This window comes from Lissotriton vulgaris, chromosome 7 (genome assembly GCF_964263255.1).
Source record: "Lissotriton vulgaris chromosome 7, aLisVul1.2, whole genome shotgun sequence".
Classification (NCBI taxonomy): domain Eukaryota; kingdom Metazoa; phylum Chordata; class Amphibia; order Caudata; family Salamandridae; genus Lissotriton; species Lissotriton vulgaris.
Genome location: NC_141695.1, coordinates 1,246,401,128 through 1,246,689,485, shown reverse-complemented (window position 1 = coordinate 1,246,689,485; position 288,358 = coordinate 1,246,401,128). Strand labels below are relative to the sequence as shown.

General features: G+C 46.0%; 1 protein-coding gene and 1 long non-coding RNA gene across 3 annotated transcripts; both read left to right on the top strand.

The window, feature by feature from the left end:
• The first annotated feature begins 74,553 nt into the window (after positions 1–74,553).
• SNCB (synuclein beta) lies at positions 74,554–215,272 on the top strand. Of its 2 annotated transcripts, none has more exons than XM_086931761.1 (6): positions 74,554–74,989; positions 91,775–91,908; positions 147,990–148,031; positions 152,346–152,464; positions 176,614–176,703; positions 214,127–215,272. In XM_086931761.1, exons 2-6 carry the CDS (start codon positions 91,788–91,790, stop codon positions 214,157–214,159), a joined length of 405 nt encoding a protein of 134 aa, XP_086787887.1. In that variant the 5' UTR covers positions 74,554–74,989; positions 91,775–91,787; the 3' UTR covers positions 214,160–215,272. The 2 variants fall into 2 exon arrangements, with proteins under 2 accessions (XP_086787887.1, XP_086787888.1); XM_086931762.1 differs by having other exon boundaries at positions 74,859–74,989; positions 91,778–91,908.
• A 48,641-nt stretch (positions 215,273–263,913) lies between these two features.
• Positions 263,914–286,692, top strand: LOC147703325 (uncharacterized). Its single transcript, XR_015297291.1, has 3 exons — positions 263,914–264,056; positions 281,313–281,375; positions 285,682–286,692. It is a non-coding gene; the product is annotated as an uncharacterized LOC147703325 (long non-coding RNA).
• The last annotated feature ends 1,666 nt before the right edge of the window (positions 286,693–288,358 follow it).

Below are 288,358 nucleotides of genomic sequence, written 5' to 3'. Positions count from 1 at the left end.
GACTCATGGCTTGCTCAAAGTCTATGATACATTTTTGGGGGTCGTATTTTGATTTGTGTGTGATATGGTTTAACCCCTTAAGTGCTGCCTCGGTGCATTGGCCGACGGCAGCACTACCTCCCCAGTGCTGCGCACGACCATTGGACGTCCATTCAGGACTAGTTCCAATGGACAGCGCAGCACTGGGGAGGAATGTTTAATAGCATCTATGAGGTTAAAAGCTTGTAATAAGTGTTGTTTTGTTTGTTTGGTAGTAAAGCATATATGATTATATATTTTTGTTTTGATATTCACCTTGTATGGTGTATATCTGAGTGAATGGTGTGGGGCAAATTTTGATAGTCGCATCCATCATCAACGTATCATATTGTCTCAGTTTTAGTAGGATATCTGCTGTAGAAAAAGTTAGGATTTGTGTTTTGTTATTTAGGTTTTCAAATAAAAGGAAAGGTTCCTCATTATGTGTCATTGATAAGTGTCCTGGTATCTTCTAAGGGCATGTGGGGTTTCGGTGGTGGCTCTTTTATTGCATGCAATTAAATGTTTCAATGTTGGGATAGATGGTTGTTGGCCTGTGATGTGTTCTGGGACTTTAGATAGGATATATTTTAGGATTTTGCTAGTGGTTTCCTGGGAGCTAGTGCTTGACTCGCCTATATCCTACTATATCTCCATTACTTTTATTTCTGTAACATTTGGGAGATGGTTGTGCTCATTTACATAAATTACAACATCATCTTTTGTGGTGGCCTTCCCATAGTATGCATTAGATTAATATATAGTACATTTCCAATTTATAGTTTCTGTTGATGGACTTTCTTGACTGTAGGTGTAGCCCATGTAATTAGGTAACTGCTATCTTTTCTGTAAAGTGATATACTTTGTAGCATCTGTCATTGATTCTGAAATTAGTATAAAAGTATGTTGTTTTGTCCTGTCTCTTCAAACTGTTGGGTTTTTTAAAAGAGGAGTTTGTTTTTGAAAAACAAAAATACAATGGCTCTGATGCTCAGTGATTTCTCTCTCTGTCTGTTGGGGTCGTCGTTTGATTTCCCTGCCTTGTGTGGTGTTTCAAGGCAGGGAAATTATGTGCTGGTTGTCCAGCTTTAAATATGACATGTTGATCATCTATATGACCTGGTGGCCACAGGATAGACATGCTGCAGGGCCAAGGGTTTCCATTGGTGAAGCCAGCTGAAGCTCTTCCAGTGAAAATCCTGAGGTTACCCCACATATAAATGATGCAGAGGAACTGTAAATATTGTGGTGTGGTTGAACAACCAATTTATAGCAATTTAGTGGCACATCTACCTCTGCACACCAATAGATCACATTGTACTCTGACAATGTAAACACTCTGGATAAATCTCAGAGATGCCTCCTTTATGTAGCTCTGGTGACCTTGTTCAGGGACACCCAGTCACATGGGTGATACTGCCCCTATTATGTACAGGAGAAAGCAGGCATTCTAGGTCACAGTGTAGACAGAAATATGCACTCACAGGTGTCCCACATTTGTACACAGGACAGGCATATTGTTTCAGGGGGCACAGGCCTACTTATTAAGACTTTGAAGCCAACTGTCCTCAAATAAAGGCTCACTCTGGCGGGCTACCATACTTTGGTGCAAATTCAGAAAGGAAGAAAAGGAAGTGCCTTAATATAGTGGAAGCCTGCATATGCCATATTGCAGCCTACAGTGAGAACGAATGCAACTCTGTACATTAGTACGGCTATTAAGGCCACAACACATAGATATTGCTCTCACTCGGAAAAAACAGAAATTGAAAGATATGCAGGATGATGAGGGATCTCCTGATGCTTCTGGTTACACTCTCGGACAGGGGCACCTTCAACTGGCCATAGTGACTTGCCAGGAGTGCCTTACCTAGAGGCTCTCAGCACAACAGACAGTCAGGCCCTCAAAGATCCATCAAAATGGCAGACATGCCAGGAGTCACCAGATGGGAAACATATGGCTGGTAGCAGTGGTGGTGCATACATATGAGCAGGCGGAGCATCACCCCCCCCCCACACACATACACACACACTGCTGCTAGAAAGCTTGAAAAATAAAATGGTGATTAAAATGATTTTATTACCATTTTACTTTCCCAGCTTTGTGCTGAACTGGGTAGGGGGGCGGGCCAGTGCGTCATTATTGCAAATTGATTGGCAGCAATGAGAAGTGGCCCTTCAGCGTGAATTGTGCAAGTAAGTTTGGCAGGCTACCATGCTACAGCCAAACCGACATGCACATTCAAACTCTCCAACCCAGCTGTCTTAGGCAGATGGGTTGGAGAGACAGCTGGGTTGGAGCAGGAACAGGGATCCAGTGCCTTTTGGAGCGCTGAGGCAGCCTGCTCTAGCCAATCCAGATGCTGCTCTGAGCAGCTTCTGGATTGGATACGGTGCAATTTGCCTTCCAACGTCATCTCGTCCTTGGAGGAGTGGGAGTCATGGACTGGAGAGTATGAGGATGTGTTGCAAGGTAAGTGAAACCTTTATGAATGTTGCCTTCCTGCCTCGCTGTGTAATTGATTATGTGTGTTTGTGTGGGTGTGTTTAGGATTGTGACTGCATGTGTGTGTGTTTGTTAGATTGTCTGTGTGCCTCACCATTTTTTTATGTCTCCCGCCGCCACTGGCTGGTTGTTCACTGAGGGGAAAGAACCAAGCCAGTGAAAATAGATTGTGGTGCATCCTAGCATGCCTCATTCCCTAAGAGTGTTGACACGGAGCATGTGACCACTTCATTCTGCTTAGGCCTATGGCTTTTCTCCAACTCCTCTTCATTTTCCACGCCTCTGTTGTATGTGAAGGCAGCCTGGGAACCATGCTGGCCCTAGGAGTCTGCCACACACTGGCTTGAACTCAGCCTAGTACTAGGCCTTCCAGCTAGGGTCCTTTCAGCACAAGAACAGAACCATCCATGCCTTGGCCCTTCTAACCGAGCTCTTCTTTCCTCTATCCTCTTGCCAGGGGCGGAAAGCTGGAGCCCCACAGGACCCAGTTAATAGCAGTTCATGTGCAGCTTTCAGCTCTCACAGCTTTCAGGCTTGAAACTTCAAGAATACTCACTTTTTAGATATTCTGACGTTTCCCAGCAGGCACACGCCACACAACTCACCTGCAGGTTATCTCCCTCATCCAATCTCAGCCAGACACACCCGCTTACACCCTTCCTTACTGGCAAGGATGTAGAATTCTTCCCTATTTTCTGGCCACACTTAACTGTGGCATCTTCAAGTGTCCAGATGAGGATTAGACAAATACAATTATTTAGCTGTGTGGTTATTTAATTTGTAACACGCTCTCTGGACAAGTCCTTCTATAGGTGCTGAAAAGCTTATTGCATTATAGCTAAAGATAAAAATGGGATTTAACAAATAAATCTGCCTTTTCTGATTATTTAGGTAGGACATATCCGAATTTGAGGCCTGGTCTCCCTTTTGGAGGAAACTATGGGCATCATTTGGATACCGGTTAGATTGCCACCGACAAAATGTCGGTGGCGGTCCAACCGGCTGACAGGCCTTTGGTCCGACTGCCGGATTATGACAATTGTGGTCTGACCATCTGCTGTCGGAGGGAAGACGGCTGCATCTGACAGGATCTAGGATCCTGTCCGGGTGTTGGTCAGACTCCTATCCCTACAATGGGGCAGTGCCAGAGCAGGCACCGCTGTAGGAATAGGATGCCCCTTTCTGACTGCCTTTTCATGGCGGTCTGAATACCATGAAAAGGCAGACAGAAAGGGACTTTGGAGCCCCCAAGCAGGGCCCCTGTCCCCCGTGGCCTACTGCTAAGTGGCTCGGAGGCACATGTAGTGCCCCTTACACATCAGTGTACCATGTGCCAGGCTCCGCATGGGGTCTGGCACACCGTGCATGGATGTGTACAAAGTGCCTTTTCCTGGGCTGCAGGCACCTTTTCCTCGGCTGCAGCACAAGCCGCAGTAGGAAAAGGCACGTTCCAACCGCCATCACGGCGGTCCAATAATGATAGGGCAGGTGAGACCGCTGACTCATTGTCGGACAGACACCTGCCAGCGGCAATGGCGATCCGATGCTTGTCCGACCGCCATCGTAATGAGGGCCTATATTCCAGCACACTGTAGAACCAGTGGTGAGCCTCTGGACACTAATATAGTTCAAATACTGTAACATGGCAAATGCAAAAAAATGCAGCAGGTATGCTGTACCAACACTGAGAGTGCGGAGTTCACAGTGGAATAAAATAGCAGACATTATTGAAAATGTAGAGGGCTGTAATAACACAGAAACACATTAACAGAGTTAGATTTAGACTGTAATAACACTGCAGGGGCTGTGAACACTTCCAAGGCTGCAATCTGACCAGGCTACTGGGAACACAGAATGATGCCTGAGTTTTTTCCGCATCTCACAAATATTAATTGGCCTTGGGCTACCGGGGAGAAGGGCCCTGAAGAGGTGCCCTCCCCCGAAGCGCAGGGGCTGTAGGAGCCTACTTTACACGCCTGCTGGGACCCTTAAGAAATCTAGGCATACAGATTATTAACCCCTTCGCTGCGGGGCTGATTCCCCCTCTGTGCTGGGGGGCACGCACAGCGCCCTGGTGCTCATGACGAGCTCAGCTAGTCATAACCATGGTTCTCGGGTGCTCATGACGAGCTGAGCTCGTCATGACCACGCCCGTTCCTTAGAACGCCCAGCACAGCAGGGGAACTAGCCCCGCGTGTGAGCGTTCTAACGGTCATGACAAGCTCAGCTCGTCATGAGCACAAGGGAACCATGGCTCATGACGAGCTGAGCTCGTCATGAGCGTAGGAGGGGTTAATATAACACAGAGATCAGCCACGCGCCAGAATTCCAGGATACTGTTTGGCCGGAAGCGCGCGAACAGCCAAGGTGAGGAGACACCACGTGCTTACAAGGAAAAAGGAGGTGGCCCTTGACCTCTTGGGTCATGGGTTTGCCTGAGAGCACGCACTGGAGTGAGTGGAGCTTGCAGTGCTAGCCATGGGCAGCGCCAACTATTGGGGGAGCGGTACAAAAGGGGGTGGTGATGGACGGAGCATCTGAGCCAATCAAACACTCACACCCAGTCAAAAGATCTGGGTTTGATTCATCACCGTTCTTTAGCCCACTCTGCCACCCCAGTTCAGACATGGCTATATGCAAATCAGTCTGACCCTGTGCCTCACGGGAACAGTCCAGCCCGAACTGCCAAGCCATACCTTCCCTGGACCGGAAACAAGCTTCCGAGGACCGGTTTCTGGCATTCCAGCCGTCTTCAGCCCAGCTTGCTTGAATTCAGTGGCAAAGTGAGAAAGGTACTCATGTATGAGCATACCCTGCCACACTTATGGCGGCCAAAAGCGGTACAAAAGGGGGGTGGTGATGGACGGAGCATCTGAACCAATCAAACACTCACACCCAGTCAAAAGATCTGGGTTTGATCCATCACCGTTCTTTAGCCCACTCTGCCACCCCAGTTCAGACATGGCTATATGCAAATCAGTCTGACCCTGTGCCTCATGGGAACAGTCCAGTCCGAACTGCCAAGCCATGCCTTCCCTGGACCGGAAACAAGCTTCCGAGGACCGGTTTCTGGCATTCCAGCCGTCTTCAGCCCGGCTTGCTTGAATCCAGTGGCAAAGTGAGGAAGGGACTCACGTCTGAGCATACCCTGCCACACTTATGGTGGCCAAAAGCGGTACAAAAGGGGGGTGGTGATGGACGGAGCATCTGAAAAATTCAAACACTCACACCCAGTCAAAAGATCTGGGTTTGATCCATCACCGTTCTTTAGCCCACTCTGCCACCCCAGTTAAGATATGGCTATATGCAAATCAGGCTGACCCTGTGCCTCATGGGAACAGTCCAGCCCGAACTGCCAAGCCATGCCTTCCCTGGACCGGAAACAAGCTTCCGAGGACCGGTTTCTGGCATTCCAGCCGTCTTCAGCCCGGCTTGCTTGAATCCAGTGGCAAAGTGAGGAAGGGACTCACGTCTGAGCATACCCTGCCACACTTATGGCGGCCAAAAGTGGTACAAAAGGGGGGTGGTGATGGACGGAACATATGAACAAATCAAACACTCACACCCAGTGAAAACATCTGGGTTTGATCCATCTCCGTTCTTTAGCCCACTCTGCCACCCCAGTTCAGACATGGCTATATGCAAATCAGTCTGGCCCTGTGCCTCATGGGAACAGTCCAGCCCGAACTGCCAAGCCATGCCTTCCCTGGACCGGAAACAAGCTTCAGAGGACCGGTTTCTGGCATTCCAGCCGTCTTCAACCAGGCTTGCTTAAATCCAGTGGCAAAGTGAGCAAGGGACTCACGTCTGAGCATACCCTGCCACACTTATGGCGGCCAAAAGCTGTACAAAAGGGGGGTGGTGATGGACGGAGCATCTGAACCAATCAAACACTCACACCCAGTCAAAAGATCTGGGTTTGATCCATCACCGTTCTTTAGCCCAATCTGCTACCTCAGTTCAGACATGGCTATATGCAAATCAGTCTGACCCCGTGCCTCTTGGGAACAGTCCAGCCCGAACTGCAAAGCCATGCCTTCCCTGGACCGGAAACAAGCTTCCGAGGACCGGTTTCTGGCATTCCAGCCGTTTTCAGCCCGGCTTGCTTGAATCCAGCGGCAAAGTGAGCAAGGGACTCACGTCTGAGCATACCCTGCCACACTTATGGCGGCCAAAAGCTGTACAAAAGGGGGTGGTGATGGACGGAGCATCTGAACCAATCAAACACTCACACCCAGTCAAAAGATCCGGATTTGATCCATCACCGTTCTTTAGCCCAATCTGCTACCTCAGTTCAGACATGGCTATATGCAAATCAGTCTGACCCTGTGCCTCATGGGAACAGTCCAGCCTGAACTGCCAAGCCATGCCTTCCCTGGACCGGAAACAAACTTCCGAGGACCGGTTTCTGGCATTCCAGCTGTCTTCAGCCCGGCTTGCTTGAATCCAGAGGCAAAGTGAGCAAGGGACTCATGTCTGAGCATACCCTGCCACACTTATGGTGGCCAAAAGAGGTACTAAAGGGGGGTGGTGATGGACGGAGCATCTGAATCAATCAAATACTCACACCCAGTCAAAAGATCTGGGTTTGATCCATCACCGTTCTTTAGCCCACTCTGCCACCCCAGTTCAGACATGGCTATATGCAAATCAGTCTGACCCTGTGCCTCATGGGAACAGTCCAGCCCGAACTGCCAAGCCATGACTTCCCTGGACCGGAAACAAGCTTCCGAGGACTGGTTTCTGGCATTCCAGCCGTCTTCAGCCCGGCTTGCTTGAATCCAGTGGCAAAGTGAGCAAGGGACTCACGTCTGAGCATGCCCTGCCACACTTATGGCGGCCAAAAGCGGTACAAAAGGGGGGTGGTGATGGACGGAGCATCTGAACCAATCAAACACTCAGACCCAGTCAAAAGATCTGGGTTTGATCCATCACCGTTCATTAGCCCACTCTGCCACCCCAGTTCAGACATGGCTATATGCAAATCAGTCTGACCCTGTGCCTCATGGGAACAGTCCAGCCCAAACTGCCAAGCCATGCCTTCCCTGGACCGGAAACAAGCTTCCGAGGACCGGTTTCTGGCATTCCAGCCATCTTCAGCCCGGCTTGCTTGAATCCAGTGGCAAAGTGAGCAAGGGACTCACGTCTGAGCATACCCTCCCACACTTATGGCGGCCAAAAGCGGTACAAAATGGGGGTGGGGGTGATGGACGGAGCATCTGAACCAATCAAACACTCACACCCAGTCAAAAGATCTGGGTTTGATCCATTACCGTTCTTTAGCCCACTCTGCCACACCAGTTCAGACATGGCTATATGCAAATCAGTCTGACCCTGTGCCTCCTGGGAACAGTCCAGCCCGAACCGCCAAGTCATGCCTTCCCTGGACCGGAAACAAGCTTCCGAGGACCGGTTTCTGGCATTCCAGCCGTCTTCAGCCCGGCTTGCTTGAATCCAGTGGCAAAGTGAGCAAGGGACTCACGTCTGAGCATACCCTGCCTCACTTATGGTGGCCAAAAGCGGTACTAAAGGGGGGTGGTGATGGACGGAGCATCTGCACCAATCAAACAATCACACCCAGTCAAAAGATCTGGGTTTGATCCATCACCGTTCTTTAGCCCACTCTGCCACCCCAGTTCAGACATGGCTAGATGCAAATCAGTCTGACCCTGCGCCTCATGGGAACAGTCCAGCCCGAACTGCCAAGCCATGCCTTCCCTGGACCTGAAACAAGCTTCCGAGGACCGGTTTCTGGCATTCCAGCCATCTTCAGCCCGGCTTGCTTGAATCCAGTGGCAAAGTGAGCAAGGGATTCACGTCTGAGCATACCCTGCCACACTTATGGCGGCCTAAAGCGGTACAAAGTGGGGGTGGTGATGGACAGAGCATCTGAACCAATCAAACACTTACACCCAGTCAAAAGATCTGGGTTTGATCCATCACTGTTTTTTAGCCCACTCTGCCACCCCAGTTCAGACATGGCTATATGCAAATCAGTCTGACCCAGTGCCTCATGGGAACAGTCCAGCCCCCTTTCGTACCGCTTTTGGCCACCATAAGTGTGGCAGGGTATGCTCAGACGTGAGTCCCTTGCTCACTATGCCACTGGATTCAAGCAAGCCGGGCTGAAGACGGCCGGAATGCCAGAAACCGGTCCTCGGAAGCTTGTTTCCAGTCCAGGGAAGACATGGCTTGGCAGTTCGGCCTGAACGGTTCCCATGAGGCACAGGGTCAGACTGATTTGCATATAGCCATGTCTGAACTGGGGTGGCAGAGTGGGCTAAAGCACGGTGATGGATTAAACCCAGATCTTTTGACTGGGTGTGAGTGTTTCATTGATTCAGATGCTCCGTCCATCACCACTCCCTTTTGTACCGCTTTTGGCCGCCATAAGTGTGGCAGGGTATGCTCAGACGTGAGTCCCTTGCTCACTTTGCCACTGGATTCAAGCAAGCCGGGCTGAAGACGGCTGGAAAGCCAGAAACCGGTCCTCGGAAGCTTGTTTCCGGTCCAGGGAAGACATGGCTTGGCAGTTAGGGCTGGACTGTTCCCATGAGGCACAGGGTCAGACTGATTTGCATATAGCCATGTCTAAACTGGGGTGGCAGAGTGGTCTAAGGAATAGTGATGGATTAAACCCAGATCTTTTGACTGGGTGTGAGTGTTTGATTGATTCAGATGCTCCGTCCATCACCACCCCCTTTTGTACCGCTTTTGGCCACCATAAGTGTGGCAGGGTATGCTCAGACGTGAGTCCCTTGCTCACTTTGCCACTGGATTCAAGCAAGCCGGGCTGAAGACGACTGGAATGCCAGAAACTGGTCCTCGGAAGCTTATTCAGGTCCAGGGAAGACATGGCTTGGCAGTTCGGGCTGGACTGTTCCCATGAGGCACAGGGTCAGACTGATTTGCATATAGTCATGTCTGAACTGGGGTGGCAGAGTGGGCTAAAGAACGGAGATGGATTAAACCCAGATCTTTTGACTGGGTGTGAGTGTTTGATTGATTCAGATGCTCCGTCCATCACCACCCCCTTTTATTACCGCTTTTGGCCGCCATAAGTGTGGCAGGGTATGCTCAGACGTGAGTCCCTTGCTCACTTTGCCACTGGATTCAAGCAAGCTGGGCTGAAGACGGCTGGAATGCCAGAAACCGGTCCTTGGAAGCTTGTTTCCGGTCCAGGGAAGACATGGCTTGGCAGTTCGGGCTGGACTGTTCCCATGAGGCACAGGGTCAGACTGATTTGCATATAGCCATGTCTGAACTGGGGTGGCAGAGTGGGCTAAAGAACGATGATGGATTAAACCCAGATCTTTTGACTGGGTGTGAGTGTTTGATTGATTCAGATGCTCCGTCCATCACCACCCCCTTTTGTACAGCTATTGGGGGAGGGCATCAAAGGATATTCCTGCACATCACCAAGACAACATCAAGCATATAAACCGCCTTTCAGAGGATACAGCCTGGAGGGCGACGTACACTGTGTTCTTTCTGTATCCCTCTAGGCTTATACATTCGAAAGGCTTGTCTAACATGTCACGCTGATAATTCATTTCTTATGATTTGGTGCTGTATTGTAAATCTAGGCCACCAGCAGCTGCGGGTCCCAAGACCCAGTTTTTACACATCTGCTTTCCTGCAGTTGTCCCAGAAATTCTAGAACAAACCAGGAAGCGCTCTGCACACTGCAGTCTCTGTGTGTCCTTAACTAGCCCCAAAATTTTGGGGCTTAATTTGAGCCGGTGTTTCCGGTGCTTGGTACTGCACTTAATTGTCAACACTGATGCTTATGGGACCTGCCACGTGGTGGCGCTGTTTGTATAATTTAAAGAGGATCTGAACATCAAAGGTTTTTTTAATTCATCATATATTTTTTTTAAACTAATACCTGCTGCCCAAGCTATTTGTATAGCTGTGGGGGCCTGGAATGGTCACAGTTGCCACACTTGTGTGCTGGTTAGTCGTTTTGTAGGTACTGTCACTGGTAATGCCAGCAGTGACAGTAGTGTAAGCTACAGAGGCCTCCTAAAGAGAGCTTTGGCACTTATGTTTTTTTTTTACACATTAAGCATGTTGTTCTGTGCTCATTGGGCTAAGCCCACACTCAAGCAGTCACCCAGGCAACCTACGGTGAGTACTGGAGCACAGAAATTCCCAAAAATGCCATGCTGAGCTACACAAGGCAGATATTATACCATTAACACCAGTGTAACGTTTCTTCACAACTGCCTGACCACATAGTGAAATAACTATGGGTCCAGATTTAGAATTCAGAGTACTCTGTCAGGGCGATGGAGTATTTTACTCCGTCGCCCTAACAGAGTTCCTGTACTCCGAATTTAGAGATGTCCGCCGACCCCGTGCACATCTCTAGTCAAGCCAGTGATTGACAGGAATCACCATCACAGTGTTTCCTGCCTATGAGTTAGTTGTTTATGGACGGTAAAGTGAAAATGACTGTACCGTCCATCAAACTTTTAACTTGTTAATATTTTTTTGAAAAACAAATTTCCAAGTTCCAAAGTTTGTTTTTGAATAAAAAAACTAATCACCCCCAATGTATGGGTGTCTGCACCCATGTGTGGGGGTCATTTAAAAGTTTTTACTGTCCCTTACAACCATGTTTTTTTCAGCGGTAAGGGAGATAAAAACTAGCATTCGACCATCCAATCTAAATCAGATGGGTGGTTGAATGGCCAAACTGCTGAAGCCCTTACTCGTTGGGCCATCAAAGGAGTATGTCATCGACAGAGACAGAGTAGTCTCCATCGCTGACATACTTACAGTCCACTGGGATGTAAATGAGGTGAGTGAACTTTCAGTTTGTCAGAGAGGGTAGCCTAACACTAAACTCTAAATCAGCCGCTTAGCCTCCAGGGGCCATATGACAGTGAGTGCCCTAGGGGTGCAGCAGGCATTTGTGCCCACTTTGCACACCCCCGGGAGCAATGTCGTATTACAGAATGGGCTGCAGACGGTTGTGCATCCCCTTCTATAATCCCAATAGCACTGGTGCACCTAAAGCGCCAGCACTATCTGCAGAGGGCGTTCTCTCATTTGCATGGTGGTGTGCCCCATGCAAATGAAGGAATCCCTATGCCTCTGCGCCCGCGCCTTTTTATAGACACGGGTGCATTGGCAAAGAAGCTCTCAGGGGGCGCACTCACAATGCACCACCTAAAAGGTGGTGCACTGTGAGGGCACCTCCTGATGGCAGCCCTCTGGCAGGGGAAAGGGGGCACCATGGACCCCCCCAGACATCCCCTTGCAGGCGGGTGCAGTCAATGACTGAACCCACCCGCAAGGGGATCTCTAATCCCCATCAAACGTGGAGATGGGTGAAAACACTGAGGGCTATAAAGCAGCTTCTCCAGTTTTCACCTGAATGCGCTGCCCCCAGGGCAGCATGAGTTCATGGCTGCCCTAGGGGCAGCGCTTTCGTGGTAATAAAGGGCATCTTCACTGTTTGCGCCCAGCGCACCTTTTGGAAGGTGTGCCCGGCGCAAACAATGAAAATTCGCTTTTAGCATAAAACGGGCCCTGGTCTCGCCCTCTTCCTAAGTCTTCAGCTGTGGGTGCACAGCAGCGGAGGCCGGTGCAGGTAAGTGTGGTTGGGCAGGGCAGGATGGGAGGGGGAGTCGACAGACAAAGGAATAGGTACAATGAAATTAATAAAACCTATTCCATCGTCTGTTGACTCCCCCCCACCCCTCCCCACTGCTCCACCGCCTCACCACGCTTACCTGCACCGCCTGCGACTGGCGCACAGGGAAGAAGCTTGCAAGAGACACGACTGTGACTCCAGAATGAAACACATGAAATGCACGGGGAAACATATCACAACATAACTTATACCAACAGCGTAAATATAGAATTAACCTACATTGGAAATTAAGAAGAGTGAATTATAATGATGCAAGATGGACATTGTGGAAAGGCACCAGAATGCGAATATTGCATGACTGAGATGCCGCTCTGGTACTGTTTGACTCGTTAGAGAGATGCCAGTTTGTACTTGTCGAGCATCGCTTGCGAGATACCACGCTGTGACTGTTAATTGTTAATCCTGCATCGGATCCGCATGATAGCAGAGAAATGCTGGCTAGCAGCACAGGCCGCACTTCCTGCAACCACCGTACAGGGATACAACTGAACGCACGAGGCATATACACTCACGCCCGCAGCAAAGTACCAAAGCCATATGTGGCAAAGTCCTAATACTTAACACTACAAAGCAACTGGTACAAAACAATACCACCAAATGCCTGCTTTGCCCCATAGTCATATATACAGTTTTTTTAAAATGCAAGGCATCAATTTTTGTTTAACTCATAAAACTCTGACATTGTTTAGTTTTATAAAAAAAATAACTAGCGGATCCCCCTATGCGGTAACCGTAGTATGCACCTTTTATTATCCAAAATATGTCATTGTTTTAAAATGCTTGAATTTCTTTTGGACAACAGATTTTATTGAGTTTCCATCCAAAGGGGAGATCCCCCAACAAATCACATGCAATTAAGGCAATGAACATACATATGTTAGGTGTCATCGAGGGTATCCTTCAGGAAGCTATAAAACACCTAACCCAACAACCTCCCCCCACCCACCACCCCCCATCCCTGCACCATCCAACGCGCCTGAAAGACTAAACAGGCATAAATACATAAAAGCACATCTCCGCGCCAACAGCTCCATGAATAGGGGTGGAACCTCATGTGACGGTAAGACTGTCTATCCATTCTTGAGTCGTGGGTGTGTGAGACTCCTAAAGGGCAATACCCCGGTACTTGGCCCAAAATGCTTGAATTTTACTTCTGTGTAAGTTGCAACAATTTTTCCAGGTTTAATTGTACCTGCTGTTTTATATTGTGAAGGTTTTAAATAACCATAGACAACAAAGCATTATACAAGATACCATAAAATACTCTGAGGTACAATGGAAAATACAAGGTACTCCACCTAAAAACCATCAAACACAAGGCGGGATCAGAGCCATGCACTTGTCCCCTAAGAACACTACTCAGACCGATCCATCCTAAAATGACCAGCTATTAACCCTTGTGGAGCGAAGGAAAAGCAAAGTCCCATGACTGACTCACTCAAGCATGAAACACACTTCTCACACGCTGTGCAAATTCTCACACAGGGGTTAGACGCTGTTCCTCCTTTAAGCCAGTTAGGCCTGTTACAGACCCCGCACGACAAAGATCCTTTTTAACCAAGACCCAACAGAAGTGATACCAGACTACCACCAAACTGACTACCACAGCTGTGATCAGTGAGAAAACAAGACTCAGGTGGAAAGGCAGTACCAGAGCTCCTCTGGTGTTACAAGGCTATACAAACGACACCCATTTGCTACAAAAATGCTGCTAACATAACTCTCCTAACACTTTTAGCAATGCGAGAGTTACACTGTAATAATATGTAGTTACACGGAAGAGTATTAGAGTGTGGCGCAGCAGCCAGGGCGGCTGACTCCGCAGCGCAGGGCTCACAGCTCGATCGCCGGCGGCAGCTCAGATCAGCACCATGTGACGCTGGGCAATAGCTCAGTTCATCTCCCCTACGGCCCTCAGCGCCATGAGACTCTTAGGGGTGAGTAGTTTGCGCTTTACAAATACCGGATTTACACTACAAAAAGGCAGGAATGATATTAGTGTGACACAGTAACTATGCTTTGTGAGCGTTTGACTTGTATGACGTGCAACTGCCATGTTTTTACACTCATGTCTATTCTTTTAACTGGTAGTGCCTACCTTCGAGTCGCGAAGTGCCCCTAGCTCATGAGGCGAGGATTTAACTTTATTTCTTGCACAGCTCAAAGTGTGCACTAATGTTGCTACTTTCTAAAGGGTTCCTTTATTCCTCCCGTGAGCTCACCCATACACCTGTGTGTATCTCTGTGAAATGTGTGGTCGATTCTAGAAACATCCCCATTAGGTTATAAATATATGCTCTGCCTTGCATCAAGGAGCTTGATCCTTCCATTGACTCCTACTGTTTTGATGAAACTTGAAGCTGACATTTTCTTCCAAAGTGAATTCTAAGGGCCTTCTGATAAAGGTAAATCTACATGCAGACATTTCTGCAAGTGAATAAGTCAATGCAAAAATTGCAACTCATGAACTTTAGGTGGAGATTCATGCCTAGGGGCCTTAGTACGAGTTTGGCGGCCCATGACCCGCCATACCCACTGCCGTGGTCCGACCGCCATATTACAAGATTGGCGGATTGCATTTGCAAAGACCGTGGCTGAACTGCCAACGCCGCCAGCACACCGCAGACTGCCAGGGTTGCATTCGGGGAAGAGCTGCTGCCATACGGCAGTGTAGTAGAGTTTCACTGCCGTCCGTATTACGAGTTGGCTTTTCGACGAGCTGCTGCGACGGTGGGACCGCCATCTTTGAGTCAGCGAAACAAAGGATTTCGGGTGCGTGTTCACCCCTTTCCTGTTCTTTTGCTCAGAGTTTGGTGTGGATCCCTTTCTTATGGACCCTTCACAGCAGCATCTTCACCCAAATAATACAGACCCTGTTTGCCGCGATATACAGGTGAGCCATTTTGAACCATATACCTATTGCCTGGACTGCCCACCTATGGGCCGGAGTCCGGAAATGGGTAGGTGGTATTTTCCCAAATGTATCATGCATATGTGTGCATCCTACCTTGTGAGGTAGTGTGGCTCACTGGTTAGAGGCGGCAGACCCGAGAGCAGAGAACGGCCCGGGACCAGGGTTCGATGCGCTGCAGGTTTCTGGACCAGGGTCAGCGGACTCGATAATTCTCTCGCCTCGGTGCCCACTCTGATCAGCGATCACACTCGGCAACTCTGGACATTAGCTTGCCTCATCCTCACTAACGGCCCCACCAGACCGCCGGGGATGCCTGGTCTCACCCTGGAGATACCCATTAAGGGACCATCTCTCAGGGAAGCCAGGAAGGGTTTCGCAGCGGTCGAAGCGCCTTGGGACCCTCCGGGTAAGTAGTGCGCTATATAAATGCCTATACATTTACATTTACATTTACCTATATTTAGTTGAAATGCTCATACAGGCATCAATACACATGGAAAAGTTTTCACCACCACCGCAAGATCTCCGCAGCTACAGCAATGTGCACAGCGGTAAACTTGTAATATGATGGTTGGAAGGCCGCAGCTGCGGTTTTTGGGCGGTCGGACTTTCAAACTCGTAATAAGGCCCTAGTTGTAGGAATATTTGTCCTGGCCTTCTTATATGAAATATTGGGGTCACCTGAAACTCAAAAATGTAAATGGGAGTTTTGGTCTAAATATACCAAATGCAGTTTGTATAGCGCAGACTGAGAGCGCATCATACACCGTGAAGAGCGATGAATTGAAAAGAAAGACAAAATAGACATCTTCTGAGGTAAATTATATGCAGCTGACAAACATTACTATTTGTAGCACATACTGGGCTCTGACCTCTTCAATAGTACTGCAAGACATTGTGGATGGCAACTACAGTTGTGTTGTTGTTAGTGGTGGCTCCTCCGCTAAGGCGGAGGAGCGTTGCCCCCACTAAAAGAAAAAGAAAATGGTTATAGCTGAATGTTCTTATTACTTTGATCCTTCCTGCTGCTTTGTGGCCAGGGCGGGTGGGGCTGCTCTGCTCTCAGAGCAGTGTAGAAGAGGAGTGGTTTGTCCACTTCAAGTGCGCATTAATGCTTGGCCGTCCCTCTTGGGCCGGCCGTTTCTACTGGGATATATATATATATCCATATATATATATATATATATATTACCTACTGGCGGTCGCCAGTAGGTATATATAGTTAGGATTTTTTCCCTATGGGATTTCTGAAAATTCTATGCCTAATAACTTTTGCGTTTGTGGACGGAATTGGCTGAAATTTTCAGGAAAATGGCACATTTTGTTTCTGAGCAGCCCTTGAAAATTTGGGGGGGTTTTGTGGAGGGGGGGCCGAGAAAAAATGGGGGTCCCAAAACGCCTTTTTCCCATGTTAATTTCCATAGGGCGGTTGGACTCACTTTTAGCTCGAACGGCTGAATGGATTTGCACGAAACTTGGCAAAATTGTAGGGACTGTTAGCCCGATGTGCCTTTGCTAGGTCTCAATATATGTGCTTCAGTGGATTTTGAGAAATTAACGTTTAAATCAAGATATATATCTGTAACAGCGCTCCGGGCAGCGATCCGGTTCGCGAACTTTTCGCGTATCGGAACTTTGCGATGCGAAGCTGATTGGCCCTCCGGTGTCTGTCAACATTCTAAACAGTCCGGGGCGGCCGCCATCTTGTCTCTCGGTAGGATCGAGAGACAAGAGGAGGCCAAAACAAAGGGGGAAATTACCATAAGGGGGCATAGTAGATCCTCGTTGACCCCCTAGGTTTTATGTGGAGGTTTTAAAAGGGCCTAGGAGGGTCCAAAAAAAAAAAAAGAAAAAATTTTTTTTTTGCGTGGTAAGCGCCAAGTTCGCGAACCAGAAAGCGTTCTGGGCAGCGAACTTTATGGATAAAAGAATGAAAGACTTTTCTAATACTGTATGTTAATTATTTGTTGGTTTTGTTGATTATTTTTTAATTTTTTTATTTTTTAAGCAATTATTTATTATTGTGATTGTGTTTCAAAATTTAATAACATTTCTAACATTTAACTAGTTTATGAATTACATATAAAAATGATTAAGGACTCAAACAATTTTTTAATATTACATACAATTTTATTTTTCGGATTGTTTTTCAAAATTTAATACAACGTCTAGCATTTCACTGTCTGATATGTGTTCTTGTTCAGTGAACATAAGTTCCAACATTTGACCGTCATCATAATAAAGTAAATGATCCACAGATTCTACACATTGAACTAATTCATGGTCCCGTGATTCATCCATGAAATCTGAGTCATCATTGTCCTCATTAACTTTTTCTGTGTTGTTCTCCAGAACAATTTCGAAGGAAACATTCTGCTCACCTTCCATTTTATTGCTGTAATTTGCATAAAAAATAAATATATCAGTAGAGATAGGGCACTGTTGGGTTTAAGTTCAGACAGGTACTTGTGAGTTTATAACAGAGAAGTAATCTATGGGCACTGTATGGTTTCAGGCGTGAAGTAGTACTATTAAAAAGTGCCTGTGAAGAAGCCTAAGTAAATTCATAATTATACCACGGAAACCTAAAACAGTCCATAATTATAATAAAGAAGCCTTTCTCAATGTCTAACTCTTACAGAGGGATAGTATATAACTATCTGAAAAAGTTTACCATATTTACTTATAGTGCACAATATACTTCAGTTTTAAAAATAACAACTTACCTTTAGAAACAAGTTGATGTTATTAGTGATATTCTAAATGATATATACAACAACAAGTAGTAGTCAAAATGGCTGTGTTTCCTTCTCTTCCTTTATATATATTCAGGTATATAACCAATCAAATGTCAGGTAATAAAAGTAGAAAATGAAAGTAACATTTTCATTGGTTGTCAATTCCAACACTTCAGATGTGTTTTGTGAAGTAATTTACCTCAGGGTACTTGGAGAGGTCTACAGGCTAAATGGCTAAATGAAATTTCAATGAAATTTGTGAGAATGGAAGGGATTGTTATGTAGTATGAGCTAATCTATATTTGGTGAGAGTGTCTCTAGTCGTTTTTCTGTAAATTACTTTCCCACCTTTTTTTTTGGACCGCTTTCCGGGAAGCGGCCCGGTTCGCGAACCTTAAGCGTCACGGGAGTCCACCATTTTGTGTTTCAGGCGCATTAAGATACAAGACAAGATGGAGGGCAAATAATGTTTAGAATGGGTAGAAGGGGTCATGGTAGACTTATCTTGACCCTCTAGGTTTTCTGAGGGTGGCTGAGGAGGCTTATATGTGCGGAAAAAAACATTTTTTTTTAAAATTCCGCGAGGTTAGCTTTCGGTTCGCGAACCGGGTAGCGCCCCGGGGAGCGAATTTTGTGGAAAAATAATGAAAAAAATTAGAAAAAAATAATAATTGTGAGTGATCAGATGAAGGGTAGCTCTGAGAAGAGCTTTTGGGTTTATGGTACATTTTGGTATTTATAAGTAGGTACCAATGCACAGTCTTAAATTCAGAATGAAAATTCTGTTGCCCTCATCTGAGAAGTGAACTCCATCTCCTCTGTAGATATCTTGCATGTAGTAACGCAAGTTATTGTTGTACAGAGAGCCCATTCCATGGTCTCTCATGAAAGCTGAAACAGATTTGTTTACATGCTTCCTCGCTTTCTCAATTTGTGGACAAAATTGGTTGGACCACTTCCATTTCTGTCTTTGGCATATATTGGAATATACCAAGGCAGTTTGAGGAAAAAGTGCCATTAATTGCTCAAAGGTGTCCTTTAAAAGCATTTCCAGACCTACCCCTGTCAAAGTGCCCAAATCATTACCTCCACAGTGCACAATTAACAGGTCAGGTTTTGGCAAATGCATAAAGGTTTTCACCAATGGTATCAATTGGTGACATTTTAATCCTCTTTGGCCCAACCACTTAATTTCCACATCTTGTAAATTGAGGTTAGGTAAATTTCTGTTCTCAGCATACCTTTGAGCCCAGTGGATGTAACTATGTCCAACAATCCAGACCTTAAACATGGTGGGAGAAGGTTGTTCTGCAGTCAGATGAAGTGTGGTAATGAAAGGGCAGTTGAAACAGTAGGAGTTTCTAAAGAAAAAAAACTGTGGATTTACAATGCTAATGATTCATTAGCAGTGATTGGTGCATTTCCATTTCTGAAAACAGAAAGTTAGGGTGCATGGATGTGTTCTTTGAAACATGTCATTTGAATGGTCAAGGAAGAAACATTTAATGAAAGATTGCACTGGATACGCAGGTGCACTGAGAGTTCAGAGTTCAATTGAAACATTGTTGTGTGAATTTGCAAACATGAGAGGTCTTCCAGGAGGTGGTTGCTATGGAAACAAGGCAGACAGGGCAGAGGGGGGAAGGGTTTTGATTTGAAAAAAGTGAGGGAAGAGGTATGATTGGCTAATATGAGAGATATGTGAAATGAATATCTGTATTTCTGTGCTTTCAATAGCTGCAGCCTTTGGAGTGCATCCTTTTTCTTCTGCTGAAGACAATTTGGTGTATTTCTGAGACTGTTTTCAAAACTCAAAAAATATTTGCTAAGGTGAGAAAAGATTTATTTAATTTAGATAGAGAATAGTATGATTTAAGGAGAAAATGATGAAAAAAGCTGTGTTTATAAAATGTGGTTTTGTCTCTAGTGATATACTAATAGAATTAGTTTCATAGAGAAATTGTAATTGCATATTTGGTGTAACATTCTGGCATGCAGTAACACAAGATATTGTGATACATGGAGCCCATTTCATGGTCTGTTATGTAAGCTGAAACAGATATGTTGCTTTTAAAAACGATTTAAGAAATCAATTACATTTCTGGATATGTACTGCTAGAGCTTCATAGGTTGTTTTGAGCCATATTTATAAGGTATTTGAGTGTCTAAGATGTTATGTTTTCCTTTTAAAATGTAAAGTGTTCCTCATGGGGCAAGTGTCTTGTAAATACGCTCCCACTTGTGCTTGGCAAATTTAGATTTTGATTATGGGAGTTACCTAGCCATGTTAATAGTGTCCCAAAAATGGTGCTAGGGAATTGCAGAAAACACTTTCATGTGTCTCAAGGACATTTTTAGTCATTTCTTCATGAATGCAGGTATACAATTGATTTATATGCTGTGTTTAAAAACGAATTTTGAAATGAATTATATTTCAGGATATGTACTGTTAGAGCTTCATAGGTTGTTTGGGGTCATATTTAGAAGGCATTTTAGTGTCTTTGATGTTATTTTTCCCTTTTTAAATGGAAAGCGTTCCTCATGGGGCCCTGAGCAGTTCTTAGCCATGTTATTTAATAGGAAGTGGATAACATGGCTAAGAGCATTTGCTGGAAAATGCATGAATATCGCTGACTTTTCTGCGATGTTATGTTTACCTTTCAAAATGTAAAGTGTTCCTCATGGGGCAAGTGTCTTGTAAATACGCTCCCACTTGTGCTTGGCAAATTTAGATTTTCATTATGGGAGTTACCTAGCCATGTTAATAGTGTCCCAAAAATGGTGCTAGGGCATTCCAGAAAACACTTTCATGTGTCTCAAGGACATTTTTAGTCATTTCTTCATGAATGCAGGTATACAATTGATTTATATGTTGTGTTTAAAAACGAATTTTGAAATCAATTAAATTTCAGGATATGTACTGTTAGAGCTTCATAGGTTGTTTGGGGTCATATTTAGAAGGCATTTTAGTGTCTTTGATGTTATTTTTCCCTTTTTAAATGGAAAGCGTTCCTCATGGGGCCCTGAGCAGTTCTTAGCCATGTTATTTAATAGGAAGTGGATAACATGGCTAAGAGCATTTGCTGGAAAATGCATGAATATCGCTGATTTTTCTGCTATATTCATGCATTGCGGCCGTTTTTTTTCACATTGCTTCATAGGTTGTTTGGGTTCATATTTAGAAGGCATTTTAGTGTCTTTGATGTTATTTTTCCCTTTTTAAATGGAAAGCGTTCCTCATGGGGCCCTGAGCAGTTCTTAGCCATGTTATTTAATAGGAAGTGGATAACATGGCTAAGAGCATTTGCTGGAAAATGCATGAATATCGCTGATTTTTCTGCGATATTCATGCATTGCGGCCGTTTTTTTTCACATTTGCAAGCACTTCTTAGCCATGTTATCCAATGGGAGGTGGATAACATGGCTAAGAGCATTTGCTTCAAAGGTTGTTTGGGGTTATACACCATTTTTGGGAAATTATTAACATGCCTATCTAACTCCCATAATCAAAATCTAAATTTGCCAACCGCAGGTGGGAGCGTATTTACAATAAATTTGCACCATGAAGAACGTAAAATAGCATACTAGATACTCAAATGCCTTATAAATATGACCCAAAACATCTTATGAAGCACTAGTAGTGCATATTTCCAGAAATGTATTGGTTTTCATTTAATGATTTACTTCATTGGTAGGCCTTCACATGTTTTTTTACCTTGGTTTTTTTCAGTGAAAATCTTATCTGCAACCATGTGTTGGCCTCACCTCAAATAAACAAAACAGGTGATGGACTGAATGTGGATCAATGACACACATTCACCCCAGTCTAAAGATCAGGGCCTAAACAAATCTTTAGATAGGCTACATCTTATCGTCATCCTGAATTAATGATTTAAAATATTAGGGAGTGATTTATGAGTGTTGTATGCCTGTTTTGTACCATTGAGTGTCATTTTTGTGATGCAGTGCTGGTGGAAAATATTTGCTATGTTAAATAATTAGTACGGCATTAAGTTTTAGATGACTGTTATTTATTTACTGTTTGGTAATAGTGGTTAATAACATTTTATATTATATTTTTCCACAGATTCAACTGCAGATTCTTTCATAGTTTGGAAAATGCCTTCCAAAAGTAGAATACGAAAGGCTAGAAAACGTCAAAGACAGCAGGATGATGTTTTATTGCAGCAGTCCTCTTCCCCAAATACTTGTCAAAACACCAAGAAAGGTCCGGGTAAGAGCACGAAATCATTCTTAAGAAATATTTGTAGTAAAAAAAGTTTTGCTCCAAAAAATGTTTCAGTTCACAAAAAGAAAAGTAATTTAAATGGAAAGGAGAGACCCATCACAAATGTTACTGGTAGAGGAAGAGATAACTCTGTGCATGATAGTAGAAGGAAACAACAGTTTAGGGACATTCGAAATCGAATGTTCCGTAATAGGATATTAGTTAATTTATTGAAAAATATTAAAAAGAAAGGCCAACAGAAAGCGGCATTTTATAGGAAGAAGAAAAATGTAGAGAAAATTATTGATCATGCTTTTGAAATTAAGCGAAAGTTGTTTATTTTGGTAATCAATAGAATTAGGAAACTAAGCAAGGTAATTTCTGATTTCAAAACAAAAAGTAGATGGAAGAGAGTAGTAAATCGTACTAACTTTTGTGAAGTTTTTTCCGGAGAATGGATGCATAGTTCAAGTTCTGAGGCATTTTTTAATGAGGAGACTTATTTTCAGGATAATGATTTGGTGCATGCAGTTGACATCAGTGGTCGAGCTTATGAAGTGAAGGATGGTTGTCCAGTTGAAAAAGAACAACTTGTGACAACAGAGACAGAAGAGGCGCTAAGTGATGAGGTTTTAGGAAGACGTCCTAAGGGTCCTGTGTACATTTGGAAGTGTAGTTCTATTTGCAGTGTGCGACAGGTTTCCATCAATTTGCTTTGTGATTTTATACGGACATTTAATAAGAAAAGTTTGAAGCAGAAAATGAAGTTGTTGCAAGATTTAGATCCTTGCAGAGTGAGACAAATGACAGGTTTGCGTGGTCATTCACTGGCTTGTCTTTCCAGGAGAGTATGCCAGAGTGTTTTTCATCATTTCAGGATGCTAGCAGTGCATCATAATAAAGTGAGAAAATTAGTGAGAATGTTGTATTATGCTAAGAGTCCAGCAATTATGCTTAAACAATTATGTGCTGCTCTTTTGCATGGTTCTGAAATAGATGTGAAGAATCTTTGTGAAGAAATTGAGTTTTGTTACTTTGGTAGTAAAGATGAGAATGTTCAAATTGACCCTGAAGTAGAGGGTAATGTGGAAGATAATGTACAGGTTTCCAGTACAGATAATTTTCAGAAGGAAATTGCCACGTTTCAGATGAAATCAAGTGAGAGGCCTAATTTCACTTGTGTATGTTGTCGACGCACTTATTATAAGAATCAGACTAAGGTAGTGGATTTATATGCAAAAAGTGAAAGGGAAAATAATAGTGAATGGAAGGATTTTGCCACATACTTGATGGTAGAAAATTATTTTGATTTGGGATCGGATCAACGTGTGTGTACTTATTGTTGTAATAAATTAAACCAAAACCAGATGCCTGCTAGGGCAGTTCATAATAATCTGGAATTGGTTGAGATTCCTTCTGAATTGAAGGATTTAAATACTTATGAATCTATTTTGATTCAAAGTATCCATCCCTTTCAGGCTATTGTAAGAATGGAGCCAAAGACAGGGAAGTTGCCTCCAGCAGATTTACAGAGAGGATTAAAGGGAAGAGTTGTTTATTTGCCTCTAGATTTGAAGAAAAACATTAACACAATTGGAATAGAAAAAGTGGAAGAGGAACCTCTGGTTATCTTGGTTAATGGGGTTCCGACAAAGAATAAGAAAATATGGCAAGATTTAGTGGATGTTAGGAAAGTCAAAAAGGCAACAGTGTATTTGAAGAAAAATAATAAGTACTATAAGAATGTATATGTTGCAGAAGAGGAAGTAAGTGATGAAGAGGATAGCGATTTGTGTGCTGGCCAAATTGAGAAAGTAGAGGCCTCTAAAAGTGAAGAAATATATGAACATTATAGTGTTCATCCTTTGCATTCCAAGGAAGTCATGGGGAATGCTATTGAGTTGTTTCAAATGAAACAAGCCAAAGGGAGTCCCATTAGTGTTTGGGAGGAAAGTTTGGAAGCTCGGTGTTTCCCACAGCTATTTCCCACAGGTCAAGGAGGAAGATATGATGAGCGACCTCATCAAATTCCTGCGTCTGAATACCGGACTTTACGATTGTATGCAGAAGATCCTAGGTTTCGGCAATGCATTCCCTATTTGTTTCATCTCCTGTTTGAAAGCGATCTGTCTGGACTGTCATATGCAGTGAACCACATCTTAAAAAGTGGTATACAGATGCGAAACATCTCGGCAAGTGACTTTATGCATAAAGTCAATGTCCAAGACAGTATTTTGGATTCTCACTTAATTAATCTCATGGCGTGTCAGCGTGGTACTAATGAGTACTGGTACCGTCGTCATGGTGATTTAAAATGTATGCTGAGGAACTTAGGAACTCCAACATGGTTCCTCACTCTGAGCTGTGCCGAGTATGGCTGGGAAGACTTACTTGAATTTCTACGAGAGGCAAATGGAAATATTGAAAACATTGAATTCAAGACACCTGGAGAACTGTGTTCTTTGGATCCAGTGAATGTATGCAGGTACTTCAATCATAGATTTGAAGCTATGATGTCTTTCATCACAAATAAAAAGAATCCACCTCTTGGAGAGGTGTTGGATTTCTTCTGGAGAAAGGAGTACCAAGCAAGAGGTGCCCCTCATATACATATGTTGCTGTGGATCAAGGATGCACCTAAATTTGGAACAGATCCGGATGACTTAGTGATGAATTTCATTGAACAGTATTCTACGTGTGCTGTTCCAAACGCAACGGAGAAGAAAAGTCTAAGAGAACAAGTTCTACGTTTCCAAAGCCATCGTTGTGGAAAGTACTGTCGTCGTAAATTCAGAAACAAGGACAAGTTCTACACCAAATGTCGTTTCAACTTTCCACGACCGGTGATTTCTAAAGGAAGAGTGAACAGTTTGATGTCTTCGCTGCGACATAATGTGACGAGGAAATCACCCAAGAATACATACAATTTGAAAAGGAATGAAGAGTCCAAGTACATCAATGACTACAACCCAGTGATTTTGTCCATGTGGAATGCCAACATGGATATACAGTTTGTGGCTGACAACTGTATGGCTGTGGCTCGGTATGTGACATCTTACATCACCAAAAAAGAAAAGACCGAACTGAAGGATATGTGGGAGGACATTTCCCATGAAAAGAGCCTCAGCAAGAAGTTGTACAGTTTCAGTCTGAAGATGTTGTCGCATCGAGAAATCGGAGCTTACGAATGTTCTGATCGATTGTCTTCAGCAAGTCTCTATGCCAAATCCAGGAGTCTCGTTTGGGCGAGTCTTGGTCTTGCTGCAACGCGAAATCGAGTTCTAAAACCTGTCCGGGAAATTGAGTATTTGGCAGAAAAGGAACCAAACAGTACCGACATTTTGAAGACCAACATGTTGGATACATATTATCCAAATCGAAGCAGTCACCTTGACAATGTTTGTTTATATGAGGTTCTCCAAAATTATATATTCAAGAGGAACATCAAAGAAGATATTGAGAAAGGAGTGTATGCTGTAATTGGAAGTGAGGGATGCCTGGTCAAGCAAAGAAAATGCCAATTAGTAAACCATCGAAAATTGAGTGGTGAATCTCCAGAAAAAAAGGAGTTTTTCTATTTAGCACTTTTGCAACTTTTCAAGCCTTGGCGTGCAGAAGAGGTACTGCTTGGAGATTTCCTCTGTTACGAAGACTCTTTCAATGCAGCCAAGGAGTCCATAGAATGTCCTGCTTTTTCTAAATATCAAGAAATGCTAACTTTGGAAATTGAGCAGGAAGCAACGATTGCAGCCGAGATTGCCAGAGACAGTTCTCAGGACAGTCAGAGTTCTGTTTCATTGAGTCAAGATCCACTTGGAGGACCTATTATCGAAAATGAAGCTGCCACTGCTATGAATGAAGTAGAAAGAGCCATGGCACATGCTCAGGAGGATTCAGTTAACTTAGAAGACTTGGAAAAACAACTCAACGTTGAGCAGAGGAAAATATATGATGAAGTTACCAAGGAAATTGAGCACGGATTAAGTCATGAGAAGAACAAGTGCTCATGTACATCGTTGAAGCCTGTCCGACTGTACGTGAGTGGAGAAGCGGGAACTGGAAAAAGTTTCCTCATTAAAGCAATCTCTTGTTATTTGCAGGAAAGGACTGAGTCATCGCTGTCTTGTGTTGTCACCGCTCCTACTGGACTGGCAGCACATAACATTAAAGGTATTACTTTGCATCGTCTACTGATGCTGCCGGTGGAGCATGACAACAAATTACAATACAACAAGTTATCTGGAGATGCTTGCTGTGAAGTTTCAAGAGTCTTGAGGAAAATGAAACTACTTATCATTGACGAAGTAAGCATGGTTTCCAATGTCATGCTTGCCTTTGTGCATTTGAGAATGCAAGAAGTACTTAAAACTGAATATGATGTCTTATTTGGTGGGAAACACATCATTGTTTTCGGAGATCTTCTGCAGCTGACACCAGTAAAAGGTCAACTTGTGTTCAAAATACTCACGCATGAAGATACCAGGAAGTGCCTAGGGAGCATTGGCAACGTCAATATATGGTTAAACTTCAATTATGCAGAACTGCATCAAAATATGCGTCAGGCAAAGGATGAAGATTACAAGAATATTCTACAAGATATTAGAATTGGAAAAGTGACCGAGCATGGGAAAGAAGCTTTAAATGCACGATTACTGTCAAATTTATATCCCAAACAAGAGATTGTGCCTGAGAATATTTTTCAGAAAATTACTGAGAAGAAATCCGGGATATGTCTCATGCCAACTCTTGCAGAATGTGCCATCTTCAACAACAAAATGTTGAATTTAGAAAAGCAAGAGATTGTGAAACTTGAAGCTATCGACAAATTAGAGCATATGGGATCAACAATTATTTTGTCAGACAATTTGAAATCAAAATTGGATTCATTAGAGAAGACTATATCTAAGACAGCGGGTTTTGAAAAGACTTTGAATGTGTGTTTAAATTGCCGAATCATTTTGAGAAGGAATTTACATGTAGAAAGAGGTCTGGTAAATGGATCAATGGGTAATGTTGTTGATTTTGAGAAATACAAAAATAGAGATGGAATAGAATTTTTAAGAATTAAATTTGATGGCATTGAGGAAGTACAGCAAATTGGTCGTTGTTCTGCTAGGTTTTTGCTTGTTAAAGACTTATATGTTCGCCGTAAACAGTTTCCTGTTTGCTTGGCATATGCGGTGACAATCCATAAATCGCAAGGTTTAAGTGTAGACTGTGCATTGGTGAATATTGGCAGTTCTGTGTTCAAGGAGGGTATGGCATATGTGGCATTGTCACGAGTTAGAACTTTATCGGGATTGTACTTGATTGACTGTGATGTCACAAACATTTGTGCGGATCTAGATTGTGTTAAGGAATACAATAGGTTAAGAAGAGAGTATGCGCCACATTTGCCTCAATATCCTTTGTTTGAGAAACGTGTGGTAGGCCAGAAACGTAGAAATATCAGTAATAGTAGGGAGGTTGTTGCAAAAAGACTAAAAGTCAATGAACCGAAAGTTGTTAGCAGAAAGAAAGTGGATTCTGTTGAAGATGTTGTTGGTTTTCAATTTGAAAACAGTTCTGGTGTCAACTGCTATGCAAATGTAGTTGTTAATGTTCTCTTTTCACTAGAGAGTTTAAAAGAACAGATTGTGTTCAATTCAGAACAAAGTTTATGCTGCTTGTTGAATTCTGTGTTAGAGAAATGTAGCACTGATCGAACAAAAGTAGAAAGTGTGTCTGAAGTTCGTTATCTGTTAGATGAATGTTCAGGTCAAACAGACTTCTCTGAAAATAATCAGCAAGATTGTCAGGAGTTTTTAATGTATATGCTTGATGTATTGCAAGATGAGGGTGTAGATGTAGATCACCTGTTTGGGCTTTCTTATCAATGGCAGCATGACTGCGAGAACTGTATGGTATCAAGTACTACTAGTGTAGACTCAGAAAGATTTATATATTTAACTTTGCCAGACAGTAAATCAGTGTCCTTTAATAAGCTAGTAAATGCAGCGGATCACAACATGGAGTGTAGCCAATGTAAATGTGATATGATGTCAACATTATTTATACGTAGATATAGCCAGTATGTCATTTTAATGATCCAACGTTGTAGGCCTGATGGATCAAAATTGTCAACTTTAATAAAAAAATTTGTGGCTTCTCAGCTGTCAATATCAGGGAGGACTTTTGTTACTGTAGCAATTATCTATCACGATGGTCCATCAACAACATCAGGACATTATACAGCTTACTTAAAGTCTGGAAACGGCTGGTCATTCTGTAATGATTCCGTTGTAACTTTCAAAAAAAAATTGCCGTTTGACCTTAAAAATTCTTACCTGGTGTTTTTAAAACCAAAATTTTAAGTAGAGGGAATGTAAGTCTGCAATGCTGTCTAGATTAAAAATCCAACTATATAAACCTGATGCAAGTAAGTCTGCTTCATAGTAAGCAGTATCAGTGTCATAGGAAAAGGAGAACATGAGTGACAAAGAAGAGTAAGATATTAGTAGTCCAGGATTGTGAAAATAATCTCAAATATTTTATTTTTGAAAGTTGCGAAAATAGAAAATGTCGGGATTTGATTGGAAGAATTACAAGACTTGCGAATCGCGGCAACATGATTTGGCCTAGTGGAAACATGTGATATAATGAGAGAAGTTTTTTTTCTATGTAACATATTTTACGTATCGATGGAGGTTTTCTTTCAGAAAGTGGCGGGCTGAAAATATTTATAGCACAACAGAGTGGATGCTGTTTATAGGAGATCGTTCGACGTCATTGAAAGTAAGTTAATTTTAAGGAGTTTTGAAATCAGATTTCTTAGGTTGTATGGGTTTTTTAAACACAGTCATTTTGATTGTGTTTTTTTTTCCCCGCTGTTACATGATGAATACCTTCAAGTCACTGATTTAAGTGAAATTTGATACATTCTGAGAACAGCAAAAATAAACCATTTAACATGTATAATTAATGTTATGCTTTTTGTCCTTATGATATACATTTAGAAATGTGAGGTACATATGGGTAAGCTGAGTTCTGTAAATATCAATTTTAATGCTTACAGTGCTGTACTTCTGGGTAGTGTTTTTTTTACAAAAAGAAAAGAGGCCTCACCTCAAAGAAAGCTCTTGAAAGCACACATCTTATTTGCATCCTAAAACAATCATTTAAAATGTTAGACACAATTTTATGATGGCTTTACATCTTTTTGCGCTGCTATTGCATCACTATTGTGAGACATTAGCAGTGCAAAAAAAACACCATGTTCCAAAATAGGCCTCAGTTCATCAACATCAAGATACAGTTTCTTTAAAATATATATCTTTAGGATTGTGTAGGGCACGTAGAGAAGCAGAGACTTCTGTAAATGTCAAAGTTGTTGAAAAACTGTTTGTTTTTGAACCTTTTCCCTTGTCTTTTCTAATTTTTAAATACATGTTTTAATATTTTTGGAAATGTTTGTTCTCTGTTTTACAGATTGAAAGTATGAAAAAATATTTTAAAAAGGTAACAAGAATTATAAGGTAAATGTTTTCTACTCTTTTTACCCGCAATGCACTGCTGATGATGTCACTGACACTATCTCTCATTTACTCTCTATAGCTGTCTTTCTTTTTACATTATTCTCTGTTTACTTCCCTTATACTAACTCTTCTTTTTTTTAAAAAAATATTTTTTTTGGTTCGCTTCCAGTTCGCGAACCGGTCAGCGAACTTGAAGCGAACCAAAAGAAATAGAGCTTGCCAGAGTGATAAACATTCTGCTAACGTAACGTTGACCGGTTCGCGGACTAGATCGCGGCATCAAGATGAGCTAACGGAAAGCTTCCCGGTTCGCGAACCGAAAGCGAAGAAAAAAAATATTTAAAAAAAAATTATCAATAAACATCTAAATATATTTTGGGATTTAAAGAAGAATACATTTTACAGCTACAGATGTTAGCTTTTAAAAAACCAATGAAATTCACAGAAAAAACCATAGGTTATAGACCATATATAGTTAGGAATTTGCATTTACAAAACCTTGAAAATTCACTGAAAAAACCATAGGTTATAGACCATATATAGTTAGGGATTTGCATTTACAAAACCTTATTTTACTCGCATAAAACCATTGAAATTCCATATATAGTTAGTTGCGCTAACTATATATCGCGCACCCGCAATCCACTGCTGATGATGTCACATATTACATCATTCATGACATGGTCAGTGACATCACTGATGACATCACTGATGACATCTCAAATGACATCACTGATGACATCTCAAATGACATCACTGATGACATCACTGATGACATCTCATTTGACATTACTGATCACATCACTGATGATATCATACATGTGATAATACGATGAACCTCTTCAGACTCTAATATAACCTTAGATACAATCAGTGTAAACAGACACTCACAGACTGTCACTCATCCATGCAGTTACTCACACACCTAGTCAGTCATGCAAAGAATCAATCACACCTACATTTCCTCAACTATACAGTTATACAAACTTTACTTATTCAAACATATACTAACACATATTTACTCTCTTATACAATCCCTGATACAAGTTCACAATGATCCATACAGCCACTCACACATTCACTGGCTCTTATGCACAGTTATTTATATATGTCAACTCTCACTTGTACTGTGTTTTACATATGTACTTACTTTGACATGTAGCACTGAGATATCCATTCACTCACCAATACACTCATGCACACAGTCAACCGCCCATACAGCTGTTTCCACATGCACTTTTGAACCCATACATCTAGTGAATCCACTGCTCACACATCTATGCACAGAGTCATACACCTCCCAGCCACCCACACACACACTCAGTCTCCCATACAAATACTTGGGCAACCAATCAATAACCCATATAGTTACTCATATAGCTACTTATCAACACATGCAACAGTTTACAGAACAACAGACATAAGGATGCACAAATTAAGACAGTTTAGTCACTAACCCATGCACTCAGTGAGACACATTTAATCACTCACTCATACAGTCAGTCATGCACCTACTAAATCCTTCATCCAGACACTTATACATCCACTCATTCTTCAATATGTAAGACATATTTACACTTTACAGAAACATACAGTCACTGGATGTTGTCATCAGTGATGTCATCAGTGATGTCACTGACCATGTCATGAATGATGTAATATGTGACATCATCAGCAGTGGATTGCGGGTGCGCGATATATAGTTAGCGCAACTAACTATATATGGAATTTCAATGGTTTTATGCGAGTAAAATAAGGTTTTGTAAATGCAAATCCCTAACTATATATGGTCTATAACCTATGGTTTTTTCAGTGAATATATATATATATATATATATCCACTCGCAAAAAATAGTCCGGCACTCCGCTTGGTAGAAAGAGTTGAATTTATTTAGCACACTGTGAACACCTACGTGTTTCGAACCCGATGGTTCCTTCTCACGTGAGAAGGAACCATCGGGTTCGAAACGCGTAGGCGATCACAGTGTGCTAAATAAACTCAACTCTTTCTACCAAGCGGAGTGCCGGACTATTTTTTGCGAGTGGATTAAATACGAGACCCTGTCCTGGTCTCGATTCCGGCACCAACTTGCTAAGTGCTCCTTCTGCGACAGGGCAGTTTGTGTTTGATATATATATATATATATATATATATATATATATATATATATATATATATATATATATATATATAAATAATCTAAAATTACTTGACCATTTTTTGCACTCATTTATATATATATATATGTATATATATATATATATATATATATATATATATATATATATATATATATAATATCTAAAATTATATGACCATTTTTTGCATTCATTTGTTTTTTTAATTATAGTGTGTGTATATATATATATATATATATATATATCAAATTCAAACACAGGAAGCCCCATTGAAGCACAGCCACACGAAGTTCAATTCAGCACGTTTATTTGGATCCATTTCACTGCTCGCTCCTTGGATGCTTTCAGAGCAATCTTCAAATATGTAAAGCCTGACGCGTTTCAGGAATCAGTCCTTTCTTCAGAGGCATTGTTCATGAAGGGCTGGAGGAGCAGATTTCAGGCAGCGTCTGCTCTTATAATCAATGTCACCTGCCACAGTGGGCGTGGCTACACCGCAAAGCATTCTGTGCTTTGTAGTACGCTGACCTTCTTCCCCCAGTGGGGCCACTCAGCAGTCCTTGCAAATGGAACCAAGTGTTCACCAAGTGGAGTTGGGGGTGCGCTGGAAGCTCTCCAATTGCGTTTTTGCAGCAGTGAAATCGTGCGCAAGGCAGCACCACCTGTATTGGAGCTGTTCTTGTCTTCGTTCCGTTGTTTGCAAGCCCCAGCTCAGAGCCTGCACGGACCCTGTCAAAGGTGGGCCTCACTTCTCGACTGGGCAACAGCCGATATACATCAAATTCAAACACAGGAAGCCCCATTGAAGCACAGCCACACGAAGTTCAATTCAGCACGTTTATTTGGATCCATTTCACTGCTCGCTCCTTGGATGCTTTCAGAGCAATCTTCAAATATGTAAAGCCTGACGCGTTTCAGGAATCAGTCCTTTCTTCAGAGGCATTGTTCATGAAGGGCTGGAGGAGCAGATTTCAGGCAGCGTCTGCTCTTATAATCAATGTCACCTGCCACAGTGGGCGTGGCTACACCGCAAAGCATTCTGTGCTTTGTAGTACGCTGACCTTCTTCCCCCAGTGGGGCCACTCAGCAGTCCTTGCAAATGGAACCAAGTGTTCACCAAGTGGAGTTGGGGGTGCGCTGGAAGCTCTCCAATTGCGTTTTTGCAGCAGTGAAATCGTGCGCAAGGCAGCACCACCTGTATTGGAGCTGTTCTTGTCTTCGTTCCGTTGTTTGCAAGCCCCAGCTCAGAGCCTGCACGGACCCTGTCAAAGGTGGGCCTCACTTCTCGACTGGGCAACAGCCGATATACATCAAATTCAAACACAGGAAGCCCCATTGAAGCACAGCCACACGAAGTTCAATTCAGCACGTTTATTTGGATCCATTTCACTGCTCGCTCCTTGGATGCTTTCAGAGCAATCTTCAAATATGTAAAGCCTGACGCGTTTCAGGAATCAGTCCTTTCTTCAGAGGCATTGTTCATGAAGGGCTGGAGGAGCAAAAGGCACAGCGAGACTGGTATGCAAATTGCCTGCTTTCCAAGCCCGGAGGCCCACTGGGGTTTGAATAATTGGCTGTGAATTGGTGTCAGAAAAACGGAGCCCACTGGGGCAAAACTATGGTGATTATCAGAAGACCAAACTACAGGTACCAGCATGCCAGATAAATTACACACCTGTGAGACATTCGGCGCATGCGGTTTAAGTACCGTAGTAACATTCACTGTTTTCTGCACTTGCAATCCTCTGATGAAGAGGCCAGGAGGCCTTGAAACGCGTAGGGATATGTTTTAATAAAGAACTTTGGACGAAGAAGGCATGGAGTCATGAATTTATGTCCCGCTGAATGGCGAGTTCTCACAGCAGGGCAACTTGTTTTTTGGATTTGTAACGCGGCAGCCTGGCCGCAGAGAACTTGCCACGGTGAAAGCTTTCACGGGGCCAGCAACGTAGGAAGATGTTGTTTCACGTTGCAAAAGGCACAGCGAGACTGGTATGCAAATTGCCTGCTTTCCAAGCCCGGAGGCCCACTGGGGTTTGAATAATTGGCTGTGAATTGGTGTCAGAAAAACGGAGCCCACTGGGGCAAAACTATGGTGATTATCAGAAGACCAAACTACAGGTACCAGCATGCCAGATAAATTACACACCTGTGAGACATTCGGCGCATGCGGTTTAAGTACCGTAGTAACATTCACTGTTTTCTGCACTTGCAATCCTCTGATGAAGAGGCCAGGAGGCCTTGAAACGCGTAGGGATATGTTTTAATAAAGAACTTTGGACGAAGAAGGCATGGAGTCATGAATTTATGTCCCGCTGAATGGCGAGTTCTCACAGCAGGGCAACTTGTTTTTTGGATATATATATATATATATATATATATATATATATATATCACAATGTTATGTTTGACTGTATATGAGCATTTTAATATTTTTTTATTTGACTTATTTTTAGCAATTTTAAATAATTTTTGCAGAATAATTTGTATGGGTATCTGCAATATCTAAAGTTATATGACTATATTTTACTTGTATTTATTTGAGATTTCAGTATATTTATACTGGTAATGCTATTCCATTCCTCCATTTCTTTCTATGTGATTCCCTTGCAGTACCTGTGAATGGCCATCAGAAGAGTGTGACTAACTTCAATGTTTGACTGGAGTAGATTTCAGCTGGTTCAGGCTGTACACATGCTGGAGTATATGTGGGTGCATCTTTAGTACATTATAACTGACTTACCTATCTGAAAGGGTATTCTTGTATTTACATGGTCTTCTAAGAGCTCCTACTTAATTTTTCCTTTTCTCCACCCACTTTACAGTAGATATTCCCCATTTTCCACCCACTCCCTCTTACTCCAACAATATAGACCTATATATATGGACACTGAGTAGATTGTAAAAGTGCTACAAAACAGGAAGTACTCCATTGATTCAGATCTTTTTTGATTGGTTGCCCTAACCTAGTAAAATTCGGGGTCTACATATCTAAAATATTCTTGTTGGGTCCCAGGAGGATCCATACTATCACTCTACCCTAAATATGTAACCTCATGGTGAACTCCAGAAAAACTCGAACATCAAACTGCACCAATATGCAGATGAAAACCAACTATATTAAAAAATATCCATTCTAGAGGACATCATAACTTTAAAAAGAGCCTTGTGCTTGACATTTAATCGATATAAGATAATTACTTGAAACTCAACCCTCAGAAAACTGAATTCATACTACAACCCCACACATAAAACATAAAAATGTACTTGTCTTCATTGCTATACCTAAAGAGTATGGATGTTCCTCCTCTCCCACCTCACAGGTCAAATCATTGGCATCATAAAGGATAGCACCCACCATCCATCTTGAACATCACAAGACGAAACCTTCAAAAATAACAAACATTCATCTGCACCAACTAAAAAAATGAAATGTTTTGTTTCCAATGATCAACTAAAATCAGCTGCTCAAGCTCTGGTCACATCCAGACTGGACCCAGGCAATGGCATCCTAAATGATCTTTCTGCCAATGTCCTTCTACCTTTCAAAGCAGTTAGCTATGCATCCCCTGCTAGAATGATCATTAACAAATGAAAATATGACCACATTTTCTCAATCTTAAAGATTCTTCACTGATTACTCCTAGAAACTAGAGCCAAATCCAGACTCTGCTGTTTACCATACAAAGCACTCCACTTAGGTAGGCCCATCAGATCTTCTGAGAATCTCTGATAGCGTACGAGAATCCCGCAGCAAGTACTCATTCAATTTGAAACACATCTGAAATTCCAAAAGATTCAAGATCGAAGACAGTTCTTCTCTGGATCCTCCTCCCCAGTTTGGGACACACTCTCAATTACTTTAAAACCATCTCTTGACACCATTTCCTTCCTTGAAAAACTCAATACCTACTTATTCCCAAGATATCTTAAGCTCTTACAATGTATGTTACTGCATCTCAGGGAAACAAGATCACCCAAGACCTTGTACATAAGTCATGACTCTCCAACTTGAGGGTCCTTGAAGGTGCAGTATGTCACACTAGCCGATTTTACAGTAGTGATTATTCACAATATGCCATCTCTCTCTGTCTGTACCACCTAATTCCTCCCTTCTGATCCCCCTAACTTTTGGTATATTTCTGAATGTTGTTGTTGTAAGCTTTTCGGGGGCCACTTAACATTTAATTTAAAACATTTGCACTGTCTGACCAACTGCCCTCCTCACAAAAAAGATTGTTGCGCGAAAGCCGGCCTAGGTTGGCACCCCTAGAAAACACACTGGCGCAGTGTCACCACACATTACGATTGTTGCGGTCACTCCTGGCTCCCTCATTCTGCTACTGCAGCAAATTCACCCTGATGCCTTTGAAGGGCCTGTGGGCACCTGTGCCACATTCTCCTCGCATGATTGGAAATTAAAAAGAAATACAGCAGAAAAGAGTCTGAGCCAGTGCATTATAATCTACAGAAATAGCACGATGTGCTCATTGCCGGAATTATTATTTCACACTGCGTACAGGGTTACGGTTAAGGGATGTGCGTTTCTTTTTTTGTCGCGTACTTTACTCATAATACCGCTTTTCAGACCAGTTAACTGCATTTGAAGACTTTGATTGTTAATCGTCATGGAACCACTCACCACCTTGCTTCAATCTTCAAAGGTACACTTCCATATGTACGCCAATGACACTAAGCTCTATCTCAAGCTTCAATCCCCTAAAGACATCAAACTGTTGAATACCACACTGAGAAAGACCCAAGCTTGGCTGGCCGACAATCACCTCAAACTAAATGCTCTGAACACTGAGTTCCTTCTGATCTCTCCTCCTACGAAAAAGGCCATCACCCAAACATGGCTCAATCATCTAACCGCACTCAATTTCCATCCCACCATCGTGGACTCCGCGAAATCCCTTGGCATCACACTGGACTGCAATCTCGACATGCAGCAGCATATTAGCAAAGCAACTAAAGGAGCCAACTTCCAAATCAACACGCTGAGAAAACTCAAACCCTTTCTTCCACCCAAGGACTTCCAAACTGTTGTTCAAGCCTTAGTCATTCCTCGGATAGACTACGGTATTGCGGCTCTCAGCGGGCTCCCCCTTACAACAACGGCTCCCCTAAGAGCATCCCTGAACGCGGCCGTGAGACTCATCACTGGCTCAAGAAAACACTCGCATATATCCCCTGATTTAAAAGCCCTAAATTGGCTGCCTATTGAAGCCAGAATTCAGCTGAAAATTGCCTGCATGACGCACTCGGCCATACACCACAAGTCACCCAACTACCTCACTCAAAGGCTGACCATTTCAGGAGGCTCAAGATCTAACAGAAGCACAAAAACCCTCCTCCTGAAACCACGGAGATTCCGGAAGGAAAAAACATACAAACGCTCCTTCTCAGGAATGGCGCCTAGGATCTGGAATGCACTCCCGCCAGAAACTAGGCTTATCCCTTCCACTGTACTCTTCAAGAAAGAGGTGAAGGCCATCCTTCAGGCTAAATTCACCTGAATACTATTGACACTGGAACAATGACAGTACTTGGCTCCTACATTATCAGCCTTCTGATTGCCTATCTATGCGAGTCTCTATTTTGACTGCTTTCGGATCTAAATCATCGCGCGGATGCTATACTATTGGTTTCCAACTTGGCTATTGGGTTGTACATTATGACTTGAGTGCCTCACTAACTTGCAACGCACCCATTACTGACTACTACTCTGCTTTCACATTGTGTTTACCCACCCTCTGAGGTGCTATAATCCTACCCGATTAGACATTGTACTGCCTCCATATTATTGTTTCTTGATTGTTATTAGTCTGCATATTCTTGTGTTGATTGCTACCCTATTCTGCAACTCACTAACTACTGAATTTTATATTGTTTCAAGAGTTTTGTTTTCCCTACCTACTGTTTCTGTAAAGCGCTCTGATATCTGCAAAGATCTTGTTCGCGCTATATAAAACTTTAAAAATAAATAAATAAATAATGTAATTACTGCAAGAGTATAGGGGAGGCAGGAGAAAAGTCCCCCTACATAACCTGCCAGTCCCCTACATGGCTAGACAGACAGTGTGCAATATCAGGACAAAAGAGGCGTGGCATGATGAGCTACTGTTCGATCCCATTGTCACCACAGTAGAAATGTTTGATCTTGAAATGCTTGCTTTTTGTGCTGCTTTGTTCACTTCAGCAGCTGTACATTTATAACGCAATAAGAGTGACATTTACAGGTAAAAGAACCACATTGAATGCCGGGACACCCCGTTTGGGGTAGCTGCGCGCTTAATACATGGCTTTATTATTATTATTATTATTATTATTATTATTATTATTATTATTATTATTATTGGTATGGGTGAGTTAGGTGGAGTTCTGCCTTTGTTTCGCAACCTGGATCGATAAAAAAGCGGTTCTTGGTGGCTGGATATATCAGGGTGAAATGCCCAAACAGCTAACAATGATGTTGAGGCTTTTTCATTGGTGTGTTTCGAACGTGGCTGGCAACACAGACTCAGTTTTGCTGGGAATCCTCCTTATGTGGTTGGGTTCAGTGATTTTTTTGTATATTGTATAAGAATAAGAGTCAGTACCCAAAGCTCTGCTCAGAAGCCTGACGCTGGCACTTCATAGCCTGGAATTCACCTCCTGCCTCTTTGATTGTCTGCCCTTTTACATCAATCATGTAGGTTTCTGCTTTATCCCTTTGTGACAGTTTTTTGACCTTCTCTTTCTCCTTCTATCCCCTTTGTGTGCTTTTCCCTCTCTTGTTCCTCAGAAATATTGATGAGGAAAAGTAGGTGTTGGTTGCAAAAAATGAGCACAGTCATGGATGAATGTCAGGGAGGGGGGCAGTCGGGGCAGACAGTACAAATGTGTAAATTGAAATGTCCCGGTGTCATGCTGCAACTAAGGCTACTAGAGACCCATATCACTCCTGGCTGAGGCAAATAGCCTATGGACACTCCCCCCAGCGTAGAGGCCTGTAACGAACATTTATAATGTGCCTGTCATGTGGTGTACCATATATGTAGCGTCTACTGCAGAATAAACTTGCTTTGAATCCTTACCACGACCCATCTCTTCACTGCAAGGCCTTGCAAGACCCGTGGCGCCAAACTGTTCAAAAGCCACTTAACATCTAAATTAACTCAATTGCACTGTCTGCCCCAACTGCCCTCCTCCCTGACCATGGATGGATGTAAGGGTGGGGGGGCAGTCAGGGCAGCCACTGCAAATGTGGTAATTTAAATGTGTAACTTGGCCCCTGAACAGCGTGGGGCTGCGCTTCATCTACTAGAGACTAGAGTCCCATATCTTAGTCCTGAGGCTAATGACCTGCGGGCACTCCCCCTACCAAGCCCAGCTCACCACTCACAAACCTCACCAGCTGCCACTGCTCAAAACACTTCTGCTCACCTCGCCTCGGCTCCCAATCAGTGTCGCACTGAAAACCTCTCTCTACTTGTTTCCGCTGAGCATCAAGTGATTAACTTAGATGTAATGGTGATATACAACATTATTTGAAAATGTATATTGGGAATGGTGCTTCCATTGTGTGCTCAAAGTGTCATTTTCAAGGGCTTCTTCTGGAAGTGTTAGTGCAGTTCTTCTCATTATATGAGCCATTGTGTAAAAAAAAATTCATTTGGGCAATACATCTCTGGAGGGCAGTTGATGCGGAATAAAACGGAAGACGTCTCTTACCTTAAGAGATGGGCTAGTGTTAATGAAAGTTGTTGTATTGGATTTGCCAATGCAGCCCTAACCATGACCATACCATGCTGAATTTGCAGAATCTATTAATATATTTTGTGATTTGTCAATGCAACCTCCGGGTTTTGTTTTTCAGCAGGATTTTTTCCTTATTATTTTCATTGGAATCTTACCATGCTCCTCTTTGTTTTAAACATGCTTTTGGGATGCTGTCAGCATACTTTATGAATGTGTGACATTTAGACTTTTTGAGTAGATTCTGCCAAAGTGGGAATTATAACATGTTATTACTTTTCATTTATGTGTACTTCTGTAAGTGGGCCTTGATGGCATGTCTTGCATTTACCTCAATTCTGCATTTGGATTATTCTGTAATAAATCAACATTTTGCCTTATTTTTGATCTAGAACGTAATCTTTCATGCTTTCCTTCATTGGTGCACTTAAATCTAAGTGAGACAAGGGGATCACTGGTATGATCAATTTTATGGATATGAGATTTTAAAGTGCTAACAATTTGTTGAAAACTTCATGTGAGTGTGAGGCAGAGTCGCTGTACTTCTACATGTGATTGTGAGATCATTGATCAGTTGGGACTGAAGAGAAATGAAGCAGAGCTTCTCCAAGCTCTCTGAGGGTCTTGCCACACTGTGTTATTAACATTGTATGACTGGGGGACAAGTTGAAGTGGGTTTGTGGTGGTAGCTTCACATTCTAGACTCATTGTTTCATTGTGGTTAGCCTTGTTTGGAGGTGATATCATCCTACTTTTGTGGGTACGAACAGAGATAATTTGGTGGAAGATTCTGTCTTTGTTAAAATGGATCTGATTGTGGAAGAGGTGTGGGGCAGGGGCCAGGGTGCCTGACTCTGGACCACAGGGTTCACGGTTAGATCCCCGGTACCAGAGGCAGGTTAACCCAACACCATGTGACTCTGGGCAGTAGGGTGTTTAATCTTCCCGACAGCCCCCAGCGCCAGGACACCTCTGCGGAGGTAGCTGTGCTCTTTACAAATGCTGGTATTTCATTTTAGGTAGTTCGGATGGTTCAACAAAATGTTAAAGTATGTCAAATTGCAGAGACTGTTGAGAATTACACTAATGTCAGTGATGGTGGTGAGTGTGGCATCTGTGAATGTTGGATTTTTTGAGGGAGGGCTGTATATCAATACAAACTAGAGTAAGTAGGTAAGGGCATTTGAACAGGAGATTAATTGGGATTTACATTCTTCTGCAGTGAAACTCTGAAAGTTTGTGGTTAATATAGAAAATCTTCTTTGTCTGGTTCCATTGAAGGTTCTGTTGCCAGTGGAGTGTCCTTGTGATTGGCCTATCTCCTTGCCAGTTCCAGCAAATAAGTGAAAGTCTGGGCTGGGTTCAGAGATCTCATCATGGAATCTGAGTTCTGTTTGCTCAGTTATCTTGTGCTGATGAGTGTGCAGCAGGGATAGCGGAAGATGCAGGTTAGTGTGCATGAAGGAGGTTTGGTAAAACGGGGGCGAGTTAAAAGAGAGAAGGGGAGAGAAAGGGTCCATCTTGAGACTCTAGGAGGTTGTGGGAGGTGAGGGTGAGAGAGTGGGAGGTGTTTAATTAGTGAGAGGAAAATTAGAGTTGTTTGCAGAGATATAGGGGAAGGACAACCGAGGGCGACGCGTCGGATCCACCTCACGACTGGGCAGGATCTTGGGACAGGTATGCCACAGTGTACCGAACGCTGCAGAGCTGGTGGACAGGAAGACACATGAATCTGGAAGTGAAAGGGATCGGAACTATCATCCCCAAAATCCTGTACGGCGCGTAGAGTGCGCGCACCGGAAATGACGTCAGCCTACAACGCTGAGGGTTATGAAAGCAGGGCGGGGAAGGAGTTTGGCGCAGATTATCCTGTTCCTGATATTGGCAGACTCGTACCTGTTCTCGAAAATGCTGTAGCTTCATGGCATTTCCGTGGTTGTTCGCGTGGTGCGGTAAGGGTGTCTATGACACCACCTCCCCTGTTCTTTTCTTTTAGAGGCCGATGGAAGGGTCACATTGCATATTCTTACCACGCAATAAATCTAGCCTGGATAATCAGGAAAGTGCTCATTTATCTATGTGTGGAAATACCGCTAACTCCTAAGGGACCTTTGGAGTTCATTACAAACATGTATACCCTCCAAACATTAATACCGAGACATTATAAAGGTACCTGGTGGTATATAGATTGTTTGATCATTAACCTGATACCATAAGCTGACATTTAAATATTCTTGTGGCAGTTGCATTATGAAGTCAATATTGCACAAAACGACAATCATCAAACTGAACCTTATGAATTATATTCTATGTACATGTTGTGTGTTTTTGTTCGTCCTATGTAGCAGGGAACTGTGAGAGGATTAATTGTAGAAAACATCCTTTCTCCCTTGTGAAGCGTAACATTACACCAACATTGGTGGGTATTCATTGAAAGAGGAAAAGCATCTTATAATGTTGAAAGTTGTTTCTTGATCTCAGTCTAATCTTCTGGTTTATGTTCACAATAGGCCTGATGTAAAGGCTTAGCAACTAGGAAGAGAATTGATCATCCTACTTTACGTCACTGCCAGGAGTGTGTTTTTTTTCTTTACAGGTCTATAGGAAGGTGACTTACTGACTAGTGAGAATTGTATTGTTATATGTATTACATGCAGTGTAGTAATATGGTGTTTTTTCTTTCTTCAGGTCTCCCTCCCCGCTGTTCCCTTTCTTTCCTTCCCCAGATTGACCACCTAATCTTCCGTGCTATAATAGCATCTCGGAATTGAGGGTGTCAATAGGTGGACCCATTTAAGCAACAAACCGATCCTGAGAGGTCTCCGGGGTACCTGAGGAAAAGTGTTCTTCTGATCGGCATCATTTGTACCGGGACTCCATTGCTTTTTCATTGCCATCTTGTGTCAAACACTTCCACACGACCCACCTGGTCGCTTCTGCTGATGCCTGAGGAAAATCTAACTAACACAACAACAACTATCTTGCAGTCTGCATTTCTGCCCAGGAACTGTCGCACACCCCCCCCCCCCCCTGTTCTTTGCAGTTCACCAGAAAGCCACAAGACACTCACACCCTGTGTAAATGATTTGTTTTCCATCTCCTGCTCCCAGCCCGGTAAACATCCTTGACACCGTGATCAGGTTATCCGGACAATGGTCTGACTGCTGGGCCTTGATCAGGGTGATTAAACAATGACCTGAAAGACCGGGCTTTGATCAAGCTGAGTGGACAATGACCTGAAAGACCGAGCTTTGATCAAACTGAGTGAACAATTATTTGTGTACCAAGCCTTGACCAGGTCACCATCTACAAACATCGCCTGGATCTGGTTATCAACTGCAAACACTGCCCTGATTGAACAATGAACTAACTGCCAAAAGATCAGAATGAAAAAGTAAAAAAGGCTTGTAAGCTGCGGAGTAAAGCAGCAGCCTCCTCTGTCTTGTTTCTGACGAGCTTGGGACTTTGTTCCATAGCCCGGGCTATTAGAATAAATCTGGGTTCCTCCTGCAGACGAAGGATCCTGTGTCTCCTTTTACTACGTATGAAGGGTATGGAAGGCTTGGGCAGTTCCCCCGCTGCCGAGACCCAGTAAGTGTGTTAATCCGGTTCTTCAAATGGCGCCTGAACAGGAACTCAACGAGCATGATGGTCAGGCCCGGTGGATGGGAGGAGGTGCACCGAGAGACTCAGACGGAGGTACCCTACCCGAGGGATTCTTGTAATCCGGTAAGCCGAACGACTCGCCCGCTGTTCCTCCCCACCCGGTCTGGGCCACATGACGCGTTCTCGCTGGAGTCCCCTAGCAAATAATTTCTGGAGCAGGACACAGCCCTACGTCTGTAGAAGAGAACTACCCCTGTAAGGTAAGGGTGGACTGATCACCCACCAAGTCTGTATGATTCTGTTATTGACTTCTGCAAAAGCCAAGCTGTTATTGACTTTTGCAAAAAGCCAATCAAGCGAGGGGAGCTTTTTAAAACCCACTGGTGTCTGTTCTGTATGTTTCTGCTGTTATTGACTTTTGCAAAAGCCAAGCAAACAAGTTGAGTTTTAAAACCCGCTGGTGTCTGTTATCGGCTTTTAAGCAAGCAGGCCACTCAGTAGTAAGTTCAAGAGATTATGTTGCAGTATGTGTACATCAGGACTCCCAGCTGGAGGCGGCTTGTCCTCTTCCTCCAGAAGGGACCCCTGGCCATACGATGTATGTTAAACATGGCACTTCTGCCATAATGTTTTCCTCATTCTGGGTAAAATATATGAAACAAAGTAACGCGGAATTACAGTGGCCACTTTATGGCTCCTTTAATTCTCGAGTTCTCGCCAACTTAGAGGAAGAATTAATGAAAAGAAAAATATATTTGAATCTGTCCGATTTTGGAGGAAAGAGATACAGCAGAGAGCTAGAAAGCTAGAAAGCAGAAGGCTCAAGAAAGAAAACTGGATCGTATGTCTATGGCCGACCACGCCAGAGAAAATTTACAAAATCAAATGACAAAATCGGTAGAAATAGCCGATAGGGAGCATGGGGCTCGGGTACAAAAGTGTTATCCAGCTCGTGAGGAGAAAGGAAAGGGCCATATGGAAGGGGGAGAAGAAGGTGATTCCTTGCTTGATACCATGCTAGAAAGCCCTCCTGCATATGCCCCAATGTACCCTGCCCTGATGCCTCACACCCTGCATGTCCCCCGCCACAGCCCACTCCTGCCCCCACTGCCCCTCTTACTGTTCTCCCTGTCACACCAACCCTCCCGATTTTTCCTATGACACCGGCCATGCACTCTAACCCTGTCATTGCTGCGGGAATTACAAGTCTCCATCCGCCCAACCCCTGCGGCTTTACCCCTACACGCCCTTTTCCTACTTTCCCGTGGTCCACAGTTAAGCAGGATTTATATAAATTATTGAATTCCCCCCACTGGCCTACTTGCGCTCTGCAGTCAGATTTTCGTCCCTTCTAGAAAATGACCTACAGAGGCAACAGTGTGAATGTTGGATGAGTAACGATAATATTTATGCCTTTAAAGAAATATGGTCCACCTTTTCCCAGTGTACGATTATGGAACAGACTACCTGGGCTGAATACATGTGTACCCTGGTCATGCAAAGATTTGAGAATGCGCTTATGCAGATACCCACCGGATTAATGGACCTTAGGTCGAAAATAAAAAGAGGCGATATTCAGGGAGAGGGGATGTTTGGCACTATGTCTGCTTTAATGGCTTACCGTATTATGACCGCTTTTCCCAACACCCCTCTAGAAACAGCTATGCTTCTTTGTTAACGCACTTACCGATGCCCAAAATAATGGCCGAGGGGCTGTTGAGGCACACTGGCGCAGGCTTTGGGTTCATGTTCCTTGGAAAAGATCAGAAGTAATGCAGTTAAAAGGACAATTACCAGATCCCGGAAGAATCCGGCTGCCTTTTACAGAGAATTAGGTCAGATTATATCTGCAGGTACTCTTGTTCTTGAGGATATAGATTTACTTTTTCGTACAGTTGTCCCCACTAAAATTTGGGACAAAATTCGACATACTGACTATGAAGTAGCGTTGGGAGGTAAATGGGCTGACCTAGAGGCTATGGAAGAAGCAAGGGTAGGAGGGACTAAACCAGAAGCTGCCATCCTGACTTTGCCCGGTAAAATAATAACGTTTATGAAAACACTTTTGCCGGGAACTGTCATTAACTGGGATAAAATAAACGCCTGTAGGCAGCGAAGATGAGAATGTGGCTGACTTCTTTACCCGTGTTGAGACAGAATACAAGGGACATAGTGGTTTGGATCTACGGACCCCGGGTTCTGGCCCAGTATTTGTTGATAAGTTTGTCAGCAACTTGCTTCCTGAGATCTCCGGCAGGCATAAGAAAGTTGAAAGTATGTGGTCTGCCCAAACTATGACTGGTATCTTGGCTGTGGCACAATATCACGAGATAGGGAGAATGAAGATAGAGACAAGAAAAGTAAGAAGGTTAGGGATTAAGCGGAAAATCCGTTACGCTCGCGGATTTTGCGGATTTTTGGGAAATTCGCAATCCACGAGATTTGCGAATTTCCCGCAAAATCCGCAAATTCGCACGCAGCGGATTTTTTTGGCGGCGCGCGGCGTTGGTGATACAATTTCTGCGGCGCGCGGCGTTTATCATCGTTTGCCGAGTTGTTTTTCTCAATAGTTTGCGAGTGCTGCGCCATTTTGGATCTTGCTGTGTGATCCCGCGGGAATTGGCGAGCGCGATTACGTCATCGCGGCTTGCCAGCGATAGTTTGTCAACGCGAGTACGGCGAGATCACGTCTCGCGGTACTTCGCAATTGCGAGATTTGAGATGCGGCTAACGAAAATATAAAATTTGCAATTCTGCACAAGAAATCCACCAGCAAGCAGCATAAACCTTCTAGAAATGATGATTTTTATCTGAATAACTCCTTAGTTTGACATTTGCCTGCACTTTTTTAGCGAGGAGTCCATTTTGGGGAGGGGGGCAGGGGGGTGGGAGGAAGGAAGTGCCCCACAGTCTTCAACTTCCTGTTCCTGTTCAGCAGGCTCCTCCCAGTGCTTTGTCCATCTCCTGGTCACTTTTCATTTGGGTCTGGAGCTGGAAGGATTACTTTTTGTGGATGCTGCTGGATATTTGGATTTGAGGCCTTTTTGACTTTCTTTGGATCACTGTTGGATTAGAAATTTTACAAGTAAGTTTGTTTGGGGCATTACAGTTGCTGCAATTAAAATTTTGGAATTTTCGATTTTTGGGCTGTTTTGGGGCCTTTTGCCCAGGGGTACTCAGTGGTGGGTGGACTGAGTCTTTCTGTGGGTTGTCTTGAACTTAAACATCATGGAGGCCATGGATGGATTGGGATTGTGCTGATTTTTCAGTGATTTTCGTTTTTTGGGGCTGCACTTGTGGCCTTTTCACCAGGGGTATTTGAGTCTAGCATGGGCCTAGTCTTTCTGTAGGTTGTCTTGAATTTAAACATCATGGAGGGCACGGATGGAATGGGATTGTGCTGATTTTTCAGTGATTTTCGTTTTTTGGGCCTGTACTTGTGGCCTTTTCACCAGGGGTATTTGAGTCTAGCATGGGCCTAGTCTTTCTGTGGGCTGTCTTGAACTTAAACATCATGGAGGGCATGGATGGAATGGGATTGTGCTGATTTTGCAGTGTTTTTCGATTTTTGGGGGTGTTCATGGGGAGGGACAGGCCATGTGGCTGGTGGCCATTTTGAGTGCAGCTACAGGCACTGGCCATGTGCTGGCAGGCAAGTGGCCATTTTGAATGCAGGCTTTGTTGTTAGGCCTCCAACCATTTTGCCTACTTTTCAACCTTTATTTATGCCCAGGGGTAGTGAGTCTTGCATGGGCCTAGTCTTTCTGCGGGTTGTCTTGAATTTAAACATCATGGAGGCCATAGATGGAATGGGATTGTGCTGATTTTGCAGTGTTTTTCGATTTTTGGGGGTGTTCATGGGGAGGGACATGCCATGTGGCTGGTGGCCATTTTGAGTGCAGCTACAGGCACTGGCCATGTGCTGGCAGGCAAGTGGCCATTTTGAATGCAGGCTTTGTTGTTCGGCCTCCAACCATTTTGCCTACTTTTCAACCTTTATTTATGCCCAGGGGTAGTGAGTCTTGCATGGGCCTAGTCTTTCTGTGGGTTGTCTTGAATTTAAACATCATGGAGGCCATGGATGGAATGGGATTGTGCTGATATTTCAGTGATTTTCGTTTTTTGGGCCTGTACTTGTGGCCTTTTCACCAGGGGTATTTGAGTCTAGCATGGGCCTAGTCTTTCTGTGGGCTGTCTTGAACTTAAACATCATGGAGGGCATGGATGGAATGGGATTGTGCTGATTTTGCAGTGTTTTTCGATTTTTGGGGGTGTTCATGGGGAGGGACAGGCCATGTGGCTGGTGGCCATTTTGAGTGCAGCTACAGGCACTGGCCATGTGCTGGCAGGCAAGTGGCCATTTTGAATGCAGGCTTTGTTGTTAGGCCTCCAACCATTTTGCCTACTTTTCAACCTTTATTTATGCCCAGGGGTAGTGAGTCTTGCATGGGCCTAGTCTTTCTGTGGGTTGTCTTGAATTTAAACATCATGGAGGCCATGGATGGAATGGGATTGTGCTGATTTTTCAGTGATTTTCGTTTTTTGGGCCTGTACTTGTGGCCTTTTCACCAGGGGTATTTGAGTCTAGCATGGGCCTAGTCTTTCTGTGGGCTGTCTTGAACTTAAACATCATGGAGGGCATGGATGGAATGGGATTGTGCTGATTTTGCAGTGTTTTTCGATTTTTGGGGGTGTTCATGGGGAGGGACAGGCCATGTGGCTGGTGGCCATTTTGAGTGCAGCTACAGGCACTGGCCATGTGCTGGCAGGCAAGTGGCTATTTTGAATGCAGGCTTTGTTGTTAGGCCTCCAACCATTTTGCCTACTTTTCAACCTTTATTTATGCCCAGGGGTAGTGAGTCTAGCATGGGCCTAGTCTTTCTGTGGGCTGTCTTGAACTTAAACATCATGGAGGGCATGGATGGAATGGGATTGTGCTGATTTTGCAGTGTTTTTCGATTTTTGGGGGTGTTCATGGGGAGGGACAGGCCATGTGGCTGGCGGCCATTTTGAGTGCAGCTACAGGCACTGGCCATGTGCTGGCAGGCAAGTGGCCATTTTGAATGCAGGCTTTGTTGTTAGGCCTCCAACCATTTTGCCTACTTTTCAACCTTTATTTATGCCCAGGGGTAGTGAGTCTAGCATGGGCCTAGTCTTTCTGTGGGCTGTCTTGAACTTAAACATCATGGAGGGCATGGATGGAATGGGATTGTGCTGATTTTGCAGTGTTTTTCGATTTTTGGGGGTGTTCATGGGGAGGGACAGGCCATGTGGCTGGTGGCCATTTTGAGTGCAGCTACAGGCACTGGCCATGTGCTGGCAGGCAAGTGGCCATTTTTAATGCAGGCTTTGTTGTTAGGCCTCCAACCATTTTGCCTACTTTTCAACCTTTATTTATGCCCAGGGGTAGTGAGTCTTGCATGGGCCTAGTCTTTCTGTGGGTTGTCTTGAATTTAAACATTATGGAGGGCATGGATGGATTGGGAATGTGCTGATTTTGCAGTGTTTTTCGATTTGTTTGTGCTGTATAACTGAACTGATGTTCCTCTGTCTTCCATTTTTTTTAGGTGCACAAGACTCAAGAGAACCACCAGTGCCAGGAAGAAGTCCTGCAGCGGTGTGTGTGTGCAGCATAACGTCACGCGACGTCACGTCTGGCCTCAGACAACTCTACAATTCGTGCAACTGCGGCCTGCTGTCTGACCTGCTCTGAAGAAGATGGCCCCAAAGAAAGGTCTCCGTAGCTCCTCTAGCAAGAAAGTTGCTAGTAAGGAGCAGAAGAAGCAAGTTACCAAGGAGTCTGGTGTGCCACCCGCCACGTTTTTTGGGAGAAAAAAAAAAGTACGCCTGCAGCAGCAGGATCTGCTGGGGACCAAGCTGGGAGCAGCACCCCTGCTCCATTGGGTTCAGTGCCTCCACCACCACGCCAACTTAAGTCAAAGCCCTTGAGTGCTTCAGAGGCAGTCAGTGTACTTCTCCAATCACCATCGACCAGTGATGTTGGCTCATCGCAAGAAAGTAGCAGCAATGTCCCTGAATCAACACAGGTTGTTGTAACTCATCTGACAAGTGTTGAACAACCACAGCCGCAACAACAACACCATGTGCAAGTACACGCCCAAGTACATGTGGAAGGAGAGGCAGCAAAAGGAGATGCGCAAGCAAAGGTGCATGGAGGTTCACAAGTGCCCACAATAGTTGTTCCTCCCGAAGTAGGGGCACATCAGGAAATCGACAATGAAGCCGAGGTATCATTGGAAGCCACTCCTCCTGATGATCATTCATTGTCTTCCACATCCCTAGCAAGGAAAAGATCAAGGGGGGTGTCTACATCTTCTTCAAGCCCAGCTCGTTCTGATGCAAGTGATCTGTCTTGGGAACCACAACTGCGGTCTGACAGTGAGGCACACCATGATCTGACACCGGTACCTAAGCGTAAAAGGAAGGTCGTCCAAAAACTCAAACCTATGGAGTGTGATGAGGCTCAACAAGAAGTGACAGATACTGCTGGTGATGAAGCCTCTCACGATGACGACGAGCCAGTCATCACAAAGGTCACTGCAGCCCCACCGGGCATGCAGCAAAGAGACATTTTGACCCTATCCCGAGAAGCTGCTGAGCGTGATGATGATGTCGGCGAGGAGGCAATGGAAATGGAATCATTAGATTTGGAGTTAAGTAGTACACCAAAACCTACCGCTTCCATATTTCTTCCTCGCAAGAAGGTACCCACCTCGTCCTCGACCTCAATTCGTGGTGGTGAAAGTGCAAAACGTACTGAAGTTCGGCAATCCACATCCTCCACTTCATCTGGCATTAGCAGCAGGACCACCACCACCAGTATCGCCACCTCCTCCGGCCCCCAAAGACATTTCAAGTCTCCAGTTTGGGACTTCTTTAGTGTTTGCCCAAAAATGGAAAACGTAGCCATTTGTAGCCTTTGTAAGGTTCGAGTTGGTCGTGGTAAGCTTGGTTCTAACTATGGTACCGGAGGCCAGAGAGGTCATCTTAAGAGAGCGCACCCTGTCCAATGGCTTCCGCACCTAGAGGCGTTTATGCAAGCCAGAATTGCACGTAATGAAAAAGTTGATTTTTCATCTGATGATGACGAGGAGGAAGAAGACGATTCAAACACTTCACTTACACCCAGTACCCCTGTCAGCAGCACACCCCATGTGAGCCACACTAAGAGTGTGGGAGAGAGTGAGACATCAATGCGGAAAAGTACATCAGCGAGCGTAACTGGGTCGAAGAGATCATCATCATCCCGTAAATCCTTGGTCCAGGGCAACATTAAAAAGATGTTGTTTACAGAAGCGCAATATGAACGCAACCACCCAATGACGCGTCTGTATAACACTAAGCTGGCTAAAATGCTAGCTTTGGACCTTCTCCCTTTTTCTTTTGTAGAAGGGGTTGGTTTTCTAGAATTAGTGGCAGCGCTCTGCCCTAAATGGAAGGTTCCTAGCCGGTTCTATTTTGCCCGAGTTGCGGTTCCAGCACTACATGAAGATGTTCTGAAGGTGATTGGGGCAGCTTTGCAGAAGAGTGCTGTTCACACTATACATCTGACAACAGACATGTGGACCAGTGGCGCAGGCGCTGATTACATGTGCATCACTGCACACTGGGTCTCTTTTTCAGGGGCTAAAGCAAAGCTAAACACAGGTGTTGACACGAACATTGTTTTTAAAGCTGCTCGGAAACATGCAACACTAGCCATGTTTGGTTTGGAGAAACGTCACACAGCAGAAAACATTTTGGATGTCTTTAACACAAAGGTCCTTAACTGGCTGTCCCCACTAAAACGCAAGGTTGGTTATGTTTCCACGGACAATGGCGCCAATATAGTTAAGGCCATGAGGGACGGTTACTATTTCAGAGTGCCGTGTTTGGCGCACTGTATAAACCTGGTTGTCCAAAAATTCTTGGGTAATAAAGGCAGTGCAGCGTACAGTGTATTGGACACCTGCCGAAAAATGTGCAAGCATTTCAGCCATTCTTTTAAGGCCCGGAAGCAGCTGAGGAGCCTGCTATATCAACGTCAAATGCCAGTGAAAGCACTCATCCAGGAGGTGGTAACACGTTGGAACTCAACCTTCTACATGCTTGAGGGTCTGTATGAGCAGTATACGGAACTCGATCAATATTTCCTTACAGAGGGTACAGAGGAGCTGAGGATGGGTGGGCCGCAATGGAACATAGTTCAAAGCCTGACACGCATGCTTCGTCCTTTTGAGTTCTTCACGCGTGCAGTCAGCAAGGAGGACTCTAATTTGGGAAAAGCTATCCCATTGTTGTACATGCTGGAGGACCAACTGAAGGAGGTGTGTTCTGTGTTTGAAAAAGATGACAAAAACCAAGACTCTTTGCTTCTGGCTGAGCAATTATTAGAGCTCCTACAAGGTGATGAACGTCTTAAAAAGATCCACTCAGAACAGCATTACATTTGTGCTACTATTCTGGATCCACGCTACAAAAAGGCGCTGGCAGGCCAAGCATTCTTTCCTTTTGATGATGAACATGTTCCAAAGTACAAACGTTGGCTAGCCTTGTCAGCCAAGAGGTTTGAAACAGAACGGCTGGAAATTGAAGGAAATGGCAGTACATCAGCAGGCCATCCCCAGTCAAAACAATCCACTTCTGCACCTGTGGCTGTGGCACAAGTGACCTCTCAGCCGTTAAAGACACCGGCAACCGGATCATCTGCACGAAACACAACAGAAACATTGGAGGCTGAAGAGGATTGGCTAGCTCTGCGTGGGTTTGGTTCTCAAAAGGTCAGAGGCACAGCAAGAGCTAAGCAAAGTGGAGGAACCTTGGATGAGGACCTTGAGTCGATGGTGAAGGACTATCTGAATGACTCAACAAAGGTCTATGTTAATTCTGACCCATTGGCGTATTGGCATGGGAAAAAAGAATTGTGGCCACAGCTCACCAACCTGGCTTTAAACTACTTGTCTTGCCCACTCGCAAGCGTGTCTTCTGAACAGGTTTTCAGTGCGGCTGGTGGGATTGTAACTCCCAAACGGAGCCGCCTCTCGCCCAAAAATGTGGAGAGGTTAACAATGATCAAGATGAATCAGCACCTCATACCACCAGATTTCAGAGTACGAGAGAGCGTGCCGGATGAAGAGGAGGTGGCCAGCAACATAGATGAGGGAATTTCTACTCTGTCAGGTGACACTGAGCTCACCCTGCCTGAATTCGCAGAGTATGATGACGAAGCCTTATTCTCATTCCTGGACCGTGATACCGAGCCCTGAAAATGAGACAACGAATCAATAACTTTCTTTTTCGTCCCTATTCACTTTTATTCCTGTGTGTCTGTCTTTCTTTGTTGTGCACAGTTAATATATTTCAAACTTTAATCAGATAATCACAAAATCAAGCCCATCAGCAGAACTGTCTTCGCTGGTTTGCTAATTGATTTGAAGTTGCCGCAGTCTGCATTCCTCAGGTTCACAAGTTCAGAAGAACATGCTCCTCTATCCTCCTCCTCCAGACTCCTATTTCCATCAAACCAGAGGGCTGGTTTACGCCCAATGAAGAAAGACTCAGCACTTGTGGGGGTGTTGTTGTACCTCTTTGCAGGTGAGTTGACGGCTCTGGGACCATTGTTGGGAAGCTCTAATACCGGATAAAAGTGGTTTGGACCAAATCCCAGGAAGTTTTTTTTTGTGTTTTTGATGACTTGCTTGCCTTTTAGGTGCTCTTAGGGAAGGTTCCATCTGTTTTTGGGTGAGTTTCGTGGTCTGGGAGCATTGCTGGGACACTCTAATCTTGATTGCATTTGCTTTTCAGGAAATCCGTCGTGCCAACCCCGACTTATGGCCTAGCTACGCAGCGCGTTTGGACCGAAGGCCGAGAAATATTGCAAGTATGAGATTTTGCTTTTGGCCTGTTTGGGGGTGTTATGCTTCTTGGCGGGTGGGTTGGCGGGTCTTGGGGCATTCCTGGGAAGGTCTAATACCGGGTAGAAGTGGTTGGGACAAAATTCAGGCCGATTTTTTTTGGGCTATTTCTGACATTTTGCTCAATGTAGCGTTTTCGGGGGCCTGTTTGGGGGGCTTCCTGGTGTTTGTGGGTGAGTTTCGTGGTCTGGGAGCACTGCTGGGACACTCTAATCTTGATTGCATTTGCTTTTCAGGAAATCCGTCGTGGCAACCCCGACTTATGGCCTAGCTACGCAGTGCGTTTGGACCGAAGGCCGAGAAATATTGCAAGTATGAGATTTTGCTTTTGGCCTGTTTGGGGGTGTTATGCTTCTTGGCGGGTGGGTTGGCGGGTCTTGGGGCATTCCTGGGAAGGTCTAATACCGGGTAGAAGTGGTTGGGACAAAATCCAGGCCGATTTTTTTTTGGCTATTTCTGACATTTTGCTCTATGTAGCGTTTTCGGGGGCCTGTTTGGGGGGCTTCCTGGTGTTTGTGGGTGAGTTTCGTGGTCTGGGAGCACTGCTGGGACACTCTAATCTTGATTGCATTTGCTTTTCAGGAAATCCGTCTTGGCAACCCCGACTTATGGCCTAGCTACGCAGCGCGTTTGGACCGAAGGCCGAGAAATATTGCAAGTATGAGATTTTGCTTTAGGCCTGTTTGGGGGTGTTATGCTTCTTGGCGGGTGGGTTGGCGTGTCTTGGGGCATTCCTGGGAAGGTCTAATACTGGGTAGAAGTGGTTGGGACAAAATCCAGGCCGATTTTTTTTTTGGCTATTTCTGAAATTTTGCTCAATGTAGCGTTTTCGGGGGCCTGTTTGGGGGGCTTCCTGGTGTTTGTGGGTGAGTTTCGTGGTCTGGGAGCACTGCTGGGACACTCTAATCTTGATTGCATTTGCTTTTCAGGAAATCCGTCGTGGCAACCCCGACTTATGGCCTAGCTACGCAGTGCGTTTGGACCGAAGGCTGAGAAATATTGCAAGTATGAGATTTTGCTTTTGGCCTGTTTGGGGGTGTTATGCTTCTTGGCGGGTGGGTTGGCGGGTCTTGGGGCATTCCTGGGAAGGTCTAATACCGGGTAGAAGTGGTTGGGACAAAATCCAGGCCGATTTTTTTTTGGGCTATTTCTGACATTTTGCTCAATGTAGCGTTTTCGGGGGCCTGTTTGGGGGGCTTCCTGGTGTTTGTGGGTGAGTTTCGTGGTCTGGGAGCACTGCTGGGACACTCTAATCTTGATTGCATTTGCTTTTCAGGAAATCCGTCGTGGCAACCCCGACTTATGGCCTAGCTACGCAGTGCGTTTGGACCGAAGGCCGAGAAATATTGCAAGTATGAGATTTTGCTTTTGGCCTGTTTGGGGGTGTTATGCTTCTTGGCGGGTGGGTTGGCGGGTCTTGGGGCATTCCTGGGAAGGTCTAATACCGGGTAGAAGTGGTTGGGACAAAATCCAGGCCGATTTTTTTTTGGCTATTTCTGACATTTTGCTCTATGTAGCGTTTTCGGGGGCCTGTTTGGGGGGCTTCCTGGTGTTTGTGGGTGAGTTTCGTGGTCTGGGAGCACTGCTGGGACACTCTAATCTTGATTGCATTTGCTTTTCAGGAAATCCGTCTTGGCAACCCCGACTTATGGCCTAGCTACGCAGCGCGTTTGGACCGAAGGCCGAGAAATATTGCAAATATGAGATTTTGCTTTAGGCCTGTTTGGGGGTGTTATGCTTCTTGGCGGGTGGGTTGGCGTGTCTTGGGGCATTCCTGGGAAGGTCTAATACTGGGTAGAAGTGGTTGGGACAAAATCCAGGCCGATTTTTTTTTGGGCTATTTCTGAAATTTTGCTCAATGTAGCGTTTTCGGGGGCCTGTTTGGGGGGCTTCCTGGTGTTTGTGGGTGAGTTTCGTGGTCTGGGAGCACTGCTGGGACACTCTAATCTTGATTGCATTTGCTTTTCAGGAAATCCGTCGTGGCAACCCCGACTTATGGCCTAGCTACGCAGTGCGTTTGGACCGAAGGCTGAGAAATATTGCAAGTATGAGATTTTGCTTTTGGCCTGTTTGGGGGTGTTATGCTTCTTGGCGGGTGGGTTGGCGGGTCTTGGGGCATTCCTGGGAAGGTCTAATACCGGGTAGAAGTGGTTGGGACAAAATCCAGGCCGATTTTTTTTTGGGCTATTTCTGACATTTTGCTCAATGTAGCGTTTTCGGGGGCCTGTTTGGGGGGCTTCCTGGTGTTTGTGGGTGAGTTTCGTGGTCTGGGAGCACTGCTGGCTATATATACTTTACTTTGCAAGAGGTTTGAAGCAAATCCATGGTGGCAGAGGGGAGTTAGGGCCTAGCTGCAGAGCGCGCGCGGAGTGATTTGGGAAATTTGTGAAAAATTGACTAAGTCCCCATTTTTGTACTTTTGCTCTTTGGCTGTTTGGGGGTCTTCTACTCGTTTTCTCCTGGGTTGACGGCTCTGGGGCCATTGCTGGGAAGCTCTAATACCGGATAAAAGTGTTTTGGACCAAATCCCAGGCGGAACATTTTTTGTGTTTTTGATGACTTGCTTGCCTTTGAGGTGCTCTTAGGGGGGGTTCCGTCTGTTTGTGGGTGAGTTTCGTGGTCTGGGAGCACTGCTGGGACACTCTAATCTTGATTGCATTTGCTTTTCAGGAAATCCGTCGTGGCAACCCCGACTTATGGCCTAGCTACGCAGCGCGTTTGGACCGAAGGCCGAGAAATATTGCAAGTATGAGATTTTGCTTTTGGCCTGTTTGGGGGTGTTATGCTTCTTGGCGGGTGGGTTGGCATGTCTTGGGGCATTCCTGGGAAGGTCTAATACCGGGTAGAAGTGGTTGGGACAAAATCCAGGCCGATTTTTTTTTGGCTATTTCTGAAATTTTGCTCAATGTAGCGTTTTCGGGGGCCTGTTTGGGGGGCTTCCTGGTGTTTGTGGGTGAGTTTCGTGGTCTGGGAGCACTGCTGGGACACTCTAATCTTGATTGCATTTGCTTTTCAGGAAATCCGTCGTGGCAACCCCGACTTATGGCCTAGCTACGCAGAGCGTTTGGACCGAAGGCCGAGAAATATTGCAAGTATGAGATTTTGCTTTTGGCCTGTTTGGGGGTGTTATGCTTCTTTGCGGGTGGGTTGGCGGGTCATGGGGCATTCCTGGGAAGGTCTAATACCGGGTAGAAGTGGTTGGGACAAAATCCAGGCCGATTTTTTTTTGGGCTATTTCTGACATTTTGCTCAATGTAGCATTTTCGGGGGCCTGTTTGGGGGGCTTCCTGGTGTTTGTGGGTGAGTTTCGTGGTCTGGGAGCACTGCTGGCTATATATACTTTACTTTGCAAGAGGTTTGAAGCAAATCCATGGTGGCAGAGGGGAGTTAGGGCCTAGCTGCAGAGCGCGCGCGGAGTGATTTGGGAAATTTGTGAAAAATTGACTAAGTCCCCATTTTTGTACTTTTGCTCTTTGGCTGTTTGGGGGTCTTCTCGTTTTCTCCTGGGTTGACGGCTCTGGGGCCGTTGCTGGGAAGCTCTAATACCGGATAAAAGTGTTTTGGACCAAATCCCAGGCGGAACATTTTTTGTGTTTTTGATGACTTGCTTGCCTTTGAGGTGCTCTTAGGGGGGGTTCCGTCTGTTTGTGGGTGAGTTTCGTGGTCTGGGAGCACTGCTGGGACACTCTAATCTTGATTGCATTTGCTTTTCAGGAAATCCGTCGTGGCAACCCCGGCTTATGGCCTAGCTACGCAGTGCGTTTGGACCGAAGGCCGAGAAATATTGCAAGTATGAGATTTTGCTTTTGGCCTGTTTGGGGGTGTTATGCTTCTTGGCGGGTGGGTTGGCGGGTCTTGGGGCATTCCTGGGAAGGTCTAATACCGGGTAGAAGTGGTTGGGACAAAATCCAGGCCGATTTTTTTTGGCTATTTCTGACATTTTGCTCTATGTAGCGTTTTCGGGGGCCTGTTTGGGGGGCTTCCTGGTGTTTGTGGGTGAGTTTTGTGGTCTGGGAGCACTGCTGGCTATATATACTTTACTTTGCAAGAGGTTTGAAGCAAATCCATGGTGGCAGAGGGGAGTTAGGGCCTAGCTGCAGAGCGCGCGCGGAGTGATTTGGGAAATTTGTGAAAAATTGACTAAGTCCCCATTTTTGTACTTTTGCTCTTTGGCTGTTTGGGGGTCTTCTACTCGTTTTCTCCTGGGTTGACGGCTCTGGGGCCATTGCTGGGAAGCTCTAATACCGGATAAAAGTGTTTTGGACCAAATCCCAGGCGGAACATTTTTTGTGTTTTTGATGACTTGCTTGCCTTTGAGGTGCTCTTAGGGGGGGTTCCGTCTGTTTGTGGGTGAGTTTCGTGGTCTGGGAGCACTGCTGGGACACTCTAATCTTGATTGCATTTGCTTTTCAGGAAATCCGTCGTGGCAACCCCGACTTATGGCCTAGCTACGCAGCGCGTTTGGACCGAAGGCCGAGAAATATTGCAAGTATGAGATTTTGCTTTTGGCCTGTTTGGGGGTGTTATGCTTCTTGGCGGGTGGGTTGGCGGGTCTTGGGGCATTCCTGGGAAGGTCTAATACCGGGTAGAAGTGGTTGGGACAAAATCCAGGCCGATTTTTTTTTGGCTATTTCTGAAATTTTGCTCCATGTAGCGTTTTCGGGGGCCTGTTTGGGGGGCTTCCTGGTGTTTGTGGGTGAGTTTCGTGGTCTGGGAGCACTGCTGGGACACTCTAATCTTGATTGCATTTGCTTTTCAGGAAATCCGTCGTGGCAACCTCGACTTATGGCCTAGCTACGCAGCGCGTTTGGACCGAAGGCCGAGAAATATTGCAAGTATGAGATTATGCTTTTGGCCTGTTTGGGGGTGTTATGCTTCTTGGCGGGTGGGTTGGCGTGTCTTGGGGCATTCCTGGGAAGGTCTAATACCGGGTAGAAGTGGTTGGGACAAAATCCTCGCGGAAAAGCCTTTTGGCACTTTTTGTAACTTAGGGTTCGTTAGGGTTAGCCCTAGCAGCAGGATTGCATGTGTTTCGGGGTGTTCTAGATTTTTCCAACTGAGTTCTGGGGTCTTAGAGCACTCGTGAGAATGTGTAATTTTGGTTGCAAGTCATTTGAAGAAAATCCATGGTGGGAAAGGGGGGATTTGGCATAGTTAAAGAAAGCCTTTGCCACTATTCTTAACTTAGGGTTCGTTAGGGTTAGCAGTATTTCTATTGCATGTGTTTGAGTGGGGGGGATTTCGAGTCTTGGAGCGATGCTGGCTATGGCTACTTTTGCTTGGTTGCTTGCAAGTGGTTTGAATGCAATCCACGGTGGGTAAGGGGTAATTAGGAAGGGGGTACTTCGGCCTACTTTTAATTTCAAAGTAAGTTTTGTCACCAGTTTTCTGCTAGGCCTCATTTTTTGAGATTTGATTGGGGGTCTTCTACATTTTTGCGACTGGCTTTAGTAAGGGTCTAGGTGGGAGCACTGCTAGGAAGATCTAATTTTGTTCTAAAACACAGTTTACAGTACACCTAGCTTGAGAGGCAAGATCCGCTACATTAATTTGCCCATACTTATTTATCCTTCAAAAGGTGACTCAGAGTACGCACTTTCAAAAATATTGTACTGTCTACTAGGAAAATCAAATTGTGACTTTTTGCACTCCACAGCCTACATACCTTATATTTATTTATCAGTGGTGTTGTAATATTATATCACTTCCTGTTTTTCGTTGAATAATTACAGGCCGGGTTTCAGTCTCTGCAATGGGGAAAAAAGGATGGAGTCAGGCTTCACAGTAGCGAGCCACAATTCAGCATCAGGCAGGCAGTGGACAGGGTGTCTTCTGGTGACCAACATCGATGGAGGAAGCGTCGGCTGCAATGGAGGAGTGCTGCTAATAGGAGGATTTTTTTTCTGCAGGCAACTTACTTACCACTTCCAACAGGACCACTACAACCACATAGATACAGTATCCCTTGCCTTTTTCTCTGACTGTGACTGCATTTCTTGGATCTCTCTCTGCTTCGAAATTGATCCCTTAACACATCACTTAGTCCACTCCACTATCACATCTGCACCACACATAGTCATTTGTAAGTGCTCCTACGTAATTCGCAAGTCGCAGCACGCCCCAGGCCGTAGAGGACTGGGATGGCCCCAATGATGAAGCATGTCACCAAGGGGCAACCCTGGTGAGTGAGGGGACACCTAGAAAACATGCAATTTCTCCTTTTCTATCTACTATACCTTCCAGACCAACCCCACTGAGTGTTGTTGTGAATGGATTTATAGTGACCAGCAAGGCTCTCGGGTATCTGGCTAAGTACAGAGACCTTATGTTGAATATCGTTATCAATAATTCCACACAGGCCCTGTACTGTCGCATTCTTTCTTCCACAGTTGTCGAATGTACTACTTACTTTTCACTGACATGCATGCAGTAGTGCATGCACTTTCAAAGATTGATGGATAGGTTTGTACCCAAAGAATTGTTTATGTTCCATTGTTTGTCTATGCTGTGCTTTTTTTACAGGGTGTCTTCTGGTGACCAACATCGATGGACGAAGCGTCGGCTGCAATGGAGGAGTGCCGCTAAAAGGAGGATTTTTTTTCTGCAGGCAACTTACTTACCACTTCCAACAGGACCACTACAACCACATAGATACAGTATCCCTTGCCTTTTTCTCTGACTGTGACTGCATTTCTTGGATCTCTCTCTGCTTCTAAATTGATCCCTTAACACATCACTTAGTCCACTCCACTATCACATCTGCACCACACATAGTCATTTGTAAGTGCTCCTACGTAATTCGCAAGTCGCAGCACGCCCCAGGCCGTAGAGGACTGGGATGGCCCCAATGATGAAGCATGTCACCAAGGGGCAACCCTGGTGAGTGAGGGGACACCTAGAAAAAAAGCAATTTCTCCTTTTCTATCTACTATACCTTCCAGACCAACCCCATTGAGTGTTGTTGTGAATGGATTTATAGTGACCAGCAAGGCTCTCGGGTATCTGGCTAAGTACAGAGACCTTATGTTGAATATCGTTATCAATAATTCCACACAGGCCCTGTACTGTCGCATTCTTTCTTCCACAGTTGTCGAATGTACTACTTACTTTTCACTGACATGTATGCAGTAGTGCATGCACTTTCAAAGATTGATGGATAGGTTTGTACCCAAAGATTTGTTTATGTTCACAATTGTTTGTCTATGCTGTGCTATTTTTTCTTGTCTCCCAAAACCTTTCCCAAAAACCCCCGTACCCATCCATTTTTCAAACCCTAACCCTCTTCCCCCGGGCTGTGTGGTTTTGATTGATGTGTGACTAAATGACAGCAATAAATCCACACACTTGCTGGGGAGGATAAGGTGATAGCAACAGGCTGGTGAAGAAATCCGAGGATATATTCTTACTCTGCTTGACAAAGAACCATTGCTAATGTGAAAGAACTTCAACCGAATTAGTAGTTATACTTTACCATTTGTTAGGCTACAATGTGGCACTGTTCTACTGTACTTCTGTCACCTGCTATATTCTCAGTTGTACCGTTGAATTGCTCAGGAGGACAAACCAGATTTCATTTTCTTTTTTTTCATAGGCATGCAACTGCCACTGTGTCACACCACTAGTACCACCGCTATGAGGAAATTTTATCCGACCAAGATTGCCAACCATATTCGCTGTTTCCCGTGGAGCCAGCCCTGGGTCTAGCCCTACTTTCAAACACAAATTACAGGTAAGATAAGCGTTTGGTGGTTTGGGGGTATAATGGAGTATTAGTACGAGAGACGAGAGACTGAAGGTAGTACTACTAAAGTCCTAGGACTCTTGGATTCACTTCGTCTGTGAGAGGCACTTAGTGTTGAAAACATTTGGGCATTTACACTTAAAGGAAGAAAATGGAACTAAACTTTCAGGAAAACAAAGTCAACGTTAAACCCCCACCCACCAGGCAAGCAGTAAGAAACGGGTATGCTCAGATAAAGTTTGAAAAAGTATATTTATATCCCTAACAAAATAATCTCCCGCAAGACCCTCCCTAACCCCAACGATTGTCCTTCAAAAGTCCCCAAAACCCCAACTCCCAATTCCCACCCCCCAAAAGTCTCTAAAAAAGGGGCAAGGGACACTATGGGCGGATGCTGTCAACTTTTTGGGCCAGGGCATCATGCTCCTGGCGGAGCAAGGCGTGCTCTACGCGGAGCCCCTCCAACTGGTTGGAAAAGTGGTGGAGCTCCTGCTGGAGGCGGGACACCATCAGGGTACTGCGGCGCAGGCGTGCCTTCAATGCCTTGTAGGTGCAACGGCTGTGAGAGGAAGCCGTAGCTGTTGTCCTTGCTACTCGGCGGTGGCGTTTGGCTTTGGCAGCCCGGCTCAGTCTGGGTGGACCACTGTACTGGGTGGCACTGGCAGCCCGTGGGGGAACGGAGGCCGATGCAGACGACGTAGTTGTTGTGGTCGACTGCACACTTTCTTCGTCCTCCAGGGCCACCAGCCGCCGATATTCGGCCACAGTGGCATCGATCCTCCGTTGCCGGGCCGCTCTAGCCAGCTCCTTCCTCCTTGTTCGTTTGGAAGGAGAACCTATATGAAGAAAGAAAGACATAGTCTGTAACCAATGCTCCTTAAGATTAACTCAATCATTCAGCAGAAATTTGTGTTGCACTACAACTAGCAACTTGCAAACGCATTACATAACTATTGAGGCCAGTATCTATCTAACCTCACACTTCTTCATCCTTGCTCTAACATTAGTGGGAGTTTAAGGAACAAATTCTACGAGCACTAGGGACTTCCATTGGAGTCGACTATGAAAGTACACCAGTCTTATTCTTCTTCTTGTCTCTTGTTTTGGAAAATTGGTACGTTATCTTCTGCAAGCCGGCATAATGCCAGCGCAGTAAACTTGCACCCGAGAAAAAGAGACGCACGCCATGAGGAGTGACCTAGACTTGCGTTGCGTTACTGTACCCGTCCAGTACATGCAGGTGGTGAAGCTCTTACTTTTCTATTACGGGTGGCACTGAGAATACTCTGTTACAACTCAAGGGCTACTGCTTAATTAATTTAACTTTCACCCTACAGTGGAAATGAGTACTAGAAATGGAAAATTGAAGAAGATAAATAATCTGATTATCTATCACTTCACATGGGATGTTTTTGCTTATATATGGGATGACTTTAGGTGCTTTGCTTGTTATTGAGTGACCAGTGATACATCCACACATGAATGACTGAGTACTACTAAACTTATTAAGAGAGGTAGGGAGTGGCCACCGTAATAACCGGATCTATGCAGTGCTTGCAATACAAACTACTGCTACTATTGATGGTAGTATTTGGACAAAATTAAAAGTTCTTTTCCTTGCCTTTCCTACACTGGAACGGACGTGCGGGTGCAGTGTTACATGCTCTTCAAAGTTACACTTAGTTCATCCACTGACCGTCTACTCTCTCTAGATCATGGGTACTCACAAACTTTCTCTCAGGGGCTACATTTACAGTGTAGTTTGGGGCCGAGGGCCGCACTGGTGGGGGCGGAGTCAAAGGGGGCGGGGCTAAAGCAAAACGATAACTTGTGACCATGAGGTTGCACACAGGTCCCTGCAGCAGATGCCCTCACCCACTGAGCCACCAGACCCAGCATTTACATACATCTCTCTCCCTCCTGCTCTCCCTCCTGCCCTCCCTCTCCATCTCTCTCTCCCTCCTGCCCTCCCTCTACCTCCCCCTCTGTCATCTCACTGTGTGTGTGTCTATCTGTGTCAGCCTTCAGCCCGGGTTGAGACCGCTTCCTCAACGCGCACACACAGACAACAACACCAAAGTACTTAACAGGTCTTTAAAAGACCATTAACATATTATTGAGGCTTTGTTTGTTGTAGCGCCCCTGCTTCTCCACCCTGACAATCACTGCTTGCCCGGCCCCACAGAGGCTTTGTTCTATTTCACCTCTTTGTGGCCTTGCATCTCCACTCTGCTCTGTGGGGGCCGGGGGAGCAGTGATTGTCAGAGTGGAGATGCAGGGGCGCTAACAGGTGAAATACAAAAAAGCCTCTGCTCTGTGGGGGCCGGGGGAGCAGTGATTGTCTGCAAGGTCTGCGCACCGCCAAGGAAGGCTTGCCGGGCCACCACCGGCCCGCGGGCCGTACTATGAGTACCCCTGCTCTAGATACACATATGCTATCTAAGAGTCAGATAGTAGCATGATCCAGGTATATGGACACATACAGTTTCTGTGTCACCCACCCAGGCTGTTGTCCTTCCACCCATCATTGCTTCATCATTCACCCAGCCATGCATCTCATATTCTTGCCTTCCCAGCTAGTCTTCAATCTCAATAAGTAAGGAATATATAAGAGCTTACCTCTGGCCGCCACCACCACCGTCTCAACTCTCACAGCCGCCGCCTCCTCCCCTGAAGAATCGCCCTCCGCCTCCGTGTCGAGCACCACCACCTCCACACTGGCCCCGCCACCAGATGTTCCACCTACAAAGTACATTTAAGAATGTTAGAATAAAGCACTCACTAGTCTTTGGTCTAGGAATGAAGACATGTGAAAACAATGTAATTTGTGACTGTCTACGTTAAAGTTAAAAAAAATGTCCCTTTTTCCAGGGAAGGTTGTCTTGCTGCACTTTTTGGCACAACTGATGAAGGCTGTTTTTTTAACACGCACCATTTTTCTCCACACAGACAGAAGATGGACTTCTAACAACAAGATCAAGTTGAAACCAGGTGAGAGCTCGGCTCGACCACAAGAAATGTCTTCAATTAATCGTCAGCACTAACCACTTATCCATTATCAGTTAAACGTTTAGTTTTATTATGACTTCATTTTAATAAATGTGTTTACTTTTAATAAAGCTTTTAAACTTAAATACAATCTGTGTATTTTGGTCCAGACTAGAGTGACTGAGCGAAAGGTTTTGCAATTTTTGCAAGCATGAGTCCAGATAGAACACTTCAAAAGACATTATGGACAATCCCAGAGGACTGCACTAAGTTGATAGAGCTATTGCTGACTAGAATCATGGGAGTTTCGCCAACCGTGCAATCTTAGTTAGCTACACAGACAGACTAATAAGAATAATCTAGTAATACCACAGGGAGTCATAGTAGAGGCAGGATAAGAATTTAGATACAGTCTACAAGAAGAGCAAAGACAATTTTGAAAAAAGTCAAATGAGGAACGCTAGGAAAAATAGGTACTAGTCTAAAATGAAAACTTACTGGGGCCAGCAGAGGAGCCCTCGCCTGCCCGATCCTGGCCCTGTTGAACAGCATCCGCCGCCTGCTGCTCCTGTGTCCTCCTCTCGCCCCTGGGGGGAGCTGACGTACAACATGAAAGAAAGAACAGAAAACATGGATGATTGTTGCTAGTCAATGTCAACCAAATCAAACATTTCAAAAGAACAATAACAAAATATTTCCGCGAAATTATATTGATTAGGGTTAGTTTTCATTTATTTGCGGACCTGTGACTTCGAAAGTCACGTAACTCACTAAACAAGTACTGAAACGTTCACCTAGGACTGGCAGGCAGCAGTCCGCAGGCAAGACGCAAAGTGACAGACAAACTCCATTGTGATTTCAGTCAGATCAGTGACAACACTAACAGTTGCCTGCTACATTACCAGTCATTTAAATAGTCAAACTATCAATCCACCGCCACTATTTTTCTTATTGTCAGGGGTACAAAGGAAGGGGCAGATTTAAGCCCCTTGCGGCTCTTTTGCGCCGTTCTTGCGTGACTTTTGTGACGCAGCAGCTAAACAAAAAAGGGCGCCATGGTGCGGCGTATAATATTATAACAACGTGACGCATTTGGGAGATGCATCCCGTTGTAAAGCCCTGCGCCATCAGGGGGCATTCCGGCGCAAGGGAGGGCATTCCTGCGCTGGAACACATCCTAATAGTGGCTGAGGGAAATCTACAAAATTTCAATCAGTCACCTTTAGGACAATGATGCGTCACACAAACCCTGCACCTGCTTGAAGCAGACGTACGGCTTGACCCAGCATTGGGGAGATAGGGTACCCCAGAGCATTGCTGGAGCTGCGCCATCGTTGTGACGCAACTCCAGCAGTAAAGCTTCGGTGACGTTTTGGGCCCATGGTGCGCCGCATTGCAAATACGGCGCACCATGTTTGGTGGTGGTACCGGGCCGCACAATTAATGGCGCATCCCTGCTACTTTGCAGGGATGCGACGGTAATTGCAATTCTGCCCCTTAGGGGCATACTTACTTACGCTTTCTGGCGCATCTCCAGAGATGCGCCAGATCAAATGCGTCACGCAAAACTACCCTTGCGACACGGCAGATGCGCCTCATTTACAATGCGGCGCGCCCTGGCGCAAGGGTAGGCACTTGCGTGACGCATCTCGTCATGTAAGAGCGGCGCATCGCTGGAGTCACGTCGCCAACGCAATGCAACTCCAGTAATGCTCAGGGCCACCCAATACTTGCTGTGTCAGTCCTTTAGCCTGCTTCGATCAGACATAAGGAATTGAATTGACGTAGCAGCGTCGCAGAAGTGCCTGCGTTAAATCTTGTAGATTTCACGCAGGCAATTTTGCGAGGCGCACAGCCGCCGGACCGCCCACCCTGCGTACTAGGAACGCACCCATTGTGGTGCAGGCCCATGGCTTTATAACGTGACGCATCTCCCTAGATGCGTCATGCTGTAAATGACTCGCAGGGATGCGGCACGTTTATGCCGCTGTTGCGTCACGCAAGGCAACGTAAACGTGGCGCAAGGGGCTTGTAAATGTAATCTGCCCCCTAGTGTCTAGCATTACGCAGTTCTGTAAAGTACACTCATACATAATAGTTACTCAGGCCAATGAGACCATGAAATAGAAAACAAATAAGCATAGTAGCAACGCCACTGAGAAGGAGAGCAGTGCACCTGAAATGCACAGAAGATTTTGAAATATAATTTAACTACAATGTAATCGTCATCAGCGGCATTATTGGCTTGCTCCATGTAAAAAACAAATATTTGCAATACAACAACACAGAGCAGGAGAAAACATCATAGTAGTGAGTGATTAAATGGCTACTACTACTCACCAAGCCCGGGGATCTCCAAGCCGAGCTGGTCCAGCAGGTCGCGCTCGCGGTCCAGGAGGTCCGTCCAGCGATGGGTGACCTGGCTGTAGGTGCGCTGGACCCCGTAGAGGTGGGATATGGCCCAGCACACCTTCTCCCACCGCTTCCGGCGCTCCCGCATGTTGTAGCCGCCGGCCGCGATCCTGCCGCCTCCCGCGATGGTCCTGGGCAGGCGGCGCTGGACGAAGTAGACCAGCGCGCCCACTTCCTCCGGGCTGAATATCTCCCGTCGCGTCACCTGCTCCCCCCTCAATCTCCCGCATGCTGTCCTGGCACTGGGTCCAGCACTACTCCCCGCCGCCGCTGCGGCCCTCAAGTGCCTGGGCAGCTTCACGGCGCCTGGCTTGACCATGGTCTGGGCAGGTAAGGTAGGAAGAAGTAGAAAATTAAGAAAGAATAGGATAGGGAAGAAGAAAAGAAAAGAGTTTAAAAAAGTAGTTTAAAAGTAAAGAAAAATAGCAGAAAAGACAAAAATATACAGCTAGGAAAAGAGAGGGATAGATAAGAAGCAAAATCGTAAAAAAAAAACTGAAAACAAGCAAAGGATGGCAAAGATACCAAGAGGATTAAACACCATGCCCAGACACAGGAAATGAATGAAAAACAAGATGGCCGGCGCCCGTTCACGAGCGCGAAAGTAAGTTCGCGCGAGATTTTCCTCGCGATCTCGTGCGAACCTCTAGATTTCCCGCGCGATCTCGTGCGAACCTCTACTCGCAATGCGCTTACTGCGCGAGATTATACATAGCGGGCGGAAACGGAAATACGTCACGCAAACAAAATGGCCGCGCCCGTACTCGACCTTGGGGTAAATTTGCGTGTTGCGCTGCAAGCGGCTCGCGAATACTGCAAAAAAACTCGCGAAACAACAAGCCGCAAAAAAATAAAATGCTCATTCGCACGAATTGGCGGCTTCCGCGGTCGGTTTCGCACGACGCCGCGCCCCGCGAATAGCGCGTAAAAACCGAAAAACGATTTCAGCAAAAGCAAAAGCAATGAGCAGGTGCAAAAGGTCAACCTCATGATTTGTAACGATTCTCTGTAGTGCTTCCTGAGGGGGCCCTCCAGAATTCGGTTGCCTGCTTGCAACTATTGTGTGACCCTGCTCTGACCTTAACTGTATGCCACAAAGGTCCTGATTTACAGCTAAAGGAGCAGACAAGCAGGTGCCAGGCTGGAACTTGAAATTCTTTCAGTGACACATTAATTAGCCCCTAATTCATTATTGTCAGTTGGGGCAGGGCAGGTGTTGTTAATAAACTAACCCCAAATTAATTCATGTCAGTTCAAGCAGGGCAGGTGGGCTTGCTTTTCCCCCCCCATCTTCTACAGTGATGATGAACCAGAGGGTGGCATTGATGTAACAGAGGGTGGCATGGGTCAAAGAGAGGGTGCCAGTGGTGAAACAGAGGGTGCTGGGAGGCTGTGATGATGAACCAGACGTAGAAACAACATAGTCGCGACCGTTGCGAGCCGACAAGTAAGTTCGCAATTGCGAACTAGTACCAAATCCTCGCGAACTGGTAGAAACACTTGCAAACACACAAAAAAAAAATCCGCAAATTCGCGAGAATTCGCGGATTTTGCGGATTGCCAATTCGCAAATCCGCAAAATTCGCGAACGCGAGATTCGCAAAATTCGCCCATGCTTATTAGGGATCTTAAGACTCGAGGTCCCGATGCCTGCAGGAATTTCAGACCTCAACCCCAACCCCCTCCGAGGGCTCGCCAGTCTACCCCCTCCAGCCCTCAACGTAAGGGAGCCCTTCAAACATATCAGTGTGCTTATTATAAGGGGTACGGCCATTGGATAGATGAGTGTCCTGTGTTAGCTGAAAACATCCGATCAGGGAAGACTCTGCCTCGCGCTCCCAGGGAGGGGAGGCCGACTAGGGACCATGGACCGCCCCATCCACAGGACAAAGAACGCAGGACCAGGGATGGCTCTCCCATCCAGCAGCACCCGGCCAATAGGTTTGATGGGTATGAAGCAACATGCACTTATTACAATGATGATTATGATGAAGTTGATGAGACAGGGTCCTACCAAGCATAGGACAGCCAGGAAAGGGGTATTACCAGAGTGCAAATTCCAGTGGATCAAAGGGGCCCGTATGTTCAAATGTCAGTTGTGAGGAACGATCAGAATTTTCTTTTGGATACTTGGGCCACCAGGTCTTCTATTGCACGTCTGTCAGTCCCGGAGGCACCCCTTTCTGGCAATATGAATGTCTCCATGGGTTTTGCAGGAACACCTGTGACCAGCCCTGTCTCTGAACCCCTTCCTCTCGATATTGGCCCTGCACATGTTGATGCTCCCTTGGTCCTTACTACAGGTTGCAGTGAAAACTTGTTAGGCATGGATTTACTGAAAGCTCTGTATGTGACCATATCATGTAGTCCCCAAGGTGTATCCCTAACAATTTCTCCCACCGCAGCTTCCTATATGTACCTGTCCGGCCCCTCCCACCAGATTTGCAGTCTTTACCATGCTCCCTCTGGGCTTTATCAGACACTGATGTAGGGTGTCTCAACATATCCCCTCATGTGGAACGCATCCAGCCAGGTGCACTTCTCTCCCGCCTCCGGCAGTATCGACTGCCCGCGGAAGGAGAAATGGCCCTTTTAATAATAATATCTGAATTAATGGACAAGGGCGTGGTGGAGGAAACACATGGCAATATCTGTAACAGTCCCATTATTCTTGTTCTTAAAAAGACAAATGGAGATGCTCTCTCCCCTAAAATATACTGATTCGTGATTGACCTGAGAGCCCTTAACAAAATAACAATATCCCAATATCCTGTTGTCCCCGACATTACAGCCCTCTTAACGATGGTCCCTTCTGACGCAACGCACTTCTCTATCATAGATCTGAAGAATGCTTTTTTCAGCATTCCTATACCTCTTGACAGCAGACATTTTTTTGGTTTCTCCCTTGGTGTGCGGAGCTTAAGATTCTGCCGTGCCCCTCAAGGTTTCACAGTGAGTCCCAGTATCTATAGTCAAGCCCTAATAAGTCAACTAGATTCCTTGGAACTCCCTGATAATTCCACACTATTACAATATGTAGATGACCTCCTCATTGCTGCAAATTCTGCCCCAGCATGTAAAGAAGCTACTCTCTGTTTGTTACGCCACCTTGCCCTCCATAAGCACAAAGTCTTTTTGAAAAAACTTCAGTTTTGTCAAGAGAAGGTGACCTATTTAGGTCATCTCCTCTCGAAGGAGGAGAGGCAGCTCACCGCTGATCGTGTAGCCATTATCAATGCTATGACGACCCCACGAACACAAAATCAGGTGCGAGCCTTCATAGGCCTAAGCTCATACTGTAGACAGTGGATTTCCAATTTTTCGGCCATGGTCAAACCTCTTCTTGCCCTCACCACTAAAGACATATCAGACAGTTCCTTTCCATGGACTAGAGAGCATGCACAGGCCTTCCAAGATTTAAAAAAGTCTCTGTGTACTGCTCCAGTCCTCGGTACTCCTGATTATAACAAACTATTTTTTCTTTTTGTACATGTCTTGACCCAGATGTTCGGAGGTCACCATCGGCCATGTGCCTATTTTTCAGCCACCTAAGATCCTGTTGCAAGGGCTCTCCCAGGATGCCTACAGGCGACTGCTGCGGCCGTCCTCATGGTCTGTCAGAGTGCGGGGATCGTCATGAACTCCCCCCTGACTCTGATGGTCCCCCATTCTGTACATACCCTCCTTAATAACACCAAGAAACAGTACCTCACTAGCGCACGACTCACAGGATATGAACTGACACTCTTTGCCAGCCACATTAACATCAAAAGATGCACTGCACTTCTACCGTTCACCACCACCCTCACTGCCCCTTCACCGTCATAGCTGGAACAAGGCCACTAAAGAACATCTTATTGCCTTCCTCAGTACCATGTAGAGCATCCATGCTGGAGTCCCAGTGTACCCTTGCCCGTATCACATCTTCCATAAAGCAGCCACCTCCATCGTTGTAGAACTTTGACGCACCATCAACTGCTCCATCGAACCCGCCACCTTCCCTGATGACTGCAGACACGCCAAGATCAACCCCATGCTGATAAAGCCATCTGCCGACCATACAGACCTCAAGAACTTCAAACCCATCTCCCTCCTCCCCATCCCAGCCACGGTCATCAAGAAGGCCATCAATGTCCAACTCTCCACATTCAAAGAAGAGAAAAACGTTCTGGACATCTCTCAAACTGGCTTCCGAAGTCACCACAGCGCCAAGACTGCACTCCTTGCTCCCACCGACAACATCCACTCCCTCCTCGACCACGGCAAAACCGCAGCCCTCATCCTACAGTACCTCTCGGCCACCTTTGATACGGTCTCCCACCGCACCCTAATCACAAGACTCTGCAACAAGGCCCTGGACTGAATTTACTCCTTCCTTACCGGCTGAACACAGCTAGTCAGACTACCTCTGTTCCTCTCAGAACCTACAGAGATCAGCTGCGGAGTGCCCCAGTGCTCCTCCCTGAGCCCCACCCTCTTCAACGTCTACATGGACTCCCTTACGACCATCATCAGAAACCATAGACTCAACATCGTCTCCTACACCAACAACATCCAGCTGATCCTCTACCTCACCAACATACCCACAGCCACCAGAACCAACTTTCACAGAGGGATGAAGGCTGTGGCCACCTGGATGAAAGATAGCTGCCTCAAGCTCAACTCGGACAAGACTGAAGTCTCATCCTGGGACCTTCCCCCTCGGCTTGGGATTACTGGATGGCCCACAGCACTGGGAACCCCTCCTATCCCCATGGAACTTGCATGTAACATCCACATCATACTGGACTCCTCGCTCACAATGAACCGCCAGATAAATGCTGTATCTTCATTCTGCTTTCACACGCTCAGCCTGCTTCGAAAGACATTAAGATGAATCCCCACAGAATCCAGAAATAGGGTCACCCATGCACTCATCACCAGCAGACTCAACTACTGCAACGCACTATGCCGGCGTCACCCAGAAACAGCTCAGAAAACTACAGAATGTTCAAAACACAGCAGCCAAACAGGTCCTCAACATCTCCCACTGCAACAATATGACACAACACCTCTGACAACTCCACTGGCTCCCAGTCAACAAGAGAATCACCTTTGAGCTCCTCACAAAAGGCTACAAAGCTCTCCCAGATGCAGAACCCACACATCTGTGCCTCTCCTTCCACGTACCAGCCAGGAATGTATGATATTATCCCGCTTTATTTCTCCCCCAGGGAATCCAAACGCGGTTGTTACAATGACCATGTTGTGATTCCGCATACCATTTCTCCGCAAGTCGGAATAACGACTTGCGTAGGGGGGGCGCTGAATGTTGGAATAGTATAATTTACTATTCCAACTTCAGTCTGTGCGGACAATAGGGAAGGAGTTGGATTTTAAATCCAACACCTTCCCCCCTCCCTTCCGCAAATCGTTGTTCCGACTTGTGGAGTAATGGTATGCGGAATCACAACGCGGTTGTTGTAACAACCCGTTGTGATTCCCTGCTGGGAGAACGATTTGTGGTAAATGTTGTTTACCTCCAGCCAGACAACTTCACTCTACCCAACTTGCCCTGGGCTCCATCCCACAGATTCACAAGACCAGAACTGGAGGAAGATCCTTCTCCTACTGCGCTGCCAAGACCTGGAACACCCTGCCACTTCACCTCAGGCAATCCCTGTCGCTAACCCAATTCAGGAAGGATCTCAAGACCTGGGTCTTTCACTGAACCTCCACCACCAGATGGGTCAGCATCCCCCCCCTCCCCACCCCCAATGCCTCGAGATCCTCATGGGTGAATAGCTGTGCTATACAAACTCCAGATTTATTGATTGATTGACTAGTCTTTTGCACCCCCAGACAAGCGGGGGCCATGGCAGAGAGGCCGAAAATTCCAAACACCTCTGGGGTGTGAACCTCCAGAACCCTCACCTACCTCAAAGCTGGAACCATGTATAAATATTGGGCCCTGAGACCCAATAATTCAGTACACCTCTGGACTAGAGGAAGACTGCTGTGCTGCCCTGCTGCAAGGACTGCGACTCTGCTGCCCTGCTTTCTGAGTGAGAAGGACTGGACCTAGACCTTGAACCCAAGACCACCAGAGTGACACCAAGGGCTAGATGACTGGCCTCCTGATCAGAGCCTCAGTGACAGGAAAGCATCCAACCACCTTGAACCCAGCACTGACGTTTCCTTGATGTGGGATCTTGCAGGGCTCCACAACTAGGATTTAATGTACTTTTTTCTGCAGGCCTGCCTTGGTCTCTGTGCCTGGCCCATGCTCCATTGCAGTCAGCCTGAACTTGTGCCTTTGTCCCAATGCGGCGTGACCAAATAACCACAGTTGGCACTTTGTGCTTTTAGGCACTATTTTTACCTAAATCTTCAAAATTGCATAACTCCAGTTCTATTGATTGGATTTTTGTTGTTTTGGTCTCAGATAATGTATTAAACTGTACTATATATTTCTTAATTTTTGCGGGATTTCTCTTGTGTTGTGTTTTCACTTTATTACTGTTTGTGTGCTGCATAAATACCAAGCTACCCGAGGGATAGGCATGGGTTAATTTAGTGACTGTGTTTAACTCGACAGATATTCTGACTGTTGCTTAAGAAGCGCCCCTACCCCCCCCCCCCCCCCCCAATCAACAACCCAATTTCTCACAAGAGCGACTTTGTATAGCTTAACCCAACATAGTAATGTCCCACAAATGCACATTTTTTCCAAAAGCCACGCCGATCACAAAGTCTTATCACAACAATCAGACGTACGTCTGTGTGGGTACCACGTGTCAACACAAAAGCAAACAGCCCAGAGCTTCGTGAGGATGCACGATATAAACAGCTCATATCACCAAGATATCATGCAAACTGCTGGCGCACACCAATCACTAATGAAATACAATAACGTGAGGTCATCCTAACGAACGAGCCCTGGGGAAGCTGAAAGCTTGTGTCTGCCATCCGAGCACAGCCTCGTCTGCCCAGAGCACTGAAGTAACTGTGCCTGAGGAAGCACACGCCTGGAAGCTAAAAGTGCAGCGTGGTCTTTAAAGGCACTGCCAAGCACAGAAGACCTGCTGGCTTCTGTGAGGAGCGTGGGAGTCCCAGGGCATCCTAAGATAACCAGCTGTCTTACCCTCACGTCAACCTTCGATTCAATACCGTGGCCGAACCACAAGGGAGCGGGGCTGAAAGGGGAGGCTTCAGAGAGTCTTCAGCACCATGGACAGGTCCTGCTGCTGCAAGAAGTGACTCAAAATCCGGCGAAGGAGAACACGGTCCCTGTGTTATTTTTGTTTCATTTTCATTATTACCTTCTGTGCTGAGGTTCTTCCTTCGACTCATCAATCCCGTGTGTCCATAACCTACTTAAATGTAATTAAAGAGAATGTAATTCTTAATAAAAAGCTCTGGCTGGGCCGTCCTTGGTTTATTTAGCAGGCTGCGGTTTACTGTATACCGCCCCCGCCCTACAGTGCTGGCCCTCGGATGACGATTTCGGTCTCAGTGCGTATTTTAACGCACCCCCCCCCCCCCCCCCCCACACACACACACACCCACACACACAACTGACCAAAACACAATCATTCACACACATATATACGTAGATCTTATGTCTTAATAGGTTTCAGTTTTAGCGAACATTTCTCCTGCTCCCTTCTGTTAATGTATTTTGTAGTTTGAGGTTAGAAGACCCCTCCCCACGCTCTGTTGATGGATGAGATTTCGTTTGGAGGAACCCTCCCCTCCCCACCCCAGTCAAACAATCGCTGCTGTACAGGATTTGAGGTTTTGTGATTAGTGTTTCCTCCAACCCTCTGCCCACCTGGGTGTGACGCATTTGCGTTTCTATGATTGCACCCACCTGGGGCTGTATATGGGATTTTGTGAGTAGGTGACACCATCCTTTGGGAACCCTCCGCACTAGCCGATGGCTGTAGGTTTAAGCCAGTGAATGTATAAGCTACCAACATGTTATTTGTGTTTCCAGGATCAGAAGTAATGCTCTGCAATTACGGTTTTTGGGAGAACCCTACCCGCAGTGATTCATTGTTATACTTCAAAGTAAATCGCCCCGCCCCCTTCCTTCGCTACATTGCTCTCTCACTGGCAAGTACGGGGGACCCAAAATAAACGTGTCCATCACGAGCACATCTCACCCCGAGCGTGTGACGCTGACAGTGTGTAGAGAAGGGGGTGGGCAGGGGGTGTGCTGGGGGAGGGGGGGGGGGGGGTGCACCGGGTCTCCCAAGCGTGCATGGGTCTTTCACCGGCATAGCGACGTGAAGGAGAAAAAGGTCACGGGAGGGGCTTCTCCTCCCAATTCAGGGAGAGAAAGAAAAATGCAAGGAGGAATGGCTGGGCACCCTCCCCTCCCCCCGCCTCCTACCCCCACCCAGGAGAGGCAGCTGGGAGGGGGCCGCATCCTCCGGAGCTGATTGCTGCGACGCGGCTGATGAAACCCTGCTTCACGGCTCCTATAGGGCGGCCGAGCGCAGGGAGGGGGCGGGGGTCCAGGCACGGCGCGGATTATCCTCATCCCAACCTCCTCGGTATCGCGACAGGCAAGAGGAGCGTCTCCGCTAGAGAAGGGGCAGCGCGGACGGCAGAGGGCCCGGGACCGCCACCAGAGGGGACCAGCAGCCACCCGCGCAGCCGAGGAACCCCCAGGGACCAGCCTGCCTCCCGCCGTCGGTACACAGTGCTCGGCTGTGGCCACCCCGGACGCCGTCCCGCAGTCCAGTCGGACACCGGAGACACCGTGCCACCGGCGAGGAGGGGTCACCGGGAATGCTCTGACTGTCACGCGTCTTTGATTTCCCAGTCGTCGCCCCGGCCTCGAAGAGCCCAGTCACGGTTTCTCTCTAGCGTCGCTGCAGGTGAGGCTAAGGGGCATGCCTTGACGTCGGACAGACCGAGCATGGGGGGGGTCGCCCAAGTGTAATGGCAGTCTATGGCTGGAGGGTACCCTAGTGTAAGGGGCGAGTCCATATGGGTAGGGTGACTAGAATTTTAAAGCCAAAAACCGTGACATTTTTCAAAAATAGAAGAAGGACTACAATGTGACTTCAAGCGAGCGCACAGAATGACAGCGCTCCTCAGCAGAGAATTACAGAACAGGCAGTAGAGCATACATAAAAGGCAATTTTTAAACCCCGCTGCTTGCCTGTTAATTAAATTGCTTTGAAACAACTACCTACCCCTGCTTTGTAAAACATAAAGAGCACCCTCCCCCTGACCCTCTTAAAAACTGGGACATGAACTAAATTTCTTGAAATCTGCTGGGACACGTTGTGAAAAACCGGGACCGTCCTGCCAAATCCGGGATGCCTGGTCACCCTACATAAGGGGTACAAGCTCAGACGGGGCCTATCTACAACGGTCCCTAGCCTGGGGGGGGAGACGCCTAGAGGAAAGACAAGGGAAGCTGAACACTAGAGAGAACCCCGACCTTACGTGGGGACTGAAACCTATAGGGGGATCCGCAGCTAGACAAGCCAGGCCTACAAATGCCATAGCCTATCCGCAGGGGAGGACAACATTATGCAACAGGGTTCATTAAATCATGTGGTAAGAAAAGGCAAATTATGCAGCTTAATGCAGCACATTTCGTGATAGTATTCGTTATTTTGTCATTTTGAAACATGTCAACGCTGTCTGGGCAAAGGGTTGGTTGTTAGATACAACCATGCATGCCTAAACAATGTGTCTGAACCACGACGTGTCTGTAAAAGGCATGCCTTTACAAAGATTTTAGTTGTAAAGGCATGATTGTTAAAGGGATATGCATGGTAAATTGGACACCCCAATCCCTCTGCCTCTCACCATAACACCTGATACCCCAGCCCTCTAAACCACCCCGCCCCAGCCCTTAAAACTACCCATGTCTCCTCACCCTGAGGCCTAACACACGCCCCTGCCCAAAAAACAAGCTGACCCCAGCCTCCTGGCCTGAGCTTTTAAACTGTTCCCCGGCCCTGCGAACTTCCCCTCCCCCCCGCCCCTAGGCCTAACACCTTGCCCCTGCCAAAAACTACCCCAGCCCCCTGCCCTAAAACTGCCCCCACCATTGGAAACTGCCCCTCCCAAACCAAGTCCTAAAACCCTGTCCCAGCCATTAAAACTACCCCAACCCCACTGTCCTGAGCCCTAAAGCCCTGCCAAAACCACCTCCCCCTCTGAGCCCTAAAACTGACCCCAACCCCTAAAAAATCTCCCCCTCAACCCGGCACCAGCCGCACTTACCAGGCGCCTGGAGCTTCCTCTCCCAATCCTTCCTGTTCCTCTTCCCGCCCATCTGCACATCTATACCGCTGACTGCCTTATTCACACATATGCTTGGCTAAGGCAGAAGTTTTTTTTAAGGCAGAAGAGTGTTTAAGGCAGAAGCATAGTGTAGACAAGTGCTGTCCAGCTTGTGTGCAAACAGCATGTGTGGCTCAACCCACGTTGAAAAGGCCGTTTCCCCAAATGCTTAATCTAACTAATACTAGTTTAACGCACAAGCACAGCAATAAGCAATAGAAAAGTGACCAGTCAACCTTCGTGAAGGGTCTTACACTGCGCTGCAACATATTTAGCCGAGATTTTATTAACTTTTGATCCATTTGACCAGAAGCAAACATACAGTATGCAGATTATGGAGCAGGTGATGGATTATGTGGCAAATGCAGCAAATCCATAACTATCTGGAAAATGCAGCATTCCTAGACTGATTACAAATCTGAAGTGGTGCACACCCAGGCATTATCCCATGGCCTGGATGGCCCTAGGCCAACACTGGTGCATGCCTAGACGATGCAGACATGCGCGTTCCCAGGCCTAGAGAGGAAGTCCTGCTTAATGCTCAAGTCCAGAGGAGTTACTACCTATACCAGTTAAAGCCTTGAAGGGGTCAAGGCAAGAGATGGGGGCAAGCTTAGACGGTGTCCAGGCCTAGAGGAAACACTGGCCTAGATTTGGCAAACCTAGGGAGAGCTGAAGCCATTTAGAAGCTAGCGGCCCATGGGGCCCTGTCCAGAGCCAGGACAGCCTTTGCCACTGAAACAGCTCAACGGGTTACGCGCTCACTGTTGAGATTGATGTGAAAAATGCATATCACATGTTTCACTCAGACTTTCATTCTTCGTAGGTCGACAAATGTGGTACCTGCACATGGAAATACTAGTAATACTAGCTATTTTCATTGGTATGAAACAGCAGTTGTGAGGTAGCAGGCGCTATATAGCATCAAATTATTATTATTAGAGGGGTGCCTGTACCTTTAGAGGGACAAGTCTGAAGGCTCCGGAAGGGACCCCAGCTTAGAGGGTCTAACCTAAGGAGAGTTCAAGAGTAGACGGGGTCAAGCGCACAGATACCATGAAGCAAGGAAACCCTAGCCTACGAAAGGACCTCTCTGATGGGGTCCCTCTCTTGAGGGGCCGGGCCCGGGGATGTCCTGGTGTAGGTGCACCCCAAACCTCGAGATTCCAAATCTGAGAGAGCCTTAGGTAAGAGGTGACCATCGTCGACAGGAGGCCCAGGGTGCAAAAACCTAGAGGAAATCCAAGCATAGGGGACACAGACATTAATGGGGTCTCCAAGAGAGTGTCTGCACCCACAAGGCTCGCTCCCAGCGCGACCCAAGAGTTAAGGGGCCCAACAAAGCCCGTGCCAATGCTTTGATAGGCCCAGGTTTCCGAAAACACAGACAAAAAGCCTAAATACATGAAATGCTATAAGGGTCCAACATGTTGATGTACCCGAGGGAGGTACCCTAGTCTTTCAGGACCGTTGGGATCAGCACTGTCTCTGGCTTGATGGTACAAAGAGAGGCGTGAGCTCGGAGAGGCCTCTCTGAGCTCGGAGAGGCGGCCCAAGGCAGCCAGATCTAGGACGGAAGGGGAGCCCAGCAGGTCCACTAGATGAGAAGGAAGCAAAGAATGAGGCGGTGTTTGCGGTCCATGGTCTAGACGAGCCCCCTTGGATGAGTCCCAAATACTGGAGGCTATGTATGGAGTCAGGGGCCTGGAAGGTTCAGTGAGTCTACAAGAGCTTCCGGTTTAGGGGACAGGGGTGCAGGCACAGAGAGACACAAGGCTACAGTGCCCCAAGCCTAGAGGTGGCGGAATGGGCTTGAGGGACTATCACTCTTGGCTATTGATGGGCGCTGGGGTGGGGCTGGTGAGGGTCACAGCTTAGCGGTTATTTCCGGTGCACCGTGGATGTAACTGGGGCCACCGGAAGCCTCTCCCATCCGATCCCACCCTTCCTCCGCCAGAGCAGGTACGACCCCCGCCTCTATCGAAAAGGCGCCTCGGCAGAGCGTCAGCACCACGAAGCACCCTCAGCTCCCGGCAAGGACTGAGCGAAGGTCGTGGGGTTGGGAAATGTCGTTTTTGGTTTCGTTTGATTGGAGGGTTTATCGAAGGGCTGCAGGGCCCGGGTGCTCCGCGAGAGGGGGTCTGCTCAGGCTGGCGGGTCCTCTGGGCATCGTCTGCGGGCAGCGGCGTAACCATCAACCCCTCCCCCCTTTCCTGCAGAGTGTGATGTGGAATCCCCAAGTCTCCCATATCCCACAGACGCTCATTGGCCTTGGGTGGAGTGGGGGCCCCGTGAAGGGTACCCCCTATGCGGGGACTGATAGAGCCTCTGCATCCGGGGTCAAAACAATGAATGGTGTCCGGGAGGAGTTAAAGGTGTTCAGGGCTTCTGAAGGGGTCGTGACATCGAGTAATACAGTTCGTCTTATTGTAAGCGATGCGTTTACAGTGGGGAGAGGTTGAGGCGGGTTCTGAGGTCATCAAGTGGGATTCTACCAATGGCAACCCGCACGGCTTTGTGGGGAGCTTTCATCCCATACTGTGAATGCAACCCCTCCACCGCATTTGTCATAATGGCCGTTCACCGGCAATCGGTGCATGTCAGTGCCAAGCGGCATTTGTTTATCTTAAAAGAAGCTACGGTTTGAGATCAGGTACGGATGAATTGACAATAAGGCGCCTGGAATTAGGCAGCAACACGGAAATTAATTATGTGTAAATGTTCACTAAATTATGCGGCCAGAAAAGGCACATTATGCACCATAACCGGGGCCCTTGGAATTAGGTGGCATAAGAGGACATAGTTATGTGGCAGGATTGACTGAATTATGAGGCAAGAAAAGGAAAATTATATTCGTCATTTTTACAAAGGTTACCAATGTCTGCAAAGGTTTTCTCTTTATTATTATCAGTTTAATACCCAAATACAGCAATTAGCAACTGATAGGTGAACCGATAACTTTTCAAATGGTCTGTCGTAGTACAGCAACAGAGCTGGCAGCAGGTTTAGCAACTTTTGACCCATTTGAGCTAGAAATTTGTTTTATTGATAATTGCAAATTAAAGGGCAGATGACATATATGATAAATCGGGCAAGTAAAAAATGTGCAGAAAACGCCATGTATGTAAAATTACATCATTTCAGTTGCCCTGGCCATAATGTAGCTCATTCTATTCCACTAATAATTAGCTATTTTGTCATTTTAACATACATTATTATTGACTGGGGAAAAGTGTCCCTTGATCAGTACCAACTGAACACTGCAAGGTAGCATTAGCAACTGAAAGGAGACCAGTTAGCAGCATGTGGCTCTTTTTAAAGTAATTTTTGACCAATTTTGACTCAAAACGTTTCTGTTTACCACTGAGACCCTTAAATTATGCACCAGATGGTGAATTAGGCAGAAATTGTGGTTAAACCTACGATTATGTGGAAATCGTGGAGGCTGAGGAGTTGCATCATTCCAGAGGCTCTGCATGGTGGCAGATGCTGAAGCTGCCTAGAAAACCATGGTCGAATGACTGCAGGCTCAGAGTTCTTCAGGGCAGGGTCTGATGGACTGATTGGTTCTGTGTATTCAGAGCATGCTTAGAGCTCTTCAGGAGAGGGTTTGATGGAGTGAGGGAGGGTTATGGAGATTCAGGACAGGGTCTTATACAGTCAGAACCATTTAACAATTATGCGAAGAATGGTATACACGTAGGGTTGTGCAGCAATGAAGGACAGGTTCTAAAAGACTTATGTAAGGTTCTTAGGACTTGAGGAAATACAACCAATCTTGTGAGGTATCCAGGCATGCTACGGAGGCATAGCTGGAAGGTTTGATAAAGGATCCATGGCAGCTTCTGAGAGAATCAGGGCAGGACCTGATGGATTCAGTTTGGGAGATTCATGGCATGGTCTCAGCTGCTCAGAGTATGTCCACTCAGATTCAGAATATGTTCACTGTCTTTAAAAACGTTTCTAGTTGATTGGGTAGGTTTCAAGGAACAGGAGTAGCTCCTGAGCAATTCAAGACCATTTTCAGGAATCCAAAGCAGGCATGGGTAATTATTGGCATGTTCTGAGCATTCAGGCCAGGTTCTGTGATGGTCACAAAGGGACATATTTATGCCCCTCCTAACGCAGCCGTAGCCCAGCGGGGCAAACCTTGAAATCATATCTATGAGGCCACGTAAAGCCACTTTGCGTGGCTTTGAATGGCCTCATAGATATTGAGTGAGGCAAGGCAGCGCAAACCATGCGTTGCCTCACTCTGCACTCAGAAGACATTCCATGGGCGCTCTGGCGGGTGATCCCATGCAGCACCCATGGATGTTGACGCTTGCCCAGATTTACAAGACTATGCAAATCTGGGGATGCGCCCAAACAGTACGCCTCCTGAGGTGAGGCGTACCGTGAAGAAATAACTTGATCTCTCCTCATTTTTCCTCTTTCCACGTGTGCTGCATTTTGCAGCAAATATAGAAAGACGAAAACGCCTCTTGGGATGTTATTGTGCAGGGAGGTGCCCCTTCCTGCACAAACACAATCCTGTCAGCAACCCAGAAACCCTTGCACCATGGTGCAAGGCAGTGGCATAACTGTGGGGTGGGAGGGGAGGTCCACCCCGGGAGTCACTGTTTTGGGGACGGCGGGAGCTGGGAGCACAAAGTAAGTTTTGTTGTTTGTTTATTCTCCCTCGTTGAATGCATCCCTGCTCATCAGGGTCTTTAGCCCACACTCCCGAACACCCCTGCTCTTATCGGCACTGGGCAACAAAGTAAAGGAATCGCCACGGGAGTCAAAAGACCTAGTTACGCCACTGGTGCAAGGGTTCCTGCATTAGTGCTAGGCTGCAGAAACGGCACCTGCACAGGGGAGGAAGGACAGGAATGCGACTGATGGTGTAGATACAGCACATTCTTGCCCTTTCACTTTGACGCAGGGCAGCACATCAAGGTGACTTGCTGCACTGCCCTACGCCAAAACCACATTAATGAGGCCCACAATGTAGAGTCAGAGACGGGGCTGATTGTGACAGATTTAGAGCACGTACTATGAGGGATTAAGAGGACATTTTAGTGGGTTCTGGAAGGATTTGAAGAATTAGTGATGGATCTAAGGGCTTCTGTGCAGGTCTTGGGGGTGCATGACCGACTCCAATGGATTTAGGGCTGGTTCTCAGCTCTTTCAGGGAGGGATTTGTGGGTGCAGGTCATTTTTAAGGGGATTTAGTGCGAGTACTGGTTGACTCCAACCCCAATTTGGGAGGACCGAGGGCGTTTTGTTAAGTACTCACAAATTATTAGAGATTCACTGCACATTCGCATGGATCCAGAGCAGGGTGTAGTAGAGTCATACCTGATTTTGATGGTTTTAGCCCAGATTCCGAGCTAGGTCTGAGCGAGTCAGTAAGTTCTAGGGATTCAGGGTGCCTCACGGGAAGGAAGGAAGCATATCCTTTTGGACTCCTGGTGTGTTTTGATGCTACAGTGTATAGTGTAAGAAACTTGGAGTATATTCCGTGGGTTTATGGAAGGTTTAAGGAGACATGGGTTGGGCTCTGACAAACTCTGGACAGAGTCTGAAGGATTCTGAGCCAATTCTGAGAGACTAAGGATGTCTGCTGGATTTGGTGATGAGTTCTTAAGTTTCAAGGCGGGTTCTGAGGATTAAGAGCCAATACAGAGCGGGTCAAGACTACCTTTCTTGTATCCACTGTTGATTATGATGATTCCTTGATAGGATATGGTGATTCAGCACCCATTGTCACTTTATTCTGTGGTTTTGTAAGTCGCAGTGACAAGTGTGAGGTGTTTGACATGCTATTCCTTCAGTTTGGAGACTCCCATAGGTCCACTGGCATTCATCCTGTAGCGGCCAAAGGCGTAAGATTGTGTCTCTGCTTCTACTTTCCCACCAACGTAGTATAGACAGTAACTGCAACTGTGGCAACTTCTCCTTTGTGATCAAAGGAAACCCGCTATACTCAGGGATCCCTTCTCCTGGGTCCTTGCTAGGGCAATCATGAGCTGTTCCTGAGATCTTTCTCCTCAAGCTGTTAGTGCAGAGCGGGGCATCGGAGTCTCTACCCCTGAGATGTCACTGGTGTCAACAACACCCATATTCTTTAGCCTGCGTTGGTGGTCAGGATTGTCGCACGTTACTCCACACTGCTTCGGAAGGTTTGGGTTCTCTCGCAATTCCTCTCTCACCACCAGAGTCTGTTGGGGAGGACTGTTCTGCAGTCATGTACCCTCATGCACAGTTTTAAACCCCTTGCATACGCAATCCAAGAAGTCCAAACCAAAGACGCTAATAATATAAAAAATCTGCAATCTTTTCTTGCAGTCTAACTTAAAGGAATTGCGGTACAGAGTGAAGTCTATGCTGCCTCTATAAATAATATATAAAGACAGATACATCAAAGCAATCCACGTTCCATTGTTTTCTGCTGGAAAGTAGCTGCTTGGTTTTTAATTCCTGACATGTCTATGGTGCAGCTAGGCAGTCCTGCTAGATTTCTTCCTGTACCCCAGTAGCGCCACAGAGATAGCATCCTCCATGTGCTACAATAACACTGCCTTCTTGCCAGAAATTACTTTTCTGACTGGAACCTTAGCTGCTGGAGGATCCCACTCCTGGCATCTGAAATCTGACCTCTCTTCAGAGGTCTTCACCAATGGCCACTCAGGAGTTTAAAGCAGAACTTTACCCCGATATTTGACTATCTCTTTCCAAGATGCAGCTTCAAGTAATCCTTCCTTTATCTTCACCAAAGAACTAGTCATTAATGCAGATGTGCTTAGAGTCCCAGGACAGACCCAGACTTCATTTAATCAAAAAGGGTCAAATCTGGGGCTAGCCTATGAGGGACCACAGATAGGGGCCTCTATGCGCCAAGTGCCACCTAAAGAGAGCATCCTTGCCAGACCTCTGTCTATAAGAGAGAGGATGGGATGATTTAGGCATAAGAAACTAGGAGAGAAAGCTTTACGGAAGCATCCCATCATGCAGGGCGCAAAGCACATGGACCTCAGCCCGACTGAGCCAGTGCCCCAGAGAGCCCGCCAAAAGGACCTCCTTCGAAGACCGCCTAGACAACAATGGACACAACAGCAAAGAGCTCCTCAGCATCGTGAAGGAACCCTCCAACCCCAGCTACAACACCAACGACATCCCACCATCACAAGACCTGTGCGACAAACTGGCCACCTTCTTCTATCGCAAGATCAAACGACATCCACGACAGCTTCGAAGTCGTCACCACCCCGGCAACCGCCGACACCCCCGCTCCCACGACCACCACCCGCACCAACCGCCTGCTCGCCTGGACCAACATCAACGACGACTACACCATCAAGATCATGAACATCCTCCACTCCGGATCCCCGGAAGACCCCTGCCCACACCACATCTTCAACAAAGCTAGCAGCAGCATCACACTCCACCTCCTGAAAACCATCAACATCTCCTTCGAGACAGCGACCTTCCCGGAGAGCTGGAAGCACGAAGAGATCAACGCTTTACTCAAGAAACCCAAGGCAGACCCCAAGGACCCCAAGAACCTCCGACCCATCTACCTGCTCCTGTTCCCAGGGACAGTCATCGAAAAGGCCGCCAACAAACAACTGACCAGCTTCCTCGAAGAGAACAACATCTTGGATCTGTTCCAGTCCGGGTTCCGCAGCAACCACAGCACCAAAACTGCCCTCATCGCCGCCACCAACATCAGGAACCTGCTTGACAACGGAGAAAGTGCAGCCTTCATCCTCCTGGATTTATCAGCCGCCTTCGACACAGTCTGCCACCGCATACTAAGAGCACGCCTCCACGACGCCGGAATCCAAGAAAAGGCACTGGACTGGACCACCTCCTTCCTCTCTGGCAGAACTCACAGCGTCCCCCCCCCTTCTGCTCCGAAGCCACCAAAATCATCTGCGGCGTACCCCAAGGCTCATCCCTCAGCCCCACGTTATTCAACATTTACATGGATCCGCTCGCCCACGTCGCACATTGGCACGACCTCAACATTATCTCCTACACCGATGACACCCAGCTGATCCTCTCCCTCACCAACGACCGCCAAAACCAACCCCCACAAAGGAATGAAGGCCGTCGCAGACTGGATGAGAAACAGCCGACTAAAGCTTAACTTGGACAAGACGGAGGTCCTCATCCTCGGTCCCACCCCCTCGGCCTGGGACGACTCCTGATGGCCGACTGCACTAGGAGCACCTCCTACACCCACCGACCACACAGACAACTTAGGTGTCATCCTTGACTCTACCCCCGCCATGATGAAACAGGTCAACGCTGTCTCCTCCTCCTGCTTCAACACCATCCGCATGCTTCGCAGGATGTTCAAGTGGATCCCTACCAAAACTAGAAGGACGGTCGCCCAGGCCCTCATCAGCAGCACACTGGACTATGGCAACGCACTCTACGCAGAAGCCCCGGCCAAACTCCTGAAACGGCTCCAATGCATCCAGAACGTCTCCGCAGGCCTAATCCTCGACATCCCCCACCGCAGCCACATCACACCCCACCTGAGAGACCTGCACTGGCTCCCTATCAACAAAAGGATAACCTTCAAGCTCCTCACCCACGCACAAGGCACTCCACGACACAGGACCAGCATACCTCAACAGCCGACAAAGCCTCTACACCCCCACCCGCCAGCTCCGCTCCGCAGACCGCGCCCTCGCCACCGTCCCCCACATCCAAAGAGCGACCGCTGGCTGCAGATCTTTCTTCCACCTCGCCGCCAAGACGTGGAACACCCTCTTCATCCGCCTACGGCAGACTGAAGACCTCTTAACCTTCAGGAAACTCCTCAAGACCTGGCTCTTCGAACAGTAGCAGTGCTCCTCCCCCCCCCCCCCTAGCGCCTTGAGACCCTCACAGGTATGTAGTGCGCTGTACAAATGCTTTGATTGATTGATTGATTGATTGAGTAGACATATGGAAGTCCCCTAATAACAGTGCAACGAACAAAGACGAGGGAGGTTGCTGGTGCGGTGTATGTCGCCGTTTAGTGGTGTTGGCTGAGGGTTTTCTTACCCTTGTCAATTGACTGTCTGCCATTGGATTTGTCCATGTGTAGTTGCAAAGGAATAGTAAGCATGGATGCAGCATCATATGAGCAGCTCATAATATCTCAGTAAATCACACTAAAGACCTTTAAAGATGAATAAATACTGAGTAGGCCTGAGATTGTGAATCTCAGCACCTGCCTGTCACCTCAACAGCAACAGCCGCTATTACATCTTCACTTCGTTTGACAAGGCGGCAAGGCCATCCATTCCTCCTGTAAGGATAAAAGTCCAGATATGTAGGATTTTGTGCCTCTGTGAACAGGTAAGACACTGCTGTCTTCTCCTACAAAATCCTCCACCTTATCCTTTCCTAATGCACCTCCTCAGCATCAGGGGTCACCAGGAAGCCATCTCTAGCTTTTGTCGGCAGAACCCCAAACAGCTACTTGATGGGTGAACAAAAAAGGGCCCCCAGATGTGTTAATGGAGACCTAATATCCCTCTCTTGGATGGGGGAAGCTTAGTAGCCTTCTATTGAGAACTAGAAGTATGATTTATTTGCATATGAAAAGTATTTTTTATCCAAAACAATGCTTTTATCGAGAGTGCTGGCCTTTGTGACCTTTTCTGGTACCCCTTGGTTGAGGCCTAGTGGGCAGTCTTTACAGAACCCATGTAATCTCCCAAAACGGGGCCTTTCCAAGTGCAGTGTAGTAGTTCGTAAATACCACAGGTGCATGTGGTCATTACCTTATCTTGCCCCTGTTGGAAATGCATGTGCCCTTTATTATGAGCTCTCTAACTTTATGCCCTTGGTTGGCAGATCTTTAACTTGGTCTTAAATGTGCACCTATTTCCACTAAGCCCGTCTTCCACAGATTACTACAAAATAACCTGGAAAATGGGCTTGACACAGTGGCGGGATTGCAAACACATGTTCCCTATAAATACAACAACACTTTGGACAGTGGACCTGTCAAGGAAAAGAAAGGCGCCAATCCTAAGTTCACCACTCAAATTAGTCTTCAAATTCTGGCGTGCTATTTCCAAATGCTCCCTGTCCTAAGAGCATCACCCAAACCTGGGGTAAAAAGTCAATTTTTTGTCCAATATGGAAAAGCACCGCTTTGTAAGTAAATCCCATCCAAATTGAAGAAACTAGACAACTCTCTTAGTGTCTTCACATACAGACGCTGAATCTTGGTATAAATTTTCAATGCTCATTTAATGATCCGTTTTAGGAAAAAAGCCAGCCAACGCGTTTCGTTCTGAAAACAGAACTTCTTCAGGGCGAAATGGTTGTTTCAATGCACATTGATTTCCAGTCGTAAAAAGGTGGGGGGGGGGGGGGGGAAGATCCTCTGCATCCTTATGCTCCTTTATATTCCTTATATTTCGAATACCCCAAACAGAGCTCCAAATTAGAAGTAATGTATTTGCCATACTCGGATATAAGTCATTTTGCTGGTGCGTAGTAGTGCTAGGAACCAGTTAGTTTCAAAGCAATTCTTTATCTAATGGCAAAGATCTTAAGGGCGCTGGTCAATCCTATAAGGTACGATGTGTATATTTTCTATGTTTCACAGTCCAGAGCACTGAATATCAAACCGGTAGTCACCTGCAGTGTTGATCTCGATGCATCAACAACGCGGCGTTCCGCAGTTTCAAAAAGCCTGGAAATCAATGTGCATTGGAACAACCATTTCGCCTTGAAGAAGTTCTGTTTTCAGAACGAAACGCGTTGGCTGACTTTTTTCCTAAAACGGATCATTAAATGAGCATTGAAAAATTATACCAAGACTCAGCGTCTGTATGTGAAGACACTAAGAGAGTTGTCTAGTTTCTTCGATTTGGATGGGATTGATTTACAAAGCAGTGCTTTTCCATATTGGACAAAAACATGTTCCCTATAAGTGGGAGCTGGGCCCTTGTCCAGCTCACCTGTGCTGGAAATGATCTGAGATTGTGTGGCCAGTCCTTTGAATATTAACACGCAGTCAATCAACGGAGACCTGGCAAGTGCCTTCATGAACAAGGAGGTCCATTGCCTCTGGAACCAAGCTCAATTGAGTTTATTCTCCTGAGCCTGACATGGAGTGTTGTCCTGTCTGAAGTAAATTAAGTGGAGATGTTCCCTCGGAGAATAGATGGCATCAGCCTAAACCCATGGCGAGTCTGTCAGATGGTGTGAAGTTTCTCCAAGAACTGAAAAACTAAGCAGTGATGGAGAAGTGACCAAGTTTACCATGAAAACCGCAAAGCGCGGATAAACAGCCCTACTTCCACCAGGAGTTTGTAAACCCCCAAAACCAGTAGCCCAGCTCATGTAGCAGGGGGTTTGCAGAAAGTGGCATCCCAAATTATAAAGAGCCAGGTTGCTTGCCCCTTTTAAGGTTCAGGAACCGGTAGTGACACTGCAGAGTTAAGACGACCCCAGGGGGAACAAAACAGACTAGATGTAAACAGAGATTTTCCATAGAATTCCCAAGCCTTTTACCCATAACTGTGAGCGGCAAAGCCTTGTTGACCTCGATGGAGTTGGAAAATCTCTATAGGGAATTGTAGGGTTGCAAGTGTAAATCATTTTGGTGTTTGGTGCTCCTAAATATCCATGTCTGGAGCCAGAGCCTTGCTGGAGAAATGCAGCGAGCACCATAACAACCCTGCCATGCCCAGTAGGAATGGAGGTATGAATAAGTGACTGTGAGGTACCTAGTCGGATAGTATTCCATGGGCACCCAAAATTCTCAACTGTAATAGCTGCAGCTCACTCAAACCTACAAAAAAACTCTGATTTCCCATTGCTGCTTTTTCAATGGGACTTTGCCGCACTCAGTGATACATAGCTAGGTGCTTTGTTAGGCCTCTTGCTGCATGAAAACGACTTTGAAGCACTATCTCACAATATTAGAGGCTGGTAAAGCCTGGCAATGCTTGTATGTAAGAAGAAACCCATTGAAAATTCACCTAATTTGGAAACTGCACAAAATACCCAAATATTATGTGGGCATCATTTACAAGGCCCTTGCACCGCAGGTGCGTCATTTTTTCTGACGCACCAGTGGCGCAGGGTGCTTGCCCATATTTACAAGGCCATAAAATGCAAACTCTGCATGGCTATTCATGTCCTTGTAAATATGTCCCCTTTTCACAGATCACTTTGCATGAAAGGGGCATGCCATGGGTGTTGCTGTGGGTGTTACCTAGCAAACACTCATGAATTCTGCTGCACTCACAGATTTACAACCTTTTGTAAAACTGGGAATGCATCAGAATCCTACGCCTCCCCAGGGGAGGCGTAAGGAGGAGCAATGAGGAGAAATACTTTTATTTCACCTCGCTTTTTTCCTCTTTCTATAAGTGCTTCTGCAGCATGCATAGAAAGAGGAAAATGCCATCAATTATTGTTTTTGTGCAGGAAGGTGTCCCTTCCTGCACAACAACAATCATACCCGCAAAGCAGGCAGCCTTGTGTCATGGTGCAAGGGTGCCTGCATTGATGCATGGCAGCCAATTGTGCGCCAGCGCTGGCTAAAGCACAGGTAATACGACACATCCTGTGCTTTTAAAATGACGCAGCTTGGTGCAGCAAAATAGTTTGCGGGGCCGTGCTGCATCATTTTCTTTTACATGAGGCCCTATGTGTTTTTTAGTTAAAATTCCAATTTAGCCCCTCACATCCTTACTAGACACAGAGATGCATTTTACGTTTAAAAAAAGCACAAAATTGTGTAGTAGGTGAAATGCCAGTCTGGTACTACACGTCCAACATGGACATAAAGAGGCACGTTACCTTAAAAAAAGTATGAAATTGTGTGTAACATGGCCTAAAGCCTCTTATGTTCTTTTCGTTCACGTCGCTCCTGTGCTTCTCTGATAGGATTTTTTTCCCCCGGACAAAATCTTGTTTACGGGATGTAGCATTATGGTGTAATCTAGAGCATTACAAAAGGGGCTGATGGACGGAGCGTTTGAGCAAATCAAACACTCACCCCAGTCAACTGATCTGGGTTTAATCCATCACCGTTCTTTAGCTCACTCAGCCACCCCAGTTCAGACATGGCCATATGCAAATCAGTCTGACCCTGTGCCTCATGGGAACAGTCCAGCCCGAACTAATCTAGAGCATTACACATGACAATCGGAATGTGAAATGATGCTAAAAGTTACATGAGATTACGCCGGTGTAAAGGAAATTTTACCTGACTTGGTAAGAATATTGAGGTAAAAAAAATCAAGCTGACACATTATCGACTGCAGAATATCGACTACAAGTGTATGTTCAGAGTGTCTATATACATATATGCAAGTGAAGAGTTACTATCCTTAACCACACACACGCTTACCCTGCCGGGATATACCTATTGCCAAAGTAAGTATAAATAGTAAATCTACTCTTAGCTACAGAGGTCCCTTGATGATATAATCGTAGTAGACAATATTAATACAGCTCGTTGTTAAAACCTCAATATTGTTGTACAACATCCTGCAGGATATTAACATCCTGTTTTTATTATGCTAATAGAAAATCTGGATGGTTCTGTGTTGCAAGCGAGATAGTCATCGTTTTAATAGTTCTTGTAATCAAAATGTATCTTATAAATCAATTACTTCTAAAAACAGTATGTCTTGCTAGGCATTCGTTTTTTGGTTTCAGAAAATCTTCACTGGTTTTCAAAAGAAAGAAAGAAAGTAAACAGATATCAAAATTTGGGAAGCAAAATAAGTATATATAGGACGGGTAGATTTAAATAATACAATACATTGCGTTTAAGTACCATGAAGGAAGCTACCATAGTAAAAAGATGTGTATTAACTTGACCAAGGGGAGGATGTATTAATAGAAATCTGTGTGAGGGTACAAAGCAGAGTTATAGGAGATGTGAGCGGGGGTTGACCTACTGATTGTATATGTTCTCAAGTGTAGTTTGAGATGTTAATAGTTCTTGTAATCAAAGTGTATGTTCTGAATGAATTACTTACTTCTAAGAACAGTATGTCTTGCTGGGCATTAGTTTATATTGATTTTGCTAAGCATGTGCTTGGCTGCATCTGATGTCAACTTTCCTACCACCTGCCTCAGAATTGGTGGGGGCACCTACGGATTATCGCTCGGAAATTGGTGGCAAGTGATCCCCTTGGCCATCTTCCTACCTGTGTAATAGTGGTGTCGAGCCACTCATGGGCTCCGTCGCCCCATGTAACACTCGTTGTTGAGGCAACCGTAGGTGCCAGCATGGCTCGCGCAACCATATCTCATGTGGTGGCTCCACAGCTGTCCATTAACGGCCCCTGGGGGTACTATAGCTACATATCTAGGAATAACCCCACTAACACTAGACTAACCGTTAACCTTGGGTTTCGAAGCAGCCTGCTGTCTGCCGTAAAAAGCTACAAAGCCCAGCCAGGAGCAGTACGCGCTATATAAATGCAATTGCAATATCTGACCTCTCACTTTACCCTCTCGACTTCTGCTGACCACTGCCACACGATTAACACTTGGACACAGACTTACTCACCTGGTGCTGCCTGACTCTGCCTGGCTCCTGGACAACCTCTCCCAGTACTAGAGTGCATTTTATCGGGTGCCCTTCATTCCTTATCTGTACCCCCTCCACCCCCGAAGCAGAAGACACATCACACATGTCTCGTCTTGCCCCCTTGTCCAATCATGCCAACGTTTTCTGTGTTGTCGCCATCAAGCTTGACATACCCGCGCGAGCCTTCCGCCTCTGCGCGAGGCCCGCCCGCGTCTTCACACTCTGCTCAAGGCCCGCCAGACCCTCCCGCGCGAGCCTTCACCCGCTGCGCTAGGCACGCCCGACCAGCCCGCGCGAGCCGTCACCCTCTACGCGAGGCCCGCCAGCGCGAGCCTTCACACTGTGCTAGGCATGCCCGACCTGCACGCGCGAGCCTTTCCCCTCTGCGCGAGCCGTACCCCTCTGCTCAAGGCCTGCCCGACCCGCCCGCGCGAGCCTTCACCCTCTGCGCGAGGCCGCCCGATGCTCTTTTGTTTATATAATTCTGCAGCTTCAAGGGTTTTGCTGATGCTCTGCTGCGGGGGGCGGCTATGCCCCGGCCCTGCCCTGCCCCCTCTCCGAAAGGAGGTCAGCGCCCGTCCTCTGATGCCAAGGGTGCCCGAGCTGGTGTTGCTGCCGTCTGAGTGGTGGGCACGGACTGACCTCCTTTCGGAGTTCCCGCCCTCGGCGGGCTGGGGAGAGCGGAAATGGTTACGGGAGCTCTGGCAGGGCCTGATTTTATGAATGACGTGGAGGCGCGTGCTGGCATCTTTTAACACCCCCCCCCCCCCCCCCCCCCCCCCGTCTCTGCTCCCTTCAGCAGGCTCCTCGCCATGGACGTGTTCATGAAGGGCTTGTCCAAAGCCAAGGAGGGGGTGGTGGCAGCCGCCGAGAAGACGAAGCAGGGGGTCGCCGACGCCGCTGAGAAGACCAAGGAGGGCGTGATGTATGTGGGTAAGCAAACAAGACCTCACCCTCACATGCATTGTTATTATTATTATGATTATTATTACTGCTACTATTATTAGTAGTAATAGTAGGATATCATTGTCTATACATACATCAATATTCGTGATTTGCTATTGATGTTGATTTGTTTTTTAAATTATTGCTACTGCTACTACGAATATTATTATTTGTTACTATTACTGTTGCTGTCAGTATAATGCTTATGGGGCGGCTCCCCACTGGTCAAATTCAGTCACAGAAAAATAAAATGATAATAAACACAATAATATGATTTTACTTTTCTGTGACTGACTGAGCCGATGCCAGTGTAGGGTGGCGCAAAGACGGAGAAGCATCGTCTCCACTGCATTTTGAGCAGTGGATAAAGGAAAAAAAAAATGATAATAACACTATTTTATTTTTCCGGTTTGTGAGGCAGGACTTGGCTGTGTCACAGCCAGCAGGGGGAGGAGTTGTGGGAACTTAAGAGGGTATCACTGTATGGCGGGCCATCTTGGGCTGGCCAAACAGTCATGCGCACTTTGCATGTTCCCCACCAGGTGGAAACAACCTGTTGGGGAACATGCACAGGCTCCCACTACCTATCTGACTGCCGAACAACATCGCTCAGACCAATTGTTGTGATTGATAAGGGGAGCCTGTTTGTGCTTCCTGCTTCAATCAGGAACAGAAGAGAGCAACTCGAGGTGAGGCAGCGGTCGGGCAGCAAGGCAAGTCATTTAAAAAAAATTTTTCCCCTCCTCACCCGTGCTACTCGGTGGCAGCCGCCTGTGGGGGCCAGCCGGGCCACAGCAGCGGGAGGAGTGATGGATGCTCACTCTATCATGCATTAACTCATTTCAGTTTGACTGGCCGTCTTAGGCCGGCCAAACTGACATGCGCACTTCTATTTCTCCAACATAGCTGTGTTGCACAGTTGAGCTGGAGCAACAGCACAGACTCCCATGCACTGTTTGAGCAGCAGACCAGGCCTCTTAAATCAGTCCTAGCGCTGCTCTCACGCTAGTATATTGGACCCATCTGCAGCGCTCAATAGGGCCAGGTCCATTCTCCCTTCTTCTACCCGGTGGCTCATGTGATGCTAGAAGACGGGGGCATGGTGCACATTATTTGTGGTGTATACTTTTCACTGTGGCACAGTGAAGGATAATAATCAGGTATACTATTTTTTATTTATGGCATAGTTTTAAATAAGCACAGTGTCACCATACTATTACTTCACAGTGTTTTATGTATTGGGTTCGAAGAAACTGATAAGAGATGAGCTTGTAGAATGAGTGCAATCAGATTCTTAGCCCCTCTCAGGTAGTGTATCAGTGCTTCTTCTCATTGGTGTTGCCTCATCCTGTGTGTTTCTCATTGGCTCAGTATTATAAGACCACAGAATACCAAGCTTAATTTATTTCTTTTTCTCCCTAGCATGATGGAGGTACACCAAAGAGCCCAACCACAGTCAAAGAGGTTATCACTCCTTACCAGACTATGGGTACATGAAATTTGACTGCAGTAGTTATTAGGCTGGAGTACAGGCCTTTTTATCTGCACCTCTGTTTAGGAAACACCCTGAAAATCTGATCAGTCACTCATAAAGGGGCTCCCTCAATCCTCCAAATTAAGGGTTAATGTGTGTTATATGTATTGAGCATGCATGCATTTCTTCACCATCTAGTGGCTGCAGCATACAATGGTCATTCATCACTATCTGCTGATGGCAGCAGAATATGGCTGCTTCTGCCCTATTCGCAGACTGCAGCACAAGATGGCAGCTTCCGCACTATCCGTGCCTTGCCCTTATGTGGCCACCTGTGGGCATGTATCTCGTGGACCCTTATTCTTATTATTCCCTGCATCTGTGGGCTGGAGTATGAATGGATGGCTATCTTCTCCCATCTTTCCCCACCTCCTACAGTAGGATGCCCCCAGAAAAGGCCAGTTTAAGAGCCTCTGCTCTGTTTGGTTGACAACATAGAATTTAAAATTGAGAAAAGGACTATTTGAGCCCTGGATTCTTGCCTGCGGCTTAGTGTCAGAGTAAGTACTAGCTCGCCAGAACAGTGCTCTATCCATATTTAGGTTCCACTGGGAGATTCTGCCAAGAGTCCCTAGGTAGCACCAAGAGAGCCTTGGGTAATACGTGCTACATAAATGCGACAATGATGATGATAATGATGATTCTACTGCCAAATTGAGGTAACAGTGGAAGGACTGGGGCTCAGCCACCAACCTCGCACAAGTTGGGCTAGGACTGAAGGATATGCATCAGTAACTGAAGGTGCTAGAGCTGCAGGTAAAGAGACACTGGTCTGCTGCAACCGGAGCTGTCTCTCACCCTAGGACCAGTTTAAGGATCAGCTGAGACCACCTAATGGGTGTAGAACTTAACTTTGGTACACTTTGACATCAAATTATCCTCTTGAATCCTTATCACGGTATCCCCTTCATTGTGCCCGGTAGCTTGTAGACTCCAGTGCCCAGACACACCCTGTGCCACATATCTGCTGATTGCCAGTTCCTGAGCCGCCATTGCTTAACTATTGACTTTGGGTCACTTTAGGTCTCTTTGAGACGATCTATGCAGCCTGGACTGAACATTCTCAGTTACTTTGGCGACCCTTGCTATTCCTCAAGTCAGGTCACTGTCCTGTTACTCCATGTCAGGAGAGGATGTGACCTAACAGCTAGAGTGATAGACCTCGAAGCTGGGGAGCCAGGTTTGAGTCTTGGCAGGGACACTCAACGTCCTGTGATTCTGGGCAGATCAGTTCATTTCCTCATGCCTAACAAAATGAATGTGTCCGTCTGTAACACAACTGGTGCTCATGTAAACTGCACTGATACCTTTGGGTTGAGTTTGCGCTATATCTAGCTTCAAAATAATTTTTTTTTAAAAAAGAACAGACGTCCTCTCTCCTGTAACTATGTGATTATAGTGCAATCACACACAAAAGTGCAGACTTCCTGTCCTGCAGCTGAAAGTCCAGACTAACCACAAACGTCTTATACTTGACATAGATCGGTTTGTGGAGTCATGCAAACATGCCCCCTGTTTTTCACTGATTCATGGGCAGCTTGACTGGTGTGCGTGGATTCGTGAGCATTTTTAAAATGCAAAATGAATGTCAGTCTTCACGAAACAAAGGGGCAGACATTATACATTTGAATTCATGCTTCCTTACCATTTCAATTTAAGCTGCTCAGAGAAATCCCATCTTACCTTGCTAGGTTTAGAAGAAATCTTAAATCTTAAATGATGCCGTCATGGGCGAAGGAGCACTTTACAAATACACATAACAAAATATATCTTTTTATTATTTTTGAGTTATCAAAACATTGCTTATGATTCCCGCAAAACACTTCTAGTGCTTGCATGTATACAAATATTCTAATAGGAGCTACAACGTTGAAATACCACAAACTTGCAGTCAATTTAACAAATGCTAATACAGGTTTTGTACTTTCGAGTACGTTTTTCAGGTGGACAGGATAGTTTTTTGGGGGGAATGGAAACAGATTTGAAAAAGCAATTGATCGTTTTATATAAATTAGTCTTATGTCACACTGTTTTTCTCACAAGTATTTCATGCTAGCAGCCCCCAATTGCCTATCGATTAAACAAGTCCTTTTCCCTCTTTCCTCACTAACCCAGCGGATGCTGGGTTCCTGGTGCAATTTCAACGCAGTGTCAACTATGTGTCTCAATATTAAATAAGAGGGGTGCTGAAGGTTAATATAGCGGAGGCATGAAACGCGGTGTGTGGCACCCCTACAGCAGTGTCATCCTAAGGAAATTTGTAGCCCTGGGAAAGATATATTTTAGGAACCCCTGTTCATAACAACTTTACATTTTTTTCACCCAGATTTGTGCTAATTGTAGCACAAAAACAGTTGAAATACATCTTTCCTGGGACCCCACAAATCCTTAAGATGCTGCTGGGCAAAGAAAGACAGAGGTAGAGGTAGGCAGGGAGAAGACGAGAGGTTCAGATATAGAAATAGGCATAGGTGAATTAGAGAGATAATATGTACTTTCCCAAGGGGGCCCATGGAAGGTGGGTGGCCTGGCAAATTACCCACTTTGCCAATGCCTAAAAGCATCTCTCCACTACAGGAATAGTACTGAGAGGCACAGGGCAGGATCAAGGTGTCTCTACAGGGCTCTGAGTAAGCCTCTGTCCTGGCCCAGTGAGGAGTACTGCAGGTTAAGATTGAGGTGTGTTACCAGAGCTCTGAATAAACGTCTGTCTTGGAGTATATAGGTTGCTGCAGATAAGGCTTGAGGTGCTTGCAGAGTTTGGTGGGGATCTCAGTACTGGAGTGGTGCGTGTGTGCTGCAGGGCAGGATGCAGGTGCTTAATGCAGAGCTTTTAGTGAGCCTCTGCACTAGAGTTGTGGAAGGTGCTGCATGTTAGAATTGGTGCGGATTTGCCGAACAACGTTCGATCTCTGTATTGGTGTATTGAGGGGCGCCGCACCAGTGGTTAATTTGTAAAACAACATGAGTGCTGGGGCTCTCATCTGCAGGCAGCTTGCACCAGCCCATTTCTCCTGTTAACGCATCCCAAAACAGAACCAACTACTAGCCATGAAAGTGGGGAGAGGATTTGGCGTAATGGCCAGTGCTGCCGACTTCGGATGCTGGGAAACCATGTTTGAGACTCGGCATCACTCAACATCTTGTGATTCTGGGCAAATCACGGAATCTCCCCGTAAATGAATGTGTCCTTAACTGGTGCTCATAAAAAGCACTGCTGTTGGTGATTAAGTGCCAATGCTGAGCACCGGAAACCACAGGCTCAAATTAAGCACTGCACTGCACAGGGCTTTTATTCCTGTGGGTATTTCCCTTGGGGGCTGGAGCCCTTAGTGGCCAGTTTTGGAAGACCTGATACGCTGCTGGCACCTCTGTCACTTTCCCAGACTCCCCGTTGTTAATTCCGGCAGGCATAAGGAGACATCGAGACTGAGAGGGATTGCAAGGGAAGGTAGAGAGTTGAAAAAAAGCGACGAGAGAGGGAAAAGAGAGAGAGAGGGGAGGAGAGAGACAGAATGAATCAATGAAAAGAGAGAGACTGCGTGAGGAGATTAAGTGTTTGAGCCTTTTTGCCAGGGCTGCTTCTGTTTCTCCAATCTGGCCTGGTGCTGCTGGTTAGGCATTAGGTATATTTGTAGCGGTGCTTTTGGTTTTCAGTACTATATAACCCCGGGGGTCTTGTAATGGTATGTAGGTGCAGTCCCCGAGATGAGTGTGGCTGTCACTCCTAAACACCATAGGCGCTGAAGGTAAACTTTGAGGTTGTGATTTAAGATTGCTGTGTGTATCCCAGTAAGAGTGAAGCAAAGGTCAGGACAGGATTGCATTAGTAGAGCTGACTATGTGTGTAGGACTGAGTCTAGGTTCACCAGTGTATGTGGTAGGGCAGGGCTGAAGCTCTCTTTTAGGCTTTTGTGATAGTTTCATTAGTGGCAGGGGATGTGCTCTGGTGCCTGAACCACCAACGGGGAACCTGAGTTCTGTGAAGTAGTGTGGCTCACTGGTTAGAGGCGGCAGACCCGAGAGCAGAGGACGGCCCGGGACCAGGGTTCGATTCCCGGCGCGGCAGGTTTCTGGACCAGGGTCAGCGGAGTCGATAATTCTCTCGCCTCGGTGCCCACTCTGATCAGCAATCACACTCGGCAACTCTGGGCATTAGCTTGCCTCATCTTCACTAACGGCCCCACCAGACCGCCGGGGATGCCTGGTCTCACCCTGGAGATACCCATTAAGGGACCATCTCTCAGGGAAGCCAGGAAGGGTTTCGCAGCGGTCGAAGCGCCTTGGGACCCTACGGGTAAGTAGTGCGCTATATAAATACATTTACATTTACATTTACATTTACATCAGCACTTGACTGAAAATCATCTGATTCTAGGCAATTATTCACTCACCATGTGCCAAAAAAGTTAAATAATACGTGGTGAAATTGTAAATTTGTATATAATTGGTCAATTAAAAGACTTCAAAATAGTATCAGTTATAAAAGGTGTTTATAAATCAGTTGGATTGAATCTCGTAAAAGCAGTACTGTTTCAATTTCTTATACACAGTTAAATACAAAAACAAACATATCTTTGCTTTGGTTTAATCGTTGAGAAACGGGGACATTAAATGAGCCCAACCAGGGAAACTCCACATTCAACTATCAGGATGGTTTTTCCTACTGAGTCTGTGCCTGGAAGTTTGTAGAAAGATTCATGAATAATACGTGTTTTAGGGTCTATATGTTTCTCTCCATCTTATTGTGTCCACAGAGCCGTCATCTTTGTAAATACAGTTGATAGCAATTTAGGGCCATATGACTCACTTACAGCGGTGAGGGAAGAATAATGAAGCTGCATTTGGACTAGGTATGTGTTTCTGTATGTCTTGCAACTTATTTTGCGGTCTTTCTGTCCTGCTCATGTTGGGGTGCTAGGATTGTATAGTGAGGGGTTCCGGAATCTATACCACATACATTACTGCATACCTTTGCCTTATAGAGAAATGTTTCACAAGAGACCAAGCAGTTGGTGAACACATTGCACTCTGCAAACATCCAGTAACCCAACGTAGCATTTTATCAACCCATTCTTGGTCTCACGTAGTCCAGACGATAGAGCCTGTTTCACATGATTGGGCTGTGACATTCAGAAGCAAAGGATGTGCAAATGAAACACGAGATTATGTAGTCAGTAGTGAATTCTATCTTTTAAATTTTTTTCCTTCTTCCTTTTTTATTTTCTCTCCCTCTCTCTTCTTTCACTTTAGCTTTCCGTCTCCTCTCCTTTTCTCTCTCTTCCTCTCCTCCTATTTTTTATCTCACTATTTCTCTCTTCCTCCTCCCTCTCCCTTCCTTTAAATTTACTGGGGCGGTCTTGTTCTTAAGAGAGGTTTGATAGAAGAGCAATGACAGAGAAGAGGAGTCAAGTGGAAGGCAATAAATAAAGTGTGAACTCTACAAATATGTTCAGGCCTCAGCCCTGCGCTTGACTATTAATAATAATACTTAAAAACACCCATGGGATTCTCCATAGTGCAGGGAGTCATGTTGAAGCACTGCTCTGGACCATGTTTGTGAGCCCGTGGGGATTGTTTAGAGCACTGACTGACAGAAACAGGTTATAATGCTGGCCGTGCGAGGTCAGTTAAAGTGCTGGTTGTCTGGCTGGGGTAAGAGAGGCTCTGCCCTGAGCCCTACATTGTTGTTTAATATTTAGTAGGGTGAGAGCTCTATGGAATTGGTTGAACCCTTTAGAACAGCTCCTCTCTGACCTACTTGCACCTCATCATTACGATTGAAGTAGCTCCCTGAAGTGCAGCCCAGCAGAGTATGTAATTCAGTCGGGCTACCCATAATGAAGATGGAAATGCTACATCTTGGAGTGACCACCAGCTAAACTAATAGCAGGGCAACACCCTTACACACAAAGAAACACTCCGACAGCTTGCATCATCTGCAACACAACCACCTGTCTCCACTCTCAATTTAGCAAAGTCAAGTGGAGAAGGGTCACTTGGCAAGCCCCACCCTATCGGTTATGGAGTGTTGGTGAAAACTGGACAAGAAAAGAAATGGCAGCAATAGTCCACATGGAGTCATTAGAGTATGAGACTCCAGTGCTTAATTTGAGCCTGTGGTTTCCGGTGCTCAGTACTGGCACTTAATCAACACTGGAGCTTTTCATGAGCACCAGTTAAGGACACATTCATTTACAGGGAGATTAAGTGATTTGGCCAGATTCACAGGATGTTGAGCCGGCACTGAGACTCGAACCTGGTTCCCCAGCTCCAAAGTCTGCATCTCTGACCATTATGCCACATCCTCTCCCCGCTTTCATGGCTAGCAGTTGGTTCTTTCTAACAGGAGAAATGGGCTGCTTAAAGCTGCCTCCTGACGAGAGCCCTGGCACTTATTTTTTTTTTTTACAAATTAATCACTAAGAGACTGCCAGAGACAGAGTGAAAGTGTGTGAGAGTCATACATTGGCAATCTGGTTGCCAAGGGGAGCAAATGCTGGCTAGAGAGTGGAGACAGGTAATGGTCTTGTTTGCCTTAAATGATATGTGTGGTGAGTGCATGTATGTATTTGTGTGCACTTATGTCTGTATTGTGTATGTGTCTGGCTTTGTGTCCATTCCTGAAATACATTTTCTCCTCCTGTAAGCCGTTTCTGGTGAAAGAGAACACCAAATACACTTGATGCTCTCAACATAAGGGAATGATTTCCAGCACAATTACGTAAATTTATGACATAATGTGGCACTGACATAATAATGGTAAATTGTGACATATTCTGAGCATCAGGGACTAATCATGGCATAATGGCAGAAATACTCTCCATATTGTCAATATACTGACTTAATTGTGGCCTTCCATCACACAACTGTGGGCACTCTTAGAATAACAATGCCCCTGGTTAAAATGGTGTGGGGGTTCTCAGCATCGTGGTGTGCAGCAATGGTACAGGTGTGGCCCTGACATAATAGTGGGGATCCTTGGCAAAATGTCGGCACCTCTGGCATTATGGTGGGCATCCCTGGCATGAGATGGTAAAATCTGGGCTGGTGGGGCAGACTCTGTCTATGTGACATCTTTTTAATGGGGAAATCACAAGATGGCGTCTAAAGACCATGGATGAAATCTTATTTTTGAGGCAAAAATGTAGGCATTTTGTCAGACAAAGACAAACATTTTTTTAAATCAATAAACCCAACATGAAAAGTGCATATTTGATAGAAAAAAAATATTTTGAGAAACTGATATGATGATGTTTGAAAACAAAATGATTGAAATAACAAAACATATTTAAGCTGCTCTTTCAATGATAGTTCGGACAGAGTTAGCAAGATTTATGGCTTTTAGTATTTCCTAGGCATCCCTTCATTAGTCATGACAGGGTATTTAATTATTATAAAGTTTTTCTGACATTGCAGTTAGCAATCCTTTGTAGTGTGTTGGGTAGTTGGTGTTTTACTACATAATAGAATTTGAAATATCTTCCAGCCAAAATACTATGGCCAGAATATAGACTACTGCAACATTATTCAGATAAGTAATAAGTATATGATGGCTAGTATAGTTTCATTTATGTTCTTAAATCTGCATCTATATATATATATATATATATATATATATATATATATATATATATATATATATATATATATATATATTCAGGTATTAATTCATATATAGCACGACTGATCCCTTTGCTAAAAAAAACAGGGGCAGACGTGAAATGCCTGAAAAATTTCAGGCCTATCTCCCAGATTCCTTTCCTGGCCAAAGTGCTAGAACAGCATGTTTTGTCCGACCTCTCCGACTATCTGGAAAGGAATGGTTTGTTGGAACCAAATCAATCGGGGTTCCGTGCGAATCACAGCACGGAGCTGGTCATGCTGTCTATCTTAGATGAGCTCAGGAATAGGGCAGATAGGAAGATACCTGGTGCCCTGGTGTTGTTAGACCTCTCTGCGGCGTTTGACACCGTGTGTCATAAACAGCTTCTGTCGCGGTTGAGGGATTTTGGCATTCAGGGCACAGCTCATGCTTGGTTTGCCTCTTTCCTACAAGGGAGGACACAAAGAGTACAGCCGGGAGAATTGCTCTCCACTGCAACACCAATTTCATGTGGAGTGTCGCAGGGGTCTGCTCTGTCGCCCCTTTTATTTAATATATATCTACAACCGTTGATTTCACTCCTCAATCAAATGGATTGTCAGGTGTATAATTACGCTGACGACACCCAAATCATCATCCAAATGGATGTGCTCCTGGGGCGTTACCAAGGCTGCAAAATATCCTCAAGCATACAGCCAACTGGATGTCTTTGAACTCCTTAAAAATCAACACTGACAAGACGGAGGTTTTACCAATCACCATTGCTGGTAACCCATGGCACGACGGGTTTTGGCCAAGAGAACTTGGGCCACCCCCAGAAACTGCAGCGGTGGTAAAAAGCCTAGGCATCCATGTGGATGATAAACTATCCATGCGGAAGCAAGTCACCACGGTGGTAGGAACCTGTGTCGGTCTTCTCCGACAACTTAGGAAAATTGCGCCATTATTGTCCTTCTCCACCTTGAGACGGGCGGTATCCGCAATGATATTATCAAGGTTGGACTATGGCAATTCGCTTTATTTAGGACTGCCCCAAAAACTTCTGGACAAACTTCAAGTGGTGATAAATGATGCCGCCAGGCTCATTTTTAAGAAACCAAGGAGCTCGCATGCGTCCCCACTTATGCGCGAGCTACACTGGCTGCCAGTAAGGCAGAGGGTGCTCTTTAAAGGGCTCTGCATCGCACACAAATCGCTCTATGGAAAGGCACCAAGATATATCAAGACCCGTTTGACTCCATACAAACCGGGTAGGTCGTTAAGATCTGCTGAAGCAACCCTTCTTACCCAACCACGCTTCAGGTTGACCACAGTGGGTGGCCGCGCCATTTCCAATACCCTCCCAGCAGTCTGGAATAATCTGCCGGCGAATTTGCAGAAGGAATCCACTTTGATGTCCTTCCGGAAGAAGTTGAAAACTGTTCTTTTTCAGAAGGCCTGGGTTGGGCTATAACTCCTGGTAGGGCTTTTTAGGAATTTCTGCTGTGCGTACCTGACAAAGCGCTTAGAGACCCCTGGGTTATAACGCGCTATATAAATCGAATAAAATAAATAAATAAATAAATACAATTGTGATATCTGGAAACGTGTTTTATTTAAAGCATGATGAAACGTATGCATTTATGCGAAAATTGAAAATGTAAAAGACATACAAGTATAAAGTATGGCTTCTATGTCTATGATATTAGAGTTGCACTAGCACTTTAAAAGGAAACAAAAAAATCACTGAGATGTCATGTGATCAAGGGAGGGATCTCCCGAAACGCGTCATGGCGGCATCAGCAAAATAAAATTATGCACTGGAAATTACCTTGGGTCTGCGCTGGTCTTTTTCAAAGACATTGAAATTACGAGGCATGGTTGGATTTTTTTATATATATATATATATATATATATATATATATATATGTATTTATATATATATATATTACCTACTGGCTATCGCCAGTAGGTATATATAGTTAGGATTAATTCCCTATGGGATTTTTGAAAATTCTATGTCTAATAACTTTGGCGTTTGTGGACGGAATCGGCTGAAATTTTCAGGAAAATGGCACATTTTGTTTCTGAGCAGCCCCTGAAAATTTGGTGGGGTTTCGTCAAGGGGGGGCTGAGAAAAAAGGGGGATCCCAAAACGCGTTTTTTACATTGAGTTTTCCATAGGGCGGTTGGACTCACTTTTAGCTCGAACGGCTGAATGGATTTGCACGAAACTTGGCAAAATTGTAGGGACTGTTAGCCCGATGTGCCTTTGCTAGGTCTCAATATATGTGCTTCAGTGGATTTTGAGAAATTAACGTTTAAATCAAGATATATATCTGTAACAGCGCTCCGGGCAGCGATCCGGTCCGCTTACTTTTCGCGTTTCGGAACTTTGCGCGCAGAAAGCTGATTGGCTCTCCGGTGTCTGTCAACATTCTAAACAGTCCGGAGCGGCCGCCATCTTGTCTCTCGGTAGGATCGAGAGAGAAGAAGAGGTGAAAAACGAAGGGGGAATTTAATGAAAGGGGGCAAGGTATCCCCCTCTTGACCCCCTAGGAATGTTGTTGGGGTTATTAAAGGGTCCCGTGGGGAAAAGAAAAAAAAATGATTTTTCACGGTAGAAGCGCTTCACGGGCCGCGAACTGGGCCGCAAACTGGTAGCGAAACGGGAATTCGCCATTTTGTGCTTCGTTAATTAAATTACTAGGTATAAGGGGGTGCGGGAGACGTATCCTAATCCCCTATGTTTCCTGAGGGTGGCTGAGGAGGCTTATATATGTTGATACATCTCTTCCAGCGGCTGTGCGTGAGCTTTTTTTTTTTTTGCTGCGTGACAGTCCGGAGCGGCCGCCATCTTGTCTCTCGGTAGGATCGAGAGAGAAGAAGAGGTGAAAAACGAAGGGGGAATTTAATGAAAGGGGGCAAGGTATCCCCCTCTTGACCCCCTAGGAATGTTGTTGGGGTTATTAAAGGGTCCCGTGGGGAAAAGAAAAAAAAAATGATTTTTCACGGTAGAAGCGCTTCACGGGCCGCGAACTGGGCCGCAAACTGGTAGCGAAACGGGAATTCGCCATTTTGTGCTTCGTTAATTAAATTACTTTAAATTACTAGGTATAAGGGGGTGCGGGAGACGTATCCTAATCCCCTATGTTTCCTGAGGGTGGCTGAGGAGGCTGATATATGTTGATACATCTCTTCCAGCGGCTGCGCCATCTTGCCTTTTTTCCAATGCCACAATTTTGTCGTGCACGGCAGCCATTTTAGATGCCAGGCTGGTCCCAGGCTATCACCTACCCCTGCGGATGTACTTTATGGCCCCAGCTGTAGAGAATTCAGACATGCCAACCCTCCCGATTCAGGCGTGAGACTACTGATTTCAGTGCTAGTCTCCCGCCTCCCGATTTCTGCAAGCAAAAACCCGGGGGCATATTACGAACAACTAGCGATAATTTTTGTCTCGAACTTGTTTAGAGACAAAAATTATCGCCGCACATCGGCGATTTTTATCGCAGATAAACCTTGCTATTATCGCAGAAAAGTCAGCGATATTCATGTATTATCGAGCAAATGCTCTTAGCCATGTTATCCACCTCCCATTGGATAACATGGCTAAGAACTGCTCAGGGCAGGTGTTAGATTTTGGAGATATTCGCGCTTAGCGCGAATATCTCCAAAAGTTGGTAATAGGAGATAGCGATGTTAGGGACTGTTTCCAGTCGCTAACATCTTGGCACGCCACTTTGCATGTCATTAGTGATAAGTATCACTGACATGCAAAGCGGGGCCCAAGATGGTCGCTATCTCCTTTTAGCTGTCACTAACTGGTGTTAGCGACAGCTTGGTAATAGGGAGATAATTTTATCTCCGCTTTCATGGCTTTTAAAGCCAAAAAAGCGGAGATAAACCCCCTTGATAATATGCCCCACGATTCCTTGGGAGTTTCAGCTGACAGGGCTTGGTATTGTGTTACATGGTAATTTTTCCAGGAAACGTCAGAGGGTCGATGCAGGGGTTCTAGAAGAGGTGATAAACCATTTAAGCCTCATGAACAAGCGCATGGTCTTTTAAAGATTTGTGAAGTACTCGGGGCGGCGGTGTGTGTGTGCCCTCTTTCAGGAGCGGGCGGGGGGGCACTGCCAGCAACTTGCCAGGTCAGGTAGTGTTCAACACGTGCATCACCCTTTCTCTGCCTGCTATTGCGCTCCATGCTTCGGAAAGGTAAGAAAAAGAACGTGCATTTGAGTTTGAAATGTCCGATCCTGCAGCAGCACACTTCCAAAGCCCACACATGACAATAACCCGATTCAAGGCCCCATTCACCCGTTTAAAAAAAAATAGATAACACTCCAACAAAGTAAGATTATAAAACTTTATTAACTTTTAACTATAATGAACGGAACAAAAACTAAAAACATTTAAACATTTTTCAACCCAAAAAGCAACAATGGTTAGAAGCTGTCTTTTGTGCGAATAGTCCCAAGGCAGCACAACGTGCAGAGTTCTGGACGGCACCCAGGTGATGTCGCCTGGGTGCCGCACTGGTTTTGGGATCCTACAATGCAGCACAGAAAAACAGCGTGGGGCGTCCCGGGTGGTGCGGGGGGAGGCCTCGTCAGTAGCGGTCTGTTGTGCGAATAGTCCCAAGGCAGCAGAACGCGTTGAGATGTTGATGGCACTGTGTCCAGTGTCCCATGGCTGACACAACATGTACGACAGGCACCCAGGTGATGTCCAGTAAACTGCCGCACTGGTTTTGGTATCCTACAATGCTGGGGGGGGCGTGGGGGAGGCGGCGTGAACGGGCCTCCCCAGGTGGCGGCCATCCAGCTGAGTTGCGCCCGCTCTTGCGGCTACAGCGTCTCGCTCACCATGTTGTTGAGTTGCTCCCACTGTTGCAGTGCAGCGATAGGCGGCTGCCACATGACTCTCAAAATGGCGGACGGCTCCTCGGTTTTGGGCCTGGTCCACTGAAATGGCCCTGGGACACCTTGGAACTCGGACGCTTGCCTGCTAGGGCTTGGGCTCCATTCTCGAAAAGCGTCCCCTCAGCCGTGAAGATTCTACAAAAGTCTTGGGGGCCCCCGACTCCCGCAGGCTTCCGGTGGGGAGCGGCTGCCATGATTGCTCGCGGAATGACCACGACGGAGCCACGAGATGGTGGTGCTCTCATGCTGACGCCAGCTTCAGTCTGAATGATCCAGAAACAAGGTGGGGCTTTCATCGTTTGGGAAAAAAAAATGTTCTAAACCAATGAAAAGTGTTATTTTTAGGTCATATGACCAAGCCTTCCATCTTTAGGAAACCAAAAGTAAAATGAACCAATGAAAAGTTTTATAAACAAGTCACATGACCTGTTATGCGGCATAGGGCTACAAAAAGCGTAGAAAATCCGTTGGCACGTGAGGCGGCGTCAGTAGCGGACCGATGTGCGAATAGGCCGAAGGCAGCACAACGCGCCGAGATCCGGATGGCACCGAGGTGGTGTCCAGCAAATTGCCGCACTGGTGTGGCCATCCTACAATGCTGCGCCGAAAGACGGCGTGTCCAGCTGAGTTGCGGTCACTGTTGCGGTACAGTGGCTCGAACGCGCCGAAATCCGGATGGCACCGAGGTGGTGTCCAGCAAATTGCCGCACTGGTGTGGCCATCCTACAATGCTGCGCCGAAAGACGGCGTGTCCAGCTGAGTTGCGGTCACTGTTGCGGTACAGTGACTCGAACGCGCCGAGATCCGGATGGCACCGAGGTCGTGTCCAGCAAGTTGCCGCACTGGTGTGGCCATCCTACAATGCTGCGCCGAAAGTCAGTGTGGGGTGCCCCGTTGGCTTATGAGGTGATGTCAGTAGTGGACCGATGTGTGAATAGGTCGGAACCAGCACAAGGCGCCAAGATCCGAATGGCAAGTCCTGGATGTTGAGTGCCTCAGTTGAGAGTTCTGAGTAGTGCTTGTAAGACTGTCTGAAGCTTATTTGCACCTGCTGCAGCTTCACTATTGCCCTGGTGTGGCCAAAGGTCGCACATGACATAGGCGGCCGGCTCCCGAGGTCCGGCGGAACTTTTTTCCTTTTCCTTTCTGCTTCTTTTCCTACAATCCGTTTCATCTGAAGACACGACCAGGTCCCTGAATGTGTGCAGGGGGACGCTATTGATTGAATGAAAATGGCGGCTTGACACAAAGCTGACTCAAGCGTTACTGTTGATGCTATACAGACAAAAATTGGTTTTCAGTTTGTACATTCTTCAGGTTTTTTTTTTCCATCCAAGTCTGATTGAGAGTTTGTAGAAAAATGGCTTCAGATTTTCCACATACTACTCTTCAACATTCTTCCTAAATGTAACAATGTGAAACTCACTAGGAGAACGGCTGTTTCTGTTTCCTTTCAAAATGCTGCCAACAATATTTTCTGAATGGAAGACACCATCTTGTAGCATAAAGGGCCGAAAGGGGTTCTGGTCTGGCCGATGGTTGGTGGAGACATTTTGACTATATCTTGGACCTGCCCGGCCTCGCCCAAAATGGCGCCGGTATAAATAGGACTCGTAACTCCTTGCCCGCAAATGTATATCTAGAAAATGTTATTGTAAGTGGCCCTGTCTTATTTTAATTACAAAATGTACGTCCACCGATTCCGCAACTGTTAGACACCTTTGTTCTTGCAACCTAATGGCCCGCTCGTTACGTTCTTCTACAGTGTAAATGTCTCCTCATCATGTACGATTTCAGTTTGCTCCGTGGCCGGCCCACGTGGTTATAGGCCCGTATTTGTATACTGACATTTTCACAATAAAGGTTTTTAAAACAAAACACGGTAGTAGTATTTACATTGGTAAAGTTTTTACTTTTAGTCACTGTTTTCGAATCAGTAAAAGGCAAGTGAAATAAAGCAGTCCAATTACATGACGGATAAAAGGTATAATATGTAGGAACGCAGTAAAGATAAATGGTCAAGGGCAGTTGTGTTTTTCATGTCTGCAACATAAAGTGATCGATAAGAATCTGATAATCAGGCGTATCGGCGACTAAGACAGCAGGCGGAATCTCTTTTACTCAACGACTCCGTCATGGAAGGAAGAAACGCCCTTTTTCTCGAAAAAGGAATATATTTTACTTGCAAGACAGTTGTAAATTTTCCGGGAAAGTACATTAGCCTGGAATATTATAACATATGTTTGAAAAAAAAATATTGTTCGAAAACAATAAAAAGCATAATTTTTAGGTCATATGACCAAGCTTTTCATCATTAAATTAACAAAAGTAAAATGAACCAATGAAAAGTTTTATTAACAAGTCACATGACCTGTTATGCTTACGTTACGCGCTGCGCGCCGCGCCTCGGATCACTTCCGGGTGCGCTAACGCGGCGTGTCATATAACGCATTACGCGACAACGTAGGTCAAGAATATAGTCAAAATGTCTCCACCAACCAGCGTTCGGAACACAACCCCTTTCAGCAGTCCAAAAAGTTCTGTTAAATGACAACAGAGGGGACAGGCAACAAGAACCATCAGTCAAAGAGGGGAGGGCAAGTTCTTCTCTTCCGGGTCATGTTGGGGCGCTACCGGAACTGATCGAATTGGTAGTCTACAGTGTTTCTGGATGTTTCAGACTAAAGCTGGCGTCAGCATGAGACCACTACCATCTCGTAGCTCCGTCGTGGCCATTCCACGAGCAATCATGGCAGCCGCTCCCCACCAGAAGCCTGCGGGAGTCGGAGGCCCCCAAGACTTTTGTAGAATCTTCACGGCTGAGGGGACGCTTTTCGAGAATGGGACCCAAGCCCTATCAGGGAAGCGTCCGAGTTCAAAGGTGTCCCAGGGCCATTTTAGTGGACCAGGCCCAAAACCGAAGAGCCGGCCGCCATTTTGAGAGTCCTGTGGCAGCCGCCTATCGCTGCACCGCAAGAGCGGGAGCAACTCAACTACATGATGAGCGAGACGCTGTAGTCGCAAGAGCGGGCGGTAAACAGCTGAATGGCGGAAGAGGCACAGTGTAGCAAAAGCGGGCGGAATGGCAACTGAAACGGTAAAGGGGCGCCCCACTACAGCGTGTCTTCAGGTCAAACGGATTGTGGGACAAGGTTCAGAATTGAAGAGTCATCAAAAGGCAAAAAGTTCCGCCGGACCCCGGGAGCCGGCCGCCTATGTCGGGGGCGATCTCAGGCTACACCAGTGCTATAAGACTTGGGGAGGGTGTCAGAGCCAAGCGTCTTCTCCGAGTCCATGGCCATCACACCGCCCCTCAGGGGCCTCCGTCAAGCTGTTTAGGAAGGTAACATATCACATTGTTTTCTAATGCAGTCAGGTCCACAAACGACACTCACTTACTTTGAGAATAGTGAAGCTGCAGTAGGTGGAAATAAGCTTCAGACAGTGTTACAAGCACTGCTCAGAACTCTTAACTATGGCACCCAACATCCAGAACTTATGCCATTTGAGAATGGCAGTGACATCGAAGCAACTCAGGGACCAAAACCATTAACGTACTTTCACGTATGAAAATCTTACTTGGGGAGGGGGCAGGAGCGAAGCGCCCCCTCCCAGTCAGCGCCACCACACCGTATGTTGAAAATTTGAAGCCATCGTTCTACAAAGTCAACCAAACTTGGATTGAAAAATCTAGAAAAATGTACAAACTGAAAACCAGTTTTGGTCTGCATAGCATCAGTAGCAACGCTTGAGTCAGCTTTGTGTCAAGCCGCCATTTTGATTCAACAAAGCACAGGCATTGAAAAAGGCTCAAACTCAGAACTCTGAACTATGGCACCCAACATCCAGGAGCTTGCCATCCGGATTTTGGAGCCTTGTGCTGCTTTCGACCTATTCACACATCGGTCCACTACTGACATCATCTTATAAACCAACGTTATGTAAATAGTTTTTTAATAAAATGTTTTACCCTGTTTCTTTGCTGGTGTGTTGTCTATATTTTTAATATTTGCATAGGGTTTGTCGTTATTTTGTGCGGGATGGGTGATGGAGCCGAGCTGTCTTGCAGCCCTCATGGTGTGGAGCTCAGTTCATCTCACTATTTTCGTATTTCTCATGAAGGGTTGTTCCTAATATTTCTATTTTAGCGAGGTCAAAAAGAGATCCAATTAGTGGCCTACTGATTTTGCTCGATTACTTTTATTTTTTTACACGATTTTTCACTATCTGCAAAGACTAAACAGAGTATTGCGACTTTGTGCTTGTTTGTAAATAGAGAATGATCCAAAGAGAACCAATTCTAAAACAGTAAATGCTTGGACAACAATCAATCAAATGGAGAGACAAGCAGGCACGACGGATTACAACGGGGGCAAAGGCTTGCGTTAACTACCGTTCACTATCTGCAAAGAGAGAGTACTACTAAGACAAAAGAGGGGAGGGGGTGGGGGTGCAGCGTTCAAAGCACATCAGCGTGCATAAATACGAAAATGTTTTTATCTATCACGTACTTGACATTTTAAAGCTTTTCATATTTGCTATTAAAAAACCAATGAAATTCACAGAAAAAACCATAGGTTATAGTGGATATATAGTTAGGAATTTGCATTTACAAAACCTTGAAAATTCAATGAAAAAACCATTGGTTTTAGGCCATATATAGTTAGGGATTTGCATTTACAAAACCTTATTTTACTCGCATAAAACCATTGAAATTCCATATATAGTTATAAGCGCTAACTATATATCGCGCACCCGCAATCCACTGCTGATGATGTCACATATTACATCATTCATGACATGGTTAGTGACATCACTGATGACATCACTGATGACATCTCAAATGACATCACTGATAAAATCACTGATAACATCTCATTTGACATGACTGATCACATCACTGATGATATCATTCATGTGATAATACCATGAACCTCTTCAGACTCTAATATAACCTTAGATACAATCAGTGTAAACAGACAGTCACAGACTGTCACTCATCCATGGAGTTACTCACACACCTAGTCAGTTATGCAAAAAATCAATCACATCTCCATTTTCTCAACTATACAGTTATACACACCATACTTATTCAAACATATACTAACACATATTTACTCTCTTATACAATCCCTGATACATGTTCACAATGATCCATACAGCCACTCACACATTCACTGGCTCTTATGCACAGTTATTTATATATGTCAACTCTCACATGTACTGTGTTTTACATATGTACTTACTTTGACATGTAGCACTCAGATATCCATTCACTCACTAATACACTCATGCACAGTCAACCGCCCATACAGCTGTTTCCACATGCACTTTTGAACCCATACATATAGTGAATCAACTACTCACACATCTATGTACAGAGTCACACACCTCCCAGCCACCCATACACACACACTCAGTTTCCCATACAAATACTTGGACAACCAATGAATAACCCATACAGTTACTCATATAGCTACTGATCAACATATGCAGCAGTTTGTAGAACAACAGATATAATGATGCACAAATTAAAACAGTTTAGTCACTAACCCATGCACTCAGTGAGACACATTTAATCACTCACTCATACAGTCAGTCATGCACCTACTAAATCCTTCATCCAGACACTTATACATCCATTCATTCTTCAATATGTAAGACATATTCTAACTTTACAGAAACATACAGTCACTGGATGTTGTCATCAGTGATGTCATTTGAGATGTCATCAGTGATGTCATCAGTGATGTCACTAACCATGTCATGAATGATGTAATATGTGACATCATCAGCAGTGGATTGCGGGTGCGAAATATATATTTAGCGCTTACAACTATATATGGAATTTCAATGGTTTTATGCGAGTAAAATAAGGTTTTGTAAATGCAAATCCCTAACTATATATGGCCTAAAACCAATGGTTTTTTCAGTGAATTTTCAAGGTTTTGTAAATGCAAATTCCTAACTATATATCCACTATAACCTATGGTTTTTTCTGTGAATATATATATATATATACCAACTCCTCCTTCCTCCAAAGAGTCGGCGGTGCGACTCGGGTTGGAGGTCCCCGATATCCAATAATGGTTCACGTACTTTCAAAGTACCACGCACTCTGCACAGGAAATAAAGATTAATGCTCCGTCTGTGTGGTCAAAATCACGGTTTATTATAAACCATAAGCCTTCAAAAAACCCTAAACGTTTCGCCTTGCTCACGGGTAAAGTGTTTCTCAACGGCCATTGCTTATATCTTGTGCACGTGACATCAAACGTAAACATACAAAAAAGGCTGATTTTCACAATTTTTGAGTCGGCCATCTTACAGAGGGTTATCAAACGTATGATATCGGTGGTACATGGTGTCTTAGATCACTTGTGGGTTTTAGCAGAGGAGGCAAACATACCTAAATATAAATTAAATTGTTAAATAGCATCTCATTGTTATTTGAAACAATTTGGTGCGCGTCTTTAGTAGTGGTTCTACCCATCAACTAAAATGTAAATACATACTGAATTGGCATTATGCGCATGGCGTGAAGCATCCCATTGTCATTTCAAAACAGTTTAAAGCGCGTTTTTAGTAATGGTCCTTCCCATCAACTAAACAATAGAAGCATACTAAATTTTATAAATCAAAAGTTTAAGCATTACGCGCATGACTTTCATGGTACGTTGTGCCCAGTGGCCGCCCTAGCATGCGTCTTATAATCTCCACTGCCGGGGTGCGCGGTAAAGCTAAGCACACCAAAATAAGCCTCCCTGCTGAAAACTTATGGGTCTGGCATATAAAGAAACTCAGTTATGTCATCAAGTGGATAGGACCATGATACTTAATACACTGTGCCAAGTGGCAAAACATATCAGTTGGATAGACATCAGAGTCACGTGAACATTAATAAAAGCTAATACATGAATATATAATCCACATTGAACCTCAAATTATAACAGCAATCCATATATATGCATATGTGGAGGCCCAATCCTCCATACAAATGGATAGGACCATAATTATTTGTACAATCTTGCCCAGTGGCAAAACAATTCAAAGGGATAGAAGTCAAATAAAGTGAAAAAAAGTTAGTGCAGCAGTATCCAATCACAAAATAGAAAATTAATAATGAGGCTACGTGGCCTAAAAATCAATACCCAAGTGGGTTTTACAAATAGTTCTTCTCAAATCCCCTGGTTCCTAAGGTCCAACCGGGTCAAGTGAGTTACAGTTCATACAGTTCATCTATCCAAGCTTCTTAATAGTGTAAGCATGATCCTTTTTCATTTTTCAATTTTTCAAATCCACTTGATTGATAGTGTCCCAATCTAAAAAGAAAGTACCCATGGCTAATTATTCTCCAGACAAAGTTTACACCTCAGACCATGTAAGTAGGCATGACTCTGTTGCTTGTTACATTAAAAACAAGTGCACCAAAGTGAACGTTAAAAACATTAAAGAAGACATTTTAGACTCAGTGTAATTCATAATACTCTCAAAACAGAACAGAACGTAGGAAGACAGCCAAGGATCACAGTTTTTTGCCCCCAGAAATTGGGACACTTATCCTAATGGGATAGGGCTGACATACATCCCTAGATATATAGAGACTAGGTTGTTGTAGGGACCTTTGTAATGATCAGTTACTCTCCTAGGAACCATGCCATCTCTTCCTCAGAATTTAGCCCTTTGGGGATCTTGGAATCTAAGTTAAGTATGTATTGTGATTCCAATTGGCGTAGTTTACGAATTCTGTCGCCTCCTCTATTGCTAGGTGGTACCCTATCAACAACAAAGAAGCGCAGCACATCCCGATTACTTTGATGAAATTCTTTGAAATGGCGTGCAAGGGGTGACTGTTTGTCTTTGTTTTGAATCGCTCTCATGTGTTCTAACACCCGTTTCTTGGCAGCAAACATCGTGCTACCCACATATTTCTTTGAACCATGGGCATGTTAGTACATAAATGCAATGGTCTGAGAGGCAAGTCAGGTGTTTATCGATCAATTTTTCTACGTTTTCAACAGGGTAAAACACTTTCTTGGTATTGCAGCTAAATTTGCAGGCCTTACAGGCCATGCAGGTATAGAATCCCTTGATATCCAATGGAGATTCCTTCTTTCTGACAGTGTCATTGCTGCATAACTTGTCCTTAAGGGACTGTCCTTTTCTGAATGTGATGCTCGGAAAATTTTGTACAGCTTCATCAAGGGTCTCTTCTGTTTTTAGTACTTTCCAATGCTTAGCTAAGCATTGTCTGACCCTAATGGACCCAGAATTATAGGTAGAGATATACCTAATATTGGTGGTATCTTGTTTAGTGCTGGATGAATCCAGCAATTCACTCTGGTTAAATTGATCTGCCTTCTGTCTAGAGAGTATCACAACGTCTTTGCTGTAGCCTCTCTCAATGAATCTATTGGTCAAGAGATCACATTCCTTTTCGAAGTCTACCTGTGTTTTGCAGTTCCTACGAGCCCGAAGGAACTCCCCGTAAGTGATACTCCGAAAGATCGTGTACACTACTGGAGCCAGGACTGAGAGCACTATTCTTCGACTGTTCCGATGCACTACTGGAAGGGCTGGCGTCCCCCTGGCTGATGGCCACCACCGCCAGCACCGCCTTAGCTCTTTCCTGCTGCCATCCCGACGGGGAGCCAGACCTCTGTGTCAGCATCATCTCAGCTGAGCGCCTCCCAGGCGAGGTCGCCGGGGGGACATCTGCGCCGGACTCCCCCCTAGCATCCATTCAGCTCCAAGCCTCCTGCGGCGTGAGAAAAAAGTGAGTGTGCTCTCCAGCGATGACCCTCAGCCGGGCCGGGAACAACATGGCATAGGGCAGCTGCAACGACCTCAATTTCCGCTTGACCGCCATGAAAGAGGCCCGTTGTCTTTGTACGTCTCTAGTGAAGTCGGGAAGACCATGACCTTGCTGTTATCAATGCGCAGGTCCGGCAGGTCCCTGGCCCTCTGGAGAATATGGTCTCGATCTCGGAAGTGCAGGAGGCGCATCACTATCGGTCGCGGTGGACCTCCTGGTTTGGGCGGGCGCGCCGGGACTCTGTGTGGACGCTCCAGGGCAAAGAACGGGGAAAGTCCCTCCGGAGCCACTTCGTCCGCAGCCATCCCTCCAAGTAGGAGACCGCATCCCGGCCCTCCACTTTTTCTGGTACACCCACGAGGCGGAGGTTGTTAGGCCTGGAGCGCCCTTCGCTGTCCTCGGCCCTGAGTTCTAGCACCCAAACTTTCTGCGCCACCTCCGCCAAAGATGCTCTCAGAGTAGCCACTTCCCCAGGTAGGTCTTTCAAGGTTACCTCCGGAGTCGTCACACGCTCCTTCAGCTTCCTGTGGTCGTCCTTCAGGAGGGACAGGTCCGATCCGATGGTGTCTATCCGCTTTTCAAGAGCTTCCTGCGACGCTACTATCGCCTGCATAATGTCACCCAAGGATGGATCTCGTGGGCGGGTCGAGCTCCCCGGGCCAGGCGCCGGCACATCCTCCTCCATGGGATGGCCCGAGTCATCCAGTTTCAGTGCGTCAAAGCCCTTCTTTCTGCCTCCTCACCATTCTGTCGAGCGGCAAGACTTGTGCGCCTCTCCTGTGACCCCCAGGGACTCAAAGCACCTCTGGTCGTTACTCCGGCCCCGCTGTGGGCGCTCGGTACTTCCACTCCTCCACGTGCCTCACCAGACAGGGCACCAGGCAGTCAGCAAGCCCAGGGAGCGGGCGTCGCTCCACCAGACAGAGGGGGCGCCAGGGTCCTCGCTCCAGACGAAGGGCGACCCCCCCCCTCTCCGGGAAGCCGTAATGTTTTCCACGCCTCCGAGTGCTAGGCCTAGGTCAGCTTCTAGCACGCGGGCGCCCAGTAGTCCGCCGCCCCGGCCAGGAGGTGTTCCCTCACCGCAATCAGCCCGGGAGCCTCTCCGAATTGAATGGCAGGCCCCTCCGCCTTAGTGTGATCCACCGCCGAGGTCAGCTCACCGCCGGCCTGTAGATAAATCCGGCGTCGCTCTTCCCAGGGCAAGGGGCACCGGGGTCTCCGTCTCAGCAGCAGAGCGGACCCACCACGCCACCTTGCTCGGGATCTCCGCTGCCGGTAAAGCCAGGGCAGCCTCCGTCATGCGGGCGGCGCCATCTTGGGGTCAGGCAGCTTGATGTTTCGTCGTCCTCCGGCCTCTCCAACACCGCGATGTCAGGCGATGCCCCCTACCTCCCTCAGCGCTGGGGGGACCTCCGCTACAATGTGGGCGATTCCTTTTGCCCTCCTGCGCTCCCCGCCGCCGGTAGTGCCTCATCGTCAGGCAGAGCAGGCAGGGACAACAGCCGCCATTTAGCGTGCTCGCCACTCCGGTTGCTCCACCTCGCGTAAATAGTTTGTTTCAGGCAGCCACAGGGCTTCTAGGGCCGTCAAGTTCACCCCCTGTACTCCCTAGACCCTCCTATGTGCGCTTGGGGATCCGGGGTTCGAGCCGGGGGTCAGGATCTGTGTCGGAGAGAGGCGGGCACGGAGGAGCTCCGGAGTCCCGCATCCACCTACATCGGCGCTTAAGCCACACCCCTTGAACGGATTTACACCATTTAACAAAAAGCACAATCTACGGACCAAACTCTAAATTTTTGCCAAATTTGGTGTAATTCCGTTCAGCAGTTCGGGCTGTAGCCGTGTCTAACTGTCCCTATGGAAAATTGCATGGGGAAAACACATTTTGGGACCCCCCTTTTTTCTCGACTGGCGCCAAAGTTATTCCAAATAGAATGTTGCAGATTTCCTATGGAAACTAGGTTTTAACTATAACTACCTACTGGCGACCGCCAGTAGGTAGTATATATATTCATGATATGGTAATATTCAATATTTTGGATATAATATACTTTGCATCCCTAAGTATTGTGACATGCATCTGCATGACCACTACTAGTAATCCTGCAGGGTGTGTCACTAATGTGATTGTCTCAGATTCTCAAATGTGATCAGTACTGCAACAGTTGTCACAGTTTTCAATTGTTCAGTACTCTTTTCATTGTTCAGAAGTAGCTTTTGACAAAGAAAAGATTGGAGAGCCTTGCAGTAGAAGGTAGACCTGACGTGATTAAAAAGAGGGGTATGTGCAATCACTCAAAATGTCATTCTTAATGAACAGTTTCCATCTCAGTAATCCACTAAATATTAGACTGAGTAGGTAAATACAGAAAGGTTGGTGAGAAACAATACGGCAACGAGTCTCTGGGGGCATGGATGGACGAGGAACAAAGACCAAGATTGACCAAGGGCTCGGGGTCCTATGAGCCCACCGCCATACCATCTGAACCAAGAGAGTCACTGCATAAACATTGTTACTTCTGGACTCCAACATTTCTTTGGGTCTTAAAGTAATAATTTTGCTATAAACGCTGAAAACATCAAAACAAAATCCCTTGAAGGTACCTTTACCCTTTCACACTTCTGGACTCCAGCACCATGATTCAGAAGTAGTGCTGGCTAGGTTGTGATAGGTGGAATGGATGATAGTGTGTCCCATACAATGCTAATGACATTCAATCATGGAAGGATCACAGATGCCAGTGCACAGCCTTAGTGAGCTGCTCCCATGACGGGTAACACACTTACAAAAACTGGGCCTTCATGTATACAAAAACAATATATTTATTTTTTATGGTCAACTTGGTGCCCTTATACATGCCAACCTGTTTTTACATTCTGTCTAAAAGTCAGATTTAAAGCATGACGTTCTGAACATGTGGAGTCGTGGAGAAGTGTGGCTCAATGGTTAGAGCGGCAGACCCTGATGCAGAGGTCTGGCCCGGGTCCAGGGTTCAATTCCCCGCCTCGGCGGGTCTTGGGCTCAAAAATTCCACGGACCTGATAATTCTCGCCTCTGTGCCTATTCCAATCATGGAGTCCCACTCTGCAACTCTGGCCAATAGCTTGCTTAATCTCCACAATGGCCCCCACAACGCTAAGGATGCCTGGCCTCCACCTTAGGGGTGCCCAGGAGTGGACTCCTCACAGGGAAAGCCAGGATGGGTTCCACAGCGGTATTCATACAAGCGCCTTGAGACCCTTGCGGGTGAGCAGTGCGCTATACAAGTATCAATTTACATTTACAACATATCTCTGCTTGAGTTGGTCAGTGTTGCAAGGTGCTGACCATCGGACTCCATTAGTTTTCTTCTTTGTTGTTTTCAAAGCTGAATCTCAATGTTATGCCCAACTGAATCACAGCTTTCAGATGACCATGTCTGCAGATCACCTGGTGCTTAAGAATGGTCCATTATTAGGGTGCTGGATGTTGGAGCACTGGGTTTTAGTGACTGTTTAGTTTAGCTGACAGTGGGTAATTATCTACAGTTGCTGTTTGTGATGGATGGTGAAGTCCTCCTGAGGCTTGAGTCGGGAGAGACCTACGTTACGCTTTGCATTTGATTGTTCTTAAAATTGTCATTTTTAAACGCCGCATTTTAGTACCTGCACTTAGATTTACATTTTTAAACTTGCGCATTTGCACCTACTAGCAATTTCTTAATTTTGCATGAAGTCCTCTGCAGTGTGAGCGAGGAACCGACAACTTGAGGGTAGTCAGGTCAGCGGGCTAGGCTTTCTTGACCCTGATGCTACTTAAACAGCGGCTGTTGCGGGCTCGCCACCGGCGCGCTGAAGTCGTGCCAAAAGCAAGCCCGTCTGCGCCCGTCCGTGCTCGTTCCGCGCTCAGCGCCAGCCCCCCAGCTCGGATTACATCAGCTATGTCTTTACACTATTCCAGCAGTTTTTTGAAAGGTTTGAATACTACCAATACAGATCAGAATTGCAGTTGTATTTGATTCGATTTCGGGCCCTTACAGGCGCAAATGACTTGCCTGGTTTGTGGTATCAAAATTTCGGAACTATTACTCCAATTGTTTAATGCTTTAAAAAACAACCAAAAGGGACATAAAAAGACACGTCCTCTATAGTCTGGAAGTGTGTCCTTCTTAATGCAAGGTCCCTGGTCAAACACAGCACTGACTATGCCTCCCTCATCGAGGATGAGAATATAAACAGCATCTTTCAACCCATTAGTCAATGGGGAATGTGAAGCGCTGGATTTCTGTTTTTATCTCGCACATGACCAGACCTTCAGAGGCTCGCTTATTTACAGGCCACCTGGCCTGAGAGGGCGGTTTTTAATACAAGCAGGTAGTATACTGGAAAATTGAGATAGGTGCCAATTCCTATACGGTACTGGGCGATTTTTACTTCCATTTGGAGGCACTCTCAGATTTAGACACCATCAGCCTATTGGACCTGATGAATGGCGAAAACGTGCAGCAACTTGTGAAGAGCGCTACCCACCAGGAAGGTCACACATTAGACTTCATTTTCTCCAATAAGTCACAGCTGCTATTCACGGGCCTTCTTCCCCTAGTCTGGACAGACCATAAGGCAGTGTTATTCGAGCTCACCATGCCATACCGTTATATTTTGAAACCAGTAAAAAAAATTGGGGAGAAAAGAGCATGGAACAAGGTAGAAGCAGAGGATTCAAAGGAACTGTTAACCCCGACTTTACCACGTTACCTAGAGATTTGGACATGGCTACTATGTCTTATACTAAAACAGAGCCTAGCTCATTATAGACAGCTGCTCCATAAAACCAAACAAGAATTTTTTTACCAATAGAATAAACACCACAAAAAACTTGCTCAAATAGCTCTTTAAAACTGTAACTAGTCTGGCTCATCCAGCCTCTCCCACCATCCCAGCTAGTTAGGAACAATGCAATAAAAAAGCCAAGTTCTTTTTTGACAAAGGTAATGCCATTTTTTAGCCTTCTCTGACTTAACCACTAAAACATCCATGGACAATACAACTAGTTCTAAGGTAGATAATAGTGACGCTTTAATATTTGAAAAATATTCCACTTTAACTTCCTTGGACACTCTCAATCTTCTTACGAAAGTGAAGTTGGGCTCTCCGTAGGGACAATGCCCAATATCCATAGTAATACTTGCATCTGAGCCAGTTGCACGAATACTGACTTCCATTATAAACACAATGTACTTGGAAGGGTATTTTCCTAAAGTTAGGAAACGGGCATCTATCCTGCCCTTGCTCAAAAAACCAAGCTTTGACGCTAAGGATCCAAATAACTTTAGACCTATCTCCAGACTACCACTCCCTGCGAAATACGTAGAGAAAAACATGAATGCTCAACGTAACTTGTTTCTGATAGAATCTCAGGTGCTGAACCCGACTCAGTACAGTTTTAGAGGGGGCACAGCAAAGAGACTGCGCTCCTCAAGTCCACAGAAGAGATTAGGACCATTTTTGACCAGGGAGTAAAAGCAGCATTGATTATGTTGGATCTTTTAGCGGCCTTTGATTCAGTCTATCATGTCTTGTTGATGGACATATTGCATGAGATTGGAGTCCAGTGCACCGCATGGCAACTACTTAAATCCTTTCTATCAAACAGAATTCAAACTGTTGCCCCAGGCAAATTCACGGCTGAATCATTCTATCTGCCTTGTGGAGTCCCGCAGGGGTCCTCAATAAGTCCGACACTCTTTAATATTTATGTGTCCACATCAGCACCCCTAATAGAATCCTTTGGCTTAAGTCTGACCTCCTACATGGGCAACACCCAAATTGTGGTGTCTATACGGGCAGAAGAGCTGCTGGGAACTGCGTCCCGGCTCCAGGACTGTATGAATGCTGTAGGGAGCTGGATGGCTCAAAATTGCCTAAAGCTCAACTCCGGTAATAACCCTAGCCTTTGGACCCCTGACTGTTGGCCGGACTCATCAGGTTCTCTACCCACTCATAGGAGGAAGGTGAAGAACCAGGGAGTGTGGATAGACCATAAACTTAGCTTTAGGGATCAAGTGAGCACAGTGGCGTCATCGACATTGTATATCCTGAGAACCTGTAGGAAAATAATGCCATTGCTACCCAAAGACACTCGACAAACAGTTATCACAGCCTTAACAATGTCCAGACTGGATTATTGTAATAGGCTTTATTTCAATATCCCGGAAGGGCTTTTGAACAGATTGCAGCTGCTGCAGAACGCTGCAGCTAGACTGCTTACTGGTACACCAAAATTCGCCTCAATTTCGGCTGAGATAAAAAAAACGTCACTGGCTGCCGGTTAAGAAGTGCACTCAGTTTATGGCCTTATGTTTGGTCTTTAAAGACCTTCATGGAGCTGGACGAGACAGCGATTTTGCTGGTATATACTAAAAAGATCACTGAGGTCATCAGATGCAAAACTTGTGGTGATGCCCAAGGTGAAAAAAGCCAATTGGGGTGGCAGAGGTTTTGTAGGCAGTGCAGCTAAGGCATGGAATAGTCTCCCTCTAAACCTTAGATGCATGACCAATCTACTGGCCCTCAGGAAAGCACAAAAAAATGGCTTTTTAGATTATGATTATATCCCCACCACTTTAGTCTCCGGCAAGACTTCACTTAGTGCCAGGACACTTTCGGGTAACAGTTATCGCTCTATAAATGTTACTAACAATAACAAAACAAGCTCTGGATGTGGGTTGATCTGTGAGTGTTAGCTGTAGCTGAAGCCAAAGGGGCACTGGCTGTGATGGGTAGTGTAAGGCATTGACTATGGTTTGGTGTTGGGGTGGTAGCTGTAGTTAATGCAGTTGGGGTGCGCGCTGGGGTGGTGGTAAAAAAAACTGTAGCTTTTGGTTGCTGAATGAGTGATGGCTGTGATGGATTGTGTTAGAGCTGTAGATATTGGTTGTGGTGTCAGTGCTGGCTGTGATGGATTAGGTAGGGGCAGTAGCTGAAGGTAGCTGTCTGAGTACTGGCTGTGATTGATTGTGTAAAGATAGTAGCTGTTGGTTCCTGTATTTGTGCTGGCTGTGACCAGTGGTGTAGGAACTGAAGCTGCGGGTTGCTATATGAGTGCCGGCTGTGATTAGCCGTATAGTAGCTGAGATGGGTGGTGTTGGAGCAGTAGCTGTTGATGCTGTACGAATTTTGACAGTGAAGGATGGGGTAGGAGGTATGGTTGTGGCTTGCTGTATGAGTGCTAGCTGTAATGGATAATGTAGGAGCCGTGGCTGCGGTTTTCTGCATGAGTGGCCTGTGATGTATGGTGTATGACCTCTAGCTGTTGGTTTTGACTGCCATGGCTGTGATGATGCTGTAGCAGCTGTGGATGTTCTTTGTAGTATGTCTGCTGTCTATGATAGACGGTGAAAGAGCTATAAATGTCAGTTGCTGTAGAAGTGCTGTCTGTGATAGAGGGTGTAGGCCATGTAGCTGTGGGTTGATGTATGAGTGCTAGCTCTGATGGATAATGTTGGAGCTGTAGCTATGGGTTACTCTATGAGAGCTGGCCGTGATGCATAGTTTGTAGCTGTTTCGTCTGTTTGTTGTATGTGTGCTGGCTGTTATGGATGGTGTAGGAGCTGGTGATGTTGGTTGCTGTAAGAGAGCTGACTGATGGGTGGTGTAGAAGAGGTGAATGATGACTGCGGTATGAGTGCGCGACTGTGCAGTGCTTGCTGTGGTGGAAGGTGTGGAATCTCTAGCTGTGGTGATGGTGTAGAAGCACACATTTCTAGTACAGAGTACAGCCACTTCTTATTTTCCACCAATAGCTTTTAAAATAATAAATACCATTAATCCAAGTTTTTAGAATGTCTCTTCCTTTTATGTAGCCACAAATATCTATTTCGATGAAGAAGACTTTCTCACTCCAGTTCATAAAAGAACCTTCCTACTTGGATAAAAAGGAACCCCTCTCTTGTTAGAAAATGTTTTAAATTATTTGCTTGTATGTCATAGCAGGTGAAGAGCTCCCGCTGACATCCACCTGTATGACATGGCAATTACAAGTTCAAAGTTTAGGAGATTGCAGGCTCTTGTAGTTTTTCTGTCAAAACTGTTTTTCATTCTTAAAGCCGGTATTTTGTGGTATGCAACGGTAACCACGCATTTTTTACAACGCGGTACCGTTAGCACGCTACTTTTACCACGCAGGTCGTTACAACGAAATGCGCTGGGGGGCGCTCCAGGATAGTAAATACTTTAATTTACTATCCAACTCCTTTCCCTAGAGTCCACGGGGACTGGAGTTGGAATAGTAAATTAAATAATTTACTATCCAGCGCCCCTCCACGCAAGTCGTTGTAACGACTTGCGTGGTAAAAGTAGCGTGGTAACGGTTCGCGTGGTAACGGTACGCGTGGTACCATATTTTGTCTGCCATTTTGCCAAGCATAGCCCTTTCTCCCTGTTATGGTCTTATATTGACTCCATTGAAAGTCCGGGGCACTAAATACCAATAGGAATAGGGCAACTGCCACACAACTGCAGAAAAAAGTCCAAAATGACAACATTACACTCTCCCGGGATAAATAAAATCAACTTTCTCAACCTAAAGTTTAGCCTTTAGTGAAAAAGTAAGGAATTTTCAGGATAATTGATGGGTTACTTTGAAATTATTTGAGCTGGTCTACAGCAGTGCATTCCAGCTGGGATCGAGTTGTGTGTAATGCACTGAGAGGATCGGAGTGGTTTTGAGAGCGGTTCAACCTCAGGTTTCCCACCCCAGTTGGGGTCACATCCCTTCACGCAAAAGTGAGATTTAAGCTTCCAGAAATCTGTTCTAGCTGGCACTTGGGGGAAGGTCACCAGCAGATTCCCTGTTCCAGAGTAGCTTCTCACTGCTAGAGCAAAATTGCTCCATCTCCCATTTCCTCTTTTGTTGCACTTTCCCCAGGTACAGGTACAGTTGGTAACTCCACATGATCCTCCTACAAAACCACTGGAACCAGTCCAAATTGGTCTGACTGGAGTCACGGACATTCAAGTTTATGCTTTTCATTCTCACACCTTACTGCTGGGAGATCAAGTTAGAGGCAAAGGCTGTTGCCTTAGGATGGAGAGATCACCATGCACATGGATTGTATTGTAGTGTAATACTTATATAGCGCTTACAATACCTAATTGGGGAACTGGAGAACTTTTCTACATGGGTAGCACACTACACTGGGTAGGTTGTTTGGTTGGCAGTGTATTGTCTTTCTTTGGATCCTGTGTGGGAAATGTTACTGTGTCATGTGTGATGATCACCGAGGTGCTGTGATTGTGTTATGGGACGCAACGCTCAGCAGTGTGATGGATGAAGAAGTGTGAATGATACGCATGCAGTTTGTTGTTTTTGATAAGCTGGCAGCTTTGAGCAACTCTTCATGTCCCTTTTTAGGTCTCGTGGGGATACAGCGCGTAAGCGCTGTCTTCGCCGAGATCTATTGTTACGGAGTCTGCTTCCCAGGAGACAGCACCTGGCGCGCGCATCTCGCAAAAGGAGATCGGCGCAGGCCACGCGCGAGCGAACGCGCTCGCCGTGTCTGTCTCCTGGGAAGCGCATACATACACAGGCACACTTCCCCCTGCACGCATACGCACACACAGACACACACACGAGCGCACATACACGCACGCACACATACAGAGACCCCCGTCGCGCACACACACACACACGCTCCCCCGTCGCGCACACACACACACACACGCTCGCACACACAAGCGCACCGCCCCCCGTCCCACTTACAGCCAGTCCGGTGTTCTGTAGGCTCCGCGGGGCTCCGCCCGAGGGAGAGCCCCGCGTCACCGTGAATTATGCCCGCCTTCCAGCGCGTGGAAGATCCGAGGCCGGGGCCAATGGACTCCGAGAACGAGGCTAACGTCACAGCACCCCTCACCGCCCCCTCCTCCGCCGCCACCGCCGTACGACGCAGACTGACATTTGAGCCGTGAAACCCCTTGTTATTACAGCAAGGCTCATGTGACACTTCTGTCTTTACATTTATTAAGATAATGTTTTCATTTGGGATTACAAATCCAGGGTATATTAAAATATATTTGAGCTAGATTTCTGGAAAGCCTGCAAGGTACTACAAGGAACAAAGTCCTGCCCTAAATCTGCAAACTAAATATGCACGGTTTGTTATGGACAGAAGTGGATATCAATTGGAAAGCAGAAAGAATGGCTAAAAGCGGGTTTGAGGAAGATTTACTAAATAGGTTAATTAAATGAATTTTAAATGATGGCAGATATGGATTCGCAGCAATCTCTTTCTTTACAGCTTGGTGGATTGGCGTGTAAACAGTAGTTTCTATGTGGAAAGTATTTCCGCAATCTAAATATTCCACTGACTTTAGTTAATATGCTAATGCAATACCTTTGAAAATTACTGGTTTCTTTTGAAATCAAATTAAGAGCCAGTGCAGGATTTATTAGGGACAGATCCAGCACGGAAAAAGGCTCAGTCTTTTTACCACAGCCAGTCATGCAGGATTGTGTGCCAGTAAAATACTTTTAGTACACGGGATATGTTAGCATCCCTGTGTATGGGCCTTTGGGTAAGCCATCTCCTTCAGTTTCGATAAACCACTTAAAACCTTTTGAGTAAATGGCGCATTTCACACAATGAATTTGTGAAGAGAAGCAGTGGTGGATGTCGCCATAATTTCTCCCGAAACTACTCCAAAACGGACCACTGGGTCGGCTCTGTCAGCTTTAATTTGTTGACTAGTCCACCACTAGTTTTCTTTGCTGCATTGCCAAGCTCTTCGATGAGCTCTTTATCTGGGATACACTCATGTAAAGGGGCGTGACACTTTACCTTCCTGGATCCCGGCTGCACCGGTGCTAGCCTAGGAGGCGGCTCCTTGCTAAATTCTTTCGTGCAGTTCTGACTTCCTCACAGCGATCTATCTTCCTAGCCCCTGCTCCTCGCGGACAGGAGTGTCTGCTGTCCGCTTCCCTCTGAATAATCAGACCGTGCAGCAGCACACCGAGCCAAGCTGCTTTGACCGTTCACCAGCCTCTCGCGTTTGTCTTTACTTTTAGGGAGGCCTGGGACGTGGGTGTTACGTTATAGCACTTCCTTCAACCGTTCCTCCGCGGGCATCTGAATACAAACTTGTTGTGTATTATTGCCTGACATCTGTGGAAATATTGGGGCAGCGATAGGCCATTTATAGGATGGCAGGCTGAAGGCATGTTTTTGTTTACCAACTCAATATCTTGTAGCATACCCACGACCCACCCTAAAATGAAGCGAAACGCATCTACTGCAAGAGGATGGTGAGCACTAAATGGCTCAACGTGCAGCTGCTCTGGTCTGATATTTAGAGGGAGGCGGGCTTCAGCCACTCCTGTCAGTTGAGTGGCAGGTGCTGGGAAATGAGCTCTGTGACAAAAGAAGGGCTGAACTTAGGGGAGCCTATAGCGAGGGAGGAGTCCACCCAATACCGGAAGAGTCTGAACTCGGCTGGGAAACGCCTCTTGGGACAGAGTCGATGCACGCAGGGGATCCAGTGAAATCCAGGCAAGCACAGTGTCATGCGCCGTTACGTGAGAGCTTCTCATACGCACTCAGCTCCTCGGGGAGCCTACACCTGAAGAATAATCTGTAGATTTCAACCAACAAGAAGGTTTTGAAATGAGCAAGCTACGCTCCATTGGCTGCATTTGCATATATTAGTACCCTGCTTCATACACATTAACAGGGGCGTAGGAGACTCAACATTTCTGGGGGGGACAGGGACAACCTTGTGGACTTTCCAGTGACCCTATAGAAATCGTCCATTACATGAGATCGTACGCCCGTTAAACGGATACAATCGAATAGTTTTGAAGTGAAATATTGAGAAAGGTAGGCATGTAGTCACAGTTTGCAAGTATGCATTATTTTTAATTGCATTCACAAAGTAATTAGACCAAATGTGGAAAAATCATGTATACTTTTTAGGTCTCATGGCGTAACAGCGCGTTAGCGCTGTGTCCGCCAGGAGATCTTTTGTCACTGGGTCTGCTTCCCAGGAGACAGCACCTGGCCGCGCGCATTGCCTCTTCAAGGAGGCGATTTCAGCGGGCCACGCGCTCGCGAACGCGCTCAGCTGCTGTCTCTTGGGAAGCTCCAAACACGCATGCGCATACACGCAGACAAGACTCAAGTTTAAACAGCTGACAAATTAATGGTGCCTTAGGCGATGTTCGCAAATAATCCTCGCAGCATACTTAACTAGGGGTAAATTTGCAAAGAGTTCATGCAGCGCAGCAAGCGAAGATGCTGCACTGCCTTGGCACTGCGTCAGCCCTGTGCGTGAGGTGCATCATCACAGCTGTGTGAATAATAACAGCTGTGAGCCCATGCGTGAGGTGCATCATCAGAGCTGTGTGAATAATAACAGCTGTGAGCCCGTGGCTGAGGTGCATCATCAGAGCTGTGTGAATAATAACAGCTGTGAGCTCATGCGTGAGCATCATCTGAGCTGTGTGAATAATAACAGCTGTGAGCCCGTGGCTGAGGTGCATCATCAGAGCTGTGTGAATAATAACTGCGTCAGCCCCGTGCGTGAGGTGCATCATCAGACCTGTGTGAATAATAACAGCTGTAAGCCCGTGCCTGAGGTGCATCATCAGAGCTTTGTGAATAATAACTGCGTCAGCCCCGTGCGTGAGTTGTATTCATTGAAGCTGTGTGAATAATAACAGATGTGAACCTGTCCATAAGGTGCATCATCAGAGCTTTGTGAATAATAACTGCGTCAGCCCCGTGCGTGAGGTGCATCATTAGAGCTGTGTTAATAATAACAGCTGTGAGCCCTTGCCTAAGATGCATCATCAGAGCTGTGTGAATAATGACAGCTGCGAGCCCGTGCCGGAGGTGCATCATCAGAGCTGTGTGAATAATAACAGCTGTGAGCCCGTGCCTGAGGTGCATCATCAGAGCTGTGTGAATAATAACTGTGTCAGCCCCGTGCGTGAAGTGCATCATCAGACCTGTGTGAATAATAACAGCTGTGAGCCCGTGCCTGAGGTGTATCATCAGAGCTTTGTGAATAATAACTGCGTCAGCCCTGTGGTGAGGTGCATCATTAGAGCTGTGTGAATAATAACAGCTGTGAGCAACAGCATACTCTTGCACACACTCAAACTGCTCACCAATTCAAAGTTTGCTAAAAATTTTATGCAACGCATTGTCATACACAATGCCAATAACTCAAACTTTAATGCTGCGAGACCTATTGCATTGCAAATGCTTGTTGGTATTTCTTATGTTCATAATCCATTTAACTGGTTACTGTCCTGGGTTGTCCATTCTGAGATATTTTGTTTAAAGTTAATGGGTCTGAACAGGCATAGCTTAAAGGGAGGCATGGATCAAAGATCTGTTGGGATGAGCTTTGTTAATAGCATTCCATATTTGATTGTCGGTGTGAGATGTCAAGAAGTGCCAATAGTATGTTGCTAGTGTGGACCTGCAGTGGTGGACTAAATTAAATTCCTCCTTTGGCCAGTGGCATGTGGTAGACCTTTTCAGTTATTCAATGCCCATTCAGTTGCTGATGGGTGGTTTATTGCTGTTGATTGGCACAGTGCTGGGTGATGGACATGCCCTTAGCCGTTATGTCTTAGTTAAATGTGGAAGTGTCAAGCAGTAAAAGGAATTATTATGCAGCCTTTATGGACTACAATTGACTTCCCAACTGCTGAGTGTTATGCTATTATTTTTAGTGTGGGTTGTGTGCTGTAGTTGTATTGCATTTGCAGTTATAAAGCACTTACTACCCCATACTTGGTATTGTATCTCTTCACGCTGGGCAGCACATTGCTCTGGAACGCAGGGGGCAGTATTTTTTTTTTTTGGTTAGTGTTAGTTACTGGGATTAGTCCTGCGCTCTTTTGCAATTTTCTTAAGGAAAGGAGGGCACGATTTACTCCAACTTCTATGTGGTTGATTAAATTATAACTTTTAATATAGAGGTTGTAGTCTTTGAATTGAATTGTGGTTACTTTGCAAAGATATAATAATGTGGGTTAAGGCCAAATATACATGTGACCTCAAGCAGGCTCTGCTCAGACAGAGGAAAAACAACAAGTGATGGACCGAATGTGGATCAATGTCACACATTCCCCCAGTCAAAAGATCTGGGCCCAAATCCATCGTTTTTTTGCACTCCACACCACCCTGGGTTAGACAATGGCGATATGCAAATCAGCTCTGACCCTGTTGCCCCATGGGAACAGTCCAGTCCGAACTACAAAAGCCATGTCCTTCCCAGAACGGAATCAAGCATCCGAGGACCGGACCGGTTTCGAGGTAACACCTCTCATCAGCCCGGCTAGCTTGACTCCAAGTGGTGTGGAGTGCCTGGGACCCACGTCTGGGCATCCCCAGCGCACTTAGGGCGGCAATTGCAAAAACAACAAGTGATGGACCGAATGTGGATCAATGTCACACATTCCCCCAGTCAAAAGATCTGGGCCCAAATCCATCGTTTTTTTGCACTCCACACCACCCTGGGTTAGACAATGGCGATATGCAAATCAGCTCTGACCCTGTTGCCCCATGGGAACAGTCCAGTCCGAACTACAAAAGCCATGTCCTTCTCAGAACGGAATCAAGCGTCCGAGGACCGGACCGGTTTCGAGGTAACACCTCTCATCAGCCCGGCTAGCTTGACTCCAAGTGGTGTGGAGTGCCTGGGACCCACGTCTGGGCATCCCCAGCGCACTTAGGGCGGCAATTGCAAAAACAACAAGTGATGGACCGAATGTGGATCAATGTCACACATTCCCCCAGTCAAAAGATCTGGGCCCAAATCCATCGTTTCTTTGCACTCCACACCACCCTGGGTTAGACAATGGCGATATGCAAATCAGCTCTGACCCTGTTGCCCCATGGGAACAGTCCAGTCCGAACTACAAAAGCCATGTCCTTCCCAGAACGGAATCAAGCATCCGAGGACCGGACCGGTTTCGAGGTAACACCTCTCATCAGCCCGGCTAGCTTGACTCCAAGTGGTGTGGAGTGCCTGGGACCCACGTCTGGGCATCCCCAGCGCACTTAGGGCGGCAATTGCAAAAACAACAAGTGATGGACCGAATGTGGATCAATGTCACACATTCCCCCAGTCAAAAGATCTGGGCCCAAATCCATCATTTTTTTTGCACTCCACACCACCCTGGGTTAGACAATGGCGATATGCAATTCAGCTCTGACCCTGTTGCCCCATGGGAACAGTCCAGTCCGAGCTACAAAAGTCATGTCCTTCCCAGAACGGAATCAAGCATCCGAGGACCGGACCGGTTTCGAGGTAACACCTCTCATCAGCCCGGCTAGCTTGACTCCAAGTGGTGTGGAGTGCCTGGGACCCACGTCTGGGCATCCCCAGCGCACTTAGAGCGGCAATTGCAAAAACAACAAGTGATGGACCGAATGTGGATCAATGTCACACATTCCCCCAGTCAAAAGATCTGGGCCCAAATCCATCGTTTTTTTGCACTCCACACCACCCTGGGTTAGACAATGGCGATATGCAAATCAGCTCTGACCCTGTTGCCCCATGGGAACAGTCCAGTCCGAACTACAAAAGCCATGTCCTTCCCAGAACGGAATCAAGGATCCGAGGACCGGACCGGTTTCGAGGTAACACCTCTCATCAGCCCGGCTAGCTTGACTCCAAGTGGTGTGGAGTGCCTGGGACCCACGTCTGGGCATCCCCAGCGCACTTAGGGCGGCAATTGCAAAAACAACAAGTGATGGACCGAATGTGGATCAATGTCACACATTCCCCCAGTCAAAAGATCTGGGCCCAAATCCATCGTTTTTTTGCACTCCACACCACCCTGGGTTAGACAATGGCGATATGCAAATCAGCTCTGACCCTGTTGCCCCATGGGAACAGTCCAGTCCGAGCTACAAAAGCCATGTCCTTCCCAGAACGGAATCAAGCATCCGAGGACCGGACCGGTTTCGAGGTAACACCTCTCATCAGCCCGGCTAGCTTGACTCCAAGTGGTGTGGAGTGCCTGGGACCCACGTCTGGGCATCCCCAGCGCACTTAGGGCGGCAATTGCAAAAACAACAAGTGATGGACCGAATGTGGATCAATGTCACACATTCCCCCAGTCAAAAGATCTGGGCCCAAATCCATCGTTTTTTTGCACTCCACACCACCCTGGGTTAGACAATGGCGATATGCAAATCAGCTCTGACCCTGTTGCCCCATGGGAACAGTCCAGTCCGAACTACAAAAGCCATGTCCTTCCCAGAACGGAATCAACCATCCGAGGACCGGACCGGTTTCGAGGTAACACCTCTCATCAGCCCGGCTAGCTTGACTCCAAGTGGTGTGGAGTGCCTGGGACCCACGTCTGGGCATCCCCAGCGCACTTAGGGCGGCAATTGCAAAAACAACAAGTGATGGACCGAATGTGGATCAATGTCACACATTCCCCCAGTCAAAAGATCTGGGCCCAAATCCATCATTTTTTTGCACTCCACACCACCCTGGGTTAGACAATGGCGATATGCAAATCAGCTCTGACCCTGTTGCCCCATGGGAACAGTCCAGTCCGAACTACAAAAGCCATGTCCTTCCCAGAACGGAATCAAGCATCCGAGGGCCGGACCGGTTTCGAGGTAACACCTCTCATCAGCCCGGCTAGCTTGACTCCAAGTGGTGTGGAGTGCCTGGGACCCATGTCTGGGCATCCCCAGCGCACTTAGGGCGGCAATTGCAAAAACAACAAGTGATGGACCGAATGTGGATCAATGTCATACATTCCCCCAGTCAAAAGATCTGGGCCCAAATCCATCGTTTTTTTGCACTCCACACCACCCTGGGTTAGACAATGGCGATATGCAAATCAGCTCTGACCCTGTTGCCCCATGGGAACAGTCCAGTCCGAACTACAAAAGCCATGTCCTTCCCAGAACGGAATCAAGCATCCGAGGACCGGACCGGTTTCGAGGTAACACCTCTCATCAGCCCGGCTAGCTTGACTCCAAGTGGTGTGGAGTGCCTGGGACCCACGTCTGGGCATCCCCAGCGCACTTAGGGCGGCAATTGCAAAAACAACAAGTGATGGACCGAATGTGGATCAATGTCACACATTCCCCCAGTCAAAAGATCTGGGCCCAAATCCATCGTTTTTTTGCACTCCACACCACCCTGGGTTAGACAATGGCGATATGCAAATCAGCTCTGACCCTGCTGCCCCATGGGGACAGTCCAGTCCGAGCTACAAAAGCCATGTCCTTCCCAGAACGGAATCAAGCATCCGAGGACCGGACCGGTTTCGAGGTAACACCTCTCATCAGCCCGGCTAGCTTGACTCCAAGTGGTGTGGAGTGCCTGGGACCCACGTCTGGGCATCCCCAGCGCACTTAGGGCGGCAATTGCAAAAACAACAAGTGATGGACCGAATGTGGATCAATGTCACACATTCCCCCAGTCAAAAGATCTGGGCCCAAATCCATCGTTTTTTGCACTCCACACCACCCTGGGTTAGACAATGGCGATATGCAAATCAGCTCTGACACTGTTGCCCCATGGGAACAGTCCAGTCCGAACTACAAAAGCCATGTCCTTCCCAGAACGGAATCAAGCATCCGAGGACCGGACCGGTTTCGAGGTAACACCTCTCATCAGCCCGGCTAGCTTGACTCCAAGTGGTGTGGAGTGCCTGGGACCCACGTCTGGGCATCCCCAGCGCACTTAGGGCGGCAATTGCAAAAACAACAAGTGATGGACCGAATGTGGATCAATGTCACACATTCCCCCAGTCAAAAGATCTGGGCCCAAATCCATCGTTTTTTTGCACTCCACACCACCCCCTCGGTTAGACAATGGCGATATGCAAATCAGCTCTGACCCTGTTGCCCCATGGGAACAGTCCAGTCCGAACTACAAAAGCCATGTCCTTCCCAGAACGGAATCAAGCATCCGAGGACCGGACCGGTTTTGAGGTAACACCTCTCATCAGCCCGGCTAGCTTGACTCCAAGTGGTGTGGAGTGCCTGGGACCCACGTCTGGGCATCCCCAGCGCACTTAGGGCGGCAATTGCAAAAACAACAAGTGATGGACCGAATGTGGATCAATGTCACACATTCCCCCAGTCAAAAGATCTGGGCCCAAATCCATCGTTTTTTTGCACTCCACACCACCCTGGGTTAGACAATGGGGATATGCAAATCAGCTCTGACCCTGTTGCCCCATGGGAACAGTCCAGTCCGAACTACAAAAGCCATGTCCTTCCCAGAATGGAATCAAGCATCCGAAGACCGGACCGGTTTCGAGGTAACACCTCTCATCAGCCCGGCTAGCTTGACTCCAAGTGGTGTGGAGTGCCTGGGACCCACGTCTGGGCATCCCCAGCGCACTTAGGGCGGCAATTGCAAAAACAACAAGTGATGGACCGAATGTGGATCAATGTCACACATTCCCCCAGTCAAAAGATCTGGGCCCAAATCCATCGTTTTTTTGCACTCCACACCACCCTGGGTTAGACAATGGCGATATGCAAATCAGCTCTGACCCTGTTGCCCCATGGGAACAGTCCAGTCCAAGCTTCAAAAGCCATGTCCTTGCCAGAATGGAATCAAGCATCCGAGGACCGGACCGGTTTCGAGGTAACACCTCTCATCAGCCCGGCTAGCTTGACTCCAAGTGGTGTGGAGTGCCTGGGACCCACGTCTGGGCATCCCCAGCGCACTTAGGGCGGCAAGTGCAAAAACAACAAGTGATGGACCGAATGTGGATCAATGTCACACATTCCCCCAGTCAAAAGATCTGGGCCCAAATCCATCGTTTTTTTGCACTCCACACCACCCTGGGTTAGACAATGGCAATATGCAAATCAGCTCTGACCCTGTTGCCCCATGGGAGCAGTTCAGTCCGAACTACAAAAGCCATGTCCTTCCCAGAACGGAATCAAGCATCCGAGGACCGGACCGGTTTCGAGGTACCACCTCTCATCAGCCCGGCTAGCTTGACTCCAAGTGGTGTGGAGTGCCTGGGACCCACGTCTGGGCATGCCCAGCGCACTTAGGGCGGCAATTGCAAAAACAACAAGTGATGGACCGAATGTGGAGGCATGCAGAATATGGAAAGAAAGGAGAAAAAGGATAGTCGCAATCAAATGTTGTGCTCAGTTTTCATGCAGGGTTTTTTGGTATATTGAAGTGACTTTATAAAATAGCATGCAAAACTTTAGAAGGAAACAACATTCATTATTTGTATGCATTACAGTACCACTGATCGCAATTAGAACCCAAGCATGCCCACCCCATCCCCACCTACAGGTAAATACAATTTAAAAAATATGGTTTATTTTTCCCATAAAATCCGATGAAAGGAAAACACAAAAAAAGGAATGTTGTATTTGAAATATAGGTGCTAGAGATGCTCTTCTCCTTTTCTCTGATGATCAGGGCGGGATGAAGGAGAACAGAGTCTGTTTTAGTGAGTTGGAGGCTGGAACCTCTAATTGGTTCAAAGAGGCACAACTAATTCCTGCCCTCACTCGTGTGTTCTAGCACTTTATTCAGTTTTTATTATCTATCCAGTGCTGGCCTGCATGGCTCGCAGGTGGCGGGCGGGCTGGGGCAACATGGGGTAGGGGGCATGTGGGGCTCAATATAAAATACAATAAAAAAATACACTTAACTTGCCGCCGGGTTCCGCATGTCCGCTCCTGCTCTCCTCCTTCTGGGACGGACACACAGCCAGGCTCCCCTGACCAACCACAATGCTGCAATGTAGTGTTGTAATTGGTCTGAGTGCCAAGCCCCTGGGCAGGAAGGGTGGATATGTTCTCCAGGCAGGCTGTAATGCAGCCTGCATGGAGAATGGGAACAGTGTGCATGACTGTTTTGGGCGGTTCGAGAGGGCCGACCAACCAGTCATTGCGCACTTAAGGAGGGTTCTACCACTCCTCCCCTGCTCTGCAGCCCTGACCCGTCATGCAAAGTTGCCGCAGCAGGAGGACAAAATAAAATGAGTATAACATTGCGTTATTATCATTGTATTTTTTCCTGCTTCAAGGCGGTGGGGCGACGCTCCTCTGCCGTAGCGGAAGAGACCCCCTGTATCTATCTGCACACACACACACTTACCTACACGTCCTACATGTCTCGATGATCCACATTGTCAAGATATGTAGATGCGAAATTCAAAATAGTAAATTTCCACTCACTGATATGCACTCACCTCGAGGACATGTTAGGTTCCGCTATTCTGGACACGAGACTTTTTCTTTTTCCGGTTTAGTTAGGACAGATTGGAGCTGCGCGGAGATGAAATGCAAGATACGGGCGTCCTTTGTACCCGGCCCACTGCCACCACACCAATGACCCCTGCGCACGAACAGACAGGAGGCTGGCGCGCCTTGTCTGGCCTCGCACCAGGTGTTGCCTCTGTTGTTCTTTCCTGCATCGGTCCCTCCCCCTTGGCCCGGACTTGAGGAATGAGCATCATCGTCTGTCAGACGCAAATTAAAAGGCAATAGACTGAACGCTGACCCGAATCATTCGAACAATCAATCACGCCAAGTAAGCCAGCAACAAGGAACTAAGAGCAGGGAGCACAGCGAGCGAGGGAGCAGCGCAACTGAGCAAGCAGCAAGGGGGAGAAAAAAAAGAGGGATGAGTGCAGGCAGAAGAGGCAGAACAGAGAGCACAGGCCACCCAAAGAACACAAGCACATGAGTCTACATAGCAGCGAGAGCACAGGCAAGAACAGAGAGCCCAGACCACAACAAAAGAACAGTCAGCACAGGCGGCCTGACGTCACCCAAGAACTTTCAACAGCACAGGCATTAAAGGTCCAGAAATTGACCCTGGTGGAAATACTGAGACCCTAGCGATGAAACAAGCATCTCAAGACCTGGCAGTCTGTCTGCATCCGGTGACCGACAGATCCTTTTTGGACGTTTGAAACAGATTGCTGGGATATGTTGGTGTCAATCATATCCTGTGATATTATGTTTTGGGATGTGCCAATTAGGTGCCGGGTGAGTTGTCCTCTGCAGTTGGTGGCCTTAGAATGTGCCAGTGGTTAACTGGGTTTCAGCGTGTTGGTCTGTTGGTGCACTGCGGGTAATGCCTAATGAGGTTGTTCCATGGGTGGGTGGTGTGGGCTGAGGAACGTTCCACCAACGCCCAGTGCATGCCATGTTGGCAGTAGCTGCGGATTGGAAGGTATGCGTATCGTTGCTTGATCCCACATGTCACTTTCTTTAGAATGTATGTAAGGGCTGTTCACACTCCAGCATGCATGCTAGGGATTTCGACCACCCTCTAACCCAAGGTTGATGTCTAAAGTCTGTGAATCGTGGAAGTTCGTTTAACATTTTGTGTTTGTTGTGCAGGTTTTGGTGATGTACTCATCTGAGGAATTGGTAATCTTGTAAGTCAAGATTGTTGTATTTGTAGAGGCTGGAGTTTTGTGGTGATTGTTTGGTGTTGTGTGATGTTGGGGGAACAACGCTGTGATGTGAAGGGTGTGATGTGGTGTGTTTTTCAAGGAACATTGTTCCTCTGTGTTTTTTTCTACTGGATATACGTACTACCACGTCCACAATTCCATATGCATAATTAGATTCACGACAACCCATTTGTCACTGGTCAACTGTACCATCCGCTATAAAGAAGACCATGATACCTCTTCACGCTACTCAGAGCCCTGAAGCACCCCTAGTAACATTGTATGAACCGCTGCTGCTTTAGAATATTAGAACTCATCTCAATGTGTGCACCCCTACACATAAAAGGCCATCACTTCACTTGCCACATAGGTTGGACGCCCCCAAAAAGAGCAGCACCCCAATCAAATGCCAAATGGGCCCCTAACGCCTTGAGGGAGAATGACCCATTTCTCACTGCTAATGCCCAGAGATCCAAACCAACTATTCAGAACCCGGCTGTTCAAACCATGCAAAGCCTACCGTAAGAAGAAGAGTGGCTGCCCTGTCCCACACTTTGTGAAAACTAACAACACAGGACAACCTCAACTTCTCACAGTGTGGGTACACTACCACCACAGGACGGTGGCCGCCGTCACATAGTGTTGGCTCCAGTCCTAACACAGGAATGCGCCCCACTTCTCACTCCTCACGGAACCTCTAGCCTAAACTGACAGAAACCAATGCTTAATTTGTGAGAAAAAATAGCAGGGTCCTCAAGATTTTCAGGGAGCCCGCACGTGAAAGCTGGATTTGCCGGATACCACAGCTACCTGGTCTTGGTTCCACCTCATGTCTCTTTTTCCCACCACCCTACATTTTCTCTCTTTCTCTGGCCCTTGCGGGTTGTTTTTCATCTCTTCCTTCTCCCTTTGTCACTGTTTTCCTATCGTTCTCTTCCTCCTCCTTTCTCCCTTTTCCACCTTCCTTTCTCTTGCTCTGGATCACGGTGTGATGATGGAAATGAAGTTTCTCTCCCCAAACATAAGTGCCGGTGCCAACCGCCTGCAACCACAGTCATAAATCAACCACTGGCCAGCACTAATGTTCACACCATGCTGGGCGGCCACAGGCCTGAAGCTCTTAAGCCCTTAGAGACCCACCACTAGATCACGAGATTACTCCCCTGACCTCCTTTTGACCAAGTAAAGCAATATCAGGAGGTGGGCCTCTTCCCTTGAGAAGGCAGCTCCTATCAGCTAGCCACAAGTGGTCCACAGAGAGGAGGTTCTGTACGGATGCCAGTTCCAGTGGGGTAACAAAACTTGAGAGTCCCCCTAAAAAGTCCACAGAGTCCCCCCTCCCTGGCCCACCACCTAACACTTTTGCTGAGGGGAGCCCCTGGAGCTCGCCCCCATGCACCATGGGGTGCAGGGCTTATGCTATGCCACTGACCAGTTCCTGAAGGAGGTCTCAGCCATAGGCCTCCATCACTGTCACTCCCTCACCTCCCCCCACATCCATCCTATCATGGGATTATGCGACCGGCTTCAGGGGAGGCGGTGCCCTCCCTAGCACTGAGCACCCTCTGCAGTTCCCGCAGATAGCATTATCGCAGAAATTGATTCTCGGCTAAATTAAGCTGCACTTTATATTCCTTTTGCGTGGGAGGCTTAACTGTGATTGGCAGAGAGCAGCGAGGCGATTCATTAAGCACATTCCCCATGCCTTTACTTGTGCGACCTGCGTATGCACTTGTAATGCGTGTGTACCATCTGGTATATGGTGTTTGGGTAATTCTGCAGAGTCTTTGATGTGTGTGCATCTGTTTGGGTGTGGTGCTTCAGGCCATGCATGTGCAGGCGATCATTGCCTGGGAACGTATATATGGGGTGTGTGTGTGACTGAGTGTATGCTAGGTAAACACTATATGGAGACCTGTGTGCACATATACCAGCAAAACGTGGGTGTGTCCAAATGTATGTATGAATCTGTGTTCATTTGCTGTTTTTCATCTTTGTGTGTACATGTGTGACTGTGTGTGGTGTGTGGATGTTCTGTTGAATTCGGTTGCTCTAGTGTTTGATATTTGTGTTTGTGTGTCAGTGTGTCCCTGCGTCTGAGTTGAGTTAGGACTATATGGAGTATTGCGTTGTTTGTGTTCACATGCAAGCAACATGTGTGACTTTGTGTTCTTGTGCTGCTGTGTTCGTGTGCTGCTGTTTTAGGTGTTGCCTACACAGCGCATGTGCTCTGCGGCAGGACATAATGTTTACATTTTAGTGGGCTTACCGTCAGCCCCAGCATACCATTAGTTGTTTTTGTTGTTACTCTCATTTGCAATATTTCAGTTGCTTAGCTCCCCTAGGCATCATTCCTTTTTTGTGTTAGATCCTCCCTCGAGCATGGACCAAGTATATGTGTTCTTCTTCGTCGTCGTTCTTCCTCATTTTTTTGCAACGCCCTATTGTTTTTATTTTATGTGTTTCAATATTATTCCTGGACATGCACTATACTTTCCTAAATTTTATCACAGGCAAACAGCTTTTTATTTATGTTACTTTTATTCTACCTGCCATCTCTGTTCACATTTTGTTTACTCACACTCACAGCTGTACTACTCTGTGCCACTCTGCTGTACACTATTCCGCACCATGCCACTCCACTCTACGCTGCTCTACACCACTCCACTGTACACCACTCTACTTTATGCCACTCTATGCCATGCCACTCTACTCCACTCACCTATATGCCACTCTACTCCAGCCACTCTACTCCACTCCACTCGTCTTCTCTTCACTCTACTCGAAGCCACTCCACACAATACCACTCAATGGCACTCTATGTCACTCTACTTACGCCACTCCACACCACTCTGTCACTCTACTCCAACTCACACCGAGCCACACCACTCTACTCTAAACCACTCCACTCTATGTTAAGTATGGGCGGAAAATCCGTTTCGCTCGCGGATTTTGCGGATTTTCGGTAAATTCGCAATCCGCGAGATTCGCAAATCTCCCGCAAAATCCGCAAATCCGCGAGCAGCGGATTTTATGGCTTGCTCGCACTGTTCGCGTGAGTTCGCGGCTTCCCAGTACAACTTCGCGCCCCGCGAATAAGCGCTAAATTGCAGAAATACGATCTTAGCAAAACTGAAACTACTTACCAGGTTCAAAAGTTCAGGCTCATCATTAGTAGCCATTTCCTGTAGTGCTTCCTGAGGGGCCCCTCCAGAGTTCAGTTGCCTACTTGCAACTATTATGTGACCCTGCTCTGAACCTCAGAATAGTTACACATATGCCACAAAGGTCCTGAATTACAGCTAAGGGAGACAAGCAGGAGCCAGGCTAGAAGTTCAAATCCATTAATCAGCCCCTAATTCATTATTGTCAGTTGGGGCAGGGCAGGTGTTGTAACTAATTTTGCAACAATGAAAGCACTTAGCAAGTGCAAAAGATCACTAATCAGGAAGCACTAAGGAAGCAGGTGCCAGCTAAAAAAATATTCTGTGACACATTAATCAGCCCCAAATTAATTCAGGTCACTTGAGGCAGGGAAGGTGTGCTTTGCTTTGCCACAATAATGTACACTGACTGGACAACCAGAGGGTGCTGTGATGAAACAGAGGGTGGCATGGGTGGGCCAGAGGGTGGCATGAGTAGTCAGAGAGTGGCAGTGGTGACAGAGAGTGGCAGTGATGAAGAAGAGTGTCCCAAACAGGCTGGACACGTAGAAACAAGTTCGCAAAACTTGCGACCCGACAGGTAAGTTCGCGTTTGCGAAATTGTACAAAACCCTCGCAAACTGGCAGAAACCCGCGCGAACACACAAAAAAAATAAATCCGCAAATTCGCGAGAATTCGCGGATTTTGCGAATTGCGAGTTCGCAAATCCGCAAAATTCGCGAACGCGAGATTCGCAAAATTCGCCCATGCTTACTCTATGTCACTTCACTCCATGCAACCCTGTGCCACATTCCTCTACGCTATGCCACACCCCTCTATGCCGCTCTACTCCACACTTGGTACAAAAGGGGGTGGTGATGGACGGAGCATCTGAATCAATCAAACACTCACACCCAGTCAAAAGATCTGGGTTTAATCCATCACCATTCTTTAGCCCACTCTGCCATCCCAGTTCAGACATGGCTATATGCAAATCAGTCTGACCCTGTGCCTCATGGGAACAGTCCAGCCCGAACTGCCAAGCCATGTCTTCCCTGGACCGGAAACAATCTTCCAAAGACCGGTTTCTGGCATTCCAGCCATCTTCAGCCCGGCTTGCTTGAATCCAGTGGCAAAGTGAGCAAGGGACTCACGTCTGAGCAATACCCCACACTGTCACTCTATGCCACTCCACTCTACTGCATTCCATGCCACTCTTCTCTACGCCTCTCCATGCCGCTCAACACCACTCCACCCTATGCAACTCCTCTCTATGCCACCCCACACCTTCCCACTCTGCACCACTCCACTCTATGCTGCTTCACTCCATTCTACGCAACTCTACTTTCTCCACTTTACTCTACACCATGCCACTCTTCACCATGCCATATACACCAATCTGCACCATGCCATTCTACTCCACTACAATGTACTCCACTCTACCTCACTCTATGCCACTCTACTGTACACCACTCCAGTCTTTGCCATTCTGCTCCGCTCTTTGTCACTCTGTCATACATCACTCCACTCTATGCCACTCCACTCTACGCCGCTCTATTCTACGCCACTTCAACTCTATACCACACCACTCTACGCAACTCTATGACACTCTACTCTAGGCCACTCCTTGCCACCCCGCTCTGTGCCGCTGTGCACCACTTTCCTCTCCACCACTGTACTCTATGCCACACCACTAACTTTTAACCGTACTGAACAGCAGCCACCTAGCTGTACAATATGGCTTTAAAGACATTGGCAAAGACAATAGCGGTCACATAGGCAAGACCTATTGGATCTGCCAATGCTTGTTCATATGTGTGAATGTGTATCGTCATGTGCGTGTATGCAGTTCTTGGTGTTCTGGATGTGTTTGCTCTTGTGTTTATTTGTGTGCGTGTGGGGTGTGTGTGTGTGTGCGTGTGCATATGTACGTGCACACATGCCTGTGGATGGGATGTGTCTTTAGACATTGTTTTGCGCCAATGCAAGACTTTTTCTCAAGGTACTGTTTGTTAGTAGAGCACACGTAGCAGTATGAGATGTGAAATTACAGGTTCTACTCAGTGCCCATCAAGGATTTGGGACACTACCATTGCAGTGGTTGGTAAACATCCCTTAACCTTCCATGGCTTCCCAGTGGTAGCTGTGATCGGCCAGTTTAGCTGGCTCGTAGGAGATGGATTGGACTTTGGTACCTGTTATATATAACCAGGGTCACTTGAATAATCGGCAATAGACAACTATATTATGTGGAAGGGTTAACTAAATTATGTAGTAACAAAAGGCCAATCATGCGGTTTAACCAAATATGTCACTGCGTTAGCTGCTGTGTAAAAACCTGAATTAAGCCGCCGAAACGGGACATGCTAATCTCACGGGCGTAACAAAACGTGAGTGGCCCCCATGCAAGATATGATGAAGGGGCCCCTATCACTCATATCAGTATGGCCTGAGGGCCCCCCTCCAATAGTGGGTAAGCCTGGGTGGCCCCCTGCACCGCAGGGGCTTCGTGGACCTTTGTTACGCCCCTGGCTAATCTTTGCAAAGGGCCAGCCGCCGTGAGACTCCACTTGCTGTGTTTTTTTAGTAACTCAAGACCTCTTTGATCTAGAAGGAAAACGTTTTTTGTTAAAATGTGAAATTTCTGCAGCACATGGGAAGTGACGTGGCTGGTACAGTATATCCTAATTATGTAAAAAACATCACACTTAATTTCAGTGGACCTGCATGTCAGCAATTACGCAATTTATAAAGTCAATGTTTAATCAGAGTGAAAATCTTTTACTGCTTGTAATACACAACTAAATTGATGGAGCAGGCGAGAATTAATATTTAACCCAAAAGCCTCTAGCTCAGACAGTTGAGTTCAGACCCTCATGACCGGAAACGGATTTACCATAAGCTCACACAGCAAAGATGGCAGTCACCAGCTCTAAAAGGGGCTACGTGGGTGGAGCTTCGGATATTCTTGAAGGCACTGCGCTCGCAGTCACAGCAAGGCATTCAGTGTACCTGCTCTGCACAGTGACCTAGTGTTATAAAAGGTTGCTATAATGTTGCTTGGGTTTAGCAGAAGTGAAACAAGAGCCAGGGAATGTAGCACCAGGCGAATCATTTCCCCAGATCTCGAAATGCACTTGTCATGTTCTGCATTTTCTGGTTCCCAGCATGCCTTGGGTCAGCAGAACTGCAAGGTTAGGCTTAGGGACACCTGGCGAATTTCCTGCCTATATATGGGAATTATGGGAATCAATGGGTCGTGGCAGAGTTCGTCATCCACCGAAGGGCCCAGTATGCACTATGTCTTTGTAGCTTTTCTTCTTCGGGTTAAGAGTTTTACAGGAGGAGCGAAGGGTAGGTGGTCTTGGGTTTTAATGGTAGACAAACAGTATTTGTGATTACTGGATCTAGTACAAGCACTGCCACTTGCTAAACCTCAACATTGCTCCATGGAGGTCAAAATGAGAGAGAGTCCCAAGTGTTGCAAAATTCTCACCGCACCTGCACGGTGTCACATGAATACAGGCCCCCGCTCAATATCATGCACTGTGGTATCCATGGGGTATGAAACCAAGAGTGGGTCTAAGGACTTCCTTGCTGGCCGGTGAGTATGCCCACCACACAGGGTCATCCTTGGACCGCGTGCTTACACCGAGTTGAGGCCACTCTGCTTAGGGTTAACAGCACATTGGGGCAGGGCTTTTAGGACTTCAGTGCCAGGCAGTTAGTGTTTATGATCACTGGTTGATGCTCATCACCTGCCAGTTGCACGCCATAACACAGCCCTGTCGAGGTTTGACAAGGAGTTTACTCTACATCTCAACACTAACAGCATGAGTGAGGTGTTGATACTGTAATAACATTCACATCTGTGGTGTTGAATGTTCACAGACACAGTGGATGGAATGTGGGGGGCGATGTGGCGTAAGGGCAGGAGCCACTGATATTGGAATTGGAGGATGAGGTACAAATTCAAGCCTTGACTCAACATCTTGTGATTCTGGTCAAGTCATTTATTCTCCACCTGCCAAAAACAAATAATGTGTAACATAGTCTGCTTGACTTGTATTGCCCTTGGGCTAAGTTGTCACTATATAAAACTGCAAACAGAAAACGTGCTTTGGAACGCAGGATGTAGAGAAGGTACAAAACTTTGTTTTTGCACATTGAGTGTGCCCCCCCAGGAAGGGTCACTATTCAGATTTCAACAATAAAAGGTGTTTGGTGAAAATGTGCCAAGGCCTCAGCCACTGGAGCTGCATTCCAGTCCATTGTGTTTTACAATCTCCGCACTCAATACACAAGAGTAAACTTACTAAAACCAGTGCCAGTCCTGCTCCCCGAGGGACAGTCGCCCAAACAGTTCCCTCAGAAGCGGAACACAGGCAGCCTCAAACCGTTTTCAGCCTTGTTTTGCCTCATTGTTGATGCAAAGATTGGCTCCTCAGGCACAATGAGCTAGGGCATCCCCATCTGGGTATATCCATCACCTTTAGGACATCACATTAAAAAAAAGAAAAAGGTGATAGGTGAAATGCTTGTAAATGTCTCAGCCATTGGGCAATAGCTAGAGCTACATTCCAGAGAATTTTTTTTTTTACCATTGCACCCCTGTAGACAGGAAGCAGCCGTAATGAAGGGAGGAGTGGCGCAACAGCCAGAGCTGTCACATGAGGCTCACGGTTCGATCCCTGGTGCTGGAGACAGCCCAGCTCAGCATCATGTGACTCTGGGCAAAAGCTCACTTAATCTCTTGACAGCCCCCAGTGCCTTGAAACCCATAAGGGTGATATGCTCGCACGTTACAAATATAAATTATTATTATGAGCAAATCAGTCTTGGTCTTTCTCCCCATAGATACCCCGAAGCTCAGAGTTGAACTATCCCCGTTTTAGAACGTTTACACTGCAGATTGTAGTAATTAGAAGTCGCATCACTGAGCCTACAACGCTTAACAAGCATTTACAATGCAACGGTCTCGCCTTTGCAAAAGTTAGAGCTATTGGCATCGTAAATGACAATTTTTTTTGTTTTGAAAACAGATAAATAAATGGCATTGTCATTTACAATGCCAATAGCTTAATCTCTCGCAAATGCGAGACCTATTGCATTTGCACCCACACATACACACAGAGCCACACACACACATGAGGCACACACACACACACACACAGCCAGCCGCACACACAGAGCCAGCTGCACACACACACACACACACAGAGCCAGCCACACACAAATAGAGCCAGCCACACACACACAGAGCCAGCCATGGACACACACAGCCAGCTGCGCACACACACACAGCCAGCCGCACACACACACAGCCAGCCGCACACACACACACAGCCAGCCGCACACACACACAGACAGCCAGACGGACACACACACACAGCCAGCCGCACACACACACACAGCCAGCCGCACACACACACACAGCCAGCCAGCCGCACACACACACACAGCCAGCCAGTCGCACACACACACACAGCCAGCCAGCCGCACACACAGCCAGCCAGCCGCACACACACACACAGAGCCAGCCGCATACACACACACAGAGCCAGAGGAATGTAACCACAGACAGTGAGAGGCCAGAGAGAATTCAGTAGGACGACCAAATGATGTAGGCAAGGGAAGTAAGTAGAGGATGTAAGGGTGGAGGAAAGGCCAAGGCTGCAAAGAAGATAAAAAGTAACTGGGTAATATAAAGGAGGTACAGGAATATGAGTAGTAGAGATTGAAAAGGTGTGTGGCACATGAAGAGGTCTGGCAACAGGTTATGAGGTAAAAAGGCTGAGTGGGTGTTAAGGAATGGGTGGGATCTGCAGAGTGGGAATGAAAGTTGTTAGGGGTGGAAGAAAGGAGCCCAGGCTGGGGTTCAGGATGAAGGGAAGAATAGCAAGCGACACAGAAGGCAAGGAGCAGCATTAGCACTCCATGTGACCTCACACTGGACAACCGGACAGAAACCGCAAGATTTCCAGCCCACAGATTTACATATTCTGAGCACTAATGCACCCATCACTGGAGAGACTAAATTGCATGCATCCTAGCATCAGAGCGCAGACAGCAATGGGGAGGGGCAAATGGAGCAAATAGGCGGGAGATGTTACCTGTAGCAATGGAGGAGGGGGCACAACTGGGTGCCCTGGGCCATTGCCTAGAGCAAAATGCGAGCGGGGTGCATTGCCTGCAGCAACGGGGGAAGTGGTGACGTAGCAGGGGCAGATGGAACTGGGAGCATGAACCACAGCAGTCAAGGTGGGAGTTAAAGGGACGGGGCAGGGACAGCAGGCATCGAGTATTACTAGCAGCACAGAGGAGAGAGTGCAAACAGCGATGGCAAGAAAATAGGAGGAGCAGGGGAAGTAGAAAAGAATGGAAGAGGAGATGAAACGAGCTAAGAAAGGAATGAATGGCCAGGGGACAGGACAGAGATGAGGAGCAGTCAGTAGGGTGAAAAGGCGGGCGCTATGCTGCAACCTAAAGCATGGTTTGTGCATTGTTGGTAATGCTGAGGTTATCGTGGCGCCGGTGGGGAGGGGTGGGGGGGATTACGGGACAGCGATGAGGATCCGCCAGCAGAGTGTGAAAGTGGATGCTGTACTGCAACCTAAAGAGCGGTGCCTGTGTTGCCAATATAAAAGCTGGGATGTTGAAATAGAGTAGGGCGAGCCGTGTGGCAGAACTTGTTTGCTTAGTTTCCCCAGTCAGCCATGATTACATGCGGCGTTGCTTACTGTTAAAACAATAATTTACAAGTGGGGCGGGAACGGGCACACGGACAGCGGGAGGGGGGCGGGAACGGGCACACGGACAGCGGGAGGGGGGGGTGGGAACGGGCACACGGACAGTGGGAGGGGAGGGGAGCACTCACCTGGACTTCTTCCGGCGGCGGTCGGCCTGGAGGAATGACCCCAAAAAAATTGAAAAAAATAAAAATAAACCACCGCCCACCGCCGCAATGACGTTCACAAAGGGGCGGAGAGTGAAGAAATCGCCAGAACGCCCACAAATCTGCTTGGGCAATGACTGACGCATCTCTGTTCCAATGGCTAGCCTCCATTTATGGAGCTAACCAATGGAACAGAGAGGCGGGACAAAGCCCCAGACTGCTTCTCAAAAGATTTCGCCTGCGCGAACACTGCTGCGCAGCGGACGCCAGACGAAACCTAAAAACTATGAGATGCTTACAACTTTTAATTTTGATTCAAAAGAGCTGGTGCAGTGTCACCAGACAAACATTTTGTGAACCACAAGATAAACCACAAAAGCAAACGGTATGAGGAACCAAAGACACTGTGCAAGTGAGGATTTCTCTCCCAAAGTCAACTTCAGAATAATGTATGAGCTTTTTCTGTGTGGCGTGCTGCAGGTGTATTTTCTATTCCACATTTTATTATTTTACCACATTAATAATAAATATTATTCGATCGGAGTGCCAATAAGTTGTTCTTTGGATGAACAGATTTTTATAAAACTGTGCACACATCTCCATCAGCTTTTCTCCAATGTCTCTGACTTTCAGAGGTTGCACCGACATATGTGGCTGTCAGAGAAACGAGTGAGCCGTTACCCTGTGAACCACAGTCGGATACATTCCAGAACTCTGGATTTCTTGCAATACACCACATGAGTTCTTTAGTTGGTAGGATGCCCACAGTAAAGTGATTTCAATATGCAAATCGTCTTGCAGAGACATATTGAGAGATCATTTCTAACGGACTGGTTGAAAAGAATTAAGTCATATATGTTTTAGGCATTCCAACATTTGTGAGTTGCCTGTTGTGTTGCTTACAGTGGCGGCTCTTACACTAAGGACCAAAGTGATAAACCGCATTGGTAAGCCAAAATGGTAAACAGCATTTTTTTACCACCTCCATGGCAGTCGCATTGTAATTCGGATTTTGGGACCACTGACTCCTTGTCAGACGGTCCTGTGCCCGAAAGAATGGCGGTCGGACGCTTGTCCGCCTGCCATCGTAATAAGGCCCGTTGTGCATAGAAAAAGTAAATACACCTGCTCATTAGGAAAAAACGAAAGACATCTGGTTTTTAGGAAAAAACTCACACACCTTTTCCATGCGTAATTATGCCATTGTTGACTATTATGTGACTTTAGAGACAGCAGATTTGTTCTTCCTCTTCGTAGCGCCTTGAGCACTTCAGCTGAGAGAACTGCCGACAAAACCCAGCAGCAAAACACATCATAAAAGTGTACAACAAACATGCAAACTGTTCTGGCTCTAGTTGTTGTGAGATATCTCCATAGAACTTGTTTTTTTTGTCAGCTATCAATCAGAGATAAGGCCAAACACGATCTGTTCTCATCTAATACTGTTGGATTAATACATCGTTCTGTCTAATCAGAGGAAAGTAATAGTTCACTATCTGACATAAGTTTTATAATTGACTGTTACACACTTCTCTGAAGGAAAAAAGTGTTAATTTCCTTTAAATCAAACAAGTCCACAGCACTAAATAGGTATGGAGCTCACCCCCTACTCCTTTCTATGTTCTGTTCACCCTACTCCGTACCCAATTTACTGTATTTATAAAAATGTTTAAAAATTGCCTTTCTGGGAAAATTGTGGGTGAGCGGTGGGAAGAAAAAAAACACCAATTAATTTACTGTTCTCGCTCTCTTCCAGGAAGCAAAACTCGGGATGGAGTGGTGCAAGGTGTAACATCAGGTATTAAACATATTGTAATGTTTCACAGTGGAAGGAACTGCAATGCAATGCGGGGTTGTAATCTGTCAAGCTGTTTTCCAGGAAGCCTTCAAGCTTTTCCTGGATTCTCAAACATTTCTACACTTGGACTCTAAATAGTGGCAGAGCAGCTTTAAAGGAAGCCAGTATTGTTTGCTGTCGCTCCTAGTTCACCATCAGCTTTCCCTTCGATTGCACCTTTGTTGTTTTTGGCCATTCAGTCATGTTCCTCTTTTATTTAAGTATAATTTCTGATTGAATCCAACTATTGGTTGCCTTCCTGCTACATTTTAAACAGCAACTATTTTTTTCAGCCGCGGCCCGTGCAGGTAAGAGCGGTAGGGGTGGGGGCAGGCACGCAACACCCATTGGGCTCACGGGGCTTCAGCCTCACCGTCGTGTGTGTCAGCCCGGGCTGACACAGCATTGCGGTCTGGCGACCATCTAATTACAACCGCACCCGAGTACTTAATAGGTCTTTAAAAGACCATTTACTTGTAAATTAGGCGTTTGTTGTGTTTTCGCCCCTTCTTTCAGTCACTCTGTCTATGGTTGGAAGAATTAACCCCCCCCCAAAAAATATTTTTCAGCCCCCCCGCCGAGATTTGGCTATAGTTGCCCACTTGGGGGTGGGGGGGGGATATCGTCAGAAAATAACGATGGAAAATTAATTATTTATTTCATTTTCCCTCGTCATCGTCCATCGAAATACTCCCCCCCCCCCCCCACGCTCTTACCTGCACAGGCCGCAGCTACTTTTCCTTCAGTACCTATCCTCTAGCATGCACCTCCCGGGTCTCCACTGTTCTTTGCTCCCGTGGTGTAAGTTGCACGAGTAAATGTGTAAGATTGACAAATTATGGTATGTTCTATAGCGCTGACATATATATAATGAAAAAACTCAGCATTACCGTTCAACTGCCAGTGACAGCTCTTTCCTTGCCCTTTCCCTGTTTCCTCTAAGTCTGATTTTCTGCACCTTTTCATCCGGCGTGCAGATTTATCACACTATAAGAAGGCAAGGGGGCTGCATGCTTGCATTCCTTGCGTAGGGGGGCAAGATAATCCCCTTGTTTCTATATGTAGCACATAGTGGCCCTGTTGCCTACTTGAATCAGTGCCACTGTGTTGCATTTCGGTTTAAAATGTCCGCAGGGTTAAACGAGTTGCCATTATTTTTCACACATTTATGTGAAGGCACTCCTGCAGGGATGGCCACTGCCTCTGTATTATTAGACTGGTCATTTGCGCTCCCCAACCTGCTTAGGACACGTATGTGTTGATTGTCACATGAAAGTCAATCAATCAATCAATCAATCAGTGACACTTGTAAAGCGCGCTACATACCCGTAGGGTCTCAAGGCGCTTGGGGGGGGTGCCGCTACTGCTCGAACAGCCAGGTCTTCAGCTTCTTCCTGAAGGAGAGGTGGTCTTGGGTCAGGCGCAGGTCGGACGGGAGGGAGTTCCAGGTCTTGGCGGCCAGGTAGGAGAAGGACCTTCCTCCTGTAGTCGCTCTTCGGATGCGGGGGACGGCGGCGAGGGCGTGGTTGGCTGATCGGAGGTGGCGTTTGGGAGCGTAGAAGTTGACTCGGCTGTTGAGGTAGCTCGGGCCTTGGTCGTGTATGGCTTTGTGTGCGTGGGTGAGGAGGCGGAAGGTGATTCTCTTGTTGATGGGGAGCCAGTGAAGGTCTCTCAGATGTCCGGAGATGTGGCTGGATCGTGGGATGTCGAGGATGAGTCTGGCTGAGGCGTTTTGGATCCGCTGGAGTCTCTTCTGGAGCTTGGCGGTGGTCCCGGCGTAGAGGGCGTTGCCGTAGTCCAGTCGGCTGGTGACGAGGGCCTGGGTGACGGTCTTCCTGGTCTCTGTGGGGATCCACCAGAAGATCTTCCGTAGCATGCGTAGGATGTTGAAGCATGCCTAGAAATGATCTGGCCATAAATACATTATTTTTGTTCAACACTTCAGTTTGTGCTGAACACTGGGCCCTATTAAAATAAGATCCTCTCATACTGCTATTGCTTGTGACAATTATCTGGTTAGGCATTCCATCAAGGGCTTATTTTGTATTCAGTACTAGAGTAATACACAATGCCATCATCCCAATCCTTCTCATGCTCACTGTCAGAAGACAGGACATCTTGTAAAGAGGGAAAAAACTCTGAAATGGGGCTGGGTGGTAGGTCAGTGGTTTGAGGGGAAGGCGAGGATTTTAACAGCTTTGTGACAGAGATGGCTCAACCTTGGACACCTCAGACCTTCTCCTTCTGCCACAAAAAGTTAATCTTGAATACAATGGTTGTCTACCTGACTTGTCCTTCCTAAAATCTTGGTGCTGCTGGTACAAATGCATTGCAGTGCTTGGGCAAGCCTTTGGAGCTGATTGTGTCTTCTGTTTTTGAAATCTAATCCGTTGGTGCTGACGGTGGAGCATACCCATGGCCTTTGCTGTGTCTGCTTCTTTATTTTCGCCTACATTTTATCTACTTGTGGGCCAAAGGTATGTTGACCATCAAATGGAAGGCCTGTGAGATTTGTTAGACCTCAGGCATGTCATCTCAGCAAGCCACTGGTTCTAATTATATTAGAAATACTATATATGCAGCTGAGACACAATGAATGGTGGTGTTAGATATGATCTTTCCCTCACCAGCTGCCAGACTGTGCGGGGTTTCAACAATTGCATCTGCCTATGGTGAGGCATCAGGGTCCGGCTCCTCCTGTGCTGGATATGTGCCTGGGGTCAAGGCACTTTTTGTCTTCAAATGCAACTTCTGCACTGGTGGAGCTTCTGCGTCATCTCAACTACGAGGTGAAATGCCGCGACTTTGAGTTTCATCATTAGTTGAAGGTGCCTTTCACTACTGAATAGGCTACCACTGGCAGTGATGAAAACTGAGATTTGTTTGTTGATGGCATCTCAGGCAAGACATGGCACTCCCACGGATGGGACTGGCAGAGTGAGGGTAGGTCTTTCTGCCAGCAGCGTGGAAAACACAAGACACTGCACTATTCAGTGTTAACACCTGCAGGAACCTGACGAAACAATAATCTGACCCGATTGGGGTTGATGTCCTAGATCTACAGGTACCACTTTTTAGGGTGCTGTATGGGTGGCCACTTAGTTATTTAACTAGGGACCACTACCAAAAAGTGTGGATACATCTTGCATCGGTCCTGAAGAATTCCCCTTGAATAGAAAAAATGGCAAGAAACATGTTGACCCCAACACCGCACGTCTCTGTGACCTTATAACAGGGGTGCGTGATATTCACGTTTTTAATCAGGAGAGTGGCCACATTCATTAAAATAGTTCTGGGTGGACCTCTACCTTCTGTTTTAACCTCACTTTTGTATCTTCTGCATCTACACTTTCTAGGGCCCTCACACGCACTGCACCTTACAGCAAAAGGAAAAAAAGATCTCCGCTAATAGGGCCCAATGAGGGTGCCCATTGGGTTTTGCAGCGCCAGCCCGATAAGGAGCAGACCCGATGATGAAGCAAGACACCCCACTGATGGGGGGTGTGTGAGGGTCCTTTTCCGAAAGGAGGAAACCTCCTCCTGCCACTAGTGTGTACTTCTTAACGCACTATTTGCACATCAACCAATAGTGTTCATTAGGAACTGCATACCATTCTGTTTTTGACTCCTAGGGATGTCCCATGACATGGAGCTAAACATTCTTGTAAGGTTGATCTTGGAGAGTAGATTCTGTATGTTATAATGAGATTTTTCCTTCAAAGCCCAGAATTATTTTTCTTGTCTTCAATGTCAGTCCAAGAAAATCTTGGAATAGAGTTTTTCTTGGGTGTAGATTTTGTTGAGGCGTCTAGAGATCTTCCATCTCTGGAGTTTCAATTATCAAGAGATTCCACTGCTTATGGGCTTCTGCAATACCAGGAGAAATAATAAACTCCTTGTTTTAGGCAAAACTCTCAAAGATTGGCTGTCACAAGAGCCGATGTTGACAATAAAGTGCCGGTGCCAAGCACAGGAAAACCACCAGCTCAAATTAAGCTGTGTCACTATCAGGGACTAACAGTTTCCAAAGAACAAGGAGGTTGGGAGGCTCTTGAATGAATGCCTGCCGTACATAAACATCTTATCATAACAATGTCAATCTGTGTGCCACATAAATGAAAGCCAAACATACCTTTCACAGTACACAGCCTCCTGTGCTTGTATGCAATACAGCCCTCTGCACCCACACATCATGCAATGTGTCCTTCTTCCCTTCACTGCTCACTGGCCATACTCACTGTATTCATGATGCCTCACACTATTGTATCTTTCCAGTGGCTGAGAAGACGAAGGAGCAGGCCTCTCAGCTGGGCGGCGCGGTGTTCACAGGCGCAGGAAACATCGCCGCAGCCACAGGCCTAGTGAAGAAGGATGATTTCCCTACGGACTTCAAGGTAAGAGCAGGGTGGCAAGGAACGTGGACCTACATTTAGCATGTATTGTACCAAATCCAGAATATGCTTTCAGTCCTGAGCCGTCATTTAATAAATTAATGTAAGCTGAGTGGTGTAGTCTCGGTACTGTTCAGTTGAATTAGTAGGATTTACACACCTGCAAAGAAATGTTTTGTAAAAGAAAAGAGCAAGAGTGGAAAAGTTGTGCCTGATCAGCAGGGGCGTAACTTGGTCATTAACATTGGGGGGGATGTGCTTCAGGTTTTCCAATAATCACATAGACATATAATGTTAAAATATATTATACCGCAAGCAGAGTGCACGAGAGGGGGTTAAGGGGCAGTGAAAAGGGACATTGAATGCAGATTGGTAGGGGTATATAGTGAGGGAAAACCAGTCCTTAATTTGTAAAATAATAAGCGCCATGGCCCTGATTAGGAGGCCACTGCAGCTTGCACCACCCATTGCCCAGTCATCGCTACCAAAACAACTACTAACCATTCCTCTCGGCTGCAAGTGCGACAGTTCAGATTATTCCATGTCCCCAATGCTAAAGGAATGGCTGGGGAAGCAGGTCGTAGTATTTTTCAATGTATATTGTATTCGGAAACATCCGTTGTTCTGCTCATCTCTAAATTAAATGAGCAGCACCACCATATGGCAGAGTGTCATAAGTGTGGGATGGCAATTAAGTGCTGGTGCCAAGCACCTAAAACCAATTAATTGCCAGTGCCAAGCACCGAAAACCACTGGCTCAAATTAAGCACTGTGGAAACCATGATATTTTGTAAACCAACTTTTTTTAAGACTTGAAATGAAATGAGTTTATTGTCATTAGTTAATAAAAACCATCACGATGTACATATACAAGAAATCCTTTTTTCAAATAATCCCTTATCTTAAAAACATGAATTATAATTGCTACGACTCAGGAAAATCTTGTCTCATTTAAAACATTAACATTGTAAAATTAATTCATCATTAATGTGGATACTCTTCACCCTTGCTATAAAGGGTGTATACATCAGTATAAAATTGCAGAACTCCAAATCAACAACCTACTACTGTTTTAACAGTATATAAATGTATTGTATTGCGAGGCAAATTCCTCATGCTATAGTATGCAGCTTACAATTCTGTTTGACTGCTTTATCATGAAATTGTAAAAACTTCAGAAGTGTGCAGTTTAGCTGAGGATCTGAAGGGGCCAGACTTCTCATGATGGCTGGTCTGCATGTACGTATCCCTCTCTCAATAAATATGCATTTTTAAAGTGTACTGCGTGCATTATTCAGTTTGGGACATATGGTGACCAAATGCACAAAATCCTCGTTTGGAGCATCACGTAGTCTTCACGTTTTTGGACCTTTATATCACCATGCTGGTTTGTCTAACAAAGACGGCAGATCACCTAAGGACACAGCCAATAGTGTTTTCTTGAAATACACCGGATAGGTTAGGTGCAGATAAGTTGCCGGTTGCAATGTGAGATAGGTTTGAATTGTCATCCAGGCATGGGATCAGCACGAAAATATGCTTTTGTCCTCAACTAGCGAATACATTTTTGCAGTTTTGTTCATAGCTTGGCAGAAAGTAGGATGCGATAAATTCAAGCCCCATAAGTCACCTGCATTGGTTAGTTGTAGAGATGATGACAAGTATTTGTTTTAAGTTGAATTCAAATCATTATTCACCGATTCCCATAGAGCACTGATTAAAGGGCTGGACTGATTGTTTCGTATTTTATGCATGGATTTGATGAAGTGATATCTTATTGCTGTGTTTTGCTGTGTCAATCCAAATTCCAATCGAATTTGAGCGGGAGAAGCATTACAGACTTTCAAAACAGAGAGAGGGAGAGTGTGTGTCAGTTTTTGTCTGTGTGTATGTTAAAATTCCTGGTGAAATCTGACAGACAAATCACCATAGCAGGCGGAAAATACTTGTATCCAACTATTTTCCAGAAAATACATTTATTAAGGGGAGGGGTAACACCTCAAAGACCCTTCTTGGAGCTATGCCTCTGCTGACGGAGTTTCCTGCTCCGCATCAGTAACTGTGATTGCTGGGATACTTTACCCCACAAAACCTAATTATAAACACTTTAGTTAAGCGAGAGGCTACTTCCTTCGTTGGGCATGTTTGCAGGGCCGGCTCTAGGCTCATGGTGGCCCTGTGCAGGGAGCGTAGGTGGGGGCCCCGGAAGAGGGGGTCCGGACGGGGCGGAGCTCAGGAAGGTGTTTTAATAATAATACGTCCAGAAAAGTCGTCAGACAAGGGCCTGCCAGCTGTCAGGGAAAATGAATTTAGGTTTCTTTCCAGTTCATTTATCCAATCTTAATTCTATTGTTATTACAATATAATTATTTTAATGCTTCGGGCAACAGTCTAAAGTAAAAAACAAATAAACAGTAGGAGCTCCAGATAATTTGTAAGTGATCTGAAGACTGAAAGGTCTAATCGAAAGAACATCATTTTTGAACTTCTTTGATGTGCAAGGTTTATAATTGGGTATTATGTTTCAAACTGTACATTCAGGCAACATGAGATAAGGTTGATTACCTGTCTGTCAGAGTGTTTGCCATACGTCAGGCTTTGCTGCTGGCTGAAAATCAGTATACATTTCACATGCCTAGGGCCGGCCCTGAGAGGAGTACCTGCGTGTTCCTGGCATTTAAACAGGGCCCCCTACGCCCCCCACTTCACCTGGTAAAGCAGCGTGCAGGAGGGTGTGGCTCGCCGACAACAAATATTACATGTCTACAGAGGCTGCCAGAGCCGGAAGCTGAGATTCACAGCCTGCGCCCGGCGTCCTCAGAAGGACGTGCAGATACCCGTCCCCCTCTGCCTCTAGTGCCTCGAGGCTGGTCACTCGGCCATTCAATACACTAACTCTCTCAGCTGATGCCAGCCTGCGCCCCTTAACCCAGGAAATAATGGAACCTTTAACCCCAATGTAGGTGTTTGACGTTCACTACTCTGCACGTCCACCACGTTGCTTCCTAGGTTTGACTTGGATGATGCTTTGTAAAGCGCCTGGAAGTCCCTCCTGTCGATCTAGCTCCCGCTACATCAAGAAACAAGAGGACTAGCAGCGCTGTCACGGGTGAAAGCCTCTCACCAGGACCCCAAAGGAAATAGGACCAGTAATCAGCACAACGCCCAACCCCGGTCAAAGGCCAAGAAACCAGTAGCGATACTCATGAGAGGGCTTAAGGGAAGATGAGGTCCACTTTTTACCCGGTGGTAATGATGGAATCCGAGGAGGAGGTGGGGGAAGGGAGACGCGGGGGTGTCAAAAAAGTTTGTCGCACCAGGCCGCACCACTGCTAAAGCTGGCCCTGTTTCTAGCTGAAGCGGCACCGGCACCCGTAGTCTAAAGATAATACCTCTGCCTCAAGTGAAGTACTCTGGTACCCAAGGATGACTAGCAAACAATATTATTCACAACGTTTCACAGTTTGCAAATCATCTTTATACAGCAATTCAGAGTTTGCAAACACATTAATGCAACACATTGTCATATACAATGCCAATAGCTCAAACTTTAATGCTGCAAGGCCTATTGCATTGTAAATGCTTGTTTTTCTAAGCTGTTAAAGTTCTAATGCCTACGCTATCTGGTACAATTCTACTGAAGAATGTCCCATTTCTATGGCTGAAGAACTAATCCAGGTGGTTCCATTGTATCGGTGGTACTATTGTGATTTATCTTTGCTTTTTATTTAACAGTTGTTTCAGTTTCCTTGTATTATTCGAAGCTCCGCTTTCCCTAAGACCATAAATCATTTTACTTTGCCTTAAGCTTGAAGTCTTCCAGGCAGGGGCGTCTTGATGGCTTTGTATAGAATGTGAAATCGGGCATGAATAGTCACAGATTAGTTGAAGGAAGACACTGTGTGTTGGCTTGAGGTGAAAATGAAAGGTATGGTATTGTGGAAATGGTGGCGCAGGAGTGGGTGATCGTATAAAAGGGATGGGAATGAAAGGCATGGGAAGGATTACTTAATGTGCTGCATATTACGTGCTGCCTATTACAGGCAGCACTTTAGCAGCTACTGAAGGCTGTTTTTAGCTAGGGGGCCGCCAGTGATCCAGGTTCCGATCCGATCCTCGGCTCGTGGTCCGTCGTCGTGGCGGCCCTTGGGGTTTGGCGGCCCTGTGCAGGTGCACAGTTTGCACATGCCTAGGGCCGGCCCTGCATGTTTGGTTTAGGGTAGGTTTATAGTGGGGACTAGATGGTAGTGTTTTAGTGTCATGCTTCGGGTACGGAGAGCACTCACTTCATGTGGCAAACTTGTAGCTGCACATACACATGCAGTGAGATTGAGGAGAGATCTTTGTGCTCAATAGTAAAACAATCGCTGTGCAAGGCTGACAAAGCGTGGATGCGCAGAACCATCTTCAAAGAAGTGCTTTAGTGCTTTGAAGCAATCTGCAGGACAGATGTTCTAGATGTGGTATGGCAAACGTGTTGGGCCTAAACAGGGAGATGTAGGAGAAAGGGCTGCTTTGGAAATGTTTACTCTTTCTGAGAAATAAATATGCAGCTATATTGATGCATTACAAAGTTAATAGGCATGTTCTGGAGGCCTGGCTATACCCATTGTGCAGGAAAATCAGTGCACACCCCAATCAAAGTCTGAAAGGGTGTATGAACAAAGGCAGGGCCGGACTGGCCGTAGCTGGCATCGGGCGTTTCCCTGGGAGGCTGGAAGGGTGGGGGCCGGTTTTACAGCTTTAGGGGGCCGGTTTTGCAGCGGTGTTGCAATATCGCCCCCAGTGACATAAGCAGCAATGCATTCTCCTTCTCCTCCCCAGCCCAGCGGTGGGCTGGTCCGACAAAGTTGCCAGGGCTGCTCTGGGTTCCCAGTCTGGCCAACAAAAGAAAAAGTAATCACCTGTGAACCACAGATTCTGTCAACCAGGGGATTCCCAGGAAACTGCATTGGAGGAAACTCAGTAAGCAAAAGCAAGGTACAAATTTATGCCATTTTACATGGAGATTTGCAATATAAGTCCTTTGATTTGCAAAACAAATGGAGTACACACATATCTAAATCATGAGTGTGGAAGAAGATGACGTTAAGTTGTAACAAGAATGTAAACTTTTTTGGCTGAGCAAGATAATCAGCACTTTCTCGTTTGAGGAGCCAGATGTGAACTAGAGTCTCTAAGTATCAGAGATGGTACTTCCTTTAGGCATGGTTAGCATGAGTAAGAAAACATGGCTGCAGCATTTAGAGTAGTGCTAAGGCAGTAACTCAGATGTTATACTGTGAATTTGAGTTAGTCATTGTCTTTTGGGGAACACAAGAAATCATTTGATGTAATTTGAAAAGGAGCATTGGGGAAGGGAAAATATGATTATATGGCTTCAACTCTGTGCAGTGTGCAATGTAATAAATTATGCATGTACCTGCATGTAGTCTCAATATCATGCGAGGTCACACTGTTTCAGCAAACACCAGAGGGAAAGCTACTGGTTTGGATGATACTGAGATCTTGAGCAGTCTTGTGTCAAGGACTAGTCTCTCTCGCCCTTCCTGTCCTTTCTTTACATTCTGCTTTATGTATGTTGTCTATGCATTGAACGTGTGGGGCTAAAAATATCAGAATGCAAATTACAAACCAGGACTGGAAGGACCATTTACACCTAAGAAGGGGCAACTGAGATCTCAGTACTTCTGATTAAAATAAACAGCCCCAGATCAGCACAATGCTGAGTCAATGGGAAAATCAGAGCTGACAGTTTCTTTTTTTATTTGGTGCTGAAATTTTTTATGGAATTATGCAATAAAATACATAGTAAGTATCAATTTCATAAAACAGCAGAGCAATAAAAATATAAACCAATAATAGTATGAGAAATAAAATATATAGGTAACTTGAATAAGATAAAAAAGAAAACCTTATTTGCAAAATATTAAAAAGGAATAATGAATCAATAGATTATGAAATTTACTCCTAATAATAGGGAGAAAGGAAAAATTAATAGTGAATGCTCTATAACCGGTTATGAAATAACAATACAAACGGTATGAATATGTCTTATATTGAACTAACAGAATATTTAAATAAATATAATCAAAATTAAAAGGAAAAAGAGAAAAAATGAGAAAGAAAAGAAAAAAGTGCCAGAGTAACAGGGGTGGGGAAGGAAAGAGAAACGGTAACTAGAATGAAATAGTACAGGAAAAAGCATATGGAATAATACAATTAAGTAGGTAAAGAGTGTACAGTAGAAGAGGGAGTTGGGTTAGAGTAGTCATCTAATGTAGTTTCCAAAAAGGGGGACCAAGTTTGAAGAAAGATGTCAGCTTGGTCCTGAAGGTTGTAAATTGTGCGTTCATGTAAGGCCGTCTGCACCATTGCCACCAACCATTCTTCCTGAGAAGGAGCAGATGAAGACTTTCAATGACATAAATGCAAATCTTGGCTGTAGCCAAAGCAGTATGAAGAAGACGAGTCTGTGGCTTGGGACGTTTTGGAAAACCACAGAAGTCATGTAAAATAATGGTGGCAGGTGTAAGAGGTAAGATTAATGCCATTGTAGAGTTCAAAGTCTTGCTAACAAAAAACCAGAAGGGTCTGGTGCGTGGACATTCGCAAATGATGTGTTATGTCACAACCAGGATTAGAACATCTCCAGCAAGAAGTATGCGATAATTACCCAGCTTGATGTAATTTAACCCCTTCCATGCTCATGACCAGCTCAGCTCGTCATGAGGCACAGTGGAGCTGTGCTTATGACGAGCTGAGCTCGTCATGAACAATGGGGTTTGATTAGGATCAGCACAGGAGGGGAAAACCATTAGCAGCCAAGGTGTTAACTGGTGACCAGTGCCAATCATGAAGGATTTTAAAGATACAGAATTTGAGACGCACCTCTCGAACACCCTTGTTTAGCCCCTCCAAAATTTGATCCCATTGAGCATTGGAGTACATAATAGATAAATGAGATTGCCATTTAGTCCGAAGAGTATGTGAAAGAGATTGTGAAAAAAGAGGGTGAAAAAATGTTTTATAAAGACCAGAGGTCACTCCCTTAAACTTCCCCCATAGTTGCAGATAAGATAATATTGGGGAAACCCGAAGCAACCAAGGTGGAGAGCCGAAATGTTTTTAAGACATTGTTGAAGTTGAAAGTATTTAGAGGAGTATAGGAGTGGAAGATGAAATTCCTCACAAAGTTGGGGAAAAGTTTTAAAATCTCCATCATGTAGGAGTTGATCCATAGAATAAATGCTGGCTTCTCTCCACGAAGGCCACGATAAAGTACGACCATTGATACGAATAGCTGAATTATTCCATAAGGGAGCTTTAATGTGAATTTGCGGATTCAAACTTAATATGCGATGACCTCTCTGCCAAGATTTATGCATTGCTGACAATATAGGATTTTTAGGATCAGAAGAATTAGTACCAGTACCGTATAAAAGGGATAGTCCTGAATCTTGAGCTAGAAGATGACGTTCAATTGATACCCATTGTGGAATGTCTTTAGATTTGGGTAGAAAGAATGAGATTTGAGAAATATGTAGGGCAAGTGAATAATGTTCAATAGAGGGAAGACTCATGCCTCCATATAACTGATGGGCCTTTAATTTAGCAGCAGCAAGACACGGTTTAGCTGTTCCCCAAATAAAGAGCTTTATCTTGGAGTCGATTGATCTAAGAGTAGCTAAAGGAATTTGGAGCATACCCAAAACATAAATGAATCTTGGTAAGGTAACCATCTTGTTCACTTGAACTCTACCCCATAAAGATAAACCTAAAGCTCTCCATTTGTCAAAGTTCCTCTGCATTTGGGAAAATAAAGGAGCCAGATTATCCGCAACCATATTGTCCAAACCTCTATTAATCAGAATTCCTAGATACTTAAGGTGTGAAGATTGCCAGTGAAAAGGGAATCCAGAAATTGCTGATTTCGTAGTGCCAACTGAAATAGGTAACGCTTCACTTTTGTCCCAATTTATTTTATAACCGGAAAAGGAGTAAAAATCATTCATAATTTGAAGAAGGGCTTGGAGAGATCGGGGGAGGTTAGTAAGAGTAAGAAGAATGTCATTTGCATATAAGTACATTTTAGAATGGCCAATTGGAAGAGGGACACCTGTAACATCATTAGATTGGCGAATTGCAGCAGCCAGAGGTTCCATCGCCAAGAGAAAAAGAAGAGGGGACAACGGGCAACCTTGGCATGTACCTCTTCGAATTGGAAATGAGGTAGATAAGAAACCTCCACAATTGACTTGAGTTAACGGGCTATCATATAATAAACATACTTTATTGATAAATTGGTCACCCGATCCAAATCGATGCATTATTGTAAAGAGATATTCCCATTCAATGCGATCAAATGCTTTCTCAGCATCCAGTGAGAGAGCCAAGGCATCTTCTGGGAGATGTTTAGCAGACCATAACGTGCGAGCCAATGTACGAAGATGAATTCGGGAAGAACGACCCGGGACAAAACCCACTTGGGAATTATGTATTAAGGAGGGTAATACTTTGCGAAGACTGGACACAAGAACACTAGCTAGGATCTTAACCCCTTCGCTGCTCATGACGAGCTCAGCTCGTCATGCAGTACACTGGTCATGTGCTTATGACGAGCTGAGCTCGTCATGGAGCAATGGTATTCATATAAGCTCAGCACCCAGCGGGAATTGCCTTAGCAGTCAAGGTGTTAATATCAGAATTCAAGAGAGATATAGGGCGATAACTTCCACATAAAAGAGGGTCTTTGCCTAGTTTGGGCAAAACAGCTATAATTGCTTTATTAGAAAGGGGGGCCCAAGGAGGATTCTTTGTCAGCCTCTAGAAACGCAGCATGTAAAGTATCTATCATATTCTGACCAGTCCATCTATAAAATTTGATGGGGAAACTGTCCTCTCCAGGGGCTTTATGATATGGCAGAGCAGTAATAGTCGAAGAAATCTCGTCTCTCGTGATATTACCTTCAAGTAAATCTCTGCCATCATCCGAAAGCTGTGGAAGATGTACCTGCTCTAGAAAAGTTGACATTTTATTTAAATCAAGCTGATTACTTGGGGAATATAGAGATCGATAAAAGGAAGCGAATTCATTAACTATTTCCTGAGGTCTGGTGAGTATTTCATCCTGGGTCGACTTAATAGCTGGAATAGCCATAGCAGCTTCTCTCTGATGCAATTGTGCAGCTAATAATCGGCCACCCTTTTCTCCTTGTTCGTAATGCCTCCCTTTCATCTCTTGCAACGCATACTCAGCCTTAGATGTAAAGAGACTATTAGGAGACATGCATGCTTGTTCCAACAATTTGCGAGCCTGTAAGGTAGGGTTTGATATATATAATTGAGAGTAATGTTGAATGTCTTGTTCTAATGCTGTTTGTTTTGCAAAATTATTTTTGTTGATAAGAGCAGCATTGCGCCTTAATTGCCCTCTAATAGTGACTTTTGCTGCTGCCCAAACTTTTCTCTTAGAAGAAACAGAGTACTCATTAATAGTGAGATTATCTTGGAAATGAGATTGTAAAAGAAACTTACCTCCAGGTGTCCTATACTTCAGTAAGCTCATTCTCCATGGCTTTCATCCTGGTTTAGATAAACTTAAATCAAGAGATAAAAGAACAGGAGGATATCGAATAGAGCAGCTTCCAAAATGTTTGAATCTGTAACCAATTGGACCGCTTTATGTGATAAAAGAAAATAATCCCAACGGGAAAATGTGCCATGCAAGGAAGAAAAGAATGTATATTCCTTATCCTGTGGATGACTGAGCCGCCAATGGACAACCAGACCGTTATCAGAAAGTATATCTTGCAAGATGGTCCTATCTGCAGCCTTAACCCCGTCAAATTGACCCGTTTTGTCCAGGATAGGATCTTGAACCAAATTCCAGCCCCCTCCATGAGATATTGGGACGCATTGATCTCTGCAAGAAGACGATTCAATTGGAGAAAAAATAGTTTTTTAGTACCAATTGGAACATAAATGGATCCAAGACAAATTCAAGAATGCCCAATTCGTAGTTTAGCGAAAACATAGCGACCATCAGGATCGGACCATGTTTTGGAAATTGTAAAGGGAAGTGATCTCCAGATAAGAATAGCCACTCCACACTTATGGACAGGATTAGGGTTGGTGGGGTCATTTTTACATATGCTGCTATGGATGACCTTCCCAACCCAGTCTCTACTGAGTTTGTTAGATTCAACTTAATCTAGGCGTGTTTCCTGCAATAAAGCTATGTCCACATGTTTGGATTGCAAATACGAAAGAACTTTCTTTTAATGCAATGGGTGAGACCATGTACATTCCATGTAAGAACAGATAATGGATGAGCATGAGTCATATTGAAAAAATATTCAAAGAAATGGTAAAGGAGAAGAAGAGGGGGGTTTGGGGCTGGATAGAAGAGGGTGTTACTCGGGTTAGTGAGTAAGAAAAGAGGTGCTATTACAAGAAACTGATAGGATAAAAGTACAAAGGAAAGGAGGAAATCAGACAGAATAGAGTTATGTGAGTAGTTAAGGAGCAATGAGGCTGGTGTTATGTATTTGGAAGAATAAATATAAATAGAAAAACGTATGGGGTAGGGAGATTAGAAGAAGTGGATGGGAGAATAAGATATGAAGATAGTTAGGAAATCTAGACTGTGAACCGCAGGCCTGGGCGCACTAGAGCACCGCCGCGGGACAGGACCCCATCTAGGAGAAAAAAAGTATGGATCATCAGAGTATATGACAGTGTAGGGTAAGGAGCCCAGAAGAATGAATTAACAAAGAGATATAGATACAGTAGAATATGATAGAGAAATTATGAAAACAATTTAGGAATGCCATAAGTAATAAGTAACCAGCCAAATACCATAATGACTACATTAAATCCTGCCCTGCAGCATCGCGTTACAGCGTATTAACGAAATAGCAACAGACAGACCTTTAACATGATAAAGCAATAAGAATATAGTAAGAGAAGAATGCAACAAATGATGGTAAAATAATGAGGGTTTCAGAAAACAGCAGTTTTTAACAAAATAGGAATGACCAAGAAAATGAACACTCATAATTAAAAGAACTCAAAAGGCATGTAACATATTAGCACTTAATATTCAAGCTAAAGCTAAAGAAATACATGTTAAAATAATATACTATAATGAAAGATAACGTGTTGCAGTATAAAATAAGGGGGGAATACGCATAATAATAGAATTTGGACGTATAAAGAAAGGGAATACCAATACTAACCATAATCTATTGAACAACATAAAGTGATAAAACATGCATCAATAGATAAAGTAATTCTAATATCCCTTAGAGGGATTAATGATGAAGAGAAAACATGCAAATTACTATGAACTATGTCTAATCTAAACATACAACAAACAATTTAATAATAGGTAAATAAACGTCATATAGTAGGAAAATAGTACTGACTATAAGTTATCTAATAGTATGGAAGTATATATAATAACATAAAAAGGGGAACTGATTAATGCAAGTAATAATATTGATGGAGAGAAATCGGAATTAAATACAAGATATGGTAAAGGTACAACAAAGCACAAAAGCAGACAATTGAATAATAGAAGATTATTCAGTCAGCAACCAAAGGAGTTTTAAGAGGCGATCTATATTTGTCCCTCTGCGGTTCCTTTGTAAGTGTAGAGACAGAATGCAAAGCTGAGGCTTTATCTTCCTGGGAACGATTGAGTCTATTCAAGTCTCTACCTCGGTGCCTGGAGTTACTAGAAACTTGTGGGCTTTGTACCGGTAGGTGTGAAGAGAAGGAAGAAGATGGTTGGAACTGCTCAAAATGGGAAGACTGTGTTTCAGTGTCTTGAGATTTGATGTCATCCAAGAATTTTTGTAGAAGTTCAGGGTCATAGAAGTCCTTGGATTCTTAATTTCTGGTAATATGGAAGCGCACACGCTCAAACAACCCATCTTTGATGTCTAATTGACGTAGTTGAGGCCGCATGGAGAGAAATGCCTTCCGTCTTTCATTCGTCTCTTTAGAAATATCCGCTGCTACGTGAATATTATGACCCTTAAAAAAAAAAGAGCCTCGTGAGCGAGCCGCAGTCAGTATTTGTGGAGTTTGCTCATCCCAAAGAAAACAGACAATAATTGGCCTCGTGGACGCATCAGGGTCTGTACGTGGAGGGCCAATTCTGTGAGCTCGTTGAATTTCAAGAGGTGGAGTAAAGGAGATGCCAGTCATTATTGGAAGAGTATCACAGAGGAACATTTTCGTGTTGTGTCCTTCAATATTTTCCGGATATCCAAAGAAGCGGACATTGTCTCTTCTACTGCGGTCTTCTAAGTCAATGATTTTGCTGTGCAGAAAGAGAAGATCTTGATCTGAGCTTTGGACTGAATCAAGGCGACTCTCTATGGCCAGTATTTTAGAGTCAAGACTTTCAATTCTTGTATGAAAAGTTGTAAGGTCTGCTCTAATCGATTTAGTTTCTTCAGCCAAAGATGTGATTGTGATATCCATCCCTTCCTTTGACGATTGACCCCAGAAAGCTCCTGCAATATCCGTTGCATAGTGTCTGTTAGCGTCTGATCATCGTGAGAGGGCGAAACTTGGGGTATATTCGTTGAAGAGATCGAGTTCCCTTTCGTTGGCATACCAGTAGATTGTTTCAGAACTTCGGTGAAAAGTGGTTGTTTAGGTATTTACTATCGTTCCTATTGGTAGACATTTGTATGTTGCGCTTTGTAGATGCTCTACAGAAACGTATTGATGTGGTAACGTGGTAAGAAGCAATGATGAGAACAAATTCACAATAGATAACAATAAGCAGAAAAAGCAATACGACTTGTAGTGCAATATCTCAAACTGAGCTTGGTATATATATCACATATGAAGGCAATAATGAAATTCTTCACAAGAAATATATGTTGAGGACAATGATACACCACCAAAGAGGTAAACAACAGTTGCTCTTCTCCTCAATGAACAAGCTTATAGAGACTGCACCAGATTAATGAAGCAAAAGCTGTGGTAGTGAAAAGGTTTAATCCATGTGAAAATGGGGCTCATATGAGTAAAATGTTCAAATAACCCGTAGCAGCAGCTTTGGCGATGGTGAGAAGAGGTAACCAACAGGATGCGCATATGATGATGGAGATATAGCCTTAACAGCACTGAAGCTTATGCAAAGTAGACTACAATATGTGAGAGATTTATTGCCCATGCAAAGGCATTAAACGCTGTGACTGACTGGAAAAGTGTGTTAAAAGCGCTCTAACAACACTGCAGGAAGAACTGACCCTGTCAGAAATATAGGCACACTACCAGTAATGCAAGTCATTCCGCGCCATTAACACTATGAGGAGACTCTCCTGAATAAAAGGTGTGAGGAGAGAACAGCGTATGCAGTAATGTCATTTTCCACAAATGACCATGTTGTGCAGCAATGACAGGTTGAACTTGATTTGAGGTGAAAGACACTGCGTCAATTATTAGGAAACATGCTATTGAGGCAATCAGCAGCACGTTTTCGTCAAGCGGAGGAGAGCTGTGAGGAAAAGAAATGCTCCGCTTTAAACAAGAGGGCGCTATGTAGTAAATGTCGCTGAGGCATTAGAAACATTGACTACAATTCAGCTAAGGAAACACTTCTACAGCACCAGGAGGAGGCGCTGTGCGAGCTGGGGCGTGTTCAATGCCCGAGAAGGCGCAGCCTTATGAGGCGAAGGAGGCGCAGCCTAATGCGACGTGCGGGACCTGGAGCATGTCGCAGAGCGCAGCCGCGCGGTCACCTCACCGGCATTCAGTCAGAAAGAGCCACCGCTGTCCGCTGACGAAAAACTCCACCGGGCCCCTCTGCATGTTTTTAAACCAGAGCAGGGTGTGAGGAAAGTGCTCCGGCAGCACAGGTACGTGGAGAAATCCCGCCAGGGGTCCATCCCACAGCGGAGCCCGTCCTTCAGGCGGCCATCTTCCTGCGTGGTCAGACCACGCCCCCCAGAGCTGACAGTTTCAATGTAAGTGAGCACATTGTGCATAGCTGCAGGTGGACAGTCTGTGCAGAACTAGGGGTAGCACAGAGACCAGAGAGTCAAAGATGTTTTCCTTAAAGATCCCTAAATTAAATATATTTTTTACATTTAAAAGTCAACAGAATGGCAACAGAACTGTTACAGTTCCAAACAGAAAAGACAGCCTCGGCCCGAGCAGGTAAGAGCAGTAGGGCCAGGTGAGGGGGGATTTCGAGAGACAACCACGGGAAAATTAATTTTTTAATTAATTTTCCCTCAGGGTTGTCTATCAAGATCCCCCTTCACCTGGCCCCACCACTCTTACCTGCAGCGGCCGCGGCTGAGAAAGGAAACCATAAAATACAGTTACATTTAACACGGTATAGGTAAAACAAATAAAATAAAATTAAGCAGGAGAAAGTAGTGTGAAATCAGCCTCACCAAGCATTCTCACTCCTACTTATCAACAGATTCATAAAATGCCAACCTCTCCTTCAGAGTGACCAGGTGCTGAGGGAATGGCCAGGGAAAAAACAAGTTGGTCTCAAAGCTTTTTTGTAAGGAAAAAACTGCTGCTGAAGCCTCAGATGTACTGACAGAAACAGAATAGGTTTTTGAGATCAGCCTTTCTGCTGCTCACGCGCAGCGCTATAAGGATTTCCAAGTTCTTGCAGGCCGAGACAGGCAGTCAGGAAGATGGTGAACAAAATGGATCCATCGCTCAGTTAGTAGGTTAACCCTACTTTCACCACAGCATGGCAACAGATCCAGGAGGATCTGTCCTTGAGCTGAATAACTTTGTGACATCCTGAAGGATTCCCAAATGGTCGGTCATTTGGGAAATAACCAGGCAGTGTTCTCCCAAGATTTAATTTCTATGCTACATCTAGAACAGCAAGGGGCATTTAGTAATTCCATTCTGTATAGTCGCTTAGGCATATCTTACGTGGTAGGGCGGCTGCAGGGGGAGGGCAGGGGTTTGGGAAGGGGGGTTGAAATAATGTAAAAGGAAAAAAACGTACCTGCCCCTTCGCTTCCACTGACGGCTGCCTCGCTGCTCCTCTTGTTGCCGTCGGGCCAGAAGGGGATGGGCCCTCAGGGCACAGACTCCTCGCCCAATCCAGATGCTGCTTTCACATGAGAGCAGCACCAGGTTTGGTCTGAGCAGCCTAGTTTGCCGCTCAGACGGTGCATTGGAGTCTGTGCCTTTTCTCCAAATCTGCTGTGTAACACAGCAGGGTTGGAGAAACATAAGTGGGCATGAGTGTTTGGCCGGCCTAGGACAGCCGGCCAAGCACACATGCGCCTTATGACTGCACTTTACTCCTCCTCCCTGACATGCCGGGCCCCACCCTGTAGTTATTGCGGGGCTCAGACAAACAACATAAATAAAATTATCATCTGCTGGCACGGGCTGTGGGGCGATGCTCCTCCACCATTAAGGTGGAGCCGCACCGGGTATAATGCAAACAATATATTACGAAAGTATTGCACTCTGTGCATATTCGTCCTGACTTCTGTTTGCCCAAACTCAGCCTGCTCCACTGGACTGATGAGATTTTTAATCCACTCACTTCTCCGTCCGACTACAAATGGAACTGTGTAGTAGTTGTTTGGAGATTCCAACATAGAGAGTGTTGCTGTAGTCCAGACTGCTGGTGATGAGTGCTTGTGTGAAGGTCCGTCTGGTATTCGGAGGCAACCATTCAAAGATCCTTCTTAGAATGCGTAGGATGTGGTATCAGGAGGTGTACATTTCTTTGACTTCAGCTTGTCATGTAGGATGATCCCTAGATTTCTTGCATGGTCTGTGGGTGTTGGAGTTGGTCCTATCTGTGACAGACACCAGGTGGAGTCCCATGGGGAGGTCTGGTTGCTGAAGACCAGTACTTCCATATTGTTGGAGTTTAGCTTCAGCCAGTCTGTTCGCATCCAGTCTGTTTCCATAGTCAACTATTTGGTTCTTGTGGTGGTTGTCTTGTACATCAGGGAGAGGAGGAGTTGGGTTCTCTACATATCATTTACCACCCACCAGGGGACAACCTCACCTTCACACAACAACTCATGGACGTGATCACAACCAAGTCCGGTCGTCAAAACACTCAAATGTTCCTGGGTGATTTCAACCTCCACTGGAATGATCACAATGGCGCGGTGGTAAATAGTCTCAAAAACTTCCTCAACGCTCTAGACCTCACTCAAATCTGCAACCGCCCCACGCATGACAAAGGTTCTATCCTTGATCTAATCATCTCCAAAGAGGAATCTACCCAACTTGGTTCAATCGAACCGTGTGACTGGTCTCACCACCACATTATCACATTCTTCATCAACACAAATGTTAAACTCAGCCCTGCTCAATCCACCAAAATTAAGGTCTGGAAAAGAGACCTGAAGAAACTCAACCCCAACTCATTACCTTCCCCCAGCTACAATCTTCTCCTAGCCCCTACCGGTGCCTCAGACGATCAGGCTCTCACCGACCACTACTTAACTCAATGACCTCAGTAATCAATGAGGTCGCCCCCTACAACTTAGGAGAGTCTCCGCTAAGAACTCAAAACCATAGTACGATGGTATGCTTAATGAAGATAGACGAGCCATGAGACTGGCAGAATGCAACTGCACCTTAAAACACTCAAGAAAAAGAGAAACGCATACTTTAGGAAAATCAAGCGCACAAAGGCCGATTTCTTTAGCCACCAGCTTGACCAAGCAAAAAAACAGCCTAAAAAGCTGTTTGAGTTAATCAAAACCCAATCCAAGGAAGAACCTCAACAATCACATAGCACGACTAGCACTCTACCGTCATGTGAAGAATTCTCTGCTTTCTTTAACCTAAAGACAGATAACATCAGGAACGATCTCCTCAATGATAAGCCTTTACTCCAGCCCCCGCAACATAACACCCATTGAATCAAAACAATGCTACATGGTCGTCCTTTGACACCTACACAGAAGAAACTATAAGCAAAATGCTCAGTACCCTGAAACCCTCTAATCATCTCACGGACCCCCTTCCTGCAAACGCTGTAAAGGACTTCATCCCACTGCTTCTCCCGCTATGGACCAAAATTATTAACAGCTCACTGCAACAAGGACTTAAGAAACCCACAGCAGACCCTACGGACCAAATAACTACTGTCCTATTTTAAATATTCCTACCCTGGCCAAATTGCTGGAAAAATGTGTACACCTACAATTGACAAAACACATTGATCAGTTTGACCTCCTCAACTCACACCAATCAGGCTTCCGAGCAGGACACAGCATGGAAACAGCCTTGACTCACATAATTGATGACACAATTCAAATTTTAGATCAGAACGATACCTGCCTCCTCATCCTACTCGACCTCTCATCAGCCTTTGACACCGTCAAACGCGAAAACTTATTCGAGCTGCTGAATGTCAGAATGGGTCTATCAGGGACGGTACTCAAGTGGTTTACCTCCTTTCTGCATAACCGGACCCAGAAATTCAAGATCAACAACACGATGTCCTCACCCGTTCCTGTCACACTAGGTGTCCCACAAGGATCCTCTTTATCCCCAACTTTGTTCAATCTAGTCATGGAGCCACTCACCACACTGCTGCTAGCATCTAATGTACAATTTCCCATGTACGCAGACGACACCCAACTCTACCTCAAAATACAATCCCCTGAAGACATCAAACTACTCAACACAACGCTTAGGAGCACTCAGACATGGCTGGCCAAGAACCATCTCAAACTTATTGCTCTAAAAACGGAATTCCTTCTTATAGCACCTCCCGCTAAAATCCCTATCACCCAGGCTTGGCTTCAACACCTAACCGCACTCAACATCCAACCTACCATCGTGGACTCAGCAAAATCTTTAGGCGTAACCCTTGACGCCAATCTCAATATGCAACATCATATCAGCAAGGCAACTAAAGGAGCTAACTTCCAAATCAATACTTTGAGAAAGCTTAAGCCCTTCCTCCCAGCCAAGGACTTCCAAACCGCAGTACAAGCCCTAGTCATTCCCCGGATAGACTATGGAAGTGTCGCCCTCTGTGGTCTCCCCATATCAACAACCGCACCACTAAGAGCCTCTTTGAACTCCGCATTTCTCCTGACTCGCCCAGCTACCTCACTCAGAAACTGACAATTTCAGGTGGTTCAAGAGCAACAAGAAGCACACAAAATCTTCTTCTGAAACCACAAAGATTCCATAAGGAAAAAACGTATAAACGCTCCTTCTCAGGAATGGCACCCAGGATCTGGAATGCCCTCCCTCCAGAAACTAGACTTATCCCCTCCACTGCATCTTTCAAAAAAGAAGTAAAATCGATCCTCATGGCTAAATTCACCTGAACATATGCTATGGAACTCCTGAGACTCTTAATCTATCAATCTACTACATGTCTGGACTGTTCTACTATGTACTTTTTACCTTATCTTACTTTGCTCTCCATTGATAACCCTCAGGTCCTCTGTGCACAAAATCATTTGTTAGTCACTCGCTTGTTTTTTCTTATCCCAGCTATGTGTAAAGTGCTCTGATATCCGCAAGGATCTTGTTCGCGCTATATAAAACCTTAAAAAAAATATAGGAGATGACAGTTAGGTCTTGTGATCAGATAAAGTTGGTGAGCGGTGTCATGTATATGTTGAAAAGGATGGGGCTGAGGGACAATCCCTGTGGGCTCTGCATATCAGGTTTTTTTTTTATCTCTGGTCTGAAGGGTGGCAGGCTGAGCCTTTGGGTCTTTCTGTGAGGAAGTACAGAACCACTTGAGAGAGGATTCTTCTATGCCAATCTTATGGAGTCTTCTGACGAGAGTAATTTTGGAGACAGTGTTGTAGGCCGCTGAGAGGTTGAAGAGGATGAGGGAATCTGTTTCACCTCAGTCCAGGATGATTAGAATGTGTTCAACGGCCGCGATGAGTGCTGTTTCAGTGCTGTGTTTTTTTCTGAATCCTGATTGAGTGCTGTCTCAACCACTTTGGCTGGACAGGGGACAGGGAGATGGGTCAGACATTGCTCAGTTCATTCAGGTTGCCTGTGGGCTTCTTGAGGAGGGCTTTTTGTGAAAGTAGCCTGTCCTCTCAGTATCAAATGTCCAAGCTATGATTCAAAGGAATCCCTTCCCCAAGGGTTAGTTTTGTGTGCTCCTTTGAAGCATGGCAGCAGGGCAGCAGGCATCTTTCAGAAAGACAGTGAATAGGTGTGAGCTAAAGCTATCTTTTTTAGACACAGGTGTTAAGTAGGTTTGAGAAGTCTTCAGATAAAGTGTGCATCTCATTATACAACTGTGATCAGATTAGGCACATGTTGTTTTATGTCCTTGTAGTGACATAACCCAAACAGCATTTCAACTGATTACAGATATGTCAGGCACTTTACATGAAAGGGATTAATTTTCATGTAGGTTGAATTTACAAGCCATTGAGAAATAAAATAAAAGCGAAGTATATTTTAAGTTAAAAGAAACATTAGTCTCCAACAAAGGTTGCCTGCAGTAAAGGACAGAGCTGGGTTGGTTTAGGTTGCACTCCACCTTTCATAAATTGCCTACCTGAAGCAGAGTCGGCATTCTACGCTTGGCTACTTCTGACTTACAAGCAGTCAGCTATTAATATTTTGACAGGTTCTCTCGGAAGCCTGGCGCCCTGTAGCGATGCTGCAGAACCACAACAGTGTGGCTTCCATTAAGAAGAAGAAAGTATACCTTTCCTACCGAGTACATGGGGCTAAATCCTGTTTGTAAGGCATGAGCTCATGGAGGACGTCAAATCAAACCATAGGAAGTGTGAAGCACGTAAGCTTGATTGATTTCCTCACAGCGAGCATGCTGGGCAGTGCTGAAAGCAGCCATGTTTGTGAGCTTGCTGTCACAGAGCTAGAGACAGGACTGGATCAGGCGTTGTGAGCAGGGCTGGGTGTAACTATAGAAATGAACATTGTCTCCAAGAGCTGAGATTAGCACTGTAAGAAAGGAGGCTGCGCTGGAGGAAGCAGTGTAAGAGAGCAGGATGTGCATCCGAGGGGTGCTGTCAGATGTCAGAGCTGTAAGAGTGCATGCAACATGCTGTACCTGAGCCGGACTGGGATTTGTGCAATAAGCAAGCAGACAGAGCACAGCTGCCGGTAGCACAGTGAATGTACATGCTGTGCAAAGCATTGTGACTAGCGACAGAGGTAGCTCTGTACATCAGCAGGTTGTGTAGAGATGGAGATAGGTCTGTAAATGAACAACCTGTTGAAAACTGAAGGGAGCATTGTCAATCAATCAGTCAGATTTTTTAGAGCGCGGCTGCTTCACCCGTGAGGGTCTCGAGGCGCTGTCGGATCATGCTGCTTGTTCTCCTGTTGGTTGAACGTCCAGGTCTTGAGGTCCTTCCTGCAGTGTTGGAGCGATGGTGAGGCTCTGAGGCGCAGGGTGAGGTTGTTCCAGTTCTTGGCCACCAGATGGGAGAAGGAGCCGCCTTTGCTGTTTGTCCGGCGGATGCGAGTGGTGGCAGATAGGGCTAGGGTTCCGGATCTGAGTCTCCTGGTGGGCTGCTGAGTATTTTAAATTAGTAAAGTGTGCAGAGCTGAAGGTATTTCTATAACTGGACATGCTCTTCATAGCTGGAAACGGGGAACAGCGTTTACAACGCAACTTTTACCACGCACTACCTTTACCACGCAACTTTTACAATGCAAGTCGTCACAATGACCTGCGCTGGGGGGCGCTGTAGGATAGGGAATGGTTTAATTTACTATCCAAAACCTTCCCCACTATCCACGGGGGGCTGGAGTTGGAATAGTAAATTAAACTATTCACTATCCAGCGCCCCCCAACGCAAGTCGTTGTAACGACTTGCGTTGTAAAAGTTGCGAGGTAAAGGCATGCTTTGTAAAAGCATTCGTAGTAACGACATACATCCGCTGGATACAGCACTGTATGGGAGCAGGCCAAACGGTACTGGGGATTGTACTGTTAGTGAGCAGGCTGTGCAGTACTGACATTGTACTATAAATGAGCAGGCTGTGCAGTACTGGGATTGGACTGTAAGGGAGCAGCCTATGCAATACTTGGGTTTGTTTGTAAGTAAGCAGAGTGTGCAGTTCTGGGATTGTATGTAAGTGAGCGGTCTATGCAGTACTGGCATTGTACTTATACGTGAGCAGGCTGTGCAGTACTGGGATTGGACTGTAAGGGAGCAGGCTAAATGTACGGGGGATTGTACTGTAAGCGAGCAGGTTATGCAGTACTGGAGATTGTATTGTGAGTGAGAAGACTGTGACTGTACTGTAAGTGTGCGGGCTGTGCAGTACTGGGGTTGTACTGTAAGTGAGCAGGTTAAACAGTACTGGGGATTGTGCTGTAGGCGAGCAGGCTATGCAGTACTGGGATTGTACTTTAAGCGAGCAGGCTGTGCAGTCCGCTCGTGCTCCTGCAAGTGAGCAGGCGGCTCTCAGCTGGATAAGCGTTGCGATTTGGCGAGGTGGCGGCGCCGCTGATCCCACGGGGCCGCGCCCCGTCCATCACCCGATCATTAATGCCTCTAATTCTCTAATTGCCTTGTTTCTCTTCGATGCTAATCCTAAAGTGGCCGAAAGCAGTGGGCAAAGTCGATATCACTGACAGACAGCAGAGGCTCGAAGAAGGTGCCCCGAATGTTTATAAGCCTCCCCGGTGACGCATCGCACGTGCATAGGCCTGCTATAGGCCCACGGCGCAGCGACCAATGCGTTTCCGTGCCGAGGCAGAGGCTCTGTGCTCGTTTGAGGCCTGCTGTGCGGTAATTTACGTGATCAGAAGCGTATTCAGGGTGCTGGCTGCGAGTGTCTTTGAGACTTCAGAGAACCACTAGACCTAAAATGCAAGTTCATTTGAGGGTGTTATGCGCGGTTAGAAGGCCCTTCAAGGGTATTTACACGTTGTTCTAACATGGGAAATAGAAATGGTGCAGTATTTATGCGCTCAATGGAGTGATGCACACATATGTAGAAGTGTAAGTCATGAGCTCGTGGAGGACTTCAAATCAAACCATAGAAAGTGTGAAGCACGTAAGCTTGATCGATTTCCTCACAGCGAGCATGCTGTGCTGAAAGCAGCCATGTTTGTGAGCTTGCTGTCACAGAGCTAGAGACAGGACAGGATCAGGCGTTGTGAGGGTGTAACAATAGAAGTGAACAGTGTTTCCAAGAGCTGAGATTGGCACTGTAAGAAAGGAGGCTGCGCTGGAGGAAGCGGTGTGCACACGCAGGGTTGCTGTGAGTATCTATAAGGGCAACGTGTGGTGCAGTGAACCCTCTATAGTTCTGAAGGGCTGTGTTCCATATGTGTGTGTGTGTGTGTATATACATGTTCATAGACCAGTGAGCAGTGTTGCACATGTCCCTAACCCACTAAACAATACCGTGTAGGCATCCATTTTGAATTGCACTCTAGCAGGAGCACATTAGAATGTCAATGAATGACAATGTCAGTGTTTGCTCACTAAGCACCTGAAGAAATGTAACAAAGACCCTCTAAGCTGTCTCCCTAGTGAGGGGCAACTACTCAAGATATTATTGATGCTGTGTGTGTGTGTGTCTGTGTACATAGTACACTGTGTGCGCGCACTCACACATAGATACACACAAACACACATAATATGTGTACAAGGTTTCTCCTTTTGGAATAATTTGTTGATAAAACAATGCACACTGTTGAGGGCTACTGCACATTTATGAATTTACTTCTTTTGCCACATAACTTTCAACATAATTTGCAGATTTCAACTAAAATTGTTGTCTCTGCGTCACATGGATAAAAAAAAATGCTGCTAGAGAATGTGCTGTATAAATTGTGCTTTACTTGCTACATAAATTAGATTACCTTGCAGCAATATTTGGGCCTCCGTTGCTGCATAATCCTGTGTCCTGACAATTATAAAGCTCTGCAGAGTGGTTTGGAGGCTGTCATAAGGATGATGAAACCCTAATATTATATTAATATATAATATTTTATTATAATTTGTTTTCATTATTTTGAGGTTTCCTATTAAATAGGCCTGCTGATACCTATGCATTTTGGCAATAAAAGGAACCAAACATGCAACACGTGTGTGTGCATGTGTGTGCAAGCTTGTGATATGTAGAAATCCCCCTAATGTTATAGTTTGTAGGTCATCTCTACACCTCTATTGTGCATGGTTTTCCTTTTCCTCAAGTTCAGAACTCAGCCTCCTGTGTTCCATCAGACTTTTGAATTCACAAAAATGTTCTTTTTTTAAATTAGTACTAGTACAAAACAGAAGAAAGGGCATCACTTTTGGTGAACCATAAACGTTCACTGCTATAGCAGCAAGAATACTAAAATATATATATCCTAAAAGCAGGAATAGGTGCCATTTAGGGACTCTGCAAGCACTAGAATTTCATTGTCTGAAGCCCGACATATCAGTAGCTTTGCCTCTGCCTTAAGGGCTTTCCAGACAGTCTTGCCAGTCGCTATTCTAGATATGAATATCTTGAGGCTGCATCTCTAACATGGTGGCCAAGTTGCTCCTTGTCAGCTGCAACACATCCCACCAGTCCTTTCTAGTCAAAATCGCTTTGTTTGCTATTGTTTTTTTAGCCAATATCCTCCAAACTGAAGGTAAAACTTCAAATCCCAGAAAGCAACTTGTTATTGCATAACCAGCCTGGTCAAGCTGAAGGTTCGTATATGACTTGGGACTTCGTCACGCCCCTTCTTTTAAAAGGGCACAACAATTCTGTATGGAGACGTGTCCTCACAGTGAGAGAAACATACAGCCCTGCATGGAGTCTTTATATATCATCGTCTCACAATGTAACCTCATCATTCTCTGGCTCCTTCTGCCATGCCAAGGCAGGGTCTGGTGACATAGTGGACCAATGCGCCCACTGTAGGGGCCTGTGTTTAACCTCATAGTCACAGGTTCAAGTCCCGGCAGGTCCACTCAGCCTTTTACCCTTCTGAGTTTGATGAAATGAGTAACATTGAGTTGAGTAACAATAATCATCTGTTATTCAGTGCCAAGATAACCTTCTGGGTGGACGTGGGCTTTACAAATACACATGTTATGTTATTGTATGCACTATTGAATGCATTGGTAGCTTTTGTTGTTATGATGCCTTAAAGTGGTATAGTGTTATTTACAAATGAGTCACTCCATCTTTGTTTCCTTTACCCACTGCAGCCTGAGGAGGTCGGCCAGGAGGTCATGGAAGGTTCCGGAGCTGAGCCACTGCTAGAGCCAGAAGGGGAAAACTATGAAGAGCCGCCCCAGGTGAGTATGGTCTGCTAGAAGTGCTGGAGGGTATCAGGGGAGCTCCAACAGCGACGTAAGAGAGACCAAAAGTCCTGAGAGTCCTCAAGTGGGATTAGGTTAGGGGCAGCCAAAATGTTATTTTAACAATGTTTTCCAGCTACGAAAAGTGTATTGGCCTCATTTAGAGGTGGGTGGTAACAGGGAAACAGGACAAATAGATAGAGATGGCTTATGGTAGGCCCCCAGTGCCATTCCCTCCTGGAGGGGGCGGCCATATACATCATGTTGACACTGTAAAGGAAATATAAACACATGTACCCCAGACACAGGGAGAAAACAGCCAGCGATTCAGGCACATTGATTGTTTTAATGACACGCTTTGGCAGCCTGTGTGCAAGAAATGAAAATAAGCTCTGAAGGATCTGGGGCCGTATTATGCATTGTGATTGTTTGCGCCTGGCACACCTTTTAAAAGGTGCGCCGGGTGCAAACAATCACAATGCTCCCTATTATGATGTATGCGCTGCCCCCAGGGCAGCCGTGGACTTGGGCTGCCCCCAGGGCTGCACATTCATGTGAAAATACCGAGCAGCTGCTCCATCTTTTCACAGTGCAAGCGGCACCTCCCTGTACTTTTACAGGGTAATAGAGATCCCATTGCAGGTGGGTGCAGTCAGTGACTGTAAGGGGATATCTGGGGGGACCACGAGTCCCCCTTCACCCCCTGCAGAGGGCTGCTGTCAGGAGGCCAACTGACAGTGCGCCACCTTTTAATTGGCGCACTGTCAATTCACCTCCTGAGGGCTTCTTTGACTTTGCACCTGCGTCTGTAAAATGGCGTGGGTGCAGAGTCAAAGGAATTCCCTCATTGGCATAATACACACCCCTGTGCAAATGAGGGACCACCCTCTGTTGATAGTGCTGGTGCTTTTAAGTGTGCCAGCGATATCGGCATTACAGAAGGGAACGCACAAGCGTATACATCCCCTTCTATAATACCAAAGTGCCCCGGGGGCGCACAAAGCGTGTGCAAACAACTGTTGCTCCCCCGGGGTTGACAAGGCAACTGTCTGCAAGACCTCTTGCTACCAATATTATAAAATATACACAAAGTGGGATTTGGCTTCACCACAGGAATAGCTCTCACTCATATCTTGCATTTGGCTGTTTTGCTATATCTTTCTGCCTCCTACGGCAGGTTTGCATTGCATTTCATAATGGACTATTTTACATCTCAAAAATACCCTGAATCATCGCACAATAAATTCTTTATATCGTAGACTCGTTGCATATACATATTTTTGGCAGCAGGCCTTTTTAATGATTTAGTGAGGATTCAATATGCAAGCCAAACAATTGGCTTTGCCAATGCTGCTTCTTTACTGAAGCAGCTCCCTTCAAGGAGGCAGGAGAAAAGTAGGTGAAAAAACCTACTGATTCAGGGGGAAACCCTAGTTTAGGTGGGCTGGGTGGAAATGACTGGTGCCTTTGCAGCTCCAGCTATTTGGCGGTCAACGCATTAAGCTTTAAATTATTCCCTGCGTGGCACTCTGGGAGTGAGACGGCTTTCTACAGTGTAATACTGCCGATGAGTGATAATTGGCATACCTGAAGGAATGCTGAGGTGATGGGGAGGTACAGTGCAAAGGGACGCAAACCAAACACCCCACTTATGGGGGCCTACAGAGAAGCATACCTGCCAGCTCGCACGGTGCCACCATGTGACACACAATATCATCTCCCATCGCACTGTCTTCTGGGAAGGAGCCGATATTACGCGGTGGCAGAGAAAACGAGCTGACAATCACTGTAAATAATGGTTTTCTAGCTGACGTCCATTAAGAGGTGTGTGTAAATGCCACAGGACATCGGTGCCAGCCTCAGCAAGCCTTTTTGGGTGGGACAAGCTTGAGGGAGGGGTGATGTTCAAACGTGGCCCGCCCCTCCGATGCCCCACCCCCTCTTCACACAGTGAGATTGTTCTTCAAGTTGGCAGGTATGGAGTAGCTTACATAATTCACCACAGACTGGTGCATCCGAAAGGCGTTTACACCAGGGGCAGTCATCCCACATTTGAAAAGGGACAAAAACCTTGGCGTTAGTCAGCCCTCACAGCCTGATGTGTGACTGACTGGTAATTCTACACCCCTCCCTGCCTCTAAGGGACATCTCCCTGTTATGAAATCGCCTGGTTTTATTAATAGGATTTTGTTTTCCTTGCTTTATTTGCTTTTACATCAGACCTTATTAAGTGCTTGGAAACCTGCCTGAAATGCTCTCCACTCCTATGAACATCTTGCGGGTTGATTTTGAAATTTGGTGATCTTATATTGCCATCTTGTGGTTGATGGAATAAGGCAGCCATTTAATTAGAATACATTCGTTCTCATCTCAGAGGGCGCTGCTGATAAGGTGTTTTGTAGACCTTGGTTAAACTTAATTTACATCCGTGAAATTTGCAAACTTTGTTGAAATTTCGCATTACATGATTTCACTTAATTCCCCCCCCCCCCCCCCCCCCGGCAGAGTGGTTCATGCAGAAAGTATCTCCTTCAAAACTTCTTCTGTTATCTTGTAATTACTTTTTGTATGCATATCATGCTCTCACGTAAAAAAATAAAATCATGTGAGATGCGGGCAACCCATGCTAAAAAGAATTATGTGATATTTTCATTACATTTTAAAAAGTTTAGCAAAATAAAAACACAAATTTTCCCACCTTTAGGTTATTAACGAATCACCCTCAAAGTGCTTCTACTTCACGAAAATAAGTCCTGAAAAGATTTTTTTGAAAGGTTAGGAAACAATAGGTATTCTGGGAAAATCAATGTAAGACTGCTAGCTGCACATGTAAAACTCACTGAGGGAAACATTCTGCAGAGAACCTGAGTTTGAACTTGTGGTTAATTTGTAAAAAAAAAAAAAAAAGTGACGGAGCTCTCTTCAGGAGGCAGCTTCAGCCAGCCCATTTCTCCCGTTAGTGCTGCCTAACACAGACCCAAAAGCCCTGAAAGTGGAGAGAGGATGTAGGGTAATGGCCAGAGCTGCCGACTTTGGAGCTGGGGAACCAAGTTCTAGTCTCCGTGTCGGCTCAATATCCTGTGATTCTGGGAATTAACTTAATCTCGCTGCGCCTACCATAAATTAATGTGTCCTTAAATGTTGCTTAAGTGCCGGTGTTGATGGTTCAGTGCCGGTGCTGAACACCAGAAACCCCTGGCTCAAATTAAGCACTGTATTTAACGTAGCTTGGAAGCAGCCCATACACATGGGTTACGTTACATATGTGCCTTAAACTTCGTTCAAGATATGAAGCTGGGACTGAGGGCCTGATTTAGAGGTTGGCGGGTGGATTACTTAGTCACAAACATGACAGATATTCTGTCTGTCTTATTCCAAGTGCCATTCGATGTGATGCACTTGTAATAAGGCAGATGAGATGTCGGTCACATTTCTTAGGATTTAGGTCGTGCACCGCCTTTCTTTTTTACAAAAGGTTTTGTATTATGCCCGTGCTCCTAGGAATCACTCCCCGCCTGGAGTGTGAACATGAAATCTGATCGGTAGCAGTCCTGTAGACTATAGGGCTGTCTCCTAGGGCACTGGATGTGTGCTGTGTTACCCAGCTCAATCTTGTTCCAATAAGTAAATTGTACACAATGTTCAATGCGTATTTTAATAAGTTTATTCGATTATCTTCTTAAATGTTTAAATTGCATTTACTTTTCTTTCTTATATGCCATCCTGATTATTCTTCCTTGTTATGCATCATGACTTCATTCTTTTCCAATGCATTTTGGCGATTACTCGCCTTCATCAGGTAAATGCTCTAAAAATTCAAACAAACCGCGTGTAACACTTAATTATATGTAGTGACCATGGTTCACCTCTATTGCGCTCTATGCTGTGTTATGTTTTACTGCACAGTTCGTTCATACACCTTTTGCTCAATTCACGCTGGTGCTATGTAATTATTTATCTGCGCGTGTACTTTTAACTGTTCTTTTGTATAGCGCTTATTTTGATTAATGCTTAGACTGTCTAAATCACAGTTCTAAGTTTTGTTTGCTTTTGTTACGTCAAAGCCGTATGGCTCGGTCTATGTGGGACATTCAGAAAGGAAGCTAAAAACACGACTAAATGAGCACAAAAGCAATATAAGAACAAAGGTACTGAAATCAATGATTGCGGCTCATTTTCTAGACGCAAGACACCATATAAGCCAATTAAGAGCCTGCATTTTGGAGGAGATTCCTAAAAAAGAAGGAACGGACAATAAGAAAACCTTGTTGAAGAGAGAAAACTACTGGATATATTTTTGATAATTCTCTAAAACCGAATGGTCTCAATGAAAGAGTGGAATTTATGTGTTATTTGTAATGCATGGACAGAAGCATGTGCCATATTACGGTATCACCATATACATGATATAGCTAACGATATTTATATCATAGGTGTTGTATAGCCTAAGGTAACAATCACGCTCACAGCCAAGTCAGGAGTAGCATCAGTTGCATATATACACGGGGCTATTGAGTGTAGCAGTATGCGCGCACAGGAACAATAAAGTTTTAAGGGGGTAATTCACTCCGTCCCTTTAAGCGACTCTCGTGCATGCGCGCCAAATCACGTAACGTAGAGCCAGAACGGAAATACCCGTTGATAGTTCACATCGCACAAACGCTGAACTGAATAGCGAGCGAGAAGCAGTCAACGCAGAAAACGCGGTTAAGGTAGGCGAAGCCAGTTGGAACGCCAGTTAAACTTTAACAGTTAACTACAAGGATAACGAACAGCAAAAGCAGTGTTTCTGATAAGGGGTGACACGAGGCATAATAACTCTGAGAACTCACGTCCATAGCATCATCACTAATACTCGTGCTTTGACGTAACAAATGCAAACAAAACTTAGAACTGTGATTTAGACAGTCTAAGCATTAATCAAAATAAGCGCTATACAAAAGAACAGTTAAAAGTAAGCGCGCAGATAAATAATTACATAGCACCAGCGTGAATTGAGAAAAAGCTGTATGAACGAACTGCGCAGTAAAGCATAACAGCATAGAGCGCAATCGAGGTGAACCATGGTCACTACATATAATTAAGTGTTACACACAGTTTGTTTGACTTTTTAGAGCATTTCCCTGATGAAGGCGAGTAATCTCCGAAATTCATTGGAAAAGAATGAAGTCATGATGCATAACAAGGAGGAATAATCAGGATGGCATATAAGAAAGAAAAGTAAATGTGATTTAAACATTTAAGAAGATAATCGTATAAACATATGAAAATACGCATTGAACATTGTGTACAATTTACTTATTGGAACAAGATTGAGCTGGATAACACAGCACACATCCAGTGCCCTAGGAGACAGCCCTATAGTCTGTCGGTCACATTTGTCACGGAGTAACCCATCACCAACCTCTAAATCAGGCCCTAAGTCAGCACGTGAGTTTCATCACCAGAGCACCCACCTCCCTATCCATTCCATGAGCTTCCATAGCTTGGCTGACCTTCAAGGGCTGCGATCAAGCAAGCGGTATTCAAGTGTAATATCAACGTTTCAATATCATCCTACACAATTATTGTAGCTAGAACACGACTATGACAATATTATGAAGGTAAGAGTAGGTAGGTAAGTGTAAATGTACTGTTCTTGCAGGCTGGAAGATGGTGAGTGGGGTCTGGCCTGCAGGAACCCCAGGAAGGTTGACATCCGGGTGGGGTTCTGGCTTATACAGCTGAAGCTGCAGAAAAAGCAGGGCCGGCGCTAGGCATGGGCAGTGTGGGCAGCTGCCCAGGGCCTCGAGCTCAGCTCAGAAGCATGGGGCCCATTTTCTGTGAGAAGGGCTACACTTTCTCAGTCAGTCAGCCCACCTGCTCCTTCAGGGCCCCCTCCCCAAAGCAATCACATCGCAAATGTGTTTTCAATCGAGGTGTCTCGACCTCGCTGCTCACGGCGTGGTGTCATTCCTAAAGGTGCAGTGGTGGGGGGTGGGAAAAGACTAGGTGTAGGAGGTGACAGCAGCAAGGCCAGCAATTATGCCGCCTCTCAGGGACAAGGGCGGGGCAGCACCTCTGTTAAAAACCTTGTCTGCCCTTTGTATATTTTGTTTCCCGGCAACAGAAGGCTCTTTTGTTTCCTAGGACTAGCCAGACATTAACAGGTAAGGAGAGGTGGCTGTGGCTGTGGGGATAAGGGAGCATCCAGATCAGACTGGCAGGGCACACTAGTGCAGTGTTTAGCAAAGTGTCTAGCTACTGCTTTGAGGCACATGGGAGGTGTTTCTCCATCCCATGGGCCTCGAAGCTCTGGATCAGGTTACAAGGTCATCTGTGGGACCCCTTTCACTGGGACTTGGCCCATTATCCAGTGCTGCGAAGCCCAGGGCAGGCGGGCCTCGCAGTATTCAATCAGGGCCTAGGCTGCAAGGTCCTGGTATGGGGCTCCCCTTTGCAGGGCGTTATATCCATTACGTAGTGCTGGGAGGCTCAGGGAAGGGTGGCCCTGTGCTTGGCCTTGCAATGCTATACTGTTAGATCCCTCCATTTTATTCCACAGAGGGACTAGCATGTTTGCTTCCCAAACCAGGCCACCAGTGCTAAACTTAGAAGGCTATAGGGGAAATGCAGCTAAGTGCAGAAAACCTGATAGGCACCCAATTTACCCAGCAGGGAGCTCTGCTGCCCCTCTTTTCATGAATGTAGCAGATTACCTGCTCCATGACACACTTTGAGCCTCCCTGCCCACTTATGTTCCAGGGGCTGTGAATTAGTAATTTCTTGTCCATATAATTACTTGTAGGAGATTTCATAGATGCAATTTTGACAGCCCATGGCATGTGCTGCTCCTGGGTCTTGTTTAACAGGGCAGAGAGGGTGGAGTGCAGGGGCAGACAGAAAGGATCTAATGTAGCTTGACAAGGTTTCTCGTTGTGAAAGAGTGCGACACGCTGTCAGCCAGCTGCCACAAAACCTCGCTACCTACCTTTTCAAATGTAGAAATAGCAAGCAACTTCCTTGATATGATGAGTGGAAAGACATTGTAAAACCTATTAAGTGTAATGTGCAAAAGTTTAAATGTATTCTCATGAAGTACTCCAGTCAAGGCCACCTTTTAACTGTAGGCCCCAGCCCCAAATCAGTTCATTAGGAAAAGCCTTGAGGATCTTACACATCCTGATTCTTTCATTCTTTCTCTTGATCCCTGAAAAGATCCAAATGCAGCTGCGCACGTGATTGTTGAACGTTTTTTAATGCCACTTTGACCCTTTTTAGGGTCGAGCCTGCGAGAGCATGTGCTACCTCATGTGTCTTGCTTGTGAGACACTGTTGTATACATTAAAAGACTTAGAGCTCACCCGCTGCTTACAATTTGTTCATTTGCGTGGCACGCTTCTTTACAGCCTCGTAATTCGTCAAGGCAGACTTAACATAATTTCTGTGTCTCACTGTGGAGCAGAGACCAAGCACTGATTGAGTCAACTTAATCAGTGCCTGCCCACTGCTCCGGACATCATTGAGGTACTATTCTGTTCAGTTTAACTTTTAGTTCCCTGCAAGTAGAAGGCATGCCACTGGCATAAAGATGCCCAGCAGGACATCCAAAATTGCAAAGATTTATTTTCTATAGTCAAGTTTCTTTTATTTTGCCACGTCTTCTTTTCTTAATTTGCACTCATGCTTTCTTTTGTTTTTGCTTGTGGACACTGTTCGAAAAAAAAAATGAGGATTATTTAATTGCAAAGCAACATTGTTTCTTTCTCGTGTGCATTTTCAGAAATTATGCTTTGACACATAATTGTGCAGTACACCCCAATCCGCCCCACTCCAATCTACCCCACCCACCTCACCCCACATCAATCCACTCCACTTAATACAATCCACATCAAACCAATCCACCCACTCCACCACATTCAAATTCTCCCACCCCAATCTGCCCCACTACAATCCAAAACAATCTGCCCCACTACAATTTACCCCACTCCAATCCAAAACAATCTGCCCACTCCAGTTTACCTCACTCCAATCCAAAACAATCTGCCCCACTCCAGTTCACCCCACTCCAATCCAAAACAATCTGCCCCACTCCAGTTTACCCCACTCCAATCCAAAACAATCTGCCCCACACCAATCCAATCTGCCTGCTCCAATCCAATCTGCCCTGCTCCAATCCAATCTGCCCCGCTCTAATCTGCCCCGCTCCAATCCAATCTGCCCCGCTCCAATCCAATCTGCCCCGATCCAGTCCAATCTGCCCCGATCCAATCCAATCTGCCCCGCTCCAATCCAATCTGCCCCGCTCCAATCCAATCTGCCCCGCTCCAATCCAATCTGCCCCGCTCCAATCCAATCTGCCCCGCTCCAATCTGCCCCGCTCCAATCCAATCTGCCCCGCTCCAATCCAATCTGCCCCGATCCAATCCAACCCGCCCCGCTCTAATCCAACCCGCCCCGCTCTAATCCAACCCGCCCCGCTCCAATCCAATCCGCCCCACTCCAATCCAATCCGCCCGCTCCAATCCAATCCGCCCGCTCCAATCCAATCCGCTCGCTCCAATCCAATCCGCTGGCTCCAATCCAGTCCGCCCGCTCCACTCCAATCTGTCCCACTCCAATCCGCCCCACTCCTATCTGCCCCACTCCTATCCATACCACTCCAATCCGCCCCATTCCTATCCTCCCCACTCCAATCCGCCTCACTCCAATCCGCCCCACTCCAATCCGCCCCACTCCAATCCGCCCCACTCCAATCCAATCTGCCCCACTACAATCTTCCCCACCTCACTACATTCCACCCCACTCCACTCCAGCCCACCCCACACCAGCCCACCCCACTCCACTCCAGCCCACCCCACTCCTGTGCACCACACTCCACTTTGATCCACCCCACCCCATTAAAATCCACCCCACTCCAGTCCACCCCACACTACTGGTGGTTCCTGGCACTTCTGTTCACTCCACCCCACCCCACCCCATTTTAATCCATCCCACTCCAATCCCCCCATTCAGTCCACCCCATTGCAGTCCAATCCACCTCAATCTGCTCCAATCCACCACCCACCCCAGATCAATCCACCTCATGAAACCCAATCTCTCCAGCCCACCACATTCCAATTCACCCCAATCCAGTCCAATTCACCCCACTACACCAGTCCAATCCACCTCCTCCAGTCCAATCCAATCCACTCCCTCCAGTCCACTCTAATTAACCCCACTCCAAACCACCCTACTCTAGTCCAATCCACCCAATCCAATCCACCCTACCTCAAACCAGTCTAATACACCCTACTCCAATCCAACTCACCTCATTTCAATCCACCCCTCTACAATCCAATCCAATCCATCCACTCCAATCAACCTCACTCCTCTCACTCAAATTCACTCTACAGTCCAATCCACCCCCATCTTCTCCAATCCAATCTACCCACTGTCTCAATCCACTCCAACCCACTCCAACCCACTTCACCCAATTCCACCCAACCCACTCCACTCCACTCTACGGCACTCCACTCTATCGTACTACACTATACAACACTGCACCCTGCCACTCTCTGCCACTGAACCACTGAACTCTACTCCCCTCTACTCAACTGTATGACACTGTACTCCCCCTATTCCACTCTGCAACACTCCACTCCAACAAATCCAGTCTATGAAACTCTACTCCCACCACTCCACTCAAGGGCACTCTGTGCCACTACATTTTAACCATGCTGAACAGCAGCCACGCTAGTGTACACCTTGCCAAATACACATTGCCAAAGCCAATTGCTCTTATAGGCGAGACCTATTGGCTTTGCCAATGCTTGTTCAAGGTTATGTTATTCTGAGCCCTTGCCTGGAATATTTACCATGAAAAGATGCACGCAACACATTGGGTATTAACACATTGGTGAAAAACACAATGCCTATGTGATGGTATGATAAATGTATTTTTAGCTGTCATTTGAATTACCACTACTATATAAAAGTGTTTCATTCCACTTTTTCTAAGGAGTTGCTATTATACTATATAATGAAGCTCACATATTGGATCCTGGAAGGATGATTGTGCATCACATAGATTCAAACTACTGATCTGCAGTTATACAGCCGTTATACAGTTATACAGACGGGGTGCAACTCACAAAACTATTCAGCTATCATTTGTGAAGATAAAGAGGCCTTGCTTGCCTCCTCTCCAGGTTTTGTTGGTCAACAGATTTACCATCCAACCCAGTTACTCAATTATTAACGACCACACACAAGGATCCAGGCCTTGCACTTATTTAGCCTTGTTTGTTGCATGTACTGAGCACAAACACACTTTACGGAGCGGGGAGAGGGAATGAAATAAAAAAAAACACTTACCTGTCTGCCGCTCGCCATCACCGCAGCCTCCTCTCGGTCCTCTTCCCCGCTTGCAGCCTCCTGATAAGTGGTCTGAGCACCATGGATCGGCACTCAGCTAGAGAATGGGAGGTTGAACATGTTCTCCATGCAGACTGAAATGCAGCCTGCAAGGAGAATATGCAAAGTGCGCATTAATGTTTGGCCATCCCCAATGGCCGGCCAAACGTTCATGCACACTTTAGGGAGTGCAAACCACTCCTCCACTCCCCTGCTCTGTCAGAAGAGCAGCCACGTCCCGTCCCTCCCGCAAAGCTGCCGCAACAAGGAAAAAATAAAATAATAACTTAGCTATTATAATTTTATTTTTCCTTAAGTGGCACTGCTTAAAAGCAGTGGGGCGACCCTCCTCCGCCACTGGCTGTTGGTTTTCTATGATGTCACTTCATGTGATGTCACATGCAAATTAGAGGGGCCTCGCATCTTCCATTTTGACCAGGGCCCCACAATTCCTAGGACCGGCCCTGAGCACAAGCTTACTTTATGCACACATTGCTCCATGCCATGGGACGTAGCGACTCTGACCGATGCCTAAGGGGATGTGGCCAAAGAGGAACGTTGGTCCAAACGATGTGGGACTAACCAAAACTGAGAGTATTTTGGACAGGGGTACAATGCACGCTTTCTGGGGTGCTGTGAGAGGCTGTACCCCTCCCCCCTCCCCCAACTGATCCACCTGGGTGTCTGGGGGGATGTAACCTTGGATAGATACACACTCCTCCTGTGCAACACAGCACTGGTGGTGACATAATGGGATGTGATATGATATTGGGTGTCTGCTCAGACCACGGCTTTGATAGACTGGTGCAAGCAGGCAGAGGCGCTGATATACTAGGCAAGGGGTGCCCCTGGAAATTTGCAAAGATATGGGACCCATAGTCAGAGGTAGAGGGAGAGATAGGGAGGGGGCCCCTGTAGTGGAAATGTCAGAGGGAAATAAACCTGATGGCCACCCGACACCCTGGGGGAGGGTTAGTCTTAGGGGTTTTGTATACCTACGGCCCCAAGAATTGACTTGCTATCTCTATAGAACTGAGTGATGTCTGATTAATATCAAAACTGTCACATTCTATGTCCTGAATAGCTATAAGCTGCAGTGACTGGGAGGTTTTGTTGGTTCCAGTGGTGGCTTGCAGGGAATGGGGTCTTTTTAAACAACAGTGGTCCCTTACAAGCAAAAGAATAAACTTAAATAAATATAGGCACAGTCGTTTCTATATTGGTGTGACATGTCCAGCCAGACAGAGGTCAAATATTTAGTTTAGAGTAGTAGCGACAAATTCATTAACAATTTACAAAGTGGGGCACAAGCCTATCACAATTTCAATAGTAGAACAGATAATTTCAGACAACTTTACATGTTAAATGACACATGGTACATAAATGTATAATGTGCGCAATTAAGGTCGACGGCGTTTCGATCCCACTACATAGTTATGGGGATCATCATCAGGACATTTAGTAAATGCCTAAATGATACAAGCCTCATTTGCCGTGACTGAGCCAGTGTGGAGAGGGCTCATGAACCGATGACTTGCAATGAACAAAATTGTGGACAGAACCCAGAGTCGGAGTACAATATGAAGCGTCAGTTCAATTAGTAAACAATACGAGTGATCGCTTCAAATTTAAGCAAAATAGCAGAGATTTCCAAAGAGTGTCGGTCCCTCACGATGGAGTGGGGTGGCGTGACGGGGGACAAAATATTTAAAAATATCTCACCATGAACTCAGCCTGCCACCAGGCACGAGGACGGATGTCAGGTGGACTCACTGTTCACACTTCCAGCAGAATTGTTTCTGCTTGGTTGGCTGGTGGATGTCACTGATTTGTTGCTAAGGTATGCCACCTGCTTGCTGGTGCCTGATGATGAACCTCACATCAGTGGAAAGACAGAAAGAAGGAGTGGCTGGGAGGGGTGGGGGGGGGAAGTGCACAAAACTATGTCTTGTGCGGGTTGGACCACTATTTTCTGCACTCTAAGGGGCTTTTATACAAGTCCCTTGCGCCGTCGGTGTGTCACTTTTCCCATATTAAAAATGATGATTGTACATAAGTCCCTAAGTTCTTATGAAACCCTTACCTATGTCTATTATGGGGGAACAGCCATGACAACGCGGGATTACCCCGCAATACGATTACAACGCAGGGATTACAACGAAAGTCGTTACAACGACTTTCGCTGGAGGGCGCTGTTGGATAGGGAATAGTTTAATTTTCTATCCAACACCTTCCCTACTGTCAACGTGGGCTGGAGTTGGAATAGAAAATTAAACTATTCCACTATCCAGCGTCCTCCAGCGAAAGTCGTTGTAACGACATTCGTTGTAATCCCCGCGTTGTAGTGGCATGTGGGGTAAAAGCCCGCGTTGTAATGCCATACAACCTCTATTATGGAATCTTAGTGAATGTCTTTCAATCTGCTCTGCAATATAACAAACTTATTTCCAGGATGGACAGCTGTGTGGGAGGGCTGCACTTTATGAGCTATTATTTATTTTTGTTTTTTAGATGAATTGAGCTAGATTTTAGAAGTATCAGTTTCACTGTTTCAGAATGTTTCAAAATATGGTCAAAATGTCACCACAATGGATTTTTTAAATCTGTCTCATCCACTGGGATTGCCTCTGAGCACTATTCCATTCCATCGTTTTCTGGTTCGTCTGTGCTGTTGCAGAGGGGGAACACGGAATCCCAATCATTTTTGACCCCACTCTAGTTCAAACTCCTGCCTCACTTCACTTCTGAAAGGAAACTCAAGGCACCCTAAATGAGTGTTTGAGGGGTCAAAACTGAATTGCACACAGGTGAGCCCCTTTTGCGATGGCACCGGTGAGATGAAACACGTCCACAAAGTCCCACTGAGGGCTTCTTAGTGGTAAGGAAAAGTTGTTTACATTTTTTGTTATTTCCATACATATATTGACGGCAGGAAGAGAGCACTAGTCCCATTTAGCGTGTCCTTGTACACAGCAGTTGCAGCAGGACCTGGCCCTAATTATAGACTCATTCTAAGGTCTAAAACACCCCAGTTAAAATACTTTTTATTTATGGTATTGGGTTGTTTGTTAAACCAGTTTACTATATTTCTGTGGTGTATAGTGGAAATAAAACCTCAGAAATGTTTATTGCCACTGTTTTTACACGATTTCGCTACAGCACAGTTTTGAATTCAGAATTATCTAAAGGTAAGACCTAGAGGAAGTTTCCTACACAAGTATCAGTAGTATGTGTGCTCACTTCACAATGGCTGCTGAGTGAAAAAATATGGGCATAAAAACTGTTTGCACACAATTTTAAGGTCTGGCCTAGAGAAAGCTTTAGCCGTCTGTTTGCCCTATGTTGCAAGACAGACATGAATAGAAATACATATGTATGTACATACATAGATGGGCTTTCTGTCAGCCCTCTATATCTATTAGCGTGTTCGAGTGTTATTTGCACTACGCTCACACCACTGCTGCATGCAGTATAGGGAATTTGGTCAGTCCCTTTAGCCCTTCGCTCTTTTGCACGGTGACAACATTTTTCTTGATCACACATGTACATCCATCTAGGAAGAAAAGCAATTCTGTGCCAGAGTAGTTAGACCAATACTTTAGTTTGCCAGTGCAGTTTTCATTAGATACTGTATCCTATTTTATTTTTTTAGTGGCCATGTGTGTTTAAATCATGTCTTCATGTCACATGTATTCAAAGCCAATAATAACCTTTTTTATGTCAAAAAAATTTAATTTTCTTATAATGTGCCAGAAAACTGAAAGTGTTTCTACACCTGTTATTAGTACACCTGCTTGCTAGTAAGTTCCTATATTGTTCTCTTTGTGCATAACGTGGAATGAGGCTGTTAGTCTCTATATTTTTCTTGGCTTTCTTTTACTTTTCTTTAAAATACTATATATTTCCTATTTCCTTGCTCTCTGACAGTTTTACATGCATCTTGTTTGCAGTTTTCCTTAATATCCACTGTTCGGATTGAAGCCAAATACTTCCTGGAAATGTGTGTGTAGGTACTGGCCACCTTTTGTGTGGTGTACCACCAGATTCTTTGTATCTGCTGGCCATAGAATTTTGTCCAGTTTATCTCTGCTAAGCAGTGGTAATGTGCTTGTGCCCCCTTCTAATATGATGAAATTTGTATACTCCTAATTAGCATACTTAGCTTACCTGTAAGTCCTTAGATGTCTCTGGTTCTCCGAGAACAGCTCTAAGTCCCGCTATGCCTGTAGATTGTCTGTCGTGGAATGACCTGTAGCATACCATGTAGAAGGAGATTAAGCTCAGGTCCTATCTTGAGATGTTAGGATTGCCTGACTGGGTGCTGATGACCACACAGTCCAAAGCAGCCTAACAGGGGAGTCAGAATGACCTGGAGCCTGAAAGAGTGGCCAGGTGATTCCCCAAAAGAGGAGGGACAAGCGCATGGGAAACTAGCTATGGAAGTTCCCACAGTCCAGGAGAAGGCTGGTACTCAGGAGGAGGCCCGGTACCTACAGAGAAAGGTATTTCTTCCCTGGGAGACCTGCATGAGCAGGGTGGTTTGCAGGCTTAAGGCAGAGCTCTGCAAAGTGCAAGGGGAGTTCTCCAGTCTTGAGAGCCTATGGTGAAAGGCAAAGGCCCAAAGAAATAGCAACACCTCTGGTGATCACCACATTTATTTGGGGAATAGTCTACAGTATAGTGAGCCTAAGGTCGCCAAGCCTGTGACAATCAGAGTGATGGTGCCTCCCACCCCAAATGCTTTTGAGCCTTCCTACTGGCGTTGGCTCATGACATACCATTGCAGCTCGTCTGAGGCAGGCCAAAACCTTTGACCATCTTGTCACCCACTTCTATGGAGTCTAGGTGAGGACCAAGGCAGATGCATTCCGTAGGTCCTGTGTTACTTACCATGCCAGTGACAAGTCACGCGTGAAGCATAAAGTGACCATACAACTGTTCTACATGGTGTGAACACCCTTTGAGAATGTGGGGCTAGACATTGTTAGGCCTCTGGACCCAAAGACTGCCTAAGAGAGCAGGTTTATCATGGTCTTGGTTGATCATGCCTCACAGAACCCTGAAACAATACCCCGTAGGACAGTGACTATGCTTGTGGTGGCCAGGACACTGATGAGAAACTTGAGTGGGTGTCCCCAAAGAGGTAATGTCTGAAAGCGGCATCAACTTTTCATCAGCCTACATAAAGACCATGTTACCTACAGGTTCTTCACACCAAACGAACCCCAGACCAGTGGGCTTGCTGAAAGGTTTAACAAGACCCTGAAAGTGATTGATGCTTTTTGGCCAGTCAGAGCCCCTGGGATATATTTAAGTTGTCCTGTTACCATGTTTGTTGTTTACCTACAGCGAGGTACCACAGAAGGGAGTGGGCTTCAGCCTTTTGACCTACTGTTTGGGTGCCCTGTAAGAGGACCTCTGAGTCTTGTAATGGGGGTAAGGGGGTGGGAGTGCAAGCTACCTAGAAGCCCCGTCAAGATGTTGCCAGTTACATGGGAGCCCTCAGCGCCTAGATGGAATGCTACATGAAAGATGCCCCTTGACCATTTAGAGACCAGACAGAAGATGATAAAGCAATGGCACAACCAGAAGACCACTCTGGTGGAATACCAACCTGGCAGAAAGTGTGGGTCATAAAGACCGTGGAACCCTTCAGAACCGGTGGATATGGCCATAGGAGGTTAAAGAAAGGTAAGGTAAGGTCACCTACCTGGTGGACCTCATGGCATCAAGGAACCCCATAAGGGTCCTGCATGTAAACAGACTGAAACCACACTTTCAGAGATCTGAGGTAACAATGCTGATGGTGAAAGATGATGGTGAGGAGGAAAAGAGTGAACCCCCCCCCCCGGCAGACTTCCTGTCTTTCTAATAGCAAGATGGATTAGTGGAGGAAGTCATCCCCTCCCCCACATTGACAGAAGAGCAGCAGAGAGACTGTCACTAGTTACAGGGTTCTTTTCTCCTTTCTCACTTATTCCAAGGCCCACCAATTGATGCACCCATTATACTGATATATGGGACATCATGCCTGTCAAACATTAAGATTTACAGGCTATCTGACACAGCGAAAGGAAGCCTCAAAGATAAGGTTTCCAAGATGCTGGAGCTGGGGGTGATTGAACCCACATGCAATCCTGGGTCCAGCCCCTGGGTGCTGGTACCTAAGTCTGCCCCACCATGTAGCACTCTAGAATTGCGGTTCTGTGTGGATTACAGGGCCCTCAATTCAGTTACCAAGCTGATGGTCACCCTATCCCCAGAGCTAATGATTTAATGACAGGGTTTTGGGCTGCCAAGATTCTAGTACCTTTGATTTGACATCAGGGTATTAAAATATTGCCCTAACTGAGGTGGCCAGGCCGAGGCCAGCAATTGCCACACAAAAGGGGCACTTGCAGTTCAAGGTTCTGCACTTTGGGTTGAAGAATACCCCTGCCACCTTCCAAATGCTGGTTAAACCGGTCTTGGCCCAGTTGGAGAACTTCAGTGCTGCCTACCAAGGTGACATTACTATCTTCAGTTCCAGCTGTGACAACCACCTGTGCCACATGACAGAAGTGCTTCAGGCCCAACAACAGGCATGCCTGACTGTCAAGGCTAGTAGGTCTCAGATAAGACTGGGTTCTGCCCTGCCCTTCCAGTGGCACTCCGACTGTCCCCTGAGCTGATGACCTTTCGGCGAAAGATAAAAACATGGCTTTTTGTAAATTAACCTGGGGATCAGTTTCAGGAGTTATCAAGACAGCGCCAGGACACCGTACGGTAACAGTGCGCTTTATAAGTGTCAAAAATAAATAAATGTGGTGTACCTGGGGTACCAAGTTGTCGGTGGTCCACCTTCCTACACCGTATGAGCTTCACAATGGAACTGACTACACCACTGCTGAGATCTGTGAAGGTTATTCCACTTAAGCGATGATAAATCCCATGGGGGTAGGTAGATCTCCTCCATTCTGCTGGGTGTGGCCCATGTAGGAACTGATCATCTTTTACATGATGTACTCCCAGATCTTTGAATTATGTGCACTTTACCTCTGCTAACCAGTGGTAAAGTGCCTGTGCTCCCCCTTTAAAGATTATGAAATTGGTATAACCCCAACTGGAATATATAACTTACCTATAAGTCCCTAGTACAATGTGTAAATTGTCCCTGTATGTTAAATGACCCTGGTGGACTGCAGCACCGATTATGCCATCCACTGCAGTGACAGTGCAAACATAGGGGTCGATTATGATGGCGGTGAATCCGCATCCTCCGGGCCAGTGGAAGCTACCGCCGGCCCGGAGGATGCGGATTCACCGCCGCGGTGACAGAAAACACCCACCGCCAGATTAGGATGGTGGTGGGATGGCATTAGGAACAGCGGCGAACGGCAGGTCCGTCCGCCGCTGATCCGTGGGATGATGAGCGCTATTTGGTGGCTGTGTCTGCAAGACACCATCAGCCAAATTAGGATGTGTGGTGAGACATGCTTTTCTGCAGCGGCTTTTCCGCTGTGGAAAAGCATGTGGAACTTTGCTTCTGGGGCTCCTTGCGGGCCCGCAAGGTGAAGGGGGGGGGGTGGGTACCCCCCTGCATTTACATGCACAAAGCGGCAGGCACCGCGCGGTGCCTGCCGCGTTGTGCATGTAAATGCAAATCATGCATTTTTAACCTTGCGGCGGGTGCTGCTTTAAGCAGCACCCGCCGCAAGGTTAAAGATACGGGATGTGACCGCCAGGGTGGCGGTCACATCCTAATTGCAACGGAGGGATCACCCCTGCGGACGGTCCCTCCACCTCGGGGGTGGCGGACGGACGCAGGTCCGTCCGCCATCCTAATAGGCCTAATAGTGTGCAGCCTGGCTGTGCAGTTTTAATCAGCAAATGCAATCTATTAAAATAAGCCCTTATGACAGGCCTAAATCTTCCTTTTACATATTGTTGGCATCCCTAATTTGGTCTCACTGCACATAAAGCAGGGTCCATGGTATTTAACAGTAGGCCATGTACCAATTTAATGTTACACATGTCCTTGCAAAAAAAATCCCTAAATACTATGTTTGAAACATGGGAGCTGTATATCACGTGCTTTGCATACTCCTGCCATTTAGTGTTGGGTCCGGATGTTTGCAAGTTGGTCTTCTTTAAAGAAGTCTTTCCAGTTTTGAGGTAAGGTGACTCTTCCTTTTGGTGATAGTGCACATGGGCATCAACACCATTGTTAGATTGTTTTCCTGCAGAGGGTGAGAATGGAGTTAGTGAGTGTAGAATAGAGACGTCAATGCTTATGAATGTAAATTGAGAACTACAACAACTACAGGAGACCGTGGAGGCGGGTGGGCGCATGTGACTCTACAGATCTAGATGCCAAGAACAGATGCTTAGTGGATAAGTAACATTATCCGTATGAGGCATGTGAGCTGTAGATCACATGCTATGCATAGACTATATAGCAGTATACTCCCAAAGCGGTAGCTAACCTGTCGTAGTTCTTTTTCGCCATCTGGTTTGGACGCTCTGTTTCAGAATAGGTTCTCGGGTTCCCCTTGGTGCTTAATCAAATCTACCCTCGACTGTATTGTTTTCAAACACGTTTCAATTCCTCCACGGTTTGACTCAACCATCAAGAAATTTCCATTTCGATTGGAATTTCGCGGGTGGCCTTTTGGCCTATCCGCGTAGGTCCGGCTCCTTGTCGATGGAACGGACTATGTTGAAAATTCTGACCCCTAAGCCAAGCAAAGTATCTGCATACAGACTTACATCAGCTGTGTAACTTGTGCTTGTCCCCAGAGCACAAAGAACAAGACTGCGACACGTGCTGATCCTTCAGATAAAAAAAAACTCTCTGTGATTGTCAGGCTCGACGTCGAGAGATGCCATGGCAGCAGTTACACGACACACTGGATCTCTTCGGTGAAGACTCAGAGCAAGAGGAGTTCTCAGCGGCCAAAGAAGAACAGGCTTCAGTGGCACCTGATTCTGAATCAGAGTTGCAGATTGTCCTAGAGGACAACGATGTGCCGCAGGGATAAGGGGATGTGAGTACGGAAGACACCTTCCCATCCACCGTCCCTAAAAGAATCTTAGGCTTCGGCACCACCTCTGCCTTTAGGCCAATGTTGGCACCAAGAAGCGGTTTCTAATGCTCCACCTTCCGGCTCGGCACCGAAACACTCTGACAAGCCTTCTGGCTCGGGACTGAGTCGGTCAAATCCCACTTCCGAGCTGAAGCCTTCAGGCTCTAAGCACAAAATGGGCTCGGATCCGGAACCTTCGACACCCAAACCAAAGAAACATTCCTCGGAGCGGAAATCTTCAGCCCAAAGGGACATTCCGAAAACTTCGGTGCCGAAAGCTAAAGAGCTGTCCGTGCCGCAACCGGATTCCAACATGGACTTTGTACCCCCTAAGTCGGATCAGAAACAGAAAAAACTCTATATTAATCCTGACACAGGGCATATTCACCCTAAACTGACATCTAAACACAAGCTTCCTGATGACGGCAGCTCCTATAAGATTCAGTTGAAGAGGAAAGATGTGGGTACTAGTCCTTTCCACACATTCCATCTTCTCCTTGTCCCTCTCCACCACAGCTTGATCCTTTACACATTACACCTTGTCAGTCTTGTCTACCTTACCCTGAAACAGGTTATACAGATGAATGTTTATTACTAAGACATGGGCTAGGGTTTGCTCTGGTCCTGATCTTGTGGAGTCAACTCCCTCTTGTTATGTCCGAGCTAGATTTGACAGGGCAGGTAGAATGGGTGGGGTTATGGGCATTCTTTATAAGGATGTCTACACCTGTCACAACGACCCACTCACTACATCTCTTGATCCGTACCAGGCCTTATACTTCTCAATAAAATCCATCCAACTGAATGCTTCACTGGTGTTGTGACTTATCCCCAACCTGGACTGAGATCATCATTTAGCCAGGATTTTAGTAACCTCATAGAACCATTCCTGGCAAGACCGAAACTTACCCTCTTGGGTGACTTTAATTTTCACCTTGATAAGAGTTTTTGTAAGGACACTCAAATTTTCTTGGAAACTTTGGGTTGCTGTGGTCTCTCACCCATGTAGCGGGACATATATTAGATGGCATATTTTCTAATGACTCCCGAATCATGGTGAGAGAGCCTATACCTCTCTTCTGGTCTGACCATTATGCCATTCCTTTCAATTTCCAGATCCCGGTACTAAGTACAGTCCCACCCAATAAAAAGGTAATGGAGAAGAAGCGAAATCTTAGTTGGATTAGTAAAGAGGCTCTTCTTAACCTACTTAATAACCAATGTGGCCCACTTCCCTCGGATGCCAATGTGGCGGTCATTGACTTTTCCAATTGGCTCTTTGCAGCCATGGACACTCTAGCTCACTTTAAGGAGCATTATGGGGCGACAAAAAAAACCCTCTGCCCCTTGGTTCTCCGATAGACTGAGAAGATTGAGGCAATATTGTCCCAAGCAGGAAAGGATCTGGCATTCAGACCTCAACCCTGTGGGAAGAGAGTTACATAAACAACACCTGAGGGAATATAAAACTGCCATTATCGAGGAAAAGGTATCATTTTACTCAAAGGTTTTCAGAATCCCCTAGATCTCCCAGAGAGCTTTTCAATGTTATTAATGCACTTTCCTCTCCCTCAGTCCCTGACTTGACAGACTTCTCCCAGGAGTTCTGTGACAAAATGGCTGATTTGTTTCCGTTAAAAAATCATGTATTTATTCCTTGCTGGAAACTTTTAATGCTGAGATCCCCATATCAATCCCTCCCACCTTCATTCTAACAATGTCACAACCACAGCAGAGGTACCTAAGCTACTCTCCTTCCCCCCTCCCTCTCTCCTGAGCTTACGAACCACCTGTTAGGGGGAATTACATCTGGCTCCCCGATGGAATTATGCCCTTTGAAGATATTGAAAATAGGAAGGAAGGCTATTGTTCCCCGCCTCACCACATTACTTAATGTATCTATTGCAGTGGGGCAGTACCCCAACCCTTGGAAGACTGCAGTGGTCAAACCTCTTTTAAAAAAAACCCTCTCTGGATCCAGCCAAATTAAAGAACTATCACCCCATCTCCCTGTTGCCAGTTCCAGCGAAAATTCTGGAGAAACATCTGAACTCTCACCTCAGCTCCTACCTAGGGGAGCACCAGCTGCTGGATGGCTCGTAGCACGGTTTTAGAAGTGATCACAGCACGGAGATAGCGCTAACCTGAGTAATCAACAATATTTGTGTTCAGATTGATGCAAGACACACCCCTCTATTGATTCTCCTTGACCTTACCGCAGCCTTTGATACCCTATCTCCCATAAGACTGGTGGAAGGGCTCAGGGAGGCAGGGTTGGGGGCACAGCCCTCAAGCTACTTGCCTCCTTCCTTAGAGATCGGGCACATATAGAGAAAATCAGTCTTTTTTACTTGGCTCCTAACCATCTGTTATGTGGAGTCTCTCATGGATTCTCCCTGAGCCCAACCCATTTCAACATTTATGTCCCCCACTGGCCAAAGTTGTCAGAGCTGCACAGTACCATGGGGTGGAGCTCCATAAAGTGTCCTTAGAGGAGGATTTTCTCTTTGAAACTCCAGGAACACATAAGTCCAATCAGACACTGCCTATGCTTAAGGGTAGGTTGAGGCACACAGACGACATCTTTAAAGATCCTGTACATGCTAGAATCCTCACTCCTAGAGTAGATAAGAAATACAAACCTTCCCCAACAGACCCTATTTTCATTAAGGGTCAGTTGACTCTGCTCAAAATCAAGCTAATTCTCAAGCGTCTGGGGATGCGCCTCTCCCAGATAAAGAGTCAAAACTGATTGATGCTTCTGGCACACATGTAGCTGGACAAGCAGCTAATCATTGGCATATTGCTAACACCCAAGATTCCCTAGCAAGATATTATAGGGCCCACTGGGACGAAATAGAGCAATTACTACAGTTTCTCTGAGATTAGCATACGGCCAAAGCTCAGGATTTAGTTCAAAAAGGTAAATTCATTTCCAATACTTCCATTAGATGCGCTCTAGATGCATGGCAACACTGCAGCTAGAGAGGTACATACTAGCATCCTACTCCGGAGACGTGCCTGCTTACGTATTTCAGGGTTCAAACCTTAAGTCCAGCAATTCAGTCTCGACATACCTTTTGACAAGAAACATCTTTTTGGCCCTGAAGTTGATCAAGCGGTTGAAAAAATGAATAAAGACACTGATGTAGCAAAATCCATGGGATCGCTTCAATCTCCCTCAAACAGAGGTTCCTTTCAGCGCTCCTTTTAAAGGGGAGGGTCCCAGACCAAAATACTTCCTCTTTCAAAAATAATTCCGAATCATCTTTTACAAGAGGATTTTTCAGAGGAGGCTATAGGTAAAATGGTCCCTGGGGCAGAGGTAAAAACACTACACCCCGCAATTCCCCTTTCCCAAATAAGCAGTGACTTCCCCACACTTCCCTCAGAGTATTCTACCCCTGTCGGAGGAAGACTTCAAGACTTCCCCCCATTTGGGAATCAATAACAACCGACAAATGGGTGACTGGAATTATCCATCATGGTTATTCCTTGGAACTTACCAACAACCCTCCAAACATTCCACCTCGATATCACAAAATGGTTCCAGACCACCAGCACTTGCTTCAACAAGAAGTGCAATCTCTATTACTCAAAGGGGCTACAGAACCAGTCCCACTTCAGTACCAAGGGTCGGAGGTTTATTCCCTTTACTTTCGAATTCCCAAAAACGACAGCTCAATTCTAAATTTGAGAGAGTTAAACAAAATCATACTGTCAGAGATCTTTCACATGGTGACTCTTCAACAAGTACTTCCCCTTTTACAGGAAGGTGACTTTATGTCTACTCTAGATCTGAAAGTTGCCTAGTTTCACATTCTAATTCATCCAGCTCATCTCAAGTACCTCAGTTTTGTGATAAAAAGCAAACACTACCAGTTCAAGGTACTTCCATTTGGTGTCACCACGGCCCCCAGAGTGTTCACCAAATGGCTCGCAGTAGTAGCCACTCATCTCAAGATACAGTGTATCCATGTCTTCCCTTACCTAGACGACAGGCTTATCAAAGCAGACACTTACCAAAACTGTATACAACACACTCAGGCAACAGTACATCTACTTCATCAGTTGGGTTTCACAATCAATGAACAGAAATCTCATCTGTGCCATGCGCAAGTGCAGTCTTATCTAAGAGCTTCCCTCAACACTCTCAAAGCTGTAGCCTCTCCCAATGTAGCCAGGATTCACAATATTTAGTCCACAATACTACAATTTTAACCCAATTAAACATTACCAGCCAGAGTTTTTATGAAACTGCTGGGAATGATGGCATCCTGCATTGCAATTGTACCTCACGCAAGGCTTCACATGCGTCCTCTGCAGGAATGTCCAGCGTATTAGTGGAATCAGTCAATGACCGATCTATTGTTAGTAGACTGCCGTACCCCTCTCTCTCTGCAGTTATGGGACCCTCACAACTTATCAAAAGGGTGGCCCTTCATAGACCCGATTTCACAGTGTACTGACAGCAGACGCATCTTTAACCATTTGGGGTGCACATCTCCAATATCACACAGTACAAGGGCTGTGGTCAGACAATCGCAAACATCTCCAAATCAACTACCTGGAACTTCTAGCGGTGTTCCTAGCACTCAAAGCTTTTTACACTCACCTTCTAGGCAAAACTGTCCTAGCCAGCACAGACAACATGAAGAGCTATGTATTACCTACATAAAAAGGGAGGGACATACTCTCTCCAACTGTCTCGCCTTGCACAAAGCATTTGGAATTGGGCAATTCATCACAAAATGTATCTCCTAGCAGAACACCTTCCAAGAGTAGACAATCAAATTGCTGACCTGTTCAGCAGACACAGGCAGCAAATTAACGAGTGGGAACTTCATCCCCAAGTTCTTCTGCCCTATTTTCAACAATGGCGTTTTCCACAGATCGATCTTTTTGCCACAGTACACAATGCAAAATGCCCAAACTTTACATCCACCATTCCCAAAGGCAATGCTCTATGAATGAATAGGTAAGGGATTTTTTCCTACGCTTTTCACTCTCTCACTAATTCCATTATTGGTTCGGAAGCTCAGACAAACATCCCTCACACTGATCTTAGTAGCCCGCACATGGGCTCTTCAACCCCAGTACACCACCCTGTTAGAACTGTTGGTGGCTCCACAACAAAAGCTACATCTCTCACCCAGTCTCCTCACTCAGAGCCATGGAGAAATCACACATCCAAAACCCAAAGAAATGAACTAAGCGATTTGGCTCCAGAAGTCATAGAGTTTGGTTATTTACAGCTACCAACAGACTGTATGAAGTTTCAAAGATGCTAGAAATCCTACTACTATAGCAGGTTATGCAGCACAATGGAAACAGTTTGTTATCTATTATAACAACAATATCAATCCGCGTGATGCTTCTTTACAGAACATCATTTGTTATCTGTTGCATTTACAGCAATCTGGATTGGCTTACACATCCATTCATTTACACCTAGCAGCAGTAGCCGCATACTTGCAAAATAGACAACACTTATCTCTAATCAGATTACCAGTGATCAAAGCTTTCATGGAAGGATTAAAAAGGGTGATGCCACCAAGAGTTCCACCTGCACCAGAATGGAACTTAAACATAGTCCTTACAAGATGGGCCCACCTTTTGAACCAATGCACAAATGTCAGTTACAATTTCTCTCATGGAAGGTTGCCTTCCTCATAGTAATAACCTCACTAAGGAGAGTTGGTGAACTTCAGGCATTAACTATACAAGCACCTTTCTTTCAACTTCACAAAGATAGGGTGGTTCTTCGAACCAATCCTAAATTTCTCCCCGAAGTAGTTTCTGCCTTTCATATCAATCAATCAGTTGAGTTACCAGTGTTCTTTCCCCAACCTGATTCTGTAGCAGAAAGAGCTCTACACACACTTGATGTTAGAGGAGCTATACTATATTACGTAGAAAGAACCAAAGACTTTCGAAAAACAAAGCAACTATTTGTTGCTTTTTTGCCACTACACAAAGGCAATCCCATATCTATGTCAGGTATTGCTAGATGGATTGTAAAATGTATTCACTCACAAAATAGGGGCTACTATGGCCTTCTTAGGGAATGTTCCCCTAGCCGACATCTGTAAAGCAGCAATATGGTCTACACCACACAGATTCACCAAATACTATTGTGTAGGTGTGTTGGCGACACAGCAGGCAAATGTAGGCCAAACAGTACTCAAAACACAGTTTCAAACAACTACAACTACGACAGGTTAGCCACCGCTTTGGGAGTATACTGCTATATAGTCTATGCAAAGCATGTGATCTACAGTTCTTAAAAGGATAATGTTACTCACCCACTAAGCATCTGTTCTTGGCATGTAGAGCTGTAGATTCACATTCGCCCACCTGCCTCCACAGTCTCCTGTATTTGGTGTAGTTCTCAATTTACATTCATATGCATGGACATCTCTATTCTACACTCACTAACTCCATTCTCACCCTCTGCTGGAAAACAATCTAACAATGGAGGCGATGCCCATGTGCACTATCACCGAAAGGAAGAGCCACCTTACCTCAAGACTGGAAAGACTTCTTCAAAGAAAAACAACTTGCAAACATCCGGACCCAACACTAGATGGCAGGAGTATGCAAAGCATGCAAATCTACAGCTCTACATGCCAAGAACATATGCTTACTGGGTAAGTTACGTTATCCTTCCACTGTAGCAAGGCTGGTTGTTCCATGGGAAGCATTGAGATGCAATATTCAATGTAATAAAGTTAACACCAGCTTGGGAACAGCTGTAAAAATCATGCTTCAAATTCACTGGTGAAGTTGAATTTTTAATAATATTGGAAAGGGTATTTTTTAGAAAGTTACCTTTTCCCTGCCTAAAGTTTCCTGAGGCCCTGTTTGCATGCACCCCATTTGTCACCCGACAGCCGCATAGGTCCCTTGATGAGGTGTGAAAACTGCTCTCAGAGAAGGACAAAGGCCTTGGGTGTATTACAAAGTAGAAAATTCTCACATTAAAGTAAAAAAGGTATTTATTCTTAGATATGCGACAGCCTCTGAGCCTCAGCAGCTGTTCAAATAATCTCTCTCACACCAAAGCCTGTCATTCTAACTGTCATTGGAATGTTGGCAGATACTGTCCGGTTTTGGCTCCACAGAATCCGGTTGTAGTATATAATGGTCCACCTTCAAATGTCACAAACACTCTAGTCGAAATACACAGAGTATTTGAGCCATTAGGCGAGGGAAAAAAAGAAGGGAAGGGAATGGACAGCAGGGAAAGGAAAACCTGTAATGACAAAGAACACACTTAGAAACCTAGCATAGAACATCAGGCTACTCTTATATGATCTCACTAGATAATCTAATATACCTGCTAATTAGGAAAAACACAACCTCTGTGGAAGGCCTCCTCAAACACCTCCAGTCTGGACTTTGCTTAGCCATGAAAAGAGCAAGAGAACGGCGTTATAATCTGGATTCTGGTAGGTGTTCCACAAAAGTAATAAAGATAATAATTCCCTTCCGAGGAGAAGAAAGAAAAAATAAACAGTAGCACCCTGGCTTACAGATACGGTGGTGTGTAGGAATCAAGAACCACAACACTCCGCTCTGACAATAGTAGAGATAAGAACTTCTCTTATCTGAAAGTGCAAAAGGTCAAGTATAAGAATGGAATATATCCAAGTAAGAGCTGCACTTTCTTTGTGTGGGATGTTAAGTCCTGGTGTAAGGAACACGGCAGCGAGTAGGCCTTCCCCACAACACTCTGCTTACTTAAATAATGCATATGCAAATAATAGCCCTCACGGTAGAACGTAGTTGCGACCACTACTGTGCTCCGCTAGTATCCAAAGTACATGAAATGCCCCGATATGTGGAACAGTGAAGATGCTTCTTGAAGTTGTATCATCACTCCAAAGCATCAGCGCAGAACGGCAACGCGTAGCCTCGACTACCGCGCTCCGCTCCAATGACAAGGAACAAAGAGAACGCTAACAACAAAAAAGGCAGCACGGCGGAAAGGCAGCACACTCCTTGAAGGATTTCCCCAGAGTGTGATCCCTGGTCCTACCTCGAGTCGGGGAACGAACAGCAGCTTCTCTTCCTCTGAAGCTGGGAAACTTGACGGTGTGCAGGGAGCTTCCACGCAGCCCGTAACAAAGGAGTCTCAATGAATTACACGCAACAGGAAGCGTGTCGCTTAGGCTGAAATACCTCCCCTCCACCAAGGAGTCTGGGAAATGTCGTTTTTAGTAAATGCTTGTGTTCTCGCCACACTGTCAGCGCGAGGACACACTACAATACGCACAGCAATGTAGGCGCCACATGTAATCCTGACAGTATGTCCTCCCCCCTAGCGCCTCCTAGGCCTAGGCCGCATAGGGAACGTACGATGAAAGGACCGAATTGCTTCAGGGGCATGGATGTTGTGTACAGGTTCGCATGAATCGTCCTCCGCCGAGTACCCCTTCCAGGAAACCAAATACCACAGAACACCTGAATCACACAAACTACTTTTACAGGATCCACAATTGCCTCCAAAGTGTCCTCACTACTAGCTTTGTCTGCCTGATCCTGTCTGGATAACGAGTCTGCTTTCCGGTTGTCTACCCCAGGTCTAAAAGTGATCACAAAGTCGTACTCTGAAAAGAAAAGCATCCACCTCATTTGTCTCAGAGTGAGGTGTCGTGCTGTCTTCATGAATTGAAGGTTTTTATGGTCAGTAAATACTGTGAGCGGGAAGGCAGCCCCCCACAGGTATTGTCACCACTCCTGGAAAGCCCTTTTTATTGCTAACAGCTCTTTCTCAGCAATTGTTTAGTTCTTTTCTGCCATGCTCAGCTTTTTGGATAGATATGCTACCGGATGCAATTGCCCTGTGGTCTGGTTTGTCTGAGACAGGATAGCCCCTATCGCTTCATCAGAAGCATCAGCTTCTACTATGTAAGGGTTGTGGGTTTTGGATGAGCAAGTATTGGAGCTGTAGCAATTTTAGAATGGTTAAAGAAGGAATTTTCAGAGGTTGTATCTCTGGTACCCCTTCTTGGGGTGTCTCAGACTATTCTTAGGTGTTCCTAGAACGGAGACTGCTATCTTTTTACTCCGATTCCATACTCCTGAGGTCTTTGGTTTGGTGGGGCACTCTTTTACATAATGCCCCTTCTTCCCACAGTACATACATAACCCCAATGCTCTAAGGTTCTCTTTCTCCTCTCTGGATAAGGGAGCCCTTACAGCCCCAATCTCCATGGGTTCAGTAACTGGTTCTGACGAGGGTAGTGCTCTACGAGGGGTGGATTCACATCCTAAGGAACGCCTGTCCCACCTTCTCCTATCACCCCCTCTTTCAGCTAATCTACCCTCCAATCGCAAGGTCAAATTAATCATGTCTGTACATGTGACTGGTTGTGGGTCAATCTGTGCGATAATATCTTTTAATCCATCTCTTAACCCTTGATAAAAGAGAGACATTCTTTTTTCTTCGGGCCAAGCTGTCTCGGCCACCAATCTATTAAAATCAGTCAGATAGGTCACCTAATCACATCTTCCTTGTTTAACCGCATCGCTGCGCCGGTCATTTTTGCACTGCGCTGCTTTTTTACAAAAGCTGCGTTAACATGACGAGCTCAGCTCGTCATCCGCACACGCCCCCCGTGGCTGATGACGAGCTGAGCTCGTCATCAGCATCGAAGGGTTTAAGGGTGAGGAGTTTTCTGTCTGCACTAAACGTGGTGGCCCGCCGGTCAAACACCCTTTCAAACTCGGTGAGAAATGCCGACCAATCTGATAGTATGGCATTGTTCTTCCTTATTAGGGGTACCGCCCAATTTGCTGGGTCTCCTATTAAGTAGGATATGGCAAAAGCCACTCGTGAGTGGTTATTTGGGAAAGAAGCTGGTATACAAGAAAAATGTAGCATGATTTGAGTTAGGAATACTTGTGTTTTAGCCGGGTCTCCAGAATATCTCTCGGGGCTAGCCAAAGGGATAGGCGGGGGTACCGTAACCTGTATCTGAGGGGAGGAAGCATCAAAGGGATTTCTAGTTAATTTATCTACCTTTTCCCTTAAGGCTGCTGTTTCTGCTTTAGAAGAGGCTAACTCTTGCTGGACCATAACTAAGGCCTGGAGTACATCCTCCATTGAAGCCATTATAATGACAACCGGATCGGGTAGAGCTATTTTCTTGGGCGTGTAACTTGGGCGTGTAATTCTGTCCGGTTTTGGCTCCACAGAATACGGTTGTAGTATATAATGGTCCACCTCCAAACGGCACAAACACTCTATTCGAAATACACAGAGTACTTGAGCCATTAGGCGAGGGAAAAAAGGAAGGGACGGTAAGGGACAGCAGGGAAAGGAACACCTGTAATGACAAAGAACACACTTAGAAACATAGCATAGAACATCAGGCCACTCTCATATGATCTCACTAGATAATCTAATATACCTGCTAATTAGGAAAAACACAACCTCTGTTGAAGGCCTCCTCCAACACCTCCAGTCTGGACTGTGTTTAGCCATGAAAAGAGCAAGAGGACGGCATTATAATCTGGATTCTGGTAGGTGTTCCACAAAAGTAATAAAGATAATAATTCCCTTCCAAGGAGAAGAAAGAAAAATAAACAGTAGCACCCTGGCTTACAGATACGGTGGTGTGTAGGAAGCAAGAACCACAACACTCCGTTCTGACAATAGTAGAGATAAGAACTTCTCTTATCTGAAAGTGCAAAAGGTCAAAGTAAGTATAAGAACGGAATATATCCAAGTAAGAGCTGCACTTTCTTTGTGTGGGATGTAAAGTCCTGGAGTAAGAAACACGGCAGCAAATAGGCCTTCCCCACAACACTCCGCTTCCTTAAATAATGCATATGCAAATAATAGCAATCACGGTAGCGCGTAGTTGCGACCACTACTGTGCTCCGCTAGTATCCAAAGTACATGAAATGCCCGGATATGTGGAACAGTGAAGATGCTTCTTGAAGTTGTATCATCACTCCAAGCATCAGCGCAGAACGGCAACGCGTTGCCTCGACTACCGCGCTCCGCTCCAATGACAAGGAACAAAGAGAACGCTAACAACAAAGAAGGCAGCGCGGCGGAAAGGCAGCACGCTCCTTGAAGGATTTTCCCAGAGTGTGATCCCCAGTCCTACCTCGAGTCGGGGAACGAACGGCAGCCTCTCTTCCTTTGAAGCCGGGAAACTTGGGCGGCGTGCAGGGAGCTTCCCCGCAGCCCGTAACGAAGGAGTCTCAATGAATTACATGCAACAGGAAGCGTGTCGCTTAGGCTGAAATACCTCCCCTCCACCGAGGAGTCTGGGAAATGTAGTTTTTAGTAAATGCTTGTGTTCTCGCCACACTGTCAGTGCGATGACACACTACAATACGCACAGCAATGTAAGCGCCACATGTAATCCTGACAGATACCAACTCCAAGGGAAAGGCAGGGGAGCAGAAGGACATGTGAAAGGGTATACATGGGGAGCACATAATAAGGGAACTATCATTACAAAAGAATTCTTCTTGATAAAATTACAACACTTCGCCCTCCTATGATTGATGGAAGATATATTCATTGTATCAAACATAAACTGCAAGTGATTTTGACCATGTATACACATGAACACTGAGATACCAATAACACTGTTTATAACTATCCCCTTTTTATAGTTAATGAAAAATATAATCTTTGTGCCAAACAGGAACAGAATGGGCCCTAGTACTGTGGTAAATTGCATTGGAATTCAACACCGCTGGGGAGTCCTCAATAGGACCTGCAATGTCCTGAGAATTGTGGCAAGGTGTTAATCTGTCTATATTCCATTTCCTACCATCCTCTAGAGTTACCATATTTTTCTTCACTTCCACCACTTTCACTGGTTTAGAAAATGTTCTGCCACCCTTTTAGCGAGAATCAGGCAGTTTAACCTACACCCAATCAACCCCCCCTTCTAATTACCTCTGTTGGTTTCATATTCTTATCATATCTTTTTTTATACATCTCTTGATACCATTTGACTTGGATGCCCATTTTATCTCTGCACACCCCTCTGCCCCCCCCCCCCAAGTCCATTCGGAGTTGTTTTAGCACCCGTAAATCTGCCCTTGAGTGCCAAAAATTGTGAAACATTAGTGACCGAATTTGGTGTTGTGTGGTAAGACCAAAACATTTTTTGTATTGCCTTGTCCGCAGGTCTCCCTGACATATGTGCCAGTTGAATGCACTTTTTTTCTTTTTATTAAACAACAACATGACATTTACATTCACAGTTTTAGAGAGATGATTCACAATACACAATTAAATCAGCATAGCCACCATTCAAAGGTCCGGCTTTGTCATAATGAAGATACAATTTCTAAGGTGTTACAGGATCTTCCACAGAGAGAACAACAGGGGGTTCACATATGTTTCCACAGTAGGTATTCCATTTGCTCCAAATATCTATCCATTTTTGGGGGCACCCTCTAGAGATGTACAGTAATTTCTCTCGCAATATACACCAATTCAAGTCTGCTTTCCAGCCAGTTGATTGCATTTGTAATGATTTGATTAACCCATTCCACTAACCCGCTTGCTCTACGGCAGTACAGTGCTGTCTTTAGATGTTGTATTGATTTAAAAAAAATATATATACCTGCATTTCATTCGAAGTAAATTGCACACTATTGTCTGTTACAAAAGTGCTTGGCACTCCTTCTGTCATAGAAACATCAACAAAACGTTTTATAACCACCATGGTCATAATCCAATATGAGTGGACGTCTACTAGTACCAACATAAACTTTCCTGTCCACGTGGATAGTTTTAAAGGACCAATAATATCTAGGCAAAGTATATTCCACGGTTTTAGTGGAACACTCACTGGGGAAACCGGTGCACTTCTTTGTTTCTTGGTTTTATCACCCCTGACACCTATGATGCATTCCTTGACCTTCCTTTCAACAATATCATCCATCCTAGGAAACCAGTACATGGCTCTAACCTTTGATTTTTTAAGGCTTCTACATAAGTGGTCCTCATGGGCTAATTTAGCTATTCTGTCCCGCAGGACTTTGGGGGGAGCGCCAATCTTACCTTTACCATGACTGTTATTATTTATGCTTAACACTTGTTGTACGGCCCTGAAATCCTTGAGATTATCCAAATCTCCAGACTTGGAAGGCCAGCCCTGGACAACATTTTTGTTCTCCCGTTTGAGAGTAAAAACATTACTCATGCTAGTTTCCTTACTCCTCTTTGGAAATGTTTTGAATTTCTACAAAAAAATGGATTCTTCTACACTATTTACTTCTACATTTTCCTCATTGCAAGGTAATCTCGATAAACAATCGGCCACAACATTTTTAATGCCTGGAACATATTAAATTTTAAAGTTTTATCCCTTAACACCAATAAGGCATTTGGCAATGCGAGTAGTAGTATTCTCCTTCCCTTTGGTGGAAAAAATGTACACAAGGGGTTTGTGGTCTGTGGGAACTGTGAATGGCAATCCCTTTAAGAAAAATATGAAATGGGCAATGGCTCAAGCCCATGCTCAGGCCTGACGCTTCATCGTAGAAAAGTTGCATTCAGCAACTTTTAATGCCCTACAAGCAAAAGGCACTATTTTCTCTTTACCCTCCACAACTTGTGTCAGAGGCACCCTAATAACTTTTCCACTTGCATTGGTGGTAAACAGTATTACTTTATGTGTCAAAGTTTCCTAAAGATGGTGCATCAATAATGGCTTTTTCAGTAAATTCAAAAGACTTTTGGCACTCCAATTCTCAAGTGAGCTGACAACCCTTTTTTAATAGGCCTCTTAATGGTGCAGTAAGATCTGAATAGTTTTTCACAAACTTTGTCATATATTCAACAAATCCTAAATAGGATTTTAATTGTTCTTTGTTTTTAGTAGGATGTGCCTCTTTCATAGCCTTTGCCAAATCCAACTTGGGCTTGATACTATGTTTCAAAATGTTATAACCCTAATAGTCTACCAAGTCTATGCCATTTGACATTTACCTCTCCTAATGGTTAAGCCTGCTTCCTTGAGTGCCAGTAAAACCTCTTTTTATGTACTATTTTGATGGTCTTTTGAGGCCCAATAAATAAGTATCTCATCCTGGAAGCATAGCACATTTATTATCCCCTCCAAGATCTCCTGCATAACTCTTTAGAATATTGCAGCCACCGACACAAGGTCGAATGACATTCTGCAGTACATAAATGCCCAAAGGGCATTATAAACGAAGTCAGAGATTTAGACTCTGGGTGCAGTTCTTTTTGATGGTATGTGGAGGAGAGGTCAATAACACTACAGTGTTTAGCTTCCTCAATTACCCTGATCATCTCATTTATTCGGGGAAGTGGGAATTTGTCCAGCCAAATGTCTGCATTTAGGTCCCTCAAATCAATGCAAAGGCACAACCCCCTCTCTCCTGATTTTTGGTGACCACAATCAGAGCAAACCATACAGAACTCTTAATAGGTTCAATGATACCCTTTATAGCCTTCCTGAAGAGGATCACAAATCAAAGTGGGGTATCGGTCTAACTTTGTGTAACATTTTCTGCATGTCTTTCAATTTAATTTCATGCTGATATTTTTTAAATGGCCTAACTCTTCATTAAACAACTCAGGGAACTCATCACATAGATTCTTACTCCCACTTCCACCTTCAATTGCTAAAACAGGTTCAACACTGTTGGGGTCAAACTTGGACGCCAAATCTTTCTGATGTGCCCAACCCAATAAGCTGAACCCTCTTTAGTTAAGTAAATCTTTCCCCGAGTTGTGTGATACTTGAATGTTAGTAGCATGGTTAACATTGCAACTAAAGGTATAGGGTCCTTATTGTATCTCCTGGGTTCAACTGCCTGTTGAATAACATTACTCTTCCCTTAAAATTTCTCTTGAAAAATGTCATAATCATTTAGTGTGTATGATGAACATGAATCAGCAAAAACTGGGGTTATTGGCTAGATGCTTATAGTTTCTACAGCTGTAACACTTCAGTCTCTCCTTTTTTTCATCCTCAATTTTCTTTCTGAGTGGAAACTTATGAGATTTTTCCCACTCTCGTTGTCAGTATTACAAAGTATAAAGCACTCGCATTAAAGCCAAAAAGTAACTTTATTCTTAGATTCTGTGACAGCCTCTCAGGCACAACAGCTGTTCAGGTAATCTCTCTCACAAAAAGCCTGTCATTCCCACTTTCATTGGCAGAAACCAACTCTAAGGGAAAGGCAGGGAAGCAGAGGGACAGGTGAAAGGGACATATGGGGAACACATCATAAGGGAAGTATCATTACAAAAGAATACTTCTTGATGAAATAGCAACAGGTGTGGGAAGATGTTTCTGTTCCTATGGCAGGATGACAACTTGGGCTATGCCCAGGAACTTGGTTAACATCATATAGCCCCCCACCCCATCACAGACAAATGTTAGCTGACATCTGAACATGGTCCTTCTTTTCACCCAATCATGCAGGCACCAATTCCAGTGGGAGATGAGAGCCCTTGGGACTGGTTTATAGTGACCATAGAGGAGGGCTTGCTCATTTCCCTTGGCACACCTCTGAGTTGGCTACAAAGGCGGTGCTTAGGGGAAGAAGGTTTTGATTTTCACTATTTTGGATTTGGTGAGGGGCAATGTGGGATGTTTTGCTGTAGGGCGCACAGGAAGTGCTGCAATAGTGGATACTGTTACCCCAGGAAACTTTTACTCTGTTGTTCAGAGAGGGACAAGGAGTCAGCCCCACCCACAGGCTGGTGTCAGGCAAAAATGTGGCAACCCACAGTACCCTCCTCATTACACTGCTAGTCCTGTGAAAGATCAAAAGAGGAGTGCCTTGACGCCTTTGGGTAAATGTCATGCTCTATAAATTCCAAATCAAATCAAAATCTGTCTGAGACCAGAGAAGCTCCAAGAAGATTGGACCTGCTCTTCTTTATGTACCCAGGGCAAAGACTGACCTTCTTTTAAAGGTACAGGGCCAGAACAAGCTACAAGAGGACTTTACTGCAACTGCCCAGCTGAACAGATCCAACTGGACCTGCTCTGGACCCGGTCGGTGGCATCTGCTGGAGTGAGTCTTGACCTCCAAGTGCTGTCCCCAAGGTCCTGGGATTCTTGGCTGTGTTTTCTTTTTTTGATAAACATTTTTTATTGAGGTTTTGCACAAAGGAAATGTACTAATTGAAACATATCCTGAAATCTGAGACGTGGGATTTTTTTGTCTCCAAGGACTCCCTGAGGACCAGAACCAACCTGCCAAGCCAATCCAACATAGGTGAGTTTCTGATCCGCTGAAGATTCAGGTTGTTCCGCTCTGAGCTTTTCAGCAGCAGGAAGGTGATCCAGCTGGACCTTGTGGGGAAAGTAAGCGGCATTGTGAAACTCTCTTTAGCTACATTCTGCAGCCTTACCCCACTGGAAGGATCTGAGTATATCAGGCAGCAAGAGACCTTCTTTGGATGCATAATTAAAAATGTTTCAAGTCTGAGCTTTCCCATCAATTGTCAATGGCTTCCCCGGTACATCGTCCAGTGGCTATCTGATGTCGGGAGCCCTCTTTGATCACCGCCTGCTGCATTTTTCCACTAAGGATTTTTAATTTCCATTGTATAGACTAAGGGCCCGATTCTGATCCCATTAGTAAAGACCTCCGAACGACTCTGTTCCATGAGAGCTTTTCAAGCTAATCGTGCTTCTGGAGTCCATGTGACCGATTCTGATGCATCCGTATAGTGGCAGACCTGGTTCGCTTGGACTCCCATTGAACTTTACGGGCACCTGTGTACCAAACGCGTACACAGGCTCTCTTTGCAAAAAGGGGTTGGTGGGGAAAAGCGTCCACCCTGTGGCGGGTACCCCATGGTGTTCAACACACTGTGCATGCATGGATCCGGTGGGGACCCAGGCTCACCCCTGCTACCCTTTTGGAGGGCCTCAGGGGAAGGGGGGCATGCTATGACCCCCCCCGAAGTCCCATTCCCAAAGCCTTTTCATCTCGCAAAAATAGAGTCGGTATGGCTGTCAGAATACGGCATCGTACTCGCTTGTTCTGAAGCCGGCACCATTGCAAGTCATGATTCAGTTCTGAACGACTCTGACCAACAGGATCGGGTTCGGAAACGATTCAGTCGGCCCGGACAAGATCTTCGCATTGTACGTGATCGTTCGGAATGGGGGATGATTCGGTTCAAAACATAGGCTCCAAATCGGATTTGCTAGTTCAGGAACCCGTCTGGAGGCCATTCTAATGGGATCGGAATCTGGCCCTAATACTGAAGGTAAAGACTCCACCCGGATCGAACCTGGTTTCTCTATCAAACCAGTGCTCAATCGCAGTTGGCCTTAACTTGCACTTAGGTACCAGTCAAGTGCTAACAGATGATCGCAGTAGGCGCTCAACACTTTTTGATGCTATTTTTAATCTTGAACTCCAGTTGCATTTTTGTCATTTTTATGTAATTTTATTTATAACAATGTACTCAATATTTCTAAATTAGAGTGGGATGTTGCTTTTGTTGCATTTTGACTTTATTTCTATGTTAGTTATGCATAAATACTTTACACATTGCCTTTAAGTTAAGCCTGTCTGCGGTGTGCTCTAGCTACTAGGGGTATGAGCACAGGTTAATCTAGTGACTTTAATGATTTGCCCTATTAAGTATTGTGGTTATTACGTGAGGTGGGCATCTACCACCCTCAACTAATACCCCAATATCTTAGTGTAAAAGGCAAAGAAGAAGGGATACAGGAGACAGAGGCAATATTTATCTCTCCAGCACGTAGAGAAGACATAAGTACACCAGAGGCCTACTTGTGCATAGATATCTTGGGTCACATAGAACTCATTGGATAGGGCCTGCTGGGCCTATGCATTCGGCTAATTTTCCACCTACTCTCACATCACACACCCTGTTTGCTCTTTAATGTTCTGTGGCTTCTCAGCACTAAAAACACTACTCACCTGCTAATTTTTTTTATGTCTTCCCTTGCCTCTCTCAATCCTGAGTTCAGGAGGGCTATCAGGACTATGAACCAGAAGCGTAACAAGGCATTCAAGCCGGACCGCGGAGTCGCCTCCACCAGCAGCAGGAGCAGCACAAGAAACAACCAAGAAATAGATCACTCTCCGGCACCATCGCCTACTGCACACCACGGCTCCACTCCCTTTTATCCACAAGGACCATCCAATAGAGCTCCCCTCTAAATGACCTCCCAAGAGTCCATGAGTATCCTCCGTTCCTACATGACCCAGTACCACTCTAACCCTAAGGGCCTCACAAGATGCCCTGTCTTCAAATGCACTCCTAGCTTCCTCGCCCCTTTCAGACGGCCCCAACGTCTCTCTCTCCTAAAAGAAACACAGTTCTTCCTCTAGTATGATATAGGGACCTTCATGTGACGTCATGTTTTATTGTATGGTATTCTTTAGTATTTAAAGAAAAATATGATGTGTCAAAAAATTTGTACAAAAACAGTGAATATTTATTGTGCATTGTGTATCCCCTTGTTGCCACATCCCTCTGCCCGGGCCAAGCTTATGTCATTGTTTCCCTCCCAGTGGCATAAACTTCGCCCCAGGAAGGGCGATTGGTGGAAATGTTGTGAGTAGTTTTTTTCTACTTTCCCTCCCTGGGTCGCAATGTAGTTCAGAGCATGCTGTCAACTATTTTTTAAAATGGGGAAAACACATCAACATGAAAAAACTACCAAAAAACTATAAAAATAAATTCAAGATATAAAAAACATAACTAAAAACAAAAGCAATTCAAGAGCAGGAAACGGCTTGCGTGTGAATGTCCGCGAAAAATATATTGTATGGTGTGATTTTTTTTAAATGTTTTTACGTGTTACCATTCTTGTTCTTTCTTTTTTACATAAATGGTGAACTTATTTGTGATTGTACTGTAATGGGGGAGAAAAGTGTTGCTGTTATACATACAGAATTTATGTACATCTGTTACAAGCCACTTTCAGAAACAGATTAAAATGTAAAAAACAAAAAAAAACTTCCCCTCATTTCCTTCTCTCCCAATTCACATTCCAACATCTGTTCCTGAATGTGGAGTGGAATAGTTGAGAGAGCTTGTGCGAATTCCTGGGTTCGCCTGGGGTCCCTCCCGCACACGTTTCTTCAATAAATTGAGTTCTGTATGTATAGTGAATAGTCTCTGTCTAGTTATTCGACTTTCTGGAAACTTCCTCTGTTGCGATGTCTAGCTCTGTGTCACCCCCCCCCCCCTTTCTGCAGTGAGTGCATTTTTATTAGTTTTGTTTTAATGGTGCTAATAAACCACTAATAACAAACACTGACATAGGTAATACAAGATGAAAAGTGAAGCCTCCGGCAGCAGATATTGCACAACATCGCATATTCTCGCCTCCTTCCCGCTGCCTTCAAAAGAGATTGTGCCTAGCTGTGCAACATGCTGCAGTGCGTATTAGTTTAAGCATGGTTTGTCAATCCTATTTTTTGCAAATCAGTCCACCAATGTTATAGGAGGAGCAGCGTTTCTTGCAATGAAAGCTGAATCAAGAGTCCAGTTGTAGTCCTCTTTCTTTTTCCATGTGCCATTTCTGGTTTATGAGCACTGCCCATCTATGAATGGCTGAAACCTCAGAGGCCAGGTCCTGGATGATTCCATTTGCCTGTCTCCATACTCACCCACCTTCAGTGGAAAGTGAAGATGACCTCCTCAAGGAGTGCTTTAAACCTTTGCATGCACGCTTGGTGGTCAGGTGCATCTGCCCGACTGGATGGAGTTGGCTCATGCTCTATTCATAGTGCATAAGCAACTACAGATCTAAATGTAAAGTTAGGGTTGGATTGGGACCAAAAATTGGCCCAGGCACACAAAGCAAAGTGGCCCATATTTGCAGATCGCAAACTTTCATGAAACATTGCATGGTTATTATCGGGGTTAATTTGGGAGAAACTTGTAGTAAAATAATCTTTTTAAAGGTTCTACAGCCAATTGCATTATACAAGACTGAAAACATTATTATTCCATTGTAGCTGTCTCACAGGTCTTCTGATGAATACATTCAGATCAATAGGTCTTCTCACCCTCTGGTCCCTAAATCCATTGCTTACTCTTAAATCCCGGGACCTTAGCTCACCCTCAGATCTTTTCCATACACCCTTTGAAATCCTTTCTATCCTGTACTACACCTATTTTTATATTCCGCATTGTTTGTTATTGCTGGGCTGCAGTCAGTAACTACCTGCTTTTGCTAACTTTGACATTTCCAGAAGGCCACCATTCCTCATATAAATTCAACAGATGGCAGCCTTTGTCAATGCTTTAAGTTCTGCCTTCCTCCAAAGGTGGTGCAAGGAAGAGGAGGGGGGTCTTGTTCTACCTCTGGTAGTAGACAGACCAAGAGTCTGATTTTAAGGTGGGTGGTAATGGAAAATTCACTAATTTTTAGGGAAGTGTTAAAACCAGAGGCAAATCCCACTTGAGATATTTGCTTCACCGTACTATCTGTTTTTGAAGGAAATTCCACTTATGGGTTCAACAACAGATTCGACGCTTCCTCTCAGTACCCCACCAAACTCCAAATCAAGCTGTAGACTGCTGCCCCGAAAGAGAATTAAAGAGTGCATGTGTGACCCTAATCCATACTTTCCTTATTCTGAATTACCTCAAAACTTCTGACATCCCTTTTTTCATTCATCCCTTACTTCATCATTCATTGTTCACTTCCTCCCTTTGTAATCTTCTTTCCATTTTCGATTTTCACCCACCACTTTCTCTATACCAACCTCTCGTTCTAAAATCTCCACTCAGCCTTTCCTTACCTCACTTTCTCCATAGTATCTTCCTCTCTCCTTAGTTCCTCTCGCCCTCTATTGCTTTATTCTGATTTTTTTTACATCCTCTTTTTCCTTCTCTTCCTCATTTGTTTCTGTTTGATCTCCCCTCGCCCTTTGTTCACACTCTGGCAAATGCCCCTCTTTCTGTCTCTCACGTCCTTTTGCCTCTGTCCTTTCCTTTCTCTATCTATCCTCTGCCTCCCCCTTCTACCCCATTATGAAGGATGAATGAGTTCTTTTTGCAGCAGCATTGTGAAAATGTGCTTTTTTAACCCATTTCAATTTTGTTTTTCTGTCAATGTATTTGTATGGTTCTTAGTGGTCTTCTTTGTTCCACTGCTTTTGAACCATCCACAGCATAGCACTGGAATAACACTCCCAATCTGAATCTGAGGATACTGGCAGAAGGGACCTGCAACTTCACTGTCCGACCGTTGTGGCCTGCTGCAGGGGACAAACGCCTCCGATCCACACCCTAGACTTGTGTGGGTCAAAATAAGTGCCCCCTGGGGCGGGAGGAGGTTTACCACATGCTGTGCCGCCCATTGTCATTCTGCAAATGACAGTGAATGGGCCTTACATTGTGGCTTGCACCAAGTCGCACCTAAGGCTGCAGCACAGGTTGACCATATTCTGAGAAGCAGGCCCTGGACAGGCCAGACATGGAAAAAGGACTAAAGCCTTGAGTCACACTAATATATCTGGCAGGTCCCAGTTTTTCTGTGGCCTAGGTAATATGGGCCCATGTGGGAGTGTGTGTGTGTGTGTGTGTGGGTGTGGCATGCATGTATGTATGTGTATATACATATATATACTAGCCGTCTTGTAAATATAGGTCTTTACCTTGTCTAAATGTAGTATTGTAAATGTGTGCCTTTCTATACATGTATGTATAATATATATGTATTATCTATCTATCTATCTATCTATCTATCTATCTATCTATCTATCTATCTATCTATCTATCTATATATATATATATATATACACACATATACATACATATGTACACATTTCTAAAAACTGTATTTACATGATATTAGCAGTACCTCCACCCTGCTCCGCCCCCACGCCCCCTCCTCCCCACTCTCTCTTTCTGCTTGGAATGATCATTGGCCTGCTTCTGTGCTTCTGTGCTTCCGGACAGAAACAAATAAATTACGTAAATTGTTTCAGACTTCCGAGAGCAGAGCATACCTTTTAATTTTGCTTTGCTGGATGACCTGACCTTTGTCCCAAAAACTAGGACATGTATTTAAAATGAGGGAAAGAGCCGGGACACCCGGACAGTCCTCTGAAATCCGGGACTGTCTGGGGAAATTTGTGACTGTCTGGCCACCCTACTATAGTAGCCTTCAGGTCTGCGCCACTTGCAAAATCGGCTGAAGCATGTGCAGTTGCTTTATCCACTGCAGAAAAGCTGTCCCACTGACTGGTCTCTTCCTGTGACCCCTGGAGCAAAGGTCGATTGTCCACCATACATACGCAACCCTGAACTTAGAAAGCGCAGACATCAGAGGAGGAGAGGTTGCCTTTCTTCTCCTCGCACAATCCATCATCCAAGAAATAAAGGTCCCTCTTCCCCAGTCGGATCTGTGATCACACTCCCCCTGCGTACCAATGAGTCAGCCCTCTCTGGAAAAGCTGCAGAACCTGGATTTTATACTCTGATTTATAGAGCACAGCTAACCACCTGTAAGGGGACCCAGGCGAGGTCCATATGCACAGAGAGATTAAGTGATTTGCTAAGAATCCCAGGACTTTGAGCAGACACCGAAACTCAAACCTTGATCCTCAGCTTCAAAGTCGTCAGCTCTGGCCATTACACCACATCTTTACAGAAACAGAAGACCATGAGACATATAGTGAAACGCCTGTTCTGCGCCTTGGGAGGTTCTATCTGACTTTCTCTGGGCACTGAATCACCAAAATGCAAGAATGAAAAATGTCCTAGCTAACGTAACGGAAAGTTTCAGTTCTATTGAGGTCTCGGAGGCGAGGATTATGCCTTCTTTTCGCCACTTTATTATAAGCAGCCAAACAACAACAAAAGACTATATTTCCCATGAACCAAGGGAAATCTGTAGTCAACAAAAACGTCCAATCAAGTGTCCTGTATCCACCAATCAGGGTCTTCCAGCCTGTAGACAGTCCTCTCTCAGTATCCCTTCCTCCTCTTTCTGAGCGCAAAGACAGCCGGGAAGCAATCCGCGCGGATCTTGTTTCGCGGAGTCTGAACCTACGGGAGTAAAGGGAGGCATCAATTCTCGAAAAGGAAACATGATGCAAGTAATCACAAGACCATTGTCAAGTAAAAGACTGATAAACAGTAAGGCACAAAGTAAGGTGCAGGAATCAACATTGTCAAGCACAATATGACATTTGCAAAAAATCACCACAAACTCCTACAACCCCAAAACATTACTTACTGTCATACGGGGTGGGGGAGTCTTCTAGTGTCCCTAAGGGTTGGATAATCGTCGCCTCCGAGTCCTTAATAGAATTTAAACTTTCCGCACAGACTTGAAGTAAAACCTTTTAAAGGTGGAGTCCGAAGACCAGTCGGCCGCGGTGAGGATATCCTCCAAATGGGCACCCAAGCCAAATGCCTTCGAGGCCATCTCCCTTCTGACTGAGTGGTTACCAAACAGTTGCAGATTAATTTCGGCTTCCAGCATAATCCAGCGGACCCAACTGGTGATGGTGGGGGAAGAAACAGCCTTGAAAGGCTTGCAAAGGGCAATGAGCAATTGATGTTCACCAGGGGGGCGTAGCTCTTCCGTCATCTCCTCATAGGTCTTTAAGCAACGGACTACACACAATTTAGGAGAGTCCGGAAACTATAGGTACAAAATTACTCTAGTGTAGCATTTCTTCTGCCGATGGAAGGTGAAAGTCACCCCAGAAGGGGTAAATCTCCTGGAAGAGATGTCCAAAGCCCTGACATACGAGACGCGTCTGCAAGAGACAAGGCAAAGCAACATCGCCAATTTAGCTGAAAGTTTTTTCCTGGAGAGGTACCTCTTAGGTTGCCAAGACAAAAATAGGTTCAGTACTTGGTTCACATCCCATAAGGCTGAATACCGGGGTTCAGGAGGCAGGGACAAGCGGATGCCCCGTAGAAGCCTGCAAAGGAGAGAATGTTCCCCTACAGGGCAGTTGGCGATTGGTACGTGTCCCGCCGAGATGGCCGAGCGGAAAATGTTTACAGAACGATAGGCAAGACCCTCTGAGGCTAGTTGAACTAAAAAAATAAGAACGTGCACTATATAAGGGTCCACGGGATTGAAACCCGTTGCAGGCACCAACGGGACCATCTGCCCCAAGCGGATCTGTACCGCTTGACCGTACTGTCTGCCCATGCTCTAGACATGAGAACCTCAGCTGCTGCCGAAAGGCCTGGGACTTCCCATTGTTTCCTGTAATCCGCCATGCGACCAGCCGCAATGAGTTCTGCAGAACTAAAGGATGAGGATCCCCTTGCGGATTGAGCAGAAGCTGATCGAATAGGGGGAGTAGGATTGGAGAATCCCAGGAAAGTTCCACAAGAACTGGAAACCACTCTTGAGATCTCCACAGGGGGGATATGACCACCAACTCCGCTTTCTGGCGGCAGACTTGAGCTGTGATGCGAGTCAACACCGCAAACGGTGGGAACGCATACCCCATCTTCTGTGTCCAATCCTGCAGGGACGCATCCGTGGACACCGCCAGGGGGTCAGGCCTCCAACTGTAGTATTGAGGCTGTTGATGGTCAAGCCTTGAAGCAAAGAGGTCTATCGAGAAAGGCCCCTAAAGATTTGCTAAGGACTGAAAAACCTCTGAGTCTAGCTTCCAAAGACTGGAATCCCAAAAATTCTGCAACTTGAAGTCCGCTATCTGGTTTTCCCGGCCCTGAAGGTACTCCACCGTCACTGACACGTGATGGTCCAGGCTGTACTGCCAGAAGCTTGCTGCCAAATCTGAAAGAGTTTTGGATCTGGTACCTCCCAGGTGATTAATATACCAGACCGCCGAGATGTTGTCCATCTTGAGGAGGACTGATGACTGAATGCGGTCCCTCGTCCAACAAGGAACGGCGAAAGAGCCCGCCAGAAGCCCGAGGCAATTGACATGCAACTTGCGTTCTACTGGAGACCACAAGCCTCCGGTGGAAAAATCTCTGCACCCCAACCCCAACCAAAGGTGCCGGTGTCTGACTCTATAACTAAGTCTGGCGCGGAACCAAAAATTGCTTGTCCGTTACAGGCTTCCATGTGTTTGAGCCACCAGTGAATTTCCTCTCTTGCCTCAGTTGACAGCCCCACTTTGTGGGAGTAAGCGCACCCTTTTCGCAGGTAACAAGCTTTGAGGCGCTGCAGGGCCCAATAATGAAGGGGGCCCAGAAAAATCACTTGGATGGAGTGTAGGAAGGTACATCCTGACTATGGTTGCCCCCAACTTTTTGCCCTGTGTTTTAGCTGGTTTTGGACATAGTCGACCTGGGACCCTGCCAATCAGGACCCCAGGCCTACTGCTCTCTCTAAAATGGATTCCATGTACCCTAGGTGCATTTCCAATTGGTACTGGGCCACCTTATCAGACCCCGTAACGCAGGGCATAGGTGTACCCAGGGCCGCCAGGGACTGCAGCATGTATTATGCCACCCCTGGCTGGCCTCCTAAATTTGACACAACTGGCTGCACGACAGCTGGGGCGAAGACGTGTAACCACCCTTCGCTTTAGGTATAGTAGCTCTATATCTAACCATACAATGGACACCCGAGTTCCTATCAGTCACTCCTATGGCAGGCCTTAACAATCCTGAAGGCAGAGTGCGTGGGCTCGTGTGAGCTAGGTTCAGGCCCGAGCCGAGCCCGGTTGCAGCTTGCGGAATCAAGACCCAATAGCTGTTCCATGATAACGCGTACCATATCGGTAACTCCGGTGTCGCGTTATCAAGGCATGTCGAGTAAGGTGTCATACAAATCGGGGTGCTGCCCTCTCACCAACTCTGGTGGGGAGGTTAGCATTCCACCCTTCTAGAGGGCACGACATGTACGTAACTGTGAACCCCGGTTAAAGTTAACTGAAGCCTCAGCTCCACAAAATGGATGCTGCCACCACAGACACAAGTCTGACCTCCTGCTGCTGGGAGTCCTTCCAGCGAGGAGCACTTGGACAAAGGGTTTCCTGTCGAGGGCGCTGTTCGCACCGTCCCAGACAGGGTTTGTGTATTCTGGGTAGGTAGGGCTTTGGCGAGAAGGTGACTGCGGAGTGGCACCCCGGTGCTCACTACGCATCTGCCGGTTAGAACCAGTTCCAGGGGCGACAGCCCTGGCCTGGGGAAAGTCCGGCAAGGGAGAGGGGCGTAACTACCCCCCTTCCTGGTCCCACCCTTAGGGCAGGACCTAGTCATGTACCCACCCCTTTCTTTAGGATAAAGACCGGAGCGGGGACCCTTCCAAATTAGATCATCTTTGAATCAAGAACTACTTTCTACGAAAGGACACTCAAGACTCTTCTCAAGATTTCTCCCTTGTGGCTAAGGAGTAGTCACCCTGCATCAGCGGGCACCACCTAAGAACTCTGCGGTTTGCTGCAAGTCCTTCCTCAAGGATCCGACGGCCCAGCTCGACGAGAACCGGCTTCCCTGGCACCTCTGACCTCTACCCACGTCATCAGCTCAGCTGTGATCTGTGGGTGCGACGAGACCTCGAGGGACCGGCCATCATCAGAACCTGCACGCTCTTAAAAACCAGCACGACCATCGAGGTAACTCTCTGGTGAGTGCTCTGGGGTCCGAGAAGCCCCGACCCTGAGCCGCTCTAGCACCGAAGTGCAGTCTCCCAGCATCTCCACGATCTGCGTGGGGCCCTTCTGCTCGCTGCTCAGCACGTTGTCTGGTCACTCGCCGCTGGCTTGTGCCCTTCTGTGACGACATCCGAGAATCATCACTGCTGGTCTGGTTGCTCCAGACCGGCCCTTGCTTCCATCTTTGCGAGAAGCACCCCGGACCCTCCTGGTCCACTCAAGACGCCATCTTAGGCCCACCACGTGGCCCTGAGATCTGCCAAGGCTTGTTGCCCCATCCTGGGCCCAGCGACGCCGACAGCATCATCCTTCGTGGGACAGCTCGCACCTCCACCGTGGTCGCCGACAACGCCTCCTGGTCCGTGAGACTGCAGAGCCTAGCGTCGCCCACTCACCTGGTCGAGGTGACGGCCAACCAGTGCCTTCCTGGTACCCTCTGACTACTGGCTAGTAGTACGAACTTGGTCCCCTCTGCTTTCAGGTGTCATCAATCTCCGATCCAGGCTTGGATCTCTACGAACTATTCAGCACTGGTCGCCGGCCAGCAACTCCTTTCTTCCGGCTCCTGGCTCGTCAGCGAAGACCCCGACGCCTGTAAGACTTGTGCAGCCGCAGCCCTCGTGGCTAGGTAACTCGGCATTTCGGTGCCTGCATAGCCTCCTTACTCTAGGGTCCTGAGTCCCTCGCTTCCGACTTGCCTTATCGGGTCCGCCCGAGACCTTAACATTTCCGTGTCCCCGGACACTTGTTTTAATTGTGCACTTGAAGTATTTGCTAAAGAGATTTGGTTTGTGCTTAGTACCCTGTCCTCATAAAGAGTACAGGGCTGTTGTGATTCTTAATAAATATCCTGTTTATTTTCATAACACTTGTGTGGTGTCCTTTCACTGGGTGTTCAAGGGGTACATGTGTGATAAACAGCTGGCTTAACACGCCCTCTCGAGTCTTTAGCCTTAGACTGCTCGTATCCACGCTACTAGGATAGCTGGTCTATAGGTTGACTTACAACCAAACACCATAAGGGTCGTTGGAACGATACATAGCGGTCGCTAGAATAGCGAACGTTGCATATCGGGCCAACTTCTCACATTGGTGAGCAGCGGTTGGGATTTGAGCTTGCTGTTGTTTTACCACACGTATCCTAAGAATATCTTGTTGAAAGATCGCACAAGTACTGTTAGTACATATAACTAAAGCTTAGAATACTCTGAGTTCTACTGAACCAGCTGTTGTAGCTCCTCAAGGCTTAGCACACCTTGGCTACAACTCTTAGCAAGGGTACAGTAGGTAAACACGTAGTGTAGGTAGGTGCATCACTTACACCACACTAGAAACAGTATGTCGGACAAAGGAGGAAACTCTGGGTCTCCCCTTGTGTCAGTTGACCCTCCACAGGTCATCCCTTCAGGATATACTGTGCTGAGCTTCAAGGAGTTAAGACGACTGTGTCACTCCAGGAAGATTCAGCAGGGGTCTAACCCCACAACGTCCTTTCTGATTGGTCTCTTGGAGACTTATGATGCCAGAAGAGCTGAGAAACTTCGTAGCTCTTCTAATCCAGAAGGAGACATGCCTCCCCTCGAGGGAACCCGGGACGATCCTGACCTCATCCACCTCGCAACTGAGAACGAAGATGTGGAGGAGGATGAGGATGAGGATCTCTCTGGGGATGAGGCAGATAAGGGACAGGTAGAAGTCGTCAGACTAAGCAGGTCCAACTTAAGCAAACATGATAGCGGTACTGGGGGACCCCTGGGGCCACTATCAGGTCAGCTTAACATTGGGAATGGACGAGCCAGATCTCTGTCGAGAGGCTCTGGCAGATCCCTTCAAACCAATGGCTCTCACAACTCGTCTCAGAGAGGGATGACGTCCCCTCAGAGGAGAGTGTACGAAGCTAAGGAAAGGGCAGCCAATCTAAGGATTGAAAGGGAAGAACTTGCTCTGGCCAAAGAGAGGCTTGCCTTTGCTAGAGAGCAACAGTTAAGTGGGGCAGTCCCCACTGGTGGCAGCAATGTACCTAGTAATAGGGAAAAGAGTTTCGATGCGAAACACCTTGGTAAGATAGTGCCCCCCTTTAAACAAGGGGACGACATCCACAAATGGATTACTGCTTTGGAGAGGGCCTGCACTGTGCAGGGTGTTCCCCAGAGTCAGTGGGCAGCTATCTTGTGGCTCTCCTTTGAAGGAAAAGGAAGAGACAAGCTCCTCACCACAAGGGTGGAGGATGCTAACAATTACCAAATCTTGAAAAATACACTCGTTGAAGGGTTCGGCCTAACCACTGAGCAGTACAGGGTGCTGTTCAGGGATACCCAGAAAACGCAGTCTCAAGATTGGTCTGATTTTGTCGATTGTGCCACTAAGGCTTTTGAAGGCTGGCTACTGGGTAGTAAGGTTACTGATTTTAAAGGATTGTATAATCTAATTATAAGGGAGCAAATCTTAAATAATTGTCAGAACCAGTTATTACACCAGCACCTGGTAGACTCTGATCTGACCTCTCCACAGGAATTGGGTAAGAGGGCAGACAAATGGGTCAGAACCAGGGTTAGGCCTAAAAACCAGGGTGGTGACCAGAAAAAGGAATCAACCAAGCCTCAAGAGAAGGGTGGGGATAAATCCACAGAGAAGACTTCCCAAGGGCCCCAAAACTCCAACAAGGGTGGTGGGTCCCAGAACACTCCTTCAGAGCAGAAGAAACCTTATTGCCATACCTGTAAACAGGTGGGCCATTACAAAAGTGATGCCAAGTGCCCTAAAAATAGCAATAAGGAAAACATACCCCCAAGTAACCCTCCCAGACCTCCTGTTACCACAAGTGGTAATCCCCCAGGTGGTGGGAGTGCCCCCAAGAATGTGGTGGGCATTACTTTGGGCAATCAGGAGGACTATGGCCTAGCCAGGTTCCCTGACCACACTCTTGTCTGTGAGACTGGCATGGGGTTTGCCAACTTCACTACTGGACCTCACATTCTGGGGAAGTATAGACAAGAAGTTTTAGTGAATGGTCAGAAAGCTGAGGCCTTCAGAGACACAGGGGCCAGCCTCACCATGGTGAGTGACCATCTGGTCCCCTCTGCTCAACTGACCCCTGGTTTTACTTATCAGGTGACAGACATTCATGGAGTGAAGAGAAGGCATCCCATGGCCGTAGTCAAGCTCAGCTGGGGTAATGTCACAGGGCCCATGAGAGTGGCAGTGACAGATAACCTACCTGTAGATTGCTTACTGGGGAATGACCTGGAACTCTCAGCATGGGCTGAGGTGGAGCAAGAAGCTCACTCCAGAATGATAGGCCTATCCAGACAGGTTAGTGGGGCAGTAATAGCTACAGCCCGTGTCCAAGCACCATTCCTCCCTGAAAAGGTTGGAAGGGCAGTGGTAGCCACTGCCCAGGCTCAGACAGACTTTCCAGAGCAGGATAGGAGGGCTGTGACAGTCACAGCCCAAACACAAACTGAGTGCCCTCCTGAAAAGGTTGGCAAGGTTGAAATGGTCTCAGCCTCTACTCAAACAGATAGTGAGGTTGTGAAGCCTGAAACAATGGATCACTCCACTCAAACAGAGAGCATTGAGGAGGAAGAAAAGTCTTCCCCCTCCCAGACACTAGGTGAGAGCCAGCCTCCTCAGGGAACTGACTCTACCCCTGTTGAAGGAACTGCCCCAGAGATAGTCAGGCCTAGCCTGGCAGAGCCCCTGATGGTAGTGGACCCTTCCCAGGTGGGACCCAGTCTGGAGCAGGTAACCTGCACCTCTCTACCCTGCCTCAGTCAGCCCAGGGCTGAAGAGGACAGGGAGGCCAGTGGTGGGCCCCAAAGGGCCCCCTGTCCAAAAGAACCCCTTAATCAGCAGATTAGGATCACTGAAGCTGGTAACCCTAGCCAAGTGAAAATAGAACAGACTCCTGAGGGATCCCCCTTAAAAGTAGTTAGGGAACTCCCACAGCTGGACACTGTTGGGCACAGCCAAACATGGGGCCTAAAAACCCCAGACCTGACCTGTCCCTCCAGTAAGCCAAACAGAGGGACTCAGCCTCCAGCTTTAGGTAGCCAGAGGCTGACCCTGAGAGCTCAGTGCATCTCAGCTAAAGAAAGGAAGGCACGCATGATGGATGGTGATTGGAGGAAGTTGAGCCCAAAGGTAGAGGAGCCTCACTTCAGTACTCCATCCCAGCATCAGCCTTCTTCTTTCCCAAGACACACCAGAGACAGAGATTCCCTATGGTGGAGACCCTCAGATACCCTTAGGGTGAGGGGTTGCCTAGTGGACCATGACACAGGGGGAAACCAAGCCAGAGCTGGTACTTCCTTATATGGCCACTTAGGTAATAGAGGCTTACCTGGACAAGGATAGCCTTATCTCCTTTCGTTTGGGGGGGGGGGGGTTGTGTAGGAAGGTACATCCTGACTATGGTTGCCCCCAACTTTTTGCCCTGTGTTTTAGCTGGTTTTGGACATAGTCGACCTGGGACCCTGCCAATCAGGACCCCAGGCCTACTGCTCTCTCTAAAATGGATTCCATGTACCCTAGGTGCATTTCCAATTGGTACTGGGCCACCTTATCAGACCCCGTAACGCAGGGCATAGGTGTACCCAGGGCCGCCAGGGACTGCAGCATGTATTATGCCACCCCTGGCTGGCCTCCTAAATTTGACACAACTGGCTGCACGACAGCTGGGGCGAAGACGTGTAACCACCCTTCGCTTTAGGTATAGTAGCTCTATATCTAACCATACAATGGACACCCGAGTTCCTATCAGTCACTCCTATGGCAGGCCTTAACAATCCTGAAGGCAGAGTGCGTGGGCTCGTGTGAGCTAGGTTCAGGCCCGAGCCGAGCCCGGTTGCAGCTTGCGGAATCAAGACCCAATAGCTGTTCCATGATAACGCGTACCATATCGGTAACTCCGGTGTCGCGTTATCAAGGCATGTCGAGTAAGGTGTCATACGAATCGGGGTGCTGCCCTCTCACCAACTCTGGTGGGGAGGTTAGCATTCCACCCTTCTAGAGGGCACGACATGTACGTAACTGTGAACCCCGGTTAAAGTTAACTGAAGCCTCAGCTCCACAAAATGGATGCTGCCACCACAGACACAAGTCTGACCTCCTGCTGCTGGGAGTCCTTCCAGCGAGGAGCACTTGGACAAAGGGTTTCCTGTCGAGGGCGCTGTTCGCACCGTCCCAGACAGGGTTTGTGTATTCTGGGTAGGTAGGGCTTTGGCGAGAAGGTGACTGCGGAGTGGCACCCCGGTGCTCACTACGCATCTGCCGGTTAGAACCAGTTCCAGGGGCGACAGCCCTGGCCTGGGGAAAGTCCGGCAAGGGAGAGGGGCGTAACTACCCCCCTTCCTGGTCCCACCCTTAGGGCAGGACCTAGTCATGTACCCACCCCTTTCTTTAGGATAAAGACCGGAGCGGGGACCCTTCCAAATTAGATCATCTTTGAATCAAGAACTACTTTCTACGAAAGGACACTCAAGACTCTTCTCAAGATTTCTCCCTTGTGGCTAAGGAGTAGTCACCCTGCATCAGCGGGCACCACCTAAGAACTCTGCGGTTTGCTGCAAGTCCTTCCTCAAGGATCCGACGGCCCAGCTCGACGAGAACCGGCTTCCCTGGCACCTCTGACCTCTACCCACGTCATCAGCTCAGCTGTGATCTGTGGGTGCGACGAGACCTCGAGGGACTGGCCATCATCAGAACCTGCACGCTCTTAAAAACCAGCACGACCATCGAGGTAACTCTCTGGTGAGTGCTCTGGGGTCCGAGAAGCCCCGACCCTGAGCCGCTCTAGCACCGAAGTGCAGTCTCCCAGCATCTCCACGATCTGCGTGGGGCCCTTCTGCTCGCTGCTCAGCACGTTGTCTGGTCACTCGCCGCTGGCTTGTGCCCTTCTGTGACGACATCCGAGAATCATCACTGCTGGTCTGGTTGCTCCAGACCGGCCCTTGCTTCCATCTTTGCGAGAAGCACCCCGGACCCTCCTGGTCCACTCAAGACGCCATCTTAGGCCCACCACGTGGCCCTGAGATCTGCCAAGGCTTGTTGCCCCATCCTGGGCCCAGCGACGCCGACAGCATCATCCTTCGTGGGACAGCTCGCACCTCCACCGTGGTCGCCGACAACGCCTCCTGGTCCGTGAGACTGCAGAGCCTAGCGTCGCCCACTCACCTGGTCGAGGTGACGGCCAACCAGTGCCTTCCTGGTACCCTCTGACTACTGGCTAGTAGTACGAACTTGGTCCCCTCTGCTTTCAGGTGTCATCAATCTCCGATCCAGGCTTGGATCTCTACGAACTATTCAGCACTGGTCGCCGGCCAGCAACTCCTTTCTTCCGGCTCCTGGCTCGTCAGCGAAGACCCCGACGCCTGTAAGACTTGTGCAGCCGCAGCCCTCGTGGCTAGGTAACTCGGCATTTCGGTGCCTGCATAGCCTCCTTACTCTAGGGTCCTGAGTCCCTCGCTTCCGACTTGCCTTATCGGGTCCGCCCGAGACCTTAACATTTCCGTGTCCCCGGACACTTGTTTTAATTGTGCACTTGAAGTATTTGCTAAAGAGATGTGGTTTGTGCTTAGTACCCTGTCCTCATAAAGAGTACAGGGCTGTTGTGATTCTTAATAAATATCCTGTTTATTTTCATAACACTTGTGTGGTGTCCTTTCACTGGGTGTTCAAGGGGTACATGTGTGATAAACAGCTGGCTTAACACGCCCTCTTGAGTCTTTAGCCTTAGACTGCTCGTATCCACGCTACTAGGATAGCTGGTCTATAGGTTGACTTACAACCAAACACCATAAGGGTCGTTGGAACGATACATAGCGGTCGCTAGAATAGCGAACGTTGCATATCGGGCCAACTTCTCACATGGAGGCCGAAAGCAGACCGACTACCCGGGCATGGTCCCTGAGAGATACCTGGGGTCTGGCCAAAGTATGACTCAGTTTGTGGCGAATCTTCTTCACTTTCCTGGGCGGTAGACTGAGAGTGGATGTGCATGAGTCGATCACAAACCCAGAAACGTCTGACTCTGTGAAGGGGAAAGTACTGATCTGGACTCGTTCATGACAAACCCCGGATCCTGGAGAAGATTGACTGTCATCAGAAGATGTCAGTGAAGGCGGTGAGGGCAAGAGTCCATAAGAAGGAGATCATCTAGGTAGACAATCAACCGAACTCCCCGAGCTCTCAAGTATTCCATTACAGGTTTGAGAACACCTAGTCGCGCCATAGAATCAGAAGGAACTGACGGTGAGGAGGAAATATCGGAATCACCAAATACGCGACTTTGAGATTTAGTCGAGCCAGCCAGTCGTTCGGGCGCAACATGTCCCGAGGAGGTGAGTGCCCTCCATTTTGAATTGGCGATAGACAAGCCACTTGTTGAAATTGCTCATGTTGATAACCGGACGCTTGCTGCCATCTACCTTGTCCACTAGGAACAGATTGCTTAAAAAACCTTGTGGGTGAAGGGATTAGCGGACTATTGCCTCCTTTACCAAGGCAGCATCGTGACAAGAGAACGGGAGAGGAAAGGGTCTGGACCTTTGAAAGGAAGTCCCCAAAAATTCTATGTGAAACCCTCAAATGGTCTGTAGTACCCACAAGTCCCCCGTGACAGAAGTCCACGCCTGAAAAAAATTTGCCAGCCGCCCCCCTATTTTTAGTTGGGAAGTTGTGAGAAGTCTCGCCATTGTAAGAGTTAGCTCCTCTGAAGTTGCGGCCTTTGCCTCTTCTAGGATAGAAGTTGCCAAAATCGGACTGGTCCTGGTATTGGCCTTTGTGAGAGTCTTGTCCTTGTTGCTGGTTATTGGAGCCACAGCCGGTTGAGCGGCTCCTACATCGACCGGCCCTGTGGAAAAGCCAGGGAAATACCCTTGGGATTGGGCTTTATCTAGTGACTTTAACGTGTTCACGAATTTTCCCAACTCCTTCACAAACGGTTCTCCGAAGAGACTGCCCTGTGCCACTGCTCCAGCTTCTGTGTCAGCAATATCCCCTAGCATGGGGTCTTCTTTGATGAGCAGCGAGCGCCTTCGCTCAGTGGATAGGGCGCAATTGGCATTTCCAAGGAACACAATAGCCCTCTGAGCCCACCCTGACAGGGACTCTGGGGAAATGGGGAAACTTGATGACTTGGCCTCCTCGGCAATATCCACTATCTTTGTCAGGGGCCCAGGAAATCGAGGACCTTGTCCTGGTAGGACCGCCAGGATCTGTCAATTCCCTTCTTAGGGTCACGCATGAATTTCTGCAGAAAGGTAGCCATGCGTGTATCTATCTCCGGTGTCAAGGCAACCTTGCCCTCCAATGAAGGGCGGGGGCATTCCGCCCGCAGACAATTACGGGCATCTTTATCCAGGGGCTTCCTAATGCGCAGGGCGACATACTCCACCACCTTATCTGCTGGGGTCCAGTCAAAAAGACCGGATCAAACAAGTCTGACACATCCGGCAACTGCGGTTGGCTTGCAGGGCAGGAGGGTCCCGATCTCTGAAGTAGTGGAAGCTGGGGAGCCGCAGGAGGAGTGGCCAGGAAAGGCTTGCTTAAGCCTTTCAAAGGCTGACATGCCCATACCTGTGTGTTTTTTAGCTGGCGGAGGCGAGGGATCTAGGATGGGGGTAGTCGAGGGCATGGCAGGTGGGTGACCACCGGTATATTAGCAAGGCGGGCCAGTGCCTGGTAAATTCTGGTTGTAAGGCGTTCTTCTAAGGGTGCATTGCCTCCCCCACGGTTCGGTAGATCGAGTCGTCCACTGCCTCGTAAAAGTCCTCGTCCCACTGGAGAGAGGTCAGGGTATTTTCATCTCTGTGAGTGTCATCATCATTTTCAAACTGGCTGCAAGAAAAAAGAAAGAAAAAACTCGGGGCCAGGAGGACCAAGTATGTTAATGGGTTGGAGCGTCAGACCGTCTGAGAGAAACAGTCCCTCAAATGTGTGGAGGCTGGGTGTCAACCGGAATTATGGGCAAGGGCACTCGCTTTTGAACTATTCCCCAAAGGGAGGATGGCAAAATACCCCAAGCACCAGAATCTGGTGACAAAAGATACAAGAAAAGTATCCACTGGCCTGGGCAGGTGCTGAATATGAATCTTACCCAGAGGGCGTAATCACTAAATACAGACTCCACCGATACAGTGCCAAGTGGAGCGTGGATAACTACCACCGAGCGGCCGTTAAAGAAAAGATTAACGTGCACGGCGCGCTCGGGTTCAAAGCCTCAGGTCAGCAAAGCTGAGCTCCGCAGCGCACACAGGCTCTTCAGAACTTAAAATGCGCGCTCCGAGCAAGGGTCCTCTCACGTCCCCTGATGGGCAGAAGAACTCAGGGCACACACCAGACTGACTGCGTAGGAGCGCGACAGCTCCCGCAGCCCCAAAACTGAAGACGGGCACTCGTTCCCAAACGCGTCACCAGAAGGTGAGAAGAAATGCAGAATGCTCACGGGCGCGAGTGACAGGCCGCCTCGGTTGGCACCACACCCACCAGAGCAGGGTGTACGGCCCTCAGCGTATCGGTCCTGAAGGAAGAATTAGCGCGGTAACAGAGCGCAAATGAGCACAGCGTCCCATGCTGCACAATACACGATAACAAAGCGATTGTCAATAGTAAATCATGCAATCATAGCCATTAACACTTATCTCGGCTGCTGAGCAGCGAAGAAAGAGGAAGGGCTACTGAGAGAGTTCTGTATACAGGCTGGAGGACCTTGATTGGCGGCCCCAGGACACTTGATTGGACGTTTTTGTTGACTACAGATTTCCCTTGGTTTATGGGAAATGTAGTCTTTTGTTGTTGTTTGGCTGCTGTTAATAAAGTGGAGAAAAGAAGACATAATCCTCGCCTTCAGTCCTGACATAGAAATAGCGGAAGAGGCCTCATACATCCAGGGCCAGACAGGCCGTAGTGGGCACCGGGCATGTTCCAAGTAGGCGGGAAGGGTGGGACCGATTTTTGAATGGTGGGGGTTGTTTTTATTACTGGGGGCCTGCAATATCGGCCTCCTGTATCAAAAGCAGCAGCAGTGCTTCTCATTAGCATCACCCAACCCCCCCACCCCTGCAGGGACCGGTCAAACGGAATTACAAGGGCTGGTTTGTGTTCCCATCCTTGCCCGCCTCCCCAATGCCTTCAGAGAGCTGATTTCTTGTCATACCCTTCGCCCATCAGCACTCACCTGTTTCCTGCTGAGGGGCTGGGATAGGAAGCAACAAGGGAAACCACAGAAAGGGAATACGACTGGTCGTGCTCCCCTTACATTTGCTTCCTACCACTACCTACATGACGATACAAAACGTCAATAGCAGGGGCAGTGCCAGGGGAATCAAAGAGAAGGGCACATCCCTGTCACCCCTGGATGATACTTATGCTGCCTTCCATCGCATCCTCTTCCATCTTGTGCTCTGTCTCACGCCTGCCTAGTTTTATTCTAGACGCAGTGTCTTCTGCTCTTAATATCTAATGCTCTGCTGTTACATCCTGTGTTGTCCTCTTGCACTGTGTTGTCTGTCCTCCCAATCCATTGCTCACTTCTATCTTTGCACTCTCTGTCACCCTGTCCTCTCCTCCCATGTGCTTCCCGCCTTGTGTCCTTCCCCGCCTTGTCCTTACTTAAGGTTACTTTTCTCCTTCTGTGTATGTTTCCAGCTCACAAGCTTGCACCCTCCCCATTCCATGTTACAAGTGGGCTGCCAGTTAAAGGGTTGTTTTTTTGTGCCATGATATAGCACTAAAATCACATAGCTGAAGCATTTTAAATATTGTGCTGTAATGTATAACATCTGAACTTTTTTTTTCTCCTCCCACTGCTCGTATGTCCCAATTTCAACAGTGCCAACTCCTCATACAGTGCACATGTGACAGGTCCTCATACTGTCCACTAGTGATAATCTTTCCACTACCTTCAAGTGCACACTACCTACACTTTACAGCAGCAATACCAATCACTCATACTGCTTACCAGTGACAGATCCCCAAACTGTTCACCAGTGACAGATCTTCACACTGTTCACCAGTGGCAGATCCACATTGTTCACCAGTGGCAGATCCACATTGTTCACCAGTGGCAGACCCACATTGTTCACCAGTGGCAGATCCTCACAGTGTTCAAGAGGAGCAGATCCTCACACTGTTCACCAGTAGCAGAGCCTCACTGTTCTAAAATAGCAGATCCTCACACTGTTCACCAGTGGCAGATCCACATTGTTCACCAGTGGCAGGTCCTCACTCTTCACCAGTGGCAGATCCTCACAGTGTTCAAGAGGAGCATATCCTCACACTGTTCACCAGTGGCAGATCCTCACAGTGTTCAAGAAGAGCAGACCCTCACACTGTTCACCAGTGGCAGATCCTCACATTGTTCAAGAAGAGCAGATCCTCACACTGTTCACCAGTGGCAGATCCTCACAGTGTTCAAGAGGAGCAGATCCTCACACTGTTCACCAGTGGCAGATCCTCACACTGTTCACCAATGGCAGATCCACATTGTTCACCGGTGGCAGATCCTCACTGTTCACCAGTGGCAGATCCTCACAGTGTTCAAGAGGAGCAGATCCTCACAGTGTTCACCAGTGGCAGATCCTCACAGTGTTCACGAAGAGCTGATCCTCACACTGTTCACCAGTGGCAGATCCTCACACTGTTCACCAGTGGCAGATCCTCACAGTGTTCACGAAGAGCTGATCCTCACACTGTTCACCAGTGGCAGATCCTCACACTGTTCACCAGTGGCAGCTCCTCACACTGTTCACCAGTGGTAGATCCTCACACTGTTCACCAGTGGCAGATCCTCCACACAGCCCACTAGTGCTTACTCTTTCCACTGCCCACAAGTGCACACGCACGCCCCACACTTTCCAGTATTAACAATCACCCACACTGCTCACCAGTGACGGGTCCCCAAACTGTTCACCAATAACAGATCTTCACCCTGATCACCAGTATCAGAACCTCATACAGCCCACCAGTGCTGACGCTTTCCACTACCCTCAAGTGCACACGCTCCACACATTCCAGGATTACCAATCACTCCCACTTCTCACCAGTGACAAATGCTCACACAGCCCACTAGTGACGGATCTTCACACTGGAATCCACTCAAGTGATAGTGATCCCTAGAGTGATGGGGAACACACAGTGTTGTTAAAATGCCCCTCACACACCAACAGGCCCCTTGGTGTCATGCTTCATCATCGGGGCCTTCGCACCCCTCTACGGGATGCGGCGTGCTACGACTCGCGAATACGCAGGAGCACTTGAAGTGAACTATGTGTAGGGGTGTGTGTTAATATACCAAGATGTGAGTGAGGTGAGGTGAAAAAAGTGGATAAAAAATACCTGGCACGTGGGAAGAAAAAAACTTTATTAAATCCCCGGCTGGTATTGTTAAAATTAAAAGTGCAAGGCGTGGTTTCAAAAAGATACGTGTTAGGGTATCAAACCACTGTGTTAAAAGTCAACATGTTTCGGAGGTCAAAGCCCCCTTCTTCAGGACAAGGGTGAAAAGCACTTATCCTCGCCTTACTCACATGTAAGATGTAAAAGTGAAGCATAAAAATTACCACAATGTGTAATGTTCCTCACTATGTTTTTTATGTAAGTGAGTGTCGTTGCGCCCAGTTGGCGTAAGAACCTGTGAAAACAAAATCATAGATAAACATACAGGTCTCAAAATCACTGTTTTTAAGGAGAAGAATAATGCTTCTCTAGTGAAAACATCAGGTAGGACCCAAAAAATGATTGGAACCTGAAACAAAAATAAGGAAAAAGGACACTACAAACATACACACACGCAAACCAACACAACTCTCTGCTCAGATGGAATGAGAGCAGAGCAGTAAGGACAAAGAGATCTTACTTTAAGTTCCCAAATACAGGACTTCATGAGCCTTTAAACGTATATTGGGGAATCCTTCCTTTCTAATCAGAAACCTAAGGGATCAATATTAGGGTTTTAGTAGAGGAATATAATCAGCAGAGTGCTGAAGCCAAAAAAGGTACAGGTTTTCTCATGGTCTTATAACTCACGGTTACAGCAACAGCTAATCGCCTGCCTTCCCTCAACGCGGCTCCGATGAAGTGAGCTGCCAGAGGGCTAGGGCCCTTTTATATGCTTGCCTGTGGGTAATTAGTGGGAATTGATTGAATAATGCAAGCCGGTGTATGCCCAAATACGGAGAGAAATCTCCTCGCGTCCGGTAAAGACGCTAGCGATGTGCGCTGATCTCCCGCGCATGCGCATAGCAATGCCAGCTGGACGCATGCGCGACTCAGTCAGCAAACGCGCCTGCGCAGACGGAGACGCTTCGTGAACTGCACGAAGCTGCCGATGCCGAACTCAATGCCTGGTACAGAGTGGCAATCGGGATAGGAAAGTCCCGGGGACATGAATCCAAGTGCCCAGGATGCACTGGTAGGGCACAAAGGTGATTATAGGTCTGAGCCCCGATGTTGAAATAGAATAAAGTAGTAAACCAGGTGAATTGTGGAGATGTGCCTATAGTTATGACAGGCTACTCTCACGGATAAGGGGAGTAAATAATGAATGAATCAGAGGGAGTAACACATACCACATTCTGCTGATGAATAGACCCCTACAATAACAGTAACAAGCATGAGACCATACGTGTACTGAAAAACGTTTTCACCTAAGGAGGTTCCAAGGAATGGAATCATTCAGTCCAGTGGTGTCGGTTCCCAACCGGAACACCCACCGTTGTTCTTTTTCAAGGAGACCAATCTCTGAGGACAATTGTTCAATTATTGTCCACTGCAACTCATTCACACAGTGTTGACTTTCAATGTAATGGGTTGACATTTTAGTAGTTTGTTTTCTACACCTGATGTTACTCTTGTGTTCGTTCAGCCTGACCCTGACAGGTCTGGTGGTCATGCCCACATATTCCTTTCCACATGGGCAGGTGATTAAGTAAACTACATTTTTACTATTACAGTTAGTAAAAGCTCGCTGTTCCCATGTAGTCCCATTGGAAAAAGTGAGCGTCTGTGTCTTTTTGGTGAGGTGGCAGTTATTGCAGTTGCCACATGGGTAATGCCCATGTATGCCTTGTAGCCTCGTCTGATCATTGACAGGAGGAGGAGGTCGAGTGTGAACGAGCATATCCCTCAAATTCCTACCCCTTCTGTGTGCAAAGAGAGGTTTATCCAAAGTTAAGCCACCGCTTGTTAAAGTGCGCCAGTGTTTGTGGACCAACTTCGTCACTTGGTTGCTGACTGGACTGTATGTGGTGACACAGACAGTCCTGTTTGCGGCATCCTCCCTACGTGGGTTGTCCTCCAACAGGGCATCTCGGTTGTTGTTTCTTGCTCTGATAGAGGCTTTGCGGATCACAGTTTCCGGATACTTTCTCTGTCTAAGTTTTTCACTCAGATCCTTGGCTTGGGTCTTGTATCTGGCCACATCAGTACAGTTCCGCCGTAGGCGTAAGAACTGCCCATAAGGAAGGTTCTCTCTCAGATGACGAGGGTGAAAGCTGTCAAATCTGAGGAGACAATTCTTAGCCGTGGGTTTGAAGTGTGTTTCTGTTTTCAGTATGCCGGCTTCATGGTAGATATTTAAATCCAAGAACACCATGTTGGTATTCGATGCCTGGAAGGTGAATTTCAAAAAGGCATTCTGATTGTTGAGCCAATCAATAAAATCAGTTATCATGGTCGCATCTCCATCCCAGATAACCAGGATATCATCTATATACCTACGCCACATGCGAATCCTCGCCCTGTGGGGGTTATTGGGGTGCAAGATTTTCGTGGATTCCAAGTGATGGACATATAGTCCAGCCAAGCTCGGGGCAAAAGTACTGCCCATACTGGTCCCATGCTTCTGCCAGAAAAGGGTGCCCTCATACTCAAAAAAGTTCTTAGTGAGTGCCAGGGATATGCACTCCATCACTACATTACGTGGGGTGTGATATTCCCAGTTGGTAGAGTACAATACCTCTTCAATGATTTGGATGGTTTCATCATGGGGGAGACTCGTATAGAGGCTCTCCACGTCCAGGCTTAACAGCATCTGGGAAGTTGGATCAAAGGGCTGATCATTCAGCAGTTGTAATACTGCTTTAGTGTCTCGTAAATAGGTGTCCGTCGCCTGTACAAGGGGTCTCAAGAAAGCATCCGCAAACTTGGATAAAGGTTCCAGGATAGATGAAATTCCCGAAACAATGGGGCGACCGGGTGGGTTCGCCAGATTCTTGTGTACCTTCGGGATGGTATAAAAGTAAGGGGTGCGAGGGTTCCTCTGGGTCAGAAACTCGGACTCCTTTTTTGTAATCCAGTCATGTGTGAGTGCCTCTTCCACCTATGTGAACTCTTAGAGATTCAGTGGGATCCTCCGTCAGGATCTGGTAGTTCCTATTATCTGACAGAAGCCGCCTGCATTCTTGGTCATAGGCTGCAGTTGTTTGAATCACCACTGCGCCCCCCTTATCCGCTGGCTTTATAATCAGGTTTTTATTCATCCTTAGTTCCTTAATGGCCTCATTTTCTGTTCTGCTCATATTCTGAAAAACCCTCTGTCTGGTTTCTAGTCCTTTTTTATCCTGGGGCCAGGGATCCCGCAGAGGGCGGAACAAGAAGGGCAACAATGTGAATTGGCAGCCCACAGAGGAGGCAGACCCTCGGGTCGTAACCAGGAGCATGGCAGCCAATCAGGCGTCAACAAGCCACAGGGGGACTTAGTCATCAACATAACCCCGTGGCCCCTGACAGATTTACAAAAAGAGGTACTGAATAAAGGCCTGGGTTATGTTCCCACCAATAGACCAGACATTTTCCTACTACATAAGGAAATGCAGGAGTTCATAAGAACTATAAAACTACGGGCATTCTTTAAAGATAAGGATCTACCAACAGAGACTTCCGATACTGGTCTAAAACCCAAATCTACATTTACTCCACTGGATAATCAACTCCCTGTGGAAGTATTGGCCTTCGAAAAAGCAATGATGCTGGAACTAAAAGGACTAGAAACCAGACAGAGGGTTTTTCAGAATATGAGCAGAACAGAAAATGAGGCCATTAAGGAACTAAGGATGAATAAAAACCTGATTATAAAGCCAGCGGATAAGGGGGGCGCAGTGGTGATTCAAACAACTGCAGCCTATGACCAAGAATGCAGGCGGCTTCTGTCAGATAATAGGAACTACCAGATCCTGACGGAGGATCCCACTGAATCTCTAAGAGTTCACATAGGTGGTATGGTGGAAGAGGCACTCACACATGACTGGATTACAAAAAAGGAGTCCGAGTTTCTGACCCAGAGGAACCCTCGCACCCCTTACTTTTATACCATCCCGAAGGTACACAAGAATCTGGCGAACCCACCCGGTCGCCCCATTGTTTCGGGAATTTCATCTATCCTGGAACCTTTATCCAAGTTTGCGGATGCTTTCTTGAGACCCCTTGTACAGGCGACGGACACCTATTTACGAGACACTAAAGCAGTATTACAACTGCTGAATGATCAGCCCTTTGATCCAACTTCCCAGATGCTGTTAAGCCTGGACGTGGAGAGCCTCTATACGAGTCTCCCCCATGATGAAACCATCCAAATCATTGAAGAGGTATTGTACTCTACCAACTGGGAATATCACACCCCACGTAATGTAGTGATGGAGTGCATATCCCTGGCACTCACTAAGAACTTTTTTGAGTATGAGGGCACCCTTTTCTGGCAGAAGCATGGGACCAGTATGGGCAGTACTTTTGCCCCGAGCTTGGCTGGACTATATGTCCATCACTTGGAATCCACGAAAATCTTGCACCCCAATAACCCCCACAGGGCGAGGATTCGCATGTGGCGTAGGTATATAGATGATATCCTGGTTATCTGGGATGGAGATGCGACCATGATAACTGATTTTATTGATTGGCTCAACAATCAGAATGCCTTTTTGAAATTCACCTTCCAGGCATCGAATACCAACATGGTGTTCTTGGATTTAAATATCTACCATGAAGCCGGCATACTGAAAACAGAAACACACTTCAAACCCACGGCTAAGAATTGTCTCCTCAGATTTGACAGCTTTCACCCTCGTCATCTGAGAGAGAACCTTCCTTATGGGCAGTTCTTACGCCTACGGCGGAACTGTACTGATGTGGCCAGATACAAGACCCAAGCCAAGGATCTGAGTGAAAAACTTAGACAGAGAAAGTATCCGGAAACTGTGATCCGCAAAGCCTCTATCAGAGCAAGAAACAACAACCGAGATGCCCTGTTGGAGGACAACCCACGTAGGGAGGATGCCGCAAACAGGACTGTCTGTGTCACCACATACAGTCCAGTCAGCAACCAAGTGACGAAGTTGGTCCACAAACACTGGCGCACTTTAACAAGCGGTGGCTTAACTTTGGATAAACCTCTCTTTGCACACAGAAGGGGTAGGAATTTGAGGGATATGCTCGTTCACACTCGACCTCCTCCTCCTGTCAATGATCAGACGAGGCTACAAGGCATACATGGGCATTACCCATGTGGCAACTGCAATAACTGCCACCTCACCAAAAAGACACAGACGCTCACTTTTTCCAATGGGACTACATGGGAACAGCGAGCTTTTACTAACTGTAATAGTAAAAATGTAGTTTACTTAATCACCTGCCCATGTGGAAAGGAATATGTGGGCATGACCACCAGACCTGTCAGGGTCAGGCTGAACGAACACAAGAGTAACATCAGGTGTAGAAAACAAACTACTAAAATGTCAACCCATTACATTGAAAGTCAACACTGTGTGAATGAGTTGCAGTGGACAATAATTGAACAATTGTCCTCAGAGATTGGTCTCCTTGAAAAAGAACAACGGTGGGTGTTCCGGTTGGGAACCGACACCACTGGACTGAATGATTCCATTCCTTGGAACCTCCTTAGGTGAAAACGTTTTTCAGTACACGTATGGTCTCATGCTTGTTACTGTTATTGTAGGGGTCTATTCATCAGCAGAATGTGGTATGTGTTACTCCCTCTGATTCATTCATTATTTACTCCCCTTATCCGTGAGAGTAGCCTGTCATAACTATAGGCACATCTCCACAATTCACCTGGTTTACTACTTTATTCTATTTCAACATCGGGGCTCAGACCTATAATCACCTTTGTGCCCTACCAGTGCATCCTGGGCACTTGGATTCATGTCCCCGGGACTTTCCTATCCCGATTGCCACTCTGTACCAGGCATTGAGTTCGGCATCGGCAGCTTCGTGCAGTTCACGAAGCGTCTCCGTCTGCGCAGGCGCGTTTGCTGACTGAGTCGCGCATGCGTCCAGCTGGCATTGCTATGCGCATGCGCGGGAGATCAGCGCACATCGCTAGCGTCTTTACCGGACGCGAGGAGATTTCTCTCCGTATTTGGGCATACACCGGCTTGCATTATTCAATCAATTCCCACTAATTACCCACAGGCAAGCATATAAAAGGGCCCTAGCCCTCTGGCAGCTCACTTCATCGGAGCCGCGTTGAGGGAAGGCAGGCGATTAGCTGTTGCTGTAACCGTGAGTTATAAGACCATGAGAAAACCTGTACCTTTTTTGGCTTCAGCACTCTGCTGATTATATTCCTCTACTAAAACCCTAATATTGATCCCTTAGGTTTCTGATTAGAAAGGAAGGATTCCCCAATATACGTTTAAAGGCTCATGAAGTCCTGTATTTGGGAACTTAAAGTAAGATCTCTTTGTCCTTACTGCTCTGCTCTCATTCCATCTGAGCAGAGAGTTGTGTTGGTTTGCGTGTGTGTATGTTTGTAGTGTCCTTTTTCCTTATTTTTGTTTCAGGTTCCAATCATTTTTTGGGTCCTACCTGATGTTTTCACTAGAGAAGCATTATTCTTCTCCTTAAAAACAGTGATTTTGAGACCTGTATGTTTATCTATGATTTTGTTTTCACAGGTTCTTACGCCAACTGGGCGCAACGACACTCACTTACATAAAAAACATAGTGAGGAACATTACACATTGTGGTAATTTTTATGCTTCACTTTTACATCTTACATGTGAGTAAGGCGAGGATAAGTGCTTTTCACCCTTGTCCTGAAGAAGGGGGCTTTGACCTCCGAAACATGTTGACTTTTAACACAGTGGTTTGATACCCTAACACGTATCTTTTTGAAACCACGCCTTGCACTTTTAATTTTAACAATACCAGCCGGGGATTTAATAAAGTTTTTTTCTTCCCACGTGCCAGGTATTTTTTATCCACTTTTTTCACCTCACCTCACTCACATCTTGGTATATTAACACACACCCCTACACATAGTTCACTTCAAGTGCTCCTGCGTATTCGCGAGTCGTAGCACGCCGCATCCCGTAGAGGGGTGCGATGGCCCCGATGATGAAGCATGACACCAAGGGGCCTGTTGGTGTGTGAGGGGCATTTTAACAACACTGTGTGTTCCCCATCACTCTAGGGATCACTTTCACTTGAGTGGATTCCACTTTGTTTATGTACATGACTCGGGAGACTGAATCCACTGACTCTCTCTCTCTCCCCCCTCTTGTTAAAATTTGGATCTTCACACTGTCCACAAATGCTAGATATTTCACCCATCCACATGTGCACACTCCTTATCATGCTTTGCAGCAGTACCAGCTTCTCAGACTACCCAGCAGCGACATATTGTCACACTGTCCAACAGTGAAACATACAATACTCCGCAGGATATAGAACCTCATATTGCCTGTTGTCCCAATATCCACAAGCATCAATGCACACACCTCCCAATACACCACATCCACAACGATAAACATACACTTTTGGTGTAAGTTCACTATTTGTTTTGCTATTCACAAACCACGAGTGTAGTTTAACTGCAGAGACTGCCCTACCTTTTGTCTGCAGAGTTCTCCGCAGTCATAAAGATACTAGAGGTAAAACTACACTTGTGGTTTGTGAATAGCAAACAAATTGTAAACCTATACCAAAAGTGTATATTTATTTTTGCAAATGAGGCCCAGTCTGTTGCATTGATCAGCAATGTCAGTTCCATGCACTGCACCCCAGTTTCTGCTCCTAGATTCCCCTCGTGTGTGCACACACCAGTGTTTAATTTATATATAAAAAATAACAAGGTACAAGATATTTCTCAGAAGGACGCTACAGCTTGCACAGCCCACTGTTCCTGCCAGTGCTTACAAATGGCAGCATCAGTGCTACAAAGAAACCACTACAGTCCTACTAGTGTGTCAGGTTTGACTATTTCAAACCACCCGAAGTGATAAGAATGGCCTGGACATGCTGGTATTATTATGCTTTCATGTATATTGAATTATTAAATGCTCTGCGAATGTGCTCTGTTTAAAAATAGACAAACAGCACCATGTTTCCATTCTTAAAACAAGGGATGCCAAAGCCAACATGTCTAGCTTCCAATTTCTGAAGAATTCTGCAGGGAGTTACCAGGTCAAACCACATTCTGGAGGGGGCTGGTTGGGTGCAGCTAGTGGGGCTGAGAACCACCAATGAAGCATCTGCTAGGACTGGAGAAGCCGTTTTTGTTATTGGCAGATCTGAATTGGACGTTGGTGCAGTAAGGTACTGCTCTACTACATCACCATAACATAAAATCAAAGGCAGAGTGTAACCATTCCCGAAATAAATGCTGCAGCATTTTAGTGCTCAATTTGTACAATAATAAGTGCCAGAGCTCTGACAGGGAGGCCACCGCTGCTTGCACCACCCATCGCCCTTGTCATCGCTGCCAAAACAACTACTGACCATCTCTCTCACCAGCAAGTGCGACAGTTCAGATTATTCCAGGTCCCCAAAGCTAAAGGAACGGCGGGGGAGGCAAGTATTAGTATTTTTTAATGTATGTTGTATATATAAACAACCGCTGTTCTGTTCATCTCTAAATTAGATGAGCAGCACCACCATGTAGCAGTGTCTCATAAGGGCAGTGATGACAATTAAGTGCCGGTGCCGAACACCGGAAACCAATTAAGTACCAGTGCCGAGCAACAGGGAACCACCGGCACAAATTAAGCAATGTAAAATTGATTACATGAGCACTAAAGCTGTCTTTAGCCAGGTGCAAAAATCGAAAGCGATTGGGAAAGTACCTGTAGCACCCACCACAGGTCTGGAGCACTCAAATGACAAGGCACACGAAGCTCTGTAGTACATTCCTTAATTCTTTGGCATGTGCCCATTACCTGAACATACTGTGTTATAGGCTCTATTGACCACACCCAGATACACCTACATACCTCCAAACTGATTACATAGCTTTGTGAACAGTCCGCCTAGGACCGTAACGGTCTTACTGCAAATGATACACAACACTACAGCCCCTATACATGCTCCTGCTCACATTGTGTGATGAAGACAGACTCCAAATCAGTTAACATTATCACAATCCAGTATGCAGTTTCCCAATCTGTGACGGTGCAGGGAGATCCTTTGTCCTCGAATGAAGTAAAATATGTGAGCAATGGGTGTATAATTGAAGAAACTACTAAACTGATATAAGAGAATTATCAGCTAATTAATTGACAAATCCAATGGAAGCAGTCTGGATGAATGTGGCTGCTGTAGGCTTTGGTTGAGGAACAACAACAATATTTAACAATGTTCATCATGGTTACACAACTCATGTAAAGGGCAAAACACTCTACCTTTCTGTGGAAAGCTCCCTTCTTCCAGGTTTTACTTTAAGACATGTAGCTGATTAGTTCTCCGAAGGTGCATTTACTTCCATTAATAACTATAACATGTTAAACCTTTTCATAGGCCACTGAGGGTTGATAGACCATATTAAAAGAGTTGGGATGTGCACTAACTATGGAGGCATGAGCACCAACAGGACTGGTGTCCACCCATGTATAACAGAAACCAATGGGTGTGGTAGGACAACAGACTGGCTATAAGTTGGAAAGATGAGAGGCAGAGACTGTATTATATCCTTATGTTCTCTTGTTCTCCATTTATGTTTATGCTCTTGGGGTATGTTGCATATTTGCCTCACTTGTTACCTAGGTGATTAGAATGCCAGCTTCTTTGAAGCTCCAGGGGTGTCAGTTACTCCTGTGGCTTATGATGGGAGCTGCTTTGTGAGGGTCCTTGTGCTGACTTCCTAAATTGAAGAATAAACCTACTCTTCAACCTTTCCTTCTGCTTGGACTACCTTTATTCAGATGTAACATGAATTGGCGATGACTGGGATGAAGCAGCCAGCACACTGAGAACCTATTTTTACGTGTGTCTGCATTTTGTCCACTCTGATATTCACGAGAAATGTTCAGGGGCCCTCCAAAAACTTTATGCAGTCTCCACTGCTATTGCTGTGCCTTTCTGCCTTTTGCTATACCCTTAGCAGCATCTCTACTACATTTGAATAATGGCTCATCACTTGAACCTCGGAGCATTCGTCATTTCAGCATTATTTTCTACGGTTCAGTGCACTTTTAGTTGTTGGAAAATTTGAATTTATTTTAAATTTACTTACATTTCTACTTTATGTGCTTGTCTAACACCTTCAAATCCTCGCCAGCACCAACGGCTGTCTTTCGAACCCTCCTCACCAACAGATTCTTCCTGCATGTGGTGTTCCCTTTGGATTCCTGCCCTCTTGCTGTTGTGCCGAGTGACCATTCTTCATCTTCATTCTTGTGTCGGTGGCCCGCTCTGTGCCCTTTGGCCTCCAGATTCCCTTGCCAGTTGTTGGGGCCGTTGGAGGCTGTTCCCCGACGATCTTCACATTTGCTTTTTGAGCGACGGTGTCAGCGTTCATCTCAGTGCATTTGCAGCAGCTCGCTCACTGCCTCTCCCGTCCCGCTTAAGATCAGCTGATTGCAAGTTGTGCACATTAGAGCCTCTACGAGCTCTTCTTAAAGACAAAGTCTACCACCTTTAAGAGCTCGCCTTTCTCCACTCCAGGATCCTTTTTGGCTTTGTACAACTTACATGTGACGTGCACACCTTCTCAGAAGTTTGCAAATTATTTTTGAGCTTCAACCACCTATCATTCTGATGATTGGGATGAATTTAAAGAAGCTTTAGCAAGACTTGAAAAACATTTTAAAGATTAACCCAGTGTTATTGTGGAGAGACATAGGTTTTATACTTGAAACAGCATGAACATGAAAGCATTGATTGTTTTTTAACTGAGTTAAGAGTGTTAGCTTCTTCTTGCGAGTTTATAAGTCTAATTGAGCAATATTTAAGTGATCAAATTGTTGTAAATTGTTATGATTCAAAAGTTCAAGAAACAATTTTATGTTGTAGGATCCCTTCGTGTTTGGAAACTCTTGAGATTGCTAGAGGAATTGAATGTTCTGTTACAGCTTCCAAAGAATTAGGAAAGGGTAAAAGTGTCAACGTTGAGCCAGTGAATACAATTACTCAAAAGCCTGTTCATAATACTGCACAAACCACTAACTAAACCTATTACTACAAAAGCTGATTTCAAAGAAGTGATAGAAACATTCAATGTTTTAGATGTGGCTCTAAGTCCCATTTGGCCAATGCTCCAACTTGTCCTGCTCTTGGTAAACCGTGTACCAAATATAAGAAAATTGGTCACTTTGCCAAGGGTTGCAGAAATCCCAACAATGTCGGGTTTAAACACACAATATTTCCAGATTGCTTCTAATTCACATAATGAGGGTATTCAAACTAAGAAGATTGTTTTGTCCATTGAGATGGTGAGTATTACTTCTCATCCTATTGGTTGTGGAGGTGACCCTATTTGTGATGTAAGAATTCGAAATGTTGACACTAGAGTCACTGTTGATTCTGGTTCTCCCATTACTATAATTTCTGACACATTTTTATAAGAGAATGGAATGGAATGGAGTTGATGCCTCCAGATATTTGCACTGTTGCCTTTGGGGAGGGTCAAGAAATTGACATGATTGGTTATTTTCCAGAAAGATTACAATTCAAAGTTATTCACACTAAGATTTCTGTAGCTAAGAGAGGTTACAACATTTTAGGTTGGAGGGACTTGGCATGATTTTGAGACCTGGCACTGAACACCCTATCTCATCGGTTAATATGATTATGCAAGAGAATGTATTTTCTTTAGACACAATTCTTAAAAAACATCAGCAGGTATTTGATGACAAATTAGGAATGGTACAAGGTTATGAGCACAAAATTATTCTCAAGCCTGATGTGATCCCTGTTGTTCACAAGGTAAGACATGTTCTGTAGTAGGGGATCTCTGTGTATAGTCATAATCTAGTGAATAGTTCCGCCCATGTGCGTGGACCCCGGAGCAATCAAAAATAATCTCTTAAGGTGTCGAAAAATGCAGAACTGCACAGACACTTAAGAGAGAAATAAAGACAGATAATGCAGCCTATAAAACCAGGCTACACTGTCCAGTACTTCAACTAGAAATTCCACCAAATATCCACAAACAGCAAAGTCTGTACAGATTTCCCTTGCCTCAGCAGCAAAAACCCCTCTGGAATGATAGAGAGGAAGACCTGGACAGACAAGCCCCATAGGCTGCCATTATGTGGCTCAAACTGGATACTGTGCCTTTAAGAGAACTTTCATGAACTTCACAGTATCCCAGAATGCCCTGCAGGTCCCTTTTACTTTCAGTTCTTTTTTCCGGCTCCTGCTAACAGGCCCCTGGAGCATTGAGCTCTCCCTTTTTCAAGGGTTTATTGGAATTTTGTGCACTTTTGGTGTTTAAAAGTGTTTCATTTTGTGTGCTTGGTGTTTTTCTTCACTTCTGTGTATTTGTTCAGGCTTTTTAGGGCTCTAAAATGCCTGCTCTCTTCGACAAGTACCCAGAATGTGGAAGGAAGAAGTCCAAGTCTGATCCACATGACGTCTGCATCCTCTGTCTCCCTGTTGCACATGCCCCTGAAGAATGTGACATCTGCCAGACCTTTTCAGCAAGGACCCTGAGGGAAAGGCTGAAAAGACGACTGCAGGCTGCAGGTGGGTCTGGGCAGGCTGGGAAGGCTCCCTCTGCCACTGCTGAGGCATCTGGGGGGCTCCCCAGAGGCAGGAAGCCCAGCAAAAAGTTCCGGTCGACATCGATCGCATCGACGACGACGTCGAGAGGGATGATGACGGTGTGTTCCCCATCTCCCCGGGGCTCCGGGTTCAGACGGCGTAAAGGATCGTCGTCGAAGGGCCTGGGTAGGGCGCCGTCGAGATCACCGTTGACGGATTCTTCGTCATCGACGTCAGCGTCGAGCCATCGACGTCGAAGAAAGAGCGGCAGGCGTCGGTGCTCGCCGTCGAGGCAATACCGCCGGTCGCCGTTGAGAAGACGGTCCCTCGACGCCGAGGACCTCGAGGAAGCCATCATCCACAGGAACACCATCCGCATCACGACAAACACCGACAACATTCCCACCCTCGCAACTGCCGAACACCTGCATTTCCAGATCCACACCAACCTCAAGACCACCCTTAGAGGCACCCTCATCTACAGACCCCGGGACTACGCACACAATTCAGCGAAGACATTGCCAACTTCATCAGCCCGCAAGCCCTCCCCTCCGCTGACTACATCCTTCTCGGGGACCTCAACTTCCACCTGGAGAACAACCTCGGTCTCAAGCAGCTGGTGACCACTCCCACCCACTACGCCGGACACACACTCGACCCCTTCTTCTCATCCAGCAAGGACATCGCCTTCAGCCACGCCACCGAACTCCACTGGACGGACCACAGCTGCGTCCACTTCAGCTCCAAAAAGAACACGATCCACCACCACCAGCAACAGGTTGCACGCAGAAGCTGGAACAGGATCACAGCCGACCAGCTTGCCGCATCCCTGAGCCAGGACCCCCCTGCCAGCTCAGCGAACCCCAGCCAAGCCGCCAACAACCTCACGAAGTGGATCAGCAACTGCGCAGACGACCTCGCCCCCCTAAGGACCCCGCCTAGCAGACCCGGCAGTAAGAAAGCACCATGGTTCACCGACGAACTCAAGAACTCCAAGAAGAACTGACGAGCCCTCAAGAGAGCCTGGCGTAGAGACCCAACACCAGACAACATGACCACCCTCAAGCTCGCCACTCGAAAACACCACCAACTGATCCACACCACCAAGAAAACCGCATTCAAGGAACGACTGGACAACAACGCACACAACAGCAAGGAAGTCTTCAACATCGTCAAAGAGCTCTCCAACCCCAACGCCGGAAACAACGACATCACCCCATCACAAGACCTCTGCAACTCCCTCGCCTCCTACTTCCACAACAAGATCGCAGATATGCACAACAGCTTCATCACACAGCCAACGCACCCCACGACCGCACCTGCACCCCCCGCCACCACCCTCCACGCCTGAACCCCGATCAACACCGAAGAAACCCGTCGCACAATGAACTCCATCCACTCCGGATCTCCAACCGACCCCTGCCCGCACCACGTCTTCAACAAGGCCGACGCTGTCATCGCACCCCACCTGCGGGACATCATCAACACCTCCTTGGACACCGCCACCTTCCCAGAGAAATGGAAGCACGCCGAACTCAGCGCTCTACTGAAGAAACCTTCAGCGGACCCCACCGAACTAAAAAACTACCGCCCCATCTCACTCCTCCCGTTTCCGGCCAAAGTCATCAAGAAGACCATCAACAAGCAGCTGGCCGCCTTCCTCAAGACAAATGGATCCCTCGACCACTCGCATTCTGGCTTCCGGGCCAACCACAGCACCGAGACCGCCCTCATCGCAGCCACTGATGACATCCGAACCCTGCTCGACAACGGGGAAACAGCGGCCCTCATCCTCTTGGACCTCTCCGCGGCATTCGACACTGTCTGCCACCGCACCCTAGTGCAGCGCCTCTGCAACGTCGGAATCCAGGAGAAGGCACTAGAATGGTTCATCTCCTTCCTCGCCAGAAGAGCACAGAGAGTCCGCCTCCCCCCGTTCAGATCAGAAGCCACCGAAGTCATCTGCGGCGTTCCTCAAGGCTCCTCGCTCAGCCCCACCCTCTTCAATGTCTACATGAGCCCCCTCATGGCCATCGCACGCCAACACAACCTCAGCATCATCTCTTACGCTGACGACACCCAGCTGATCCTCTCCCTCACCAACGACCCCGCCACCGCCAGAGCCAACCTACACAAAGGGATGACAGACGTAGCCAAGTGGATGATGAACAGCCACCTGAAGCTGAACTCAGACAAGACGGAGGTCCTCATCCTGGGCTCCTCACCCTCCGCCTGGGACGACTCCTGGTGGCCCCCTGCCCTGGGCAGCGCACCCAAACCGACAGACCACGCACGCAACCTGGGCTTCATCATGGACTCCTCCCTCTCCATGACCAGACAAGTCAACGCCGTCTCCTCGTCGTGCTTCAACATCCTGCGCATGCTACGTAAGATCTTCCGGTGGATCCCCACCGAGACCAGAAAGACAGTTACCCAGGCCCTCGTCACCAGCCGACTGGACTATGGCAACTCCCTCTACGCCGGAACCACTGCCAAACTCCAGAAGAGACTCCAGCGGATCCAGAACACCGCAACAAGACTCATCCTCGACATCCCCCGACACAGCCACATCTCCGGACACCTGAGAGACCTGCATTGGCTCCCGGTCAACAAGAGAATCACCTTCCGTCTCCTCACCCACGCACACAAAGCCTTACACAACCAAGGCCCAAGATACCTCAACCGCCGCCTCAACTTCTACACTCCCACACGTCAGCTTCGATCGACCAGCCATGCCCTCGCCGCCGTCCCCCGCATCCGAAGAGTCAACACAGAAGGAAGGGCCTTCACCTACCTGGCCGCCAAGACTTGGAACTCCCTCCCGACCCACCTCCGCCTGACCCAAGACCACCTCGCCTTCAGGAAGCAACTCAAGACCTGGCTGTTCGAGCAGTAGTGGACCCCCCTCCCCAAGCACCTTGAGACCATCCGGGTGAGTAGTGCGCTATATAAATGCTTTGATTGATTGATTGTTTGAGGAAGCGGACGACTTTGAAAAGGAGTCGACGCTCGTCGTCGAGGACTGAACATTCGACGTCACAGAGACGGCGTTCGGCGTCGAAGAAGAAGCGCTTGACGTCGCGGAGGTGGCGTTCAATGCCGGAGTCGCGGAGGCGATGTTCCACGCCGGAGAAACGACGCTCGGCGTCAAGAAGGAAGAGATCAGCGTCTCTGAAACTTTCCAACTCTCCTAGCGGCGCAGAAGGAGTTCTGGCGACAGAAGTCACACTGGATCTGGGGGAGGACGCCGGAGACGGCGATCACCGACTGGAGGGGCTGGTTCGCAGTCCCCTCCCCCGAAGAAGTCACTGGGCTCGGTGTACTCGGTGGTTTATGCACCACCTCGGCCGAAGACACCCCCACCTCCTCCACCTATACCTAAGGAGACTCCTCCCAACAATCCTCCTCTTCCACCGCTTTCGCCATTATGGCCACCACCACCACCTCCGCCTCGGTCCGTCCCTCTGCCGAAGGTACCTCCTGTTGTTCCGCCGAGGTCGGTGTCACTGCCTCCCCTCCCTACACCGCCTAAGGGGACGCCTAAGCCGAACCCCCAGGATAGGCCACGGAAGACGCCTCAGCGGAGACCTGTGGAGCGTCCACGAACTGGGAGGTCGCGATCTCGTTCCAGGAGGAGGGAGCGATCGCGGAGTCACAACAGGTCATCCACGCGGTCGAGACGACGCCACAGTAGGCGCAGGTCCCGTTCGCATACGGGGTCTTCAGAGACCAGGGACTATTCACCGACGTTGTCGGGGTCGTCGGAGACAAGGGTCTTACTGGTTGACGATCTTGTGTCCTTCCATGATGTCCTGTTGAGGGGTGCATCGAAATTGGGCATCTCGTTGACGGTGCCCAGGCCCAAAACATTGGTGATCTTCGAGACGCTGCACCAGAAACATCTGTCTCGGCCATTACTACCACTGGTGCCGGGCCTGGAGGATCCTGCCATGGACCTGTTTCTCACCCCGACGGTGACTAAGGCGGCCCCCTCGAGACTCCAGAAGAAATACCGGGCTCCCGACTCGGATCCGGCTTTTCTGAGGGTGAACCCTCCGCCAGACTCGGTGATAGTGACGGCGGCTCGGAAGCAGCATGCCACCACTCCGTCATCCACAGTCCCACCAGATAAGGAATCTAGATGGCTGGATTCGGCGGGGAGGAAGGTTTGTGGGACATTGGCGACTTCCATGAAAGCTGCGAGTGCCACAGCCTTGTTAGGGCGGTATGACCGAGCCCTCTGGGAATCCCTCCAGCAGTTTGTAGAACACCTGCCTCATGAAAAGAGAGAAGATTTCCAAGAGGTGTTGAATGAGGGGATGTTGGTGGTGAATCAGGTCATCAGTGCTGCAGCCGATTCTTCCCTCCTGGCGGCGCATGGTTACTGCCATGGAGTTAACCAGCGAAGACACGCCTGGCTACGCCTCACGTCACTGAAGCCTAACGCACAACAAAGGGTTGCCAATTTACCATTCTCTGGCGAAACCCTGTTTGGAAAACATGCAGATGACAAAATGGTCCGCATGAAGGCGGAGGCCGAAACGCTCACGGCTGTGGGTCTGGAAAAGCCCAAGGATACCAAGAAATCTTACTGACCATTCCAGAGACGGTTCGATGGACAGGGCAGAGGGCGTGGCCAAACTTCGGGACAGCAGCAGCAACAACAGCAGCAGTTCCGAAGACCGTTCCAGAAGCGACAGAAAGGCAGAGGTGGCCAACAGTCGGCAGCAGCGACCAAATGCCCGGCCGGGTCTAGGCCCTGAGCGCTTACTTTCCCTGCATCCGTTACCCACTCCGGTGGGGGGAAGCGTTCAATTTTTTCTGGCAGAGTTGAGAAAAACTACTCAGGACAAGTGGGTGCTGAATATTGTTTGCAATGGATATAGTCTTCGGTTCACCAGCCCGCCTCCATCAATCCCTCCGGTCAGCGCACAGTGTCAGCTGCGTGAACGCCAGGCGGAGGCCGATATCCTGTTAAGGAAAAGGGCGATAGAAGACGTACCTCTGTGTCAAAGAGGAAGAGGTGTGTACTCCCGGTTCTTCCTGGTTCGCAAGAAGGACAAGAACGAGTTCAGGCCCATTCTGGATTTGCGACAAGCAAACAAGTGGATTCGCAGAGAGAAGTTTCGCATGCTGTTGTTGCATCAGATTTATCCTCAGTTGCAACAGGGAGACTGGCTATGTGCTATAGACCTACAAGATGCGTACTTCCATGTGCCCATTGCACACAAACACAGGAAGTTCCTGCGATTCCAAGTCGGCGCCAATCATTATCAGTACACAGTACTGCCATTCGGACTGAAGTCTGCGCCAAGAACATTCTCGAAGTGCATGGCAGTGGTAGCAGCACAACTCAGGAAGAACAGGGTGTTTGTCTACCCGTACCTGGACGATTGGATGATCAAGGCCTCCTCCTTCTCAGAAGCTCAAGCACACTTCCAGAAGACGTGCGTTCTCTTGAACAAGCTGGGGTTGCACATCAACATGTCGAAGTCTGTTCCGACTCCGGTCCAGTGCATTCAGTACTTGGGAGCCTCCATCAATACGCTGTCAGCAAGCGTGTCTCCTTCGGAGGAGCGACGATTATCACTCCTTCGGAAGGCTCAGGCTCTTATGACCACTCTATCTACAACAGTGAGGACGGTGTCTTCTCTACTGGGATCGATGGCCTCTTGTATCTTCCTAACGCCACACGTGCGACTGCACATGAGACCGTTGCAGGAGTGCTTGGAGGATCAGTGGGATCAGAGGTAAGGGTCTTGGGACGACAAGATACGACTGTCTCTGCATGCTCTTCAGTCTCTGAAGTGGTGGTGTTCAGCGGAGAATCTCCTCAGAGGGGTTCTCTTCCACAAGGACATTCCCACTCAGACTATCGTGACGGATGCTTCTCTCCACGGTTGGGGGCGCACTCCGGAGACTTACAGATTCAAGGAACGTGGTCCCCGATGGAGTCCACGTATCACATCAATTTCCTGGAACTCAGAGCTGTTCACTTGGCACTGAAGGCCTTTCATCCGTCCTTCCAGACCAACTCTCTGCTTGTACAGACGGACAATACGACCACGATGTATTACCTCAACAAGCAGGGGGGCTTGAGATCACGCACTCTGTCGCAGGAGGCGCAGGCGATCTGGCACTGGCTTCTGTCCAGAGGACTGACGATAACGGCTACCCATCTGCCAGGTGTGCAGAATGTTCAGGCGGATGCACTGAGCAGACTGATTCAGGAAAACCACGAATGGGTCATAAACGACGAAGTACTAGGAGAAGTCTTCGCAAGGTAGGGGACTCCAGACGTAGATCTGTTTGCCACCGCCGAAAACAGCAAATGCCGAGACTTCACCTCCAGGTACTACCAGCAGGGGACGCTGGGGAATGCGCTATGGATCAACTGGTCGAACAGCTTTCTGTATGCTTTTCCACCCATTCCCCTGATTCCGGCGGTACTCATCAAGCTGTCCCAGTCCAGGGCGTGGATGATCCTGATTGCCCCGGAATGGCCCAGGCAGTGGTGTTTCACAGACCTGCTTCACCGGTCTCTCCTTCCACACATACAGCAGCTGTGCAGGCCGGACCTTCTCACGAAGTTCGGGGGGCGGATGTTGCACCCCAACCTCTCATCTTTGAGTTTGGCGGCATGGCTCCTGAGATTGTGCAATATGGCCATTTGAATCTACCCAACGATTGCATGGACATACTGAAGGAGACTAGGCGGCCTTCCACTCCGACTTCCTATGCTTACAAGTGGAAGAGGTTCTGTATCTGGTGCAAGTCCAAGAACTATGACCCGACGACATGCAAGGAAGATGTCATCCTTCGTTACCTTCTACAATTGGCGCAGTCTGGCTTTAATGTTCATTCCATTAAGATTCATCTTGCTGCATTGACTTCCTACAGGAAATGCCCTTCACAGACTTACTTCTTCCAGATCCCTGTGATCAAAGATTTTTTGGAAGGCTTGAAGAAAGTATTCCTTCCTGTTCGGCTTCCTTCGCCTTCATGGGAATTGAATGTGGTGCTGTCCAGATTGATGAAGGAGCCCTTTGAACCTACTCATAAGGCTTTGTTGCAGCACCTGTCCTGGAAGGCGGCGTTCCTCGTGGCCATTACATCGGCCCACAGGGGGAGTGAAATTTAGGCGTTGTGTTGCCAAGAACCTTATACTGTATTTCATGCTGTTACGGTTGTTATGCGTACTCACCCTAAATTTCTTCCCAAAGTTATTTCTGATTTTCATGTCAACCAGACCATAACTTTGCCTACGTTTTTTCAGAATCCTTCATCTCCAGCGGAAAGGTCTTTACATTCCCTGGATGTTAGGAGGGTGTTGAAATTTTATCTGGATAAGACCAAAGATATTCGTAGGTCAGACCAATTGTTTATCAATTATGGATCAGTCAGGACGGGTCTTGCTACCTCTAAACAGTCCATCTCTAGGTGGATTGTGTCCTGCATACAGCTGTGTTATCAAAAGGCTAATAAGACCATAGGGGGTAAACCTAAGGCTCATTCCACCAGGGGCAAATCTGCCACGACTGCTTTGCTCCGTAATGTTCCAATTGCGGAAATCTGCAAGGCGACCACTTGGAAGTCGGTCCATACCTTTGCTAAGCATTACTGCCTGGACACTGATGCCCGGGCAGACGCTCAGGTTGGGCAGGCTTCTCTGCGAAATCTGTTCGCACAATAGTGGTGCTAATTCTCGTTCTCCAACGCCGCTTTGGTGTGGGGATGGGCTTGCCATTCTATTCACTAGATTATGACTATACACAGAGATCCCCTACTACAGAAGGAGTAGTTACTGTCCTGTAAGAGAGATATTCATGTAAGGAATGCTACAGGTCTGGCGCGTTATGCCTTCAAAAAGAACTGAAAGTAAAAGGGACCTGCAGGGCATTCTGGGATACTGTGAAGTTCTGGAAAGTTCTCTTAAAGGCACAGTATCCTGTTTGAGCCACATAATGGCAGCCTATGGGGCTTGTCTGTCAAGGTCTTCCTCTCTATCATTCCAGAGGGGTTTTTGCTGCTGAGGCAAGGGAAATCTGTACAGACTTTGCTGTTTGTGCAGTTTTGGTGGAAATTCTAGTTGAAGTACTGGACAGTGTAGCCTGGTTTTATAGGCTGCATTATCTGTCTTTAACTCTCTCTTAAGTGTATGTGCAGTTCTGCATTTTTTGACACCTTAAGAGATTATTTTTGATTGCTCTGGGGTCCACGCACATGGGCGGGACTATTTACTAGATTATGACTATAACAGAGATACCCCTACTACAGAACTGGAGTTACAGGACAGAAACTACTCCTTCCGTTGAGCATTAGAGATAGGGTAAAAGTACATCTTCAGAAGTTATGCTCTGATGGAGTTATTGAGCCTGTGGACTATTCTTTATGGGTTTTTCCCATTGTTGTGGCTTTAAAAAAGAATTCTGATGAGCTCGGATTATGCATTGATTTGAGGTCATTTAATAAAAATATTCAAGTTGGTTGTTTCCCTACAACAAGGATTCATGACATGTTGGCTCACCTTTCTGGCACAAAGATTTTCTCCACCATTAACTTGAGAGCCACATATCATCAGATTGAACTAAATAAGGATTCTTGTGGTCTTACAGCTTTCAACACTCCTTTTGAAGCATTTAGTTTCCTCAGGATGCCATCTGGCCTTGCTTCGGCGGCATCTGTTTTTCAGAAACTCATGTTTCAGCTATTAGGAGATGAGAAAGATGTTCTTACCTACCAAGATTACATTCTAATTTCTTCAAACTCTGTCAAGGATCATTTACTCAAACGTGACCGGGTCTTGGGCATTTTGGAAGATCATGACATGACAGTTAAAAAACAGAAATGTCAACTTTTAATGGAGGAAGTTGAGTATTTGGGGCATGTCATTTTTTCTACAGGTATCAGACCCAAACAAGACCTTCTAAAAGCCAGTAATGATTGTGCCCAACCTACAGATAAAGATCAGTTAAGATATTTTTTTGGCCTTAGTGAATACTACTCTAGTTGTGTGCACAATTTTGCTTTGTTAAGTGAACCTTTGAGAAGACTCATTAGAAGTAATGTCAAATTTAACAGACAAGAGTAACAGATGGAGGCTTTCAAAAACGTTAAAAGCTTAATTGTCAATACACATGCTCTTCAAGAGTTCAATGATAATGCCACGTCTATTGTTACTGTTGATGCTAGTAATTTAGGTCTTGTTGCCATCCTAAGTCAGATGATAGATGGAGTTGAACATACAGTAGCTTTTGCTTCCTGCAGACTTTCTACTGCTGAGAAAAACTATAGCACGATTGAAAAGGAGGCCTTAGCTTGTGTCTGGGTTGTTCATCATTTTGCAGCCTTTTTGTGGGGGAGAGAATTTTAGTTGGTCACTGATCACAAACTTCTAGTTTTCATGTGAAATGACAAAGGTTTAAGCAATTAGCGTGTATTTATCTAGGACCCCCTGAAAACATAGATACTTTGGTTCCTAGGTCAGGGAAAACAACATAATTGAAAAACAACAACCTAGGCAACTGGTGTTTTACAATAGAAAATACATATAAAAGGACAGTTGGCTACAAATTATTTATAAAACTCGATTTTTTATTAAGTGGTGAAAATTCAAAGACATAACAAGATTACAAATGACAAGAATAAAATTCTACAAAACACATAATCAATTAAAAATACAATATCAAAAATTCATGTAAACACAAGTAAAATTATAAAATGGTGGCACAATATATCTCTACGCGCGTTTCGGCGAACCAGCGCCTTCTTCTGGAGCAGCCACGTAATTTAAGCAGTAGTTGGGATAAAGTTATCAAGGTATAGTATTTGTTTCTGTTTAGTTTCCTGTCCTGCTGATAAGGTCTTTACAGGAGCTGGAAAGATGGAAATCAATAGTTTCAATCCCGCCAACCGGAGCCTTTAAGAAGAATATGTTGTTGATATTCTAGATGCAGCTGGTGACCAATTCCAATGGAGGATCTTGCGTGTCAGGATATCCAAGATCATGGGGCTTTGTCTCCAAGGTTAAGCTTAATTTGGCTTGGTTCTTGTGATTTTCAAACCAAAGGGGATTAAATTAAAAGATCTCCCTGCCCGAAGATGATCGGCAGGGCTCTGTGTATCCGATGGCGGGTTGCGAAAGGTGACGCTCCTGTGCGTGGGAAAAGGTTTAAGCAATGCCAGTCCTAAATTGATTTGGTTGTTTTCCAAACTGTATGAGTTCAATTTTACGATGAGACATATCCCTGGAGGGAAACCGTTTAGAGATGATTTTCTCTCCAGGTGCCTCTCTAATTTGAGTGAAGATGTGTCTGTTCATGAGGATATGAAATGTGTGATTGGACTTGTGGATGGTTTTTCTTTGACTAAACATGTTACTTCTTACCAAGATTGGGAACGCATTGCTGCTCCTGATAAGTCTCAAGTCGTTCTTAAGAAGTTTATTTCTGGTGGTTGGCCCAGGGAAGTTCAAGTAGGAGAAGAATTTAAATCCTTTTTCAAAATTAAAGATGAATTAAGTGTACAAGGAATTTTTATCATGAGAGGATCTGTTTTAATTACTCCTGCTCAGCTGAGGAGCAAGTTGGTTGCTTTGTCTCACAAGGGACATGTGGGCATTGCTGGTACCAAAAAGAGACTACGTTTATACTATTGGTGGCTAGGCATGGACAGTCTTGTAGAGACCATGTTGAACAATTGCAAAGAGTGTGGTCATGCTGAGAAGTCTCTTCATACTTTCAATATGCCATTGTGTCCTGTGGCTTTCCTCAAAGACGCTGGGAGAAATTAGGTTTTGATTTTCTAGGTCTATTTGGCCAATTGAATGGTGGTTTCAGGTATATTTTGACAGTGGTTGATTACTTTTCCAAATGGGTTTCTGTCAAGTTCATGAGAGATTCTAACACAGACACTGTTATAGAATTTTTGAAGCATCTATTTAGTTCTGAAGGCATTCCTGCTTTTGTGATTTCTGACAATGGAGTTCAATTTGTCTGAAATAACATGAGAAGTTTTCTGTTTAACCCGTTGCGTGCTCATGACGAGCTCAGCACGTCATGAGGCACGGTCGTGCTGTGCTCATGACCCGCTGAGCTCGTCATGACCGTTGCGCCGTGCCCACGCGGGGATTATTCCCCTGCTGTGCTGGGCATTCCATTGGAACGGGCGTGGTTGTGACAAGCTCATCTCGTCATGAGCACAGAGCCACCGTGCTGCAGGACGAGCCGAGCTCGTCATGAGCACAGCGGCGCTGCGCACGACCCCCCTCCCCCCAGCACAGCAGGGAAATTAGCCCTGCAGAGAAGGGGTTACGTTTGGGATTAAACATCTCACTGCCGCTCTTTATAGTCCACAAGGCCACGGTTTAGTTGAGAGGGTGAACTGTGTCTTGAAAGACACTATTTAACTAGAGGTTTTGTCTGGTTTACAGGTGGAAGATGCTGTTGATGAAAGAATTTGGTCTTCAACAACACCCCTCATTCTACTACTGGAGTCTCTCTGTTTGTCCTTTTGAGGGGTAGACATTATTTTAATGAGATTTCTCCTGAGTAGGTTATTTCTAATTCTGGTGTGGATGGAAATATTCCTAACAGTGATAAAATCAGATGTCGTGTGGAATAAAGCCAAGCTAAATCTAAAGTTAGATATGATGATTACAAAAAGGTTAAATTGGAGGATTTTGTGGTGGGCGAGTTTGTCCATATCAGGAGACCTTTCCAGAAGGGTGGATCCAAGTTCTATCCTGAAACCAAAATTGTTCAAGTGAGTAAGTTGTTGGTGGGAAGGAGTGTAGCAAAAGGAAAGTGGCTAAAACACATACATCTCTTGTTTATATTTCTGATGCATCTCATGATGTCATTTCTACTGATTCTGGGGAAGTTAGTGGACATGTTTTTATGATTTGTGTTTGTCCAATGAAACTCATATTCCTGATCAGTGTGAGGGGCATTTGTCCTTCTCTGAGGAAGTTATTGTGCAAAAATGTGGTGTGGTGCCCGTTTCTGTAAACAATTCTTGTTCTGTACCTGAAATTCCTTCTGATGTGTTGGATTCTTGTGAGGATCCCTCCTTGCTTGATGGTAATCCAGGTCTGCCTGAAGTTTCTGCTTTTGATGATAGCACCTATGAAACTGCATTTACTGATCCTTTAGTATCCATGCGAGGAAGAGTAAGACGTCTACCTAAATATCTTGAAGATTTTAAGATGTCAAACCTGATCCCACTCCACACTTAGGACAAACGCAAACCATCCAGGGCAACAAGCCTTTAAAGGAAGTTCATGGAAGAAACTAAGGGAGGTCACAAATTACGTTCCCTTCTTTCCATCCACCTCTTTATAGGTTCACTACAACCAGGCCCCCATTGTTTATGCTACCCCACAATGCCCATCAATACAACCTGGTCTCCTAAGGCAAAATCACTGTGCTTGCCACTTAATCAAAAACCTTTATGGCTATTAACCATAACTGCAAATTTCTGTGTTTTTTTTCAGTTTGTAGCCAAAACTAAATTTCAACTGTGACTTTGAAGTAAATGTAATAATTTGTTGGGATTTTAGAATGTTGCAATTGTCACCCTAAGTGAAAAGGGTATGTCCAGATATGGGTCCTGTGCTCGCTATGCCACTGGATTCAAGCTAGCCTTGCTGATGTGGGATGATAGCCCAAAAATGGACCCCGGATGCTTGTTTCTGATCTAGGGAGAACCTGGCTTGGCTGTTCAGGATTGACTGTTCCCATAGGTTGCAGGATCAAGACTGATTTGCATATGGCTGGGTGCAAACTGGAATGGCATGGTGAGTAAATAAAACTATTGATTTAACACAGATCTGGGACTGGGGGTGAATGTTTGATTTGTTCAGCATTCCATCCATCATCTGTTATTTTTGCAATTGCTGCCCTAAGTGGGAAGGGTATGCCAATATGTGGGTTCCGTGCTCACTATGCCACTGGATTCAAGCTAGCCTGGCTGATGAGAGGTGATACCCCTAAACTGGTCCCAGGATGCTTGTTTCTGGTCCAGGGAGGACCTGGCTTGGCAGTTTGGGCTGGACTGTTCCAATTGGGAGCATGGTCAAGGCTGATTTGCATATGGCTGGGTCCAAACTGGAATGGCAAAGCAAGCAAAAAAGCAGGGGATTAAACCCAGATCAATGACTGGGGGTGAATGTTTGATTTGTTCAGCATTCTGTCCATCATCTGTTCTTTTTTTGCAAATTGGTGCCCTAAGTGGGAAGGGTACGCCAAGATATGGGTCCTGTGCTCGCTATGCCACCGGATTCAAACTAGCCTGGCTGATGAGAAGTAACACCCCAAAATTGGCCCCAGGAAGCTTGTTTCTGGTGCAGGGACGACCTATCTTGGCAGTTCGGATTCGACTGTTCCCATGGGGAGCAGGATCAAGGCCGATTTGCATATGGCTGGGTCCAAACTGGAATGGCATGGCAAGCAAAAAAACTATGGATTTATCCCAGATCTGTGACTGGGAGGAGAATGTCTGATTTGGTCAGCATTCCGTCCATCATCTGTCCCCCTGTCCCAAGCTGGATCTTCTGCACCACTATCACCCTCAAACTCATTCTTTGGGGGCTGCGTGAGGGCGGGAGAGGAGAGAAGAGTAAGCCCCGCCACAGTGGCAGCATGAATTGGTGAAGAAATGTACGTTTACAAAAAGTCTCTGCACTGTGCGCATGTAAGTGTGTGTGCGTGCGTGAGTGCATGCAAGCTCGTCTGTGTGTCTTTGTGTATGTATATTTCTGGGCATGTATGTCTGTGCAAGTGCATGTGTGCTTGACTGTGCTGTGTGTGCTTGTGAGAAAGTGCATGTTTGTGAGAGCATGTGTGTGTGTGTAGACATGAATGTCTGTGTGTGCAGATAAGGAGCACGCATTTTGCCACTGCCTCTACCGTGCCTACTGGAAATTTCCTGGCAGTTTGCTGGCCCTGGCACAATGATGGTAACATACAGGCACAGTGGTAATGGCATAACATAACATAGCATAAAATAACATAAAGTAACAAACATTGATGATCGGAAATGTGCCTCTCAGTGACAAATGCAGTTACAGCTTGGAAGGGTGCGTTGCTGCAGTCCATGCTGTAATTCATGCGTGTTGTTCAGGGCACACGTCCTATAAAAAGAAGTGGGGGGACAGATAGTATGCAAATGACCTCGAGACGTCACGTGCTGAACGTATCCCGGTGTCTGAAATTTACACCGGGACATGTTCAGCATATTTCTGTGCGGCCCAGCTTCTTGGCAGGGGGGACGTCTTCCACCCCGGTGAAAAAAGTGGGGGGACGCCGTCCACCGGCGTGGACTCCCGACTCGAGCCCTGGCTGTTGTTGCGAAGTAATCAAGCACTGTTGAGGCGCAGGAAATGCTTTCCTGTGTGTACAGGGAGATCTCACACTGCAGAGCTCTGTGTTCAAAGAAAGCTTGCATTACTGAAGGTGTATTGTACCTGGTGCGTGTGTGAATGAAGTGGGCATTGGTGCTGGAAGTTATATTCTCCCAGCAGCCTCTTCTGCCACCTTTGATGGAACTTCTCCGTGTGGGGACCGGTCAACCGTACAACTATTTCTGACAGGGAATATGCGGCGGGGCCCTGGAGACGGGGAAGGGCCATGAAGAGTGGACACTAATACCCCCCCCCCTCACAGCCTGAACAGTCAACCCCCTCCTCCTACAGCAAGAACTAATCATCTGAAGCCCCCCATGTCCTGCAGAGTTTTTAATTGGAGCCCAGCTGCGCTGAGCATTCACACCCGAGCTGCAAAGCTATTCTGTACAAGAGTTCACAGCTCACCTTGTGGCAGTGTGAGCTGGCAGGCATGGAAATGTAATGACAGTTCGGCCTGCTTCTGCCTGTTCTGTACCTGTCAGCACAGAAAGGAGGCTTGCTCTACTGCTGTCAAGCTAAACATGTTGTGTGTACTCCAAGTAGGAACTGCTGTGGTCTGTGGTGAAACCCCTCAATCAAAAAGTACACACCTATTTTGTGCATGACTTAAGCTTAAACAGTGGCATACTATTCTGTGCACGAGGAAACGTGCAATACTGCTGCCCAGGCTGCTCTTGTCAATATTAAAGGAATGCTTAAAAGGCCAATGCCTGTGCTGCATCTGCATGTCTTTGAAAATTGTACCTTTGCTGTCTGTGCTGAACCTGTTCTAGGCTGTTGTGAGATGGGGTACTGCTTGTTTGCTGGCCGTGTTGCAGGTGATCTGTAGGGTCTCTCTGTGGTGAACATGTTCTGTTCTGTTGCTTTTTATTCGGTGCTGGTTTATTGCATCTTATGTTGCATTAGTGCCATGTGAGGGAAGCTTGCATCCCTCCTGCCTCTAATGTCCCCGTTTCATGCGAGAGAGCAGGTTGCACGGTTCAACTGTTGCTGCCCAAGATGCACCTAGGTAAGGAAACAAACTGCATAACTGCTGTTCTTTCAGCAGTTTTGTAGTGAGTGTGTCAGGGAAGTATTAACTACTGCTGTGCACGGTGCATCTGTTTATTGCATGGGTGTATAGCTTGTGTGTGTGTGACAGAGAGACAGAGAGAGAGAGAGAAAGGGAAGAGAGGAGGAGAAAGAGAGACGGTAGGGAAGAAAAGGAGTTGAGAAATTTGCAAAGCTGTGAAACTACCATAAAGAGGTGATGCACTTACCATAAACAGCAACCGTGATAAGGTAAGGTGTCTCCTTGCAGAATGGAAAATACCCTAATGTAATCAATACTTGAAGTAAAAAATGATTAAACAAATACTAAGTGCTCAGTAACACTTAACAAACCTAAAAGAGCCTGAGATCACCCAAGCCCAAAAATTGATGAGCCTGCTAAAAATAATTAGATTATTCTGCCTGCGCGGCTTTGGCTCCCCTTACATTCCGGGATCATTGTCTGCTTTTGAATGCCAACTCCCGCCACTGTGGCCAGTGCGCTTCCTGATGGTCCTGGCTGTTCTCAAAATTGACATGCTAAATCCCTTCATATAGGCATGAGTAGGCCAGAGAGAAAGAAAGATGCCTACCGATGCAGATTATTTAATTTAATTATTTTATTCCATCTGTAGATATCCACATGAGGCTGAAATGGGAGACAAAGAACTGAGGGGACACAAATCTCTGGCAGCCAATGCAGACTCTACACAAAGCCATCACAACTTTGCCTGGAGGGCTTTATGTAGAGTGCACTGGCGTCTGCACATGAAGGCCGGGTATTAAACGAGCAGCGCTGAGCTCACATGCAGTTAACGCACTGGCAAGGGCACAGCCGAAGACAAGCTGAACCACATCCATAGAGGTGGAGAGTTGCGATCCAGAAGGGCGCAGCATGAAGAAATCCCTGGGCAATGTGAAAGGAAAATCAGAGGCTGCAGTGAAAACAGTGACTGATACAGCAGGTGAGCAAGAGGGACATATACTAAAAGGATCATGTTGGAAAATGATTAATAGCCCAATGACAGTCTCAGAAATTTTAATGAAATTACTACAAACCCCGAAGAGCATAGGATGTATCCAGGTGCAAAGTCATTACATCAGTGAGTGGAGTTTGTAACTTGTCAAACTCCTATCTTCTGTAAAGGGACCCACTCTTTTGAAGAAATGCCTGTGGTTAATTTGACAAAGTGCTAAAATGTGCTCTGCTTACTCTCAAACATTGACATAGGTCTACTTGCAAGAGCGTTGTCCTAAATTATGTGTTTGTAGTCCATTATCACTTGTTTAGACCAACATAAATAGCTTTGTACATTACTGTTTTTATACCAGTTGATGGATTGACTAGCTCATGGAAACCCTACTGTTAATTGTTCTGTTGGTCCACACAAATGTATCAAAACTCACGCAACAAATTAGAATTTATAACAGTGAGAACAGAATTCTACAAAGGTGCATTAAAATGGCCCTAAAACATGAGAACAGTATTCAGGGCTTAATCATGACTCCCAGCAAATGTTGTTGCCACTTTGGCTTTAGACATATGCCTTCAATTACAGAAGACCAGTACCCTGAAAAACTGGGTTAATGGTGGAGCAAGCATTTGACCACATATGTTACACTTTTTTGTAATTTGAAAAGTTCTGGTACTACAACATTACCACATTACAGCATGGGAAAACCATATCCATAGGTACCAGTAAAACGATGGTGCGAATTACACCTTCTATTAAAGAAAAAGACAGCAACATTGTTTTCACACTTTAGTGCCCATTTAGAATTAACTCTGTAGAAACAGCACAGAGAACAGCACACTTTTCATGAAACAGTAAATGAGGGCCCAAAAATTTCATTTAATATTGTTTGTAATTATGCAGGCTACTTGGGGCTCTAAATCGGCACTGTGTAGTCCTGGATGTTTCGAATGACAAAAAGGACATGCTTTTTCAGCAACTTCATTGCTGAAAGAATGCTGGAGTGACCCATGCAGGTATAAGCGATGGAGCAGTGGGGCCAGGTTGGGGATGGGGGGAATTCGACTATGAGGGAAAATTAAATAAATAATTAATTTTCCCTCGTCGTCTGTCAAAATCCCCCCGCACCCTGCCACGATTGCTCGTACCTGCACGGGCCATGGCTGACTGCTTCCCGTTTCCTTTTCATGTATACAGTATTACAGTCTGAAAGGAGAACCCTTGATTCCTCTGTTTCGCACTCTACCATTATATATACATCGTGATCAGCTTTTTCCATTGGTTGGAGTCTGTTATTTACATTTTTATAGGAGATATCGGAGAGCTAGTGGAAGAGCGAATTTATTGATATTTTCTTAGCATTTGTTGGATTTGCGCTTCCTTCCTAGTCATCACTAGGCAACATCTTCTTGTTCTGCTCCAAGAAGAAGAAATAAGCAGGAGATCCTTGTCTGAAATTTTAATCAGCAAAGACATCGTCCAGGATATCTTCTAAAACATTGGAGTACAAGGTTCATAATAGAATCTAGACTAAAATCATGCAAAATCTTTCAAAACTAGGTCTTGATTCGGTCTCATTTTAAAAATTCCAAACATAAAGTTTAAAATTCCATTTATTACCTGATATTTAAATGGGGCGGATATCCAATGAGGATAATATAGGAGATTGCAATGAATGGAGTTGACTTATCAAGGTAGAACTAAATATCCTATTTTATCAATTGCAGAAGCAGTTGAAGGTTTGCACTACATCTTCTTTAATCTGGACTTTGTGTTGTCTCTTGAACATATATCAGTTCTATCGCAACATTGTCCAATGTTGGGAAGGTTGATGGAAGTCAACGCTGTTCATATAGCACCGGTGCAATCACTGCTGATTGACACCGGTCCAGATGACCTACTGAAAGGGCAGGCAGACTAGGCGGCACTGATGGAAATAAAATCAGAAAATCAGCAGTAACATACCCCATCGAATGTAGCCACAAGTATCTCATTTCCTCGAAAATATTTTTTAAACAATATAAAACAGAATGTTATCTTAATTATTACTAAGAAACTTCCAAGATAGGGGGTGGGGGGCCACAGCTGTTGACTACCCATAATTCACTCCTCTGAAATCGAACCTGTTCGACATGTTTCCTGGCTGTCCTGCGCTCTCAGCCTATTGGGTGGGGGTGTGAATGGTAATTTCAGAACAGAACAACTCAGTGAACATGATAAAAATTGTCTCTTAGCTTTGTTTCCTGCTTACATCTTCTATTGATGATATGCTAATGTGTAAATAATTCATGTTGAAAATAAAAAAAGAGGTTGATGCTCATCACAAAAGATCCATAAAACATACACTTTACCAGAACCCAAGAGTGGATGGGTTCCATACCAAAGTCCTATATTGAAATTTAAAAGAAAGGCCTACGGCAGATGTTTACGTCAAGGTAACAGGCCAATTGCTTCAATTAAAGAGACCTAGGATAAGCTTTACAAGTGCACCAGGAGTTGATGTCTGTTCTAATAGTGCCCTAAAGTGAGCTTCTTAATGTGATCTTGAGGAGATGGCTGAATGGAAAGAGACGTGGGACAGGCTTTAAAATCTCATGGCCATTCTAACTGAACCATGTACATGGGTTGGATAATGGAGATTTTAAAAGTAGCCAAATAAACATAGATGTAATACAAAAGACCTCTATGGGTGGGAGGAGGGTTCACAATAGGCACAGAACTTGAAAGCTTCCATTACAAAGACCTATTGTGGTATTTCCGCCAGAGCCCTATACATTTCTTCACTGTGTAAAAACATTTGAGAATTAATGCTATAATAAAGGAATACCTATAAACAGAAACAGTTATAATGAATCTAATTTTTTAATCCACAATAATAAAAACAAAAAATTGACAGCAGAAACATTTTTTCATCAAACCTTAAAAATACACTGGGCAAAGGCACTTGGCAAGTGTCACTAATAGAATTACCACTTAGGGATAGCCTTAGAAATAGGGTAGGTTGCTGTGCTAGGGAAGGAGGATTGAGGTTAGGGACACGTTAGGATACAGTTAAAATACGAGAATGCAGATGGGATAGGAACAAGGTACAAAGCAGGGATTAGAGTTAGAGCTGTGAGTGGAGTTATGGTTAGCATGGGCCAGGGTGGTCAGAGTGCATTCTCCTCATACAGACACTGTTATAGACGTTTGTTACCATAGTCCAGGTAAGGGGAATTGATGCTCGACTGTGAGTTGTACTTGATGTCAATTCCCTACACAAAGATGTTTTCACTCCAGCTAAGATCCCCTCATGGCAGGCAGGAGGGTGGATGGCTGTCATGTCGGGGCACTTCGAGATGGTTATAGTATCTGGGACGGGTTCGTTAACTAAAAAGGATATGGAGTGGTGTTTATAACAAGGTGAGGAGTCGGGGCTCTTATAACAGGGCCTTTAGGTCACGATCTAGGAGAAGGATGATGAGACCAACAGCCTTATAAGAGGTTCCTTAAACCATGACCTGAAGCTGATGCCCTATGGTGCCTTTATGACAAGACCAGGGTTGATGGCCAGAGTGGGCTTTATAATAGAGACATCCACTGGCGCAGCCAGGGTGCTATGGGCCCTATGCAAATTTGAGGGATTGGCCCCCATGCCCCAGTTTGGTAGTAAAAAACTATAATTGTGGTAGAGTGGGGCCCTCACACATCTGGGTCTCTGTGCCACTGCACCAGCTGCACCATTGATAGCTATGCCCCAGGAGGCAGCACCAGTTGGGGCAGAAGTGTCACCTTTATAGCCTGGCTAGAAGTTGAAGAGTGGCTTTATGACGGCTGAGGGGCCGGCGAAATCAGGAAGTACTGTTATGCTTCCACTGTACCTGCCTTACATCTGAAGCTGTGTCAAACAGCTGACTTGTGCCTGCAGCTGTCATCATTCTCAAGCACTCTCATATCCGTGACACTCATATATGTAGCTGTTGTACGTCATTACGTCTTGTGCCTTTAGAAGTTATGTCTGTTATGTCTATTGCTGTTTCTTGTGGGAAACAATCTGATGTCTGTACATGTCCTGGATCTTCACGTCTTTAGGGTGCATACTTGTCTCATGTATGCCTGTCTCATGTCTGTTCCTGTCTCATGCTCGCACCCACCTTGGGCCTACAACTGATAAGTGCCTGCTAAGTGTACTTTTCATTTCTGTCTTCATCTCATGTCCCCATGTCTGCACCAGTCATGTGATTGCAGCCATCTCAAGTCAAGTCTTGCCTCTGGAATTATGTCATTTTGCAGCCGCAGCTTTTCCACATAATTAAGGATTTGCCCATTTGAATCAGAATCCGTCATCTGCTGCATAATCTCGCAACTAGCCATGTCTCGGAACAAGGCTTGTATCTACGCATGATTCACATCTGTACCTGCCTGTGTCGCGTCTGTTCCCATCTCGCACCTGTACTTGTTCCATTGCTGAACCTTTCTCCTTGGTAGTTTTCCCACAGATTTTTTTTCCACACAGAGTAACAGAGCAGTTAAAATGGAAAATGGTTGTGGGAACTAGAGGTGGCCAGCCTTTACCTTTGTGGAAGAGGTGTGGCGCAGCGGCCAGGGCGACTGACGCCAGACGCTGCGGATCACAGTTCGTTCCCCGGCACCGACGGCAGGGGTCTGCCCAGCACCATGTGACTCTGGGCAATAGCTTGCTTAATCTTCCTGACGGCCCCCAGCGCTGGGAAACCTACGGGTAGCTGTGCGCTTTACAAATACACCCCAGTTCAGACATGCTGGACTGTTCCCAGGAGCCACAGGGTCAAGGCTGATTTGCATGACATTGTTCTGCATTCTGTCCATCAACTGTTGTTTTTGCATTTGTCACCCCGAGTGGGATGGGTATGCTCAGACGTGAGTCCCATGCTCTCCACACCACTGGAGTCAAGCTATCCTGGCTGAAGACTGCTGATAGCCAGAAACCAGTCCTAGGATGCTTGATTCCGGTCCAGGGAAGACATGGCTTTGCAGTTCGGGCTGGACAGTTCCCATGAGGCACAGGGTCAAGGATGATTTGCAAATGGCCATGTCTGAACTGGGGTGGTGGGGATTGCAAAAAAACGATGGATTTAGGCCCAGATCTCTGGTCTGGGGTGAATGTATGACATTGTTCTGCATTCTGTCCATCAACTGTTGTTTTTGCAGTGTAGATATGGACATGCCTAGGATGGCTGACCCCATTGGCTAAACAAAGGGAGACATGTTCAACTGTGAGGCAGGCTTGGTCAAGCCTCAGAAGTACCTGGACCTCGCTGTGTGTCTAGGCCTCAAGGGTAGGCTCGTCAGTTGAGGATCTACAGCTCGTCCCTGGTTGTTAGGCTGTCAGTGGCCATTGTTATTACCGGAAGACACAAGGTAGCAAAAGTTACAATACAGCATTGAACACTGTAGCAGTCATTGGACTCCAGCTCTTGGAAGTCTGCAGTGACGAGCATGGTAGTAAAGGGGGCGTTGCTGAGCTGGTGGGGTTCGTTATCAGAGTCTGAAGTTTAATAGCGAGCCTGAAACAGTTCACAATCACAAAACCAGAGCAGGGGCTACCTGATGCTCAGTCACTTTGGTGAAAGGTCAGAGGTTGGGGGCTCAAACTGTTACCCAACAAGATCACAGCATAAGTATGGGTTATAGGATGCAGTTAAACGCCCCTATAAGTAGGACTATAGTACTGATAGAACGGGGATTGAGGCAAAGAAAAACTGCACCTATCCTTAGTGGTGTAATTTATATCTAAATGCACAAGGTGCTAGGGACCGGAGATCCAATACCCCTAAATCTCCTAAGACACGTAATATCTAAAAATTCCATAAACAACACAAAGGTCCAGCACAGACCGTAGCGATGGTCTTTTTTATCTTGTAGAGAAAAATAAGTCACCAATAAAGAATTTGAAGGAAACAACTCTGCTGAATTGCTGATTTTTTATTTTTTTAATAGAAATTACAAATGTTTGTACTATACTAGTCACTCTTACAGAACTCTGACTGAAACTAAGTGTGCTGGACCTTTGTGTTGTTTATGGCCCCTATAAGTGGGGTTTGGGGGTTACTTTGGTATGAGAGGAGGGAGTGCAGCTGGAGTTGGGGGTCATTGGTGCAGAGGGAGATCTGTCCCCTGATGCAGGGTACCCTACATGGGCCTGCTCACCTACACTGGTAAATTTCAGCCATTGCAGTCATTTTGTCTGCTTTAGGTGATCTAAGCTTCAGGGAAGCTGCCAACATGCAACACCAGGAGCAGTATTCAGATCCACCCAGGTGTTTAGGGTGTCATGCAACAAAGTATTACCTCTCAATGTCAAATGCATATTTCTTCCAGGGGACAGGAAGACATTTAAAAAAAATGTAGGTGGCCAAACATGTTATGTTATGTTATAGAAAATTTCTCAAGCGCATGTAGACCAGCAGGTCTCTTGGCGCTGAGTTATGAAGTCACCATTTTTGAAAGTTAGTGTGTAACTATGTGCTCGGGTAAAAAGCCATGTTACATAATGGAAAGAACACGTTTTCACAGGCTTCATTTCCCATCAGACTGAGGAAACCTGGTTTAGGAGTATAAATTAGGTGCCCCTGACGTCAGAGAAAAAGTAACATAGGAAATGTCCATTGAAAAGCTGTAAAATTGCAGGGTGAAACAATTGCTTTGAACAGCTTAAAATGTTATTCTTCAGACCCTCTGTGCACCAAGCACATGGATTTAAACAGTATCCACTCCTTCCCAGGCTGCCAATGCGAAGAAGCTAAAGCTAGTGAAATACATTCTCGCAGGTGAAAACCGAGCACCAGTATAGCAGCGTAGATCTGGACAAGCTGCAACTTCTATGGCAAATAGACCGGAAGGTCAAGATGGATGGCTTCGTGCTAGTCATGGCACGCAGATACAAAATCGTTCAGAATTTGCACCTCGTGTGGAAAAGAAAAAAGATGGAGGACTCGCTCTAGTATGTGCAGCTCAAAGAAGCATGATTTCACCCCTGAAGGAATCTGATAGGCTAGGGTCAAGCAGGAGTCAATCTTTACTCCAAGATCTTTTACACTCTTTACAGAAGCAGGCAGAGGTTCAAGCATTCAGCGAGCAGGGTGTTAAAAATGTCTCTATGCAGGCTAGGACCCGGCATTGTGTGTTTGTTATGATGCTGTACAGGTAACATAAAAAAAAAATCACGGCCGGACTGGCAGTAGCAGGCATCGGACGTTTGCCCGGGAAGCCGGAAGGTTGGGGGCTGGTTCTGGAGCATTGGGAGCCGTTTTTTTTACTCTGGGCCGGTTTTGCAGCAATGCTGCGATATCGCCCCCCAGCAATAAATGCAGCAGTGTTGTGGGCTGGTTTTGTTAAGAAGCAGTGCTTCACGTTTGACCCCCCTCTCCTTCCTGGGAGTGGGATTTGGTCTGACAAAATTGCCAGGGCTGCTTTGGGTTCCCAGTCTGGCCTTGTAGTCCAGCCCTGCATAACATAGCTTAGCATATCAACACATCACATAACATGTGTATTTGTAAATTGCACGTTCACCCCAAAGGGCATCTTGGTGCCGATTAGCAGATGCTTATTGTTACCCAACTCAACTGTACTCATGACTGGTATGAGGCCCCAGGGGGGACCAGAGGATTGACCTGAAGCGACAAGGTCCACCTCACTCAGGGAAGAGAAGCTAGATAAAATACCAGGGGTCACTTAAGAAAGCTGGTGTTGACAGACGTGGGGTGTTAGAAGGAAGATGACTGGGATAAGGGTGCTTGAATGGCTGTGAACTTATTAGCTAAAAATCAATTATTTGGTTGCACCTGTCCTCAGTTAGCTGGATCCACCAAGTTAGGTGGTTCAAGCCACTCTTTAATAACAGAAAAAATGGATGTGAGGACTTTAGGTCTATTCAGAATTTTATTTGAATAGAATTCATGTTTGACAATATGAACGGCACACTTGTACAAAGGATTAGCATTTTTTTCACTGTACTCTAGTTGCAGGGCCTTAGTCAGAGCCACTGGAATTCTGAATGTCCTTTTACTGCAGGGTAGGTCTGGGATAGAAAATAGGCCTGGACACCAAACAAAAGTGTCCCCCATTAGTGAATTAAATAGCAAAAATAAAGGCCCAAGTTTGCAAATTAGTGGAATTTTAAACTTGTAAATATACACTGTATAATGTTTAATAAGGTATGAAAATCCGCATGAATTTGCATCCAATGTTTGTTTTAGTATCAGGGAAACCAAACAGTAAAAACCTGTCCAGCAGAGCATAAAACAGACACGCAAGCAGCTAAAACACCGCCCAGACACTGATCTTTTAGACAAGCCCATCAGGCATTACCCGATTATCCTAAGGGCCAGTTCAACCCTGTTTGCGGGAAACAAATGTGGGATCACACTGCTTCACCTCCCAGCAGTTTTGCCCCTAGGCATCATGGTAAACAAAATGCAGTTCGCGAAGTGTGTGTACTTGCATAGTCTCTCTAGTTTTTCACCAGGTAGGTGCTGATTAGTGCTGGCCATCCCTAGACACCTGTTTCTGGATTGTTATCCGTTATCAGTAGAGATTAGGCAATTCAAATGTATGGGGTTGCTGAGCAGACTGCCAAATGATTCTCAGGTCACAGTACCTCTCTCTGTGTTTGCGGCTGTGGCATTTTCCACATAATCATGTATTTGCCACAGTTGCCACATAATCCATCATGTAGTGCATAATCTGAGAATTTTAATGAAAATAAAAAATGAGGCAACACATTGCTACACAGTGCTACACAAGGCAAGGACCTTCACAAATGTTCCCTGGTCCCCTGGCTCCCGATTAGGGAAAGGATCACCTTTAAGACCCTCTGCATCTCACACAAAATACTTCAAGGCAGAGGCCCGCCTATTCTGAGATCTCTCTTCAAACCTCATCATTCGAACACACAACTCAGATCAGACTCCCTTTCCTTGGCCAGTGTCCCCAGAATAAGAAAGGCCCGCTCCAGGGGGCGACTGTTTTCATACAATGCTCCAAAGCTGTGGAACTCCCTCCCACTCTCAATCCGAAGAGAACACAACCTACTAGCCTTTCGTAGGCAACTAAAAACGTGGCTCTTCCCATAACCCATCACTACTACTTCCCCCCTCTGAAAGCTACAGGTTGATCGTCAGCGCTAGGATGCCCCAGGGTAGCTATGCGCTTTACAAATCTGCATTCAAATTCAAATTCAAATTCAAATCTTTCTGTTGCTGATTGATGTGTTTGGGTGTCAGACCGGTACAAATAAGGTGATACAGTTGCCTAGATAGTATTAACGTGTAGAAACGACAAAATATAGAGGTAATACTAACAAAAAATGTGAACCACAATATGCTGTGTAATTTGCCTTTTCTTGTCTAATAATTTAGTAAACCCTGCTGCATACTTTGGTCCTCCCCTGCATAAGGCCAGTAGCCCTGCTCACAGCTGTGTTGCCAGCGGCGTTCTGTGTCTTAAAGGGAGAACTCTAGAAATATTAATTCCTGTGAGAACTATCTACAAGTTTGACAGGGATTTTTCCAAAAGGTGGATTTTAAAAGGGGGCTACATGATCTGCAGCTGAGTTGAGTAGATTGTATTAGGTTTCCACAAGGGACATGAGAAACAAATTACAGTCACAAGTGGAACCCAAAGAAGGAACAGTCTCTAACGTTTGCTCGTCTGTAGCTATCTCATGTCTGTAGTTGTTTTGTACCTTAGCCAGGGCCATTGTAATTATGTGATTTTGCAGTCATATGTGCCACACAATTAGGGATCCCGGTTTTATTGTATTTATATTTTTGTCATTTCCGTCTGTATTTATCCATATTTATTTAGGTTTTGTGAAAAAATGAAGCTGGAATGTGTATATTTCTGCTTTTATTTAGCCAGTTAATGTGCACTCATGCCTGAAGGCATGACAGGGTTCAATGATATATACCCACTCAGGTGGTAAAATATGCACTTGTAAGAAAATCTGAAATTTTAGTGTCACGGTTGTGCAAATCTACTGCTGTTTAAGGCTTTTTAAGGCTTTTTACTAAAATACTTATATTTTTAATAAACCCCTTGCCTGTCAATCTGTACAGCTATTGGCCTGGCAGTCATGACTGAAAGCATTTAGAATCATTCAAACACAACATAATTTCCGTTTTTATTTACATTTAAAAAATAAATACAACAAAATGAAACTGGGTGGCAAGATGGCCGCAGCTGGGTTGGGGTGAGCAGTCGCACTCGTCCTCTCTCCCACCTTGACCTGTATATGCAGTAAGAATCGGATATGCTGAGTACCTCCCGATGGCCTCGGAGTTTTGGGTACATACAGGACTAAAGGGCTACGTTACTATTAGGAAGCAATTTGCGCAGCTTCAGTGGAAGCTACTCTGGGACCTGCTTTGGATTAAGGAAAAGTTTGTTGTCCTGATGAGCGTGTTTGGACCCAAAAAGAAGCAACAGCAAGCGGCTAAAATGCCCCCGCGGCCTGTGAGGCAGGAGAAAGGGCAAGAAAAGACAAAAGAGCAGGTGGATCCGGCAGCAGTAAAAGCTACTGTGGTAGTGTCAACAGGCGAGGAGACAGTTAACACGGGTGGGCTGGCACGATCCCTCGGAGCAATTCGGAAAACGGTGGCTCCCCCATTAAAAAAGAAAACAGACCTGCGGGGGAAGACAAGCATAAACACCGGTGTCGAACAGGACAGCCCAGCGGATTTTTGGAGCATGATCTCGGATAAGGCAGGAAGAGTCGGTGAGAAACTGAAGGGTAAAGAAACTGCTCTGCGACAGCCTACCTTAACAGAGGTATTCACCCCGAAGACGTCAGGACAGAACTATGGAAGCGCCGGACCCAGCGGAAAATCAGATGCCCGCAAGAACGTCCTCGAGGACGCTTAGGACGCGGTGAACGCAGAGCCCAAGGTTGCTAGGCAACGATCTAGCCCCGAACCAGACAGCAATCCCGTCTCACTCATGGAGGCTCCTGCAGCAGAACGGTCTTGTGGCAGGAAAGACTCTGTTCCAGGCACGGTAAGCGTAGGAGGAGAAGCGGGTGTGGGATTGCCCCAGTTAGGGAAGGCGGACATGATGGGGCCATAATGTTGCTCGAAGCCGAAATGAAATCCACGCAGAAACCCGGTAACACCTGGGGCAGCAGTGTTAGTCTGGCTAACAAGGACACTGCGGGGAATGGTACGATTCACGAAGTGCTGGAAAGGGGTGAAGGAGGTACAATTGAGGGGGAGTGCTTATTATCCCTCAATGAGGACTCGGAATCAGAGCGAACCAGTGAGGGGAGCTCAGATGAGATTTCAGACTCAGGATCTAGCACCTCCGGTAAAGACACTACTCAGAAGAAAAAACTGTCGAAATTAAGCAGGCAGCTTGCCGGGTCACCGAAGGGCATTGAAAAACGTCTAGTCTGGGACTACTCAGCAACTTCTCAGACATAATAGGAGGAGGATTACACCATGGAAGCACCTCCCGGGTCTTCAGTGCAACATGCTCCTTTTGACCTTTTATTTAACACACTTAAGCAAATGCAAGCAGAGGCTAGGTCGGAAAGCCAGAGAGCAAGACAGGCCTCAAAGAAAATCCAGAACACAATAAGGAAAATGAATAAATTATATGACGAAATATCAGACAGAGTAACGGAAGTTGAGGAACGGACGGGCAAGTTGGCGAATGATGTTAGAAGCTGGCAGACGTTCAAGACAGCACAGGAAAAACTAACTGAGGATCTTCAGTGGAAACTGGAAGATTTCGAAAATCGCCAGAGACGTAATAACGTTAGACTGTTGGGTGTGGCGGAAGGGTTAGAAGAGCAGGACACCAGGCGATTTGTGGTGAACTTGTTAAAGGGGGCATTTCCTGAGTCTGAGTGGCAGTGGGAGAAGGAGGTACAACGGGCACATAGGTTCCCATTCACGTTGAAGAAGGAGCGAGGAGCGGGGGGGTGGCTAGGGGCCTTAGCCCAGGGCTATCCTAGTAAATGTAGGGAACTTTTTGCTAAGACAAGAAATCATTGATAAAGCTAGACCCGCCAGCAGGCGGTCATTTGAGGGTACCACCTTTTTTGCTAGGCCTGACTTCTGCCATGTTACGGTGGAGAGAAGGTGGAGGCTCAGGCAGATGATCGCACCGTTTCAGTCACTGGGCTCAGAAGCGTACCTTCTCTTCCCTGCCAGGCTAACAGTGATCACGAAGGGGAAAGTAAGAATGTTCCCTTCAGAGATCAAAGCCCATCAGTTCCTGGATGAGCTCAAAAGTCAGAAGGGGGGTTAACTCATTTCGGATGTCTAAATTGAAAATGTATTTTGTTATAAACGCTGGATTAAGGCTGTCTGAGATCAGGATAAGGGGGCAAGGGGGTCCTACAGCATGGCAGACTGGTAGGTGGGAGGGGGATGCGATTGAAGCAATCCAAAAGCGGTCACACATAGGTCATCCTTGACCTATTTGCCAGTAAAGGGGGGGAGGAGTCAGGAGGGGTGGGAAGGGTAAGGGGGTTAAAGGGGGTAAGGGGGTGGTGAAAGGTGTACAAATGTTTGGTATTTATGGTTTGAATCAGCACATTGTTACCTGGTGTAGGGCACAGGTTATTCGGTACATAAAACTAGTAAATGGATGTCGTGGCAGCTACAGTGTATGCTTATTTAACTGTTTTTTTTTTGCAAGGTTTTTCATATATTTTAATGGCCTGTAGGATTGCCTCGATTAATGTTTGTGGTCTCAACGAAGTCAATAAGAGACTGGCGGCGTTGCTTAAAACTCTGCATTTAGACCTGATATGTCTACAGGAAATCCACATAGAAGCAACAAATTCATACCTTTTGGAGCAATTGGGGTTTACAGTTTTAGCAAATAGTAAACAGGGGACAAAAACCAGAGGAGTAGCAGTATTGGGGAGAAGTAGGGATGTGGCGGTAAGAAGGAAGAAGGAGGACCAATGGGGTAGGTGGGTGATTCTGGAAATAGGTTTTAAAGGTGAGAATTTAACGTTGGTTAAAATATATGGCTCCACGGAGGATGACCCTGATGTTTTCCACTTTCTGGATGCAGAATTGTCTCAGTGGCCCAAGCCTATTGTATGCTGTGGTGACCTTAATATACATGATCCAGATAGCTCATTTGTACAGCCAGGGGGAAAATACTTGGGGAGGAAAAAGAAAATGTATAGAGCACTTTCAGACATGGTGTTTCATAACTCTTTGGGGGATCCGTGGGTCAAGTTACATCCATATTTGGATGGCAGCACTTTTTTTTCTGCTCCTCTTAAAATCATGGTCAGGCTGGACTATTTTTTTAATTCCAACTCCTTGACTCCTGGCTCTCGGATAGAGAAACAGCCCCGGATTGTCTCAGATCACAGTCCTCTGGTGTTGACATTACAGCTGGGCCAGGTCCAAAGAAGAATTATGCAGTGGACCTTTGAGAGAGCACTATTAAAGGATCTGGCATATAGGGAATACATGGAAGCATGGATTAAATACTTTTGGGATATCAACAGAGGGACAGCATCCCCGGGGGTGGTAAGAGACGCTTTTAAGGCCGGGGTTGCGGGGCGAGACACTGAGCTTTTCTTTGTTCTAGCAAGACAAAAGAAGGAGAAAGCAAAGATAGAGGAAGTACGGCAAAATTTTCTAAAAGAGGAAGAAGAATTCGTTTTAGCTATACTTCAGAACTACTCGCTTGAACTACATCTGTTTAGAATTATAGCGCTTAAAGCAGAAGTAATAGAAGGTATCGCCAAGAAAGCAGCAGAGAATTATTTGGTTAAAAAGGAAAGCACGTATGAGTTAAGTGAAAGAGTGGGGCATATTTTAGCCATACGGACTAGGCAGAGATTAGCTACAGCTGATATTAAAGAGATTATGGATGTGCAGGGTAATCTGGTTATGAATGCTGACTTGGTAAGAGAAGTTTTTAGGAACTTTTACAAAGATCTGTACGCCTCTGATAATGTAGGGGGATTGGCGGATATAGAAAGTTATCTTATGGACACCCTTCCCCCAACTATGCCAGAGGAAGAAAGGGAGGTCTTAGACGCCCCATTACATCTGGAGGAATTAATTGCGGCTTTGAGCAGCCTACCCTCGGGGAAGGCAGCGGGCCGGACCAAATCTCGGTGGAGATTTATAAAGTATTTAAAAGAGTACTTTTGGTGGATATGTTTAACATCATGTTGCAGGCACAAAGGGGGAAATCGAGTCCGGAATCACGGGGCGGGGCGGATATTTTTGTAATTGTAAAAAAGGGGAAGCCTCTGACGGCGCCTGGTTCATACAGGCCAATCACTCTAATGAATTCTGATGTAAAAATGTACTACAAAATGCTAGCAAAGAGGCTGTCGGGGATTATTGAGCATTTGGTAGGCCCTTCACAGCATGGGTTTATACCCGGCAAAGGTACACCACGGCATGTTAGGATGGTGGCCACAATGTTTGATGCGGTAGGCGTCCTAGGAGACCCTATAGCAGCGCTGTTCTTAGACGCAGAGAAGGCGTTCGACAGGGTCTCCTGGGACTACCTATGGCTAGTTATGAGGTGGTGTGGTATTGGAGAAGGTTTTATAAAGGCTATACAGGCTTTATATAATGAACCAACCGCCAAGATCAGAGTCAATAGGGGGCATTCGGCAGCAGTGAAGATCGGTAGGGGGACTAGGCAAGGTTGCCCTACGTCCCCGCTGCTGTTTGCGTTGTATCTAGAGCCACTTCTGCGTAGGTTTGAAAGTAACCCTGAGATTCCACCAATGAGGGTAAATGGCTGCACGGTAAAAACCCTGGCCTATGCCGACAACGTGGCCATATTGACTCCTAATCCGTCACTGGCTATTAGGGAGGTGGAAGCTGAGGCCCAGTTGTTTGGGCAGGTCTCTGGGTATAGTTTGAATAGATCTAAGACCCAGATAGTAGAAAATGTGTACTCTAGTTGTAATGATATATGGGTGGTTAGTTCAGCAGTATATCTTGGGGTGGCAATCTCGGCAAACCTGGACATGGTGGTGGAGAATAATATGGCTCCATTAATCTCCAGGGTAAAGGCTGATTTGGAAAGAATGAATAATTTACACCTTTCTCTCGTGGATTGCACTAATGTTATAAAAATGCTGATCCTGCCTAAATTTCTTTATTTTTTTAGGTCTATTCCTTTATTTTTTGAAGCTAGATGGTTCAATATATTAGAGATAATTTTGAATAGATTTATATGGGCTCACGGTAAGACTCGGAGGGCCTATAGATTCATTTCTCTCAAAAGAGAGAGAGGTGGGTGGGGGCCCCTGATTTTAGACTTTATTATTTGGTTGCGGCCATACAGTATAGGCAGGGACTGATTGGCGGGGGGTATCGAGCAAAGAGTTACAACTATGTCCACGGAAGTGTATGCAGCAGTTTTGGGAGCAGAGGCAGAAAACTGTTTTCTAAACAGTACTTAGTTTGGATATTACAAGAGGACAAGATTCAAGACGGTTAATGCAGCAATCAAAATATGGAACGCCCTTTCAAAAAATCTGGATTAGGGAGATATAATAGGTACACTAGGTTGTACAAGAACAGATCTTTCCCAGCGGCAGTTTCCGCCGACTCAACAATGGCTGGATGGGCGGAAAAGGGGAAAGCACAGATTGGTGACCTGAGGGATTCAGAGGGGATAGTACAGTTTATAGATCTTATATCCAAATATGGCATTGACAGAAGGGACTTTTTTAAATACCTGCAGGTTAGGAGCTTCTTTAGTAATAAGCAGGGTGGGCCAGCAGGATATGACAGCAATGAAATTCTGGAGAAAATAAAGCTAGGCGGGGACTGCACGATTACATCCTTCTATGCATGTCTGGTAAAGGGGAAAATTGATGATATCGATAAACATAGTAATAAGTGGGCCGAGAAACTGGGTGGAGAACCTGGAAGGTTTCAGGAATCACTGGACCTGGGTCGCACAATTCTGTGCTCAGCTCCTTTACAGTCCCAGCATTACAAAACTCTGTATTCATTGTACTTTACCCCAGCTAGGATAGCAAACTGGGGGGGCATAACGGGTACCTCCTGCCCTCGATGTAACTCAATAGAGGCAGATATTGTTCATATCTTCGCTACCTGTCCCCAAATACACACTTTGATTAAAGATATAGAGGTCTTTCTGGATAGGTCATTAGGTATACAATCAACTCTAACTCCTACTTGGATACTGATGGGGATAGGCCCAGAGGGGAATAACCCACAGAGGGAATTTATGTTTATGGCCATGGCAGTGTACAGATTGACCATAGCCAGGGTGTGGTTGGGTAAAAATCCACCGGTTGTGCAAATTTGGCTGGCGAATTTATGGCTGCTTATAATTTGGAGAAACCCATCTATGCACGGAAAGGTAGGAGGGGTAGGTTGCGAGGCCTAAAAATTTGGGAGCCTATAGCTAGATGGAAGGAGGCTCTGGGACTGTACTAAGGCTGCTGGTACTGATCGTATTTGATTATTGTCTGGACCGGAGTTAAATTGTATTTTATGTTTGTTGATCGCTTTTCGTTGTTACCCTTATTTCACTTTTCTCTTTTTCTTTCCTTTTGTTTTGAAGGCCTACTACGCCATAATACACTGTAATTAACTTGCAATTGAAGATGAATTATAAGGAATATGTACTGTATAAATATATATATAATGTTAATGGTTGAAGCACTTAAAAGGCATAAAATGTAAAACGTACAATGTGTGTATAACGAAAAATAAAAAGATATTTAAAAAAGAAATAAATAAATAAATAAATACAGACAGGAAAATAAATGGTTTTCAGTCTGTATTTATCTGTAAAAATCAGTAAAAACAGAAAACAGGAAGCCTTACACATAATCTATTATCTGCTGCATAATCTGAATATTTTAGCAAAACAAATTTGTTTCTAGATGTAATGGGTCAAAAGTTACCAAATATGTAGTAACACATGTTGTCACATAGTGAAAGGCTCTTCCCTTGTGTTGACTGGTCACCTATCTGTTGCTTATTGCTGTGTTTGGGTGTTAAATCGGTGCTTATGGGTCAAAACCATTGTGCAGACAGTGTTAACATGTAAAAAAGACAAAAGAAATAAAGTAATACTATCACAAAATGTGCTGAATTAAGGCACATCATTTGACTTTTCTTGCTGCATGATTTAGTCCACTAAGCTGCATAATTTGGTCATCCCTGCCGCATAATTCCAGTGGCGCTAATCTTACCTCTTTTGTGTATGTGTTTGCACCTCTTTAACTTACTGCCTTTGTTCTTTTAGTTTTGGCAGCCCAAGACGTGGTACAGACGACGTCGGAATCCACCAAAGAAACCACCAAAACAGGTAATAAAAGGAAACTTAAATGTGACAAATTCTACCCCATCAATTTTGGCTTTTAAAAGGGACAGGGCTAAAATCTGACTGTCCCTCAACCCTACTATCATTGTATAAGCAACAGCCTGGCATGGCTGATTCTTTCCTAGCTCTTCCAAACTCTAACACATATCGGCTGCTCATGTCATCATCTCGCCTGGCCTGCAATGGCGTAGTTTTAATTTGTACAACAGGTGCAGTGGTGCCCAGGTCAGAGGCCTTAGGGGCCCATCGAACCCTGATTATTGCTGTATTTCACAGTTCAAACAGTGGTCAGAATGACTATTTCCTTCCTTACACTCCAGCCCATTTCACACTGGCTCTGCCACTGTGGTCTGCTTTTAGTAGGCATCCGTAGTGTAAATATGCAGAGCACTGTCCTTCTTCTCACCAGGCTTGGGCTTTGGCAATGAATATAACCAGGCAAATCTAAAACCCTAGCCATCAATACACTACACAGGTGCACGTGCACACACATGAGGCACAGGGTCAGATTGATTTGCATATGGTTATGTCTGAACTGGGGTAGAGGAGTGAGCTAAAGAATGATGATGGATTAAACCCAGATCTGTGACTGGGGGTGAGTGCTTGCAATGTTCAACACTCCGTCCATCATCCCCTTTGGTTTTGCTTTGTTCGCACGTGCCCACACATACATCTCCAATATACATTACACAGAGCATCCTGCACACATCCAGACATGACAAAAAACGATGGTTGGGATACTATAATTATGCTCAGTCACTGATAGTTATCCCAGGCTACATTCCAGCACATTGTTTTTTGCCACCCCACGCAGAGTCCAATTCACAAAGAGCCTCAGCACTTGTGGCGGGACCTCCATACTGCAGTTACCCATTGCGGAGGTCCCGCCACAAGTTCGGATCCCCACCACGACTGCGGGCCTTCAACATGAGTGTAGAAGCCCTTTGTGAATCAGGCCTCTAGTGACCAACCATATGTAAGTCAACTTTGGTCAATATCTACGAGGAAGAGACCAACCAGAACTACCCTGTTATGTCCCCAAAATGGCCTTTCGGCTTAGGCTGAAATTTCCCTTTTGGAGCCGGACAAGAATGATTTGCAAATGGGTGGTCTCTGCCTGTAATGACAAAGATTGGAAAAAAAGTGATTGGCTGGATTGCATCCAGAGTAATTATCAGTGATTTGGATAATTTAAGTCTTTCTATCCTTTGCTTTTTTGCTATTCTACATGCATCCATCACAGAACTAATGTGCTATATATTCTGCGATCATGTTGCCCCCCAAGGAAAATTGTCCACAGGATAAACCATGTACAAACATCCAACAGAGCATATAAGAAAGAAGATCTCACTTACACCACCGCAGCTGAAAGATGCAACACAAAAATCCAAACACACCACCTATATACCTCCAGCCCACAAAACTAGCAATGCAAAAACCAAGTACACACATCAAACAGGCACATCAGACAAAGTATCATATATACCCTTCTAAATGAGAAAAAAACAACACAGTCAGCAACATTAGCTCTAGTCAGTTTCCAATCACCAAAGCAGTGGGGTAACATTAGCTCCTGCGGTGTGGGGGGCTCCTGAGCTCCAGGGAGCCCCCTCCAGCACTGTGCATGAGTGGAGGGCCCCTTGCCTGAGAGCTCCTGACTGGGTCCGGAGCGTGGGGGCGTCCTCCATGTACTTTGCAGGGGGGCCGCCTCAAGTTTTGTTATGCCGCAGCATCAAAGGGCAGAATAATGCCCTATTGGGAGATGTATAAGCCTGGCCATAGTGAAATTGCCAAACGTACCATAGAAGAAAATTTGACACCAAAATTCGCAGTCACGCCAGAGATGGGCCAGAACACAATACTTAGAACATGTACTCACAGGAAGACTCCCACAGATGACTGACGATGCTACGAGGCTTAATAATGGCAGGCTGTGCACTATGCAAAAGTCCATAACCTATAATTACATGTCACTGAGTCAATCCTGTTGCTACTGGCCTTCCAGCGGAATCAACTGGAAGTGTTTGACTGGACATTTTGCCACTCTGGCCTTTTCCCAGTAGGCTGCTGGTTAGCAGGTTACTTTCAGAGATGGATGAGCTGCCATGACCCAACCACCTAAGCCACTGGGGACCAACCTAAAGCAGTGTTGGGCTGGTTAGAACACTTTGCCAAGGCTCATTTTCATCTTCAGTCCAGACCTTCCTGGTCTATGAGTGAGTAACTTATCAAATCCATACATGTGCTTTGCATTCTGGAAACTTGTAGCCCTGCTTATCCCATTACACAATCAGGACTACCAGTACCAGAATGCAAAGAAATTCCTGGAGTACTCATGCATAGATTGGTTGTATAGCACAACATCATACCCTATATTTAGCCTGACAAAAATATTGTGGCTTAAATATAGTTTACGGAAATACAAGAGCACTGTGTTTAGATTTTCGATTAAATCCAATGAGGCAATATTTTTGGAAACAATGTTGTCGGACTATATTTAGGGAAAGGTATTCTGGTATAAGAGAGCTCTGTACCATGTCAATCACTATTTCTGCGTTTCACTAAACACTTGCCTCTTCTGCTTCCTCAAATTTAGGAACAGAGCACCTTTGGGCCCATTACTTGTACCTGGGATGGTTATTTCAGTGTCCCAAGGCTCCGAAGTATCCCAGTTCCACGCATAAATGCTCAGCTAGTCCTAGCTTTATTCTTTGTATTCTCAGGTTTGTTATCATGTGCATCGTACAGTGCGGGAAATGAAGCAGATCCAGCCAGATCTGTGATCCGGCAGATATTATTTGAGGAATCGGGTATACACCTGGCCCAGTGAAATATGCTGAATTTGTTCCAGTGTGATTTGCTGAACAGGATCAATAGTGCCCGCACATTGTTTTCTTTCTGTTCCAAGCAGCAACATGCAAGTGGTGAAAGGGCATTCTTTTTTGGCTACCTATCGCTCAACGGGTGGCATTTAAGGTTGGGTGTCTGGCATTTAAGGCCCTTCAGGGAAAGAGTCCCAGGTTTATCAATAGCATGATCGTGAAGCATGAGCCTTCCCGTAATCTCCGCTCAGCTCATCTTTCTCTGCTCACCTTACCCTCCTTCAAGCGGAAGGAACATGGAGGGTGTCGATTTGCTTACCTTGCCCCTAAGGTTTGGAATGCACTCCCTTTGACAATCAGAAGCTGTGAAAATCTTATGGTGTTCCCGAGAGCCTTGAAGACCTGGCTCTTTAAGCAAGCACCCGTATAGGTTATCTGCTGTCAATTCCCCTCACTGTTTAGCGCCATGAAACCCTTGGGTGCCTGTGCGCTTTATAAATTATGATTAACATAACATAACATAACACCTGGCCCAGTGAAATATGCTGAATTAGTTCCAGTGTGATTTGCTGAACAGGCTCACTAGTGCCCGCACATTGTTTTCTTTCCGTTCCAAGGAGCAACATACAAGTGGTGAAAGGGCATTCTTTTTTCCGATTCCAGATGAGCCCAAAACAAAGGCTGAACTCAATAGCCCATTAGCCCATTTTTTTTATCCTAGTATGATTCTAGTTGGGTGCCTTTTGAAGCCTCTCACCTTGGTCCCAATGCAATGGAGGGTAGCAAAGACACACAGCATGTTATTACTTCACAAGTACTAAGGAGAACCTTCAATCGGAGGCAGGCTTTTGACTTTGTTCATTTCCGGTACATAACAGATATCCATCCATTGTAAGAATGCCAGATGTATGGGTCTGTATTTGTAGTTACATGCATAACAATTTAAATATCACAAATGTATTTATTTAATTATGTTATAGACTACCTATCCTAATGAAGGAGGTCAGAGCACTTTACAAAACACGCACACATTATAAACTGACAATAAATCATACAAGTGTGTAAATCAATGTACAGGATGTACTGCATAAGACCATGAGGGTTACAAGATGTAAGAGTCACATATTGAGCTCTCAAATTTCCTAGTTCCAGGAGTAGATAACACAAGACATTTTTTATACATTCTGGTTCCTATGTTCCCCGTTCATAATGGTACCAACAAGGCCACAAATCCCAGAATGCACTAGACAATGCTAGACTAGATGTTACCCTGGCAGGGACATTTAAGGGCTTTGTTACTCTTGATAAATCTGTTAAAAGTGTAATCCGACTCTTCATAACCGTTTCTTCCGAGGTCTGTTCTATCAACCTATGGGGACAATACCTGTTCCATTTAATCACTTTTCTGATCTTTTTCCCCCCTATTTTTACGCATTCCGCCTTGGCTGACTGAATGTCCGTCCCGCCAGCTGCTGATGAGGCCTCGAAACAAGCCCAGAGCGCCATCGATGCAGCGACCGCCAAAACTCAGGAGGCCATCAAGGACTTGGCCCAGAAGATGTGAGCGCCACGGCGAAGGTTGAAGCCCCCACTCTCTCTAAGCCACCCCCAGAAGCGACGGTCTGAGGCATCGCCACTGGCCATATTTTACTTCCGCAGCACGTGTCTCGAGAGCTTGGAAATAACGGGGATTGCTTCCGAAATAAATCGTGTTTTCCTGTGTCCATGCGCCCCCATGTGGTTCAAAATTGTAATGCTAGAAGCGTTTGGATGGCATGCCTGACATGAAGAATGGAACTTGTGCTCTGGTCCTGAAATGGTTTGCTACCAATTTTCGTTCACCAATAGTGCTTATTTAGAATCGTATCTGTCTGGTCTGTTTTGATAGTAAAACATTCCCTATTAAAAACAACTGTTGTGTAGTGGTATGGAGAAAGCTTTGTCCAGGATAGGAGTGAACCGTGCTTTCGATGCAATTTCATTGTTTTCGGATGAGAGGGAGCAAACTGAACAACTTCCTCAAGAAATGAGCGAAATTGCGAAGTTTTTGCTCCTCGAACTCGCCACTTTTTTCACAATGTATACAGCTTTGCAAACTTTGCAAGGATTGGGAGGTTTTAAAAAGTGCAAGAAAACACCCTGCTAAAGTAGGTTTTATGGAAAACAAACCTCAGTACAAATGACATTTGGGTGACATTATTTTGCAAATAAAGTTTCAATTACAAAATTCCAGAGCAAAAACCTTTTTTTGGTACTAAACTTTCAATCGCAAGTGTAGCTTTGCAAAGTTTACAAATCTTCACATTTCTTGCAAATTGTGGCGTTTGTAAACTTCGTGAATGCTGTTTTCTCTCCCGGACGTATGTTACACTAAGATCTGAAGATAGCTTTGATAAATTGATGAGGGGCATGGGTCCCATGAGCAGAGGCAATCCGAATATTCCGAAAAGTAGTTTAAAATCAACGATAACGTTTTTAAATGTTTATGGGGAAAAATAAAAAAAATGTGAAAAAGATGATAAAAATCTATATTGATTTTTTAGTTAAATTCTGAAAATAAACAAACTACATCATGCTGCACTCGCCTTGTTATTTATTTTCAACATTCGTTAATGTTTAGAAAGTAAAATTGAAATATGGCAGATCTTTCTCAGCTCTTGTACTGTGCTCATCCACCCTCCCCCTTTGTGTGTCCTCTTATAGAGGTCTCTATACCCTCTTACACACTTCAACCAATCTATATCCCCATGTCATAGTCTTTACACCCTCACACACCCCACTTCAGACCATCTTTGCATCTTTGTGTCCCTAGGAGCAGGGTGGTGCCTACAACATTCATCAAGGGTGAGATAGGAGAGAGAACCGTCACAGAGGCCCGGTGGCTCCCTACAAAGGCTCACAGTGTGTGTGTGGAGGAGGGTGGGGCACTGCTCAACCCAGTCTGAAACTTGGGGGCATATTACCAAGGCAGGCGAAATGAAATTATCGCTGCTTTTGCGTCCGTTTTCGTCTGCGAAACAGCGATAATTTCATCGCCCTATTAGCAAGCTGTCGCTAACTGATGTTAGCGACAGCTTTTAGGTAATAGTGAGCGGTTTAGGGCCTGTCAGCGATATTTATCGCTAATGACATGCAAAGTGGGCGTACCCAACCTGTTAGCGACTGAAAGCAGTCGCTAACATCGCTATCGCCTATTATCAACGCAGGCGTAGCGAAGCGCGAATATCGCCAAATCTTAACGCCTGCTCAGACCACTTCTTAGCCTATATATCCAATGGGAGGTGGATATTCAGGTTAAGTCCCTATTAGCGATAATGCCTGAATATCGCAGAATTTTCAGCGATATTCATGCATTTCGCCGCTATCGCCGGATATGTTAACGCTTTGGAGATAAACGTTGCTAATAGCACGTTATCTCTGCGATAAAATCTGGCGATGCGCGGCGATAAAAAAAATGTCGCTAAGCCTATTTAGTGAAATCGCTAGTTGTTGATAATATGCCCCTCAGTTTGGCGGGAATCACAATATATTAATGAAAATGACCAGCAAGTAATATTACCATTCATAGCAGGTAGTGTTGTAAACCAATGTTGATCGTTACTTTTACAATCTCCTCCAACCCCTTTCCTTGGCACCAGTCCCTGCCCTACCTGTTCTGCTGCTGCTTTATGCTTTTCTCTCTGTCTGCTTCTTTAGGTAGGAATAACCACATCTACAGATAAGTCTTATGTTTTTTAAACAGCTCTTGAGAATTTTCAAATGTTAAAGGTGTTTAATAAATGTGCTGCTGTTACTCCTTGGAGTAATTTTGTTTTTATGTTTGGGGTTGTATGACATGACATGGTGGTTAATTCTATCGCCACACGGTTATTTTGTATGCCGTAGATTGCCCACCACTACACGGTCATGGTAAGTATATTATATCAGTTTTTGCCTTTACATCATCTCCTAACCCTCTTAACAATTGTTTTCATATTTTATGTTCACCTATACCTACCTTGTGATGTAGTGGTATAATAAAGTAGCCTATTCAATAGAAGTTTTGTCATGCACTATAGGGCAGGCTATACAGTGGTGATATGTACCATATTTGCAGAAAGTTTTCTTAAGGTCATTAGGAAAACCTGCCCCCTTGGAAACCTACAC

What these genes read in the sequence shown, in the direction of transcription:
- SNCB (XM_086931761.1), top strand. Translation starts at nt 91,788, where the DNA reads ATGGACGTGTTCATGAAGGGCTTGTCCAAAGCCAAGGAGGGGGTGGTG. An exon ending in GGTGCAAGGTGTAACATCAG is followed by an intron (nt 148,032 to 152,345) that starts GTATTAAACATA and finishes GTATCTTTCCAG; the next exon opens with TGGCTGAGAAGACGAAGGAG. An exon ending in ACTATGAAGAGCCGCCCCAG is followed by an intron (nt 176,704 to 214,126) that starts GTGAGTATGGTC and finishes TCCTGAGTTCAG; the next exon opens with GAGGGCTATCAGGACTATGA.